The sequence below is a fragment of the Apiospora phragmitis genome, assembly GCF_038363925.1.
Source record: "Apiospora phragmitis strain CBS 135458 chromosome Unknown utg000008l:1.0-3514335.0:1.0-3519231.0, whole genome shotgun sequence".
In the NCBI taxonomy this organism is placed as follows: domain Eukaryota; kingdom Fungi; phylum Ascomycota; class Sordariomycetes; order Amphisphaeriales; family Apiosporaceae; genus Apiospora; species Apiospora phragmitis.
The window spans coordinates 25,002-300,239 of NW_027117407.1; the positions used below are offsets into that span (position 1 = coordinate 25,002).

The following is a 275,238-nucleotide window of genomic DNA, read 5'->3' on the forward strand; positions in this document are numbered from 1 at the left end:
ATGCACAAGGGTAAAGGAAGCAAAGCCAAACTAAGCTCAGTACTTATGAGCATGGAGGGGTACATCGAGTCAGCCTTACCCCCTGCTAAGTGGACCTAAAACGGGAACGATAAGAGAGTGGAGAGAGGACGCTGGTTTCGCTAGCGACTGTACCCATAAGGCTGTTGGCTGTCTGCCTTATGAACCACCTTACCAGGGCATCCCCCCACGCCCCCTGCACGCCCCCTCACTCAAAAGTACCTACAAACTCCAATACTACCACCCACCTGTCCATTCCCGGTGGGGCCCACTTAGCTGACCCCAACATGCTAACCTAACTGATCATGAGTGCCACCTATGGATATGGGCCTCGGAATGCACCGTGAGGACGGTAGGATTAGAAACTGCGCACTGACACATTGATAGCCAGGTTACATACAGGTACACTCATGCAGTGTCAAATCTAGTCATCGAATAACGATCGAAAGCTCTAATATGACAGTTCCTAAACTAGGCCTGTCTAACGTGACGGTTATTCCATGTTCCCAGAATTGCCATCCTGCCAGCCCTACTGATCTCCCACTGAAGACACCCACCCCACTCTCAACTCGTTTGCTATGGAATCCCCATCCACAAATGCATGCGATGGTCCCGACCATTTCCAACAGATCGGTCGTCCTCCACCCTAAAGTCGGTTGTGCGCACGATTCCGTCTGAGTGGTGGGGCTTCGCTGCGAGCATGTGGGGGTCATCCACCGATGACTGCGAACGGTAGGCTCGAGGTGCATTGGTCAACAGGACCTGTTCTGAGTCCGCCTCGCGTGACACCCCCTTTGCTGGTGAAGGCGCTTGGCCGCGCCAGGCCACCGCGGCATATGCCGGCGGCGCGCCTTGCCCTTCAAGAACTTGAAGGCGCTGGGAAGGGCCGGAACACATAGAACCAGGAAGGCGGACGTCATCTCGCCAATGGCCCAGATGATAACAGAGGAAACGGAGTATGTCAAGTCCTTGTCGCCAAGGAATGTTGCCGTGACCCCGAGGCGGAACCCTTCCGCGATGCAGGCACTGCCGCGGCAAAGGCAGAATTGGCCGATGAATTGTCGATGCACATACAGATTGGAACTTTGATAGCAACTCACAAAATACCCGCCACGAAAATGACGGAAACACCAATCTTCGCCCTTTTTGACATCTGCAGGGCCCAAATCACCTTTTGGGCAACGACGAGCATGATGAGGTCGGAAACCAAGTTCACAGCGGCGGAGGCGAGTTCCACCGTCCTAGAATCGATGCAATGCCCAGTGATAGTGATGTCCCATATGGCTCGGTGAGGTGTGCATGCGACGCTCAGTATAATAAGCTAAAGCACCCCCTCACGGGCCACCCCCTTACGGGCCACTTTACTGAGCTACCGTTACCCCTGTAATCAAAGCCATTTCTATGGCTAGAATTGACGTAAATACACTATCTTTCGTTATTTTTAATAATAATACAGTCCTCCGCCTCCGTGCTATTATCTTTTATAGCTTTTATAGCGTTGCGAGGCCCTCTTAATATTTCGACGTCGCTAGTTTCGTCCTCGTATACGACCTTACCCCTTAGCCTCCGCTTAGCCCGGCGTATATTAGTTATACGAATAAATCGTTATTTTAGTACGATTTTTATTTTTTAATATATTTTCGTAGTTTTATTATTAAGTTTAATTTAAAAATAACGTATCCTATAAGCGAATATCCTATATAAGCGAATGTTTTATTCTTTTATACCTTTTTTAATAAAATATAAGTTAATTTTATTATAACATATTTAATATATTAAAATTAATCGGAATTTTTATTTTTAAATATTTCTATATTATTTTAATAAGTACGCGTATTATACCCGGGCTCTCCGTAAATTTTATAACGTTATAAGCGTGTCTTAAATATCTTTGTATAATTATTTCTCTGACGCGATTTATTTTATAATTATTTATTAAAATTTTTCAAAAACTATAAGTTTTTTTTAGCTTATATATAAAATAATCCTTTATTTTATAGCCGTTTTTTTTTATACGGCGGCGCCGGTTAAATATCTTATTTACTTTTTAAAGTATTACGTTTTTATTTTTTAAAAAAATAACTCGGTATATAATATACGTTATAACCTTTATAATTTAATTAAAACTAATTAAAATAAATATCGAAAAGCTATTTTAATATTATATAATACGGTTTCGAATATATTTAGTTTAAAATTAAGCTTTAATCGGGTTATTTAAAGTTTTTAATTTTTAAAAAATAAATAGGCCGAAAAACGTTCCTAGAGGTATTAAAATATATAGTTTTATATTTAATTATAAAATAATATATTCCGGATTATACGGAACGAGTCCTATTTTTTAAAAGTTTTTTCGTATATTCGAAATAGTAAAAATCGCTTAAAACGCTTTTAAAAACGTTAATAAAAAGTTTTTTTTTTTTAAAATATAAATAATATACGCTTATATAAAATATTTAATTTTTTTTATACGCCTTTTTTAATATATAAAAATAGCCGATATTAAAAGGTTAGAATTTATATAATAAATAAGAAAATATGTAAAGTATAATAATTAAGTTTTTTTTATAATAAAGTTTAAAAGTTATCGAGTAATAGTTTTCGTAATCGTTTAAGATTAAGAGGTAATAACGACCTTTCGTATAAGACTTAATATATTAATTAAAATATTAAATCTAGTCCTCGTTTTTTTATTCGTAATTTAATTATTTTTAATAATTACGATTACTTAATCCTTCGATAATAGGCTGTTTTCGTATTAAGAAGAGAGGTACGTTTTCCCGGTAAAGATAATATACGGAGGGATGGCGTAACCGTGTGATCCGACGCCTTGGATAATTATAACTTATTCCCGGTTCCTTTATTATATTATTTTAAGCTTTCCGTATCGATTAAAAGTAATTACGATTATTTCGAACGAAATTTAGCTTATAAAAAAGCCGGTTTCGTTAAAGTTATAAATATTTTTTTTTAAATTTCGTATTTATAAATTATATTTTATATAAAAATAAATTACGCGCGATACGTGTCGAAATTTTTATAAAAGATTTTTTAATAATTAATTTTTCGGTTAAAACGCGTTCGGAGGTCTAATTATTATCGTATAAAATTAAAGGCTTAATTAACGCCGACGCGTTTCGTGTTATGTAAATTAAGTAATCGATTCGTTATATTTTTTATATCATTTAACCGGGGAAGAAATAATTGTATATTTAAATTAATAATATATCGAATAATCGTATCTTTTTTAAAACTTAAAAGTTTTTAAGAATTTATAAATATTTCGCGTTGTATAGGTTAATTATTTCGTCTATATTATAAGGTTTTTAATAAAATATAATAAATTAATATAGCTTTTTATATATTTAAAATTAAATCTTTTTAAAGCGTTTAAAACGTTAAAATTATAGCATTTTTAGATATAAAAGAATATAAAAAAAGGTTAAGGCTATAAAGAAATTTATAAAAGTAGGACATCCGTTTATATAGGACATTCGCTTGTAAGATACGTTAATTAATTTAAGTTTCGAGATACGCGATTTTATTAACGTTTTAATTTAAGGCTTTATTAATCTTTCTAATAAAAAGCCGTTAAAAAAGTAATTTAAAATTAAAGTCTATAATAATTAATTTTTAACTATTATTATATAATTCTTAATTATTAAAAGGTGTTTTAATAAATATTTAAATTAACTCGACGAGGAAATCGAGTATTAATTCTTTTTTAATTACTTTTAATAATTTTAAACGTACCCGAGCAACCTTTATATCTTTTAAAATAACGTATTTTAACGATAATAGCTTCGAGTAATCCCGCGGATAAATCTTAGCAGTTTTTTAAACGTTTTTAATTATAAAAGGAATTAATACGTTAATTTTAATTTAGCGGTATATTTTTATAAGTTTTAATTTAAAAACTGTATTTAAATACTTTTTTAAAATAATCCTTGATTTCTTTTTTTAATAAATTAAAAACTCTTATATTTAAAACCCATATTATATAATTATAATATAGTTTATAAAAAATTAGCTATATTTTATTCATAAGATAAAGTTATAAAAAATTATTATTTATATACGATTTATAATTATTATAAATTAAAACAACTTATTTATTATTATAACGAAATTATATATAAAGGATATAAATATTTTAAATTTAATTTAAAGCTATAACATTACTAGTTTACCTTTTAAATAACGCTTTAAACCGTTAATTATCTTAAAAATAGCCGTTTTAATCTAAAAACTATTAAGTTTAAACGTCGGCCCCCTTAAAAATAATTAACGGCGAGAGGGCTACCTTATTATAGCTTATACACTCTAGGGTAGTAATTTATTCCCCTTTTTAATATCTTTTTAAAAAGTTAAATAACTAATAACTTTAGTAATTACTTAGTGGTCACCGCTAACGCCTTAACCGATACCTATTTTATTAATATTATAAAAGCGTTTAAAAAGGATATTAATTAGTTTTAAAGTATTAGATTTATTAAAAAAATGTTAATATTTATTATTATAATTTTATTAACTCGGTTATAATTAATTATTTTCGACTTTACGATTTTAACGAACTCGTTTCTAGTTAACAAACGAGTATATTATCGTTATTTTAAAGTATAAAAAACCTCGGAAACGTTTAATATTTATTAAGTTATAAATTTAAACTTAATTAATATTAATATAAAACTTAACCTAGCTTAATTAATAACTTAATATATGAATTCGTTTTTTAAAAGTAATAATAAAACTTCTTAATCTTTATTAAACTTATTTTTAATAAATATACCGGCGAGACGGCGTTAAATATACGATCGAGGGGCTAATTATTTATAGGCGGATTCGTAAGTAGCTAACGTATCCCACAAGCGAATGTCCTATATAAGCGAATATCCTAATTTTATAAATTTCCTTATAGCCTTAACTTTTTTTTATATTCTTTTACGTCCAAAAATATTATAATTTTAAAAAGAAAGTAATATAATTCTAACGCTTTAAACGCTTTAAGAAGATTTAATTTTAAGCGTATAAAAGGCTGTATTAATTTATCACATTTTATTAAAAACTTTATAATGTAAACGAAATAGTTAACCTATATAATATAAAATATTTACGAATTCTTAAAAGCTTCTAAATTCCGAAAAAAATGCGATTATTTAATATATTATTAATTTAAATACGCGATCGTTTTTTCCCCGGCTAAGTAATATAAAAAATATAGCGAATTAATTATTTAGTTTACGTAACGCGGGACGCGTCGGCATTAATTAAGCCTTTAATTTTATACGATAATAACTAGACCTCCGGACGCGTTTTAATCGAAGAATTAATTATTAAAAAGTTCTTTACAAAAATCCCGACGCGTATTACGCGTAATTTATTTTGGTACGGAATATAATTTATAAGTATAAGATTTAAAAGGAGGATATTTATAACTTTAACGAAACCGGCTTTTTTATAAATTAAATCTCGTCCGAAATAATTATAACTACCTCTAATTAATACGGAAAGCTTAAAATAATATAATAAAAGAACCAGGAATAGGTTATAATTATCTAAAGCGTTGGATTATACGGTTACGTCATTCCCTCCGTATATTATTTTTATTAAGAAAACGTACTTCTCTTCTTAGTACGAAAACAGCTTATTATTAAAAAATTAAGTAATCGCAGTTATTAAAAATAACTAAACTACGAATAAAAAAAGCGAGGACTAGATTCAATACTTTAATTAATATACTAGGTCTCATATAAAAGGTCGTTATCGCTTCTTAATCTTAAACGGCTACGAAAGCTACTATTTAATAACTTTTAAACTTTATTATAAAAAGAACTCGATTATTATACTTTATATACTTTTTTATTTATCTTATAAATTCTAGCCTTTTAATATTAATTATTTTCGTATATTAAAAAAAATATACGAAAAAAAAATTAAATATTTTATACAGGCGTATATTATTTATATTTTAAAGGAAAACTTTTTATTAACGTTTTTAAAAACGTTCTAAACGATTTTTACCGTTTCGAATATACGAGGAAGCTTTTAAAAAATAGGACTCGTTTTGTACGATCCGGAATATATTATTTTATAATTAGATATAAAGTTACATACTTTAATATTTTCGGGGACGTTTTTTAACTTATTTTTTTTTTTAAAAATTAAAAACTTTAAATAATCCGATTAAGGTTTAATCTTAAACCGAATACGTTCAAAACCGTATTATATAATATTAAAATAGCTTTTTAACGTTTATTTTAATTAGTTTTAATTAAATTATAAAAATTATAACGTATATTATATACCGAATTACTTTTTTAAAAAATAAAAACGCGATATTTTAAAAAGTAAATAAAATATTTAATCGGCGCCGCCGTATAAAAAAAACGGTTATAAGATAGAAAATTATTTCGTATATAAGTTAAAAAAGACTTATAGTTTTAAAGAAATATTAATAAATAGTTATAAAACGAATCGCGTCGGAAGAGTAATCGTATAAAGACGTTTAGGACACGTTTATAATGTTATAAAATCTACGGAAAGCCTAGGTATAATACGCGTACTTATTAGAATAATATAGAAATATTTAGAGATAAGGATTCCGATTAATTTTAATATTTTAAATACGTTATGGTGAAATTAATTTATATTTTATTAAAAAGGGTATAAAAGAATAAGATATTCGCTTATATGAGATATTCGCTTGTGGGATACGTTACTCTAAGCTTTATATCGCGCATAGTAGCCTATACACGCTTTTAAATATCGAATAAAGATATCGTTATAAAGAGTAAAAATAAACGAGAAAAATAAGGGAAATAATTATTTTAAAAAATAAAAGGTAATAATTAAATTAAAAAGTTTTTTAGTTAGGATGCACGGTAAAAAGACGCGTTCGTAGGGTAAAACGCGGTGGCCCGTAACGGGGTGGCCCGTGAGGGGTGCTTTAGCTTAATATTGATTATATACCATACCGTGTTGAGCGCCAGAACGAACCAGCACGTCCAGAAGAAGACATTGCGGACTTTGTTCGGAACAAAAATGCGCAGCCATTCAAGCATGATGGCTACCTTGAGAAGCATGATGATGAGGGAGTAGAAGACTCCGCCGATGAGGATGATCTGAACGAAAGCTTCGAGTTAGTGACACGTCAACTGCAAGGGCTTTGCGCAGAACAGCACTCACGTAGAGGAACTCTGGTATCTGTTTTAATTGAACATCCCACTGGTGGATGAAAAAACCAGTATTCCGATTATAGCGAAACACACAATATATGTAGGCGCAGTAGAAGCTCTTCACACGTCGGAGATTGTATTAGTGGAAGTAGCTTCCAATGCAGAAGGAGTAACATACGTAAGCGAGCAGTCCAAAGCCTTCTCAGACTGTTAGCCTCGGTCGCTATATACTTGCGGATATTGAAGAAGAGGAAATGTGTCGATAAAGGGAACTTACAGTCTTCTGCATACATCCTCTTCAGCGCGACCCTTGAGATGATCCTCAGAAGTACAAGTGTCGTGGTAATCGTTAGGCAAAGAACAGACACAGCAATGGCAATGCTGCCCCCTCTTTCAGGGCTGTCAAAGTTGGATACGGCGCCCTTCGGTGGTGCCAGAGCTGGGCCTTCAAGCAGTTTGTGTTGCTTGTCAACCGGAAAATCAGCAAACCCCGAGAGAGTCCCCGAGCACCTGCGAAGCCAGATCCGGTGGATGGATCACCATGTTGAGCAGCTACGAGGGGCCAGCAACCCAGTAAGTGACGGTAATCTCCCAGACGAGATGGTTCAGGCTTTGCTTGGGAAGCTGGTGGATATGTATCCATCCTGGGAGATATTTCCCACCATTGCAAAAGACCTACGGGCCATCTTACTTGGTCAGGTTGATCCGCTGGGGATCGCATTTGATGACCGTGGCCTGGCCGGGAAGTTTTATGCCGACATTTTTAACACGATCTGCGACGACCGCTTTCGTCGCCTGTTTGCCCTACTTTCCCATGAGAATCCCACGATGCGCGTCCTGGAGGTCGGCGCGGGGACGGGCGGCATGACAGAGCATGTCCTGTCCACCCTCGGCGGCTTGGAAGCCGAGAATGGCGGCAACAGATACGGCGAATACACCTATACCGACATTTCGCCCTCCTTCTTCGAAATTGCCCAGCAGAAATTCCAAGCTTACAATGAGCGCATGTCGTTCCAAGCCTTCGATCTAGATAAACGGCCTCTGGATCAGGGGTTAGAGGAGGGGAGCTACGATGTCATCATCGCCGGCTGCGTCCTCCATGCTACGAAGGAGATCAAGACAACACTCGGCAACCTGCGAAGGCTTTGGAAACCCCAAGGGCGCTTGGTACTGCTCGAGGTCATCGCTCCGCATAATGTCATCACTAATTTCGCGTTCGGCGTACTCCCCGGTTGGTGGTCTGCCGTCGAGGACTTCCGTGCGCTGTCCCCTACCCTGACCGAAAGTCAATGGGATCGGTTCTTGCGGGACAATGGCTTCACTGGTAATGATCTGGCACTTCAAGATTACAGCTGCCAGGACTATCACACTTTCAGTCTGCTAGTGACAACTCGGCAAGAGCCTACCCACAATGGCGTTTCTGAACATGGGAGGCTCTACCTTGTCCTTCGGTGCCCTTCCGATGAGAAGGCTCTGCAGCTGGCCTGTTCCCTTCAGATGATACTACATCACTACGACACGGAGGTGATATATCTTCACCAGGCGAAGGATATCAAGTTCGAAAAGCCCGACTATGTCGTTTTCCTAGTCAAAGTCGAACTGCCGATTCTATCGACACTGGGCGAAACAACGTACGTGGACATCAGGAGCCTGATACAGCGCGCACATCGTATCGTATGGACGACGTCCTCGGTAGTCGGCGACAGCCGGTTTCCAGCGTTTGGCCTCATGCAGGGTTTTCTGCGAACCATTCGGTCGGAAAACGCCGACAAGCAGATCATTACATTCAGTATCGAACACGGGGACGTCCAGAACATTGTACCCGATACAATAGCGAGACACTTGGTGAAAGTGTTCACCAGCGCGTTTGAGACCAAGTCTGATGAGGTCGAATACCGTTTGCGAGATGGTGAACTATTGTCGGCGCGCCTCGTCGAAAGGAAAGCGTTGAACCGCAACCTCCGCGCCCTCGTCTCGCCCCAGGCCTCGGACACGCCGTGAAAGCCCGGGCCCCCTGTCCGACTGGCGGTGGGCACGCCCGGCTTCCTAGACCAGCTGGAATTTGTGGCTGACCCACGCGCATGCGAGGAGCTTGGCCTGGACGAGATTGAGATCGAGGCCAAGGCGTGGGGCCTAAACTTTCGCGACGTGTTTGTCGCACTGGGGCGCCTGCCCGGCGACGACTTGGGTGGGCTACGACTGCGCCGGGATCGTCACACGCGTGGGACGGAACTGCGACGCGACGCTGCGTGCGGGCGATCGCGTGTGCGGCGGCTCCGTTGGCGCCATGCGCAGCTATCCTCGGGCACATGCCGCCAGCTTCGTCAAGCTGGCCCCGAACTTGTCTTTCGAAGCAGCTGCGTCCTTTTTGAATCCGGCCGTGACCGCCTACTACTCTCTGCTGGAAGTGGCCCGCCTCCGGAAGGGCGAGAAGATCCTTGTTCACTCCGCCGCCGGAGCTACCGGGCAGATGGCGATTCAGATCGCACAGACCGTGGGCGCCGACATCTACGCCACGGTGGGCATGGGTGAGAAGAAGCAGTACCTGGTTGACCACTTTGGCATCCCGGCCGACCACATATTCTATAGCCGGGATACCTCGTTCGCTCGCGCGAATTACGAAGGGGCACGGAGTGGATGTGCTACTCAACTCGCTATCAGGGGACGGACTCCGAGCTTCGTGGGAGTGCATGGCCCCCTTTGGTCGCTTCATCGAGATCGGCAAGGCCGATGTCGTGGCCAACAGCGGGCTGCCGATGGAAAACTTCGCGAGCAACGTCACATTTTCCGCAGTAGACTTGCACTTCATTGGCGAGAACTACACGGAAATGTGCCATGGACCTGTTGAGCAGTGGCACCATCAACCACCCCACCCCCTTCAACATCTACCCCGTCGCCGACATCGAGCAAGCCTTCCGCCACCTCCAGAGCGGCAAGAACACGGGGCGCATCGTCATCCGCGTCAACGACACTGACACAGTTCGCAAGCGCCTGGCGTCGCCCGTCAGCTGGCAAATGGACCCCGACGCTTCGTACGTGATTGTAGGGGGGTCCGGCGGCATTGGACGGGCTATCGCGGCTTGGATGGCCACTCGCGGCGCGAAGCATCTTATACTCCTGTCCCGCAGCGGCGACACCACGCCAGCGGCCGCGAAGGCTATTGCTGCGCTCCGGGCGCGCGGTGTCAACGTCGCAGCTCCTAGATGTAATGTTTCGTCCAGCGAGTCGCTGGCCTCGGTGCTGGAGCAGTGCCTAAGCACGATGCCGGCCGTCAAGGGGTGCATACAGTCGGCCATGGCGTTGCAGGACAGCAGCTTCGACACCATGACGCACGCGCAGTGGGAGACGACGGTCCGGTCCAAGGTGCATGTGTCGTGGAACCTGCACGAACAGCTTCCGCCGACATTCGATTTTTTCATCCTCCTCTCGTCGCTCGCCGGCGTGTACGGGAGCATCGCCCAAGCCAACTACGCAACGGGCTGTGCGTATCAAGACGCGCTCGCACGCTACCGAACCTCGCAGGGACTCAAGGCGGTGGTGGCTCTCGACCTGGGCTGGATGCGTACAATCGGCGTCATCGCCGAAAACACGTCGTACTAACAGGTACGGCAGTTCTTCAACGACATGACGGCCATCGAGGACAGCGAGCTCATGGCCCTGCTGGAGATGTACTGCGATCCCCGGGGTCCCCATCCTGCCGCCGGCCGAAAGCCAACTGCTCGTTGGGGCCGTGACACCGGCCGACTGTCTCTCCCGCGGCAAAGCCCTGCCCACCTTGGCGCTGCGCCCGATGTTCTCCGGTTTCTCGCTAGCAAGCGGCGGCACTCACAGTAGCAGCAATGGCGATACGGCGCCCGTCGCGGCCAGCGGTAGTACGGCCAGCTACGCGTTGATGTTCCGTCGGGCTTCGGGGCTGGAGGAGCGGAGCGAGATCCTCATCCAGGGCCTCGCCAGTAAGCTTGCCCGAGCCATGTCCATTGCATCGGACGACGTGGTGCCCACGAAGCAGCTCTCGGACTATGGAGTGGACTCTCTGATGGGGGTAGGACTACGCAATTGGCTCGCTAGGGATTTCGGCGCCAATGTTCCCGTCTTTGATATCATGGGTAGTGCCACTATTGCTGATATTGGGATGTTAGTCGCAGAGAAGACCGAATTTAGGGGTTGAAAGGATCTTAGTATTAGTGTATTATTTTTTAGCTTGTTATTTTTGTTCCGTATCTTTTCTGCCTTAGTTATATTAAGTATTACGTATTAATAATTACTACACTTACCTACCTAGGTACTTCCCTAACAACGAATCCCCACCGTGAACGCCGGACTTCCCGATCGACAATCCAAATCATGTTCACTGAGAGCGAACCATGGCGAGCAGCCTCCGCCCCAACGGCGCATTCCGAGCCCGCTCGCGCATCGTCTCCAGCTGCAGGTACAGCAGCGCATGGAACAGCACCCACCACGCGTCCTCGGCCGCCGCGTCGCGGACCCAGTGCACCAGGCTCTGCGAGCCGGCACCCGCTTCGGGGTCCCGCACGACGGCCCGCACGCGCGCCACGAACCGGGCGTAGTGGAAGTTGACGTCCCAGCCGCCCTGCGTCTTGAAGTCCGGGTACTCCGGCCGGGTCCAGACGGCAGCATCAACGCCAGAAGAAGAAGACGAGAATGAGGCTGATGATAATGCTGTGGGCAGCACCATCTTGTGCACCAGCCGCCACTCGGGCAGGGGGGCATTCAACCCCTCGGCATCCTGTCCGAACTTGCCATGATGAAAAAAGTTGTATGATGTTTGTGCAAGTTTAGACAGTGGGAGTGTGTTGAATACAGAGACTTTGGTGGCGCAGTAGAGAAAGATGGTGTCTTGGTTGGGCGGCATGGGTTGGTTATATACTCGCCAGAACAGCTTCTTTCAACCATAGGAAAACAAAGCCATGGTGTTGCCATTTGAACTTTGTCTATAACATCTGAAAGAACCTTCTCCATGACAAATGCTCATTCTATCAATGGAATCAAGAGCAACAAAAACACAAGGGATATCATCCGAGTACTTGCGTACATCTTTTTTTTATTGCATGTACATGTGGCTGCTGAGGCCAGAACCGGCGGTTGTAACGAGTGATACGTTGTTTTCGCCGGCCCCTCTCATCTATGGACATGAGCATTTCGTTACGTGGATTTGCCTATCGGCACGCACAACCAATCTAGTTACTGAATGACACCCTCTCTTGCGTCTACCCGGAATGGTGATTCTATGCCACAAGACATAGGAGAAGACCAGTAGAAACTGATCGAGCTCCCGCAAGTTTGCACAGGTGACGACGAGGGGGGTGAGAGTCTCAAACGAGGGACATGCGAATAGAATACACACATCAGGTCATGAGAGTTGCTGCGCTCATCTTCATTATGTTAGATGAAGGCCAAACCTTGCGGCTCGGGCACAACGAGGGGTATCTTTCGTGAACAAGGGCAACGGCAAAGCCAATGGTGAGGGATGTACCAGTCTCCTTGGGAAGCTGGTACTGGGCTGTAGACCACTTAGTCGCCGCGCCCAATCATGTCTGCCCAAAGTTTCCGGACGGTCCTTCGGGGCACCCTCTTCTCGTAGAGAGGCTTGTGCTCCTCATTGACATCGTGGTCATCTTCGTAATCGACGTGGACGAAAGCTCGCTCCACATCCGACAGGCCCTCGAGCTTCCTCTGCAGAGCCTGGCTGACATCGTGGGAGACCTCGAGGGGAGTGTAGCGGTCCATGATGATGTCGACCTCGACGTAGTAGTTCTGACCAGCGTGGTATGCACGGCACTGGGAAACTGTCAGCTGGAACCTCAAAGTGTGACGGGCGTAGCCAAAACTGACGGTATCGACCTTGAGGATACGGTCGTCAAACGTGATGGTCAGATAGATCAGGCGCGAAATGTAATCCGGCGGCGCCGTCTTGCCAACCAGCAGCCAGACCTGCTCGAACGCGTTGGAGACCCAGGAGAAGAGGATGAGCAGCGCAATCAAGATGGCGCCAATGGGATCCAGGTACCAGACGAATCGCTCACCGACGACGGCCATGATGAGACCGAAGGTGTTGACAAAGATGTCGTTACGGTGGTCCACCTGCAGGGTGTTAGTCGGTTTCGGATCGACTAGGTTTTGAGAGACTCCTCCATCAAGGACGACTTACGAAGAAGACATGGACCGAGGGATGCTTGCGGTAAGCAAAGCAGTACAGCATGAGACTAGCCTTGGCGAAGATGGCGACGCAGACGCAGACCATGGGCACGATGTGCAGCTGCTCGGAGGAGTCGGTGTGACCATTGCCCAGCGTGCGACCGGATTCAATCTGCAACTTGTCAGCGAAAGTCAAGCATTCGAAACTGGGATCTGTAGCTTACGAGTAGCTCAATGGCGACACAAGTCATCAATGCACAGAAGATGATGATTCCCATGGTCTCGATACGAGTCCGGCCCTGGAAGGAAAACAGCATTAGCAAAGCTGGCCTCCATGCATGGCAAGGCACACTTCTCGTTACTTACCACGGGGTAATCATAGATGGATGCGCGGGCGGCCATCCGAGAAGTGATGAGCATCACGCAGGACGACACCAGATCCATCTGTCGCTAGTCAGCAAACGTGCATCCAACAACCTTTGACAGGGGTAGACGTACGAAGGCATCAGCAGCCGTGGCGAACAGCTATCGCATCGCACACAAGTTAGCCAATTTGCATCTCACTCCCACAAACGTAACGGTCCCCTGGGCGGAGCAATGGTGAGCCTACCGAGAGGGATCCGGTGGAGATGGCGGCGTAGAGCTGGATGACAAACAGGCAGAAGTTGACGGTGAAGGAGGCGTTGATGGCGAACTTGATCTTGGGGCCGAGGCGCGCGTCCTCCTCGACCTGCAGGCGCTCCTCGTCGTCGACGCCGAGGTAGTGGTTGATCAGCTTGTTCTGGTTGCGGTAGAAGTCGCGGAGGTCGCGCTTGTTGGCCTTGGGGTACTCGATCTGGAGCTGCTTCAGGGTGACGTCGTCGCGGCGGTGGCGGCCGATGTCGAGGGGGTCGGCGAGCCCATTGCCAAATGCCAAAGCGGTCGGGGAGACCGACTCCGACTCTTGCTGGGCTTTCTGGGCCTCGCCGTTGCCGACAGCAGCACCAGCATCAGGGCCTGCGACGACGGCATCGTTGGCGGTGTTGGTGCTGTTGTCTTGGTTGGCAGCTGCAGCCGGACCCACCGGCTGGGGCTGGATACCTGCAGCGTCGGACATATTGCGATGCAAGTCCGAAAGTCACGTGCTGTCCCGGAGTAAGCAGACGGCCGTTGCAATCTGCAAAATCGACAGACAATAGGGCTGTGATGGATCGTCGTCAAAGTTCAGGACCAGACGTTCTTGGCATGGGCTAGGCAGAACAAAAAAAAGCCAAGGGGATGACAAGACAAAGGGGGACGGGAAGTCTTGTCTATATACATCCCAAGGCTGATTGATAGGGATAAGCAAAATCCGAGGAGGGAGCCAAGAGCTGCCAAGTCGGTGCCCCGCTCAGATGCGAGATTGCCATTGGAATTGCGCTGCGGGCTGCTGATAGGGGGTGGCCCAGAAAGGCCCATTCCCATCCAGGCGCACACCCAGCAAAACCCAAGAAACAGGTGCTTGCATACGTCACGACGCCAATGACTCGTCAATAGTTGCCCATGCAACGTCGATTGGTCCACACCGCACGCCCTCCCCAGGAAATACTTTAGATAATGTGCATACGACGACACGCTGCAAGCTGCCATTTGATCTACTACCAGGGCTTCGCGCCCAGCTGGTTGGGCCGACACGGTTAGCTGAGTCAGTCAATTACGACAGACCTGCAGCCGATCCAAAGTAATTTGATTCAGATGTTGCTTCTCGCTTGCTTCTCGCCAATTTCTAACAGAGGTCCTAGTGCCCTCCAAGCCTCCCTCCCACCCTGGCTTATCGGGAAACCAGATCCTTCTAGCCAATTGCGTCGGCACTGATTGTGATAGCTAGGTAGTGCCGGCAGTGAGACACCATCGGCCCACACCCGTTAGCTCCGATTGGCTCCCGACAGATCGCGCGCTGACGGGCAAAACTCCCAGAAGGGCCCGAAGGGGTAGCGAGAGAGAGGGCTCCCATCCAACGGGCTTTCTGGTTCATGTACCACTTACCACGTACGGAGTATGCAGTGTACAACTGGCACACCGCCATCATTACTCACATCGACTGAACAGGGTTGGTGTCCTCCACGAATCTCACCGACTACCCTCCCTTTTGTGCTGTCCGTGCATCCCCCGCACCGAACACTCGGTTCTGCCAATCTCGTGAGCATCAGATCACTACTATATCAACGCCTCTTATTACCTTGCAACAGGCTGGTTCCTGGCCTAGCCACTGACAGCAGACTTTGGTTTGGAGCCCTGGCTTTGCAAAACAGGATAGTTCTATACTTTCTTTGGGCCTATATCCACAGACTGCTATCGTAGTAGTTCTATCTGAAACAAGAGTTTATTCGTCGCGTGGTTAGCAAACCCACATGATATGGTCTTTCGTTTATAACCGATTATGTAATGACCGCGTGCTTCGAGACTGAAAACATCCAATCTTATTGGGATATACCAGGTATGCCAACCTTCGCAGTTGGGGTATAATTGACAGCGCAAGGGATCATCCTGGAAGCCAAACCCGTTGATAGAAGGGCCTAGCCGGTTGCCCCGTTCGCCCAAAGCCCGAGTGACGGTTCCTTATCACAGCGAACCTCGACGATGCCAGGTCGCCCAGGTAGATTTAGACTGCAACTGTAGTGTCACTCGGAGACGCAAAACCAAAGAACAGTATGCTAGAACGAACGAAGTTTCTGAATTGATTTGTCTGTCTGTCTATCTTCTGTCTGTCTGCCCGTTTGTTTTCCTGCGAAATTCTCCTTTCATGGAAAAACATGAGGGCCAAAGCAACATCTTCTTCGACATCTCGTCTTCCAACTTGCGACTTCAGTCATCTCACTTTGCAGCTGCATCATTAGCGGCCTTCTTAGCCGCATACTCGGCTGCCTTTTTGACAGCGTCGTCGAATGCCGCCCTGGCCGCATCGTCGGCTATCTTCCGGGCTGCATCTCCGGCTTCCTTCCGGGCTGCGTACTCGGCTTTGATCTTGGCTGCATATTCTGTGGCTTGTGCCACTACTTCGTCGAATGCGTCCTTGGATAAATCATCAGCCGAGGAGTCATCATCAGCTGGGGTGTCAGCTCGAAAGCCTTTCGGGGCCTTGCGGTCCTTGCGTCTCTTGGCAGATTTGTGTAGCTGGCCTGCCGGTCGTTTAGAACCGATGATAGGGGCTGGAGGGGAAGAAGGCTTGAATTCCTTGATTGAATCATCCTGCCGGCGTTCATTGTCGGTGAGGCTGGCGTAGGGGTCGAAGTTCTTGGGCAAGTACTCTGGCTCGACGTAGAAGTCATCGTACTCGTACAGCGGGCCGTACAAGGACCAGAGCTGGTCAAGATAGGTCGTATCGCCTTTGGTAGTTTCCAGGCGCCAGCTGATATCTCGTAGCTTTCCGCCCAGTGTCACACGCATACCAGCAGAGGCATGCATATCGGCCCAACGAATAACTGCATCCCTGAAGGATACGGCGGCTAAGGGGTAAAAGGACGTCTGAAGGATACCAGACAAGGTGTATATAGGCCTAACGAATCACCCTCCCGAAAGGAAAGAAAGGATAGATAGACCAGAGCCCCTAGAAGTGCCATAGTTAATTATTAGCTGAATCAGAACCAAGCCCTTACTGCCTTTGTCACCCCCAGCTTGATCTGGTCCTTGAAGACCTGGGTAAGCTTGTTGGCGATCTTCTGCTGAATGCCGAATATGGCTGCGGTCTTCTGCTGAGTGTCGAAGAGGTCGGTGAGGTCGAGGCGCTGTTGGCCATTCTCCACAGCTTCCTTGGACTTGTCCAGTTTATTCTTCAACGAGTACAATTCCTGTTGGTTCTTCTCGATTTCGCGGATGAGTCCCAGCATTCTGCTCTCGGTAGGCCCAAGGCCATGGGGAACCTGTCGGCAAACGTCAGCACGCTGTAGATCAGGAGGGAAGAAACCACACATCACGGGAGAGAACTTACATTGACAGCTGGCACGACAGGCTCTTTGTGCTGAACATCGAGACCACTGCTGCTGGCCCAGAATGCCATGATGGTCGGCTGCTGGTTGGGGTCATTCGGCGACTGCTTAGGTGAGTTGTCCATGGCGTTTACGTTGACTTTAATCGCTGACGAGGATACAGACGGCATGGTCATACTGTGTTGGGAGGAAGGAGAAGCCATCAACGTGGTCGCGTAGATTGGACGGATCAATGTGAGGTAGGGTACTGGGAGGAGTGAAAAGTGAAGATGGAGAGATGGACTGCGATTGGGGTTTCTTGTCCTGACAGAAAAGGTCAATATCAGGCAGCAAGCACCAGACTAGTCTCGTTCCAATTCAGAAAATTGACATTTACTTGAAGCAGAAGGAAGGCGCCTGCCAGATGGCATAGGCAGACTGAGAATGGAAGCAACATGGAGCAAACGGAAATGCATGTATGGAGCCCTGATTACAATCTACGGAGACCCGCTTGCTCCAGCGCAGTTCTCCCTGAAGTCTGGTCATGTAGTATTAAGTACATTCTCAATATGAATTTAGTTCATGCTATCTATGAATGTATGGAGGTAATTACGCCCAAGTTCTGTGATGTCAGACTGTGTAAGAAAATCCGAAATCCGAAACCAAGCATCTCTCCAGGAACAAAGGCCCAGTTCGCCATGCAATTGGGCAGTAGGAAATAGAAGCTAGGAAAAGATGTGTTCTCATAATATGTGGACGTCACTGTCCATCAACCCCGTGCGGCAGCATGTCACCATTGCTGCTCCTTCAGTTTCCACTCTCCAGGTTCTCTTGATCAGAGACACTCTCCAAGTTCTCTGGCTCGGAGACGTGGTCCTCCTGCTTCTGAGGAGCAACACGAGCAGCGAACTGAAGAAACTCCTCCAGGGTCTTCTTGCCACGTCGAATTCCTTCCGTGGCGCCGTCGATGTCGCGAAGAGCGTTCTCGGCCTCCTCATGAGCGCGAATGGCATGGTCACGAGCACCGGCAACGACCTGGCCAGTCTGCTTCTCGGTGTTCTGATCGATGTCCTCTGCCTCCTTCTTGGCCTCCGCCAGTTTCTCTTCAGCGCGGGCGCGTGAGTCGGCAAGGAGCTGGGCAGCTCGAGTCTCATAATCGGTGTGGATCTGCACTGCCTCGTTATTGGCAGCCTCGGTAATCTCCTCGACTTCGGTGTGTGCTTCGGCGACGATCTGGGTGGCTCTAGCCTCGGCATCCTTCTTGACCTTGGCGGCTTCCTCGTAGGCCTTGCCGACCGTCTCGTTGGCGGCTGCCTGGGCGTTGGCGAGAATGTTGTCGGCGATGCCCTTGGCAGTTGCGCTGATGATGCTCTTCTGATTGTCAGGCATGTTGTCCGATTCATTGGCAGGCTGCTTCTGGGGGTTCTTGGAGGTTCCGGACTGCTTGACAGCCTTACTGCTGGACTTCTTGGTGGACCGGCCTTTGGGAGCATCGACAGCACTATCTGACTTGACAGAAGGCCGTCTCTCAAGCTGGAAAGCAGCAGCGCCTTTGGGTGCGGAGGGAGGGGGTAGAAATCACGTCTCTCCACAGCAGATTGAATTGCCTGGGGTGCCGATGTAGCTGAACCAGCCTTGTTCTTGATCGGAGTGGAAGTGGGAATGTGAGTGTTCTTGGGCTTAGCCGGCGGGGATTTCTCCATGATGATCTGGTCCGGGTGCTCGTCACGAGCCATGCTGTTATGTCACATGAGTCAGCATTTAATTACTCGGCAGGAAACAGCAAGATAGGATGAGGACGGGTGAAATAATAAGCGGAGCTCACAACTTCTCGTCGATGCTCTTGGTGATCTCTTTCTTGTGAGCGGCCTTCTTCTTCTTGCTGAGGGTCTCGTTGGCCTGCTCCCAGGTGCTGTACTCGGAGTCAACCTCGGCAGCCATGAGCTTCTTGCGACGTTGCTTCTCATCGTGCTTCGACTTGATGGTGGGGAACTCGACGCGAGCAGGCTTCTTCTGTCGCTTCGTGGCTGGTCCAGCTGTAGCGTCGGGGTCATCGTTGGTTCGCTTGGTTGACTTTGTGGCCACGACGGGATCATTGGAACCATCAAGGTCATCCTCCATCTCGATGGCGGAATCAACATCCATTTCAGCGGTATCAACGGTCTGATCAGCGATGGGATCAACGGTGGGATCAGCGACGGGATGGTCCATTGCGTAATCAGCATCAGCTGGGATGACCGGAGTGCCTGCGCCAGTATTGGAACCTGAGTCCAAACCAAAGTCAGTCTCGACGTGGGGAGCAGTCAGATCGACTTCGGAGGAATCATCGTGAGTCGCCATGGTGAGAGGTTGCGTTTGGTTAGATGGGATAAGTATGAGTGAATGTGGCAAAAAAGATGGAATGGTATGTGAGGCTGGACTGTTGAGGTTGCAACGAATCCTTGGTAGAAGTTAGTTTGCTTCAACTGCTGTGATTTTGAAAGATCTTTGCTTACCCTGATAGAATATGAGATTGTGAGGCCACTACGGCTGTCCGTTGAATAGGTAGATAATTTCGTGATTGTTCTCGTTTTTGGGTGTGAGAGGAAGCTCAACAGCATCAACAGCAGCAACTAGGATCATGTGAGGGATAGGTCAACCACAATGGGAACAAGCAGAGCAGACCTAAATCGTAATAAGTAATCATCCCACTACTGAAGAGTTTCCACTTGTGTTGCTAAACGTTTATTGGACTGTCAGGAATTCAGTTCTTCGTCGGTTTAGTTCAGCTGGTTCCCAGTCACCCATCGCCGCGCAAGGTACGTTCTCAGTCGTCGAACACTATATTCACGTGATAACAATCGGCAATATTCTTCTAATATTAGATCATCGAGAGCCCATGTTCCTATTCATGTGTCGTGATCATGGCATAGCTATCTAGGCTCTATCACAATCAGCTCACTGCGAGCTCGAGCATCATGCCATGGACGAGTTGATTGGCAAGTTACCACGCCAGTTATGCAGCTTGTACGGCCATGTGATTCCTTGGGATCCTCCTATCACACAGCAAGCGGTCCATCAGTTCGGACCTATTCCACTTGTGATCGGTATCGTGTTTTCCATCCTGGACTTCTTCCGGTCCTAATAACAATCGCTTTATACTTGAACGTTAGCCTCGATCGCTCCTTCTCAAATGATTGTTTAACATACCAACGAGTCCAGCTACAGGACTGTGAACTTGTCGCCCCATACTTGGAGCATTTGGCTGCCAGTCAGCTCCTCCGCGCCACAATAGAAGCTCCAGCTATCCTCGACGTCCATGGGAGCGGTGAGCTTCATATGCATGGTAAGTCCGCCAAAGTTCCAATCCTCGATGGATTCGCCGTCATTGTTGATCTCGTCTTCGGGACTATCGCCACTAATGCTGTCTTCGAGACTCTCGTCACTGATGTCGTCTTCGGGACTCTCGTCACTAATGTCGTCATCAAATTTGGCGTCTTCGGGATGCTCTTCACTGATGTCGTCATCAGATTCGAAGTCTTCGAGAATCTCGTCGTAAGGGCTGAGTCCGTCGGAATTAGCCATCTCCCAACGAGGCGGAATCCTGTTGTTGGGGAACTCGATCATATTTCGGATCTGGTTGCGGCGCTCCTCTCGGCGGAGCGGTTGCGCCATGAGAGGGAAACAGTTTCCCGTGAATCGTTGTCCAAAACTACAACTTGTAAAGTCATACTGATTCCAAGGCTGGCCGATAACCAAGATGTCGTGCTCTGGGCTGATGTAGACTACGCCGCAGTCTTCAAAGCATACCCGGCCGTCGAATTGATCAATGGAGCGTGCGCAGCGAACCTACAAGCCCATGGGGAAGTGTGTCAGGTAGACGTCGCGGCTCTCAATCGAGACGGATAAGAGGGCAGAAGCAACCCGCTTGCTGACAGGTCGGATCCAGCCAGGCTTGCGCGCCCAGACGAGGCGGTCGTACAATTCCGGGAATCGCGTCCCCCAGATCTTGATGCGCAGCTCGGTTGGGAGGCGGGAGAACGGGTGGAAAGTGGAAAACTCGGCCGCGCGACTGTTGATGGCGATTCGAGCAAGCATTCTGGCTACGAACTCGTCCGTGTCCACCTGCATCTGGGTCTGGTCAGTTGTGCGCTTCCAGATATGTGAAACATTGGCTACTTTACCTTTTCGGAATGAGAATAAAACACTTGGAGTCCTAGTTATGAACAGTACGGGGTGAAAGGTATCAGAAAAGAGAAGGACCGATGAGTGGGGGCAGCTGAGAAGTCGCAACTGGAGAAAAAGTACCTGGTGAGGAATCAGATGGGGAGAAATCGTTAGTGAGGCCTTGCTTGCATATGTAATAAGCAAAAAACGAGAGTCACTTTGACAGCGTCACAGGAGTGTAATAATGAGCAAGTAGCTTGACGGCGTGGGTTCCAATTCCATTCATTAATTACTGAGTCAACAATAAGGTCAGAGGCCTTTTTGGGGCTTACGATTCTCTTCATGTGTCGTGATCGTCTCACGGCTGGCTACCTAGACTCCATAATGGTTGGCTCACTGCCAGCTCGAGCGTCATGCAATGATAAGTTGATTCCATACTAAATTTCTTGCTATCTGGCCATTTCGAAGGCGCACCGCTGACTGAATCCCGTCCAGCCCATCCAAACTTGGCACTGGTAAGTGACCACGCCAGCTATTAATGCAACTCGTAGGGCCAAGCGATTCCTCGATAATTGCTATTATTATATAGCGAGCGGTCCATTATTCCGGACCTATCCCATCTTTAATCCGCACCGTCGTCTCCATGTTTAGACTTCTTCCGGTCCTCGAAATAGGCGTCGTATGATTTCGATCTGTATGTTTAAACGTTAGCCTCAATCGTTATCCCTCTAATATTTGCTTAATATACCACTGATTCCGTCGGTAGCACCGTGAATTTGCCGATCCATTTACGCAGCACCTCGCTGCCACTAAGCTCCTCGGCGTCCCGATGGAACTCCCAGCACTGCTCGGCGTCCATAGGAGCAGTGAGATTCAAATGCTTCGTGAGTTCCCCAAAGTCCCAATACTCGGTGTGTCTGCCATCCTTGTTATATCTTCGGGGTTGTCGTCATAAGGGTCGATTTCTTCGGAAACCTTAAGGGTAAGAGGAAACCGTTCATCCAAGGCGCTGGGAAACTCGATCAAGTTTCGGATGCGGTCCCGGGGCTTCTGTCGGCGGAGCGGCTGCGCCAGGAGTGTGAACTGTCTCCCCCGTGAATGGCCGTGGAGCAGTGGTTTCCCAATACTCCTCTAACCAAGGCTGACCGATAATCAGGATGTCGCGATCTGGGTTTATATAGACTACACCATCTTTGTACCAGTCTATTTGCAGTTGGCTAAAACGTTTATTTGCATTTAGCCAGATACTTCGTTTATAGACCTTCGTGCCCACTGGGAAGCGAGCCAGGTAGATGTCACGGCTCTCGTGGCAGATGGATATGAGGACTGAGGCGAACCTCTTCTTGTCCAACTTGATCCAGCCGGGCTCGCGTACCCATACGAGACGGTCGTGGATCTCTGGGATCAGCTCTTCCAGATCTTACTCCGCAGCTTAATCGGGAGGCGGGCAAATGGGTGAAAGAATGTCTTGCGTCTGTTGACGAAGAGTTCCGTCTGCTTGTCGGTAACTAGTTCCGTTTCCGTGTCGGACACCCAAGCCGGGTCCATGTTGGTAGCCCGATCTGGCTCCGTGTACCAATCCGAGTTCATCTAGGTATGGTCAGTTTTGCGCTTCTGGTGGTGTGATGGACTATGTGCTTTACCTTTCCCGACTGCACAGACATATCGAGGGATTCAGCTTATTGATACTGTTGAATGGAGTAGACAGGACTCGAGATCATCGCTATTATCGATTGGTATGGATGGGTGGAATGAGGTAGCTGAGCAAAGTGCAGATAGAAAGGAGAAGCAATTGACTAGTAATGTCTATAGCGAAGTGTTGGCGAGAGGACGACGAGGATAAGCAAATGGGAAAGATGTGACTGCGGTGGATGAAGAGGGCTCTGGGGAGGAGACCTTGTAGTGGGATGTGTTTGCACAGAAGCAGTTGTGGTGGAGATGATGAAAAGAAATAGTCGAGGAAAATGAGGGATCTTTATAAGCGGAAAGGTAAAGTGAATACAGTAATAGCGATTTAGGCAATTGGAATATTGAATGTAAGGGTAGAACTTTTGCTGATCATCGCTATAGGTAAGTACTTAATGTGCCAAGCTACCTCGAGGCCACCCACCTCGTCTTCACCGTTCACTTATCCCAGGTACATTCATACGTTCCTCATCTATTTGGCCAGCAGTTCAGAAGTTAGCAGCTCATGCTAAAAGCCCGCTTCCTCGTTCTTATGTCCTTACGCATTTGTAAAGCAGAAACGAATGCCACTCCGGTAACGTAATAGTCTTGTATTATTAATAAGCGAGCAATCTAACATTGCAAATTCCACATGGGTTGCTACTAAAGGCCTGATCGTTTGAGAAACTCCAAGGCTTCGTCCCCCGCGCCGGGGCGGTCCTCTACATCACGACGCCCGAGGAGCTGTCGAGCCAATCTAGAAGGCCTCTCCCAAACATCCCGATACACTTGGCATCCACCACTGCGAACTCGGGATCGATCGTGACTTGGTTGATCTCGGAATATGAAAGTGGTAGCGGACAGCTTGATGAAGCATCTTCGCCCCCTTGGGGCGAAAGCAGGAATTCTAGTAAGCTATCCTGTTGATCATCCGTGAGCTGGTAGATGAGACCGGGCGCCTCGGGTCGTGATGACTGAAAGTAGACATTGGGGATTTCGACCTCCTCGCAAGTCTCCTTGCTGCTGGAATGCAGCAAGCCACCTCCTAGAATGCGATCCTCGGCCCATTATCCCACCATGTCGGCTATTCCCGCGGGATACAGATGATGAGCGACAAAGCCAGGATGAGCGAAGAGCGTTGGCCGTGGCTCGTGGCTATAATATGGTTTGGGTGAACGCTCCCATAAAGTAACCTTGCTGATGCTCATATCGCTTCCAGGCGGGTGGTTTTGATCATGTGTCTGTCATCCTTCTGGGAACAGATATACAGCGATTTGATGAAGTGCTACTGCCACGAGCCCAAGAAGCAGTGAATTGAAGCTGCAAGTTCCCGGAGCAGATTCCTCATACGACTGTAATACCTGGCGGGAGAGCAAGTATCAGTATGTGCAAGCACAGTAGAGAGCACAAAGGATTCCTGCTAACCTCGCTATGTAAAGCTTTGGCTCCAAAAAGTCACCCCCAGCCAGCTCGTCCAGCTCCAGCCAGGGAGGTGCTTCAGGGGTAAACCGACCGCAGCCCGGCACGAGTCAGTCGGCGGCCGGCTCCGTCAGATCCAACAATCCACAGCAGCCCGACTTGAACAGCGAGATTGGCGGGATTCGTATCTGGGAAGAACCCGACGATACCAGATTTGTCCAGCCTGCGACGGTAGAAGTGGATAAAGACTCCGTCACATTCCGCGCTGTTACCTCATGCATCAATCTCGGGTTGAGGCTGCTGGAGTCTCCACAGGAACGGCCGCTATAGTGAGCATTGGCCAAGGTGTCATCTCGAACAGAGCCAACTTTGAACACATCTACGAAGACAAGCCGCAGAATATGATCTAGTGGGTTGAGCTCTTTCTGGCGTGTCTCAGGGCGAGTTTTCCAGCTATCGTGGTAACGAACCGTCTGGTGGGCGAGGGGGCAACCTTCAAAGCGAACTGGGCGCGTGGTGGTGTCAAGATGCGACAGTGGGATCCCAAGGAAGCCGGGCATCTGAAGCTTAACAAGTTGGTAAGATTCTCAAGTCATCACAAACCTAGTCTACCGATGAAAGACGTCTCTTCGGGAATATCTCTAACATGCTGGTATATACTTAGATTATATATCATTTGATCAGGGCGGGCCGAAAGGCCGCTCAGAACGAACATCCACGAGATGCCCATGTCTCTGCTTACGAGAGGTTCTTGCTTCTCATGGGGATAACTGTTGCACACGAAATGATGCATTTCTTCGTCGGGTTCCTTACCGGCTACGATAGGCCTGCCACTCCTGATGAGATAATCTTCCTTCCCTTAATCTACAACACTAAGTCTAAGGTCCCGAAGGGAAAAAGAAATCGGTGAATCTGGCCGGGCTTGGGAAGGTCGCGTCTTCGGTGGGACCATCATGGCGGTCGAGGACAGGTCGAATCCACTTGGTGTTTACCAGTCTGGGGACTTGTACCTCATCGATGCAAGCGAGATTGTACGGAAGGTGGACCATACGAGTGTTAAACGCATTCTGGCCCTATGTAAGTTTCAACTGAGTCACCCATCCAACAACGAGACTTCTAATGACTGGAAAAGACATGGACTTCCCTATCCGCAAAACTGGGGACGCTATGCCTCTTGATACTCTGATCTTGATCAATCGTCAGATGGAAGGTGTACGAGCTGCAATACTGCCTCCAGGTTTGGTGCCGAACTCACCAAGAAATCGCAGCGGACCGGGTGTGATTAGCAGCGAGAGCCTTCGCTCCTTGGTTCGGATATCTCCACATACAGTCCGCGGGAGGGAGTTCGCTATTCTGGGTCAAGTGCTCAGAGAACCCTCGTCCCTTTTCGTCGCTGCTTGAGCGGATACATATATGGTTAACGTTTGTTGACTGGGGAGGCCTTGTAAATTAGATAAGGAGTTGGCGTTCCTGTACATTTCTAGTTATTAATCAAGATAGGTAACATACATCTTGCGTTCAACTAGATAGGTCTTACTGCGTACAGTTAGCTGGCATTGGTGTGTTATTGCGAGATACTAGGTTGTGAGTAAAAGCCACTCGAGCTTCCGGTTGCTGGACTTGGTACTTATAAGCCTGGCCGCAACGCCTACAGGAGGGATAATTGCGCCCCAGCAGCCGGGAAAGTTTCGGGTGGTTATGAAATCGTTGGGTGACCCAGTATTGTCGCTGTTGAGTTACTTCGAAGGGATTGAGCCGTGGTCATCAATGCCTACATCGAGTGGGCCTCAACACCGTCATGTAGCAAATAGCTATGTAGAGCCTTGAGAGTTATTCGATGGCCTACTTCCGCAAGAACGTTCCACTACATGGGCGAGAACTCGACACCGGTCGAACAGGTCCCTAGCAACGGAATCGGGACTGGCAACTCCGTAGATAGGCACGGAGAAACTGCATAACTGGCATTGGGATGAGTTAATATATGTTATAGCCCATGGCAAGGTATTGATGCACATGAAGGGGGTGCTAACGCATGTTATATAAACTGCCATGGAATCACTCAAGTGGATTTATGTAATAATGTTAGCCGTCAAGGGGCTATTAGCTAAGGTAGGCAGATGAATTGAATGTTGCATAAAACCCACCTGTGGCAAAACCCAAAGATTCTCACGCAAAGAGCTAAATCTGCATATTCATCATTCAGTGTTCTCCGATTAGTGAATCTATTGAACTTCATTTGCGATGCGGCGGCATAGCACGATCGACAGAATTGAGGTTCCAGTTCCCAGGCAGCTCGGAGCTCGCCCCGCTCAACTGTCTCAACGCGGAAACCCAGAACTTTAGCGGGTGGGGCCACTGAAGAGTGAGATCGAATGCGCTGGACTGGCAGAAACTCTCACCGCCCAAAAGTTTTAGCGGCTGTTGATCGTCAATTGCAGCGCATCCGAGACGAATTGAGCAGCCCACCTGAGATAATGACTGCGACTCGACAGTAGAATCCTTCCTGAAGATCGCGATTTCCACAACCGCTAGCGCTGCCATGGATCTGTTGAAGGTACTGTCCCGCGGGACGAAAAAGTCGGCGAAGCCCGAGAAGTCGCTTGCCCTCCTCCCAAGCCGACCAATCCTCAACTGTACACGGATTTCACAATACGAGGCACCAAGCGCAAAGCAGACGAGGCCCTCACCCAGACCGCCAGCGCCGCCGCCGCCGATGATGTCGATTTCTTCGCGACCAAGGAGACCGCCAAACCTGCTCCGGCGCCGACCGACGATGAGCAAAAACCTGCGAAGAAGCAAGCGACCAGCGCTCCCCCTCCTATGAGCCATGACGAGATCTACCAAGTACTGAAGGGTCACAAGCTGAAGTTCACAATTCTGTCGAGCCAGGAGGAGAAGAAGTCCAAGGTCAAGAAGTCAAAGAAGAAGGACAAGAAGAAGCAGAAGGCCGAGGTGAAGGCGGCAGATGGAAAGCAGTCGCTGTACCCGCGACCTCTCACGTCCTTCAACGAGCTGAAAGGAGTCTACAACGTGTCGGCACGACTGGTCGCCAATCTCGCAGAGCACGGTTACCGACTTCCGACCGAAGTGCAGATGGGCAGTCTACCCCTTCTGCTGAACTCGAAATCCGCCGTGACTGACACTCTCGACAACTCCGACCATGTCAACTTCCTTGCTGTCGCACCGACCGGCAGCGGCAAAACCCTGTCTTTCCTGATTCCTGCCATCAACAGGATACTCGGTCAACGGCAAAAGTCTCAAGAGAAAGGAAACAAGCAATCTCTCGACGCAATTGTCCTTGCGCCAACCCGCGAGCTCGCTCATCAAATCGTCTCCGAGGGCCAGAAGCTGGCTGCGGGCACCGGCGTGAAGATAGTTCTGTTCAAGAAAGGCATGCGCGTTGCGGCGGAAGCATCAGACATGGAAGTCTCTCAAGAGTCCGATAGCGAGAGCGACGACGAAGAAGAGGACGAGGAAGAGTCGCATGAGGCGAGCGAGGACGAGAGCACAGCACCCCAGGCTGTGACCAAAGCCGACATTCTTGTTACTACCCCCATGCTACTTCTGAATTTCCTAAACCGAGGAAAGACGAAGAAGATGCTACCGTCAGTGCGGACGCTGATCCTGGACGAAGGCGATGTACTACTGGACGAACTTTTCAGAGAGCAGACCCAGGGGATTCTGGCTTCTTGCACCAGCCAGTCTTTGCAGCTTATGTGTTTCTCCGCTACTATGGGCTCAAATATCGAGACCTTGCTGGTGCAGGAGCTCAAGAAACGGCAGCAGGACGAATCGTCAGCATCTCCCCTAGTCCGACTCGTCGTCGGCCTGAAGGATACCGCCGTCAAGAACATCAAGCACCGCCTCATCTACACGGGTGACAACGAGCGCGGCAAGCTCTACACCATGCGGCAGCTGCTGCACCCCACAGGCACCAACGAGGCGCTCCCGGACATGAATCTGCCGTTCCTCGTCTTCGTGCAGACAATTGATAGAGCTACATCCCTTCACGATGAGCTCAAGTTCGAGTTTCCGGTCGAGGCTGGCGGATCTACACGTGTGGCGGCGCTGCACTCGTCCATGTCCGAGACGGCGCGCAGCAAGATCATTGCGCGGTTCAGGGCGGGCGAGATCTGGGTGCTCATCACGACCGACCTGCTGATGCGCGGCATCGACTTCCGCGGCGTCAACGGCGTGATCAACTACGACATCCCGACCAGTGTGGCCGGGTACGTGCACCGGGTTGGCCGTACCGCTCGAGCCGGCGGCGCAGGAGATGCCGTGACCATGTACACCAAGGAGGACATCCCTTTCTTGCGCAGCATCGCGAACGTCATCACCCTGTCGGAGAAGCAGGCCGGCAAGGACGGCAACCAGGACGCCGTGCCCAAGTGGCTGATGGACGCGCTGCCCAAGGTCAAGAAGGAGGACAAGCAAAAACTCAAGAAGGGCGGCGTCGAGTCACGGCGCGGCGCCAAGGCGCAGATCACGTCCAAGAGCGCATGGGAGCGGCGGAGGGAGAATAACCGGCGCGGGGCCATTGCGGGCAGCAGGCGGAAGGCGGGCGAGGATCAGGATGGTGGGAATGAAAGTGAGGGTCAGGAAAGCGAGTGGGGTGGACTTGACTAAGGCTGAGGTGGAAGTAACATGGCCATTTTACGAATGAATGACTAGATTCCAAGAGCAATGCACAAGGTGATTTCAGATGAGATGCTATGTATTCAGTGGTGCCGCTGTCAGTGCAGCATTTCGAACATGGCCGAACTGGAAACTGTGAGATTCAGCAAATGTACAATAAATTCGCTTCTAACAAAAGTTGGTATTATTACAATTCTAGTAAACCAAGAGTCCGCCTTTATCATCTAAACATCGCTCCCAACCCCTGTTCTTCTAGTTTCTAACACTCCACCATCTTACCTAGCATAAATCTTGTCTGCGTCAATCCCAATAAAGGGGTTGGTGTTTTAATACATCGGGGAGCCCATGCGAGCCTTGATTCCACTGCCGATTTGGGCTGTAGGGTGCATATTGTGTCAGCATATCTCGAATGGAATTGACGGCGAGCTTTGAATAGAAGGAACGGATGGGGGCACACTTACGAACGTCGTCGCCAGCAATCGAGGTCCACTTGTCCCAGTTGGGGCACGTCTGCGCCACGACGCCGGGGATCGCCATGTCCTTCTGGATGGCGGCGGGGTTCTCGAGCACCATCCAGACGAAGCCGGCCGAGGCGTGCCACGCGATATGGCCTGTGATCGTAAAGTCAGTAGGATGTTCTCATCATGCGGTAGGAGAGGGAAGTAGTGTGAGGGAATACGAACAGTGAAGGGGCCAGACGCCTGGGTTGTCCTGGTTCCACTGCAGGACGATGTAATGGCCCGGCAGCAGCATCTGGACGTCGCGGCGCTGCGGGTTCTGCGGGTTGACGATGGTGCCGTCCCAGCAGTGACCCTTGACCGTGGACGAGGACGGTGTGCCGCTGCTTCCCGTGTTGGTTCCACTGCCACTGCCACTGCTGCCGGTGCTGGTTCCACTTCCAATTCCGCTGCTTCCGCCGCCGTGGGATGAGGAGGATGGGCTGTTGAAGGGCCACAGCCAGCTAGGCCACAGCGTGCGCCGCTCGATGCGGCTGGGGACCGCCGCGGCGCCGCCGCTGCGGCGGTTGGACAGGTGGATGGCGCCCGAGCTGTCGGTGCCGTTGCCGACCTGGGCGGCAGAGCAGGCGCCCTCCTGCAGCACGAAGAAGTTGTGACCATGCAGATGGATCGGGTGCGGCTGCTGGCCCGGGTTCTCAAAGATGAAGCGGAGCGACTTGTTGGTGCCGTAGTTGTGCACGTTGCGGATGGGGGCGAAGTTCAGGTCGCCTTGCTTGACGTCCAGCAGGATCGGGTCGTTGTAGTTGACGACCATGGTGCGGCCGGCCTGGTACCAGATGTCCGACGTGCCGTTGCTGAGCAGCTGGATCGGTAGGACTTCGGTCACGCTCGGGGTGCCGGGCGCGATGGGGTAGAGCGGCACCGTCTGCGAGAGCGGGTCATTGCCGCAGTAGGTGTTGTAAGCGTTCGGCTGGGGCTGGGACGTGGGTGCCACGGTGCGGTCGGCGCCTTCGTAGAAAATGGCGGCGAGAGCCAGGGTCGAGTTCTCCTTGGAGATGGAGCAGGGTGGCGGCTTGAAGGCGCGCAGCCAGACCGCGGACTTGCTGTTGCCGGTGCCTTTCACGAGGACGTCGGTTCGCTGCCCGGGGGCCAGGGTGACAACGGTCGTGTCGTAGGGCTGCAGGGGCACGAAGTCGTTGGCAATGACGGTCATGGTGTGCCCATCAATAGAGATCTTCTCGACGGACGAGGCCGAGGGGTTGATGAAGCGCAGGCGCATGGTCTTGCCCGAGGTGAAGTTGAAGCTGGCGAGGGGCGCGTTGTTGCCCATGTAGCTGTTCTTACCGTTGATCAGGTTGTTGTCGGAGCGGGTGATGACGGGGTCTTTCGCGAGGAAGCCGGCCAGGACGTCCTCCCACCACTCGTGGTAGAACTCGTTGACCATGACGGGCCCGACGTCGACGTCGTACTGCGTCTTCTCGTTGGGCCCGTGGATGACGATGGGGCCGAAGCCGCCCGACGCGTACTGCGACTCGACGTGGGAGTGGTACCAGCTGGTGCCGTACAGGTCGGCGCGGAACTTGTACTTGAAGGTCGAGCCCGTCGCGATGGGGCACTGGTCGACGCCCGGCACGCCATCCATCCAGGGCGTCTCCTTCTGGAGGAGGCCGTGCCAGTGGATGGCCCCCGGGGCTTCGGTCATGTTGTTCGTCACAGTCACCTCGAACCAGTCGCCCCAGTTGGCCTCCATGACGGGGCCCGGGTACTGGCCGTTGACCAGGATCAGGGGCACCTGCACGCCGTCCGGGGCGGCCAGCTGCTTGGTGAGGGTCCACGAGTAGGACCGCGTCACGCCGGTGTCGGGCATTTGCTGGTAAGGGTTGGCATTTTGGGAGGTCCTGTAGGAGTGGTTAGTTTGATATTCATCACTCTTTCATGAAATATCTTACAGCGATCCCCACGGGAAGCCGTTTGGCAGAGGGTTGTTCGTCAAGAAGGACGGAAACAAGGGCGCGAATTGCGTGCCCAGCAACGAGAGGGCTGGCGGTAGTTAGTCTCTTGAAAGCTGTACCAATGCGAAGTCGCGGGCCACTTACAATTACTCCCGGCCAGGTTGATCGGGCTCAGAATGTTGAGGCCAGCGCTTGGCACAGTAGCTGAGCCTTTGCTGCCGGTGTTACCCATCGCGGCAATTTTTGCTACCAGAGTACTTGTGATTGTCGTTTTCCTGCCCAGCAACAGCTAGAGAATAGCAAATGTAGAAGACGGAAAAGGAACGAGAGTACGAGTCTTCCAGAGGGAATGGGTGGAAGAGGCAGGGGAATGCCAAGTCTGGAGATGGGATGGAAAAATCAGCATAGGAAGAGAATGGCGCCCACGTCTTATTATACTGCGTACATAGGCTTCTTCCGCAAGCCGCACCCGCACTCGCGATATTCGGATGCGCGTAGCCGTGGCAGTGGACGAAGAGAGTCTGGCAGAGCCCTCCAGTGCTGCTGACGCGCTGTGCGGGAACCTGCGCATCCGCCCCATAGCTGATACAGTGGCAGTCCGAGTCACGAAGCCATGGAGTGGGATTTCGAGAATGTCCTTACTGATTGCCATGGGCGTTGAGGCGTATTGGGTTCAACGGCAATTACCCTGACCTGCAGTAGTCTGATTCCCCTAACGGCATTCGGCAAAAGCGAGGTCTGAGCCACAGGGCGAGCTGGTGGCGGCTATTTATAGTTCAGACGACCGGAAGACTGGTCACACAGCGCGGACACTTTTCACGAAAGGGGAGTCGTCTGGTCTACGCTGAGCTCTTTCTTCCTCGTCAGTTCAGCTTCCCATCCGGAGAACAACAATTGGGAAACATTGTTGGTTGCAGGTACATGTCTCCGGGGCAGTGACACGGGGCAGAGAATCTCTCCTATGTTCCGACACCCTCCCTATATCTGGACCTAAGTCAGATGTGCTGATTTGCAGCCCGCCTTCGCCTTGTTTCTCTCTCTCTAGTCCGAGCTTTGTAATCCGAAATCGAGATGTATTTAGATTAGAAACAGTGTCGATCGATATGCACGGATCTAATCTTAGTAACAGGAACCAGACGAACGGATCGAACAATGTTAAGCCAAAGATATTTAAACGTGGGCTAATGCCGCACTACTAAAGTCCATCAGGGGGGCGGAGAGAGCTCTCCGATATTGTCGCCAACGTAAGTTGGAGCGCACTCATCACTCATACAATACGAATGCGGCAGAGATAAACAAGAATGGTGTTCATGTCAGTACCGACACCATGACGACTGTCCGGCGGCCCTGGACGCCACGTTCGGTTGCCTCAGGTTGTGCCTGACCAAGCACTGCAATGCCCGCTCTGGCTGTGTTTGTGTTGATTTCTTCAAGGACGCCGAGCCTCGGTAGCATACATAATGGTAATCCAAATTGATTTTCCTTGCCCGTTCCAGGCCCAACTTTATGAATTACTTGAAACGCATCCCTCGCTATATCCCGCTGACGATAATGCTAGGGGAAATTAATAAGCCGTGACGAGAAGAGTTTCCCTATAAACGGTACCTAGCCGAAATTAGGGGATATCAGAGTCTCCAGCAATCTAGCTTGGTCAAGCCACTGCAAGCGTCTCGAAGCCGCATGGCATTACCGCCGCCCCGGCGAGCGCTTGGCATGCGTTTCTAGAACAGCCAACGGCTTCAGGTACGTGCGTCAGCATCGATCTAATAAACCTTCCATGGTCTCTTCATTGTCAAGGCTGTCGGGAAATTTACTGAAACGCACATGTTTGTTGATGCGCGTATGTGTCGCGGTGGCAACGGGCCCTCGCTATCTGGATGGAGTCCGATGACTGCCACCCCTGAGTTGCTGCCTGGACCGGGGGTCGCTCACAAAGAAACCCCGTCGGCGGCAAGACCTGCGACGAGCATGATGCCTAGAGTGCGAATGGCGGCATTGTACATATGTCCTCGGCAAAAGAAATTCTCAGACTTCAGATGGAAGTAGCCAGCGTAGCGACAGGGATGATGTCATAGACTAAAGGTGCAGATCTCACTTTGGACTAGCCCTGAGCTTATGAAACCAGACACCGGGCTTTTGTATCCTACACACCGGTAACATATGGCTTCACGGCAAGCTGAGTGTCCGGGCTCCCGATCCTTCTGAGATCCAGACCAGCAAGGCTGATGCCATTGCAACTGCCGAAGATCCTACATTATGCAGCAAATTTCCGGCGTCGTGCCGATCTTGCCGGCCACCGCTCAGTCCATCTTTTTGGTCCGACCAAACATTGCGGAAATCAACACCTTCATCCAGTCGCTGCTCCCCGTCCGCCAGGGCGACGTGGCCTTTGAGTACCATACCCGCGGTCGAAGTTCTTCCATCCCGGGACGGCCAGGCCTACACACGTCATACTCAGCATCACCCCGACGGCGGGCTTTTACGATGCTCTGAACAAGGCAGCAGCAGCACAATCCACGGGCTCGTCTACGCCCCTGGCGTTCCTCCACCGCCCCTGGATGCTCGACCGTTGAAGGGTACCCCGCGGCGCGACCGTCATCGCATCGCACAAGGCCTTCGACGAGGTGCTGACGGTGGGGAACAACATCGCGCTCGCCGCGAAGCTCGGCATGGCTATGGCCCGTTCCGAAGTCATCCGGGGCTACAAGGGCGATCCGGACCGGACTATCGGGATCGTGGGACCGCTGATACGCAGTAAGAACGGACAGGGCGATGCTGAAGTCGCAGCTGGAGACGGAGTTCGGGTCGTTTGAGAAAGTCTTTGGTTTCGACGAAGAGGAGAGGGATGGCGACATCACCGCGAGTGAGAAGAACCACGACTACATCCGCTGTGTTGCTATCATGAACGCGTTTCATCCCGAGGAGGTGGACTTGGTGGCCGCACTCGCAGTGGCCATGGAACTGGTCCCGTCTATGGAAGACTGCCGGGGCGTGCTGTATCTAACCGGTGCGGTCCGGGAGCCCGGGCTGGAGGCAGCGCTGCGGAAGGGCATGGCGGTAGTATGTGTGGGACATCACACGTGCGAGGAATGGGGGATCCGGCACTTGGCCAGCGTGTTTCGGGAGCGGTGGCCGGGGCTACAAGTTCAGAAAATCCTGGAGGCCGAAGAGGTCAGGGCGGTTAAGAGTAGTAACGGCAAAGTCAATTCTGCAACGCAGCCGCAGTTGACAGATGCCGTAAACAACAGAATAGATAGTATTAAGTGAGATAAGCCTTTGCCCCCCGGAGGATAATAAAAACCGTACCTGACCTCCGCAGATAGCTTATTTATGTAAGGAAATGCAAGTAGGGAGATAGCCCCGAAGCAGAATGTGCGCCGCCATGGTAACCCTAGATAATATGCAAAATCAAACTCTCAAAATTCGTGACGTCGTGAAATCATGAAACCGTCTAACTCCAACTCCTCGCAGTTCTCTGGCTATCAAGATATCGGCAGTCCCAGCGTCATGCGCCTTTCACTCTCCGCAGTCCCGTGGCTGGATAGAAGTGGCTCTTCACTCAGACATCGAGCATGCTCTTAGGAAACGAGCCTCGTTGTTGATAGTTCCCTTGAAGGGCATCGCCAGGGTAGACCGGTGGTAGTAGGCTGCCACCGACGTCATCAGCCTGCAATTGTACGATACTGCCTAAACTACTTAGTTGGAGATAAGCTGTCATCAAACAGTTTACCTACAGAAGTTATCACTGGCGAACATACTTTCGGGTCACTTGAAAACACTATACTATATAGCATACAGTGACGGTATAGCCATAAGGCGTACTGGACACAAATCGCCCTCCTTTTATAGCCTAACGTCATATCGAAAAACTAAGTACTTAGTCATGAGATTACATTAACATGCGGTGCTAGGGCAGTATTCCCCTTTCTGTATCGCTTATAAACAAGAACAAAGGTAGTACACTGGCAGGAGGTTTGGTGACGTTTTAGTCGTACATTCGAGTTCTGAAAGGAGCCAGACAGGCCGCGAAGATAACCATGGTCAGCTGAAAGTCGCTCCTGTGAGCAGAAGGGACATTTGCCGAGGGATGACAGTCATGGAATAGGAGATGTCCTGAGTACCCATCAAATATCAAAGTCCAAGCATGCTTGAGTGCTAGATGGGTCGTCGCCGAATAGTTTTAAAAATTTAGAACTGTACGTACGTCCGACGCATGAATATAAAGTCGTTGCCCTGAAGTGAGTATGTTAGGAACCAAGGGCAGATCAGAGTCAGATCCCCTGTAGGTTCACTTACAAGATGCCCAAGCGCAAGAGAAATCACTTTCCTACTTGGTGCACGACCCGAGCTTCAAAACCCAGAGCACTGGTGTGAAAAGCAAACAGAAGGAAATCCATAGCCCCGTAAGAGTGGCGGGGAGCAGCTAGCTATGTTTAATCACAATATGGTAGGATAAGAGCAATGTTCCAGGCTGGACCGAGTAGCCACGGTGATCTGGAGCAAGCCCCCAAGAGCCTGGAACATGCCTTGCGGGTCTAATGCATAGTGTTTGGGTTGCAAACATAGTGATTTCTAGTCACCAGCAAATAATCTCGACGGTAATCCCGAGGAGCGCAATCAGCAATCGAAATGGCGCAATCATCGCGGTTGGATTGGCTCCATAGATGTTACAGCATCAGCCACATAGCAGGGATTGCTTCCTAGTTCAGGTCGGCGCGGGGGACTGGATTCGAATCTAGAAGGCCACAGACAACTGCAGCAAACAGTATCGCAAGACTGAACGATGAGCATAAAAAGCAATGGGAGTTGGAGACCAGAATGCGGGGGAACGTCTGCTCGGAACATCTGCTCGGAACTTCTGCTCGTTCTGCGCGTGACAACCAAGGCAGAAGACAGAAAGACGCGCCGACAAAGTGTGCCATCATTCCTTCAGCAAGACAGCATCACCGATACAAACCACAATCCAAAGGGCAAAACAGCCAGGCCTTATGATACCACGATATACTATGTTTGGTATTGACACCTGCATGGTCCAGCGCGCCGTCGATGCTGTTTTCGAATTGTTTATTATATCCATCGCCATGTGTCTCGGGTGGCTGCTGGCCGATGCCGTGTACAACGTATTCGTCACCCACTACGTGACACTCCCGGGCCGATGCTTTGCAAGATAACCCGAGCGCCGTGGTGGATCACCAACTACCGTGGTGATCAGGTAACCTGGATCCGTGCCCTGCACACCAAGTACGGACTCGTCGTCCGGTGCGGGCCGAACGATCTCAGCTACGGCACTAGCGATGCCTGGAAAGGCGTCATGGGCTACGAGAAGGGCCGAAATGAGAACCCTAAAGATAATTAGACCTTGTAAGTACCTACTCAGATGTCCAGCCCCTTTTCTATCCGTCCTGCGAAAAGTTTGCTTTGTTGACTAAAAAAGCATCCCGCCGATCAACGGGGTGCGACATCTGATCACGGCGCCGCAGGAGGACCACACCAGGGTTCGCCGAATATTCCGTCCCGCCTTCTCGGACCGGTCTCTGAAACAACAGGAACCTTTGTTCCGCAACTATGTCGATCAGCTAGTACGGCATCTAGAGAAGACGGCCGAACAGCAGATCAACTTTGTCAACCCACTCAATTTCACCACCTTTGACATCATGGGCGACTTGACCTTCGTTCAGCCACTTGGACTAGTAAGTGTTTGCAGAAACAACAACAACATGTATTTGCATTTTGCTAATCGCCCTCGAATAGCTGGACAATAATGAATACACGCACTGGGTCGCCTCCAGCTTCAAGGCTATCAAAGTCTTGGGGATCCTGCAGTTCATCTGCTATTACCTCATTATCAGCGCCGTTTTTGAGTGGCTGGAACCCAAGTTCATCACGGATCTGAAGATGAACCATTCCAACCACACGAAAGACCGTGTCAACCAGAGACTGGCGAGGGGCTCTACAAAACCTAACATCTGGAACTTCTGTACGCCAAACGAGGAGGGGAACGGCGAGGTCCTCAGTGTCAAGGAAATGCACGCTAATGCAGAACTTTTGATGACCGCGGGGACCGAAACCACCGCGTCTGTACTCAGTGGCCTCTTCTACCTCCTGCTCACACACCCTGCAGTACTAGAGGCCGCCCGGAACGAAGTTCGCGGATCATTCGCTTCCAAAGAAGACATCTCCATGAAAGGACTGGCTAACCTGAAGTACCTAAATGCCCTGTACGTCATCGAGGTGAAAGTCGCATAAGAACCATGGCGCTATACTCCTTGGGTCCGATGTCTAACTATCATGAATGTAAAACAGGCATACAAGAAGCAATGCGGATCTCCCTCCCTCCCCCCTCTCCAGTCCCGCATGGGATCCCCCCGCGTGGCCCCGCGGGCGGCAACGTCGTGCTGGGCAAATGGGTCCCCGAGGGCGCCACGCTCCTGGTCCACCACACGACGGTGTACCGGTCGCCCGCAGCTTGGATGCACCCCGACCGCTTCGCGCCTGAGCGCTGGCTGGGTCTCAGGGTTGAGTACCGCGACGACCGCCGGGACTGGCACCAGCCCTTTGCGTACGGGCCGCGCAACTGCCTCGGGCAGAACCTGGTGTGGCACGAGATGCGCCTCGTGGCCGCCCACGTTCTGTGGCAATTCGACGTCGAGCTGTGCGGGAGGGAGACGGGGAGGGATTGGCTGGACCAGAAGTGCTGCATTGTTTGGGACCGGAAGCCCTTGATCTGCCGGGTGACACCTGTTTCCCGGTGATGTGTGCGGTGGAAAGTGTTAATGGTAGGCAAAGTGACCGTCCAAAAGTCTGCGCAAGGACCACCCTCATCAAAACTCACATTCCACCACCCTTTTACCCCTTCTAACTTCATCTTTAAATAACTCTATCAATTCAACATGGATTTGAGCGAAATTGGTCGCATTCTAGCCGCAGAGCGTAAGCCTGATGGGGAATACACATCCGAGGCTGTCGCGGCCATTACGGCGCTGGCTGCTGTCGGGGTCAAAAAGAAGGCCATTGCCGACGCGTTCCGAACGCGTCGGCCTGCCACCATCAGCAATCTCATAAAGCGCTTCATTCAACGAAAGTCACCTAAAATAAAGCCAAGACCTGGTCGCCCTCATAAATTATCGACTCGGCAAGAGCGCTATCTATCTCAATTGGTGCGTAGAAAGCCCCGTGCCACTTGGAGAGAGCTTTGTTTAGACATCAATGTTATGCTAGGCTCCAAACGACGCTCCTTCTCGATCAACACGGCAAGGCGCGCTCTACGCAAAAGGAAGATCGGCCATTGGCGCGCTGCGAAGCGCATCCTCTTGACGAAGGATGACGCCAAAGAGCGGCTCGAATTCTGTCGTTATTGGTCCTCTCGTGCGCGCCTTAGGCGGCTGATGCTTTCCCTTTTCTCGGACGAATGTACGATCCAGAACGAACCCTTCACACCAGGTCGCTGGGTCTTCCGGTACGGTTCAGAACGCTACCGGAAGGATCTCAACAGCCCTACGTCTCACGGACGGCCTCGAATCAGCCTTATGGTGTGGGCTATGGTGTGGCAAAGGGAAGGGGAGGCAGGAACCTCCCCTTTGATTTTCTGCAAGGGAGATCCGGACTCTCCCGCCGGCGGCTTTACTTCTGCCAGGTGTATTGAGGTCTTAGAGGCTGCTCTCCTTCCCTTTTATGAGCCTGGGGACCCTTTCATGCAGGACAACGCGCGTATACATCGATCCAATGCCGTCAAAGAGTTCTTGGAATCGAGGGGCATCTGGACGATCAAGTGGCCGGCACATTCACCTGATCTGAACCCTATTGAACAGGTCTGGAAGGCTCTAAAGGCTAAAATCTATGAAATTGAGCCTTCCTTTCAAGACCTGAAAAATAACATGCCACACCAAGTCTATGCGAGAGAGGTAGTCCAGTCGGCGTGGGCAGCCTTAGATCCAGGCCTTATTTATAGACTCTTGCGTTCTCTCCCTCGTCGCCTTTCTGCTATACGTCGCGCTAGGGGCTGGTATAGTCATTATTAAAATTCATTAAATTAGCCACGTAATAATATAAACTTTTATTGAATTCTCTATTAATTTGGGTGTGTTATTAATATTTAAACGTAGGTGGTGTTAGAGGGGGAATCGGCTGAAAGTGGCCCTTGCGCAGACTTTTGGACACTGATTTTACATGCCATTTCATTTACGGGAGAAATGCAAGGGGGTTCTTATGTTGGCTATATTCCCAACTGAGATTGTATCCTTGACGACTTACATAACCATGTTGTTGTGCCCGGGCCAGGGGCTCTTGTGGCCTAGATCCGTCCCCTAATTAAGATGCACCTCCACTTCATCGGCTACGCACCCACTAGCATTTTAGGCACCGCACTGCTGCCTTGGGAACAACATGATGAAGAGGACTCGATATAAACATGTCCTCGATCCGACTGCTGTAGTCTTTCCTCGTCAGAATATTCTCATTCCTCATTTCCACCGACAATCTCGACTCCTCATGACACATTCAACAGCAGCAGCAGCAGCAACAGCAGCCATGGGACAGAACCCAACCCAACCCCAACCGCAGCCCCAGTACCCCGGCCTCGGCCTCGATCTGCGGCATTACGCCATTGGCCAACACTGGAAAGATAACAAACCCTGCTACCCGATCGGCGTCTGCGAGAACGCGCCCGGCGCGACCTCGGACCTCTTCCAGCTGCGCGAGGTCTTCATGCTGGCCGTCATGGACCGGCTGACCGACAAGCCGGACTGGGACCGGAAGGTCTTCGACGACGCCATCGCCGCCAAGTGGCGCGCCGAGGCCCTGTCGCAGCCCGAGGAGGGTCTGTATCGTTTGGCGACCGAGCACGTGAACCTAAATCGGAATGAGACGCTGGAAGACAGCAAGCTCTCCCCGCTGAAGCGTACTCGCTACTTGTCCGAGAAAGCATTTGACTATGTATGTATGCATGCATGTGACTTGTTGTTGTTCGTCACTAATCTTGATGGCGAGATGATTAGTGCATCAAAGAGCTGCGGATCAAGGCCCAGCACTTCCAGAAGACGGGCCTCGTCCTGACCCTGGACGCCGTCGGCAACTGCGTGGCCAAATCGGACGTCCTGGTGGGCAGCGAGCTCAAGCAGGAGCTCGTCGCCGCCTTCGACCGGCTGCGCGCCGACCAGGTCGCGAAAGGCGGCGTGGACTGGCACCCGCGCAGCAACGACATGGTCCAGGACATCGTGCACCCCTCCCTGTACTGCCTGGTCTGGGGCAAGTCTCACTTCCATCAGGACGAGGCGGTCGGGACCACCGATGCGGTGACAAAGTGGGCGGGCAAGGGCGAACCGACGCCCGACCAGGGAGAGAGCCCGACTCCGCCTTCGGACCGGCGTTATCGGGGCAACTCCACGGGGGTGGCGGACCACTACTGGTCCACCACCTACCAGTGGCTGCCGGCGAACCTCGCATTCCGGAACGACGGAACGACGGAGTTCACGAGCTACATCAATAACCTGCACCCGGCCCGCCACGCGGACGTCTACCGCATCATCGAGAAGCTCGTTGACCGGGCTATCCCGGCCTGGGAGCAGTGTATCGCCGATTTTCAGCCCGCCAACCGCGCAGAGAGAAGAGTTGGACGCAAGGAACCGCGCATTAGCCCTGCCAAATATGCGGAGTGAGTGCCCAACCGACCCTTTCTTCTTTCTCTCTCTCACTTTTGCCCTCCTAAAAATCGCGTGCGTGCCACTCCCGGGGGAAAAAAAGGAGTTTGCTCGGCTGATCATGCATCTTTGTTCCCATTAAACAGTGATCGGGAAACCGAGGGTCTCTGGGAGGAGCTCAACACCGACATCCTCGCGAAACTCAACGTCCAGCTCGACAAAGACACCGTGTACGAGCTCATCGACGACCTGGGCGCGGAGCTGTCGGACGACGAGGAGATGCTGGACGAGGACCTCGAGAACGACGTGGAGGGGGTCCCGCAGACGCTGCTGGACAAGCTCCCTCGAGAGGCCGTCGAGGGCGAGAAGTGGAAGCAGGTGCGGGAGCCGATCCTGCTCGAGCCCGACGGCTTCACCGACGTCGGGTACGCCGCCTGCGAGAGGCTGCGCGACAAGTTCGGGGACTCGGGGCTTCAGGTCATCGTCAAGATGGCCAGCATCGAGCTCACGCCGGAGAAGCCCGAGTTCTCCACGGGGAGCTGGCATGTAAGTAAAGACAACTTCCTCCGTCTCACCCTACTAGATGCTAATGACGATTACGGGTCCAAAGATCGAAGGCCAGATGAACGAGCACATCTGCGCGACCGCGCTCTACTACCTCGACAGCGACAACGTCACGCCCAGCAGCCTGGCCTTCCGCATGGGCACCTCGTGGAACCAGTGGGACCTCCAGATGTCGGCCGGCCAGGACGCCTACCACTGGCTCGAGCGCAGCTACGGCGCCTCCTTCGGCCCCAGCGGCGGCGGCGGGCCCTGCCTGCAGTTCTACGGCAGCGTCGAGACGCCCGAGGGGCGCCTGCTCGCGTTTCCCAACGTTTTGTAAGTTTTCTTTGAATTTGTTTTTCTCTTTCTTTCTCCTTTTCTCTCTATTTCCTCGATTTAGCTGACTTGCAACTTCTTAGTCAACACCGCGTCTCCTTCCGCCTCCAGGACCCCACCAAGCCTGGCCACCGCCGCTTCATCGCCCTCTGGCTCGTCGACCCGCACCAGCGCATCGTCTCGACCGCCAACGTCCCGCCGCAGCAGCTCGACTGGTGGGCCGAGGCCGTGTTCCAAGGAATTGGAGACAGCAGCAGCAACAGGAGCAGCAACACCGGCGAGATGCCGCCCGAGGTGCTGCAGTTGCTCCGGGAGGGGAAGAAAGAAGAGCTGACGGCGATGATTCCACCAGAGTCGAGACGACAACAACAACAGAACAGTAGAAGCATCAATGATCAGGATAATAATGATGGTGACGAGGAAGAAGCAGGGATAAAGGCGACGAAAACTACAAGCAGGTTACCGCCGGAGGTCGTCGACATGGTGCGCCAGAACGGCGTCGTGCCCGAGGGCCTCATGAGCCGGGAGGAGGCCAGGGCGCACCGCCTCAAGCTGATGGACGAGAGGAGCCAGTTCGATCAGAGCGCGGAACAGGACTGGTTCAGCGGGGATTACAACTTTTGCGAGCATTAAGCTGTTGACCCGGGGGAGGGGGGTTCGGTTGTTATGGGCTACATGATACATAGTCCATGTCTCACAGTACGACCATGACTACGCATGCTCGGATAGGGGTAATGATTCGTAACGGTAGTTGATAGCTACATGTGGTGTCCAACCATCCATGTGGAAGAAACGTAGCAATGCCTCTTCATCACCGCCTTGTACAATACACAACAGAGATCATGTATCCAAAATGCCCACACAGATGTCAAAGCAGTCACACTCGTAGTAGTGGAAACCTCCCGGATGATGGAGTAGTTCAACAACAAAAAGGTCCCGGAACACCGTCAACTGTATTCATTCATTCCTCAAGAGGGCCCGGCCTCTCTCCTCCCTCCCTGTATTAATCTATAAGGCACACACCAGTAAATCGTGCCAGCCACAGGCTATCTGCTTGAAATAGAAAAGGAAAAACACGCATCTTGGCCAATCATTGCTTTGCCCGCCAACGCCAAACGAGAGAAGCGCGAAAGAGGTATCTTGTATGAAACGATTGTTGCTTTCCTCCAACCCACACACACGCACACAAACCACACCGCACCCAGATCCAGTATGCTCCGCGAATCCAACAACGACAAGACTCATCCTTGCCGTATCCAAGCACCGCCAACTTCTTCTTCTTCTTCTTCTTCTTCTCCTTTCGTCATAACTCAACAACATCCTCTTCGCCGCCCACTCCGGAGCGTAAACACCTCCTCCCACTCCCGCAGCGCCACCGTGCTACGCCGACCCTTCTTCGACTTCCTCTTCCGCATCCCTGTACCACCACCGCCAACGCCATCCTCCATGGTCATGCCACTCTTGATGCTGCCCCCGTCGCTGGCGCCGCCGTTCATCCAGTGCCCGCCGTCGCCGTACTGGATGCCGCTGAGCGGGTCGTCCGGGTCGATCTCGCCGAGCTCGATCTTGGTCAGGATGGCGCGCGCCAGCCGAGCGAACACGTCGTCGACCCCCTCGCCCGTAAAGGCCGATACTTCGAGCGCTACGGGGACGTTGACCCCGCCGGCCCACCGCGACGCCTCGGCCGACGACACCTTCTCTGCCTTCAGGCGCTACGGTCGCGCGTTGTTGCGTGCCCAGACCCACCGACCCGGGCGTGATGGTGCTAGCGACGCTGGCGCTGCTCTGCACACTAGAACCGTACATGCTACCGCCGTAGCTCGAACTCGACTGCGGGGGCGGCGACGCCAGATCGTCCTCCAAGGACGGCAGCAGCGGCCCCTCGTCGTTGGCGAGGTCGAGCTTGTTGCCGACGAGCAGCGTCGTCAGGTTCGGGCTGGCGAGGGCGCGCGCGTCGTTGAGAAAGGGCGGCAGGGCGCGGAAGCTGGCGTGCGAGGTGAGATCGTAAATCAGCACGGCGCCCGCGGCGCCGCGGTAGTAGGAGCGCGACACGGAGCGGAAGCGCTCGGTGCCGGCCGTGTCCCAGAGCTGCAGCTTGATGCGCTTCCGGCGCGCGCCGGTGCCGACCTTGATGATCTTGGAGGCGAACTCGACGCCAATGGTCTGGGAGGAGAGGATGCGCCACTCCGACTTGACGAAGCGGTGGAGGAGGCAGGACCTGCGCGGCGGGGAGAAAGAGAGATGGTTAGCTTTCAGCTTGGATCTGTAACGACATCATGAAAGTTCATGGGAGAGAAGGTTGGGCAGCATGTCAGAATGTGTGTAGGCAAATGAAAAGCAGGCTGGAGTTGAGTATCCTCGAAGTCGCGCACCGAATGCTTGCTTGGTTCCTCGAGTCAGAAGAAGGAAACGTGGATGACTTACTTTCCCGTCCCACTGGGCCCCAAGAGGATGATTTTGGCCAGGTAGTCGTACATACTTCCCAGCTCCTACAAGTCAAGTTGTGATCGCGAGTCAGCACTTCCCGGTCCGCAGCAAGCCTTAGTATTCAGATCTCTAGTCGTTCGTACCTGATCACCTGCCGTGCCAGAGCTCTCCTCGCTGGCGGCCGAAGCCCCTCGCGGACGTGTCATGGCGAAAGCTTCCCTGGGGTTTGCAGCTCTATATCTCTCTGTATCTTTGGTTCTGTCGGATCCGTCGGTCGCGGGGACCTTGTTTCGTTCGCTTGTGGCGGTGGGCTTGGTCCAGGCGGTGGACAGATGTTCGGGTCGGTTTCGAAGGTTGCGCTTCTCTCGAGTTTCGCCGGAGTGGCTTTCAGGACGAGGAAGCGATTGGATTATGTTTGGCAAGTTGAACTTGGTGGTGCTGCTGCTTGCAATTCGCAGGTTGCTTATCTTGCGACCCTGCACATGCAGTGCGTTGGCTGTGACGTGAGCTGGGCAGGTAGGGATCATTGGGGATCGCTCTGATTGGGTTTGGGGGGTGGGCTTGTTCGGTTTCAGTTCAGAACCTTGGAAACTGGCTGTAAGGCCCGTGCATGGTCCCGATGTAGCCTATGTATGCTTGTAGCGGCTCTAGCGTCATGGGCCCACTACCACATGCACTAAGATCGCCGGGGTCCCGAAAGTCCCTTGGAAGTCCACTGTAAAGTGTTGGAACCCCGGGCGTTCATGCTGCCGGCCACTTCCAATGGGGGAGGCCGAGGAAGCTTGGCAGGTATTGAGGATCTCTGCCTCTGCTAACTTGACGAGCAACAATTAGTTCATCACATCAGTCAACTTTCTTGATCATTTGCATGTTAAGTAATTATCACAGTCGCAATGAAGATTGAAGGCAGAACATTTGTTATATCCGGCGGGTAAGTTACCCTTTCCCCAGTCAGTCCAGTCACATTCCGAATCATGCATCAAAGAAAATCACATGCTAACAAACCATCAGCGCATCCGGCCTGGGCCAGGCCACCGCCGAAGAGCTGGTGCGCGCCGGCGGCTACGTCGCCGTCCTCGACATGAACGAGGATAACGGCGCTGCCGTCGTGTCGAAGCTCGGCGCAGACAAGGCGCGCTTCTTCCAGTGCAACGTCACCGACACGGAGAGCATCGCCGCCGCCGTCCGGGGCATGGTCGCGTGGGTCCAGGAGACAGGTAAACCCCTCGGAGGTGTCATCCCGGCCGCGGGCATCTCTCTGCCATCTACGGTGTGTTTTGCTTGATCTCGACTTTCTTAATAGTATCTTCAATTCTCTCCATCCTATTAGCCCTGGGAATCTTGCATGCATCCAACAATGACTCTATCGGACGCAGATGTATCAGACATAAGCGAACATCTTACTAACCCCACCCCCAGATGCTCGACCGCCACAACCACCCCCTCTCCCTCCCCGACTTCAACTTCGTCCTCGCCGTCAACTTGACGGGCACCATCGACCTAGTCCGCCAGCTCCTCCCCCACCTCGCCTCTAATTCCCCCATTGCCCCCGCCGGCTCCCCCGAAGAAGGCGAGCGCGGCATCATCATCATGGTCGCCAGCGCCGCCGCCTTCGAAGGCCAGCGCGGCCAAGTCTCCTACGCCGCCTCGAAAGGCGCCGTCGCCGCCATGACCCTACCCATGACGCGCGACCTCTCGCGCTACGGCATCCGCGTCGTCACCCTCGCGCCCAGCCTCTTCGAGAGCGCCATGACGAGCCTCATGAGCGACAAAGTCCGCAAGTCGCTCGAGGGCGCCATGGAGTTCCCCCCGCCGCGCCGGCCGGCCGAGGAGTTCGCCATGGCCGTGCGGCACGCCATCGAGAACGTCATGCTGAACGGCGCCGTCATTCGGCTGGATGGCGGCATGAGGATGCCGAGCAAGTTGTAGCAGTTTGTAGGTAGGGCTTCTCATTATTGTATTAGTACGTATCACAGGAAGACCATAGTTGGCATACACGAAGTCGTTCTCAATTACCAGTACTATTTCATTTCGCAAAGCATGACATGTTCCCCAACAATGCATTCTACTTGTGTGCGCAGGGCCAGTCGCCCCTCCAGTTTCATATGAAGCAATTGTGATAACATGCAGTCTCCCTATTGTACAATTTACCAAAATTCAGAGCCCGAAGAAAATCATAAGTCTCATCCATCACCTGCCCATTTCAAGTATAGCCCGCCGAGAAGTTCGATCGTCTCGCAGCCGAGCGGTCGCGATAGCCGCGTCCGGCGCCACGGTCGCCCCCGCCCTTAGGGGAGCGAGATCGTCGGCGCTCGGCGCGGACAGCCGATTCCCGGAGCCGGTCACTCAGGGCAAAGCCCTCCAAGAAAGCACGAGAGGCGGTGGGGTCGGCCAGGACCGCCTCGCTCGGGCCACGGACGTGGCCGTAGAGGGACCGGATGCGCTCGAGCAGTTCGCGGCGGTCGTCGCTCTTCTTATCGTCGGCAACGGCCCCGTCTTGTCGAGAAGCTCGGTCCTGGCTGGGGCGGTAGTGGCTTCCGCCAACACTGCCGCCTCCTGGGTAGCCCATGCCATTAGCGAGGCCGTTGCCGTTGCCAGTGCCCAAGTCGTAGTAGAACCCGTTGTACTGTCCGCGGTCGGCGCGTTCACGGTTCATCTGCTCCTGCTTCTGGGTCGCGACGGCCGCTGCACGGGACGGGTTGGCATCTTTGGGCATGTTGGCCCGAACCCAAGCAATGGCTTGCTTGGCCAGGGCCTGCTTGGCTTCCATGGTGTTCTTGTAAGCACGGCCGTCGCAAATGGTGTGGTCCAGCAGTTGAACCTTGGCATAGTATTTGCCCCCGTCCCTCGTCCACTCCGTAAACTGGGGATTGAAGCGACGCGACTGGCATTCCGAGCTCAGGATGGCGGTGTAGGTAGTTCGGAAAGCAGCGTTGTTGCTGCTGCCGTTGGTACCATTGTTCGCGCCGGCATCCTTGTTCGGGGCAGGCACGGATCCTGCGCGCGAGATGGCATTGTCCTTGCCGTAGCCAGTAGCAGCGGTGTAAAACTGGGACGGCAACGGCGGGTTCACGGAGGCAGGGCGGCCATTTGGGGCGTTCATCGGGCGAGGGCAGTAGGCAATAGCCGACGGAAGTTGCGAGCCCTGGGGGTTGAGACCAGGCAGCTGTGGATACACTGTCGGAGGTGCCGGGGGGAAGGCCTTGCCGACGACCTGTCCCGAGATCATCTGGCGGAAGCGCTCCTGGCCAGATCCCTTCTGGGGGCTGGGACCATTTTGAATGGCGCGATGACTGCTGGCTTTCGGCATGGGCCCCATGAACGGGACAGGTGGTACGGGAGGCAGTGAGGCGCGATCACTTGCAGAAGTGATTTCGGCATCGGGGACGCGTTCCGGCTTGATCTGGGGAGAACCTGTGAAGGAAGAAAACATCCAGTCAGAGTTGCATCGAAAAATTCAAGTGGCGTCTCTCTTACAGGTTGGATCCTCCAAAGTACCTTGGGGGTTAGTCGGTTTCTGCGGGAGATCAGCAGCAGTAGCAGCGGCCGTGGTGGCGTCCACCTGGGCGTCGCTGGTTGTGGCCATCTTGAGATGCCGAAATGTGAGAGATAGAGGAAACGCTAGGTAGGTTTGAAGAAGACCAGTCAGTTTTGACTTGGTATAATGCGCCTGCGTTGAGGTTGCAGAAGAGGGATGAATGTCAGGAAGGCGCGACGTTTATCCAACTTGTAATGAAGGAAGATGGAGGGGCACTTGCTGGAAATGCAACTGGACAAAACATAGAAAATAGCAATGGGAACTTACCAAAAGAGATGAACAAGGGACGGAAACTGATAAATAAATCCCACCCATTGATTTGCTTCAATTGAAGTGGTTGGATTCCAACAAGCTGCAGTTGCCTGGTCCCTGTCGAGAGGTGGTCGTGGGGATGGAACGGTGGGTGGATGGGAAGGAAGCCTCCGTAAGGTAAACAACAGAAACAGGTACAGCAGTCAAACTGAACATCCACAAGTCAAAGAAGTAAGCCCATCTAAAATCGAAAAGCCCGCATGTGATTACTGTGGCATTCTCAGTACGTCCATGACAACTTCCGTTGATGCAACCGGGACTTTATTGTGCTTAGTTCCATCATTTCCATCTCTGTCTTGCGCTTGGAGATGCAATGCAGTGTGCACGCAGCTCACGCACACAAACGTGGGGCCAAACGATGCCAGAAGCCGAAAGAGCTCAAAACACACAAGAAAGGGTAAGTACTTATCTAGATCGTAATCATCTCTACCTGTGACAGTGAAGATGAAACTGTCGTTTGCATAATAATATGGAGAGATGTCGATGCTGACCCGACATCAATACCCGCTGTCCGCAAACTCCGCCTTCAAAGGCTCCCCCTTTTCCCACCGCAGAATGTTCTCGACTTGTTGCTCATACCAAGAAGCCATGGTTCCCTCCTCCACGTAGCCCATGTGCGGCGTCAGGAGAACTCTCGCTCTTCCTTCTTCGCCCCATCTGGTAGTTCGCCATGGACTGTCGTGAGGCAACGGCTCGAGCACAAAGACGTCCAACCCCACACCACGTATGCTGCCACTGTTCGCAGCCTCCAAAAGGCCTGCTTCGTTGACGATGGGCCCTCTGGCGGTGTTGATGAACAGCGCACTCTTCTTCATCTTGGCGAGATCTTCCCGGGTGATCAGCCCCTCACCGGTCGGACAGCACCAGCTGCACACTAACCACATCCGCCGTCCTGAACAGCTCCTCCCAGCTAACCACCTTGAACGTCTTCTCCCCGTCCTCCTCATCCTCGACCGGTAATCCCACCTCCCGCGCCTTCGCGTCCGCCGCCTCCTGCGTCAAATTGCTACTCCACGCCACGACCCTCATCCCGAACGCCGAGTTCATGATCTTCGCGACCGACGTCCCGAGCCGGCCAAGCCCGACCGTGCCGAACACCCGGCCCGACAGCTCCGTAGCCGCCTCGGTCTGCCACCCGTTGCCGGTCCCAGTTTTCATGACGGCGTCGTCCTGGGCCACGTTGCGCGCGAGGGCCAGGATCATGGCCACGCAGTGCGTCGTCGTGCTGTTGGGCCCGCGCCGCTTGGCGCCGGCGTCGGTCCCGGCCACGGGCACCCCGCGGGCGCGGCAGGCCTGGACGTCGAGGGCGGCGTTGCGCCGGCCCGTCGTCAGCAGCAGCTTGAGGTTGGGGAGCTGGGCGATCAGCTCCGCGGGGATGGGCGTCCGCTCTCTCATCGTGCCTGTCGTTTTGTAAGTTTTGGGAAGGAAAGAGAGAGAAAAGGAACAGTTGCAAGATGGGGGTGCTCACAGATAATAGCAAATGGCTCCAGCCTTTTGACCAGGGCATCTTTGACTTCTTGCGGAGTGTCTGGGTGGTTGTACCGCAAGAGGGTGTCTGTGAACGTCGTCACATCGTAGCCGGCATCCCGCAATCGGTCGAAGTGGGGTTTGGACAACTCCTGGTAATCGTCCAGCACAGCAATCTTGGTGCCCATCGTGTTGATTTCGCTTTGATTTGGATGGAAGTTTTCTCGGTATCCGAGATTATGGCAGTGTTCTAGTTGAGGATAATACAAGTTATTGGTTTGAGAGGACGTCGTCTCATGAAGCATTTGTCATCCGCGTCGTCTTCAGTGGAAACTGCATCTGCAACACTACTGCGGAGCCCCGCGTTTACTGGGCACTAGGTTAATGGAGATTTAAATCCCGACAACCTGTTCTGCAAACCAGAGTAATTCAAAATGCCGGCGATTGGATTCAATGTCTCGCCATGCAAACACGTTTCAAAGGCCGGTCACGTCGACAGTCGATGGGCACCAAGAACCGGCTGCCAGTTCCGCAATACTGTGGGAAGTTTGGATTTCCATGGCCTGTATTCGTTGCGTGCGAGACAGTTTTAGGAAGAAAAGGGGCTCAACCTCAGATGGAACATTGAATAATACTAGATTAAGCTTCTATATCCTGAAGCCTCTAATTACCCTCTCTAGCTGAACACCATTTATATAATCCATATATTCTCAATCCACTCAATATCCCTCAAAGAGATGAATCTACATTTGTTTTCAAGTTGAAGACAGGGGGTAGGTTACAGGGGTAGGCAGTGTGGTGTGGAGTTGAATTCAATTGCTACGCCAGCCGCTGAACCCCGCTTTCTGTCCGTCCTTGCCGACCTATTTCTCCAGTCGCACTACTCGCCCCTAACTTGAAGACAGGCTGTGGTTAATAGCAAGCGGGTGAGACACCATGCGGCTGCTTGATACAAGGACGCTCGAAATTCATGAGTTTCCCGGCGACAGCGACGAGGAGTATGCCATCCTTTCTCACAGATGGGGCGAAGAAGAATGCACCCTCCAGCACATGTCCATGCTCGATGTCGCGTCGCGGAAAGGCTATGCCAAGATCAAGGCATGCTGCGAGCAGGCTGCCAAAGATGGACTGGATTGGGCCTGGGTTGACACGTTAAGTACACGTGATAGCCGCGCATATCATGGTATAAAGTATACATGGCTGACAGCCCCATCATCAGATGTTGCATCGACAAGACAAGCACGGCGGAGCTATCCGAGGCCCTCAACTCCATGTTCCGTTGGTATCAGAACGCCCAAGTCTGCTACGCGTACCTCGATGACGTGACAAGTATCGAGGGGCTGGGCGACAGCCTCTGGCTAACACGCGGCTGGACGCTGCAGGAGCTCATCGCCCCCAAACAGGTGTGGTTCTACTCCTCCTCTTGGGAATACCTTGGCTCCAAGGTCGAGCTGGCGGCGCAACTGCAGACCTTCACTGGGATAGAGCAATCGGTGTTGTCGACCGGCCGCTTCGGTCATGTCTGTGTGGCCCACAGAATGGAGTGGGCGGCCAGAAGAACGACTACGCGCATCGAGGATCGGGCCTATTGTCTTATGGGCATCTTCGACGTTAACATGCCTCTTATATACGGCGAGGGCAAGAAGGCGTTTCTGCGCCTTCAGCGGGAGATCATGAAAATACATTCCGACGACCAAACACTGTTTGCGTGGGGACTGACGAAGCATACCCGCCTCTACGGCGAAATGATATTCGAGTCGTCGTCGCAGAAATACGGGCTGTTCGCAGCATCACCGGCAGACTTCGCCGGGGGCCACGAAATCCACAGGACCGGTAGTCAACAGCCGCTGGATCTGTCCGTGATGTATGGAAATGGACTGAAGGGGAAATTTCCGGTCTTGTATTCGTCCAGAACCGTCGATATACTCATCCTCAAAAGCTGCGCCGTCCGCTACCAGAACGAGGGCTTCAAGACCTATGTCGGTATCGTGATGCACAAATGGTCACCCGGTAACTGGGCAAGAGCCGAGTCACTGGTTCTTATTCCGGCAAAGACGACATCTATGTTTGAAGTGAAGGATATGGTCATCAGGGAACCCACGCCGCTCCCCGCCGTTGCTCAGCCGACAAACATCAAGCTCTTGCGCCTTCCCCAGAGACATAATATACGGGAGGATCACTCCATACATGTAGATGATCACTTCACAGAGGACCACTTCGGGGTAGACGAGGTGCACTGCCTTCCTCACGCTACCTACTCGCGAGAAGAGCGGCGGATATCCTTTCCAGCCGGGCACAAGGGACCACACGCTGCAATTTTCTTCACACCCGTGCATCGAATGAAGCCGTGGAGCGGATACGATGGATCGTTTGGTCATAGCAAGGCCGAGGCCGACTTTTCGTTCGCCATCGTGGTCGGGTTGGATATCAGCTTCGAAGGCACTGGCACCCATGCGTACGCTTTCGTTCCTATTCTTGGCTCGCAGACAGCCGATGCCGACTTCCACCGGATATTCCGAACCAACGAAAGACTCATCAGGTGCTGCATGACCAAGGAGCAGCTGAAACGTCGACTGGCTGAAGGTGGCGACGTGGAATTCGCTCAACCTTACCGACATGATCATGTCGATCAACTGCATCGCTTTACTTCTTGGAAGACTTACATGAGAGGACCCGAGGTCGTAAATGGGGGAGAAACGCACTCCAACTCGTAGACTTAGTCCAAGAAAAGGGGTTCCCGAGCAGTGGACGTTAGAACAGAGGTGGCAGGCAGGCTTGATCGTTGGCATCCACACCGGGCAGTCCGACTTTGTGGAGAGGACAACGTACTTGTGCTTCCAATTCGTCCACTGCCAGTTAGGGGCGATCGAGTACAAAGGGACGGCACAAGAAGGCAGCGAGATAGTACTGGAACGGTGGGGCTCGACGCCGACAAAGTTGAAAATGCGACTTGGATTTGAGCGAAAGGTCGAGGAACTACTTGGCTCTTGGTGGGCGCTGAAAGACTTCGGATGGTTTCAAGAGCGATCTGAAGAGCCTTGAGAAGTGTTACATAGTCGTTAGTAACCTCGGTGATGAATAGGGGTGAGTCGAGGCTCGAGAAGGAGGAAGAGGATTCCCCGCCCTCTGGATCCCGAACATCTGACGACGACGAAAGCCTTGATTACTGATATCGGCAGCATCGATCGGTATTTGCGTTGGCGCGTGAATTGTTCCAATACGCGCATTGCGGGTGCAGCGTGCCTGCAATAAGAAATGAGGAGACTTTCACAGCTGATTTCCTTAGCCGCCTCCTAGATAAGCGAGAATACTGACCCTCCGTTGGGTCTAGGGCTTTCTCGATCTCGATCTCCCGTTGGGATTCTGACCAAAATTTGCCTACGGCAGTTTCACGGGACACAGATTCTAGATGTGGTATGCACGACACATCCTACAGGCATTAGGGATGGGCAGACAGGCAGACAATTGGCGCTCGATGCCAAAGTGCACTTTCTGCCAAGTGAAATACCGGCCACTTGACTTTGGTATTTTTCTTTCGGTGAAGTGGGGGGTTACACTTGTGTACTCGGATCAAGCCCCCTAACAGGTAGCGATATGTAACAGGCTGAGAGAAGCCGAAGATGGAGGCCTAGTGCCATGATGTACGCGCCACTGGCCAAACTGCTCGTCGAGAGAATGGAGGTGAAAGTAGGCAGTCAGTCAGGCTCGGTACTTGGAAAAGTCACGACAAGACAGCTTCCGAATTGTCAGAACAATGGTTGCACAAAACGCCACAGCGCTTGCAAGATCCTCGAAATAAGCCAGTGCCAGAGATCATAGCCTGTGTCGCAATAAGGCTGTGAGACAGTCAGAAGTCATATGATCTCTCGACCTATCAATTGCATTTGACACCAGGGGTGAAGCAGCATCGCCCGGAACTATTGCAACTGTGCATCAGGGCCGCTGCTTGTTGGTCTCATGATCTAAGTGCGTATCCGCGGAGCGCCAGAAGCAATATGATTATGCATCCTAGGTTCTTGCTCTAATTAACTATTTCAGCACTTGCACACTGCATAAATGCCACTTCGGGGAGGGCGTCGCGCCCTCCTCGTTTAGTAGACTCTTGGATGACATTCCGTGGGGATTTTGCATACCTACTCACAACTTCATGGCGGTACTGGCAGTAAGTATCTCGGAGGCTGCTGACCAAATTCGAGGTCTTGATATTTTGTCTATAGTTCCGGCTTGAGTCACCCCTTAGTGCAAACCCTGGTGCGGCGGAAACCAATTTGATACTCGAGATTGATGTATTCAAAATTGAATCCCTGCGTGGTAATGAACTCAGTTTACTGAAACCAAACTGCGTGTATTTCCCACCGCGATTTCGTTTTGCTTCACTTGTTACCATATATCGATGTTGCTTTTCCTCGATTCGTACCAGGTCACCCCAGTAGAAATAAGGAACTCGCCGCGAGCAGGACGATATCATGGGGCTCTGCGAGACTTGCGAGACTTTTGACATTCAAGCCTTCCGACACCATACGAAGCAGATTATAGCACCAGGCTGCTCGGTAACCCATGCCTTGCGCTCCGCCGATGACGGATGCGACTTCTGCTCTTTGCTTGTCCACACCTTCAGCCGCCAAAATGAGGATTGGGGATCTTTGACAGAGCGAATGAGATCTTCGATCGAGCCAGATGAGCAATGGATTTTCTTCCGTCTCGTATGCCGACCACCCTTGCTTGGCGAAGAAGGTCCAGTGTGGGAGGATGCACTAAGGGCACATTGCCTTGAGATACGCATAGATAAGCGCAAGTATTTAAAGATGCACAAGGGAATTGTCGACACGACAGATAATACACGACATGAAACCAAGATGACGAAAAAATCGCGAGACGAGATGACGAAACAATCCCGAATCGAGATGATGGGTCAGTCACAAAACCACATGGAGATAATTACAGTCGCGAGTCGAGGCGAGGAACCGGTCGCGAGCCGAGGTGGTGGGACGCTTGCAGTTAGATGCAGACCCAGGTGAGCCCTCCACATAGTCATCGTTCAATAGGGAATACGTCGGCTAACGTACGAAAGATGATGAAGCCGCGTTGTTTCAGGATGTTCTTCGAAGTCTATATACCGACCCGCTTTCGATAGATAATTCCGGCATCCAACGATGGCTTAACGACTGCCTCGCCCATCCAAAATGTGGTGCTGCACTCTCAGGGACGGAGAAACTGAATGCTTATGAAGCACCGTTACCGTCACGGTGCATTAATATTGACTTGGTATCCGGTAGAATATCACTACAGGAGACGGAGGGCATTGTTGGAGCATATATAACGCTGAGTCATCGCTGGAGTGGTGAGACGGAGAGCTCGCGAACGACGATTGGAAATTACGCGGCGCGGCGACAGCAGATTGATGCTACAACATTGCCCAAAGCTTTCCAACAAGCTATTATGGTAGCCAAACACCTCGGTATACACTTTCTTTGGATCGATTCGTTATGCATCATCCAAGAAGGGGACGGTGGAAGAGACTGGACAGTGGAAGCGACACGGATGGCCGATTATTATCAAGGTGCCCTCTTGACATTAGCTACAACATCGAAATCACCAGATGGGCTTATACCGCCTCGGCCGGATATCTTGAGCCAGAGGAGGATCGCGCGCTTACCTTACCGCGACAGAAGTGGCGCTCACAGAGGTTATTTCTACGCATACCAGCAGATCACCCTTGACCACTGCTATCAAACCCAGATTGCTGATAGCGAGTTGGTTCATCGTGGCTGGGTCTACCAAGAATGGATACTGAGTCGCAGGATAGTCTGCTTCACACCGGCTGCTATTATTTTTCATTGTCGATCCTTCCCACCAAAGAACGAATTGGTCGCACGCCGTTTAGAGCTCGATATGATGCTGAAGCACCAATTCGACATGTTTGAAGGGACCGGAGAAAAGCAATGGTTCAATACTGTTCAGTCTTATTCCGGCCACATACCTACGCAACCCGGCAAAGATAGGCTGTTTGCGTTATCGGGCATAGCAAAAGAGGTTTCCATATCCATGAGACGTAGAAGCACGCGCCAGAGCCTCGAGCCTTGCTACGTTTCTGGCCTATGGCAACACGACCTCCACAGGGAACTTCTATGGTCATTGGAGAAAGCCGGCTCTTACCGAAGGGTACCAGGCTTCCCAAGCTGGTCTTGGGCATCCATTGAATCACCTGTTATATGGGAATTCCAGAAACATTCACTGCGTACCGATTGCGAGATTTTGCCACCGGATTTGAGTGCCAATCTCACGGGAATCGCTGTTGAGGGGGATACTCCCGGTAATTACGAGCAACACCAACCTGATTGAAAGAGAAATGCGCAATATTCCGAACTTCACAAACGTGACTACACAATTGAGGATCGTTGGCCGCATGGAAAAGGTCCGTCTCTCTCGATACCTGAATAAGGAAGAAATCGCATGGTTGTTTGAAACCCTTCAACGCCCACGAGAGGTAGATGGCCTGTACAGGGCCCTCCGGCATCACCGTGCACCGCGCAGCCTCTGTGGATGGGCCACGTTCGTTAGTGACCCATCTATATCTAACGACATGCAGTCGAATGAGAGCGAGTCCCAAGAATTATTAGCTCTGCGCGTTGCCACAACCACTTGGACCACCTTTGGTGATCATTTTGGAGGATTTATTACTGAAAATTATGGTGATGCATATCACGTTTTGTTTTTGAACTCTCGGCCCAATCATACGTTTGAGAGGATTGGAAGGGGTGTTATTATCGGATTTGAAGTTGGCATGGCTTTTCATGAAGCAGCTGCACAGGGTATTACATTAATATGAAACCTGAGGTTGGAATGGGCCACAGAGTGATAGCTTCTTTACAGCAAGTTATAAATATACGCGGGACTTGATCGTGGCTATTATAATGTTGGCAGCAATTTTATCAACAGCGTAAGCTGCCCAAGTTTGATTTCGACCCAAGAATAAGACTTAAACCTTATGCAATATATCTTTGCTCGGCAGCGTATCCAAATAGTGCTCTAGACCTTCGTCGTACTCTTGGATTCTATCCCACCTCTTTGCTATCCTCCCTTATGCGTCCAACTGATCAAAGCCGTGTTTAGCTGAAAGTGCAGATCCAGTAGCGTACCAATGAAAATGCAGCATGAGCAATCGCGAAAGGGAAAAAATAAAAGTGAAGAAAAGTAGAACAAGGCTAGGGACGTAAGGGTTCCATTGGTTCAGCCAGTGCCGCCTTCGGAAAACACCGGGATGATAGCAAATTGCACGCATACAGCATCCCGGTGGCCGAGGGCCTCGGGTAGTTGTCGTATCATGCAACCTTCTCGGGGATTTCTAGGGGCAGGGCACCAATCAAAGATGATCTAGGCCTTTCAAGACCCCGGCGTTTACTCACAGCAACATGATTGTTTTCTATATTTTCCCCATCTCTCTGAGATAAATGTGTCCTCCTATCAAAGACTCAAGTTCAGTAAAATCCAAGGCAAAGGGGAAACTTGGGGCGTTTTGTCTCACCCTCTGGCACCGCCACGGCGCTTATCCTGTCCATAGAGCCCGTCCGCCCCCTCCATTCAAGGGTGTAGTGTCCAAGGATAGCCCAATTAACCATAGGCGGCTGTCGGCTACGAACTCAGGTGATCTGTGGTGTACCCCCAGTTAATGCATACGTAGCATTAAGGTTGTTACTTGCCAGCGGTTGGCTTGTTCTTAATAGGGCCATCTCGATAGCTAGTTTTACCACGCAGAATGACACGGAAAATTTGAACCTCGATGACTCCCAGACCCTCCGCTTTCATCTTGTCCTTCTCCACGCGATCTCTGTCGTTATCTTCGACTACTTCACCTTCAGCAAACTAGAAAGGGCCAACATAGGCTAGGAGTAATGGGGAAAAGAGAGGGGACAGTAATCACCTGTTTTCACGGCCGAGAATTTGAACCTCTGCCGAATAAAATTCCCGCCCTGCCCATCGAGGGTCACTGGGCCAGTGACACATACACGCCGCCCTTCATATTTCGCATCTTCTCCGCAGATACAGTATCTGTCCATCATGGGTCCATCTACATGGGTGTGGAAGTCTAGAGCGTGGTCCTTGTAGGAGAAATCGTAACCTACACCAACGTCAAGAATAATGCCAAAGTGGTGATTGTCAAAAGGCCTCGATTTAGCTGCATATCAGTGGAGAGCCATTCGCCGAACGCTGTTGAGGGTCGGGATTGGGGTACTCGGTGGCAATCTTGCCCTTCACCCGGAGAGACACCTGGATTCCAGGGACGGCGTCCAAGACTGCCATGGTGTTGCAATGTAGTGGAAACATTTCAAAAAAAAACCAAGGTGTGCTGTCGGCTGCCGTTTTTGAAGACCTAGAGGTCACCTGACCCAGTGTGGCGTCTACTGGCCCCTTATTAGTACAACCCCATCCCTTGCATGTATCATAAGCCACAGCGGCTGGTCCATTCTGATTTTGCTATGCCATAGATGACTTTGGGCTTGGTGTTACACTGCTCAACGGGAATGCCCAATCTGGCGCCGGTGGATGATCTGGCTTTTATTTATCTCAGCAAGAGAATTAACACAACCAGTCTTTATAACGAATACCTCTTTAACTTGGTATGGTCCACAAAGCTAGGAAATACAAATTGGTAGTCCGGATGGCAGAGCTGGAAAGGAGATATTGCACGGTTAGACTTGCACTTGCTGGGCCAAGGACTCCAGATATGCACCACCCATTGCCCTTCTCAATCCAATCAGGCCTATTTCTCGATCCTACGCTATCGTCGTGCTTTCTTTCCGGGTCGACTGGGACCGCCGCCTCGTCAGCCAAATCATCCAATTCGCAGAGCTCCCGCTTGACGATAGTCCTTAAAGGCTGGCCTTCCTCTTCATCAAACCTCCAGAGGACCGCCAGTTGCTGATGCTGCTGCTGTCGCTGTTGTGGTCTCTCATGGCCCAGGGGTACCGTGGCGTTCCGACTACCTCCGGCGGAGGCTGGTAGTGCAGATAGTGGAGGAAGTGGAGACAGTGGATGCAATGGCGGGATGATGAATGCCTCCTCGAGTACAGCTGAGAGACGGGTAAGATACCGACCATCAAATTAAAGGGTTGATCATGTAGAACACGAGAGCCTCTTACCTCTCGGGCGGTATAGAAACCTGTAGATTCCGATGGGCCCAAGGCCCCCTCAAACAATGCCCCATTTCCTGCTTTCTGCACGCTCATGGGCAGCTCTGCTCTCCCGTCCAGCTTCAGTATTAATGCGAAAAGAAATGATACCGTTGCGCGAAACAAACGCTGGTTAGGGGGCTGGCTCACCTTTCAACCTCTTCTGTATCTTCGCCCCTCCTGGCCATCTCGACAATGTTGAAGCAATCAAAGAGGGATGGCCCGCTCCGAAGGCCTACTGGCCTACGCCGAACGATCCGGGAGACGCGCACCTCGATGGTGCCCCAGTCCTTTCCCCCATCCGTTTTGCGGCGGAGTGGATGGCCACCTTCCGCTGTCCGTAATATCGGATGCTTAACACAGTGTAACTAACTAAGCCCGCAGTCGAGAGGGGAGAGGAACGGGGAGGAGGAGAGAAGGAAGAGGCAGTGATGTTAGTCAGGACCTTTTATAAAATAACCTACCTTTCTCCACGATCGGGAGGCGGTGGTCCTCGTCGCGCGCAAAGTCGTACAGCTCGTCCACCGCAAGACTGACGGAGAACTCGGCGTCGTCGAAGGACTCGATGTAGGCGTGGGTGGACGGACAAATGGGCGTCCGTCCCAGCTGCGACGCGGGAACGGGGTATTCTGCGGCCATCCGGCCCCTGACCCGTACCATGACGCCGATTCCGGGGTAACTGTCCAAGGCGGCCATTTCGTCTTCTCTAATCCGCGTTGTGGTACCGCAGTTACTACGCTGTACGTTGTGGTTGTTGAAGATGCTTGCATGTAGCTGACTTGGAGCAGGGGCGTCGCGTTGAGAATTTGCAAAAACGTTACAGTGTCGCATCTTTTCTACAGCTAATTATGCGACGCGACGCGTGTTGTGATCCCTGCAAGCAAGCAGAAGAGACGCGACACCCCAGGAACCACCTAAAGTTTTTCGTTTCCGCATCTAGGTCGAAAATGGAAAAAATTGGTTTTGAGACACTGTGTCCTATGTCCCGGCAGCTATTTCGGGTGGGCCCCTTTTACCCCTATTCCACTTCACACTTCAGAGAGCCTCCCCTCAACTCTCAACCAACTCAAGACACCTGAATAACCACCTTCCCAAAGTGCCCGCCCCGGAACAGGTACTGAAACGCCTCCTTGGTCTCCTCAAACTGGAACACCTTGTCCACGACCGGGTGAATCTGCTTTCCACTCTGCGCGTCGCCCGTGTACACGCACCGCAGCATCTCCTCGAACCGCTCCCGGCTCCCGTTCAATATCCCCTTGAGCGTGACGTTGCGCTTGAGCGCGAGCACGTTCGTGTTCATCCTGTTGCCGGGCGCGTCCTCCTTGCCGGACAGGTACCCGATGCAGGAAATCAAACCGCCGAATGCGACGCACTCGAACGACTTGGCCAGGATGTGGGCCCCGCCCGTCTCGAAGACGACGTCGGCGCCCTTGCCGTTAGTGAGGGACAGCACTTCTTCGTGCCAGTCGGGCGTCGTCTTGTAGTTGATGGTGTGGTCGGCGCCCATCTTGCGCGCGCGCTCGAGCTTGGCGTCCGAGGAGGAGGTGATGATAGCTAGTGCGTTGGTCGAACGTCAGTCAGTAAGTCCCCTTTCACCGGGGCAAGGACGTTTTAGAAAAAAAGAAGAAAAAAGGTACAACGACTTACTCGTCAGCCCCAAAGCCTTAGCAATCTGCAGCCCCGAAACTGCCACCCCGCCGGTCCCCTGCAGCAGCACGACCTTGTCCCGGCCCCTCATCGGCTCCCCCAGCGGCTGGAACGAGTTGATGCTCATCCAAGCCGTGACGGTCGCGATGGGCAGGCACGCCGCCTCCTCGTCCGACAGGTAGTCGGGCACCTTGACCAGCCCCGTGGCCGGGAAGATGCGGTACTCGGTCAGGCAACCGGTTAGGGGCAGACCCAGGCCCGACGCCATGTCGGCCGCGACGATCTGGCCCCGGACGTGGGTCTGATTGAAGGTGGCCATGACGCGGTCGCCCTCCTGGAAGCCTTCGACCTTGTCGCTGCTGCCGGATATCTTGGTGATGGTGCCGCAGATGTCGGAGCAGGGCACAAGGCCGTTCTGGTCCGCCGGGACGCCCTTGTGGTGCTTGTACAGGCCCATAGCCACTGCCACACTCGAACCGTCAGCGACATCCTCCCGGTCCCTGTTAGGAGAAAGGGGGAGGGGAGGGATTACTTGCCTTCGGTATCACGGTAGTTCAGCGACACCCGGTTGATCTTGACGAGGACCTCCCCCTCCTTCAGCCCCTCGGGCATGGGCGCATCCTGCACCAGCTTGAGGTTCTCCAACCCATCTTGGTTCGTGACCCACTGCTTCATTTTTTTCGGATAAATCGATTTTTGATAGCAGTTGCTTGTTTACTAATTAGCTCGCTCGCTCGCTAGTTATTAGTGAGATGCGATCGCGGTTAAGGGGTAGTAGAAGTAGTAGTAAGTAAATAGTTAGGTGTGACTTGTGTGACGAGATCTCGGGTATGCCATATGTTAACAAGTTATACAAACAGATTCGACCCGGGAAGAGGGGAAAAGAGGGAAGGTTGCATGCCGAAGCGGCAGAGGTCAGGAAAGCCCGCAACCCGCCACACCCGTCGGCATTTGCTCAGGCCTTTCTCGTCATCTCTTCCGTTTTCGGTAACGACCGCGCCGAATAGTTTCCATGCGGATCTCACGGAGTCCACTCCGATCCACACACAGGGCTAGCTTATCGAGTTACAATTCGGGAATTAAATCTGCCAGTCTAACATAAAAGATGGGGGGCTTTCGGTGGCCCCCGATGACACCATGATTGAGTAATGGCATTCCGGCAAACGTCACCCTTTCACGCTTCATTACTCAGGGGACCATGAGCCCAGGATTAGTCAGTAGAGCCCCCTATACGATGATTGTCATTATCATTCATTGGATGGCTATCTAGGTAAATTTTCTCTGATATGTACATGTACAGCTCTTTGGAGTCGGCTCATCTAAAACATGGAAGCCTCGCGTACTTTTCCAACAGAAAGACTGCATACAGTGTACGGTTGGTTGGTTCAAGGTTCCCGCCCTCCACCCGCTAGGTAAATAATCAGGGTATCTCCGTTTATGACCATGGTAAAAACGTGTTTGCAAAATCGCTTGTCGTAAAAATTGGACGGTACATATATCCAGCTGTTTCCGCTGATTCAATCTAGGGAGCAAGCCATTCGGATCAGGCAGGCAACCTACGGTTCTTCTTCTTGCATGGTTTCTTATCGAAGGCCCTTGGGCCCCCTTTTCGACGACGAACCCCACTGGTTGCCGGGCCCGGCGGTTCCTCACTCCCCTGGGCGGCATCATGGTGGCCTTCTTATTGCCTATCTTGCTCTGGCCCTGGCCTCGCACGTCATAGCCCCATCGTGTGACGCCGCCGCCGTGGACCCAGGGCTCCAGGTTGCGGCACTGGCTCACGTCGCACCACACGAGCTGACCGCAGCCGTCGAGGACGCTCTCGATACCCATGGCCGTGACACGAACACAGCCTCGGACGCTCAGGCGCTCGAGGTCATTCAGATGCAGGGCGATGCAGGCGAGGCTGTTGTCGCTGACGGCGCTGCCGCAAAAGGCCATCTTGAGCTCCTGCAGCTTAGGCAGGCCGAGGGCCACGACCTCTGTCGCGGTATCCGAGAGTGCGCAGCAGAAGGAAAGGTCCAGGTGGGTCAGAGCCTTTGCCGAGTTGGCCAGTGCGATGATGGCATTGTCGGAGAGGTAGGTGCAATCGGCCAGGCACAAGCGCGTGAGGTTGGCAAACCGATACGGTGTCCATGTCTGGAACCCGGCATCGGTGATCGAAGTGCAGCGCGTGAGCGAAAGCGACTCAATGCGTGTGGAAGCGTGGGCAGCCAGATGGGCCATCGATCGGTCCGTGATGTGCTTGCAGTACGACAAGTTCAGCCGCTTCAGCTTGGGGCAGCCGACGACGGTCCCAGGAGGAGGCAGCATGACAGTCTGCATCTGTGGCTTCTGTCCTCTCACGCGCGAATTCGATATCACGACCTGCTTCGTTGCCTGGGCATGTTCCGGTACAACCCACCCGACGACTCGGGCAAGCAGATTGTCTCCCACCTTGCGGCAGTTGCTCCAATCCACTTCCTCGAGTCCCTTGGCATGCTCGCTCATGTCGAGGATCTGGTTGGCAGATACGTCCCACACGGACTTCATCTTCCATATTTTGATGTTCTTCCCACACGTCTTCCAGAGAGCCGAAAAGCCCTCGTCGGTGACGTGAAAGCAGTTGCTAAGATCTACCGACCGAGGACGAGTTCCGAAGAAAGGAGCCAGTATCTTGACAAGGACATGGTCCGTCACCCGTCTGTTGTGGGGTGTCAGGTCGACCACTGTGCACAGCCTGGGAGATGTTATCAGGAGCTTGCGCCATCGCGTGGAAACCAGTCGAAGCCGCATCAACTCGGGGATGCTCATGTATTGAAAGATGGAAACGAGAATATCTTCGGGCAGTAGCGATTGCTCCATGCTGGCAGGTCTGTGCGGGAGTATCCTTGCCTTCTTCGACGGTCCTTCCGAGTCGGGGGAGGATGGGATCCCATACCGGATGGGCGTGGAAATCTCGATAGTGCGATGCCGGATCCCGTTGGCAGTAGGTGCCGTAGAAGGAGAATCGGCCGGGGGCGTGGGCGGCGCAAAAGATCCGCGCCGACGGTTCCTCATGTTTTCCATGTCGACGCTCAGGAAAGGGTCCGGGTCTTTCGACAAAATCGGATCCGAGTCGTCCTTGGCCGGCGATACTGGCAGCGACGGGTTGTGGAAAATGACTTGCGGCGTGATTTTGACGGGGGTTGTGGGAGTGCCAGGTCTGTCCAGCTTTTGTGCATCCACCATCTCGACATCTTCGTCCGTAGGCTTGATTCTGGTTCTGGCCGTATCCTCCACTTGCTTCCGTATTCCGGGAGGACAGCGTTTCCACAGTTCGTCGAGGGCATTGCCTGGAATCATCAAGCACTCGACCGTGGTAATAGAACGAACCGTGGCCGTTCGCCTACGCGACAAGCCGAGACTCGACACCTCGCCAAAGTATTGGCCAGCGCGAAGTCTAGGCCGAATGTACGAGGAGCGTGTGACGCGTCTCGTTGTTGGCGCTTCCTTCTTCGGCGTGTCGTGTATGACTTCGGCCTCGCCCCGGACAATAAAGTAGATCTCGTTGCCCGGGGTGCCCTGCTGGACGATTTCCGTGAAGGGTTGGTAGGTTTTCGGCTGAGCGCTCATGCCCAGGAAGTGAAGAACGTCGGGAGGCAGCGTGGAAAACAGAGGCAGCTCCTTCAGCGTTTGCCGCACATTGACGAAGCCGCTTCCCAGAGCGCTCCCGGCCGCTGGGTCCTCAATGACGCCTGGGCTTGGCGACTTCCGTTTCTTGTGGTTGACCACTGCTCCCTCTTTGATAGCCCCGACCTCACCCGTGGAAACAGCCCCGGGCGCGACTTCTCGGGACATCATATGCTTGTTGCCCGGGGACCTTCCTGGCGCTTTTTCTTCAAGATGGTCAAGCGCTCGTGGGCCTCGTGTCGTATGGCCTTTTCCATGTCGGGAAACCTCGGAAGCTCGAGCTGGAGGTCCTCCTTCTTCAATACGAGAAGCAAGCACTTGGTGCGGGCGATGATCGTAGCCGTCCGCGGCATGTCCATCAAAACTCCAATCTCTCCAAAGAAAGCCCCGGGCTTTAGTTCTGCGTGTATCGCTTCACCGTCGCGCGAAGTCACAGCCACAACGCCCCGGACTAGCCAGTACATTGCCTTGGCCTCGTCGCCTTCCGTCAGGACGTGGTCATGTGCCGAGTGGACCTGGGGCCGTAGGTGCTTGCCGATGGCCACGAGAAACTCTTCTGGTGCCGACATGAAAAGCGGGAATGAGCGCATGCGATCCAAAAGATCCAAGGGCATGTCCTTGATGGTCGAGGCAGTCAAGGGGGATGGCCGCATAGGCCGGGTGGGATTCGTCTCAACATTAAAGGATCTGATCAGCGACGCAGAGTCGGGAACTGCCACGCCGGCTGGGTGATGGGCCAGGGCCCTGTAGGCCGAGGCCGTGGAGCTGCGATTCCGCCTCATGACTTCTGCCGGGTGGGCAGCCGAGCCGCTGCTAGGTGGCCAGATCTGTCAATGCCAAACACCTTGGTCGGCGCGGATCCCCTTGATCTCTCGGGTAGACTGCGAATGGCCGTAACTCCCGGTCGCGGCAAATTCTTGAGCTGGTGTAACCGAACGGCTGATAATTTAGGCAAGTAACGGGTTCATGCTCTACCCCGGCCGGTCGCCAGGAGGATATTCCACGCAAGGGTTGTGTAGTCGCAGAACCAAAAGCGACAACAGTTGGAACAGACGGGCTTCTTCCAAAAAGCATGCACACAAAAATGTTATTGGACGAATCGCAAGGTGGCGAGACGGGGGGCGGTCGAGATCAACGCGGCTCAATTCTGGACAAGGGCGGAGCGTGTTTATCCACAGAAGCTCAAGCGAGTTGGTGATTGCGGGGACTCGGGGTCGCTAATGTCTGCCGTCAATTGGCGGTAAGGCTCAAGGGGGTTCGTTGCGCCGAGCGACAAGCCGTCGCTGGTGTAGAGGCTTTTCGGCGGGCGGGAAACTTCAAGAGCGTCGCCTGAATTCGTTTGACGACGTGGGGTTGATTCGAAACTCGTTTCTACTGCCGGCTGAGCTTTGGGTGTCAGCATACTCCAAGACAACATCCAAGACAGGCGCTACTGCGCCGCCGCTTTCTGACACCGCAAGACAAGACTTACAGCGACAACAGGCTCGCAATTGAGTTTGGACAGCCAGGCTGTGGTGGTTCATGGGCTCAAAAATAGAGACGGTATCGGTGTATACTTGGTCAATACAAGCTGCCGTCGTCACAACAGCACGCGAGCAGTCTGGACCAAGCAATTCCGGCGGTCCGAGGTATAAAGCGTGGATTTGGATTTTGGATTTTTGCCCAGAGAAGGTATCGGTATCTATCGGGCAATGGTTACACAAGGGGTGCTGGCATACAAACAAGCAACAACAATGGCAAAACAAGCATGCATCTGGTGAGACAAGCAAAGATTATGACGGCGTCCCGGGAGCAAAAAAGAAAACAGGCAAGGAGGTCAATGTATAATGTATGGGTAAGGGTATGATGGGTTGCAGGTTCACTAGTGACCTGGCCTAGAGGAGTAGGTACGAGTAGAGCGCGTACCGCCAATTGATGTGCCAGGCTGGGAGTGGGAAGGGGGCAAAAGGTCACGGGGGGTTGACGTAAAGCGAGCGTACCTGAGAAGTAACCTATATCCTGGCTATTGAAGTTTGTAGGGCAGAATAGAAGGAAGGCCACGGATTGGTATCTGGTCAATGAGGAGATGTCGTGATCATGGGCGCGTGAAAGATGAGCGGTAGGTGTGAAACCAAGTCAAGAAGTCGGGAGCGGTCTTGTGTTGTCTTGACCCGTTTCCAACTCTCGCTCTCTCCCCCTTTGCTTTGCTGCTGTCGTCGCCTACTTCGGCGGGAAGCTGGAGGCTGGAGGCAAGGGTAGTGGAGTGGGGAGCTCTCTGTTGTCAGAGGGAAAAGCAGCAAGAGATACAGGAGCTGTACCGTAAATAGGACCGCTCTATGTGCTAGTCGCCATTGTCTTGTCTCAAGCTTGAGGGTCTTGACGGGGTCATTGAGTGGGCCGAGCCGGAGGGTATTGCTTAGGTTAATCGAAGGCGTGCACGTCTCTACGGCGAGGAGGAGGAGGTCAGAGCTTCTTCTTCGTCGTCTTCTTCCTCTGCTTCTTCTGCTTCTCCTCCTTGTCTGTCTTGGGATAAGGGCCCCTAGGCGCACTAGGCACAAGCAGCAGCACGAGGCACGGACTGGCCCTTGGCCCATCGGAGTCTAAGCTTATGAGTGGTACTCCGTAGCTCGGTTCTGATTGTGTGTGTGGTGAGAGCAGCGAGAGGGACGAAACGAAAGGATGGCGGGAAGAGGCAATGAGGGGGGAAGATAGATGGAAATGGATAGGATAGAGAGGGGCCGTCACTAAACCGTACCATACGGCTGAGCCGGTTGGGTGCTAAGAAGTTGGGAAAGGGTACCCTGTCCTTGGGGGTCGATCAATCATTTAAAGTGCAGTCGGGAAATCCATGATGATGATGTTGGCATGGAAAACAGCGAAACCATAGGTACCAGGAAATCTTTTATTTTTATTTTTAGTTACGGTACAGGTAAGCACGAACTGTGGCCAATGACCCTTCTGCAAAAATGGTGTCGCAGCAAGACATTATATGTATGCAGTGCGACTGCAACGGGAGGTCAGCCTGGCCGGTTCAATTGATTCGATGGGGTGTGCGGGATGGCTTCTAGAAAGAAAAAAGCTCAAGCCGCAAGACTCAGGTCGAACGATTTCTATCTGATTGGCAGAATGCCATCAACCTCGAGAGGGTGTTTGGGTGTGCACTGGCACGGTTGCAGCGAGGCAGGTGCACGCACCTGTAGGAGACCAGGACCCTGGAACTAGGGACGCTGCCGGTGCAGTGCGCCAGCGAGGGGGAAAAGGTGGGATGGTCACAGTGATAGCAGTTCGGCTGCCGCTCTTCCCAGCGGCAGCAAATGTAACCTGGAGTGTGCTTCGTGGGATATCAATTCCATTTCGTGCGCCTGCGACAGCGACAAAGTCGGTTGCGAGGTCGCATTGGGGAATGGGATTGGCAAGGAAGTACCTACAACCGAGCCCCCAATTGCTAGACTACCTTCCCCCGCCCCCGACATACGTAAGGCCAATCTGTCTGGCATTTGGTTTTATTTTAGTGATACGGCTCCCGGGAGCACGGCTGCACATCATCAATTGGTAGTGTCACCGCTAGAGCCAAGTGCTGACGAGTAGCGCCGGAGCCTGTGCTTCAAGTTGAGTGAGCTCCTCTCGCGCTGCCCGGCCAGGCGTGCAGGGCTGTTTCTTCTTCTTCCGAGTGCTGTACATGTACAGTAAGTAGCAGGTAGCAGTACTGCAATTAGAAGTGTGCAGACGAGAGGACGATATGACTTCCTTGGCGATGACGATATCGACAGGCACGTAATCTGCAATCCCGGCCTGTAAGGGACATTGCTTTCCTGACGTCGAAAAAGGGAGCAATGGGCGCAGCGCGGCTTGGCCATGTGTGGTTCTTTCATCAGTGTCTGTGGGCGTCGTGTGACGGTTCAGCAAAAGAATGGAAAATGGCTGATGAATTTGGCCCGCCCGACGGTGGCTGTTCGCCCATCCAACGGCCTACCGTAAACGACGCTCATTTTCTTTTTTTCTCTTTTTTTCTTGGGATTATTGCGTTCCATCCATCCAACATCGGCTGAACTGAACAGAGCTTGTCGATATACGATAGGACGACCCCATCTACCATGTACAGCTGCTCAGATCGCTTCGAGGTACACACAACACGACATGTGCAATTCGGATGACCCGTCCGCTGTCTTGTCCTCTTCTCAGATCGGGCCCCCTAGCTGCTCACTAGAGTGTCGAGCACTGTTTCGTGTCGCTGGTTTTTTCCCAAGCGTCGAAACCCCATTTCCCATCATTTCGAGCAAGGCCATCATGGGTGTTTGCCATGCAAAGAACCAACAAATGCCATACGCATGTTGATGATGGAGGCTCGCCTCACTTTTCCCCCGAGCATCACCTGCAACAGGGGAGAGAAGCGAATGGCTTTCCCAAACCTAGCCGGACAGCCCTGTAGATCGGGGGTTCTTTTCACATGTGTTTCTTCAGGCGGGACATCCCTGCAATTGTCCGTGGCTCAGTGTTTCAGCACACTTCGGACGGGGTTTTCGAGAACAATTCTAGCGCTGCGGCGCTGCAAGGAGGGGGGCTCGATTGTTTCATTCGACGGAACCCCACCAGTTTCTCTTTCCCAGTCGGTATCGCGAGATCTTCTGCGCGTCCAATTCCAAATCCAATCGAAGTTGATAAGTGACTCCATATGCCGCTAGATTTGCACGATATTTATGGTATTCCACACGCACTTGCTCGTCGCCATGTCCGTTTTAGCCGGCAATACAGACCACACATTGATTGCTAATCTGGAGCCGCCAAAGCTGAAGGAGATTATTATTAATAGTAGAGAACACCCGAGTCAATTGGTCGTACTACGCCAGCACCAGATGAACAAGTCCGAGGGAACGTGCAACGAAACCGGACATGCCCTGGTCGTTGATCTGAAGAAGGAAACAACTCTTGACTCGAAGACTCCTTTCTAGAATGGTAGATGCAGATCAATGTATCGTGTCGTTATTCTAGCGCATACGAGAAGGCGTCTAAGCAGATACCCAAATGATGACATCCGACGCCATGGTGGCGGTTTCCAGCCTCGTCAAGTTTTATAGGAGAGCAAGACGTTGTACATAACGTCTCAATACCAATTTTTTGCCTCCCATTGCGTTGTAATGGTGCAGCGGTATTTGAGGGGTGTTTGAAAACCTTTGCCATATCACTAAGATCGGAGCGAGAGAAATATCCAACTTCGACGGTGATCGATTTCCACCTTCGCCTGACCTAGGTACCTTAGCATTCTCTCCCGCTGTTACAGAGCCAGGGCTGTTATCAGTTTATCTAAGTACTGTGTTCGACAAGAAAAGTAGATCTAGCAATGCAAAGAAGAGTGTACTGTGAATTATTTGATTGGGATGTCAATTGAAAGAATGATTCGAATACCTTATGCATTTGGGTCGTTATGCCAGTACCCAAACGCCTCCATCTCGACTTGTGGCTGAGGGTATATCCAAAGCCCAAACTGAGGTCTCTTTCTCTTCTCTCTCTCTCTCTCTGTGTGTGTGTCTGTGTGGGATCCTCCATACATCTCTTAACACCATTTGAAATGCCCTCTCTGCTTTGCTTTGCAACCCAAATTCCCCCATCACACCTGAGGAGTGACCCTCTCCCTCGCCTCCTGCCGCATCAACCCCCTCAACCGCCGCATCTCCTCCCTCCCCCGCCACCACCCGCGCCCGCCTCCGCTCCGCCTCGAGCACCCGCCTTCCATCCACGACATCATCATCAAAGTCCCCGCACCGCCGCCTCGCCGCGGCCACGCACAGATAGTGCGCCAACATGTCCCGGGGCCAGTGCTGCCCCTGCCTCTGGCCGCGGCACCGGTCCTGGGCCCAGACGCCGAACTGTGCGACGATGTGTTGCAGCTTTCGGTCCGAGGCCTCGTCACTGGTGCGCAGTGTGTAGATGTCGCGCACGAGCTGCCCGAAGGCTTCCTCCTCGAGGCGGTGGGTGGCGCCGTGCGGGCCCAGCCGGAAGGGCACGTACGAGACGAGGCACTGCTTGAAGAGGTGCAGGGCCAGCGGCCGCAGGGGCGGGGTGTGAAGGTAGATGTCCACGTGGTACCGCAGGTCGTCGATGCAGACGTCGAACTCGGGCCGCCATGGTGGTTTGTTGTTGTCATTGTTGTCATTATTATTGTTGTCGTCGTCATTTATATCGGCCATGACGTCGCCGTTCTCGTCGACGCCGCCGTGCTGCTGCTGTTGCTGCGGCAGCGTGTCGTCGTCCTTGCTCATCAGAGCCTCGGCCGGGTCCACGTCCTCCGGCAGGGCGGTGTAGTAGTCATGGCGGAGCGAGCCGAGGCGTATGGGGGCCGGGTCGCTCTCGCGGGGGGACTGGAACTGGACCAGATGGGGCGGCCCGTTACGGTGGCGATGACAGCAGACCCCGATTGAGGAACATAGTGCATAGTCCTTGAGCAAAACGGGAAGGCGCTGCGTGAGCTCGTGAAGGTCACGACGCAACGGCGCTCCCAAGTCGTTGATTTGTACCGTGAATCGATCCATGATGAGATCTCGACTGGTGAATGTCGATATATGTATATGTATTCGATTCAATACCAAAGATGACAATGGTAATAGTAATACTCAATAGGTCAGGAGGATCGTCGTAGATCGTTCTAATGTGTGATTCGAATATAGTCCAAGTCTCAATAAGTAGATTGACTCCAAGAGGCAGGAAAGAAGGTGTCACTGTTGTATGATGAAATGAAGTCCAGGAATTATTTTTCCTTCCATTTGCGTTTTACTTATATGTCCCGCTGCCTGGGCCTTCGGAGATACACCTACATGACCTGCTGGTGGACCTCGACCCGACAATCGTACATGGTAGCCGTGATAAGCCATATTTCCATTAAACTTAAAAGGGGGCAGAAGGTATACAAGACCCGTCGGGGCATCGTTTCGCATCTAGCCCTGTCACTAGCGACTTGAGTTGTCGGAATCCCGGGTAAGATGAAGAAAATCTGCAGTTTATACTTTGCTAGAGACGAACTGTAGAAGACAGCCTAAGGAATCACCCCTTTCGTAGCTTTCTCGGGCCATATGCTCTCCAGTTTAGGTGAACGAAACTCACTCGCCCGGGCCAAGACACGGGAGCTCACCAATGCCATTCAATAGCCAAAGGTCCATACGAGAACGAGCCTTATCGTTCCAGATCAGGACATCTGGCTATACTTTAGCGTAGATGTAGTTCCCCAACAATGGTAAGGCAAGTACTCCTGATGTCCATATCGTAGTACAGTGCTTAGGTAATACGACGTTGAATATCAAGGGTAGTCAAATTTAACTTTGGTTACGAATTCGATACCGGGATGACAACACCACTGTGGGGCATTGATACACGTCGTAGGTCAGACCACACTAACAAGTGATTGTAATGGATGAATAATTACCGTGCTCTGCCCGAACTAGTATATACATTACTGTCGAGTCTCTCTCTTCGTCTCTCTCCCGGGCTCCAACTCCATCGCAATGCGGACTAAGCTCAACAGCTTTCATTGGGTATGTATGCATGCGTCGTGTCCCACGTCAGGTATCCTAACCATCCAACAATAAGAACTAGCAGCTCTAGGAAGCCCCCAAGGAATTGAGAGCCGCTTTCAGCTCCCGGACGGCGGTAGGCACGTCCTCAAAGTTGAGTGCCGAAATAGCCCATTTCGCGTGCTTCTGTGCTTGTACTATGGACATGTCGTCGGCTTGGTAAACGGAATTGGTGGGCGGGCCGCCACTGTAACTCGACGCCGGCTGAGATGGGGTGGGAACTTGAGGCTGTTGTGCTGGAGCCGAGGGCTGTGTATAAAAGATGTTCGCCGGGGGCGCGCTAGGCTGGGTGGGTGTATATCCCTGAGGAGGCGGCGGAAGACCAGGTCCAGGTGCGGTCACCGGAGCAGAAGGCTGATGAACAGGGGGCTGGGGTTGTTGGTAGAAGGACTGCGGCGTGTCGGGCAGGGTTGGCGGTGAGATGGTCCCTGAAGGCGGAATGGCAGGGCCTTGGCTGTTCGATCCCGGCTGGACTGTTGGCGGGCTTGGGATGCTGAAGTCGGGGTCTCCCACCGATGAAGGGGCTCCGGGCGCGAACGGCAGTTGGAGAGGTGGGTCATCATTTGCTGGTCCGGATGGCGCCGAGGGAAAGTAGCCATCGTGGGCGGGCCGGTCTGGTGGCGCAATGGGAGAAACCTGTTCAGGCGGAATAGCCGATTGTGGAGGGGATGTAGGCGCCGAGACGGTAGCAGGCGATATAGCAGATGCTTTGGGGTCAAGATAGGTCTTGTCTCCTTCCTCTGGTGCGTCCTCGACAGTGGCTGACCGGGGCAATCCTCCTAGTGCTTGGACCTCGGGGTCATTGGGGTCCAGCTGTTCTTCTGGCATCTCCTCCTGGGGCTTCGGGTTGGACTCGTTCGGGTCCTTGCCCTCTTTGATGGCCCTCAATATCCGGGCGGCGTTCCACTTCGCAAATTTGATCTTCTGCTCCGTTTCGGCGTCGGCCGGGCCCCATATATTGACGAGGTGGAAGAAGGTGGCGGCCGCTTCGAATGTGACGGCGGTTTGCCTGGACGGTGATCAGAGATGTGTGGAGGGGAAATCAGGATGGGTACTCACTGTGTGACCTTGTTGGCATTGAGGGGCCGAAGAGCACGGTTAAGCGTCTCCTGGGCGAATTGCTCGACGTATGCCTTGCCAGCCACATCGTCCAGTATCGCATCGTTTCCGGCTTGCTCCGCTTTGGTCTGCAGAAGTTGCCCATGTTAGCGCTCCGGGTTATGTTATGTTGGCGAAGGATATAATTGGCTCCGTACCTGTTCTAGTTTGTCCATCAGGGCCATGGTGAACTGCAAACAATCATCGTCGGTGCTGTGGAGCTGCTTGGCTAGGATCTGGTTGACCACCCAGTATTCGCCTGGTTCCTTGATCAGTTCTGGGCCTTTTCGGTCTGGAAGCAAGACATACACCAATATGCGATCACGGGCTTGGCCTTCTCGAGTTGTGTTGCGCGCACCACGAAGGGTGTAATGCCCGCCTGCTTGAGGGGTGCGGGGATATTGGCCGCCATTGTTGGGGCTGTCAAATTGCGCGAGTGGAAATGGCAGTATCGGTTCGAGGCGGCTTGTGTGTTGTTTTCTAGAGTTTCGTGTTGGGTGTGATGCCGTTACGGGTGTGGATGGTGTTGTCTTGGGAATGTTGAAGCTGTCTGCGTTTGCCAGCCACCCTCGTCCTTCATCCCTCATCGACGTAATGCCTGCGCTGCTACAAAAGTTGTCCCACCCCACCAGTAGTGCGGAATTAGACCCGAACAACGGCCTGAAACTGAGCTCTCACCACACTGTGGCTCGAGCTACCGGGATGCGCTTCTACATATAAAATACACTCTACAGTGGTTACCCCTGTAGTAGATATAGGGGGAGAGTAAATATGTTAGGGTTAATGTATATATTTTAACCGGTAGTTTAGTTTTTAATAACTTAATAAATAAATTTAATAATAAATAAATTAAATAATAAATAAATTAAATAATAAATAAATTTAATAATAAATAAATTAAATAATAAATAAATTAAATAATAAATAAATTAAATAATAAATGAATTAAATAATAAATAAATTAAATAATAAATAAATTAAATAATAAATATAACTTTTTAATATATATAATAAAGTTTATTATTAAATTAATTATATTATTAAATCGGCCACTTTTTTTAATTTATATAATTAAACTTTAATATATAATATCTTTATAACTATAATATCGATTTAATCGAAAGAAGATCGTATCGTTTTAATAATTTAAGCGACGCGAGAAGGTCCGAATCGAATTAGTTAAAAAGCTGCTACGAAAGTGTACGACGTCCCCCGAGCTACTCTAGGCGACCGACTTCGCGGTATTAAACCTCGACGCGAAATCCGATATCTATAATATAAATTAAATCTAGTTAAAAAAGAGGTATTTCGCAATTATATAATTAATTTAAATACTTAAAAAATACCTTCTAATATTAATATTATAAGAGATATGGCTAATTTTTTTATAAAGTCGCGCGGCGACGACCACGTCGACAAGTATTAAGTTAAACGTTTTATTAACCGTAACTTAAATTTTAAGACTCGAATAAACTGTTAATATAATTATTAAAGGGCTTTTTATAAAAATATAAGTATTATTTCCGGCTAGTTTACGCTAATTGCGAATATTAAAACTAAATATAGTATTTTAAACGAAAATTATAAAATTTTAACGAAACCGGCTTTATAATAAGTATAATTAAGTTAATATTTATTATAATACGCGCCGATTATTATAAAAAGGCGAAGTTAATTTAACTTATTAATCGAGAATAGTTAACGGCTATTAAATATATTAATTTATAAAGTTAATATATTCCGCCGTTTTTAATAGTTTAAAACTAATATTACCTCGTAAATTAATCTCGTAAATATAATTTATCGAGCGATTAAGTAATTAAACCGACTTTTAACGGCTAAACTAATAACGAAACGAGCTTAAACTAGATTCGACATTTCGATAAATATATTAAAACGCGGACGAAAAGCTTTTATCGCCTCTTAATTATAAACGATTATAAAAGCTATATTTTAGCTAAATTCGAGGAATATTATAGAAATAACGGCATTATTAGGTTTAATATACCTCTTTACTTTTCTTACTTACTTTAACTTTTAAATATAGTACTTTATTCGTTATTAAAATATATTTATTCGAAAGAAATCGAGCTAACGTATCCTATAAGCGAATATCTCATATAAGCGAATGTCTTACTTTTATAAATTTCTTTATAGCCTTAACCTTTTTTTATATTCTTTTATGTTTAAAAATATTATAACTTTAAAAAGAGAGTAATATAATTTTAACGCTTTAAGCGTTTTAAGAAGATTTAATTTTAAATATACGAAAAGCTGTATTAATCTATTACGTTTTATCGAAAACTTTATAGCGTAGACGAAATAGTTAACCTGTACGACGCGAAATATTTACGAATTCTCGAAAGCTTTTAAATTCCGAAGAAAATGCGATTATTTAATATATTATTAATTTAAATACGCGACCGTTTTTTCCCCGGTTAAATAGTATAAAAGATATAACGAATCGATTATTTAATTTACGCGACGCGGGACGCGGCGTTAATTAGGCCTTTAATTTTATACGACGATAACTAGACTTCTGGACGCGTTTTAATTAAAGAATCGATTATTAAAGAGTCTTTTACGAAGATCCCGACGCGTATCGCGCGTAGTTTACCCTCGTACGGAATATAATTTATAAGTACGGGATTTAAAAGGAGGATATTTATAATTTTGACGAGACCGGCTTTTTTATAAGTTAAATCTCGTTCGAAATAATTATAACCATTTCTAATTAATGCGGAAAGTTTAAAATAATATAATAAAAAAACCGGGAATAGGTTATAATTATTTAGGGCGTTAGATTATACGGTTACGCTATTCTTTTTTATATTATCTTTACCGGGAAAACGTACCTTTTTTTAGTATAAAAACAGCCTATTACCGAAGGATTAAGTAATCGTAATTATTAAAAATAGCTGAACTACGAATAAAAGAGGCGAGAATTAAATTCGATACTTTAATTAATATACTAGGTTTTATACGAAAGGTTGTTATTACTTTTTAGTTTTAAACGGCTACGAAAGTTATTATTTAATAGCTTTCGAGCTTTATTATAAAAAGAACTCGATTATTATACTTTATATACTTTCTTATTTATTATATAAGCTTTAGCCTCTTAATATCGGTTATTTTTATATATTAAAAAAAAGTATAGGAAAGAAATTAAATATTTTATACGGGCGTATATTATTTATATTTTAAACGAGGATTTCTTATTAGTGTTTTTAAAAGCGTTTTAAGCGATTTTCACCGTTTTGAATATACGAGGAAGCTTTTAAAAAATAGAACTTGTCCCGTATAATCCGGAATATATTATTTTATAATTAAATATAAAGTTATATATTTTAACACTTTTAGGGACGTTTTTTAGCTTATTTATTTTTTAAAAATTAAAAATTTTAAATAACTCGATTAAAACTTAATCTTAAACCGAATACGTTCGAAACAGTATCGTATAATATTAAAATAACTTTCCGACGTTTATTTTAATTAGTTTTAATTAAATCGTAAAAGTTATAACGTATATTATATACCGAGTTACTTTTTTAAAAAGTGAGAACGCGATACTTTAAAAAGTAAATAAAATGTTTAGCCGGCGCCGCCGTACGAAAAAGAAACGGTTATAAAATAGAGGATCACTTTATATATAAGTTAAAGAAAACTTATAATTTTAAAGGGATGTTAATAGATAGTTATAAGACGAATCGCGTCGGAGGAGTGGTTATACGAAGACGTTTAAGACACGCTTATAACGTTATAAAATTTACGGAGAGCCCGGGTATAATACGCGAACTTATTAGAATAATATAGAAGTATCTAGAGATAAGAATTCCGATTAATTTTAATATATTAAATACGTTGTGGTGAAATTAATTTATATTTTATTAAAAAAGGTATAAAAGAATAAGACATTCGTTTATATAAGATATTTATTTATAAGATACGTTATTTATTAAAGCGTTAATAAACTATATTACGAAGTTAAAGTTCTTTATCGCTTTTAAGGCCGCGTATTTTATTATTTTTATAAAAAATAATATTAAATTTAAATTTAACGCATTTAGTTTAATATTTTACTACTCGAACGAAATAATTAATAAAGTAGATATACGTTTTTAAACGCTTACACTTAGCTCGTCGCGTTTAGGGACGGCTAGTACTTATAATCCTTAAACGTCGTCTAATTTTTAATAAACGACTAAACACTTTATTTTTATTAAAAATAAAGTTTTTGCTTATTAAAAAAGCTCCTCGATATTAATTTTAAATATTATAAATTAAATAATAAAAAATATATATATAATAATATAAAAAATAATGTTTATAAAAAAATTAAATACGTATTTTATAAAAAGTTAATTTAGTACTTTTTAAGCGTCGAGAAATTAAAAAATCGCGCGTTTAATTTAAAAAAGCCCTTATTATATAAGGTAATAATAAAAAAGTATTTAATAATTAATTAATATAAAACGAGGGGTTTATTAAAGTAAAAAGCGACTAGTGAAAAGCGTTATAATGTTTATAATAAAACAAGTTATAATAATCTTTAATATTTATTAAACTTTTAAAGTTAATTAAACTTTATCCTTATTAATATATCCCTAAAAAGGTATTCTACAGCTAAAGAAACATGTTAGATCAACTCGAGCGTGTACCAGGCAAGTAGCATCAGGTGGGGGTACCAGCCACAGGACCCCGGATTCTGAATTAAATGTTCCCTGAGCTTCTTCTTCTTGCCAGATTGACTCTTTGCTCTGATTTGCCAAAGAGCCCCGAAGCGGGGAGCTCCACGAATTGGTTAAGTCGACTGGCTAATGCATCGCCGCCGCATCGACGCCTGTGCTGTGGTCTGACTGACGGACTTTATTTCCACGCTGGCCTTTTGCCAAAAGTCTACATTGCATGTAGCAAGAAGCAACAAGGACAACTACACCACATGCATTCACCTTCAACCTTCCCTTATTAGTTGCTTGGTGACCCCCTCTCGTTTTTTATTGTGGATGGTCTCCTCATCTTGCAGCGCAACTTTGTCTTCTTCCTGATTTGACTGCCGTTTCACCACATAGCTTTCTCCCACACCCACCGTCGTGATCGACTGACTGGTTGACCGACCATGCATGCCTCCAACCCCACACTAGCTACCGTTGCCGTAGCTCTCCTCTCGGCTCTGCCGACCGTCAGCGCCGGCATCTACACCAAGAACTCGCCCGTCCTCCAGGTCGATGCTAAGAGCTATGACCGGCTCGTGGCCAAGTCCAACTACACCACTGTATATCTTTCCGAATGCTGTTCTGATTCTCCTAGTTCGGGAGCTATATCCTCTTATCCAATGACTTACACCGGAGGCTGGCTCCAATAAATGCACCCACCACCTACCTCATGACTCGACCACTAACATCCCTCTCTCTTCCAACCCGATAGGTCCTCGAATTCTACGCGCCCTGGTGCGGCCACTGCCAGAACCTGAAGCCCGCCTACGAAAAGGCCGCCACGAACCTCGACGGCCTGGCCCAGGTCGCCGCCATCAACTGCGACGAGGACGAGAACAAATCCTTCTGCGGCCAGTTCGGCGTCCAGGGCTTCCCGACCCTGAAGATCGCGCGCCCGGGCAAGAAGTACGGCAAGCCCGTCGTCGACGACTACAACGGCCCGCGCTCCGCCAAGGGCATCGTCGACGCCGCCGTCGACAAGATCAACAACCACGTCAAAAAGGTCACCGACAAGGACCTCGACAGCTTCCTCAGCACCAAGAACGACACCGCCAAGGCCGTCCTGTTCACCGAGAAGGGTACCACCGGCGCCCTGCTCAAGAGCCTCGCCATCGACTTCCTCGACGTCATCCAGGTCGCCCAGATCCGCAACAAGGAGGCCAAGGCTAACGAGCTGTTCGGCATCAGCTCGTACCCGTCCCTGGTCCTTCTCCCCGGCGGCGAGCAGCCCGGTATTTTGTACGATGGCGAGATAAAGAAGGACGCCATGGTCAAGTTCCTGTCGCAGGCCGGCACGCCCAACCCGGTGTCTGGCTCAGCCAAGCCCAAAGCTAAGAAGGAGAAGAAGGAAAAGGCCTCTTCCAAGGCGTCTGACGCTAAGAGCAAGACTCAGGAGACCGCCGAAGAAGAGACCACCTCCGCCGAGACTCCCAAGGCCACCAAGGCTGCCGAAGTCGCCCCCGCCATTCCCGCCATCACCGAAGCCAAGAAGCTGATCAAGGAGTGCCTGAACCCCAAGTCCGGCACCTGCATCCTGGCCGTCGTCCCCTCGGCCCACGGCGAGGCCGCCGAGAAGGCCCTCGGCAGCCTGTCCGAGCTCGCCCACAAGCACGCCCACGCCCAGCGCCATCTGTTCCCCTTCTACGAGATCCACGCGGCGGACGAGAACGTGGCGGCCCTGGTCAAGAGCCTCGGGCTCGCCGCCGAGGTCGAGGTCATCGCGGTCAACGGCAAGCGCAAGTGGTGGCGGCAGTACGAGGGCGACTTCAGTGCCGAGAGCATCGAGTCCTGGATCGACGCCATCCGCCTGAGCGAGGGCACCAAGAAGAAGCTGCCTGCCGGCGTCCTGTCCGAGGTGGCCAAGGAAACGCCTAAAGCCGAGAAGGTCGAGGTCAAGGTCGAGGACGAGGTCAAGGTCGAGGTGCCGACGGAGGACGAGACGACCTCGTGGCAGGGCGCGGAGCCTACGCCCGAGGCCACCCCGGCCCCTGAGTCGGAGCATGACGAGCTCTAGTCGTTTAGCACCGGGATTATTCACACTAGTATATCTGTCAAATGTAATGAGCCAAGAAGCCAGCATTTCTCAAGTCTAAAATCTCACTGACGTACAAAGAAAATGTTCTACTTGATCTTCAGCACGTTGAACCCATTTCATCTCTATCTCGTGACCAAACCGAAAACGCCATGCAGATGCTATTTGTGCCGGATGTGGATGACATGTGTTATATGCCCCCTTCACGTGCCCATTTGTTCAACTTTTTCTAGTATCTTTTCTTCTTCCACCCCGACATCAATCAGTCCAGATCCATGCTGCTCACCACCTCGCCCCTGCCAATGGCCCCCTCTTGCACCATCAGCTCTCCCTTGTCCCGCACCACGCCGTCCAGGAAGTCCCGGGCAGCCTTGCAGCCGTCGGCGGCGGTGGCCATCATGCCCTCGAGTCGCGTCAGCTGGACGCGGCTCTCGCACACCATGGCGACCACCTTGTCGGTCGCGCCCAGCGTCGCGAGCGTCAGGAACGGCAGCTCCTGCTCTTCTTGGGTGTTGAGGTCCAGCAGCGGGTCGGCCGCCTCGTCGGCCGCCGCGTACGACGACGTCGAGCCCGCCGTGCAGGCGACCAGGTAGTCCGTCATGGGCACGCCCGCGTCCACCAGCGCCAGGCTCGCCGCGTTGATCAGCCCCGCCAGCAGCGACCCGTCCTGCGACAGCACGTTCAGCGCGATGTGGATCGTCGAGCGCGGGCCGTAGGCCTGGCCCTGCACGGCGGCCGCGAGGCCGCAGGCGATGGTCGTCTGCATCTCTTGCACGCGCTTGTCGTTGCGGCCGCGGCGCTTGCGGTCCACGGTCGCGAAGGGGGCGATCATGATGCTGACGGCGAGCGTGGCGCCGGCGCCGCCCGCGGTCGGGGCCGTCGAGGCGGAGGACGAGGTGTTTTTGGAGGCGTCGCGCTCGTTGGGGCCGGTGATGATGCACTGGATCTTGGTGTTGCCCTGCTCCAGGTAGGCCGAGCCGTCGCCGAGACTGCACGCCCAGCTGGCCGACCTGCTGGCGCAGCTCGTTCCAGCGGCGGCCGTCGACGCGCAGGAGCGCTAGGTTGTAGGTGGAGGTGTCGAGGGGCATGGTGTCTGTCTGTCTTTGGGGGGAAGTTCGTTTCTTTCGGCGACTATGCCCGCTCGCCAATTGGGATCGTTCGTGTATTGCTTTGCGCTTTTGTTCAGGTTGTGTGGGCGGTTGCTCGAATCTTCCTTCTCTTTCCTGGGGGTCGTGGGTTTGGCTGTTGTTTGGTGCGCTGTCTGTCGTCTGGAAATCTAGAGCTGCTGGACTGGACTGGACGTCCAACTGATAGTTCCATCATTGAAGCTTTAGGAAAATTTTGGTGGGGCAGATGCAACGGGATTAGGGATTGCGGGACACTGTGGGGCCCAAGATCTCCAGGCCCCCTTGCAGCCGCTGTCACGTTCTCTCCTCCTTCGTCAAGTAGGAACCAGTTGAAGTTACATATTTTCTTCATATCCAGAATGCCCTGTTTTCATCTTCAAGTTGGTCAAATAAATTGGTGCATCTTGTCTTTCGCTATGGGCTCTCGCGGCCGTCCAGAGTATCAGGCACGTCATGTCATGTTCAAGTCTTCCGTTTCTGTGTCTATCGACAAGTCCCTGGATCGCATAGAACATGCCATGTTGTGAATGGATCTACATATTGATATAGCTTATGGAAGCGTGTCCTTTGCCATTGCATTCGTGGCCGCGCACCGTCTGGGGCAGTCTCTGGCGCTTGATCGTGCAGCCCACTCCTGCAGGGAGTCCTGCGTCCAGAATACACGAATACATAAGCATCACAGCGGTAGACTCTTTCGCAGTCTTGAGTCGGGGTATCGCCTAGGGTTTGACAGCCCACCCATCTTTGGGCGTGCGACGACTCCGTGGACTATTATTTTAATATTCGACGCTCCAAGGGACGGGAACATACCTCATCACACTCGGGTGATAGCCAGTCAAAATTCTTCAACGCAGTGCTTCTACCTGTCGAAACCGTCTGCTGTTTTCTTTCTCTTGCCCGACAGACATTAGATTAGTTCCTCCAAATCCTTCAAATCAGCTCGAGTCAAACCATTCCCACTAATAAGAACGAGGAACATCTCCGAATAAGTATAAACTTCAAATTATGCCTCCCATAAAAGCCCCTACACTTACTCAGCAGAAGTGAACAGGTAGCCCATGCCGTATTTTCCCTGCAAGTTTGACAAGACCAACCAAGGAGGCAGCAAATCAGGCCAGGCAGTCTGTTCGGTAGTTGACGACCGTCCCGGGGCGGGGAACCCAGACCTCGATCTCGTCATTTCTCGGGGGTCAAGAGGGCGTCGTACTTGTCCCAGATGGGGCTGAAGTAGAGGACGCCAGTCTGGCTGGACGCGCAGTCTACCTTGACGCTGATGCCCTGGATCGTTGACGCCTCGTGGGTGGTTTAGAAGCTGATGCTGAACTCGGTCTGACTGATGTCCTTGACCCCGACCGAAACGCTCTCCGAGACGGTCTTCTGGACGTTGTAGGTCGAACCGGCGGTCAGGCCGCCCTCGATCTGCAGATGATGGTCGGGTCGCTCAATGTTGTTGAACGTCTGGATGAGCCGGAAGCCGGTGTCCTCCTAAGTGAGTGTCAGTCAAAATCGTTATCTTACCATAGGGTATGGGTATAGCTTTGGGGGGCAGGTCACTTACATCGTCAGCACGTTTGCTGAGAGTGGCATTGGCGAACATGTCTTCCAGCTCTGCCTCGCTGATTCGATATGTTTCAATGGCTAAGCCGTCCGACGTCGTTCTTTTCTTGGCCGCTCGACGATGCTTCGCCGCCTCACCAGGCTTGTAGTTGGAGTTCAAGTGGACGTCGGTCATCCAGTCCAAGGCCTGATCATTGAACCTGCCCCCTGCCCTCCTGGGTTCGCACATAATTTTGACCTGCTCGGTGTGGCAACCGATAACAGCTCTGAAGTACATTCGTGTTCACCCATCTTGCAAGCCGTGACCATGCAGTTGGCCGCGTATATTACAAGGTTCCCCAGGATCATGTTGTCATTGGGAAGATTCCCCACGGGACTAGGTGGATCCAGTAGTTCGTCCAAACCGAATGTGCTAAGGATCGAGTGCGGCTGAAAGCTGATGTTCGGAAACCGAAGTGAGCTCGTCTGGACTTCTGCTCCTGAACGCTCCCAGTCGGGGTACTCGCTGGACAAACACTCACTTGTGCATGGTGCGTTCAACCTGCTAGTCAGGCGTCCATATCTTGGTAGCGCATTTCATTTCTGCGCACCACGTACATACATAGGTGTATCTCAACTAGCAGGCACACTGGAGTCTGCATATTTCCCAAAAGTGCATAGAAGAAAGGCATGCCTACTTTAGCTGTATGCACCTAAATTGGGCTACGAAATGCGGTCTATCAGGTGTCGAACTCCTGCCTGCTACCAGACACTAAGACAAATAAGTTACATGATTCCATCGGTACCAATGTAGAATTGAATTGAGACGTAAATAATGGAGATATGACAGCAGACTTGGCGTGAGGTTGATTGTGAATGGCTGATGTCCAGCGAGAACAATGTTTCAATTACGTATTGATATCCGAGCCAGACGAGTGTGATAGGAAAGTTAAGGCTCGGCTAATGGTGTTGTAGAATGCAGTACCGCTGCCGTTGCTTTTGGCATAATATCCCAGTAATTTCATGTTATTTTCGATGGTCTTACGATTTGGTGCCCCTTGAATCCAACTGGCGCTTTCTGTCGACTCGCTTCCTTAGTTGCTTGGTCACTGTGAGGCATCCGTGTTCAAGTCCAAGTGGAGAGGCAACCATGGAATTGTAACTAATTCTGCCCAAGTAGCTCTGCCCTTAAAATTCTCAAGTACGATCCGGACCTTTGCCCACTCCTTCCTTCACAGCCACTACACACAACACGTTTTTGAAATCGGTTCAACATGGCGCCATGGCCCCTACCCATCAAGCTTACTTCCATCATTATGGAAACCCTGGAGTCTGAGGCTCGCGAGCAGCTGCCCAGCCTCGCCACGGTCTGCGCTACATGGAGAGCCGTCGTCGAATCCATCACCTTTCACACAATCGTCAAGTCCTATGAGAGTGACGACGACCTGGAGTTACTCTCTTCCATCTTCAAAAGGACAGGAAACATACGTCATCTTCGGCATCTCGAGCTTACAATCAAAGAATACGACTCGGCGTGTTGCGCATCCGCCTTAGCGGGCGTCTTGGGCTTACTGAGTAGCTTGGAAGAAGAGGCACTTGCCCATGAACATCCCGGGATTGCCGCCGAATTCTGGTTGTGGGGACCGCGCTGGGGTTCCAGCAGTGACCCGCCGACGCCATACAAATGCGGGCCGAGCAAGGCTTTTGACTCCTCTACCAGAGGTCCGTTTGATTAACCACCTCACTGTCTACAACCCGGGTGACGGTCTTGGCGTCGTCGTTGCAAACTTAATGAGTATTGCTCCATGTGCATCCGTGAAGTTCTGTTCCTGTTCCATGAGTTCAGAAAAGCGGATTGGTAAGTGTAATAATCTTTGTCCCGACGCATAGTAACATGACGGTTGCGTTCATCGTTGGCTTTACTCCAACTCTGTCCAATCTTTCTTCGTCTCAGTCGTTCGTGGTTACTTAGAACCCAGCCTCTTGTTGAGTTCTCTGGCTGACGAATCCATAGACGTTGCCCAGACGGTTGTAAACTGGCCAGCTTACTCGGCGAAAGATCTCACCTTAATGATATCCATAGACGATGGTGAAGGGAACTCTATCGAAGAGGGAAGATCTTATACCCCTCTGACGCTGAAGCTCCATCATTTATCGTTAGGTCTCGGAAGCCTGCGCCTTGAAGCCGGGTCGCTCATCGGTATCGAGATCTTTGGGCAAGCACCGGTGGAAGGCAACGCGACGAATTAGCCTCTGCTAGAGGAATTCACCTTGGAGTACGACCATCGCGTTTTCGATACGCTGGAACCTCTAAGCTGGCTAGAGCTGTTGCAGATTACCTACCCGGATGCTGGCCCGGCTCCGAGAGCGGCCTCGTTGGTGCAGCAGCAAGAACTTGTTTGGGAGGCCGCTGCATTTGCAGCCCAAAGAATGCCCAAACTTAAGATGATGTACTTGTATTCAGCGTCCAGTACAGGACCAAGTTTTCATCTTGATTTCGTGGATACGACTGCAGGTTCAAGTGAACCATCCGCTGAAATCACGTGGCGGCAGAAGAACATGGATCGGTCTTGGAGGCCTAGCGACAGGGTCCTGAATGCGTGGTTCGCTGTCGCAGAGAAGAGGCGCCTGAGTGAGATCAAGGTATTTATATCGAATCCATCGGATGGCAATTTTGCCAATTTTCCCCCGGTGCTGATAAAGGCTGGGAGAGAACCCTCGTTTATCATGACGGCGCACAAATAGGAGGCCGTTTCCGGAGACCACTAGGTTCAAGAACGATGGAGAGCGCATGCAGGAGACTGAAAGCAATGTATGTGTCTGAGTAGAGCCACGCATAGGTTCTCGTTCAGACTTCTCCCTAGAGATAGGATGAGACGGCTAGATGACTCCTCATTAGCCATGAACCACATCACCACGAAAGAAAACCAGGTTTTTCTTACGCATTATTCTTTGTAATGGCTTGTGATTAGGACGAAGGTGGCAGGACTCAGTGAAACTTGGGTCTAGCTATGAACGAGGGGAATCAGCTGTCAAGATTAACAGCATGAGTGGGACATTCCTCCTCGGGCTTCATTGCATGTTTGAACCTTTGGTCTTTCGCTTAGGCCTGTTGGCCATATGATGTACTGTGTGTATCCCAGCCTTTGGAATCCGGTTAGTAATACTGTTTAGTGATTTGTGATTCATCTTTAGGTTCCAAGAAGTAGCCAATGCGTCCAAGGTCCTTTCTTCGAGCTCCTCTGGGCGAAGTACGTTGGTCATTGATCCGTGTTCGTTTCCTCACTATAAATCCGCAGACAGGCTTTTCGCCCCGACGTCATCAACCATGTTCCCTGAATGATCTTCTGGTTCCCCAGGCTGTGCTTTCCACCTGAGGAGTTCGATCGGCGTCACGAACAGTTTCCCGAGAAGGTGAGAGGGAGTTGTAGTGGCGAGAGCCATGACTTTTAGGGGTGTATCACAGGCTATGGCTGGCGGCCAACAGCTGTTGAATGTGAAGTTACGGAAGATCAGTCCGGTAATTTTATCACTACAGGTTCCTGCCTATTTTGTAAGAATCCGTAAGAGCAGGCCTTGAGGCTGATCAGTTTGCTCCAGTGTTATTCAGGAATCCACGCAAGGTGTCACGTGGAGCAGGAGCTGAATGGCAAACATACACTGAAACACAATCCTAAGGTCTACATAAGTAAGAAATGATCATACGATATCCATGTATCAAAGAGGTGACCCATCTGATCTACGTCACATGGCCGACCCATCCTGGTAAATGTTTGCTCGGTGGAATGCAGGATGACAAAGCTCGGCGATGAGATGTTTTCCCACAAACAAGACACGTACATTTAGCATCCACAAACACTAGAAGTGAGGCTATTTCAATATAAAATCCCAGTCAGAGTGGCTGCTTTTCCTTTACTTCTCATCCAGTTGCAATATCGACAACCTCCAGAAACAACAAAATCTTCTAGGATGGAACCTACACTTTGTGGTATGCCAATAGAGATCACTAAGATGATCATGGAATACCTACCAATACAGGGGCGCCAAAAATCCGCAAAAGCTCAGCGGCTAATCCTCGTCATGGTCTGCCAGCATTGGAGATGTGCTATCGAGGATATCACCTTTCGCTCCATACCCAGAACATGGAAGCCGGATGACGACGTCGGGCTAATTCGCTCCACTCTAGAAAGGACAGGAAGGTTCTCCATTCTTCGGCACCTCTTTCTCCAATTTAGAGGAACTTACAGCGAGGGAGTGCAGATGGGCCATCAGGTGCATGATGGACTTACTGAGCATCCTGAAGAAAAATGAACTTCACCCCGGAATCGACCTCCGCTCCTACATACGTGGGACCGACAAAACCGAGACGCTTACGGACCAAATGGCGGCACTTGAGAACCTGCTACTAGTTCCTCTCCCCAAGGTTAGCTCTGTCCGTAGACTAGCTTTCAAGGTCTACGGCATCCCTAGCAGAGTCGACATAGCAATGTGCCTGGCAGTGAATACTCCTAATACCACCTCTAAGGACTTCGAGCTCACAGAACTAACCTTACTCCTATCAACTGGCTCAAGAATAAATCAACATGGAATAATTTATATCTTTTCCAGTTGAATAACTCCTTCAAGCCAGAGAATACATAATCTTAAAGTTAACGTGCTGGTAGACTTCGTTCAACGGGTAACTGATTGGCCCAGCCAGGTCTTGAAGGGGTGGAACTTATCAATATCTAGGAAGGGAGATCGTGATTGGGAGGGTGCGTACAGACACGAGAAGTCGTCTTACAATCTGACGGTGAAACTCCACCAGATTTCCTTAGGCCTAAGAGAGCTGTGCCTTAAAGACACAGGGGCTGGCGTCCGGATCTTTGGGCAAATGCAACGCAGGCCGCGCCCAGAGTGGCCATCACTGACTCGTCGGTGTATGGACTACGACCAGAGTATCATTGAATTTATGGTTGGTAACATGACTCTCGCTCGCATGTGGCCGGCACCGCCGGCGCAAGAACAGGTTTGGCTTTTTGCCTCCGTCGCTGCTCGAAGAGTCTGGACGGCCGCCGCCAACGCTGCCCGACGAATGCCAAAACTGCAGTACATGCAGTTGTTCTCCGCATCGCAGACAGCGCCCACACTGGAGGTGCTCGCCCCGGGCGCTGGAGTCGTCGAAGTAGGGTGGTCGTGGTGGCTTGTTGTGGAAGGCGGCGGTTTTTGGTCTAGAGAATGAGCCCGTCTGGGAATATCCTCCTTAGAGTAACTGCATAGATTCAGATGCTCGGAATAACATGAATTACTTGGACATAGTCGAGTTGACCGAAACGGTAACCCTATGTACCGACTCTCGGCGTTAGTATTACCCTTTTTGGGATAAGTGAGATGTCGCAGGACGGAATAATAGTAACTCTTCGAATAAACGGTGAGTCTATTCCTCCTGAGACACTGGGATAACGAGGAATAATGATTGAAATAATGAAGAATAACAGTAGAATAAGAAGGAATAAACCCCGAAAGTCGCTTACCAGCAATTTGCTTTAGAAAGTTTGATATAAGCCCCGAACAAGCTTTATATATTATCCACAGAGTGCGTCCGTATTTATACAATCAACAATTCCAAATTTGGGAGGGCTATTGGACCCGTTCACGTTTATACATTTCTCGTGTGGAATTACGACTTCCTTCTATAACATCTTCATGAAGGCAACATAGGCGTGGTAGCTGGGGCCTTGACTTCAGGGGTTTGGGTAAAAGCGATGGCTGGCAGCCAGTGATCGTTCAAATAGGAACTATACAAAATAGAGGCAAGCCGGTTTTGATTTCACACCATCATGTATGTCTGGCAAGGCTTCCCAAAATCAGTCATCTAAGCTGGTCTGATTGCTTGCTCCGAGGCAGTTGGGAATCGCACCAACTACATGCTACTCAGTAACGTCCGCATTGTCTCCAAAGCCTCCTCCTTGTGCGGTTTCAATTCAAGGGCGGTTACATGGGCGAATGTTCGGCCCAGTGCCTCGTTCAATTTCTCCGGGTTAGCTCCAACCGCTTCGTCTTAACCGTAGAACAGACGGCCTGTCTCTCTACCGGCATCAATAATTCGTTAACACCTAGGCCGCCGGACGACATCAAACGCCCTAAACGCGGCATTGATCTCTCCTCTCGATGATATGTTGCCGATAAGATGGCCAAGGATGAAGGCGTCCTCGATCACCATTCCGGCACCTGCGCCTTGCAAGGGAGATGTCGCATGGGCTGCATCGCCCATAATGCAGACCCCGTTGCTTGCGTACGTAGGAGTGCATTTATGTTCCCACTCAGCATACCCCATGGGTTCTTCCTGATCTAAGATGAGCTGAACACGAGTAAGCTGTACTGTATTAATCAGCAGTTTTATTAGACACGAAACTTACCTCTACCATACCCCTAGCTATAAAGCCCTCATCTTAACTAGGAGGAAGTATATCTTGAAGAACTTGTTTTATAACAGGTCGCTTCCGGTTGGCTAAGAAGCTCTTATTAATAACCGCGATAATATACTAGACCATAGTTCGGTTCTCTACGATTTTATATAGTATCGCTACCCCTTCGCTAAGCTAGTTATATTAGCGATCTATTTTAAAGGACTTATCTCCGAGTACCACCCTAGCTTTTTCGAAAGGGACCAGGTGTCGAGTATCCTATTAATTAACTAGTAGGAGAAGCTATATACATTTTTATTTCTTTTCTTAAGATATAGTTTCGAACGGCGTTAAAAATACCGTCTATATTAATAATAGTATCGAATTAAGCGTTTATACCGCTTTCGAAAGCGACGGTAACTCTAGCTTTTATTTATTCGATAAACTAGACGCATTTATTAACGTAAAGGATATCTTTAAGTAGTAGTAAAAGAAGCGTTTATAATAGCGGGGCACGGTTTAAAGTAAGGCCGGCACTAACTTCGAGATCCGAAATAACGGTACCTGCTTCAGGTCCCGAGCCCTGTTAAGGTAGGTATTAGTACGACGCGATGGCAATGTTAGGTTAGGGTTAGAGGCGTTACTAACCATTACCAGATGGGCTGCCTCTAGTTCTACGGCTCCTGCCTGAGTTTTTAACAGATCGATCACCGAAGGAATGATGTCGTCGAGGGCTTCGAGCGCTAGAGGGGACAGCCCTAGGCCAGCGCCCCGTTCAAAGAACTAGGGAGCCCTTTCGTAGATTTAAATATTTATATAAGGATGCTTCGCGAGCGCGATAGCTACCGTAACCCCGGCGAGACCGCCGCCGATAATACCGATACGAATCTAGCTAGTCATTCTAAAAAATAGAGTAAAGAAAATATAAAAGTAAATAATTAAAGCTATTTAAAAATAATTACTGTTTATATTTTTAATAGTTATATTTTATATTATATAACGTATCTCACAAGCGAATATCTTATATAAGCGAATGTCTCACTTTTATAAATTTCTTTATAGCCTTAACCTTTTTTTATATTCTTTTACGTCCGAAAATGCCATAACTTTAAAAAAAGAGTAATATAATTCTAGCGCTTTAAACGCTTTAAGAAGATTTAATTTTAAACATATAAAAAGCTGTATTAATTTATTACGTCTTATCGAAAACTTTATAGCGTAGACGAAATAATTAACTTATATAACGCGAAATATTTATAAATTCTTAAAAGTTTTTAAATTTTAAAAAAGATATAATTATTTAATATATTATTAATTTAAATACGTAATCGTTTTTTCCCCGGCTAAATAATATAAAAAATATAACGAATCGATTATTTAATTTACGCAACGCGGGACATGTCGGCGTTAATTAGGCCTCTAACTTTATACAATAATAACTAGACCTCTAGACGCGTTTTAACCAAAGAATCGATTATTAAAAAATCTTTTATAAAGATCCCGACGCGTATTACGCGTAATTTACCTTCGTACGGAATATAATTTATAAGTATAAGATTTAAAAAAAGGATATTTAAGCCAGCTAACGGTGCTACGGTCACCCTATACAACGGCGACCCCTAAATTTAGATAGCCCCTAACAGCACCATATATAAATCAGTATATAAACCAGTCAGCTTTTAATTTATAATTAATTAAATAATACCATCGTCTTCTTTTTATTTTCCTCTTTCCGATAAGCCGTAAACTTAACGAGTCAATATTATAATACGCGATTTAAGATATTATAAATAGCTCGTTAATAAAATAAGCCGCCGAGAAGTATAATATCCCTAAAATAATTCTAAGGGCTCGGATTCACGGCTGCAAGACTATAAAATAACGGAATAAGTCCTTTTAAGCCTTAATAATAGCGGAAAAGTCTTAAATCGTGACTTAGTACCTTACGTAATATAATCTAGGCTATTTACCGGCGTACGTTATTTTTTAGATATTCGCTTAACGGATTTTTTAAATTAACGGGATTAATATAATACTCGGTAAATATTAAGTTAAAAGATTTATTACTCGCTATTCATTTATTGGTACTACTTTTTTTTAAAAGGATAGATTTTTTAAAGCTTAACGTAACTTCCGTAAAAACAATTATCGAGTTTTTCGAACGGCTTAATAATCTTATTTTAAAATCGATCCCTCCGGAGTTTCGGTTTAACGTCGACGAGATCGGTAACTAGTTCAGCTATAGAACGAATATAATAGTTATTAAATCTATTAAAATAAAAAGAATACTAATTAAGATTCCCTTAATCGAAAATAGGCTTTTGCGGTCGAATATAATAACGCTTTAAGCCGAGCTTTACCTCCTTTTATTATATTTAAAAATTAATAAGTCTAGTAATAATAATTTTTAAAAAAGGAGGACTCGTTAACGGATATTATAGAGGATTAGGTTTTTACGATATCCCTTAAAAGTTAAATTAATAAAGAACTAGCCCTAGTATAATTAAATAAGGTTTTTATCCTTTATATAAAGCTTTAAAACGAGGATTAATAACGGCTTATTATTTTAAATAATTACGCTAATTATATAAACGAGGACTTTATTATAACATATTTAAAGTATAAAATATAACTTCTCTTCTTTTTAATATACTCGTTGCACCTATTATAACCCCTGGATTTTAATCCTTTTAATATATTAAAAAATACTTACTACTAAAAAATAACCTTATATTATATAAAACTTAATAATATAAATATAAATAAAAAAAACTTTTTCTAATATTACGAACTAATTAAAAGGTTTACTTTTCGGCCGTATATAATAATTAGCGGCTAAACCGTAACTAATATATTCCCTCGCGATATTAATAAGCCCCTTAATAGCCAGAACCGGAGGATAGAAAACTAAGTAGAAGCAAGACTATTTAAGCCTCCCCTTAACGTTTCCAATAAACAATTCTCCTCTATAACGTTACTAATACCTACGACTAGCCGCTAAATTAAAAAGTTAGCGGATACGCTTAATAGTAATAATATTATTTTTAATAACGCGACGCGCCGGGTTTTATTCCGGAAGCTTTAAAAGAGTCTAAATACTTTAAACGGCTAGATCGGCTAATTAAAACACGAGAAGTTAGTTTTAAAAGGTAATTTTAAAAAAAAGAGGTAAAAAAAAAAAAAAGTAATACTTAACCCTAATTAAAAGTTTACGTATATACGAGATATTATAATAATTAAAAGGGAAATAAATAACGTTATATTAGAACCCCAGGCTATTACTCCTTTATCGTCGGCGCCGGAAGCCGTTATAATTAAATCTAACTTTAAATCTAAAATTAAAAGTGTTATAAAAGCGTTTCGAGACTAAAACGGTATTTTTAAGATTTTATATTAATTTTTAATTAAATTATTCGTATTATTATTATATAATATTATTATTAATTTTTAGGGTCGCCGTTATATAGGGTGACCGTAGCACCGTTAACTAGCTTATAATTTTAACGAAGCCGGCTTTTTTATAAATTAAATCTCGTTCGAAATAATCGTAACTACTTTTAATTGATGCGGAAAGCCTAGAATAATATAGTAAAAGAATTAAGAATAAGTTATAATTATCTAAAACGTCGGATTACACGGTTACGCCATCCCTCTATATATTATCTTTACTAAAAAAACGTACCTCTTTTCTTAATACGAAAACAACCCATTACTGAAGGACTAGGTGATCGTAATTATTAAAAATAATTAAACTATAAATAAAAAAAGCGAGGACTAGATTTAATACTTTAATTAATATATTAGGTTTTATACGAAGGGTTATTATTATTTTTTAGTCTTAAACGGCTATAAAAACTACTACTTAATAGCTTTCGAGCTCTATTATAAAAAAAACTTAATTATTATACTTTATATATTTTCTTATTTATTATATAAGCTCTAACCTTTTAATATTAATTATTTTTATATATTAAAAAAAGCGTATAAAAAAAGAAATTAAATATTTTATACGAGTATATATTACTCATATTTTAAAGGAGGACTTTTTATTAACGTTTTTAAAAACGTTTTAAGCGTTTTTTACCGTTTCGAATATATAAAAAGGTTTTCGAAAAATAGGATTCGTTTTATATAATCCGGAATATATTATTTTATAATTAAATATAAAGTTATATATTTTAACACCTCTGGGGACGTTTTTCGGCCTACTTATTCTTTAAGAATTAAAAACTTTAAACAACCCGATTAAGGCTTAATCTTAAACCGAATACGTTTAAAACCGTATCGTACGGCATTAAAATAACTTTTCGATATTTATTTTAATTAATCTTAACTAAATTATAAAAGCTATAACGTATATTATATACCGAGTTACTTTTTTAAAAAGTAAGAACGCGATACTTTAAAAAATAAATAAAATACTTAGCCAGCGCCGCCGTATAAAAAAGAAACGGCTATAAAATAAAAAATCACTTCGTATATAAGTTAAAAAAGACCTGTAGTTTTAAAAAGATATTAATAAATAGTTATAAAACAAATCGCGTTAAAAGAGTAATCGTATAAAAACGTTTAAGACACGCTTATAACGCTATAAAATCTACGGAAAGCCTAGATATAATACGCGTACTTATTAAAATAATATAGAAATATTTAAAAATAAAGATTTTAATTAATTTTAATATATTAAATACGTTATGATAAAATTAACTTATATTTTATCGAAAAAGGTGTAAAAGAATAAAACATTCGCTTATATAAAATATTCGCTTATAAGATACGTTAAAATTAATTAATTAAAAAAGTAAACTAAGAATTAATATAAATATATACCTATAATATATAACCTTATTATCGATTTTTATAACTTTTTTTAGCGTATAACTATTTTTTATATCTTTTATATTAATAGATATTTTATTATCGCATTATTTTTACCTAGCTAGATATAATACGCTGCTTTTTTTTTTTAGTAAATCCGTTTAATCGCCGCCCTAGGATAAAAATAAACGATACTAATATACGAAAGCACGTTAACGTAAATAGGTGATATAAATAAAAAGTTCGTTATATATTAATAATAAATAAAGCTATGTATAAAAATAATTCTTTTTTTAATTATTATTCTTTAATTATTTATAGTTTTTATAAATCGAGACTTAAATTATTATTAATAACGTAATTAATAATTTATTTATATTTAATATCGACATATTTAATTTAAAGCGATACTTATAACGTTTAAATCATTTATAAATATACTTATCGCGGCTTATTACTTATTTATTAAAAGCTTAATTTTAATATAATATAAAAATAATAAAATAATACGTACTTATATATTATTTTTATATAAATAAATATATTTATATTAAAAAACTATTATAATTACGAGTAATTATTTCTTTTAACTTATTTTTTAAAATAATAAATAAATTATTATATATAGTTTAATAAGTTATTAATAAATTAAAAAACTTTACTAACTTATTTATAAATTAGTCTAAAAACTCGACTATACGAAACCTGGCCTTAAAAAAGCTCTATAACCATGGATCTATATCTGTTTAGGCTAATATTAGAGATGAGAGGACGAGGTCGCCTATACCTCTAACCTATAAGCTTCACCAGATTTCGCTAGGGTAGGAAGAGCTGCACGTTAAAAAGATATTTAATACGGCATGGAGATCTGTAGGCCAGACCCGACTAAGATAGAAGAATATATATAGGACGCTGCTACGGCCGCCGCCTAGAGTGTTACTGCAGAACGATACACTGTTTTATAAGGCCAGCACATTATCCAGAGATACATACTCGATTACGCAGTAGGAAGCATGCCAAGCGCTGAAGATTAGCGATACAAAGGACCTTTGAGCGCATTAGTAGCAGCTCGGAGTTGAACTTATGGGGGAGCACCTGCATTCCCAAAGAAAATCGACACGTAACAGGTCATCTGTAATTATTGCTACTTCCCCTCTCATGGACCTCAGATGGAAGCAGCTAGGATTCCCTTTGCGAAGCGGGGGTGTAGTCACAGCAGTGTACTTCCCCTGAATAAAGCATCTCGTACCTGGGTCGACAACTGGTGCCATGAGGTGGCGTCACATTTGATCAATCACTTGCTGGGCTTCAGTCAGGAATCAGGCTGGCCAAGATGCACACTCCTGCCCGAGGTGAAACACCGACGAGGCTTCTGGAATGGTCTGGCTGGTCATCATTTTCCGGCTTCTACTGTCCCCGTGATTTCGCTCCTTCCTCGACGTTCAATCTTTCTCTTTCCAGTTCACCTCGAATCAAGTCATGCCCCACAACAAATCAGGCAGCCAGTCCCTTTCCTTCCGCCTCTGTCCAGACAACTTTGGAATACCGGTGGCATAAATTGATGTGATCAGAATTCAAAAAGATGCCCGACCGTCGACCGTGACGTAGTGGTTTGTCTCGTAGTTTCCGTCTTCCCGCCGCCTGTCGACTGGTGTGTGAAGCACATGCTGTATTTGGTGTGAGTGTGTGTCATATCGAGGCCTGCCCCTTCCGCTCGGAACAGCATACAACAGCATACAGCTGGAGGCAGCTCGGAGTCAATGTCGTCTAGGCGGTACCTGTTTACAGACCAGCAGACATCAATCGGCCCCAGAATTTCGGTATTTAATCGACTCTTCTGCCCGCCTCGATCTGATTTCTCTTTTCCCTTTCTTCATACTCTTGTGCACCTCGTGGGAGATCAAGTAGTCCTACGGGGAGGCGTGTACATGGAATTGCACATCGCCCGTGTATCACGCCTGGTCTTCGACCGGTGTACAAAGTTTTGATGGCATCTTTTCCCTCTCCCCTCTTCCTTTCCCCTAGCAGCACAACTTTTGTTTTGCTAACCCCAGCAGTCTGCTGTCCATTGTGCTTGATGTGCTGGCGGGCTGTGGGTTGGTACGAGGCATTGTAGTTGTCGTTGCTGCTGCCAGGAGGAGGCTCCAAGTGCCTTTCCATGGAGGCACTGGGACTTGTGAGGGGAGCATGGAGAGAGGAAAGAATCGGATTCGGATGAAGGGCGGGAGGTCTCTGTTATATACAGCTGATTCTTGTGGCGGAGATAGCAAATACATTCGCCTTGGCTGGACCAAAACCTTCTCGTTGAATCAAGGCTCAAATCTTCTCTTAACTCAACCTTTTTCTTCTGAGGCCCATCGCCTTTCACGGTACTGATGAATTGTACTGAATGGGTATCCGAACCAATTTGGGCTCAATCGATTGACTCTGTCCGCCAGTGTAGCTCACTGCTGGCCCAGCGCAATACGTGGTTCAAATAGTGCGAAACCAGTATCACAGTAAGTCATGTTTCTCGTGGGCTGGGGTTGGGTAGCTGTCAATTCCCTGGCCCAGCAATTCGCGATGGTAGTGTGTGCTACTTTGCGTATGATGAAGTAGGTAAGCAGACCGAGCACAAAGCGCCGGCACCATTTTGATTGACTAACAGAAACCAGGGACATCGGGATCAATTGATCGCAACAGACTTGTATTACCCTCATTTTGATTTGCGTCTTCGTTGGTGATGCTTTGAACTGGGAATCCGGCTGTTGTGTATGTACCGTGTTCCGGATCCATGACGCATCAGATCCGGCCGGCCAACACCCGTGCCGGAGACTCCAATTCCTGCCGAAGACATTCGTACGCCGCTATACTGTACATATGTGTAGGAAGCCCACCATAGGCGCGTCTACCGGCAATTGCTAAACCATCCTGGAGTCTGAGTTGGGAACGTCTCTCATTTGGACGGTTGGCCTCTTGTGAGCAAATCTCCCCCTTGGCTTGCTGACAGCCACGGATACATCTCTCACCCAGACAGCCTCTCCGTCAATTGCATCGCTTCGTGTCTGAAACCGGTCGATCCTCACGTAAGCGTCGCCCGTTGAGAATCGATGCGTCTAACTCCATCGCGACGAGCCGCCCTTCTTGGACTGCGGCAGCGCCCAAGGATCCTGGAGTTCCTCCTCGCCGCCGGCACCACCAGCACCACTACCACCCGCATACCCTGCTTGGTTCCGCGTACCATCACTACCTCCACCAAAACGCGACCCTGTCGTCACGTCGCCACTACCAACAACACCAACATCCCCCGCCGAGCTGCCGGCAGCCGCCTCCGTCGTCGTCTCCGCCGTCCACTCCCCATCCGCCCCCCGCACGCCCCGCGGCGCCGCGACGGGGTACCCGACGCGCTTCTGCCGCATCTCCCAGCCGTTGCGGTCGGCGACGGCGTCGCGGGCGCGCCGCCAGTACCAGACGTCGAAGGGCGTCATGACGACGCCCGCGAACAGGGTGCCCACGAGGATGCGGCGGCCCCCGTACGTCCGGAAGTTGATCTTGAGGAGGTAGCGCGCCGTCACGAGGCCGGCGGCCACGCACAGGGGGGACTGGAGGAACCACCGGGACGGGCGCGCGACGATGTCGCGCTGGAGCTTGGTGGGCTCCGGGGGGGCGAGGGGGGGGACTTTGGCGGACATCTTTCTTCTCCGGAGTGGTAGTGGTACCTAGTAAGTGTGTCTATCCCGTTGAAGGAAAGAATAAATGAACGAAGGGAGAAAGAAGTGAGTGGGTTTCGTGGAAGCGGGATAAAGCAAAGCAGTATCGGACGATGATTTGCCGATGCGAATGAGAGCCCGGGTGCGCGTGATAAATTGGCCAGAGGCGCAGCTCTCCCTCCTCCTTTATTATCGATTCAACTGAAGTAGGAGGTAGTAAAGTGGAGGACACAGATCGACTGACGGCAGGTGGATTCCGATCAGTGAAACAAAAGAGATATTTCCGACCAGTATTGGTGGGTTTATGAGCTGTGTCGCATCGACGTGTTTGGAGTTTCAATGTTGGACGATGCTCGAATGTTGAAGGTCCGGCAGCAACAAATCTGAATTGCAGGTCCGATTGCAGCTGTGTCGGGCCGGCAGCAACGTCTTCCCGAAAAAGAGGGTATCCGTAACTACATCGCCCAATCCAACATCTCACGACGATTGAACGTAACCACTGACGTGCTGATGCTTTTTGTTTTTACCCGCCCAAAGAGCACTTTTAACCTATGTAGAATCTATATTATCCCAGGGTATCATTGCCATGTAGTGTGACAGATTTCCAACCAAAACTCCCCTCTCATAAGCCAACCCCTGCCTCTAGGTACCCCTCATAGCCATTGCAGAAATAATGAGCATCTCCAGCTCGTTCTTCTTGGCCTTTTCATCCTTGATCGCCTCAATCCAGGGCAAACCGTTCAGCTTGTGGTACTTGCGCAGCTTGGGCCAGTCCGTCACTTTGGCCAGTTCCTCGTCGCTACACGACACACTTTCTCCCTGGACATGTGTCTGGAGATGCTTCCCAACGTCCTCTGGTGAAAGGCTGCTAGGTGAGCCTTCCCGGGATATGAGTACTTTGACCACTACCACGTCCTTAGTGGAAGGCTGGACGCCATATCTCCTGTAAGCTTCCGAGATCTGTGGTCATATATCTTGTCAGTCTACACCAGTCATGCATTTTGCAGCGCAAGCCTTGTGCAAGAAAACAGTGAACATGACGTAAGAAAGGGGGCACCTTCGTCCCACTCACATTGTTATTGGAGTTGAGAGAGACCACCACCTCGGAGTGCACGTTGGGGGTGCGCATGGACCCGGCCATCTCGGCCGCAATGGCCTTGTAGACGGCCGAGAGCAGCTGGAAGCGCGACGCGACGGTGCTGGCATCGACGAAGGCGTACTCGAAGTCGGCGTTGCGGCTCAGTAGCTGCTCCTGCAGAAAGGCCGTGTTGGCGACATTGCGGTAGAGTGCGAGGAGCACCGTGTGCGTCGCGGGGAGGTGTTCCAGCTCCACCGTCTCGAGGGCGGCCATGGCAGCGATGGAGGGGGAGAGAGTGGAGGGGGAGGGGGGGAGCACGGTCTTTGTCTGATCTGCCCGGGCGGCGTGAAATGAAACTTGCTTGTCTGTCGTTGCTCTCGCTGCGTCACGCGTGGAATGTGAATCAGATCAGTGCGTTTTTTGGGTTGGGTTCCTGCGGCCGTCAGTCCGAGCATGGATGGCGGGGTTGGCGATTTGATGGCGGGGTAGCTTCTGGGCGGTTGCTGACATAACCGGGCTATGGACAGTGGCTGCTTGGTACTTTTTTTAGTGGGAAATTGAAGCAATAGTCGGGAGCTCGAGGATGCGGCGGTTCTGACGAATTCAGTCAGGCAGTATTGATTCCATTGGCGGAAACTGATCAGGTCGTGTCTTATCACATTGCATTATTGTCAAGGGCACGCCGAGTCACGATCTGCGAATATTATTACATATCTACTACTACCGGCAAAGCTCGGAGTCATGAACTTCCCTTATCAGCAGCATTGATCACAGTCCATGGAGATTGTCTCCGAAAAAAACGTCAAATGTATTTGCCGTAATATTGACCGGGAGCGATGGTCTAGTTTCTAGAGTCTTTCCCAATGCAGCGTGTCCCGCGTTACCCAAGACTTGGTTCAGTGTTGCTAGTCTCCAAGCCACCAAACGCCAAGTCTAGCCTCATGGCGCCAATGGTCCATTCAATAGCATTTGACAGTCTATCCGTTGCCAGGATGCGAAGATGCGCTCCTTATGTCATCACAGCGAAGAACGCGTATGACATAACCTAGCTGTTCGCATGGATTGTCGATTATGAGCAAAGATGAACCAGTGTCCACTGCCAGTATGTACGACTGTGCTTCAAATATGGCACTGCATGAACTCTCGCCCACCGAAGTCCTGGGTGGAATTAGCCCCGCGGGTTGTTGTCTGGACTCTCTGGACGGCTCTGCACTCTCTGACAATATTCCGAGTTACCTCGGTTTCAAAAAGTACCACGCAGAATCTGGATCTGTCGCTTGGCAGGGCACCCGAATGGAACCAGGTGATGACGAGTTGCCAATCACGCAGCCCCGTGGAGATAGATGTTTACAAGTACGACTCTACCGGTACAACCTCCAGTCCAAGTACCACGCTGGGCAATCTGGGCTGGGTAGGACATGACTGGGATCAATCCCCCGACTCGAGACTTGGCAGCGACCAGACGGCCCAGCCTGTCGGAACGCATGTAAATCCCAACCCGCAGATAGTCTGGTCGCTGGTGCCGCGTTTTGTTCCCTTTGCGGGTAGCAATAGCCAAAGTCAAAGTCAAAAACATCAGAACAGACCGAAGTATATCGTACTCGCGAGCCCGCTTGGGTTTCGGGCTACTGCTTCAGACCTGAGGGTTATTTAGCATGGCCTGGCCCGCCTCCCCGAGAAGGGACGAGAAGAGCAGGAAAAAACGTTAAAAAGTTAAATAAACATCGTCTAGCTATGCAACGAGGGGTGCTGGGGAGATTAAGCCCCGTAGTCGGTGAGTCAGTGGCATGCATAGGGTTGGCTTGATGTTCTTCATCGGTCACGTTGAGACACGGCGATTCGTGGGGCCCCGATCCAAGGGCCACTCTGCAAGGCAGCATGGAGGGTCATTGAGATGAGCAGGCCAGCTCTGACGATGTCACAATAGCCGATACGCGACAGAAAAGAGGAAGGGGGGAGAGCACAGAAGCAGCATCTAAACTCTATTTTGCATGCCATCGTGTGCGAGCTAGACCGAAGAGGGTGCCCCCCTCGCCTCAAACCTAGGCAGGCACTTGACAAGGGCGCCGAAACAGGTCGACCCAAACTCTCAACTACCGTCGGTCGAGAGAACTGAGACGATAGTGAAGAGGGGGCTGGTCTGTTTGAGCGATAGGAGAAAAGCATCGTCTCCATTGGAATCGACAGAGGCAGCATATTACGAACGCATACGACCTTTGGCAGCAAGGAATTATGCCCGTCACGAGTCGTGCCCCTGTACTATGTAGGCGCTGGTATTGGGACTGACCCATTTGCCAGTATTGACGATGACTGATAGGGCCAACGAATTGAGGAAGGTTGAAATAGGGAGATGACGCTTGAATTTAAAGTTGAGTGTTTTTAGAGGACGCAGGGCTTGGCAGATGCAGAAGTCGAGTCTAGAGTTCCAGGCCCTGCTCAAAAAAGAAACTGTGCTTGGGGGGCGTGGGTGGGTGCTACTACTGACTGGTGGTAACCAACGAGATGGCCGAGCGACAGCCGATAAATGGGGATGAGGAGGACCCCTTCTTTTCTAGGCTGTTAATTTTTATTTTTTTTGCAGCGCCACGCGCGTGCATGCATGGGGGAGAGTCGGGTGTCGGGACTGGGACTGGCCCTACAGCCTACATACAGTGCTGCCGTGACGACGATTCCAACGGGAGTTCCTGATCTCCAGCAGCCCATCCCGACAACTCACTCACATATATCCTCGCCGATCCATGTACATGTACAGTACCTAACCCACTAGCAGACCGCAACCTACATACATGCATTCCAGGCAGCTGGAGTATGGCCACGTTGCTGTTGGAACAGATGCAATGCTTGTAGTAATTGGCAGTATGTAATTCATACGATTGGACCCTTATTCAATCTTTACACTTTTTTTTTATCGCGCAGGGACTACAGTATGTACTTGATGCATGGGCATTTCTATCTGCCGCCGTTCTAGCTCGCTCCATGACATGGCAGCCAGGCCAATGTTCAGATGACTTACTTGGCTGCGGGATGGTTCGAACTTGGACACACGGCAGTCCATCAAAACAGCTTGGCACACATGTATTGACCTCCAAGACCTCTTACTCACGAACTGGTAAGTGGCTTCAATTAATCAATTGATTGTCAACGTACGCAGTATGTAGAGGGGAAACGTGGGAAGAGGTAGGTTTTATTGCGCTCTTGTTTTGGCCTACGACTACCTACTCCGGGTAAATCGAATCACCCCATTTCTGCATCTCGAACGAAAGGTGACGAATGCATCCCGGGGCCTCTTTCTCGACGTACACACTACAGGCCCAACACCGAATCTGCGGTGCGGTCAGGGTCCAGGGATGCAAGGGTCTTCCTGCGTACTTTCTGGGCAGGCTGACTCGCGCTCGTCAAACTTGATGGCAGCACTCGGTGCACTCGCGGGCCCATCACCACCCACCGGCACGCCCATTGGCACGTTGAATACCAGTCCAGTCCCTACCCAGTCCCTCCGGACCCCCTACGTCGCTCTGCATCTGGCTCCCCGTTCGGGCTTAATCGTCTCCGCTCTCATCTCTCATCTCTCTCCTCCTCATAACAGAGACCCTCTTCTGCCCATCAAGCTCCTGAGGGAGCGTGGTATTTGTCTCGTCGCTCTGCCCGTCCTGGCCTGCCCTGCCTCTTTTATCTTGAGTCGGGCTCCCGCTCTTTTCCATTCTTGACAGAGGTCCTATGTATGCCGCCAAACCCCCCCCCCCCCCGAGCTTGTCCACCACTTTTTTCTCTTCTCTCATAGTAATTGTACTTTCTGGTCTTATATACACTATATTGGTTTTATAGACTGGTGGTGTTCTATCGAATAGTAGTGGTTATAGCAGCAGCGGATATACCTCCGTCGGTAGTTCCCTTGGCCGACTACCAGACCCAACCAACCAACGGCAAAACCCGCCGCAAATCAGAATCTCCAGCTGCACTCTCTCTCTCTGACCCTGCCTGCGCAGCTCTCCCCCAACTTCCAGCAATCCTTCGAGGACGCCTGTCGGTCTGCATTCTTCTCGAACATAAGCCGCCCAGCTTCTACTGCCGGCAAGCTCCATTGTCGTGCCGCATTTCCATTTTTTGTGCTCGATTTTCGGTTCTTTCGGCAATTGACCACTTCGCATCGACGGTCGCGCGTCGCGTCATCGCCCCCAAGAAAACGCCCGACCTATTTATATTAGCTTGCGCTACTCACAAGGTGCTTTTTCTATCTCTCGAACCGCCCAAGGCTTGGAATTGCCGACAATATGGCCCCAGGCCGTCCGCCGAAGCGGCCTGGCGATGCCGAATACGAGACACCCGATAGCCACTACAAATGCAAGCTGCCGAAACTGGACCGCATGGGATCAGGAGGAAGCAGCGGCGGTGGTGGTGGTAATGGTGGAGGCGCCCCGAACGACTTTTCGAGCGTGGTCAAGAGCAAACTGCAGTCGTACACGAGGACCGGCCAGGCCTGCGACCGGTGCAAGGTGCGCAAGATCCGATGCGACGCCCTGCCCGAGGGCTGCTCGCACTGCATCAACCAGAACCTCGAGTGCTACGTGACGGATCGCGTGACAGGCCGGACGGAGCGCCGGGGGTACATGCAGGAGCTGGAGCGCGAGAAGCAGGACATGATGAACCACATCCGGGAGCTGGAGCAGCTGCTGGGCGCCAACGGCATCGAGGTCAAGACCTTCCAGGGCCGCGCCTCGGCCGTCGAGCCCAGCCATTCGCCCACGGGCAACTATGACGCGATGGGAAACATGGCGTCGTCGTGCCGGTCATCGGGGTCCATGCCGAGCGCCGGCGGCGCGAAGGAAAACTGGCAGCAAATGTCAAACTCTGTCTGGGTCAAGGCTAACGGCCAGACGCGCGCCCCGACGAAAACTCAATTCACCACGGGCGTCTCGAGGTCCATGCTCGAGGCCCGCCCCGGCCGACTTCCACATCGGCGTCACCACCGACAAGGCCGTCTCGAGCTCCATCAAGGGCACCACCCTCACCATCCTCGGCAGCACCATCGACGTCTGCTCCTTCGACGCCGAGGACATGGACGAGCCGGCCCCCGGCACCCAGCCGCGGTCGGCCCTGTACAACAAGTCGGTGCAGGCGCTGATGATGTCGGCCTGCAATGTGAACCAGCCTCTCCATGTGGATTACCCGCCCCGGGTAGATGCCTTCACCTATGCCGAATGGTATTTCCTCATCATTTACCCCTTTCTGCCGGTCCTGCATCGGCCAACCTTTATGGATCTGGTAAGACTAGAACTGACTGCCCTTCTCAATTGCTGCTGCATGCTAATCTCTTGACCAGCTCACTCGGTTATATGATGACCCCGGCTTCAAACCCACCCTTGCCGAGACCGTCATGATTCACATGCTCTTCGCCTGTATATATTTACAAATCGGACTGCGGAATCGGGAGAATCCCGAACAAAAGCACAGGCTCAACGAGCTTTCTAATAAGCACTACCATTTCGCGCTCAGCAAGTTTGTCGATCTGACCACCACGCGGACGTTTGCGGATCTCCAAGCGCTGGTCATGATTGCGGTGCATACGCGGAGTTTTCCCAAGCCCGACTCAAGCAGCATGATGACGCACTACAGTATAGGTCTGGCCACAGAGCTTGGTCTGCATCGGTCTCCCAGGAAGTCCGGCGAAGGCCCGACTTGGAATCCGAAATGCGGAGCCGAATTTGGTGGACTATCGTATCCATGGCCGTGACGTTGAACGGTCGCATGGGGCGGCCCATGGGCATCCGTCTCGAGGAGTTCGACGTACCTTTCCCGGAAATGATCCCCGACGAGATGCTGACTCCTGACGGCGTCGACACATCCCGCGGTGGCAAATGCCTGTACGAGATCGGAGTAGCGGGCTTCAAGATGTCTGCCCTCTTCTTGGAGATGTACTCGACCATCTACTGTTCGCGCAGAGACCCCGAGAGCTACCTGCGGATCGTCGAAGAACTCGAAGCCCGGTTGCAGGCCTGGCGCGATGAGATCCCCCAAGGTCTCCGGTACGTCGAGGGCGGAGACGGCCAGATGCAGGCTCTGTACGTGCAGTACATCGACTGCGAGTTCCGGCTCTTGGTCCGGCACCCGTCGGTCGCCATGACGCAGGATCCGAAAGTGCTGGCCGAGAATACCCGGTTATGTGAGCAGGCGGCCAAGGATATGCTGCAATGCGTCTACAAGCTGTACAAGATCAAGTCCATCGACACGACTTACTACATGCAATCTGTCTACATCGCGGCCGCCTTCTCGTCTATGGCGGCGGTGTGGGAACGAAGGCATGAGGTCACGTCCGCGGAGGTGGAGAGTCTGAGGCATGACATGGGCATGTGGCTGGATATCCTGGCCGAGACGAGTAAAATCATCGGTAAGTTCACATTGTCCTCCATTTTTGCCGAAAAAATGACCACTAACAGGCCGCTAGGCTCCGGTAACGCATTCCACGACGCAGTCCGATCCATCGTGGATAGGACAATCTCCTGGATTGAACGTGACAGGCAACGGAAAACAGCTGGAGGTATCATAATACCTGTCAGTCAGGAGATGCTCAAGCAATCGCCACAGACGCCGACATATACTAGTCTACCCAGTGCACCCGGCAATACCTCGTCCAATCACAACGGTACTGAGCACTCCAACAGCTCCGGGACGCCAACGACAGGAATGCCGACTTCGCGCAGCAGCTACTTTGGTGAGACGACCACAGACCAGAACTCGTACCCGCCCATCCCCTATGGTGACTCGTCCGGACATGGGCCGAACAGCATGCAATACGATGGAAACCACCAGTTCATGTACGCCCAGGCCCCCGATCAAGTGACAGCGGCCCACGTGCAAGCACAGAACCAGGCACAGGTCCAAGGCCAGGCGCAACAGAACGCGCAAGCCCCGTCGCAAGCGCAGACGCCAGTCGCGGACCACGGCCACAACCCGCTCACGGCCTTCGCGGCACAGGCGACGCAGCCCGACATGCTCTGGCGGCAGCAGGCGCAGGCGCAGGCGGCGGTGACGGGCGGCAGCAATACGTGGCAGGACTGGACGGCGGCCATCGTCGACAACCAGGACCGGTACAGCGCCAACGCGCTCATGTCGCTGGGCCACGGCGCGCGGTCCGGCAGTATGAATGTCAACGACGGCAGCAGCCAGCCCGATCTGGGGATTGGGGTAGGGATGAATGGGGCGCCGGGGGTGCCGGCTACGGCGACGATGCAGTGGCCTTTGCTGTTGTTTCATGATGGTACTAATGTTGGGGGTGCTTGAGTTGATTGATGATTAGGGACATTTTGGTCTCGGAAAGTTAATGTTAATCGCCAACCCCTATCTCTGCTGCTCTGCCGACTCCCAATTGGGAAATTGCCCATGGTCAGAAATGGAGTCGGAGAGCAAAGGTTCAGACAAGAACCCCTGCCAAGCCTATGTATCGTTTGTGTCGCTCTTGTTTGAGGAACCCTAATTGTCGAGGTCATTTTGAAAGAAAGCCCTTGCTACACAACAACTTTTGCTTTGGTAGGGTGGCTTTCGGGTTACCTAATCGGATCGGAAACTACCTGTCCAAAGAGAGACGAGAGCGTCCTGTGTCACGATGAAGTGCGTGAGCTATTTCTGGCCTGCCACCAGGTGCGAACCTTGCAGATGCCACCAAGCTTCCATCATCGGTCGGTGATTGCATTTGTGCCACAATTTACCATTGCGAAGCGAGTCACGAAGCCACGTCGCCGATTCCATATCACAAAAGAATAATGAAGAGGGACATGACAGGCCATGGCGAAGCCCGAGATGGCACAAAAGGAATGACAGATAGCTGGAGCTACGGCGCTTGCTTAGGTATGTGCCCATGTATCTTGCCGTTGAGTCGGACGCGACGCCTTGTGTGATGATAATCATATACATCGTGAACGTGGTTCTATAGTGTGCAAGGAAGGACAAGAAGGCATGGGATCACGGAGTGACCGCAGAACGAACGGTAGTCCAGCCCTATCGCCTACCTACGCTCCAATCCAAATGGAAGAATAATCCAATTCAATCCTCGACCTGTCGTCGGCCATTTCTGTGACCGTATAACGTTTGGCTGTTTGCCTTTTGACGTCCCCTTTTGCTTGCTTGTATCTGTATTTGGTGCCGGTGACTCGATTGCGCAATTCGTGGACGGTGGAACTTGGACGACCAAACATGACCTCGCGGAAAAATGGAAGCTTGTGTCATTCCATCCATGACTTTGCGTATTTAAACAACCTTGAGTCCCGGTCTCATCCTCTCTCTCAGATCAGTCTGGTGTATAACAACTACATCACTCACCATCATCACTTGGCTGTCTTCAACTTGCTACATCCTTGCAGGCACCGTTCTTCCACGTACTTTCCGCTGTACCAAAAGGCTCTCTCTTGCCACTTTCCCTCTCCTTCAGAACTTACACTTTCAACTTTACCCAAAGCCCGTCATCAAATACCAACCTCCACCATGAAGCTGTCAGCCGTTCTCTCCCTCCTCCTCGTCGCAGCCCCCGCGACCTTGCTGGCATCGCCCACGCACCAGCAGCAGCAGGGCAAGCATGTCCAGCAGTCTCAGGGCAAGCATGTCCAGCAGTCTCAGGGCCAAGCTGTTGCGGGACAGAAGCAGCAGCAGCAGTCCCAGCAGCAGTCCCAGCAGAAGCAGCAGAAGCAGAAGCTGCTGACGATTCTTGGCATGAGCCGAGTCATCAAGAACAACGACAACAAGTCCAAGGCCAAGGCCAAGAAGGTCACGAAGCGGCACCACTTGAACCTCGGGGCCTACTTCGCGCACAAGAAGCATCCGGATTGCGCGGAGCAGGAGACGAAGTGCAAGAACTGCGGCGAGTAGGTTTACCATTTCATTCTCCCCCTCTCTTCACCCTTCCCCCTTTCTCCCCCTTTTCTCCCCCTGTCCCTTCCTTCTTCTTCTTACCATGTGTACATCACCATCACCATACTGCCAGGTTGGATGCCTGAAGCCAGCTCCTCCCTCCCCCGCACCCTTTCTTCTAATACTCGGGGGGGTATGACGACCCACGAGACCCATTAACTGACATGGCTTGCTATTTCCCGCAGCGACATCAACTGCAGCGAGGACCCCAACTGCGAGTGGTGCTGGGAGTGCGTCTGGACCTCGTCGCCGGATGCCTCGTACTGCAACTCGACCATGCCGCGGATGTAAGCTCATGGCGCTTCGTTGATCGACCATTCAGGGCTGCTTTTGAGCCTGCTGTCGACAACATCATCTTGCTCCGGTCATCTCGTCATGGCAGATTGTCTCATGGGTTTGGTCAGGTGTAGAGGAGACTGCGTTGGTGAGAGGAGTGAGTGTGTGGTATAGTATGGAAGATTTGTTGGTTAGGCCGAGGTCTCAGACTGCAGGTTGGCGGAATGTACTGGAGGTTTCTCTTGATTTCTATTCCGAGTGTTCCAATCTTGTCGATTCCTGTGCCAATTGGTTCTCATCGGGGAAGCTTGGTTCACGCTCCTCGTTCAATATCCGGGTCACCATCTAGAGGCCAGTACATTAGGCCGACCAGCCGGTGTAGGAGGATAGATAGTTTGAGCCGTATTTGACTTATATGGAAGATGAGCTTGAAGAGTTTCCTAGGCTGTTATAGACCGTTATGTTTGTAGTGCCAGTTGTGTTCTAGTTTCTCAATGCTTAGCGACGAGTAGATCGTTTTCCTTGTTGCGATCCGACTTGGCAAACTGAACTGCTTTGGGGTCCATCTCGAATCTGGCGGTGGTGACTGAAGCAGGGCGATATTATCTGATATAGGTGGAGGAGGTTCACTTCGCCGACGCAGACCTCCTCCTTATCTCTGTGTCCGTGGTTAATTTTGCCTCTATCGCCTCAGTCGCATCTTTCATCTCTTCGGGTTTTCGAACCAGCTCGAATTCTACTCTTCCACTGCTTAATTACTTCTTAACTCAATGAAGGGGCGCAAGATGGGTGAGAGGATGTTTGGCTGGATCATTGCAACTATCCCGGGGTTTCCCTGGTATCCTTTTAATTGCTAAAGCGCTGCTGTTTGGGGTTTTGGGAGGGGGGGGGGGGGTGCTTTTTAGGCCCTGGGCTTTTGCTAGTATGCACCAATCCAAACACTATCTACACGTTTCGCGCTGGGGGTGGCAGTCAGAGCGTTCTGTAACATCATGTATAGCAAGGACCTGTCGCCAGCTGTCCCGTGAACGCCAGCACCTCTTTCCTCGTCGTGTTAGTACGCTCTCCCTTTTCCTCGTCGCCGGCATGGACCGGCTATTTGCGCCTGCGACCGGCCTTAGCGGCCAAAGTTAAGTGACGTAAGCGTTTTTTAAACTCTCTGCAAACCTGTACTAGTAGTATAGATATAATTATAGCCCGGCACACAATACGTGGAACGTAAGCCGGTAAGTGCCACAACTTAATCCGTCTACGCTTTGCGGCATAATCTCGACGAATATCGGCTTTGCCCGAACAGAGCAGAGGTAGTAGGCAAGCGGATTATGCTGCAAGCTGCAAGGCTCTCGTAATTGCTGGGGCCTGTGACAGTCCATGTGTTTGTTCGGTGCGAGGACAACTGAACAGAGGCAGTCGTCTTGGTCAATAAGTAAGCAAGTATGCCTTAGCCACATATCTCGCCCCTCCTTTCGCGACTCCTATCCAATCAGTGCTGGCTCCTCCAGATAGATATCATGGCAGGTCGCTGTTTATACCTACTGTACAGCTCAGCTTCAAGTGGGTAGGCAGGCTCGCCCAGACAGCATATGCAGGCTCGCACAGACAGATGCATATTATTGGCTCACCGCACGAATCCTAAGCCTTCGCGTGTACACAACTCGGGAGTGATGATAGTAAATGGACCGCTCTCAGTACCAGGAGAAAATCTGGTTACTTGATATAAGAAGAGTCCCTTTAACTACCATATAAGCCTTCCATTCTACAAATGGATATTTTCTCGTAAAGCTTGTTCAGAATCAAAAGCTTCACCTCAAGTTGCCTCCCACTTATCGCATCCTAAAGTCTTCCTAGGTCCAAACCATGCCCCTTTCAAGCGAAGTCCTCGTCGCCCTAGCTCTTGGTATTACATCGTTACTCGTTACGGCCGCTGCCCTGTGGATTGCGTACCTCACTTACAGCCACTCCCGCGAACATCAACCGACGAACCGCGTCCTATCCTGGCCTTCAGAATACCCATTTCTGTCGCCGGGCGGCACCTGGGCTACTAGTAGCTTCTCGATTAATAACGACCTTATCCCCCGCAGGCCGCATTCTGGCGCCGAGTTAACGGATAAAGATTCGATATTAAGTTAGTGTTGCAAGTCAAGCGGGGGGTTTTACGGGTAAGTAATTATCTACCTATTTCCGGGGTACTATTAAACTAAATAATAAGTAGTGGCAAGCTTTAATAACTCTTTATCGATATATAAATACACGCGTTTATAGTTTACTTAATTAATAATATTATAGCTTAAATTTTATTAAAATTATTAAAAATTAAAGTAATTATATATATAAAATATTAATTAATAATTAAATTAAACTATAAAAACGTATATATTAATATTTTTTTTATATTTTTAATATAGATATTTATTAAAAATATATAAAATATTTATATAATAATATCTTTTTTAATTATATATTAAATTAATTAAATACTTATATTATTAAATTAATTATATTATTAAATCGATTACTTTTATTAATATATATTATTAAACTTTAATATATAAATATTTTTATAATTATAACATTAATTTAATTAAAAAAAATCTTATTATTTTAATAATTTAAGCGATATAAAAAAGTTCGAATTAAATTAATTAAAAAGCGGCTACTAAAGTGTATAATAACCCTCGAGCTATTTTAAGCGACCGACTTCGTAATATCGAACCTCGACGCGAAATTCGATATTTATAATATAAATTAAATTTAATTCAAAAAGAAATGTTTTATAAATATATACTTAATTTAAATATTTAAAAGATACTTTTTAATATTAATATTATAAAAAATATAATTAATTTTTTTTTAAAATTACGCGGCGATAACCGCGTTTATAAGTATTAAATTAAACGTTTTATTAAAAATAACTTAAACTTTAAAATTTAAATAAACCGTTAATATAATTATTAAAAAGCTTTTTATAAAGATTTAAATATTATTTATAATTAATTCGTATTAATTATAAATATTAGAACTAAATACGATATTTTAAATAAAAATATATAAACTTTTAACGAAACTAGTTTTATAATAAATATAATCGAGTTAATATTAATTATAATATATATTAATTAAAATAAAAAAGTGAAATTAATATTACTTTATAAACTAGTTTTATAAATACGATTTATTAAGCGATTAATTAATTAAATAAACTTTTAACGATTAAACTAAAAATAAAATAAGCTTAAATTAAATTTATTACTTTAATAAATTTATTAAAGTGCGCATAAAAAGCTTTTATAGTTTTTTAATTTTAAATGGTTACGAAAGCTATGTTTCGATTAAATTCGAGGAATATTATAGAAATAACGATATTATTACGCTTAATATACCTCTTTATTTTTTTACTTATTTTAACCTTTAACTATAATACTTTATTTATTATTAAAACGTATTTATTTAAAAAAATCGAACTATTTATTTAAGCGTTAATAAATTATATTATAAAATTAAACTTTTTTATTATTTTTGTATAAAATAATATTAAATTTAAATTTAATATCGTTAAGTTAATATCTTATTATTTAAATAAAATAATTAATAAATTTAAGATATATTTTTAAACGTTTAACGTAGTTTATTATTATTTCGTTTACCTTTATTATTAATCTATTATATATTAAAACGCATCGCGAAATTAATATTATACCCCTCTATATTATATAATTAACTATTCGTGCCTTAAGCCGCGATTTCTTAGCCCTACTATATTATTTAAAGAAATAATTAATAAATTAAATATATATCTTTAAAGGTTTATATTTAATTCGTTGCTTTTGAGAATAATTAATACTTATAACCTTTTAATATTACTTATCCTTTAATAAATAATTAAAATATTCTATTTTTATTAAAAATTATATTAATATAATAAACGCTATTTAAGTTTTAAAAAAAACTTAGTAAGACGTATTAAGGTTTATATTAATAATACGAGAAAGTATTTAAACGTGTGATAAAAGTCCGCTTTTATCGATATAATAAGTAATAATTTATAAAAATAAAATTAATTAAAGTATATAAATTTAAAGGTATTTATAATAGTTTTATTAAAATTATTTATTTTATTAATAAATTAAAATTAATATTTAAATTAATTACTAAAATAAAAAATATTTATATAAAATATATAAAAATATTTTCCGTTATATATTTAATTCTTTCTCTATTAATCCTTTAAATTACCTATAGGCTTACGGTAATCCCGTTACTAGCTCACGGTGATCCATCCCTTAAATCACGGTGATCTAACCTTAGTTAGCTTATTTTAGGCGTCGTACCTTTTTATTACTCCGGGGCTCGTTACGTAACTCGTCGTGCTTTATTATTATATTCGTTTATATTCGTTTTATCGCCGCGTAGGCTAAGGCCGCTTATTTCGTTATACGTTATTAAAATATAACTACGTTTATATAAGTATAGCTAGCGGTACGGTTACTAATTATAATATCGTAGCTAGATCGGGTTATTATATTTCCGTACCGGTAATTAAGGTTTTTAGCCGTATGATTAGGTCGGGTTATAATATTATTTTATTTTTTTTAATTATTTTATCTTTAAAGTGTTAATTTTATAAGTACTTTCGGTTATTCGTATATTAAGTCGTAGTAGGTTTTTTTTTTTCTTTTTCTATTTTATTTTTATTAGGATATATATTTATTATAAATAATCGTATCGAAAAATCTCGGTTAAAAAAAACTATTACGCGTTTAGCTCTTATTATTAATATAGAATCTATAGGTAACTTAATTAGTATACTTTATACTCGTTATTTTTATTAAAACTTAGCTTATTATATAAACGAGAAGTTATTTCGTTACTCGGAGTATATTCGGGTTAGTCGTTCTTATAATAATACTTTTATTACGTCGGTTTTAATAAAGCTGGCCGCTTAATAGAAAAACCTAGAGGCGGAAGAATTAGACGTAGAGGAGGCCCTATTTTTATTATAAATATAGTTATTTATTACTCTGGGTTGCCTAGCCCGTTTTTGTTATATAAAGAAGGTTGTGGTAGAAAAACGTTCGGAGGCGTTCTGTCGAGGGATGTAAAAACTAGATAAAAAGGATAGTATTTCTTTTTCGATTATTAATTAAGAGAATTTTATTTTAGGTAACCTGTGTTCTTTAGGCGTTTCCGGGGATGTCGACTAGTCGTCCTTTAGTCTAGCCGATTTTTTAGAGCCTGACTTATTAGTTTTTATAAGGGGAGCTTTTTTTAAACTTTTAGAGTTCCCCCGCGGTATTCGCTAAATGTTTTTTAGGTTTTTAAGTACTATTTTTTAATAGGTAGCCCTTTTACTAGACGAGGTATTAAAAGCTTTATCCTTTCTTTTTTTTGTCGATAATTCCGTTAATTTCGTATTCGTGCTGATTCGTTTCGACTTCTAGCTATGTATCGATTAGGGTTTCTTCAGCCGCTGGCTCGAGTAATAAAATATAAAATATAAGGTGTATCCGTATTATTTTAAGTAATAATAATTAATAATTAGTATTTAAAATAATTTTTATAATTAGTATTTAAAATAATTTTTATAATTTTAAATAGTCCGATCTTTTTAAAGTTTAATTTATTACTTAGTCGCTTTATTTTAATATTTCGTCGTAGAAAGTAAACTTTTTCTCCTTTTTTAAAGGTTAATCTTTTTAACCTTATTTAGTCGGCGTGTCTCTTTATTCGTTATTAGAGGAAGGTGAGGTTTTATTATAATATAATCTAGAGTTCTTTTAATTTTTCGATTTATATGGTCGCGAATAATACTAGCTTTCTTTTTAAGGGTTTTTTAGTAATTTTTAAGTTATATTCGTAATTTATTTAAAATGATAATATATGTGTAGTTTTATTATTTACGTTATTATAAACGAATTAAGTTATAGGTAATAATTATACCTAGTTATTTTATTTATAGTTAATATAATAGCGTAGGTATTATTTTAATATTTAATTTATTCTCTTTATTTATTTATTCGTTTAAAGGTAATAAGTTATAAATAACTTGTGCTTAATATCGAATTATGCTATAAGTAACTTTTAAAATTTTATTATAAATAACTTGTTTTAGTCGGAGATGATCGTTTCTAATAGTTTATATTAGCTGATAATGGCGCGAAAGAAGGTGTAGGCTAGATCGTTAATATCGCTGGACTCCTTATACGGTAGGAAGTAGGTGTACTTCGTGAGTTTGTTCGTAATTATTAGGATGTTGTCGTAGTCGGCTTTAGTTAAGGGTTCTTCCGATAGGGGTAGTTTAATTATAAAGTCGGGCGCGATCGTTTTTTACGCCCTGTTTAGCGGTAAAATTAGTTATAGTTTTTTATATAATTAATATCTTATAGATTTAGCTTTATTATATAAGTCGTATTTATTAATAACTTTAATTATAATTAACTTAAGGTTTTTATAATTAAATTATTTAGTAATTCGTTTTTAAGTTTTAAACACTTTTTAGTGTTTATGTGTAAGGTGTGAATAGAATTCCTAGATAAATTCCTATCGGTGTCGCTCGGGAATAAAGATCTTATCTTAGTAGTATATTAACTTATTTCTCGACATTTCGTATGGTAGTTATAAGGTGGCTATATTTATTTATTCGTAGCATTTTTTAAAGCGCGTAACCTACTTATTATTATATTAAACGTGGTTAGTTACGTGTAGATATTATGACGATACGAGGTTGCCGTTATTATTATACGTGAGGATAGTTCGTATCTTAAGCGGAGCCTCTTTTTAATAGTTTAGTTGTCGGCTTAGCATGTCGGCGCGGCCGTTCTCGTTACTTTTCCGGTAAATAATAGTAAGGTTAAATTTTAAAAGGAATTTAAACTATTATATTTATCGTTTATTTAGTTTTTCAATAATAATAAATATCGTAAAGTTTTTATAATTAGTATAGATTTTAATTAGTTTTATTATTTCGTTAAAGTAATATTTTTATTTTTCGTAAGTTTTAATAATAGTTATTAATTCTTTATTACAGATTTAATAAATAAGTTCTAGTTCGTTAAGTTTTTTTTAAAAAACATGCGATAGGGTGTGAATTTTTGTTATTGTCCCGTTAGTTTAGTTGTCCCTTGATCGCATAATTCGATACGTTGGTTTCAACTTTAAATAATTTTAAAGGGTCCGCTACGCGGAGTACTAGTTCGTTAAAGATTCGCTCCTTAATATTATAAAAGGCTTAGTCTTTTTTATTTATTTATCGAAATAGCTCGTCCTTTTTTGTTAAGTTTATTAGAAGTATTACTAATCTATTAAATTCGGGGATAAATAACGTCAGGGACCCACCTTTCGCGCCCCCCCTGCTTTCGCGCCCCTGTTAACCAGCCACCGGATTTTTCAACCCCTTCAATTATTTCGATTTCCTCCACCAATTTTTTATCGTTTTCCTTTAAACTTCAAATACAGTGCCGATAACTAATTATAAAGCAGTATACCGAAAAAGAGCTCCAAGAAGCCTTAAATTATATCGCAAATAGTACTCCGATTAAACAGGCCGCTCGTGAATACGGTATTCCCGAGTCAACGCTCCGGAGCCGACTTCAGGGCCACCAGTCCAGATCGGAGGGTGCGGCAGATCTTCAGAGGCTCAGTCCTAACCAGGAGAAGCATTTGGCATCATGGATTATTACTCAACAGGCTCTAGGGCTTCCTCCAACCCACGCCTAAGTACGAGAATTCGCCGAGCGCATCCTTCGAGCCCAAGGAGACCCTAACCCAGTCGGAAAGAAATAGCTCCAGGCCTTTATACAAAGGAATCCTGTTATTAAGGTTTTAAGGGCTCGAGCTATTAATTTAAAACGTATTAATAATATTTCTATCGAGGTAATTCGGTCCTAGTTCTAGCGACTCGAACAACCCGATATCCGGGAGATTAAGCTAGCTAACCGTTATAATATAGATAAAGCAGGGGTCCTCGAGGGTATCGGATCGAATAGTTTAATACTCGGAAGTATTAAAAACCGGTCTATTTAAAAGAAATAACCTAGTTTAAAGGCTTAGACCTCTTTTATCGAATATATATTAGTTTTAAGGCGTATAATTAATTTATTAATTATTTTTAAGTATAAAACCGTTTAATAGTAATAGTTCCTTTTTAATTTAGCTCTTTTTAAAGGCTAGTAATTCACCGCGACGGAAAATAGATAGATAACGGATAAAATAGCCGTCGAATAGCTCGAGAAAGTCTTTATCCCGAATACCGCCCCGGAAGACCCTTCAGAATACCGCCTACTTATCGTCGACGGCTACGGAAGCTATACAATAACTAATTTTATATACCTATACTTTAATTATTATATTCGTCTTCTTTTTTTACCCCCTCATATATCCCACGTCTTATAACCCCTCGATCTAGCCGTCTTTAGCCCTCTAAAGACGGCATACCGGAAAATACTCGGAAATATAAACTAATACTCGAACTTAACGGTAATCGGCAAGCGATACTTCCTTTAATACTACTAGAAGGCCCGTTTAGAAGCACTTTCGGGCCAGAATATCCGAAGTAGCTAAAGGGTAGCCGGCCTTTAGCCGGTAAATATAATAAAACTACTACTAAGCCCGCTTTTAATCGGAAACACCCTCTATACGACGTCTAATCCGGCTCGTACAGAGCTTAACGGGTCTAGTAAGGTCCTCTATACGCCCCGGAATACAATTCGTGGTTCGGATATTATCTAGTTAACCCTAAGGAAGTCGGTTAAATTCAAGGAGCAAGTCCGGCTTACTAACCTATTAGAAAAGAATATAGCTACATAACGGCAACTATTTCGAAAGGTCCGGAAAGTATTTAATAAGAAGGACGTACAGGTAGCCATCCTAGAGAGGCAGGTTGAGGCACTCCAGGCTCAACTGGAGGCTGCAAGGCCGAGAAAACGAAAGAAGGTGGATTTAAGCCCGAATTCGAGGTTCGCTATAATCGAAGATATACAACATATGCAAATAGCTATTAAAGAAGCTGAAATTACTTCTAATAAAAAGAGCGATAGTAAAATTAATAAGGCTGGCTTTTATATAATTATTACTATAAAGTCGAGCTAAATAGGCGACGTTAAATTAAAGGGGTAAATTTAAACGAACTAGTTAACAGGGGCGCGAAAGCAGGGGGGGCGCGAAAGGTGGGTCCCCAACGTTATCCGGTAATAATTAGCTAATTTTAAGAAGGATCTAACTTTTATAACGTTTATAAGCGTGGGCTATTCTTTAATTATTAAGATTTTAGAAGGTTTTATCCGGATTTCTCTAAGGGATATTACGTATTTTACGAATATAACGGATCGTTAGTAGAATTCGTTTTTTTTAAATTAATTAATAGGTTAGCGTTTTATAGCTTCCGGAGTATTAGTTTTACGTGTTTTTAGTGCTGCTCGTCGTTCTCGGAATAAATAAAAATATTATCGAGATATATCACGATAAATTTATTAAAGTATTCTCGTAGGATATAGTTAATTATAAATTAAAAACTAGTTAATATGTTAATTAAGTTAAATAGTATAGCTTAGTATTTAAAATATTTATATTTAGTTTAAAACACGGTTTTTTATTCTTTTTTTTCCTTAATCCGAATTAGGTTATATATATTAAAGAGGTCGAGTGTTATAAAGATTTTAACGTATAATAGTCTGTTTCGTAGGTTACCGATTAAAGGTAAGAGGTACCAGTTCTTAATAATAATTTCGTTAAGTTTTTAGTAATCGATGCATATACGCCACTTAGGTTTCTCGTCCTTGCGCTTTTTCGAAATAAAGAGGATAGGGAAGCCTACTGGCGACGTGGATAGTTGTATAACTCCTTTCTCCAGATTTTCCGTGATGTACTTTTCAGGGCTTGTTCGTGCTCCTGGTTAAGTTTATATATAAATATAAATAGGGGTTCCTTCTTATTCTTAAGGGGTATTTTATAATTTTATTATATATAAAGCGGTAAGCTTATTTCTAGTTTTTTATTAAAAAGAGCTTCGAATTATTAATACTTTTTTAGTATAGTCGTTATAACGTTTAGCTTAAGTTTTTTAATAATAATATATACTTTAAAAATTTTAAGTTTATTAGGGGGTTGTTTTTTAAACCGTTATTTATTAATTAAACCTTTTTTTAATATATTTTATTAAAGTTAATCTGTTTTTTAATTAATTTTAAAATTATTTACTCGTAATTATTATAGTGCGTATAGACTAACCATTACGCCATAAAGTAAAAGCTTTAGAAATGACTCTTCGGGTTATTTCTATCCAATTCTACGCCTTAAATGCTACCCCGGGGGACCAACCCGCCGATCGTAACACTATACCCTCTCTCTAAAGGTATGCCCTTATACCTAGGGCGATAAACCCCTAGTACTATATAATTTACTTAAGCTCGGTATAGAGAAACTCTAAGGCTTTTATACGGGTAACTAATCCGTACAAGGCCTTACTTGCTTACTAGCGATCTTACCTAGGCAGCTAGAGAGAGCCCTTATTTAATAAGTATAAAAATCGAACCTACGTCTCTTATTTAATAAAGGCGAAGAGCTATTATGTTATAGTGCGTATAAATTAACCACTACGCTATAAAGTAAAAGCTTTAGAAATAACTCTTCGGGTTATTTCTGTCCAATTTTACGCCTTAAGTGCTACCCCGCGGGGGACTAACCCGCCGATCGTAATAGTAATTAAGGTATTTTTAAAATTATATTATATTTTATAACGTCCGTAATATTACACGTGATTTATTTATAACGTTTCTTAATATCGATTAAAAAGTTCGCGACTTTCTTTCGTACTTCTTTATCGTTATAAGTTATAAGTCCTTTATTAACGGTTTTAAATCGGTATAGGGCGTTTTATTATTATTATTCGAATTTAAAGTAATTAATAATTCGTAATAAAATATAGTTTTTTTACGTTTCGCTATCGAGTAACGCTTTAATATAAACTTTTTTTACGCTTATTACTAATATAATATATTTATAAATAACTCGATTATTTATTGTTTAATATAAAGACCTGTCTTAGTCCGCCTATTATTATTTTTTTATAATAGGCGGCGTCTATTTTTTAAACGTTGCTCCTGTAGGTAATTAATAATATTTTACGATCGATCCTCGTATTATCGTTATCGTTTCTTTTATTCTTTATAGGGCGTTTTTTAGTATACCGGCGGGGGTATTTTTATACTTTTTTTATATGAAATATTATTTTTAATACTTACGACTCGGGTTTTTTAAGTAATTCGAAGGTTTATTAAGTTCGTAATAATTTATAAATATTTTATAAATTCTTTAATATATTAAGGGTTTTTTTTTATTAAGTATATACTTATATATTTTAAAAACGTTAAACGCTTTTTTTAAACGTTTATAAGCTCGCGATTTTTCTTAGGCGTGTTTAAAGTATCGATCTTCGAAATACTTCTTTTAATCTCGTCCTTTTAGGTAGTATTATCGTGGCTATTATAAGTCTTCTTATATTAATAGGTATATACGCCGTCCGTCGGGGATTAACGTTCGGATTTTTTTAATAATATAATTAGGGTATAATCACGTAATAAGTCGTTTACTAATCTTTTAAGGAAACTATTCGTATTCGAATTTCTTTACGAAGTGTTTTATATAGGTATCGTATACGCGTGAAATCTAAGAGAACATAAAATACCTTTCGTACGTAAGAGAGATTCGGGTGTCGTCTTTTACCGCGTAATTACCGTAAATTCTTTAATTAAACCCGGCCGTAATAAATACTTAGCGTAAATGTTTTAAGTCGAGGTAAGGAATACTAGGGATGGCTAACCATTTATCGGTCTTTAAGTCTCTAAATTTTACGATTTTACTCACTAGCTCCTTTATTAGTATACTAACCAGACATTCATAGTCTAGTGGTTACGCTAGTTAACTTATGGTGTCGTCTATGGGGTCGCTATTATCGTTATATAAAAAGGGTTGCTCCCTCCGCATTATCGCGACGCTCCGGTTATAGTTTTTTCTACCCTTAAGAGTTTTTAGGAACTATTTAATACTTTCTTTATCCGCTAGGTATAAAGCGCACCTATTATCGTAGCAGACTATCTAGGATAGGCTGCCGTATTTAATAATAGCGCTATTACTTTTAATAACTATTATAAAGGTATTTTTTATTTTAATAGCGTTAATATATCGTTCGTCTAATACTCGTCGGAAGTTTTTCCTCGGTATTTAATATTTTCGAGCGTAATATCCTTATTTTTAATAATTATAATAAATAACGCGCTACTTTTTATTTAAGTTATTATATTTAATAATATCGAGATTTATAAGTTTATTATAATAACTATACGCCGTAGTATTTTTAAGCGGTATATTATTATATTAACGTAGTCGTCCGATATTAACCTGAGTTTAATTAATTTATTATAATAGTCCGCCTTATTTCTCGCGGCGTTGTTTATATATACGAGTATTAATTTTAATAGTAAATTCTATATAAAAAAGATTATTAAGGGTATCTAGCCGGCTAAATTTATTTTTAACGTTCTCTTTTAATCCTCGATAATATATTATAATTTTTATAGCCTCGGTATAGTTTAATCGAGTTATAATACGTCGGAATTCGGCGGTATAGGAGGCGGCTAATCCCTTTTATTTAAAGGTTTCGACTTCCCTCTCCGCCTGTTGTTTTTCGTCGGGGTTTTAAAAAAAAAATTTAAAAGCTTACTCGAAGCTATCGTAGCTTTCGAAATCCGCTATACCTCCGTGCGGTATAGCTTAATTTATTAGTCGTTTTTTATAAGATTATTTAAGTAAGGTTCGAATTAAGCGAATATTTTAGTTTTAAAAAACGAAGCAGTATAAATAACTCGTTAAATAGTGTTTTAAAACGTTCTTTTATAAAATCGTTAATAGGTTTTAATTTAAATAAAAAAGCTTTGAAAATTCTCGCTTATTTCGTTAAATAGTATTAACGTGCTAATTTTTATACCCTTTTTAAATATAATAAGGGTTTAAATAATATTAATAACTATATAAAAGAGGCGTACTTTTTTATATAGCTTATTAATATTATAAGGTATTTATTTTAAGGTACCCTTAATTTAGAGCTCGTTATACTCTCTTTCGAGCCGTGCGTAATAGTGTTAATAATTAGCGCTTTCTTGTTCGAACTCCTTAATTCGTTTGGCTAGCGTTTATCGAGTAGGCTCGTTATCGCTATCGTCGCTATTAATTTTTATAGCAAGGTCTCGTTAAGAGGCGTTAAGGGTAGCGGCAGGGATCTTTCCTTATCGGACGGTGTTACTAGGGCTAGGTATAGATATAGTTCTTGTGATGCTATTACTCGAGGGTTTAAATAATAACTCGTAAAAATAAGAGTGATTAAAATATAACGAACGCTATTCGAGTTTTAAAAGAAACTTAGTAAAACGTATTAAGGTTTATATTAATAATAATTTTTTTTTTAAAAGTGTAATAAAAGTCCGCTTTTATTAATATAATAAATAATAACTTATAAAAACGAAAGTAATTAAAATATATAAATTTAAAAATATTTATAATAATTTTATTAAAAATGTTTATTTTATTAATAAATTAAGATTAATATTTAAATTAATTGTTAAAATAAAAAGTATTTATATAAAATATATAAAAAATATTTTCCGTTATATATTTAATTCTTTTTTTATTAATCCTTTAAATTACTTATAAGTTTACGGTAATCCCGTTACTAGCTTACGGTGATCTATCCCTTAGATTATAGTGATCTAACCTTAGTTAGCTTACCTCGGGCGTCGTACCTTTTTATTACTTCCGGGGCTCGTTACGTGACTCGTCGTGCCTTATTATTATATCCGCTTGTATTCGTTTTATCGCCGCGCGGGCTAAGGCCGTTTATTTCGTTATATATTATTAAAATATAATTGCGTTTATATTAATATAGCTAGCGGTACGGTCGCTAGTTGTAGTATCGTAGCCGGATCGGGTTATCGTATCCCGTGCCGGTGAATGAGGTTTTCAGCCGCATGGTTAGGTCGGGTTATAACAATTAAATAGGCTTTCGTACGTACGTATATGTTCCGGGTTTAATCGAGGTTTAATCGTTATATTCTACTGTTCATGTCTATCTTTAATACGAACTACGAGGGGCATTGTATGCCCCTTTTAATAAAATAAGAAAGGGGTTCGTGCGCGTAAGTACGTAGCACCCTTTTTAAAGTAATATAAAAAACTTTAATTCTTACTATTTTAATATTAGCAGTTTTTATTTTAATAATAAACTTAGGCAGCTGCCCTTTTTAAAACGAGTCTTCTTTTCGTAAAGGTTTCGTACGAATAGATTACGCTAATCCGGTATTTAGTACCTACTTGAGCCGTATAGGTGATACTATACCTTTTTAATATTAACTTAATTAAATAATAGGTCCCTTAATAATAATAATAATAAGGAAAATTATTATATATTAATATATATTATTTCCTTATTATTAATTAAAAATAATAATAATAATAGAAGTAGTAATAATAGTAAAAGCGTTATCGTATATCGCGATACGTTATACCCCGTTAAGGAAAAAGATATCTCTCTTTTTCTCCTCTTTTTTTACTCGCCGTACGAGTCCAGTCTCTCGATGTACGCTTTTACGCGTACGGTTAAATTATTAATTAATACTAACTGTTTAAAGGTTTTATTTAAAAAAAATTTAATAAAGGCGTTTATAAGATTATTTTAGCCGTCGACTTAATAGATTTCCGAGATTTCCCTTTTTTTATACGATTCTCGGAGCGATATAATATCGATTATTAATTTTTTTTTATTCGTTATTCCTAATTTAACCAAGTATTTATAAAGTGATTTCGAGTTTATATAAAGGATTATTAATTTTTTTTTAAAATTCGAAGCTTTATACGAATTTTTTTAATATAGTATTAAGTACGATACCGTTATTAATACCGGAAATAATACTATATAGTTCGTTAATTAATACGTTTTAAATAATTCTTTTATATTTCGTCGAGCTTTAATAAATAATATTACCTTAAATTTCGAATTAATCCCTCGTATAGCTAAGCTTTTAACCTAAAATAACTAGGTATCCAAACTAGGACGTTAAGTTTTTATTATTCGCGAAAAAACCGTCGATAAAAATATATATCTTTATATAATAAAAATTAAGCGGGATATATCTTAGGCCGCGTATCGGATTCTAGATCTACTAGTTAATCCGTATATTTAGGCTCTTAATATCCTTATCCTTTAAAGTCTATACTTAAGCGGCGGTAAACAGGTCGTACGCTACCTCCGGTTAATATATAAATACTAAATATGCTCTTTTTATACGCTAAGAGATATATTATTAGTTTTTACTAATAATTTTAGGGTTAATAGGCTTTAATTAATTAACTTATCTCTTTTATTCGAAAAAAATATCGTATAATTCTAATCGAATTTTACTTCTATTAAACTCGATCGGCGTATTTTCGGTTAAGATATTCTTTAATTTCGTACGAAATTATTCTTTTATTAATTTTTCTTCCTCTTTTCAAAAAAGGGGCTATAGCGAAGCTAAATATATCGTCGGTTTATATTACTATAATATCGAAAATATCCGGTTTTTCCGTAATAAATAATAAATAAGCGTTATATATTAATACGGTTATTTTTAAATTTCGTACGTAATAATTATAATACGTTTTAAACTAGTGAAATTTTAACTCTACTAATCCGTATAAGGGTAATACGATTTAAAATAGCATTCCTTTAAGGTACTAAGTTTTTAGTTTTACCGGTAAGCGTGCGTAAATTAATCGGTTTAGCTTATTATACGACTAAGTATACGCCTATATAATATCGCGTAGCTCGCTTCATACGTTAAAGTCTCGGATCAGGGTCGGTCCAAGGGCTAAAAGGAGTCTTTGGCTCATCCGCTGGATCGTCGGTAACTAGGTTAGAAAAGCCTCCTTTTCCGTATCTCCATAGCCTTATATTACGAGTCTGGATTTCTCGTACGGCTTCGTAGTTTTTCCTTTAATCTCTCGTATGAGCCGTGTTTTGAAAATTCTCCGGTCGTTGTGTACGTTCGGATCGAATTTAACGAATTCGAAAATTCTTTATATAACGAGGTTATTAATTTTTTTAACGTTAGACTCCTAGAACGGGTATCCGGACAAAATAATAACCTCGTTTTATTAAAACTTAACTACTAGGTCGTAATTCTCTTATTCTTTTTAAATAAAGAATATAGCGGCTCGAGTATTCCGAAGTAGATATTTTTTAGGTCGTCTTCGGCCACGTTATACGGGAGCTACCGTAATTTCTTCGGCTATCGGTTCGGTATTTAGGGTACTTGCCGGCTATTCTAAATCTGGTTATATATCCGGCTCGTTACGCGGTTCTTCGGCCTTTTCCCGGTAGTACGGCTTGATTTAAATTACTTAAAAGGCTTTTAAGCCGTTTAAGGTATCCACTCGAATTATACGGTTTTTAATAACTGCTATCTTATATAGTTTAGTTTATCCTTCTTTTTCTCGCTAGACTAGAACTTTACTCCGGAGCGGGAGTATTAAAATATTATAAATAACTGGTTTATTCCGGGTATTTAGAGCTCGGTAAATATCGATATTTATACGTATCTTCCGAAGTATCTTTATTACTTTCCGTACGGCTTTTCCTCGTGCTTAGATCTCCAGTAACGGTAGTGAGTTCCCGTCGATACGAGGGTATATTCCGAATACGAGCAGGGTAAGAACTAAGCTATCGGGGCCAGCCGTATCGTTTAAAGCTTTAATTACTATTTAAAGTATTATCTCAACATTTATATAATAACCGAGATCTTTTTATAAAATATTAAAGGCCTTACGTAATAGAACATGCGCTTATTTAATTTTATTTATTATTTAATAAGCTTCGATAAGTATTTACTTATAAGTAATTTCTATTATCCGTACATAGTTTCGAAATTCTCTTTAAAAAGTATATACCCGGATCGTACGAGATATAATTAAAAAGTCCCTAATATATATATATTTAACACTTATAGAAAATATTCTAAGTATTTCGTATACTAAGCGAATATAAAAATATAACCGCCTAAAAGAATATATTCGAATCTATTACGTAAAGTATGTTTTATTTATTAATATAAATAACGTTTATAATAATCTTATAATTAAACTCGTATTCGTTTTATAACGAGAATTTAAATCTTTATAATACCGGATTATACGCTTAATATTAAAAGTAAAACTTTTAAATCTCGTTAAAAGCAATAAGGTCGACGTCGTCGTAGCCGGCGTTCTTTAAAAAAATATAAAGCTTTTCCGTACAAAAGTGTTTAAAACGTCGGTAAAGGTGTCAAAACTATTTTTTAATAAAATATAACGTTATTTCTATATAGCTAGTATTAAAAAACGGGTGTCTTTATCTCTTAATTATAAAAAGTATTTCGCCGTTTTTTTATATAATAAAATTAAGGATATTATTATAATACGTTTTAAACCGGTTAATATTATATAATAAAAATAAAAAAAAAGTTATAATATTTAAAATATAATACTTTATTATTTTTAATAAATTCCGTATATTAATTATTTTAATCGATAAAATAGGCTTTAAATTTTCGAACTTAATTTCGACGCTTCCCGGGGTTTAATTAATTCGTACGTCTAGGTTTTCTCGTATATAGGCTTCTATTTAAAGCTTTTTAATTATTAAAAATAAGGCGGCGCCGATATTTTAAAGCTCTTTTTAATAAGTTTAACTATACGGGCTATTAAGATTAAATTAGTCGGCCTATATAATAGTTTCTAAATAAATATCCTTATTAATAAGCCGGTAATAAAACGCGGCGTCCGTTAAGTAAGTAATACTTTATTATATATCTTTTAAATCGAGATACTCGTACTCCTTTTCGTTATTTTCTAGCTCTTCCTTATTCTATTTCTAGTTCTAGACGAACGTTTTATACTTATCTTAAAAAAAGGGGCTTTATTCGACACTATCGCACGCTTAGAGATATTAGTTCCTTACTCGGGACTATTCTTCGGCTAAATAATTTATTAATTAATAGCCTTACTTATAATAGATTCGGTAGGTTATAACGATTTATTTAATAAATCTTTAAAATAATAAATATTATTACTACTCTTATTAATAATAATTCTTTTTTTATAAAATAACTAGGCTATATTACCTATATATATATATATAAAGCGTGTCGACGCCGTAAATATCCTTAACGGCGTGGGGGATGCGGGCTTTTCTAAGTCCGATCTTTTTTGATCCTGCTGGATCTGTAGCGTTAAGCTCTTTTCGTCGTATTTTTTTTAATTTATATATTAATACCCCCTTTTAATAATAACTTTTTATTACTAAAGTTTAATTACTATTATCCGTATATAATATATTACTTGAAATACTTTAATTCTAGCTGTTCGAGCTATTTTTAAAATTGCGGCCTATCTAATACTTTAATAAACCTATTAGCTAGATTATTTTTATTTAATACAAATATTGGCTTAATTCGACCTATTAGGACTTCGTTGCGTACGTAGTTATAATAAACTTTAACGTAACGTTTCTTCTAGTTTATAGCTATACTTTTAGATTATAAAATAGCCCTGTACTATTTATAAGTATAGTGATAAGGTTTTTAAATATTTAGTTAATCTTTTTTAAAAAGGATCGTACTTATGCTAGCTTTTTAGTATACGCGCTAGCGGCGATATATTCGGCTTTTATAGTGAATAGTGCTATATAGCTTTATAGTTTTAATAGCTAAATAATTAGATATCCTGCTAGGAAGATAACGAAGCTAGTGGTTAACCTAGCAAATTCAATATCTCCCGCGAAGTCGGAATCGATTATTACGAATAATCCTAATATATTATATTTATAGTACGCGTGATTAAAAGATAGCGCTCTATATTAAATAGTTAAGTTTTTTATACTTTTCGTATATTTCGGTATTTTACTTAGTATCTTTTAGTAGTCTTTACTCGGGTTATTTATAAACCGAGTTTATAATAAGGCGGCGTATATTAAGTCTAGCTTAGCGATATATATTAAATAAGTAAAAGTGCCTATTATATATAAGAAATTAGTAATATTTTCTTTTTTAGCCTCGTTTAGATGTTAAATAGTAACGTTTCTCGATTCCGGGGTGATTAGTGTATTAATCGGTTTAGTTAATTTAAAACCTAAGTGGTTTATAGCTTTATTTAGATATTGTTATTAATTAAGCCGAACGTCTTTAATCTCGGAAAATTATAAGAGTTTAATTTTTAAGAACTAATCTACGTTTTTAAAGTTTTTAATTAGCACCGACTTACTAATTTTAATAATAATATTCTCAATCTTTCGAAAGTCCGCTTTAATGATAAAGAAATCGTTAACGTATAAAGCTATAAGTATTCCGGCTTTCTTATTATAATATATCGCGTCGTTACATTATAAGGGCTTAAAGCCTTGCTTACCTAAGATATTTCTAATAATAAATTACTACACTGTTCTTGACTACTTTAGCCCGTAAAGTAGTAATAATAATTAAATAATAACTTCTCGTTACCAACCATGTCTTTTCGCTTAATTAAGATATTTCTCGAAGAACTCCTTTAATAACAGGAACTGTCGTATAAAGACTTCTTTTTTTAGCTTCCTATTAAGATACGTAGTAATAAAATTAATCTGTTTAATATATTACCTGTTCGTTGCTATTAGAGCTAATATAATACGTTAGGACGCTAATTTAGCTATAATAGCTATAGTTTCGTTATAATTTACCCCTTTTTTCTAAATAAACCCTTTAGCCACGATCTAGGCTTTAAACTTTTCTAGTTTTCTTATAAATAAATACTTCTTTTTTAGTACTTATTTCGTATCTACTAAGTTTTAATGCGAGGGTTTTTTCTCCTAGAACTCGAATATTCCTTGTCGAGATTTTCTTAAATCTTTTTAAATATAGCATCTCGTTATAACGAGCTTTCCTCGCCTTTTATAACCTCTTAAAAGCTCGGCTCGTCTTCTAGGTTTATTAAGAATAGTTAGAGCGTCGATAACTCTAGGAAATCGAGATAATCGTCTTAATCCTTTTAATTAAATAGATCCGCTCCCTCCTTCTAAAGCTTTACCCTTTTTTAGGGCACGTTTACCATTTAGGTTAGTATATAATAGTGTAATAAGCTTATATAGAAGTTAGCGATATTTAAATCGTACGAAGAGTTCGCTTATAATAATAAGTAGCCGGACTTTTCAGTTCTAAAGAGGGCGATGTCTAATAGGTATGCTACGCGATAATCCTTATAATTTTTTATAAGGCTACCGATATCGCTAACAGTATAGTATACGTTATCCGGGTGGGAGTTTATTAGGAATATTAAAGCCCTTTTCTCGATAAGGTATAGCTGCTACTTTTTTCTCGGCCTGCTACGTCTAATAATACCAAATTCGTTGTCGGTTTTATTTTTTTTAACCACGTTCTGGTTTAAAGCTTTAACTTTTATTCTTTTTATTATTCGGTAACATAATCGTTTTTATACGTATTATAATAAAGACTTTATAATATATTTTAAATTAGCCGTTAAAATACCCGGTTTAATATCTTTATAAAAGGTAATATATAATGTAGTTAAGAATCTACCGCCGTTAATTAACTATATAACGTAGTTTACTAACCTTTTATAACTAAAGAATAATGCCTCGACTTTTTTAAGTTCTATTTTCTCTGCCTAGGTACGTTCTTTCAGATTGATCAGGACTATGTACCGTGCTTTAAGAATACGTAGCTTTTTATAGTTAGGTTTAGTTTTACTAGATCCGATTCCTTCGTTAAATATTTTATCTAAAGTAGTTACTATTATAAACTACACCGTTTTGTTTAATATATATATAGTAGCGTTTAGAACATACGACTAAAAATAAATCGGGATCTTTAACTGTAAGTACATAGCTCGGGCTTCGTTTTAAAGAAAACGAATATGTTGCTCTAATACGCCATTTTAGTATTAATTATAGGGGGATAATTAGATAAAATCGATCCCTTTCCTTTTATAATAAGTTTTAATTATTAATATGCCGAACTCACTACTTTTATCTAGCCGTAATATTATAACCGTTTTTAACGCTTTAAATAATCTCTTAGCTAAGAAATTAACTTGGCGTTAACCTAGTCGAAATAGTTTATAAAGTTTTAAAATACCTCGTTTTTATATCGATAGTTATTATAACGCTTTTTTCGATTAAACTTATCTATTATAAATAAATAGTATCGTTTCTTATTTATAGATATAGGTTTAATTTCTTTCATATCTACTTATATAATCTCTTTAATATAATAAGCTAGTTATTATATATTTTTTAAAACGTATTGCTATATCTTCGCTATATCGTAGGCAATATAAGGCATTTATTCTACTTCTTTCTCGTTAAGGTCGATACTTTCTATTAAGCGGATCGTTTTAATTAAGCGCTCGTAGCCTAAATAGTAGAGTTGTCTATACCATAGTCTAGTTTTTTTTCGGAGCTCTTTATTAATATCCTAACTGGCGGCGATTTTTTTATTACGGCTACTAGCCTCTAGTTATTAATTTTAGCTCGTTTAAAATAAGAAAAACCCTCTCTTTAAAATATCGATTTAGGTTATTTTATTTCCGCGATATTAAAGGCTTGTCCTTATTAAGCGGCCTTCGCCTTTATACCACTATTTTTTAAAAATAATCTTTAGGGGAAACCGCGAGATATATAGGTTAAACTTTATATAAATACTAGAGATTTTAGTACCGTTCAAAAGTCTTTAATAAAGTGTTCCTATATAAGTAGTTATAACCGGCCTTCCGCCGGTATTAATTAAGAATTTATGCTTAGTAATATCTATTATAAAGCTTTTAACGAAGTTTTTTATAAAATTTATAATATTTACATCGGCTCTTAAATCCTATAAGAGCTTATTATTATCTAATAATTAATTAGAATAAACGTAAAATATATTAGCAACGTCGTTGAGACTACTTTTATCTTTCCTACTCTATTAAAGAAAAGTCGCTGCTCTTAACGTTTCGAAGTAATCCGATTACTAATTATCGATAGTTCTTAACTCTGTCTAATAATATCGGATTAATTCTTTAAACTTTATTAAATCGGCTGATCTAGTTAACTGCGTACTATATATTATAGGGCCGTGAATAGTATCCTCTAGTCTAGATGGCGGATTATAGCCCGTGGTTTATATACCTATACTTATTAAAGTATCGCCTTTTTAGGCTGTTTAATTATTATTAGCTACTACTTTTAAATAATCTTTAACGATATATCCGTATTTTCTATACTTAAAGCATAAAAGGCTTCCGTTTTATCTCTTCGGGGACGATATTCGTTAAACTGGCCTCTGCTACGTTCGCGTCTTCCCCCTTTACTCTTTTAAGCGGTATTCGCGTTGCTTTTACTTTAAATATATAATTTTTATAATATAATAAAGTCTTTTATTATGAACACTAGTGAGTATTATTAATGGCGGAATAACGTCGTTATTAATTAATACTAAAACTTAGCCTTTTCTATTAAGTTAAAGAATTAAATAACTTTATTAAGTTCTAAAAGCTATAATAACAATAAAGAGAAGTAGTTATTTAATCGCTTTTCCTATTAAGTAAGGAATTAAATAAGGTCTTTACCGTTGTATTTATAATTTATTAATTCTTTAAAAAATATCGCTTCGCGGAGCGAATTGACTTATCCATATATTTTAATAAACTTATCGAATATTTCCGTCCTTTTCTTTATCTTTTGAATTAAGGCTAACGGTTTTAATTTAATTATACGCTAAACCGTAATAACGATACGAAGCTTGTTATTATTAAATAAAATTATATCTTTATAGATATTCGTATATTTTAATATTAACTAGATTATAAAATTATAATTATCCTAGTTTTCGGTCCTTTTTAAGAAGTATTCTTTATTAAGCTTAAAATAGAATTTATTCTAATCTATTTCCGCGTCCTTTAACGCTAAAAATATCGTATTTAGCAATAAGTCGACCGGTCCGGTATGGCCTGGACTTCTCTTTCGTCCGCCTCTTCTGGGTACATGTCTTCCCGGAGGTCTGGTCGAGCTAGGATCAGAGGGTTTTAGCGACCCTGGTGGTCCTAGGCTTCGGGGGGGGATACTCTTTTCGATCCTTCTCTACCCGCCCTCTTTGCGTTAATCTTAATTACCAGGCTAACAATCCGACGGAGGGATACTCTCCTCGATCTTTCTCTATCCGCCCTCTTTATATTAATCTTAGTTGTTAAACTAACGATCCGACGGGGGGATACTCTTTTCGATCCCTTTTTACCCGCCCTCTTTTTATTAAATCCGATTTTAATTATTAAATTAACGATCTCTTTTTTAATTTTATTATTAATTCCTAAAGACGCTTTTTATTAATTAAGTACGAATGGCCCGGATATATCGTATACGGATATCCTAAGGCACGATTATCCGTCTTTTATAACCTTTATTATAAGGGCCTTCCCTTTCGTTATAAAGTGCTAATCTCGATATATTCGTAACTCCCTTATTTTTACGGTAAGGTCCGCAGCTTTTTAATTAAACTTTATAAGTTTCCGGTTTTTATCCTTATTACGTTCTTATAACGTTTATAATTTCTTTTATTCCTAAAATAGTTAGTTATAATTCTCTTAACTTCTCTTTTAATATAAGGCTAGAAAACTATATAGTATTAATTTCGTAAGTTTAAATGCTTAATTAAGCGTTATAAATAAGTTTAGAGCAAAAACTAAGATAAAGCTAGCTAGCTCGGATCCGGTATTATCGGTTCCTAGACTATTATCGATACTAAACTATTTATTATTAAACATTACGGAAACGTGTAAGAAAAAGGGTAAGGGTAAAAAGTATTAATTAACGATTACTATATTAATTACGGTAATTTAAGAAACTATATTAAAAATATTACTATATAACGATCTATTTAATAAGTTTTTAAAATAATAAATATTATTACTACTCTTATTAATAATAATTCTTTTTTTATAAAATAACTAAGCTATATTACCTATATATATATATAAAGAACGTGTCGACGCCGTGGATATCCTTAACGGCGTTGGGGATACGGGCTTTTCCAAGTCCGATCCTTCCTGATCCTGCTGGATCTGTAGCGTTGAGCTCCTTCGTCGCATCCTCTTTAATTCATATGCTAACAGGTTCCTCGTTCGAACTTCCGGTTCTTATATAGTAATCTTAGTTAGAAAGTGCCGGCGGGTCGCTAGATCCTTTCCTATCCTGGTGGTCGGCTATTATATAATAATTTATTGCCGTAAACTGGTCGGTTTTTTTTCGTACGGTTATTTATAAACCGTTTATTAATCAGGTATATGTCTTTAGCCGGGTTTCGATATAGTTCCTCCGTTAGGTATCGTTCCGAGATCCTCTAGTTTATTGCTATACTTAGCGATACGCAAAGGTCCGAGAATAGCGCTTTATATATTAGCTTTTAGTAGATAAGGGCTAGTAAAAGTTCCGGAACTCCTCGACAGGCTCTTACGACGGAGGTATAGAGAGCGATCTCTCTTTCGAATCCTTTTCCGAGGGCTCGTTATGCGAGCTAGAGCTTATTTAGCAAGATTTCTAAGACCTCGATAGGTTATTTCTCGGCGTTCTTATTTTTTATTCGTACGAAAAAGGTTATCGTTTAATCCGTAAAGTATTATACGTAATTTATTATCGTATTAAAATACGAGTTTATTAAATAATATATCTCGTTTTATCTCTTTTTAAGTCCGATATAATTAAAATAAAATACCTCCGCACGGCCGGAAAGAATATTTAAAAAAACTATATAATATTAGTCTTTAATATATTTAGCCGTCGATATATTTTAATAAATATCCGTACTCTATCGCAAAAGATGTCGTACGGCTTGCCGGTATAATTCTTTTCCTTTTTTTATACCTTCGAGAAGGTGACGACCTTATTCTAATCGATTTTGCCGTTATAAATAGCTCGGCTTAGAGGGATATCGTATTTCGTAACGTACGCTGGACTAGATAATCGTACGGTCTGGTCCGGCGGTACCGGAGTTAGAAAAAGAAAAGGGACGATATCTTACGACGTTTAAGTGTTTAGGAATCTAGGGTTAGACGTCGGGCCTGGAGTATCCCGTAGTATTACGGACGATTGCTTTATATAGAGACTAAGTGTCTTTTACTTAGGCGGCGGTTATTCGATTATTTATTTTAAGGAAGAGTATAAAATATCCTTTTTTCAGGTTTCCGAAATCGGTTCTGCCGGTCGGTCCTATTAGTGTACAGGAGCGGCCGGTGGTATTAGTCGTGCGAGCTTACTTTTAAAAGATCCGCCTATCGGTATATTAACTCCGTTTCCCTCGAAGTAATAATAGAACTCTTTCTAGAATATATAATTAATTTAATTAAATTAGTATTTAGTTTATCTTTCGAATTTTATATTAAACGCCTTTTAAAAGAATATTTCTTTCATTTTTAATATATAATATTTTAAAAAGTATTATACGAGGTATGTTATAAGTAGTTCGAGTATTATCTCTTCGGAAAATACTTTTAGAAGTTCGAGTTCTTAAAGAGCGAGGTTAACGTTCTTTTTCTAGACTGTTAAAAAGATCCCAGTATCTTGGGAAACTTCTTCGTACGTAAATAGTTCGGGGTTTAAGGTCGTCGGTCTATCTAGGTTCGGTATATCTAAGCTCGATCCCGATTCGCCGACCGTAATTAATTCCATTTTAATAGGGGTTATTATTTTATAGATCGTATAATAAGGTTATTTAAATATATAATTATACATAACTTAATTAATTTCGTATATAATTCGGAACCTAGTCTCCTCTTTATAATATATACTCGGGAAAAGGGGTTCCTCCTCGTACGGTTAATTTAGTTCGGCTCTTTCTCCGAATTTTTAACGGGCGGAAATTCTCGGGGCTGTTTAATACGGTCGCCTTTACGTCGGTAAAGGCGTAGAACCGTCTCTTTACTCTTATTAATTTATAATCGCTACGAATAATTATTAATTAATATTAAATAAGCTTTCGTATATACGTATAAATTCCGGGTTTAATCGAGGTTTAATCGTTATATTTTATTACTTATATCTATCTTTAATACGAGCTACGAGGGGTATCGTATACCCCTCTTAATAAAATAAGAAAGGGGTTCGTGCGCGTAGATACGTGGCACCCCTTTTAGAGTAATATAGAAAACCTTAGTTCCTGCTGTTTTAATAAATAAAGTATTTATTTATTAAAAAAGATTTTTAAAATTAATTTTAAACTTATAAACTAAATAACGAAAAAGAATATATATAATTATATATAAAATAATTTTTATAAAAAAATTGAATACGTTCTTTAAAAAAGGTTAATTTAACCTTTTTAAAATATTAAAGAGTTAAGAAATCGCGAGTCTAGCTTAGAAAAGCCCTTATTATTAAGGAATCTTAAGCGCTATAAGATAATAAAGTAAAAGAGAAGCGTTTAGCGACCGATAAAAGCGAGAGTAGTAATTCGTTAAAAAGGAGCGTAACGAGCGATAAACGCTATAATATTTACGGCGAAATAAGTTATAATACGAGAATATATAAAAAGGATATAAAATTAAATAATGAATTAAATAAAGAATAATTTTAATTAATTAAAAACCTTATTATTAAATATACTTATATAAAAGTATTAAAAAGTAGTAAAACTAAACGAAATAATAATATAAGCGAAATAATAATAAACTACGTTATATTTATTTTATTATGTTTAAAAATAATTAATGCTTATAATTTTTAAACATTAGGTAATTTTTAATAAATAATGAAGTAAATTATTTTTATTAAAAATAAAATCTTCACTTAATAATAAAACGCCTCGATATAAGTTTTTTATATTATAAATTAAATAATATATATATATATATATATTTATTAATATATAAAATAACTTTTATTAAATAGTAATTTGATACTTTTTAATCGTTAAAAAATATAAATAAATAAAAAATCCCGCGTTTAATTTAAAGGAGCCTGTATTATATAAGAATTTCAAGAGTTATAAAACGAGAAAATAAAAGAGAAGCGTTTAATAATTAATAAAGGCGAAACGAAGGATTTATTAAAATAAAGGGCGACCGGTAAAAAGCGTTATAATATTCGAGTATAAGAAAATATAAAATTAAAAAAAAGTAATTTTGAATTATTTAAAAACTTAAAATGGGATTAATTTATATAAAACTATTAAAATATAAAAATGTGATTAATTTAATAATATAACCGATTTAGTTATAAACTAAGTTATATTAATAATATACGAAAGTATTTAAATATATAATATAAAAAACGCTTTAACGTACCCCACGGTCTTATTTCCTATATGGTCTAATTTCCTACTTTCTTATATTTTCGCGTAACGCTTTATTTTTACCGCATTCTTTTATTATATTATTATAGTTAGCTTTTAAAAAGATAGTAACGTTATTTTAACGTTGTAAACCTTTTAAAACGATTTAAAATTAAGTATACAATATACGGCTAAAATATTTAATATTTTACGAAAACCCTTTTTTAATTATCGACGCGATATAACTTTAAGATTTAATATTCGACTATTAACGTAAAAGCTTATTATTTTTAAAGAGGAAATAATTATAAAGTATATAAATAATTTAAATTCGCTAACCTTTTTCTCTCGTATAAGTAAAGTCGAAGGTATAGCGAATTAATTATTTAATTAACGCGATGCGGACCGCGTCGGCGTTAACTAGGCTTCGAGCTTTATACGATAATAATTAGACCTTTAGACGCGTTTTAATCGAAGAATCGATTATTAAAAAGTCATTTACGAAAATCCCGACGCGTATCGCGCGTAGTTTATCTTTATACGAAATATAATTTATAAATACGAGATTTAAAAAGAGGATATTTATAATTTTAATAAAACTAGCTTTTTTATAAGTTAAATCTCGTTCGAAATAATTATTATTACCTTTAATCGATATAAAAGGCTTAAAATAATATAATAAAAGAACTAGGAATAGATTATACTTATTTAAAGCGTCGGATCGTACGGTTACGCTATCCCTCCGTATATTATTTTTACCGGAAAAACGTACCTCTCTTCCTAATACGAAAACAGCCTATTATCGAAGGATTAGGTGATTATAGTTATTAAAAATAACTAAACCTCGAATAAAAGAGGCGAGGAATAGATTCGATACTTTAATTAATATATTAGGTTTAGTACGAAAGGTCGTTATCGCCTCTTAGTTTTAAACGGCTACGAAAGCTGCTACTCGATAACTTTCGAGATCTATTATAAAAAAAACTCGATTATTATACTTTATATATTTATTTATTCGTTATATAAGCTTTAACCTCTTAATTTCCGCTATTTTTATATATTAAAAAAGTTATATAAAAAAGAAATCGAAGGTTTTATACGGGCGTATATTATCTATATTTTAAAGGAAAACTTCTTACCGGCGTTATTAAAAGCGGTCTAAGCGATTTCTATTATTTTAAATATATAGGGAGGTTTTCGAAAAATAAGACTCGTTTTATAAGGCTTAGAATATATTATTTCATAATTAAATATAAAGCTATATATTTTAATACCTCCGGGGGCGTTTTTAAGCCTATTTATTCTTTAAAAATTAAAGATTTTAAATAACTCGATTAAGGCTTAATCTTAAACCGAATACGTTTAGAACCGTATTATACGGTATTAAAATAATTTTTCAATATTTATTTTAACTAGGTTTAATTAAATTACGAAAGGTATAACGCAGGTTATATACCGGCTCGCTTTTTTAAAAAATAAAGTAAACGTATTATAAAAGGTAAATAAAATACTCAGCCAACACCACCGTATAAAAAAACGGCTATAAAATAGAGAATTATTTCGTATATAAGCTAGAAAAGACTTATAGTTTTAAAAGGATATTAATAGATAATTATAAGATAAATCGCGCCGGAGTAATAATCGTATAAAAAGGCATAAAACGCGCCCGCGACGCTATAAAATCTACGAGGAGCCCGGATGTAATACGCGTACTTATTAAAATAACGTAAAAGTATTTAATAAAAACGATTCTAAATAGTTTTAATTAATTTTAAGCGTTATAATAAATTTAATTATATCTTATTATAAGACGTTTAAAAAAAGGGAAATTAGACCGTATAAGAAATTAAACCGTAGGGAACGTTATTAATATAATAACTATTAATGTTTAATTTATAAGGTAATAAAATTAATTAAAAAAAGTATATATATAAAAAAGTTATTAAGCTAATTTATTTTATTAATAGATTAAATTAATATTTAAATTAATTATTAAAGTAAAAATTGTTTATAAAAATTATATAAAAACGTTCATTATTATATATTTAGTTTTTATATTATTAATTTAAAGATTTCGCGACTTTTACGAGATCTCGTTTAGTCTTATTTTTAAATCTCGTTAAGATCTCGAGATTTATTATATAACTTTTTTTTATATTAATTATTATTATAATAAATAAAGCTATACGTGTTAATCGACGAGGTTAAACTACGTTTAATACTTTATAAACGCTTTAAAATATTATAATCTCGCTTAAAAGTAAGTATTAATTATATCATTATATTAAGTTATAAAAACACTTTTAATAATCGTATTAACTGTTTATTTAAGTTTTAAAATCCGGGTTACGATTAATAAAACGTTTAACCTAGTACTTATTAACGCGGTCGCCGCCGCGCGACTTTTAAAAAAATTAATTATATTTCTTATAATATTAATATTAAAAGGTGTTTTTTTAATATTTAAATTAATTATATAATTATAAAGCACCTCTTTTTTAATTAAAGTTAATTTATTTTATAAATATAGAATTTCGCGTCGAGGTTCTATATCGCGGAGTCGGTCGTTTAGAATAGTTCGAAGGACGTCGTACACTTTCGTAACAGCTCTTTAACTAATTCGATTCGAACCTTCTCGCGTCGCTTAAATTATTAAAGCGATACGATCTTTCTTCGATTAAATCGATTTTATAATTATAAAAATACTATGTTTTAAAATTTAATTACGTAAATCGAAAAAAGTAGCTAATTTAATAATATAGTCGATTTAATAATAAAATACGTTAACTATAATAAAAACTTAATTATAAAATTAATACGATTATTTTATAACTTAAAATAATCGGGAACTATTTAATAATAAAAAGTGCGAAAAAAGCTTATTAATTAAACATTTATATTATTTTAAGTTAATAACTTAGTTTATTATAATTAAATTATTAACAATGTTATATTATTATATATTTATAAATTCTTATAAATTATTTTATAAACTAAAAATAAAGTTTTTATAAATAAATTAAATAATATCGGTTAATTTTAAAACATTAAAACTATTAAGTTAATATTAATTAATAATAATATTAATAAAAATTATTAAAAGTGTTAAATGAGCTTTCGTACGTACGTACAGGTTCCGGGTTTAATCGGGGTTTAATCGTTATTATTCTATTGTTCATATCTATCTTTAGTACAAGCTACGAGGGGCATCGTGTACCCCTCTTAATGAAACAGGAAAGGGGTTCGTGTACGTAGGCACGTGGCACCCCTTTTAGAGTAATATAGAAAACCTTAGTTCCTGCTGTTTTAATAAAAAGCTTAAGATTTTAATAATATATAAAATAATATTTAAAAACGAAAAGAAATAACTAAGTATAAAATTACGAAATCTATTATAATTTTTAAAACGTACGCGTAAAATCTATATATAAAATATTTAAATTAAATTTATAAAACCTTTAATAAAGTATAAAATTAAATCTCATTTATTTATATGAATAATATTATAATTTTAAATTCTTTAAAATAATTACTTTTAGTTTTATTAAAAACCTATTAATAATAAAATTATAATTCTAGTACAATATTATTTTTTATAAAATTAAAATGTATTCTTATAAACGTTTTTATAATAAAATTTTTTTAACTTACTTCGTTTTTATAAAACTTATAATATTAATATATAATATAAGCTTAATAACGTAAATATAAAATATTAATAATTAAAATAAAATATATAAAATTAAAAAAACACTTTATAAATAAGTTTATTAATATCACGGGCGGTCGTCACATAATAAGATAAGTACGGCGATACGGTTCTATTACTACGGTCTAGTCGAGGTACGAGTAATAGAATTAATAAAGACGTAGCTCGAGGAGCTACGTTATAAGATTAAATAAGCACGAGATAAAAGTAGGCCTAGTTAAAGGCCCGTGCGCCTATACTACGGGCTAGGTCGGTTCGTACTATTAAACGTACTTTTATTTAATAAGTATAAGACGTTAGCTTATCTCGGTGGTTTAACGTCGTAATAATTAAGCCTTTAATAAAAGCTTAATTTAAAATTTAATTACATCGTTTAAAATTAAAGAAATTTTAAAAGAAAAGCGGTCTATAATAACTTTATTATATACTTATTAAAAAAGCGTATTAGTAATTAAAGTAATTATTTATATATAATATTAATTAATAATTTAATTAAACTTTAAATATATATATATTAATATTTTCTTATACGTTTAATATATATATTTATTAAAAATATATTAAAAGAACTTTTAAATTAATATATTATAATCTTATTAAAATCTCACGATTTAAATACTTATAAAAATACTTTAATTCTTTTAGCCGCTACCGTTCCGCTACTAACCTGGCTATTATACAGTGGCATTTCCCTTGTGGCCATATTGCAACGAATGTAAGGATAGCTTCGCAAGTCCCAATAGATGCCGTTGAGTTAAGGAATTGGAAGGAATCACCAGCTCAGTTTAGAGGTTAAATGGAAAAGGAATGATCTACATGGATATTCTGAAACTGAAGCGTCCAGGAAAGGAAAGTGGTCAGATAGCATAGAATACACTTACAACTGTACAGTTACGTGGTGTCTCGTCGCTTTCTTATCAATTTTTCCGGAATCCCAATGCCACGTGATAGCGAGCCGCCTTCTGTAGGTCAGCCAGAGCGCGTTGAGTGCTGAACGCGTCTGTCCCAAGAAGTGCTCCTGGGTGGCAGTGCAGCCCGAACTGCGCCTCAAAATTCGTCTTCTGGAATCATACCCCTTCTGGGCCTATACGTTCATCCCTTCTATTAAAGCAGATCTTGCCGCCCAAAAATTTCCCTAGCAATTCAGTGCACACCCGCAATACTTTTATTACTCTTTAGAAAACTTTATACATATTTTGGTCTTGACAGAAGTTGCTGTAGCCCTGGCCCTTGGCATTCCCTCACTGTTGCTTATTACTGCGGCCCTCTGGGTCGCGTATCTCACTTAAGCCAGCTGACGGTGCTACGGTCACCCTATGCAACGGCGACCCCTAAATTTAGATAGCCCCTGAGAGTACCATATATAAATCAGTATATAAACTAGTCAGCTTTTAATTTATAATTAATTAAATAATACCATCTTTTTCCTTTTCTTTTCCTCTTTTTAATAAGCTATAAACTTAACGAGTTAGTATTATAACGCGCGATTTAAGATGTTATAAATAGCTCGTTAATAAAATAAGCCGCCGAGAAGTATAATATCCTTAGAATAATTTTAAAGGCTCGGATTTACGGCCGTAAAATTATAAAATAACGGAATAAGTCTTTCTAAGCTTTAATAATAACGGAAGAGTTTTAGATCGTGACTTAATACTTTGCGTAATATAATTTAAACTGCTTACCGTCGTACGTTATTTATCCGAATATTCGCTTAATAAATTTTTTAAACTAACGGGATTAATATAATACTCGGTAAGTATTAGGTTAAAAGATTTATTACTTATTATTTATTTATCGGTACTACTATTTTTTAAAGGATAGATTTTTTAAAGCTTAACCTAACTTCTGTAGAGAAAATTATCGAGTTTTTCGAGCGGCTTAATAATCCTATTTTAAAATCGATCCTTTCGGAGTTTCGGTTTAATATCGACAAGATCGGTAATTAGCTCGGTTATAAAACGAATATAATAATTATTAGACTTATTAGAATAAAGAGAATACTAGTTATAGACTCTTTTAACCGAAAATAAGCTTCTACGGTCGAATATAATAATGTTTTAAGCCGAGCCTTGCTTCTTTTTATTATATTTAAGGGTTAATAGGTCTAGTAGTAATAGTTTCCGAAAGAGGAGGACTCGTTAACGGATATTATAAAGGATTAAGTTTTTAAGGTATCTCTTAAAAGTTAAATTAATAAAGAGCTAGCTTTAATATAGTTAAATAAGGTTTTTATCCTTTATATAAAGCTTAAAAACGAGGACTAATAGCGGCTTATTATTTTAAATAATTACGTTAGCTATATAAACGAGGACTTTATTATAACGTATTTAAAATATAAGATATAACTTCTCTTCCTTCTGGCATACTCGTTATACTTATTATAACCCTTAAATTTTAATCCTTTTAATATATTAAAGAATATTTACTATTAAAAAATAACCTTATATTATATAAGGCTTAATAATATAAATATAAGTAAAAAAAACTTCTTTTAGTATTACGAGTTAATTAAAAGGTTTATTTTTCGGCCGTATATAATAACTGGCGGCTAAGCCGTAACTGGTATATTTCCTCGCGATATTAATAAGCCTTTTAATAGCCGGAACCGGAAAATAGAAGATTAAATAAAGGTATAATTATTTAAGCCTTTTCTCGACGTTTCTAATAAATAATTCTCTTCTATAGCGTTATTAATATTTATAACTAGCCGTTAAATTAAAGAGTTAGCGAATACGCTTAATAATAATAATATTATTTTCGATAGCGCGACGCGCCGGGTTTTATTCCGGAAGCTTTAAAAGAGTCTAGATACTTTAAACGGCTAGATCGGCTAATTAGAACACGAAAAGTTAGTTTTAAAAGGTAATTTAGAAAAAAAAAGAGGTAAAAAAAGAAAAAGAGTTATACTTAACCCTAACTAAAAGTTTACGCGTATACGAGATGCTATAATAATTAAAAAGGAGATAAATAGCGTTATACTAAAACCCTAAGCTATTACTCCTTTATTATCGGCGCCGGAAGCCGTTATAATTAAATTTAAATTTAAGATTAAAAGTGTTATAAAAGCGTTTCGAGACTAAAACGGTATTTTTAAAATTTTGTATTACTTTTTAATTAAATTATTCGTATTATTATTAGTTTTTAGGGTCGCCGTTGCATAGGGTGACCGTAGCACCGTCAGCTGGCTTACATCCACTCTCGAGATCGGGAATTGCTTTCTTCCCCATCTCCGCCCCAACTCCCGTCATGGCCCTCTCACCCTATATTGACAACCTCTTACACCTGGGCTAGCAATGCGTCCCCAGGCCCTGTTATTCCTCAACCCGCTTTCCCGGGGAAGATCCGGCGCCGAGGGGAACGGATGAAACCATGTTTTAGCTCGCAACTGAAGATAAGCTTAATTCAATGTCGGGTTTAGGGTAAGTAAGTACCTACCCACTCGTGCACTTACACCACTGACTGCCAAGTCTTGCCTGTGAACCTCCTTGACCTAGTAAATTGTGCGACAAGAACTACCATAGACAGATAGGCTGGTCAAGCTGGTGGTTTAATAGAATTCATTGGCCAAACGGTGCAATGGGTATGGTTCTCCGCACAATCCGACCCGAGAGAGCCGACAAGGGTGGCTTCAGCTTGTTTCCCCCAAGGCGAGGCGATGAAGCTGATAGGCTGGACTTATCATGCTTGGTGGTGTAGGACCTCCTCCGGCGGCCCCAAAGATCAATTATACTTGTCTACGACGGAGCAAATCATGTTTTATCAGTGGACAAGTTCATATTCCGCTGCACTAAGCCCCCGGCCGAACAGCTTATAATTCCATTTTCCTTCTTTGATATCGTCTCCAGACGACGTAGTGTTTTTACACAAGTACCGTGAAGTCTGGAGCGCCGAGTTTAATAAGCTACGCCAATAACTGCTAGCATTCCAAGCTGGAAGGAGTTGTACTGTTCGCCGGAGATAAATAACAAACTTACATAACGAACGTCGCTAATTTGCATCTTTTCCTTACCACCCCTGGCACGTTTCTTCCATGCGCTGGCCCACCTCTCGAGTCTTTGGCTCCTTTCTTTATGAATCAAGCAGTAACCTCCTTCGACATATAAATAAAATCCGATTTAAATGCTATGCAACCAGATGCCCCCAGACAATTCCATACTACAAGCGCCTCATAGATTTCATGCAATAAGAACATGACGTGGTCGTTTTATTTTTCTACTCAGCTGGTCCTGGTTTGGGAAGTAGGAAAGATCATTAATGGCTATGGACCTTATTCTGTCAAGACAGATACCATGCCAAGGGCCGAGACGCAATATGATAGATACGCAGGAGAACGGCAAACCCGCCAATTGCATGGGACATGGCTATGTAAGTAATTTGTCTTAGAGCAGACTAGCCTGCTTGTTCCCTGCCGCCTCCAACCGTCCAAAGGACTGAAGGTATAGACGTAGCCCCATGTACCTTGATACGTGTACATACTCAAATCGGATTTATGTACTGCGGTACCAGCCGCCAGGCGCTGGCGTCGGTCATGAGCGAGGTAAGCAGTACATGAAGCCCGTCTGCTCCATTGCTTTTGGATTTAAAACTGCACTGCTCGCTCGCCCCTCTCCGACAACTTTTTACTGAACTTATTTCTGTGACGCCTTCTTTCATCGCCGTTGCAGCTTTCTTTTAAATACTAGGTCCAGACAGATCCAATTTGAAAAATAAAAACACTGCCCGTCTTTACGCACCAGACCTTCAAAACCATCATCTGTCCTTCACGCCTTTTATATACTTGTCTAATCATACTATCCTACCATGCTCACAACTGAAGTCATCGTGGCACTTGTCCTGGGTGTGCCTGCCTTGCTGGTCGCCGCTGCGGCGCTGTGGATCGCCTATCTCACGTACGCCTTCTCTCGAGAATCGCACTCTTCCCTCTTGGCAGCCCATGTTCCCTTATGGCCCGCACACTATCCATCGCTGTTCCCGGATGCTGGCTCGTGGGCAAGCAGCCCTAGGCTGTCGTCCGTTTCGGCCGATGGTCTGCCCGTCCCGCCGCCCGCTTTTCCGGGGCCGCTCCGGCGCCGTGTCAACAGGTGAAAGCTACCTAGCAACTAGGCACGGTTATTAGTGGAGACTTCAAGCAGCGGGATATCGGAGTTGAGTGTCCAGCTTGTTCCGGGTTGCACATGCATACATGCCTGCTAACCACCCCAACCTAGTAAAACATTCAAGAGCGAGACATGGTAAACGTGCCTATACCATTGTCGTTACTTTGGAGGCATTGATTAGTAAGTCTGAGTACGATAACGGATGTGGTTAGAGGTTCTGTCTGACTAGCTGGGATCGGTGGACTTCTAGTGTTGTAGGGGGCTGTCTTTGATTATGGGCGCTGCACTGAGCTCCTGGTCAACTAACTATTACCTTTCACGTCTTCGCTGGGAAACAGCAGAGTAGGAATTAGACCATGTATTTTCGCACGTGAAGTGAATAATAAATCTTAAGTCTAAAGGTGAAAACGAAGTGCAACTAGCTGTTCCTAAGCCTCACCTTAGGCGTAAGTCATCATTATCAGCAGTGCCTCTAGATCACGTGTGGGCAGATACATGAATAATACGACGCTAGCCCTTGCCTACATTTGAGGGTATATCAACTGAATTTGCTCGACCAAAATCCCAACAGCGGAATTCTCCTTTTACCTTCCTAATACCCATATTTATCCAACATGTCTCATCCCAGCACGCTTTCCACCGAAGTTATCATGACGCTGGTTCTTGGGGTCCCTTCATTACTGTTCACCGCTGTAGCGGCTGGGATTGCCTATCTCACTTACACCCGTCCCAGAGGGTCGCACAACCCCTCCCCCACAACCCAATCCATCCCGTCATGGCATGCGCATCACCACTACCATTTGCAGCATCCAGTTACTGGCTCATCGGCCATGGGCAGGAGGAATTTGTCGATAATGGCGAGCGATGATAGTCCTATAGTCCCGCAGCTCATGTCTCCCGAGTCGCCCCTTCGGGGCCGCGCAACAGGGAATGCGATTTAGTGGAACTCTGCCAGTGGGATATCGGAGTAAGTACCCACCAATTCCCGGGCGGCTTATTTCAATACCTACATTTACACTATGCTCACAGGTAGACCTATCGCAGAATGGAAAGGAATAGTTGAGCTGGCGATACTGTAACTCAGACTTTATTGTGAGGTTTCCACGGATTTCAATCAACCGGTGTCGCTATCAATTGTGCTTAGAAGTGTTCCACGGTGGCATCGTGGTGATGGATATTGAGAATCACGACTGGCTTTCTGTTAGTCGATAGAAGTTTTAGCATCTGGTAGGAATTTGTTTTTCTGAAATTGATATCTATCATAATCACGGCCCAGCATGATCGAATATAGCGATAGTAAGACTAACCACATATACGGAATACTCGGAAGAATGAGCCACACTTACACCAAAATGATAATTGTACGTCAACATCCTCAGTAGCCGTTGCGCCCCAGACTCGGCTTAAGCTTCACTCCCCAAAGCGGAAACTGCCCATTCTCGCACTTTCCGCAATCACAAAAAACAGCAATGCCTTGGTTTCTTAAACAGTTCACCTGTACGTCTGGGCAAGGATGTGTAAGTACCATGTCTCCCGCGTAATTGCATGCGTTTGGCATTTGATGACACACATTCCAGGAATGGGGGGATGCTCACCGGGACGGTTCCTTGCTCACTTATAAGTCCCTTTTTAGACTCGAACTCAGTAGTTGACACGGCGGCGGCGGACAGGTCGACCTTCTGCCGGGAATGCCGCTTGGGGTACAACGGGACCGTCAACACTAACGGAGTATCCACTACAGGCCCACGTGCCGCCGTCCGAGTATTGTGAAGGCCACGTTCCGATGCGGTTTGCCGGCACGGGCGGGGATTGCTTGATGTAGGTGAGATGGGCGATCCAGAGCGTGGCGACGGCAACGAAGAAGCAAGGGATCCCGAGGGCCAGGGCAACTATGACTTCGGAGGAAAGCATGGTAGAAATGAAAGGCTACGTAGCTCCCAATGAACGCACAGAAGATGAAGAACAATTTGAAATTGGAGTCTGAAAAGGTGTGAGTTCTACGATTTACACCGATTCAATCTATATAAAGGCCCAGTTCTTCCTGGCTGTCGCCTAGAACGAGACACCCCTTCTTTTGGCTGGTGGACTATGCGTATGTGAACTCGAGGTTCGGGAATAGTGTAATTCCAATATTGCGGCAGTGAGAGAGATCGCTCCAAGTGGCGTCTATGGTGGGGATAGGCAAACGAAGGGCTGGATAATGCACTGTGAGTCGGCAGCCGTTGAAACACGATTTCGGGTGTCTTGGAGGACTTGTATATCAACGCACGGACACAAACATCTGTCCTCTTGTACCGGGAGCATATCCGGTATACCAGCGACGCATACGCGTTGAAGTTGTGAATACATCCGGTATGCGGGGTTATAATGGCGGGGAGGCTGGGGCGGAGCTGTCTCCTGCCTGTTGTTCTTATTGTGAGATACTCATTTCTTGAGCCCTGTACAACTAGAGAAACTGACATGCATAATTATGTGAGTAACAGCTGATATTCCTAGTCACGAACAAGTATCAACTCTCGTTTTCCTCGAGGGTGCTTCACTGGGGTTGATGAATGGAAATGCTAAAAGAGTGCGATCGCTCTGGGCCAATCCTACGTCACCGGCGCACGTGTCCCATGATACCCAGGCATTTGGTGGACAGACGGATAGCTATACAGCTCGCAACTTTCAGGATGCAATGGACTGCACATTCGCTAAGTGAAACCTATCATGCTGAAACGTAGTTGATGGGAGCGCACCCAACTGCGGCTCTTGGCCACTTCCAGCATTGCGATTAATTCTCTGCCAGTGGGTGGGTGAGTGCAAAAATAAGTTGGAGCGAGGGATACTGGAAAATGGGTGGGTATAAGGTGAGTAGATAGGTAAGCTGGACCGATATTTTGAATATTGTAGGAATATTGCTACAATATGAAAAGACTTTGAATTGAATCTGATTTTGAGAGTTCAAGAGTCCTAGATTCGTGTGATGAGCGGCATCTTCATAAGTGCTTCCAAGGGTGCTTATGTGATACTATCTGGGCGTCCTCGCGAATGGGAGCGTGGTGTAAAAAAAGGTCAGGGCTAAGCTTTTAACTGCCGGAGTTGGTTCTAATGGCGGCCAAGCAAGTACCGGGTACCTACTTAAAGGGCCTGACACACGGTTATAATCGAATCTTTATAATTAATAAGTTATTAAAATAAGTAGTTTAAAATGTAATTAATTCTAGAGTTATTAAAAAGCTTATAAGTATAGTATTTTAAATTAGTATTTTTTCTTTATTATAATTATTAATTTTATTTTATAATTAAGGTATTTTTATATTTTAATATAATTTAATACTTTAAATTAATATTAAACTTAAAAGGATTAACTACGCTTATTATTATAAGTAATATAAAATTAATTAAGTTTTTTAAAAACTATTTAAGGTATAATTATATTAAATAAATAATATACTTAATCTCTTTAAAAGTATTTTAATAAAATATATATATAAATATATTTAATTTTACATTTAATTTTATATTTATAATAATAAAAGTAAAGTATTAAAATATAATAAGTAAAGTTAAGTGCTTAAAATTAACGCATAGTCTTTATTTTTTTATTAAAACTTAACGTTTTATATAATTACTTATAAATCGAATAAAAGTTTTAAAATTTTATACTAGGTGAGTTTATATATAATTTTATTTAAAAATTAAAATAGTTAATTTTTAATTTTTTATATACTTTTTAAATAGCCTAAGCTTTTTAAATATTATAAAAAATAAAGGTTTTATATAACTTTTTTAATATTATATATATAATAAAGTTAAAAAAATTTAAACTCTTTATTATTAAATAAAGCTTATATATATTACTTTAAGACGTACTTAGGTTTATATTAGCAATACGAGAGAGTATCTAAACGTACGACAGAGGAAACGCCCTGTCGGTATAATAGGCAACAGCACTTTAGTTCGTAAGGTAATAACAAGAGTGGTCGAGCGAAGGGATTCGCACAATAAGGCTGTTTGCCTCACCAATGGGTTAGATTAATGATGCTTAGATTGATCACTAAAGTAGAGAGTGTCTATATGAAATACAAGGGGGACGTCCATCGCTTATATATCCCGTCTCTCCCTCACTGATCCCTCGTTGCTCCGTCCTGATCAGTCGTGCTCTGTGTTGCTCAGTCGTGCTCAGTGTTGCTCCGTCGTACTCCGCTGAGCTGCGTCTCTTATCCGTATCGTCACGTGACCAAGGCTGGCTGTCCAGTTTGGTCTGTCCCGGTTTGTCTGTCCAGATCTGTCTGCCCAGATCTGCCTGTCCGTTGTCTGCCCTTGGTTGCTTGTCCTGGGTTCTTTTCCCTTAATGACTGTCATCGTGCCCCTGGTGGGTGGGTCCGTCATCGTTGGTGGGTCGTAAGCGCTGATGCTGGGTTTCGTACATGCCCGGGCCATCGTAGGGCCGTGCCGTAGGTGGGTCTTGGTCGCATGGTTAGGTCAGGTCGTAACACTTTTTAAAATCCTTTATAACTCCTTTTAAACTTTATAGAAAAAATCTTTTATTAAAATATTTATAAAAACTTTAAAGATATTACTTACTTTTATTTTTCTAATTTTTATGCGTATTTCTATGCCTTTTTAAATATGTTGAGTTTTAGTAAGAAATCGGGGGCCGTGCGGGCATTATTAGCACCTAATTTTACCTACTTCCGGGGGCCCCTATATTCCCCGGCGGCGCCGTAGCAATTCTTCGGACGAAGCAGCACGTGGGGCAATAACAGGAACGTTGTGTAAAGACGAGCCGTTGCCAGCATCGAACGTCAAGGAAAATTGCGCAGGCCACGAAGGGTTGTAGGTCTCTAATAGAGGACGTGATGAACGGATGTGTGTATAATTGAGGAACGTGATCAAAAGGGATATGGCGGCCACGAGTAGGGAGGGGATACCGAGTGCCAGGGCAACAACGACTTCTTCCGATGCCATAGCGGATCAAAGAGGAAAGAAAGAGAATTCTGGGGTTGGATTCGAGTAAGGATGTGTGATCTGGTGGAGGAAAAAAAAGATAAACAAACAAACAAACGAGTCTTATATCTAGTGCTGGCCGAGAAACGGTTATGGCAAGAGGACCTAGAGCTCTGTTGACTCCAGGAGTACTGGCGGTTGCCAGGGACAACAACAGGGGAACAGCTGCGCTTGAGCCTGGCTTGAGCCTGAGCTTAGGCGTGGATTGGTCAAATCGGGGCAGTCGGGGCAGACGAGGAGGCCTAGCAAGGCCTGGCAATGGAGCATCTTCCGTGCTGTCACCCAGTATTTTGTCGGCTGACATGCGAGTGACACGTCGGCTTTAGGTGGCGGTGGCTGTAGATGACGAAATGGATGAGGGGGTTTTTACAGTTCAACTGGAGGGTTGGGGTTAGGGGGCACGGGGGGGGCGCGAGCTCGAACTATTCGAATAACGCTATTACGAATTTCAAGATGTGCATACATAATTATCAGTCACGACTAAAGAATAATGAGTCTGTCCAACTACGGAGATCTTGATCAAACATTTGCCCAATAAAAAGTGAAACTTCGATTGGACATTCCCATTCGTTCGTGAAGATTTACAGATAATATACATAATATTATGTCCACTCATGCTCTGAGTATGTCTTGTGTGACATGAGAACTAGACAGTCCACCTACTACTACTGTAGTCTCCCCCTTCTTCCCTCGGGGAACCATGCTTCCATCCACGATCCTCGCGAGTGCGACGGGAAAGGGGGAGAGGATTTTGTCCTATATCATCATCCATACATGCTGTGCTGCCCGCTTTCAAAGATGCTTCCACGCCCATCAACTGATCCACCTATATCAACAAGGGAGTAGAGAGATCAAAACAGAGGGGCGCTGTCGTTTTTGGCGGTTGCTCCTGGCCCTTCCTCCTCCCCAATCTAGAGAATCGTAGCACCACGCCCCGTTTTTACGCCGACCCCGCCATCTTCAACACAAGAAAGCGTAGGTTATGTGTCGTTCGTTTCGTATTAGTACAGAGATTCTTCCATGCCTGCCATCACCACCACTGTGGTTATCTGTCGGCATGTTTCTTTTTATTTTCTTCTCGCCGCCAGGCAGGAACCACCCTGTCAAGGAGCCCTTCATGCTGGCCATGGCCTCGGCCTGGGCCTTCTCCTGCATCTGCTGCTCCTCCTCGAGCCACTTCTTGCCGTTCTTGCGGATCTCGTCCTCCATCATCTCGTAGTTGCGCTGTCCGCGCTCGCGCGCGATGTCCTGCAGCATCTTGCCCTGCGCGAACGCCTCGCTCGGGTTCACCTCGCCCTCCGGCACGACCAGCATGCTCATGTTGCTGGGCTTGAGCCCCAGCATCGAGCCGAGGGAGGCCATGCCCGACTTGTGCTTGGGCTTGCGCGCGTTGAACTCCTTCTCGAACTGGGCCCGCGCGATGGCCTCGCGCCGCTGGAACTCGGTTGGGATGTGCTTGCCGTCGAACGACTTGAGCACCTCCCGCACGTCCTTGTACTGCATGGTGTGGACGTACTCGAGGAAGGGGATCAGCGAGACGAGCTCCTTGTCCTTGGGGTCGCCCGTCCACTTGGGGAGGACAATGGCGTTCTCGGGCTGGTTGCGGACGTGCCTGGCGTTGGTATCGACGATGATGACCTTGGAAAGGTCACGGTTGAGGTAGGAGAGATCCTTGACGATCTCGCCGTTCTCGTACTTGGTCGCCTCCCGGAACAGCGGCCAGACGATGAAGCGGAAGGGGTCCATCTTGCGTACCAGAGGCTCGCCCATAGCGAACGGCACGGTGGTGAAGAGGACCAGCTCGTAGTACTGGCTCAGGTAGTGCAGGAAGTAGTCGGCGCCGGGGCGCTTGGCGATCCTCCAGCCGTGCTCGCGTGTCCACTCGCTATGCACCAACATGTCCTCCAGACTGATACACAGGGTGTAAGGGCGCTCGAACATGGGGTCCGGATCGGGTAGCAGCTTCTCGAATGTGGGTTCGTTGTAGTAGCTCAGAGTGTCGCCGGTACGCGCACGGAAACGCTTCCACCACAGGGCCGGGAACCAGCCGTTGGGGATATCCTGATGCGCCGGGGCCTCTTCTCGTCCCAATCCCGACCCAGGTATGCGACACTGGCAACGGTCATGAACAGCGCAGCGCCATACATGTAATTCGCCATTTGGTTACGCCGCCGATCAGTCGAGGAGACATATGCGGAGGCCGGGAGCTCGCCCTTGCCGCGACCGCCGCTCTCGGCCGGTTCCTCCAGCTGTTGCAGTGCGGATTTGTTGCTGGCACCCGCCTTTTCGAATTCCAGAGTAGACGGGATGCCTTGAGTTAAGTCGGGGAGGTTGAAAGGTTTTTGAGGTTCTGTGGGTTCTGAGGGCGCATCTTGGATCTTGGGGGCGGACTCGGCCTCTAGCGGATCAGGGCCGTCGGTCAGAGGTTTCGAGGTGGACTGCGGATCTGTAGGTTTTGAGAGATTTGATGGCTTGGATGCGCCTTTGTCTGCCATGCCTCGCATCCATAATGAAGAAGACGGAACTGTGATTCTGGAAGCTGTCGGTGTCCGGAGAGCTGTCCTTGTGAAAGCGGGCGAGCGCGCCGAGCGCAAGAGAGCTCTCGACCACATGCTGGATACGTATCTGGTCGCACCCAAATCGCGATAATTGAGAGAGAAGGTCCGTCCAGCCCAAAAAGCCGAGCTGGCAGCTGAAATGTAGTTCTGGCGTAGAAGAGAAGATTGGGTGGTGTACAGAAAAAAAAGGTTGCGCCAGTCAATTCGAGCTTGCTTGCACATAAATCGACGAGCTTCTGTTCAGCTCCTCTTCCCTCTAAATTTTATTCCAGCCACAGTCTTGGTTGGGTTGGGGGGCAGATAAGCTAGCGCTGCCAACCGCTAATCCACCTGTCCAGCCTGTGCTGCACCTTATCGGTTGATGACGATCGTACCATCATCAGCCACAACCCTCACGTCATTCCACTTTCTCACCGAGGCCGTTGTCGCAGCCGCTTCTTCCAAACAGATACTGTGCATACTAAATTCAATTCCACCGAGATCAATTCACACGTCTGGTAACTAATTAACTCTGGTGAAAGGAGTTGCTTCATGATGGCATTACTGAGGGAACCTTGAGTGGCAATTGTTGATTTGTTGCTTTCCAATCTCTTCAGGAGCCAGTCGCATGCTGCCTGCCGAAGCGGCCATTAGGGAAATGCTAAAATGAAGCCCCGCCTTATTCGCCCATCATCTGACCCGCCCTGCCAATCACCGGCTTACCCCAGACTTTCGAACTCTCTGCTCTGCCGTACAAAGAGTCGAGATTGCAACTCAATCTATCTCTTTTGCCTCTTACTCATCTGTCTCAACCCTTTCCATCCTGTCCGGTCTCTTATTACCATTCCCTCTCCTACATAGTCAACATTGTTTGTTTTATTGGAGTTGAGTCTTTGCAACCTGCCGAAACAACTGACACTGGTACTTGCGACTCGAAGTGACCAATTGCCAGTCTCTGCCGATACTCCCACTTATCCCGCCAGACCCCTACACTCACTGCAACCATGGCTGCTCAGGGAGCTGCGTTTTAGAGGGTGGTTATCATTCGTTTGAGAATATCACGATGGCACCACCTCGGTATGCCTCGTTCTATTCCAATTTCAACAACACTAGAAGCAACCTTCAATCAAACTCTCCAGATATCTACTGGATCTCTATCGATCCTTTTACACCTCCGATAAGGAATTGACCCCACCATCATTCCACGCGCGAAGCCGACCGCTTAATCGTTCACCCTCGCCACCTACATCCAGTCAGTACATACTGTATTTGCACCCACATACGACAGCCAACATGCGACGTCCTTCTGCAGGCTCCAAAGCCTCGCGTGCGTCTGGCACTAAGCCAGGCCCGACTCCCGTTTCAGCTACGACCAATGCGCCCGGAGCCGAGTCGGACCCAGTGTCGGCGCTGGCCATCAACATCAGCGACCTTACCCTCGACGTGCCCATCGAGAATGCCCCCAAACCGAAGCGAAGGCCCATCATCCCTTTCCGGTTCTTGGAGCTGCCCTCGGAACTGCGCATCAAGATCTACGAATACCATTTCGACAACTTCGGCGAAGTCTTGGACCTTGATTTTGAGAACTACAAGCGCTACCACAAGAGGCTCGGGCTTCTACGGACATGCCGCCTCACTTACCAGGAGGCTAGCTATGTCTTCTACAGCACACATACCGTGCGCCTCTTCCCTATTTATGGAAAGTTTTTCAAGGCCAAGAAGCCCCTGCTTGCCCGGATGAAGCCGAACCAACGCTCCATGATCAACACGCTCGAGCTTCGCCTAGGACCAGGATGGAACCGACCTCCCCGCGGCTGGGTCGTCAATGAAGGGCTCGGGCTGAAAGACTGCGTTTCCGCGCGTCGGGTCAAGGTCTTTGTCGAGTGCGACCCCTCCAACGAGATGTTCAAGGGTTTTCGCCACTCAGACGGCTTCTACGAACGGTTCTCGCGCGAGCTTTTGGGTGCCGTCCTGGATGATCTGCCTCGGATTGAGACGGTGGAGTTCGACGCCAACCCTTCGGTGAAGAAGAATGGCGCCATGATGAAAGCCCTGCTCGAAGTCACCACGGCCAAGGGAGTGAAGCTGGCTTGGGGCCCCGAGAAGGGATGGGACGACGGGGGAGGAAAAAGAGGACGAAGTCAAGATCATCAGCTATGGTGAAATCGGTTCGAGGATGGCCATGAATGCTCATGTGCTGATTGACTCGAGTCACTCACAAGAGCATGGAACGAGCGTATTGGTCCTAGCTTAGAGGGCACAACAGCGAACTGCCTCTCGCATCTCGGAGGTTTCAGACATCGAAGAAGAACCGAAGAGGGATACTCGGTTTACAGACTAATTGATCTTCAAGGAGCTGATACGGCTCATCACGTTTACGAGTTATGCATTTTGGAAGTGCGGCGAACCATAGGACGCTCGTTGCAAGGTTGACTGCCAGGAAATGTAGCAATTTGTGCTTCTGTCATGGCCAAAAGGGGCTTTAGGACTGCCCCGCTTACATCCTACGAATGTACATGCGTGTATACTACCTAGTCATGAGTGCCCCTCTACTTAACCTATCGAGTTTGTTTTCAATGATAACGAGTTACTATGATTTCGTGAACTACCTTAACCCGGCGTCCTTGATTTGACCCCAGGGGATCAATCGAACTAAAGTGATTGTAACCAGGTCCGGAAAGGAACCTTCATGCGTATGTAACCCGTCTTAGGCGTCGCCGATGCCCTCTGCCCCGCTTAACCCCTCTCCCTCCCCTACCTATTCCTTCGATAAGGAATACTCAGCCAGCTTAGATGCATTGATTATTTGGCCTTTGATTTTCTTGGCTCCCAATAACTACACCGTCGAAGATCGAAATGTCGAAGCGGGTGCTCGTGGATGATCCACAACTGCATACTTATCCTAGTCCAGCTTCGCCCGACTTTGGTGAGGGCTTGCAGCAATCACAAATCATTGGACTTGGCCGTCTAATACCACCTGCATTATTATCGTATTCTTATTAGTGATACTAACCCTCGTTTCGTGCTCGGTCTTGCCGTTTCCCACTACGGGTCTTGCTCAGGGGACATACAACTCAGTAGGTCGATCCTGAGGTGACTTAAGCACGCGCGCCCACGCCCACTCCCATGTCCGTCGCGAGGATGCGGCATAGTACCGCCAACAAAGCTGCCGTCAAGAAGCTGGGTCCGAAACACTTTGATGACCAGCGGTCTACTGGGATTTCGTGTGACGGATAAGCAGCCTTGCACTGCCAGAGGAGGCCGGACGGCCAGCCGCTGCGCTTATAGTCCGGTAACGTAATCGCCTTGGAGGAGGGGAGGGGCGAAGGTGTGGGCTAAGCCGGACAGGGAGGACCAAGGCATCCGTCAGGTGCGTCGTTTCTCTTGATTGCCGTAGCCCATCGCTACTTACCCAATACCACCCCCGACGACGGATCCGACACGGGACAAGCCGGTAGTACCGTGACGGGGGCGACAAAGGCACGCCGCAAATATACCTCCTGGCAGGAAGAAGACGATATAGCGCCCACGGTAAGGAAGGCGCGGCTGTATGCCCCGGTCCATGATCGCGATCTCCCTCTTCCCAGTCCGCGCGATCACCCTGGCGGATGCACAAGGCATCGATCCAGACGCAAGGGACCGAGAGAGCCCTGGCCAGAGCCACCGTATCCCTCTGCGTTGGCGACAGGTTGTCCCCCGGAACGGTGGCCTTGAGCTTCTGCTCCGACTCGCGCGTGAGCAGAAATCTGGGGCTAGACAGCCCAGCAGTAACTCAGTGCCAAGTATCTCCGATTCGGAGGCGCTCGCCTCTTGCGTCAACCAGTCTAGTGGGCATGAAACCGGGTATCTTGGTCTCGTAATGCGAGTGGTCCTGCGCAATCGTCCAGAGTGGCTTTGAGAAACTCGACCGGTGTTTTCCCGGTACCGATGATCAGATCGGCCGGGGAAACGGCGCGATCTCGCCACCTATCCTGATACCCGGGGGCATATATTGTTCAGCCCATGTGTCGCCTGTAGAATGAGGAACAGGAATATGATCGCTGATGTACTTACTTCATCTGGAAGATAACGGAAAGGACAGCACGTGCAGTCCTTCTTCACATGGTGATTCTTCATCATAGTCATATTCATTATCCCAGAGCAAAATTTGGAAATGCCAGCTGGTTACGGGTTTGTCTATCAGCGTCAGTCAACACTGCTTTCATAATACCGCGACTCCGTTGCTTTTGCCTGCGTCCATCTGAATTGAGTTCTTTAACGACTGGAACTCTGTTTACGCGTGATTCGATGACGTATTTTATACGGTGTGTGGTCTGAAAGCTCGACAAAGATTGTTAGATGTTGGGGGTTTGGATTTTGGTTCATTCGAGGATCGTGGGCGTGTAAATCGGAGACGATTGAACGGGGTCCGGGGCTTACCTCGCCAAGTACGGGGGCGGGGGATGAAACATCTTGCAATAACCTCGAACAATAGAATGAATACTTTGGGCTGTGGTTGTAGTAAACCTACTACAACTATCGCTCCGAATGCGTTCACTTGCGTCACTGTTGCTGGTTGTCATTCGGATCGTGTTATTTGATATGTCTGTATAGGTATGGACCATTGACGTCCGTCTGTATGACTACCTAAAAGTACACACCATCAATCATGAATAACAAACATGGCTATAATGCAATCTAGAAACATCCACACCCTATTCTGTGCTCGCCGAGTTCGGAAAAAGTCGGGTGGAAAGAACAAAAATCTTGTGGCGATGATCGTCGTGTTGTGCCGTAGACTCGTAGGAAGCAATGCAGATACCACTGCGCACCCGTCCGACCCCTTTCCATGTAAAACGCAAAAACGATATGTCCGCACGCAATGCAATCTATGACAGATGGCTTGAACAGAACAGAATCAAAAACTCCGCGAAAATAAACGCCAGTCTGGCTTCCCCTGCCAACTCCCCAGCAAATCCGGAACACCTCATGTAGAGAAAAACAAGTAGTACTGCCGCCTTCGCTCATGAATCTTCAATGTCAAATATGCCCTTTCCATCATTTCATCATCATCTCGTGCTCGCTCGCTCGTTCACTCCCTTACTCCCTAGCTTTCTTGCCGAAGACAGATAAGAAGAAGAACCGAGCCTCTAAACGCGAGCCCCGAACCCAAACGCCGCCCGCACCCGTCTCACCACCTCCCCAAACATGGCATCCCGCCCGTCCCGCGTGCGCTGCACCGCGTCCCGGTTCTCGCGCGCGCGCCGGAGCAGGTACTTCATGCACTCGCCCGTCGAGCCCCAGACAATGTACTTGTACGCGCGCGTCTTCTCGCCGACGACGCCGTTGTTCCGCACCAAATCGCCCTTCTTGACCGCGACCAGCTCGCACGACACCTCGTCCGCCATGCCCTGGAGCTGGGCCACGGCGAGCTCCTGCACCCCTTCGTGCGCCGGGATCGCGTCACGGATGGCGCGGGCGCGGCGGACCGAGGTCTGGTTGTGGGAGCCCAGCACGAGGGAGACGAGGGGGAAGGACTTCTTCAGGGACTCAGCTGCCGACTCGGAGGGCTTGAGGACCGTGTTCCACTCGCGGCGGATCAACGCCTCGGCGACGCCGTCGTAGCACGCGTCCGTGCCCTCCTTGGTGTCATGGATGATTTCGCGCGGGTCGGAGCCGAGGTAGGCGCCGCGCACGAGCTTGACGCCCAGGGTGAAGTTGTCCTTGCCGGCGACGGCCAAGTGCTTGGCAAGGGTGGCCGGCGTCGACTTGAGGTAGGCCTGGTAGGTGCCGTACACGAGCGCGTGCCCGGGCGTGTCGGCGTTGTACTTGCGCTGGTACTCCATGGTCCAGTCGTCGATCCCGCGCTGGATGGCGTCCTGCTCGGCATCAAACAGCAGCGGCACGTCACGCTCACGCGCCAGGTCGCAGATAGCGTCGATAGCGGACCGCAGCTCCTTGGGCGGCGGCAGGCGGTTCTTGAGCGCGTAGAGGGCCTGGCGGCCCGCGCCGCTGAACTTGAGGGCCACGAAGTCTCCCGGGCCCGCGAGGCGCACCGTCTCCATGGTGCCGGCGGCCCAGGGCACCACCTCGTTGCGGACGCACTCCTCGGCGGCCGCGCCCGTCGGCAGGCCTTTCGACTCGAGGCCCTGCTGCTGCTCCTTGGTCAGGACGACCTCCTTGGCATAGCCGAGGATGACGCCGGTGAAGCCGATGTTCTTGAGACCGGAGATGGTCTGGCGGACCTCGGGCGCGCTCTCGCCGGCGCAGAACTGCGCGTAGAAGGTCTTCTTCATGAAGTAGCGCAGCACCAGGTTCTTGTCCGGGTTCAGGATGGGGTTGCTTGTGTGTGCCAGGACGCCCATGACGGCCAGCGACGGCGGCAGCAATAGGCGGGACGAGGAGATGGTCGTGGTGAAGAGGGTGCGGATGACTGTGGAGAGAGGAAGGACTGCAAGAGGTGCTTGCTTGAGCGCCATGGTGGTTGCGTCTTCAGTTTCTGCGGGTGTGACGAGATTGCTACTTGGGGATGCCAGAGAATTCGCAGAAGGTGGCGAGCAGCGTTTTGAAGAGGACTGCATGCCTCTTCGCTGTGTTGTATTCACTTTGCTCGTCATTCTGTGCATGTCCATCACCCTTGTGACTAAGAGGCCACATGATGCCGTGTTTGGCACTCTTCGGACGGAAGGCACGACCATAGGTCTGCCCAACACGGGGACTTTGGACATTATCAGTACTGCGTTCTGTGGTCTACAAGTGGCGGCAAAACTCGAGAGCCGGAAGATGCGGAGTAAGTGGTAGTGCAAAGTAATCTGGAAGGTCTTGTCTGGTCTGGTACCGGTAGGTAGATGATTGGCGATAACAAAGAAACAAGGGCTATGCCAGCAGACGATGGAGATGCAATAGTGGCAACGACGATGACAATGAGACTGGAGAGAGGACGAGCATACTACATTGGCAGATGATGCTATCCAACCTAAATATTGCTCCTTACTCAGGCATCGACAGTATCGGGGTGGGCTTTATCTCCGGTTTCGCAACGGCTTAAGGTTGCAGGATGCTGCGGTCCATCCAAGTGTGCCATTGGCAGCAAGCCAAGGAAAGTGCATAGGCAGGATGCATCTCCCAGATTCCCGATCCATCCACCGTTCTGGCCAACGAGAAGTCGTACCAACGCAGCTATGACACGGCGATATGGTCTTGCTTATCGGTGTGATCGTGTAGGTGGGGAAATGAAGAGGGTAGAATGCCGCCTATAGCCGTCTAGGGGACTCTCAGGGCATTGGCGAATAAGCTTCGAGACCGTCGGTGGCCGCGGCATGGGCACTAGTCTCCAGATGCAGCTGGTCGCAGCGAAAGTAGGCCCCAAGGAGCGCAATCTAGCTTGACCATGCCGCAACGGCGTGAACTGACCGCATGCGCAATCGGAACTAGCCCAGAGATTGCTATCTCTAGCGAGTCTGGCGAGTCCGGCTCGCTGCTTCATGCTGTAGGTCTCTCTCTAGCCCATCTGCTTGGCGGAGCCCCTTCGGCTCAAGTTTGGAGGACTCGGCTCAAGGTGGAGTAGGGGCCTTCTTTTGATCTCCAGTCTCCTTCACTATTGTGACATTGTGGGGTACGGTCTCCATCGTCCTCGAGGGACGACTCGGCTATCGCTGGCGAACAGAACACTTGATGCACTGATGAGCTAAACCTAACGAGATTAAAACGAGGCCATGGTGGAAATTTAGTTGCATCCCACGTGAGCCGCAAAGAATAGTTTCGGCCGTGGCTGAGAGGAAGATTGACCCTCGACTAGAGAGTCCTTTATCGGGATACGGGTGAGCCCAGAAGGACAAAGATAGGCGCCGCTATTCTGTTAGCAGCGACCGACTGATGCGAAACAATAAGCTCCCACTGCAGGCTTGGCACGGGTAGGCTGCAGCGGCACTGTTCTGGCGCCTGACTCGGCCGTGTAGGACTGCAGTGTGTCGCGAGTGGTTCCGATACAGGGCAGAGAAGCAGGTGGTGTAAGAACTAGGATGGGGTCCTCGCCTAGCGACGGAAGACAAAAAGCCCTGGCACACTAGTCGCAGATCCACGTTCTGCATATCATTTAGTCAGGACAGCACCACGGCATTCCATGGCGCATATCTCAGACCATTTCCTGCTCTTCCTTTGTCGTGCTTCCTCCGAGGCGTCTGCGCACAAATTCAACATATCCAACCGGGCGGCCTTGGGCGAGGGAGAGCAGGTCCTGGACCCCGCCATAGGCAATGCCGAACAAGAGGCCTTTTCGTGCTGTTCTCGCAGTCTCGGGAACGGAGAATCGGTCTATTGTTCGGAGCAATCTGTTAGTACGGACACAGGAATGATGCGATGCATGTGTGTGTCGTATGACAGGACAGATAAGGCAAGGGGGGAAATCGCACTCAAAAGACTGAAGCCTCCGGCGACAGCAAAGCTAGCCCCAACCGTGTTGAATAAATCTTTGGAGCCCCTGTAGACGTCGAACAGATTTTCGGCGCAGAACATGGCGGCCGTCAAGACGCTCATGCGCATGCCCGTCTTCAGACCCTCCTTGATCCCACCAAACGCCAAGTGGTAGTTTTTGCTCTTATGATACATGTACCAGCCGGCAGTGGTGTTGGGGAGCTTGTGGGCGTGCTCGGCGCGAAATCGTAGACCGGCCATCTTGCTGCCGTAGGAAAGACCCAGGGACATGCCGATTGAGAAGCCGGCGAAGGCGGCGATGGGGATACGGAGGAAGGGCGGCAGGGACAGTCGTGAATTCTTGCATAGCTCGTCGTAGTCTTCCTTGGTGAAGGTCGGGCGTTGCAGCTGCTTGCCCCGAGTCTGCTCGACCCGTTCTTGTAGGAGCCCCATGCTGCTGGCTGGACGAGGGACCTGTGTTGTCTTGCCTCGGGCAGGTAAATGTAAGCACTATGTTGTATATATCGCAAATGTGGATTGGCAAGCGACGAAAAAAGAGTCTTGTAGCCGACAGCCTCTTCTCTCATTGGTTTCTGCTGCTCGGTGTTGATTGGACCTTTCGGGATTGGAAGAGCGAGAAAGGAAGCTCGGGCCCCCAGCGAGAATTGACATGCCAGGTACGTACTGTGCTGCTGCCCGCTGCTGCCCGCACTAAAAGGTCAGCTGCAGCTGCAAGCACTCAACTCACTTCATCTGTAGTATCACGGCTTCACGTGTTTTCGTGTTCAGCCTGTTACAGCCGCAGCGCGTTTGCATCCCCTCCCTGTCAATCTTGCGCTCCTCGTCATTGAAAGTTGGCCTGGGTTGAGACGAAACGAAACGATCAATATCCACCCGTCTTGGATAGCAGTCACAACAACATGGTGAGAAGCTCTAGGATTCCCAATCGTCCCCTACATTCGGCGAGCATCATGATACTAATCAAGATTTACAGGTTCAACGCCCCAATGTCACGGATGTGGACATCACTATCCGGTTCAAGCATGGCACCTGCACAGTCTTTCTCTTCGTAGACCCCACATCGACGTTCGCCGATGTGTCCAGTGAGCTGTTGGAAGTCTTGCAGGAGCGGTACCCAGAAGGCATCTCGAGCAACTCTAAGCCTGCCACGGCATTGCCCGACGATGCATCGCAGATCGCCTACGCCGTGCCCAAATCGGCTGCGGATCCCAGCCAGGGCTGGAAGCCGTTGAAGGTCGGCTCTTCCGACACGCCGGTGTCCAAGGGCCTGAAGAATGGCGCCATGGTGGCCTTTGCTTTCAAGGATGAGGATGGCGAGGCCGACTTTGACGTGGATTTCCCGACCTACGAGGACGAGGTGGAGGAGGAGATGTAACGCGACGATGTCTTGATGAGTTACGACGCGAAGGGTTTGGAATGGTTACCTTGTTGCGGGATAGATGCGGCTGCAACCTTCTAGACGGCTGGCCGTGCCAATGACCATGGAAGCTTTTCTAATCATACATGCAATCACATGTGACGTGCACGGAATAAAATGTGTCTTGCCAATTCATTCTATACCACGGGAAACATCACAAGCTTCCATATACTTGATTTCATATTATGTCATGCTCGCTGTCGTCGAGTCAAACCAAACACAAAAGGGGACAGACTACGAAGAAAAGGGGCAACATGGCTCTTCTCCATGGAGGGGCAGGCTATGATCTTGTGGAAGCGATTGGCCTTGGCGATGCCCCTCCCTTCATCGAGTTTGGTTCCAAGATTCAAAGACCACGCAATCTTGTTGCAATGGAGAATCTAAAGTGGCCATTTAAACTGACATTATTGATTCACGAATCAACTGAAATTCGGAGGATAAGGACAGTGATTCTGATATTTTCGAAGCAAGGAGTCAGACTCGGTTGGATGCAACCAAAACCACATACGGTGCAACCCCACGGCCGTTTATTTTAAGACCAGGGGGGTGTTACCTAGGTGTTGCAAGATGTCAGTGGCGGGTCGGGGAACACAACTTTTCTGTCCGGTCCCCTGTTTTCTCAGCCATTAGCCAGTCGTACCGTCTGTCTGACTTGCTTTGGATTTGTCGTTGTGTATGTCTTCAAACCCGCGATGTTGTTTACTTTCCTACTTATCTAATTTTAACGACGCTTCGCACCTGTTCCCCAGCGACAGGCGAGCCCCCAAAGCATTCGTTTGAATAGTTTTTGGCTTTGGTTTCTATCATTGCATCTTCTCTTGTTTTATCCTTTGTAGAGTTCTTTTTTTCCCACTCTTGCTATTTAGGTTCCGGCTCCGGCCTCACATGCCGCCATCATCTACATGTCCCCCGCGGCCCTTCTTCGCAATGTCTTGCGCCTGCTCGTCCCCGTCTGCGTAGCCAGCACCGTCTGGCTTTACCTCTACCCGGTGTTCCTGGGCTGCGCCTTTCCGACCCCCGCCGACCGCCCCGGTCCCTCCACCGCCTTCCAGTCGACGCTGCGGCAACATGTCGGCTCCTTCGCCTCCGCCGGTAGCAGTAACAAGGAAGCGGACCACCGCCTTGCGCCGTTTCGCCTGCTCACCCTTGGCGACCCCCAGCTCGAGGGCGACACGTCCATCCCGAACGCCTACCGCGACTCCTTCTCGCACCTGAAGAGCGCCTGGCAGCACGCGACCTACCAGACGCACCACGCCTCGCTGCGGTGGCGCATCCGGCAAGCCCTGCACGACCTCGTCGACTTCTACATGGAGGATATCCCCGACACGTTCGAGTCGGTCCGCAAGCACATCGACCTGTTCGGCAACGACTTCTACCTGGCCCACATATACCGCACGCTGCGCTGGTGGGCGCGCCCGACCCACGTCACCGTGCTCGGCGACCTGCTGGGCAGCCAGTGGATCAGCAACGAGGAGTTCGCCCGTCGCAGCTGGCGCTTCTGGAATCGGTCGTTTGCTGGCGGCGAGCGCGTCCCCGACGATGTGGCTGCCTACCCGGCCGGCGAGTACGACGTGACGGGCCTACTCGGCTCCGACCACGCCAACGACACGGTCTGGCGCCGGCGCATCATCAACATCGCCGGCAACCACGACGTCGGCTACGCGGGCGACCTGACCTACGAGCGGCTGTCGCGGTTCGAGACCGCGTTCGGGAAAGCTGCGTACGAGCTCCGCTTCGAGCTGCCCGTCACCAACGCCACGCTGAACGCGACACTCTTCGACCCCGAGGCCAACCCGGACTCGACCCGGCTCATCCCCGAGCTGCGCATCGTCGTGGTCAACGACATGAACCTCGACACGCCCGCGCTGATCGCCGACCTGCAGGACAAGACCTACTCGTTCGTCAACGACGTCATTAATACTGCGTCGGCCGTCGAGTTCCAGGGCCATTTCACGGTCGTCCTGACGCACATCCCCATGTACAAGCGCCGCGGCATCTGCGTCGACCCCCCTTACTTCGACTTCCACCCCTCGGAGGAGGGCGGTGGCGTGCGGGAGCAGTACCAGCTGTCGGCTGACGCCTCCAAGGGCTTCCTCGAGGGCATGTTCGGCCTGCACGCGAACCCGGACGCGCCCGGCGGGGGGCAAGGGCGGCGCGGCGTTCTGTTGAACGGCCACGACCACGAGGGCTGCGACACCTGGCACTTTGTGAACCAGACCGACGACAAGGATCCCGCGGACCGCGCCTGGGACGCCCTGCGCTGGGAGGAGGCCACGGCCGATGGCGTGCCCGGCCGCGCGGGGCACCCGGGCCTGCGCGAGATCACGGTCCGCAGCATGATGGGACAATACGGTGGCAACGCGGGCCTGCTGAGCGCGTGGTTCGATGAGGAGACGTGGGAGTGGAAGTACGAGTTCACGAACTGCGCCCTCGGCACGCAGTACCCCTGGTGGTTCGTGCACATCACTGACCTCATCGCTATGGTCAGCTTCTTGCTGTATGGGGTCTTGATGGTGCTTTCTTCCGCGGGCTACGATGTAGATCAGTGGCCTGCGTTCATAGGGGTGCCTACTTCTACAGCAGAAGAAACCAAGAAGACACAGATAAACGGCAAGGAAACGACAACTACAGCACCAAATGGGCACGAGACTAAGAATGGAGGTGTAAATATCACGAATGGTGTGTTGAAAAAAACATAAAGGGCAAGTTGGTTTTTCCTTGAACTATCTACGTACGGATATTGATTGGATCGGGAAATGCATAGCGAAGGAATGCGCTGCGAAGTATAGAACTTGGATTTGTATCTTATGTATATCTACGAAATAGACCTAATCAACATGCTGCACGTTCAAAGAGAGAGCTGTTTCGCCGGCAGGAAAGGGGCGGCTGGGACATTGGGATAGGAGGGTTCTGGCCTCGCCCGACTTAAGTTACAGCAGGAAGTCCAATACGACCACATCAACTCTTCTCTCGCCCCCTTGTCCGATTTTCGAACCTGCTGGTGTCGTTGTCGTCGTCGTCTCTTCTTCCGCCGGCGCGTACCGTCTGGTGAAGATGGAGAGCACATTGTCGTGGTCGAGCCGGTACGTGTCCATCAGTGGCTCGGTAAGGGGGAAGGTTTCCTCTGCGTCGGTGCTGCTACTTACCCAGACAAGCTCGTACGTGCTATATGCATCGCTCTTAGTGGCTTTCCAGATATCGAGGCCACCGCCATTGACATTAGCATAATCATCATTATTGCAGCCGCCGGGCAGGATGAAGTACAAGTCATCGTCCCGGCTGATCGCCAGCCGCCCGCGCTTGCCGCTGACGTAGCCGCACGGCAGCGCGCGCGAGGTCCATTCCCTTGTGGCGGGGTCGCGGTAGTAGTGTTTCCATTTTACTTTCTTGCTGCTGCTTTCGCCTTCACTATTATTATGACTTGTCTGAGAGGAGAAGTAGTCTCGGTTCAGCACGTGCACGCCCCCGCCGTGGTCCACGGCCTGCGCCTCCTGGTTCGTCAGGCCCGAGCCCTTGGGGATCTGGAACGCGGTCACGCCCGGCGACGACGGCGCGATGCTCTCGCCGCGGCCGAGGTCGGCGATGATGTCGCCGGCGCCGTTGCGCCAAATTTGCCCTGCCGGTTCGGGTGTTGTTGTTGCTTCTTTTGCTGCTGCTGTTATGGAGGGATATGGCGACGAATACGCGAAGCACAGGTCCCGGTTGTTGGCGGCCGAGTTGGGCCCCGCCTGCTGCTTGTGCTGCGTATCGGCCGGGTCGTCCCATCCTTCGTACCAGACGAAGTCGCGGTGCACCCAGGTAACATATAACTTGCCGGCGCGGGTGTCGAGGCCGTGGATGTACGGGTTGTTTTGGATCCCCTTCAGGAACGGTGTTGTCGTCGTTGTACTGGAAGAAGCGGGCGAGGAAAAGGGAGAGTAGGCGGCGCGGCTGGAGGAGTAGAGATACAAATGATCGTCGCCGAGCCCGGCTTTGCCCGTCCGGAAGGAGAACCAGAGGTCTGACCCGAGCTGGCCGAAGCGCGGGTAGGTTATATAACTCAAGAGGTCGGCGTGGGGAGGGGACGACTTAGGGCGGGGAGATGGTGGAGGGTAGGGGTGAAGCGTTCCGCAGACCAGGTGAAGGAGTCGGGGTCTTTCGCGAGGTTCGGGATCGAGTGCCGGTATCGCAGCTTGTCGCAGTGGTGATCGTAGGAGAGATGGATCGTGCCATCACCCGGGCAGATACCGAGCTTTTTCGTTAAAGGTCAGATTCTATACATGTTTGCGAATGACACTCCCCAGCCTGTCTTTTACTCAACTCGAGTGTAATACATCAAGCCAGGAATGCATACCTGGACTGTGTTATGCCCATCGTCCGTCGTCTGCGGATAGTCCTCGAACACCAATGTCTCCCACTGTCCTAAAGGCAACCTCCTCCGGGACAAATGGACATACAGAGGCTCCCGACTGCCCGACTCGGGGCGGAGGGCACTGTAGAAACATGCATACTGCCAGCCATGGCAGGACTGGATGACATCTTGCTGGAAAGCGTTGCCGTTGAGAATGTGCTTGCGCCACGAGGGGTCGGTCCCCAGAACAGAAACTGTGGGCTCGGGAAGCATTGTATGTTATACGATACTGCTGATGTCAATCAATCGTTGCTGATTTACCGCCTACGGGCTTACTGGTTAAACGTTTGCCCGCCACAGGCTTCCGTCACTCTTATCATAGAGGATATGCATATAGCTTCCCCTCATCTTGTCAAGTTTTACATGCGACAGCCGCTATATGCGCTGTCGCCTTACCTTGTGTAGGTATATCTCCAACCTGTTTTGTTCATTCTGCAGCGACACGATCCACTTCCTCCGCAGTTCGATGCGACGATGATGAAGATATTCAAGCACGATCCGCTCATTACTCCACGCTGATTTGAAGTCGGGATACTCGCTGTCGCAGCAATTGGCATGCCCATTCCATTGCCAGTTGCCTGCTTGCCAGCTTGCCTCCCATCCCTCCCCGGGGTATTCATGTGCCGAACTTGCCAGTCCACTTTCCCTCCAGATTCTGGGCCACTTCCCCATCTTCCCCAATCTTCTTCCCCATCCCCGCATTACGGCTAAACATGTCGACCCACTGCAGCCAGCGTATCGTCCTGGATGCTGACCACACCCAATACTTCTCAAGACTCTCTGTTCGATGGGATAGTTTCCTGGGATCGTGGCGCATTCGGGCCTATGTTGCCGGACACAATGACAGCAACAGAAAAGATATGCCTCAAGTTGACAAGCCCGCTGCATTGGACGTAGAGCAGGGCCCAGTAGTCGGATTCTGCAGGTTCGTAATGGCACATGGCACACAGCAGCAGCTTCACAAATCTAGCCCTCACCGTATTCAACGGAAGATAAGAAGTTGTACAAGGGAGCCACATACCCCACTTCTCTCCCCACTGGGGGGAATGCCTTCAAATGGTGTAGATTCTCGATCTGTCCTTCTCAGCTTTCCTGATTCTACTACGTACACTGACATTATTGCCAACAGTAGTTTCTTGGCCGTGTAACAAATTCCCGCTACCCCGGATCCCCTGGGTGACAAGCGTCAAACCTTGTCTCCTCCGTACCCGAGGAGCCAAGAGCCTATCAACCAAACCCCCCCCCCAATCTCACCCTGTTCACCACTTGAGGTGGATTAGCTGCTAAAGGGTCACATTGTCGCGATGATCTTCGAACTCTGGCCCGCAGAGTCTCTGGCCCGCAGAGTCTGGTTCATCTAGCCTTGGTAGAATCCTTGGCCCAAAGACCGATGCTGACCTGATTCGAGCGCTCTGTTTGGTGGAATTTCCGGCCAACCCCCAGCAGTCAGTCTTCCCACCGCTACTATGCACGTGTTTTGCCGAGAAATCTGCCATCCATGTTCATCCTCGTTCGACTCGCAAGTAGAGAGATGGATCCAGGTGGGTATGGCTTTACGTTCCGTTGCATTGGGCTCAATCCGGGTGTAACCAATGGCCACCCTACCTACATACAGTCAGTATGCAGTACGCAGTTCTTAAATAAAGGACGTCGCATTTCTCTGGCCATTTCGCTCCTTTTATATATCGTCGCTCGCCTGTTTCGAGAAGATTGCCTGGGTTACTGCTTCCCCTCCAATGTGCTGTGCGACCAAGTGATTCCACTCTCCTATCTGATTTCACTCCGCGACGACGCGACCACTGGCCAGGGTTATATCGAAGGGAGCAACATCTCCGACCTGATCCGTCAAAATGGCGGCGCTTCTTAAGAAGATCGTCCGCAATGATGCGATGAAATCGGATCCCGATGAAATCTACGGATGGAGAGTCTACGTCCTGACTGGCTCGGTGCGTTTTCTCCTTTCCCTCAGGGAGGGAACAGAAGGCCTTCGCAAATCACAGGAACTAACTCTTCTCCGTGGCAGGCCTGCTTCGGTGCCATGTCCTTCGGATGGGACAGTGGTGTAATCGGCGGTGTCGTTGAGCTTGATACCTTTGCCAAGTATGTTCCCTGCAAGACGAGGACCCTTTTCTTGTTATCACGCCACATCTCAAAGACAGGCGATGCCCCGAGGCTTTCAACTGACAATACGTGCTTTTTCTCAACAGGGCTTATGGGCTAGGCGACGCTGGGAGTGTCGCAACGGCTGACCTAAAAGGAAACATCGTGTCGGTTCTTCAAGCTGGATGTTTCGCAGGTGCTCTGGCGGCCTTCTGGCTGGCCGACAAGATTGGCCGCCGATGGAGTCTCATCGCAGCCGCTGCCATGACCCTATCGGGTGTCATCATGCAAGCCTCTGCCTCGGGCCATCTTGAGCCCATGTATATCGGTCGCTTCATTGCTGGTAAGAAGGCACTGGCAGCATCTTGGCATCTGCGCTTTCACCCCCACGTTTCCTGATCGCTAACCTGCGCAGGTCTCGGTGTCGGCTGCTCCAGCGTCGTGAACCCCATCTACGTGTCCGAGAACGCCCCGCGCGCCATCCGCGGCCTCCTGACGTCCTGCTACCAGCTCTTCGTCGTCCTCGGCGGCATGATCGCCTTCTGGGGCAACTACGCCGTCGACCTGCACCTGTCCGGCGACCGCCAGTACATCACGCCGCTGGCGATCCAGGGCCTGCCCGCGCTCCTTTTGTTTGGATTGATGCTCATCAGCAACGAGTCGCCGCGCTACCTCGCCCGCATGGACCGCTGGGACGAGGCCAAGGCCGTGCTCCGCCGCGTCCGTCACCTGCCCGAGACGCACCCCTACCTGCAGGACGAGTACCGCGAGATCCAGGCCCAGCTCGAGCACGAGCGGCGCGTCATGGGCGACGCGACCATGTGGGTGCTGATCAAGGAGATGTGCCAGTCGGCCAGCAACCGCAAGCGGGCCGCCCTCAGTATCACCCTGATGGTCTGCCAGCAGATGACGGGCACCAACGCCATCAACACGTACGCGCCGCAGATCTTCAAGAACCTCGGCGTCGACGGCCGCTCCAACTCGCTGCTGAGCACGGGCGTCTACGGCATCGTGAAAGTGCTGTCCTGCCTGGCTTTCCTGCTGTTCATGGCCGACTCGCTCGGTCGCCGCCGCTCCCTGCTCGTCAGCTCGGTCGGGCAGGCCTTCTGCATGTTCTACATCGGGCTCTACGTCCGCATCTCGCCGCCCGTCGACGGCGCGCCCGTGCCGCCTGCCGGCTACTTCGCCCTCGTCTGTATTTTTGTCTTTGCTGCCTTCTTCCAGTTCGGCTGGGGCCCGGCTTGCTGGATCTACGTGGCCGAGATCCCGACCGCCCGTCTCCGACCGTTGGTGAGTACATAACTTGAATTTTTTTGGGGATTAGCCAACAGCAGCACCCCTTTCCCCTCTTGCGAGATGGAAAATAAGAAGACTTTTCCGCTTGCATGCTGACTGACTCGGCAATGCAACAGAACGTCGCGCTCGCTGCTGCCACGCAGTGGCTCTTCAACTTCGTCGTGGCCCGCGCCGTCCCCAACATGCTGGTCACGGTCGGCGCCCACGGCTACGGGACCTACCTCATCTTCGGCAGCTTCTGCTTCTGCATGTTCTTCTTCGTGTGGTTCTTTATTCCCGAGACCAAGGGTAAGTTCACAGACCTCTTTTTGCGATTTCGGTTGCCACAATTCTAACCAATCCCTCTTTCACAGGTGTGTCTCTGGAGCACATGGACGAGCTGTTTGGCGGCAGCAAGCGAAACCTGGCGAGCCCGGAGGCGGCGGCCGACCAGGACAACAAGAGCTACGAGGCCAATGTGGAGGTGACCGAGGACAAAGCTCGGCGAAGCTCGCAGGATCGCTATGTCTAATTCGCTCCTTCGAGTGGCAGTAGAGGGTATTTGAGAGAGCGATATTTGAAGATGCGAATGCCTAGGTTTAGATACAGATCCACATGCACTATCGAATTCAGTACACCGAGAACCTTCCAAGTTTGAAGGTGGCATAGAATCAGCGCTGATGAATTGCATATTTTGCAAATGAGAGGAATTTTCGAATCAGAATTGGAGTGACAGACTTCCTGTTCAGTCTACGCCTCTTTCCCCCTACCTATCTTTTACGCCTAAATGTCGCTCCTTCTGAACACCCATGGCCCCAGTTCGGCCCTGATACATCGTGGAATCGGGAGAGAAAGGTATAGCCGGTAAGACTACTCGGCAACTCTCCCTATACATTTGTCCATTGATGTGTAGGCGCCACACAGCGAGGAGTGCAAGCTACCAAATGAAGTGAACCTCTTATTAGGTTCATCTGGGTCGCGCCCAGCAATCACCAAGTAAGCGAAGCTAGACTGCGGGAAACATGCATGACGAAAACCATAGCATATGCGGGGATATCTAGTGGCCACCTGGCTCGGGGGGAAAACATCAGCAAACTAATCAACTTGACTTATTAGTTGATGGGTGAGTGACAAGAAAGGTGAGTGAGCTGGGGGTCTCAGGTGCATCCTCTCCATTTCGGCGATAATGCTTGTCATGCAGGGTAAAAGCGCATCGGATCTTGGACTCGAATAATTAGCTTTTGGCCGTCATGCACACGGCGCATTGAGGCGTTATCCCGACCCCGTTCCCCTGCACAAACAGCCCAATGGTCGGCTTTGTAAGCAAGAGAGAGTAGATATTCCCGACGCTATCGGGTTTAGTGACCACCCAACTCTAAAGATCCGCCCGCGGGTGTCATCGTCATCAGCGCAACGCCATCGACGTTATCTTGGCTCTGCCATGCCGTCGACGCAATGCGCCGGATGGCCACCACCACACACGGATTTAATGGATATCCTTGCTCCTTAACCACGGAGATGATCCCCCCGCATTCTTGACGTACATGTAGGATTCACGCACAAAGTATATTAAGCAGAGCGGTCTGCACTTCCAAAAGTCAATATGTCTCTTCTCCCTCTCTGTGTCTTCTAGGTCCTCATCTATCCTTAACCCTTCCTTACTATCCAAGTAGTTGCCGAGCAGTCTAGCCTATCTGTCTTCACACTCGTACAGAAAGAAAGAAAAAAAAACCCCTACCTGTCACAAGATGTCGCCATCGCTGCCCCAGACCTACAAAGCCGCCGTGATCGAGAAGGCCGGAGCCCCTCTCGTGATCAAGGACCTGCCCCTCAAGTCCCCGGGCCCAAAGCAGGTCCTGGTCAAGGTCCTGGCGTGCGGCGTGTGCCACAGCGACCGCGGGGCCCAGGGCGGCCACTTCGGCAACTCGTTCCCCCTGGTGCCCGGCCACGAAATCATCGGCGACGTGGTCGCCCTCGGCGAGGGCGTTAGTCGTGTCGCGATTGGCGACCGGGCCGGCGGGCCCTGGCACGGTGGTACGTTTGATTTGGCTTCCGGGCACAACATACTTACCTAGCATGCATGTACTTACTGATAACGAAATGATCCTACAATAGGCCACGACAACGCCTGCACCTCCTGCGCCCGCGGCCTCTACCAGACCTGCGACAACGCCGCCATCAACGGCGTCACCCGCGACGGCGGCTACGCCGAGTACGTCCTCCTGCGCGAGGAAGCCGTCGTGCGCCTCCCCAAGACCACGGACCCGGCCCAGGCCGCGCCCTGCTGTGCGCGGGCGTGACCGTCTTCAACGGCCTCCGCAAGCTGCACGTCGAGCAGGGCGGCCTAGTCGCGGTGCAAGGGATCGGCGGCCTCGGCCACCTCGCCATCCAATACGCCAGCCGGATGGGGTACCGCGTCGTCGCCGTCAGCTCGGGCGCCAGCAAGCGCGACTTCGCGAAGGAACTGGGCGCGCACGACTACATCGACTCCAGCGCCGACGACGCTGTTACTAAGTTACAAACAATGGGCGGCGCCGCGGCCATCGTGGCGACGGCGCCGAACCCGGACGCCATCGGGCCCATGATCGGCGGGCTGCGCGTCGGCGGCAAATTGTTAGTCGTGGCGGCCGCGGGGCCCATCACGGTCGACTCGAACACGATGCTGATGCGGGCGGCGTCGGTCGTCGGCTGGCCCAGCGGGCACGCGCTCGATGCGGAGGAGGCGGTGCAGTTCGCGGCGGACCACGGGATCAAGTGCATGATCGAGAAGTTCTCGCTGGGGGACGCGAATCAGGCGATGGAGCACTGCGTTAGCGGGAAGGTGCGGTTCCGGGGGGTGCTCGTCATGTAAATGTCCATGTACTCTGGCTAAAAAAAAACATGACCCATTATTGATTAGAGAACTAAACGAACTTTCATCGGAATGATAAGTATACGTCGTACGTCCAGCAGCCCTCGAGGAAAGCAGACCATGATGCGCCCCCAGGAAGCCTGTCACTTTTGGCATGCAAGTGGGGGGAGCGGCCGGCTACATACACTCGACCGTCCCCTAAAAACAACTACGCCTGCAGTAGCCAACCAACTAGAAAGACCCGGCCGAAATCTGGCTTACAGGGGGAGTTTCTGCCCCTGCATGTTTCTACAGGCGCCTACGTCATGTTTCAACTTTTTGGACAAGTCATTTCCATTTCCAAGGTCGAAACAAGAAAACAAAGATGATCCAGCCAGGTAGCAAACATAACGAACGATACTGTCTTAGAAGACCCTGATCAGCTGCTGGGGGAACCATCTGTCATAGCCTAAACTATGTAGCAGTTGTTAGTCAAGTAAAGGGGAGGAAGCTGAACTGACTGATAAAACGGATGGGAGCCCATCCATCGAATGTAACCTAAACTCTCATTCACCACCTTCACTCCAGATGTACAGTATATACGGTCTCTATTTATATAACAAGCTTTTTCTTGAATACTCCACCATGTTCATCCGAACTACCACCAGCAAGACGCAGCCTACCACCACGGCCATGCTATTCCATTCCCTTCTCCTCCTGCCGCTGCTGCTGTCGCAGTTCACCACCACCACCTTTGCGTCCGCACAAGATGTCATAATAACCAAAACCATAACCTCGGGCCCCAGCGAAGCCACCGCCTCCGCCGCGGCCGAATTCACTTCGGCCGACCTCTTCACCTCGGCCATCCTGAACAGCACCAACACCTACCGCGACCAGCACAACGCAACCCACCTGGTCTGGAACACCACCCTCGCGGACTTTGCCAACCGGTACCTGGGCCAAGTCGTATCGTCGCGATCTACGCCTTCTTCTTCTTCTTCTTCTTCTTCCGAGTCAGATTCTTCCTCCAAATTAGACTCCGGGAAAGACAAAAGAGGAGACGGAGGAAGATGCGAATTCAAGCACTCAGGCGGCCCCTACGGCGAGAACCTCGCCCTCGGCTGCGCCAACGCGACGAGCTGCGTCGAGGCCTGGGGCGACGAGCGCCGCGAGTACGACTTCGGCAAGGGCGATTTCGGGGAGTCGACGGGCCACTTCACTCAGCTGGTGTGGAAGGACACGACCAGCGTCGGGTGCGGGGCGCGCATGTGCGGCGGCGATGGTAGCGACAGTAGTGACGCGCGTGGGTGGTATTTGGTGTGCGAGTACTGGCCGCGGGGCAATGTGATTGGGAAGTTCGGGGACGAGGTGCAGGCGCAGGAAGGGGTGGTGTGTCGTTGTCGTCGAGGGTGCCGGTGACTTTGGGATTGGTGGTTGGGTTGCTTAGCAGTGTGCTGAGGACGGTTATTTGATGGGAAAGTAAAAGAAGATTACGACATTATGACTGCAACGAGCTTTCTTTTGAGATTATATCAGACCTTTTCTAGTATTAGATCATTATGTATATCATGTGGTATATCTATTCAGATCACATTATCTATCATGACGCATTACACCGAGAAACCACCCTCATAAATCATACGCTTCTACGACCCCATCGCTTTCCCCGAGGTCGTCGTAGTCGTAGCCGTAGTGACATTCCCCAGCACCGTCCCCTGCTCATCCGCCTGCCCCGCCCACGTGCTCTCCAGCGCCCACACGGCCACGCTGACCCGTGCCCCCGCGGGCAGATCCCGCGCCGCCACATTGACCACCGTCAGCGGCTGCGTCGGGTACAGCAGCACCGTGCCCGCGTGCCGCCCCCCGCCGACAAACACCTCGTACATGCTGCGGTCGATGACGGCCTTCATACTCCACGACGCCGGCTTCTGGCCGGGCGCGTTGCTGTCGTAGTACACGTCGGCGACGCTGAACTTGTCGGTGAAGAAGACATTATCGAACCCGCGCAGCTGCCCCCGGTCGACGAAGAACGGGTTGTCGCCGCCGAAGTAGAAACCGGACCGCAGTGACTCGCCCGAGGCCGGCGACGTGAAGGTCAGGTTGAGGGTCGAGAAGGTGGTCGCCTTGGCGACGTCGAGGCCCGTCACGTTGGCCTCGATGTACAGGGCGTTGGACTCGACGTCGGCGTAGTCGACCGTGATGCTGCCATTGCCCATGTCGGTGGCTGTCTTGAGCGATTCGCCCATGATGGGCTTGGGGTCGTAGATCTCGTCGACGATGGTCCAGCCGATGCGGGGCGCGGTCTTGGTGAGGTAGTTGACCCGGGGTAGGGTCATGGCGCTTCGCCAGCCCTCGTTGTTACCGGTCGGAACTTGCCCAGCGTATTGCCAACTATGATTGTCAGTCAGTCAGAAATCAATTGTAAATGCCCCCCTCAGGCTCATGAAACTTACTTGCTGGCCCAGCCCAAGTTGATCGGATTACCCTCGACGCCGTAGAAGAACTGCGCGGCGTAGTTGTCCTTGGCGAAATCGGTGAGGCGCGTCGCCGCATCCAGCGTAGTGAAGTGCGTGCCGTTGAAGTCGCCAATGAAGTACTGCGTGACCGAGCCACCGAGCGGCGCGCCGGGCTGGAGCGAAATGGTGATGACGTACTTCTCGTCGACCACAGCGCCGTCCCGATCGCGCACCGGCATCTTGACCAGGTTCGGGCACTCGTACTGCGCGCCCAGCAGTCCGTGGTCCGTGAAGTTCGAAGCCCAAGTCCACTGCTTGAGGTCCGGGCTGGTGTAGACGGCCACCACGAACTCCTGCGAGTAGGCCACGACCATGACCCATTGATCGCCATACCGAATGACCTTGGGGTCGCGGAACTGGGTGCTCGTGCTGTTGATGACGGGGTTGCCGTCGTAGTACTGGAACGTGTAGCCCTCGTCGTGGGAATAGGCGATGGCCTGGGTCTGCGGCCCGCTCGAGCCGTCCTCGTAGTAGCGCGCGAGCGTGAATACGGCGACGACGCCGTTGTCCTGGTCCGGGAAGAAGCCCGAGGTGTTGTTGACGTCGACGACGGCGCTGCCCGAGAAGACGTAGACCCTCTCCTCGGGCGGGAACAGGGCGATGGGCTGGTTCTCCCAGGTGTAGCCGTCCTTGCTGGTCGCATGGCCCCAATGCTAATTATTGTTTGGGTTAGTTTGAATAAAGAACAGTGGTGAGGCGCTGAAGCCACTGCGGCTAGCAATTGCTCTTACCTGGTTGCCTGCCCCCAAACCAGTCGGGTTGTACTGGTAGTACAAGTGGAATACGCCGTTCAGGTAGAACATGCCGTTGGGGTCATTCATGAAACCCGTGGGCGGCGAGTAGTGCACTTGAGACCGCAATGGGCCGGTGTAGTTGCCTGGCAGAGGGGTGCCAGTTGGGACGGCCGGGTTGACGTAGGTGCTCACACCCTGGGCCGCCGTGACGCCAGCAAGGGCCGCCACAGACAGCAGAAGACTTCTTGGGAACAGCATCGTTGAAGGTCAAGGAAGAGATCGCGACGAGGCTGTCAGGTCAACTTGTTCTTTTCTTCATCCACGATAGCAACAGCGGCTCGGAGCTCTTTTAAATTATTTTCGCCAGACAGCAGCGAGAGCCGGCTGGGCGGTATATTCCGCTGCCCAGTTCCATCTTGCGGGCTCCAACTGTGGGCTCCATTCCGCCAAGTGAATAGGCTGGTGACCGGGCATAATTTGGTACCAGTAGGTAATAGAAGACGTCAAAGGTGAGTCTAGGTGAGTCGATATAGGCGCCAAGGATCGCGGCGGTGATAGAAGCATCGAACATTGACCCGAGGAATGGGAAGAGGCATGCCGCTACGGGGTTACCGGCACTGCCGGCACTGCCAGCAAGACTTGGCTTTCTCTGCCATCCAACCATATTTCAAATCTTTTAAAAAATGTGAGTCGTTGTTTCTAAGGTCAACGATGTATAAGCAAGCAACCGATCTTTTTAGATCCTAATAGGTCAATGGCAACTCAGATGCCTCCAATACCTACTGTAAACATCCCGGTTAGAGCCGCAGTGGTGTGTAGGTTACCTACTCGTTGGGGTTCTCCAGGTCAGAAGGGGGAAGAACCTTGCACGACACCATGCCATGTTCTGTGCCAGTTGCGGGGGAGGAAAAGCATGGTACGACGGTCGGATGGGGAATGCGGAGTTGGGGAAATTAAGTGGAATAAATGATGACGGGGGCTCGCATCATTGGTCGCCCCCTTGGCAGCTCCGAAAACCTGCTGTAAAATTCCCGCAAAAAAGCTGCGTGCAATCTCCTGAACGCCCTATAAGAGTATTTGCATATACCGCTGCATCATGCATGCTGCGTGCCCAGTATTTGGTTTTCCTCGGAACCTTCGGCGGCGCGTGACTGAACTGACTTGACGGCAAAACTCTAATCCATAATCCACAAGACACTTGGTGATGTGACTCTAGCCAGTTGCCAGTTGCTGGAGCTACTTAAGCGAGCTTCAGACAGAGACGGGCATTGGGGGGGGGGGGGGGGGCAACACACCGCCCTCGGCAGCTTCTCCCGTTTCGTCTGCTCCGATCGTGCTCCGATCGTGCAATAATCGATTCACCTATGACTTCTAGAACTTCTAGAGTCAATTGAATGATCATGCTATAGGCTTTATAGGCGACACAGTATGTGAGTATTAGATTAGGTACATGATAATGGTCGTATGCTTTCAACATTTTCTCCGGCCTCTCTCATGCTACGACTTCTGGCCCGCCGGCACAGAGAACGGCCCGTTCTCGGCCAGCGGGAAGTTGGGCGTGCCATCCTCGTTCCAGTCGAAGCGCTGAATGCGCGCAGTGCGGTACAAGTCCGCCGCCGGGTTAGGCGTCGTCTGCGCATGATAAACAACATAATGCTCCTGCCCGTCGGGCGACGTCGTGAAGCTCGCGTGTCCAGGCCCGTAGACGCCCGCCTGCGTGTTCTGGTGAAACACGCAGCCCTCGGTGTGCTTGCGCCACGACTGGTACTGCATCGGGTCGTTGCCCACGAGCTCCAGCATGCCGAGGCAGTAGAAGGGCGTGTTGACGCGCGCCGCCGAGTAGATCACAAAGTTCTGGCCCGTTTTGGGATTTGTCAGCTGCTGCGGGCCCTCGTTGGTCGCGAGGCGGACGGGGCGGCCGTAGGGGACTTGCTCCAGGGTTGGTCGGGGACCGAGATCTGTGCGGGGGCGAATTGTTAAGCAAATCATTGGTTCAGTTCATCACACGGTTGTTGTCTACTGAATGAACTGGAGAACTTACCATGCGACGGTCACTAAAGTTGGAAGAGACCGTCCAAGGGTCCGACATCTCCGTGATGCAGAGGTTGGCCGGCCAGGCCGAGTAGGCCGTCTCCCAGCAGCTGTAGATATGGTACAGCTTGTCCTTGTACGAGAAGTAGGTGCCGTCGATCGCGAACTGGTCGTACGTGTTCAGCATGCTCTTGATCTTGAAGTCGGAGGTCCACGGGTCGGGCCCGCTCGACTCCATCACGAACATCCGGTGGTTCACGGCCGGGCAGTTTATTGGGCAGATGGCATCCTGCAGCGGCGGCGGGTTGTCGCCGTCCGGCGTGGCCGTGAAGATGATGTACCACTTGCCACTGATGTTGTGGATTTCAGGCGCCCTAGATAATGCGACAATCAATATAAAGATGGTGTTTAAAACTCTTTGGCGTGCTGGCAATGCGATGATGACTTACCAGATGGATGTTGACCAAGGCTCACCCGCATCGGCGCCCTTGGGGTCCGGGTTGAAGATGACCCGTGTCTCGGCGTCGTCCCAATTGTCGGTCAAAGAGCGCGACCTCTTCAGGGTGATGTTGTCGTTGGTAGAAAAGGTGTACAGATACCACTCCTGGCCCTCGGATATGTACTTAGTCATGAAGGGATCCCCGACATTCTCCGTCGAAACGGGATTCGAGAAGGTGGTATTCGTCTTCTTGTCTGTCCCGATCTTGGACAGGTCCCAGTCCTGCGGCGCAGCCTTACTCGGGTCGAAAGTCTGCCGCGGTGCAGATGTGCACATGCGATGCAAGAGCCAAAAGGCCCGCAAGGATGATTGACTTCATCGTCGTAAGCACCACACTTGTCAAGTAAACACTGATGGCGAGGATGACAGCAGCAGATAGGCGCGTCGGATCAGAACGACGGAAGAACAACAACAGCAGGTCGACCGGTCAACAAGGACCGGGAGAGGTGTCTCATTATGTAGTCTCGCCCCTGAGACCTGACCCGTGTGCTGGGTCGTTGGACCTGTACGATGACGACGATTCATGGTAAGAATGCTTCCCCGCATTAGAGGGCTGCTGCCGCATACTCCCCACAGTTCGTGAACACGAGGGAGTAAGTAACTTCTATGGATCGTTACAATGTCATGTGTCATGGGCGAATCCTGGGGAGCAGAGGCATCATCATCAAAAGGCCTCGTTTCTTTTCTGGGTATAGCAAAATCGTAGGGATGTTTTAGTCGCATGCTTATTCTACGGCACCACAGGGAGAGGTTGGGGAGGGGAAGGGATAGCCTCCCTGCGCTGCAACATGCTATAGGTCGACTCGTTAGGTGCAGGGAGTTTGTGCGGGGTAATAGCTCGCCTGACTGATGCAGGGCCGCCTCGGTCCGCCGAAGGATCTGGACTCAGCAGAAGGACTCAATGAACATCAGGTCACCCATGAAAGATGCGGTGTGCTGGCACCCGTTCAAGTTAGCTCTCAATCTCATTGGAAAACGACTGCTAGATTTGGAGAATGCAAACCTGTACTTGTTGATACTGGGGCAAGATCTCGGTTTAGCGTTGAAATTCAAGGGATACCCGCTGAGGGGTAGCCAGAGGAATGTGGAACCGCAGCTCAAGTGCTTCACTGACTACCACCTACCCGAAACCGAAATAGATTCGATCAGGTACGTTAGCAACGGCGACGTAAGATAGAGTAGCTTCGCAGTAGTCGATGTTACAACCAGCCATTCGCTTGGCAGACAGTAGCAAGCACACGGCAGATTCCAATCAAGCAAGGCCTGCGCTTGTTTCCTATTGGGTGGGTCTCCCCGCGATCATGGACGCGACCACGCAGGATGAAGCGGCGGCGACGGCAGATCAGAGCATGAATGCCTTCTCCCCCGCCTTTGCCGACGAGGAGCTGTTGCGCGAACCGACGGGATCATCCGTCTATGAGCCCGATCACGTCGTCGGAGAGTCCGGAAGGAGATATCATGGGTACAAGGAGGGCAGCTACCTACTGCCAAACGACGAGGTCCGGCCTTTTTTCCTGTTTATGTCAAATCCATCCATCTATACATATAGGAGACCTTTCTTGCTCATCGAATCAACGAAAAAATCTAGGCCGAACAAGATCGCCTCGACTTCCAACATGCCATGATGACATTGATTCTCCGTGGCAAGCTGGCCATGGCGCCCATTGTCGAAACGCCCAAGATGGTCATGGACGTCGCCACGGGGACGGGGATCTGGGCCCTCGAGTTCGGTCGGTAACCTACTGCCATGATGATATCGAGTGTTTTGAAGAAGTATTACTCAAGTTATTGACCGACCCTTCCTCTAGCCCGCGCGAATCCGGGGTCGTACGTCGTCGGGACGGATTTGAGCAAGATCCAGCCCGAGCCCGAAGTCCCGAACTGCCATTTCGAGAAGGACGACTGCGAAGAAGATTGGCTGTGGGAGCCCACGTTCGACTACATCCACATCCGGCAGATCGTCACCGGCATCCGCGACCCGAAGAGGCTCTTCCACCAGGCCTACGACCATCTTGTGCCGGGTGGCTGGATTGAGATCCAGGACGGCACCATGGAACTGGATGGGGAAGGCGTTGAAGGTGAGGCAGGCCGGTCATGCAATGCAGTCTTCGAATGAGCTGACTGACCACTTAACTTACAGACTCGCACATACGAAAATGGTTCGATTTCTGTGCTGCAGGTGCCACGGCCAAGGGATTCGACGTACGAAAGGCCAAGAACTATAGCAATTGGCTCCAAGACATCGGCTGTAGGTTTTCTCTTTTCGTTGACCATTTTCATGTTCTCGGGTCTCGCCCATGAAATGGAAAGGGGCAGCCGAGCTGACCAGACAACCAGTCACGGAGATCCAGGCGCACAGGTTCGAAGTGCCCTGTAGCCCGTGGCCCAGGAACCTGCAGGCCGCGCGCATCGGCGCGTACCAGCAGCGGAACATGCACGACGGGCTCCGGGGCGTCAGCTACCTGCTGCTCCGCAACGCGGGCATGTCGCCCGAGGAGATTGAGGAGTTCGTCCAGGCCACCAAGGTCGAGCTGAGGGAGGGCCGGGTCAAAGGCTACAGTTACTTGTAAGTTCCACGATGATCTCGGCAGTGCTGTCGGCTTTAATTCTGTACTTACTGACCTTTCCATCAATGTAGCTATGTCGTGTATGGGAGGAAGCCGGTATGACAGACACCGGGGATGCATGATGCTGTGGAGCCTTCCACAATTGGAGAAGGTCGGAGACTACCAGCTAGCCCGCGAGCCCAATGAATCCGAGTGCGACAAGGTTTACTGAATACAGACAACACAATTCTTACATACTTAGACATGGACCCCGAGACTGCTCCAAGAGACAATTGAAACCGCATATATGAGCAATGTCGTCATGAGAATACATGTTTACGTTGGTCAGCTTCCCCCAGAATTCGGTATCAGCGATGAATGAGCTTAGCCGGTGTGTGTCCCGGTAGCTGAACCCGCCCTGGGGCAGGTGGGGGTTACACTGTTCTAGAACAAGGACCCCTGGAAGCAGTTAGTGACAATTAAGCTGAACCAATGACGTATTCCAAAGTCTAGTCGCGAAACGGCAAAAACACATGGAACAAAACAACCAGTTTTCGAAAAGCAAAAAACAACAATTGGGACCTCGGAATAGCTTGAAGCAGTAGAAATGGACGGTTACGAAGCCCGTCGATTGGCAAATATCAAGCGGAACGCCGAGCTGGTCCAAGACCTAGGCCTGGAAGATAAGAAGAAGCCAGAACAAGGTGTGAAAGCGCCGCCGTCCGCTACGTCGAAACGCCGCAAGCTGAACGACCCGGCACCACCTACACGCACCTCCCGGCGCATCGCGAGCGCGCCGTCTCGGCCCACGACCTACAACGAAGACGTCCTCATCACACAGCAAACGGAGCCAAACGACCGTCATCGTCTTTCCCGCACCAAGACGACCAAGAAAGGCGCAGCTGCAGCAAAGAACCAGCAGAAGATCAAGGCCAATCCTTCGTCCCCTTCCCTTTCTCCTTCCCCTTCGCCAGCACCAAATCGCCCAGACCTCGACACCCTCCGCGCCGCCTGGACCTCCTGGACGCCGACCGCCCCGCCCCCGACCCGCGACGAGGCCACGGGCGAGTACCACTTCGCCTCGCACCCAGACTTCCGCCCCAACAAGTCGCCCGAATCGATCCTGCGCGAGGGCGCGTTCGGCGGGACCTACTTCCGGCCCTTGTACTCGAAGCGGCTAGGTATCACAATCGAGGACGACTGGCGGGAACTGCCCCCGGTATGGATCTCGGGCCCAGGCGGGAACATCGACGTCGAGAGGCAGCTGACGTTCGCCGAGTACGACCCAGCCGTCAACAAGTACGGCGTGCGCTGCGGGCAGTCGATCGAGGAGTGGGAGGCCGCAGGCTGGATCCGCCATGAATACGACGTGCGGGGGTGGTTCCAGTGGTACTGCCGGTTCTGGATGGGGCGGCGGCTGGAGGATGAAGATGAGCGGCAGATCGCGCGGTGGAAGAAGTGCGTGGGCGAGACGGGCCGGTGGCGCCGCATCCTGCTCAAGAAGTACGTGCAGATGGGCGTCCGCAGCGTGTTCGGCGAGGACGACAACGAGGAGGAGGAGCGGGGGGGAGGTGAGCCCCGTCGTGCACCAGACTTGCCATCACTGGGCCTATGAGGTCAGACAGGAGGCGTTGGATCGGTTCTGGGCCGAGGGGAGGTAGTAGCCGTTCGATCGGGTTATATCGGCAGGCCTGCATGGGTTATGAGTGACGATGTGCATGCGAGGGCTATATTGTCACTACGTATAGATCAATATTTGGAGAGCGATTACTAGATAATTGACTACATAATCATCAATCCACATGAACATATTACTCCCGAAACCCAGCATACCAAAGAAAAGGTCTTCTTTACCAACGCATACCTACATGAAGCTTGCACTCCCTCGCCCCCTTTTCTAACAAGTAAGATATCTATCTCAACCGCTCCCTCCCACACAGACTACTACTACTTATACCCACAATACGGACCCCACTCCATCACCCGCTCCAGCCTAGCCCCCTTCGGAATAACACCCGCCACGAAGTCCGCGTTATCCACGTCCCCGTCCACGCCGCCGCCGACCAGCAACAGCGCGGCCTCCGCCCGAAACGCGTCCCGGCACCACCGCAGCCAGAACCACCAGTCGTCCACGGCCCCGTACCCGTCCGTCCAGTACTTCATCCACACCACCTTCGCCAGCGTGTGCTCCTCCAGCTCGTCCCGGCTCATCGCCATCTGCTCCTGGATCGGGAGGTGGAGTGCCCGGGCCGCTCCGTCTCGGGCGGCTTATTGGCCGCGAGGCTCTCTTCGCCCTCGAGAGCGGACGACCAGCCCGGGAACCAGCGGTCCAGGGCCGAGGACAGGAGGATCTGCCGGCTGCGCGCGATCGGCAACTTGGATGTGCCGATATTGGGGCCGCCCGCGTGCCGCAGCAGGCCGTCGCCAATCGACAGCGGGTGCACTCTCATCTCGCCGCGCTGCCAGTGGCACTCGTTGCATCGCCGCAGGTGGCGCCGGAACCCCGTCCGCTCCGCCTCGATCGCGGCCGCCGCGCGTTCGACAATGTCGCACTCCTCTCTTCTGCCCATGCCCTGGAAGTCCCCGAGGCCGCAGTGCGCGAACTCCGTCAACCCCGCGTCCTGCAACAACATCAGTCGTTCCAGCGGGTCCAGCTCATCCCTTCGGATCCCCCAATTCCAGGTGTGAGCAAGCCCATACTGCTTCCGGACCCTCTTCTCCTGCGCGCGAAGGCTTTCTCGGTTCTGGCTCTTCCACTTCCGGTGGTTCCGCAGCAGGCTATTATTCGCCGATGGTTCCCAGCTCGACACGGCCCGGCTGCTGGGCGTCCCCGGCGTCGGCTTGCGATAGCCGAGACGCAGGAGGGAGTGGTTGTCGAACGCCGAGTCCGGCAGGAGCCGCATGCAGCCCGCGCAAGTCCAGCGCATCCGCGTCCAGGCCTCGTCCTCGCAGCTGGGCTCCAGCCAGTAATCATCCCCAAAGGGGTCAATGAGAGGCACCGTCCCACCATACTCGGGATTGACACTCGAGGGCCAGCAGCCGCTCCACAAAATGGGCACGGCTCGGCTGGATGATCTGGCGGAATTCTCGACAGGCCTGACTTGCGGCGGTGAGTCCGACAGGGTCCAGACGCCGGAAGATGGAGCACCAGATCTCGACAGGCAATGGATCCATTGCTCGGCCACGTGAGAGGTATTGTAGCCGTGTTCAGGAAGGGACTATGCAAAGGGCAAGGAAAAGAAGACGCTAACCGCAAAGATTCTATGTTGTTCGCATACAATACTTGGCTGTTGATCAGAGCATTGGTGGTAGCTGGAGGATTGGTTGGTGCTTGGGAACCGAAATCCTGGGATCATCAGGTGGGGGTTGTTGTCGTTGGTTACACAAGAACATGACTGTGGCGCGGCTGAGTAAGTAGGTACATGTAAATAGCTTGTCAAATCTCAATGAAGGTCAACTCACCCCGAGTAGGGGCACTGGCAAGGCCCTGGACCAACCAAAACAGCCAGCATTTACCCGATAGTCAACAGATACAATAACGGCCACAAGTTCCAGTGCAGGTGGTAAGTCGACAAGGTCTCGATTGATGCGAAGAGCTAGTACTACAAACTGATGCCTCAGTGCTAATGACAAGATTGAAAACGCCCACTTTCCACATGAATACCATCCTCAAGTTGTTATCTGTTGTCGTCCATGAGAGTGCGCAAATCCGCAGCTGTATGGCCCATCCCTCTTGGAAAGAACCATCACCACCAGTAATCGTCACCATTAATGACATCGTTATCATCGTCGTCTTGTGTCAAGTCGATGACCACAGGGTGGACATCCATCCGCATGCGCTTGTTCTGCTGGAAGGAGTCATCGTCGGGGGCACTTCGCTTTCGGCTGTTGGTCTGGGATTGAAGGCGAGCCTGTGAGTAGTGTGTCAGCGTGACGCGTAGGTAATTAATCGAAGAGGCATGGAAAATTCACACATTATCACGCTCCAGGTTCTGAGCATATTCGCGCACCTCGTCGTCATCCATCTCGTCGGTTCGCGAAATGATGGCCTCCTGCATGAGGCCCTCCATCGATCGGTAGCGGAACTCGAACTCGGCGAAGGGCCGTTTCTTGGGATCGGCCCAGACGCTCCTCTTCACCAGTCCGTCTCGGTGCTGGGCTGGCAGCGCACGTATCTGCTGTCGGTGTCCGAAGTCGACGCTGTGGGTAAGGGCCCGATCACCCTTGACGGCCTTTTCGGCGAAGAAGTCTTGTCGAATCAAGGCCTCCGCGGCGCTGTCGTTGCGATCGTTCCGACCTCGTCCGCCGTCCGCTTCGACAAAGATAGGCTCCTGCATGTCGTAGACGGACACCTTGATTGTACCAATTCTTGAAGCCTCCTTCTTGTGATCCTCGATCTCCTCCAGCGAGAAGTCGTCATTCGGCACTGGAAGGACGCCCACTGTTAGATTGACAAGTCTCCAAAAGGAAGGGTGTAAAAGTACTCACAGACAGAAAAGCCCGAGAACCGGAACTTGTAGGACGTGGTTCCTTGCTGGTTTCTCCAGGAACCTCCGTCGACCTTGACACCCCACTCGCGGTAGTCGAAGAAGTTGGGCTCGTGGAAGAAGCCGGCCTCGACGGAATCGACGTGAACTCGGAAGGCAATGTGGTGGGAGAGGTGTTTGAAGTCGGGATCTTTCAGGAAGCAGACGGCGAAATTGGCACCCGTCTTGGACTCGATATACTTGGTGACTTTGTGGCAGTCGTCTCGAGATCGGCGGGTTTTGTCGTAGGGATCTGTGTACTCGCGTACGTTGTAGCCATTGATCTGAATGGTGACCTCGAGGCCGGGGACGTCATCGAGGATTGCCATGGCGTCGTTTTGAGCCGCAAGATGGGCAGTGTTTGTACAATACTCTTGGAGGTTGGAAACAATGAGGGTGTTGGAATTGTTGTAGGTGCTGTCACAAATACCTAGATAAGTAATCAAGTGTTCAGGATAATCAGGGACGGAATAATCGGTGCATTGGTAGGAAGCTTGATCCCAACGAGATGATGTCAACAATGGGGTAATGCCCGCCCATGAAATGGATACCTGGTGATACGAATGTTACGGCATTTGAAGTTGAGAACGTTCGAGTTTTGGTACCGTGGGGCGGAGACTTGTTGCTGCCTTGGGCTGTTACTGATGCAGAACAACGTGAGGAAAGAGGTACGGTATCTAACGTGCCTTCCTTAGACTGACCAATATTTCTGATACGAGCCAGATAATACACAAAAATGGGCTTGATCAAAATCAAAGGGTCGCGAATTCCATACGTAAAAACTCATCGCATCATGAAATGAGTGGCATTCGCACTGTTATATGAGCATGATCTGTCTGTCTAATAATACAACTGTGTTTTCGGCAATTTGGGTCAATCTATTAGCCGCAATAGATGACCATACCGAATGAGAACTTGAGCAAGCAAACCCTCTCTCATGCTCTTCATAAGTATCAGATCCTAGATCTGCTCAGAATATCATGCCAATGTCAGCAGTACTTTTGCTAGGCATGTAATGTCCTGCCGCACGTCGATACCTCCTGTCGAGCTAGTCAACGTCGATCTCGACCTTCCCGTCTTTACGGACCATCTCCTTGTATCTCTTTCGAGGCAACTCCACATTGCCAGAAGCAGAGCGTTTGCGGTTCGATACATCTCCACCGTTTTCTCGCTTGATCTTCTGGTCGTGATCTTGCTTCACTTTGCCCTAAATCAAGCATGGAGGGTTAGTGGTCAATCATTTAATATATAAAAATTGCGACCTACTGTATTCATATGACTGTAGCCAGCACGGGCAAATTGACGTAGCTCATCAATGGACATGCTATCCACGGGATCGGGTCGTTCTAGAACCCCCTCTTGATACAGTCCCTCTGAGAAAAGGTTAGTGGTGTATCGTTGGACATATTGATAGGATTCCTTACCCTTTGAACGGTATCTGAACTCGAAGACAGCACAAGGTCGTTCAAGAGGGTCTTGAAAGGCGTCGCTCTGTTCCTCGATAGCCCATGTAGGTTTAGTAGTAGGTGCGGTGTCGAACGTGCTCCGAGTAGTAACCACAGCGCCCTTTAAGACCTTCTCGGGTATTTCTTGAGGGAAAATCCTCGGTGGGCTTTCCCGGTAATCTGGTTCGTGGTATATCTTACTCGAAGCCGCCATTCGATAGACAGTTACTTTGATTAATCCATAGAGCTTCTCGCTTTGCATAACCTCGCTGAGTTGATCGTCTGTCAAGTCACACATTTCGACTATGATGTATGGGTTACAACCATTCTTATTAGAGCTTCAACTGGAGCTTACCATGCTTTACCTCGTCGAATTTGTAAAAATACCGCGTCCATCCCTCGCTATCGCTTCCCGAGGTTATAGAGTCAGTGCAATCAATCCATTCCTCTTGCCGGCTGGGCTCGTCACTTTCTGGTTCGTGACAAATAACTGTGTCAGCTCTGTCAACTGTGACTCTAATGCCGAGATGATCGCAGTTTCGCGTAAACCCTCTGGTCTTTTCGAGATTGACAGCGAAGTTCTCATCAGGGATCGCTTCAATGTACTTAATGACGTGAGGGATATGCTTGACGTCGAGAACGACAGGATTGGTGACTTTGGTAGCCGCGACTAGTACTTCCAAATCGATGGAATCGTCATTATCCGGTTGGTCGTATTCTTGGACTTTCTGGCCGTTAATTTCCACCCAGGCCTCAAGGCCCTCAAGTTCACCGATGACGGCCATGGCGGCGATGATGTTGAGGATGTGAGTTTTGTCGAAGCCGAGAAACGCGCCGAAAAATTGTTGTTGTCTCCAAACAGGGTGGGGAAATGATGGGTTTGTTTTCAAGTTATCAAATCCCCCCCCGTGGAAAAAGTTGTTGGGTGAGGCAAAAGTGAATGGGCATGGGTGCATCCATAGGAGAGAAAGTTGTAACGAATAACGCGCGAAGTAACCATCGATTAGCCGTATATTGGAATAAACGTCGGTCAACGCCTTAAACGTACACCTAGTATGGAATTAGCGTGGTATAAACATAAGTATTAAACGTCCACAAGAGATTATTCCGTACGTAGATCGCAGCAGTATTCCAGTATTCTAAATCGCAATTCAATGGTTTATTTACATTAGCCTAGCATGCATGCTACGGTGGTAAGTACTTTGCTGGTATGATGCACCTTCTTAACTTTTGCCTTTAGCTGTGTCAGACCCAACAGCAACATCATTCTTGGATATTTACGCTTGGTTGGCTGAAAAATATATTTCCTCCATCACAAATGTTTCAACTGTACTACCCAGAGCTCACAAATGCGATCTCCTGTTACCATATGCATCCTACATAGGTACATGTAGGTAGCCACCTAATCCTCGTGAATCTGGTCGATATCTTTCTCTCCCATCTAACTGCACCATATCGCCTCTGTTGCTTCTTGGTAAGATGCCCATCACCAAAGTCGTCCTCTCAGGTACATAGACTCTGTCCTCCACATGTAGCCCATCACCATGAAATCCCTACTTGACTCGCTTGGATCGCAGATCATACCCAGCACTGGGACCTGCTTCGGCGTCCTCCTTTTCCCTTCGCCTTCTTTCGCTTTCCTTGCTGTTCCCACGGGTCATCAGTATCATCGAAGTGTGACAGTCACAGGCAAAGTATGCAAGGGACGGAGGAGGCTTACCTGCTTCTCGTATTCCAGCCCAAGAAGCGCAAGGCGTCGTATCTCGTTAGGTGGGAACTCATCGATGGGGTCGAGTTCCGAAATCACTCCTTCGTCCAGCAGGCCCTCTGCAGCATGTCAGTTTAGTCCAGACCCAAAAAGAAACAAAGAAAAGGAACATTCCGTCCGAACAGTTGGGACGGTGTTGCCTGTTTGCATTTGACGTACTCTTCGATCGGTACCGGAACTAGAAGATCGCGCAGGGGCGGCACACATCATACTGGAAGTCGTCAAAGTACTGCCGGGCCAGCGCCTCTCTCGCCAGGAACCGCTTCTCGAACTCGACCCGGTGCGTCAGGGCGCGCGGCTAGAACGCTTCTCTCGGCAACGATGCTTCTTCTTGCTCGTCGGACGGCTTGACTTTTATCCCCTTGGCGACCTTTCGGGGCGCGCTTTCGTTCATCTTGTAGACGAAAAGGCGAAGGGTGCCGTGGTTCTTCGCGCGCAGGCGCTGTTGATCCAACTCCTACGTTGGCGCATCGCCAGAATCGGCTGCTATTAGAATGTCAGCCCATTATCTCATGTTGAGCAATCATCTCCACATTCTCAGAGGAGAGTAACAGAAGTGACGGACCGATTCTCAGCTCCTCGAAAGCGAAGGCATAGTCAAAACAGGCAATTCTGCCGTCGATATAGCCCCTTACACGGCTGTGGAGCACATCCCAGTCGTTGCTGAAAAGATGTCTCAGCGGAGTTTCTCACGCCGTCGCACTGGGCCTCGATGGCCAGGTGGTGACAGCCGGGAGGGAAGGCGAGCTGCTTGCGGAACCGGAACCCGGATGACTTGCCGGCGGTCGCTTCAACGTAGCTGATGACGAGCGGGATGTTCTTGGCATCAAGGGTCACGGTGTAGGAATCTTCGGCGGTCTCCATGAGTATGTCGGTCTCGATGCCGGCCTTGCACGTGTTGGGTACATCGTACTCTTGGAGTGCTCGTCCGCCCACTTCGATTGTTGCCTCGAGACCGGGGAGGTCGCGCAGGATCGCCATGGTTGACTGTCGCTGACGGGGCACTGTTTTTACTGTAGATGGGAATGACGAGGATCGTTGACAATAATAGGAGATATCCCAGATCTCAGGAGGAGGACACAGCGATCTATAAGAGGCATTTTACTTCCTTCCGACAGAGAAGCTGAGACTTCATGCATTTCCCGCCAGGCTTGCAATAACTATGAAAAACAAAAGAACATCAAAAGGAGAGAGACGCAGAGGCTAATCGACTGAAAGGAACTTTCTTGGGTAAAGTTTCTGTCAATATTACACATAGCTCGTTGCGTCACGCTCATTCTCCAGCTGCTATTCCAAACAACAGTAATCGTTCGGGAAGCGACCAATGTTCCGAGGCAATACCAGGCTTGCCCCTGTGTACCCAGTCGGAACCTTCTAGGCCTTGCTAAATATCTATTCATGAAGAGTAAAGATGAATAGAGAGCGAAGGATCTCTTTGATAACCTTAACCTGAGAAGAAAGACATCATACAGGAAGCATACATATGGAATCAGAGCGAATAATAATGAACTGTAAAGGCATCACTAGTGAATCATTTGCATAGTAACGAAGCAATTATCAAGTTGCCTAAAGCTGCGAGACAGAGACGCGCTCCTGGACCTTGTCGGACCCAGCAGCCGCAGGCTGCAAGCAATCCACACTCTCCGACACCGGCTGCTGCCCCCCTGCCTCCGCCTCCGCGCCGAACTCGTCGCGGCCGCTGGCGAAGACCTTGTCAAAGTCGTACTCGAACCAGCGGATCTGGGGGTCGAGCCCAGCGAACTTCCAGACGCCGTCGACCTTGCGGTACCAGTGCGTGTTGGTGCTGTGGGCGTGGCCCTTGACGGCGACGGTCGCCCGGGTCGCGTCGGTGTAGCGCTGGTGCGGCACGCGCAGCTGGTGCGTGCCGACGACCTCGGTGTCGCTGACTTTCGCCCACTTGCTGCCGCCGATGAAATGCTGCGTCTTGAGCAGCGGGTCGCCCAGCACGGCCTGGTTCGAGATCATGGCGATGAACTCCTCGGCCGGCATGGCCTCCCAGATCTTGTCCAGGAAGGAGCGGTAGTCAATCTGGGGGTGGGGGTTAGCCTGCCGATTGGTCTGGAGGGCTCAGAGAAATAAAGGCTTACTCGGAGGGTAGGAGCAATGCACTTCCTCAGCCTGTCCCAGTCCTTGGTGTCGTAACTGTCGGCCCACTCAACCAGGCAGGCGTTGAGGCCAAGGTAGTCTATTGAGATGTTAGCATGAGTTCCAGAGTAAGACGGCAGTCCGGTAATTAGCCTACCGTCGAAGGTGATGTTTCCGTTAGCCATGTTGATGGATGTAATTTCGAATTTGTTGTGTGACAAAAGTAAGGAGTCAAAGTGACCACATATCAGACCTGGATGGTGGGAGTGCCACCTATATATGCAGCGAAAAGATTCGTCTGACAGGACGTTGTGTTTCGTCGGCACCCCGTTGGTCGTCCGGACTTGCGCCCCACTGGCCCAGGCGCACGCTCGGCCGGTCCAAGCCAGTTTTGGACCCATTCGCCGGACTACCCCAACTACATCACGGATCCCATCCCTGCGGCAAACCCAGCTTATTAGTCAGGGAGCTTGGCCAGAAAATCGCACAAGTCGAAGATTGAGCACCTTTGATTGCCAGTCGATTATAGATTCCATCCAATTTTCTTTCTTTTGCCACGTTTAAGCATATAGTTGATTGAGCCATGATAATATCTCGGAGTAGGTTTCATCTGCAGGCCGGAAACCGGGCACGAGCCTATCGTTCGTAGTTTCCTTAAGTTTCTAGCTTGACTTTGACCAAAGGAAAGGCTTCCCTCGCCACACGCCACAATCTTCGCCGCCGGTGGTTGGCTCGCCACGCTTACAAGGCCTCACGCACATCAACGCTCGTGACAATCTCAGCACGCGCTGAACTATGGAGGTGTTGGAAAATGCGAAATGTTTTCCTTAGGCTCACCTAGTCGCAATACGCGGACTTCATGTCTGGCAGCAATACTATCAACGGAATCCTTCCTCATTATAATTCGGCCATGCGTAGAGGTACTAATCAAGATCCCCTCTGTCGTCCACGCCGCCACTTTGGAGAATCATATCCCTCTCGACACCCTCGTGCTCCAGAACATCCACCATGGACTGCAGCCCGTGGTGCACGGCCACGGTCATGGCCAAACCCCCACTGTCCGCCGTGTCCAGCCTGGCCCCGTGCCGACGGAGCAGGCGGAACATGTCCATGTTTTCTTTCAACACGGCCAGCACGATAGGCGGAGGGGAGTCGTCGTTGGCCCCGGCCCCGGCTGCGAACAGAGTCTCCGCTACGGAGAACCAACCCTTCCGCACCGCCACCATCAGCGGGGAGTCGGGGGCGTGCAACCTGTTCGGGTCTGCCCCGTGCTCGAGAAGTAGCCGGACAATGTCAGTATTGCCATGCTTAACAGCATCAATTAGCGTCTTGCAGAATTCGACATGATAATCTTCGACCCCACCTTGCTCTTGATGGGGTAGGACACCCTGCTCGAGTAAATGCTTTACCATGTCCAGATGACCATGTTTTGCTTTTCGGCGGAGCAACCCAATCTTATCGTCTGACGAGTATGGATGTATGGATATGGCTTCTTCGTATTGGTCTGGAACCTACAGCTCTCTTATTTCGTAGTGCTCAAGGGCTGTTTCGCCGGGCTCTGATTGTGAATAAAATGCAAAGTCGTATGCATCCCGGTGGCCAGAACTGGCGGCGTGGCGGAGGGTCCGATGAATTAGAGGTGTGGGTATAGGTCCGTCTGGATTGTAGTCCAAGCTGGCCGAGAGGAGAAGACGCAACATGGACACCTCGCCCTTGAGAACGGCGGCGTCCCAAATTGGGCCGAAGATGCCGCTGGAAACCTCCTCTGACATCCAATCCCCAGAATTGCCCCCGGAAACCTCCTCTGACTCAGAGATCCAATCAGACATCCAATCTATAGGATATCTTATACGGCCCTGCGAAACGGCCTTCTCCACAAAAGGTCGATAACCAAGATAAGCGGCCGCGACGCAGAGGTCATCCTCAAGGTCCTCGTCAGACCCCTTGCTAATCCATGGACTCTGACGAACCCAGGACAACAGATGGGCCCTTCGACCCCGGTCGCCATCGGTGTGCGCGGCAAGGCGGCAGAGCGATTGCAAACGTGCCATGATGGCGGACCGCCCCGCGTCGCCAGCCTGTTCGGAAATAATGACGGCGGCACGTCGGATACGCCCGGGAATTGTCCTGGGGTCTTTCTCCCTCCATGCATGGTATGCCAGATACCGGTAGACATAAGAGTACCATTCTGAATTTAGCCGCTCCTCCCGGGGGCGCATGCTGTGCCATTTGCTGCGCAGCCTAAGCCATGTCTCTGGAGGGTCATGCAGAAGGCGGAGACGGAAGATGGCGTCGTCGATGAAGTCCTTAAACATGCCTGTAGGCCGCAGATGGTGTGAGCTGTGGAAAGGTTCATCATATGCATTCGTCGTGGATATGACAACTTACGGTTCACGACGCGGAGTCTCATGACCCGCTTGAATTCCCGCGAATAGACGATAGCTTCAAATATGCGCTCCACGAGCTCCGGAGGGAAGTCTAGCAAGTTCATGGCGGCTAGCAGCTGGAAGCATCAAGGTCCAGGCGTTGGTTAGACTGAGGAGCTGATCAATAGGTGGTGGTTTACGTCCAGCTGAATTCGGTAGCTTCTTCCGCAGTGTCTGTTCGGTTGCCTAATAAAAGTGGATACCTTATTATTAGTGCATTCCACCTTAGGAAGGGCCGCCCTAATTAATTCTAGGTCTCGTTTACGTGGGAGACAACATCGAATAAAAGATGCTTATCGAAATCTGGCACTGGTCGCGAGACGCTTCCCATCGATCGCCAAGCCAATTCAACAGATCCAAGGCCCGGAAGATCGGATAGTCGCCAATCCAATTCCAGGAACAGCTAATTAAGTGAGAGCCGTGCCCTATCACAGTGGGGAACCGTTGAGTGTAACGGCCGCTTAAAGGCCCATTGGGCTTCGCTTCGGGGCGATCCCGAAATCTTACTGACGAAAGAATGGGCAACGGCACGATTAACAGCTACCCCATCCCTGCATGGAAGCACAGCTGAAAGCTCCTAACCGTAATACCATGCCGAAGGTTGGTAATTTCTAGACCTTTTCCATAATTGAAGCAGATGCTCAAGTCCGGGTTCTCTAGGCGTGCACGCGCTAGGCGGAAACCCCGTTGTTTGTTGTGATAAAGTACATGTAGATGCTTCTGCTTCATCTACACCTAAAGAGCGGCCATTTCAGGAGCTAGAGATTCAAGAGTATTGACTGACAAAGAAAAGCGAACTCAATTAGGTTTGAATCGTTTCCTTGCAGAACCCGGGCCAAAGGGACTTTAAGTAGGTATTAAGGGACCACTATTACCGGGGCCAGTGACTTTATCCGTATTAAGGTCCCAAAAGTCCACCAGTCACGCCGGCTTGGCCCCCGGTCGGGCCTGATGCTTCCGCACTCCGCGTGACGATCAACAAGGTTGGAGGGCAACTTGGAGGGGTATACCCGGCTGCTACCCCGCCGTCTTCAGTAGATTGGGGCCTCATATTAGCCGCCATTGCCCTCCGGACTGGTTTGACGTCTAGTCATGTACGTCACGCGTGTTTCTCACTCTGTGCGCCTGACAACAACTCCCGATGGAAAGGAACATGCTGCAGAACTTGAACGGGGTGGAGTACGTCACCACTAAAAGTGCTCAATTGAGAATGCGGTCCTAATGGAGGATATTGAGTGCAACGCCGTGCCGGAGAGGAGGAAACACTTCAGGAGGAATGCGACTAGGAGTACTAAGTAATCTATAAGAAGCTCTTCCCTCAAGAACCTATGAATAACTACTCCGTTTGATCTGATCTCGTGCACCATCGGAGACCGCCTCGTCCTTCAGCATACCAGCAACGCTTGATTGATATAGCCCCTGCCACTATTAAATCTACCACGACGATGCAGCTCAAGTTCGCCCTCCTCACGGCTGCGCTTGCCGCCCTCGGCAACGGCCAGTCCCCGACCCAGGTCAGCGGCTTTAATGCCGGCCCTACTAGGCTTGGCATGTATGTGTACGTGCCGCGGACGCTCACCAAGCCCGCGCCCATCGTCGTCGCCGTGCACCACTGCCAGGGCTCGGCCCAGGGCTACTCGCAAGAGACGCGCTACCAGCCGCTCGCCGACCAGCACGGCTTCATCATCATCTATCCCAACTCCAAGTCGGGCGGCGGCTGCTTCGACGTCGCGTCTACAGCTAGTTAGTTGCCTAATTACCCAATACCTGTCCAGTAATACTATACTAACCAACCACCCCTTTTCCTCAGGCCTGACCCACAACGGCGGCGGCGACAGCCAGACCATTGCCAACATGGTGGACTACGCCGTCAAGAACTACGGCGGCGACCGCAACCGCACCTTCGTGACGGGCAGCAGCTCGGGCGCCATGATGACGGAGGTGCTCGCGGGCGCGTACCCGGACGTCTTCAAGGCCGCGTCGGCCTACAGCGGCGTGCCCGACGGCTGCTTCTACGTCCAGGGCTCGACCGCGACGCAGGACCCGCCCGGCTGGAACAACCAGTGCGCCAACGGCCAGACCACCAAGACGGCCGCCCAGTGGGGCGACGCCGTGCGCTCGTACTACCCGGGCTACACCGGGGAGCGGCCGCGGATGCTGATGTAGGTTCCCCTTTTCACTCGCGTGCAGGAGCTGAGACTAATACATTATCCGCAAAAACAGCTGGCACGGTACCGCCGATAACACGCTCCGCTACCCCAACTGTAAGTTCAGAAATGCCACACCAAGTATTGTATGCTAACTCGGAATCTGCAGACCAGGAATCTCTTAAGCAGTGGTCCAACACCCTCGGCCTGACAACTTCCAAGCAGGTGCAAAACACGCCCCAGAGCGGATACACCCAGACCATCTACGGCGACGGAACCTCGACCACGGCCAAGCTGGTCGGCTACAGCGGTGCCGGAGTAGGCCACACTGTTCCGGTACATGAGTCTATGGACATTGCCTTCTTCGGCATCGCATAGATATGAGCACCCGCTACTACAATGCGTGAGGGGTCAGTCTATATACTTTACCCGTGAAACAAGGCGTCGAACCAGATGGTGCAGGTTCCCCACCACTGCTACGCTGGTGACAAATGTGCATGGGATCCATAGGTTAAAAAGGGGCTACTTTAGTTGCAAATCAAGCTCAGTTGTCTCAATCTATACAGTTGTTCTAGATTATACTGTCATTTCAAATTCCTCCCATAGTTATCTCAAGTTGTATAAACAGTTATTCTAAATTAACGTACCCCATAAGCGAGCTACGCATATAAGCGAGCTACGCATTTTTAATTAATTTTCTTATAATTAATTTTATACTAACTTTTCTTTTTTAATAAGTATAGAATTAAAAAATAAAGAAAAAAGGTTTAATTTAACGTTTTAAACGTTTTAAAATAACCCGAAATTAAATATACGAAAAGCTATAACGATATATTATATTTTAAAATTAACGTTACGTAGTTAACGACGCGGAATTTAATTACGATCCGAATTTTTTATAAACTTTCGAAAGCTTTCTAATTTTAAAAAAGAATTAATTATTCGATATATTATTAATTTAAATACGGGATCGTTTTTTCCCCGGTTAAGTAATATAGAAGATATAGCGAATCGATTATTTAGTTTACGCGACGCGGGACGCGTCGGCGTTAACTAAGCCTTTAACTTTATACGATAATAACTAAACCTCCGGACGCGTTTTAACCGAAGAATCGATTATTAAAAAATCTTTTATAAAGATCTTAACGCGTATCGCGCGTAATTTATTTTCGTATAGAATATAATTAATAAATATAAAATATAAAAGGAAAAGCCTAGGGTAATATAATAAAAAAACCGGGAATAGGTTATAATTATTTAAGGCATCGGATTAAATAGTTACGCCATCCCTTCGTATATTATTTTTACCGAGAAAACGCACTTCTCTTCCTAATATAAAAATAGCCTATTACCGAAGGACTAAGTAATCGTAATTATTAAAAATAGCTAAACTATAAATAAAAGAAGCGAGAACTAAATTCGATACTTTAATTAATATACTAAGTCTTATACGAAAGGTTATTATCGCCTCTTAGTCTTAAACGGCTACGAAAGCTACTACTTAATAACTTTTAAGCTTTATTACGAAAAGAACTCGATTATTATACTCTATATACCTTTTTATTCGTTACATAAGCTCTAGCCTCTTAATATCGGCTATTTTCGTATATTAAAAAAAGCGTACGGGAAAAAAATTAAAGGTTTTATACGAGCATATATTACTTATATCTTTAAAAAGGACTTCTTACCAGCGTTTTTAAAAGCGTTCTAGGCGACTTTTATCGTTTCGAATATATAAGGAGGCTTTTAAAAAATAAGACTCGTTCCGTATAATCCGGAATATATTATTTTATAATTAAATATAAAACTTCACACTTTAATACCTCCGGGGGAGCGAGCTTATCCATTTTACTCGAGCGCGAGAAGCTTGTACGCTGCAAGTACGACTCGGGGACGCTGCTATCTCGCCGGTAAGCTCTGCGAGATTCCTCGGCGTATGGCTCCATCGGAAACTACAATGGAAGGACTATATCTCTAAAATTAAAGCGAAAATAGTAACCCAGATATTAACTCTTACCAGGCTCGTAGTATCAGCGTGGGGATGTTCGGTACGAAGGGCGAAAGAGCTCTATACGAAGGTAATACGCAACGTACTCGTATACGGAGCGTCGGCTTGGCACAAAGTGGCCGATATAGAAAAAGGGCCAGTCCGTAGCTTTATAATAATTTAAAACTCCTGTCTCCGGACCGTAATAAGGGTATACAAGGCGACCCCTTAACGTTACTTAGAGATTAAAGCGGTAGTTCCTCCCCTTAACCTTTATTTAAATACAAGGGGCAGCTAGTTTCGAAATATATATAAAAATTATTAAAAAGCTGCAGCTTTTACGTAACGTTTATATAAAAGCGGTAGAAATTATTAATAAAGAACGTAGCGTAAAAAGGAAAAGATAAAAAAAACCCTAAGGGGCTATTAATAAAGCCTCTACGACTTTATAACTAAGTAACGATTAATTAGTATTAATTAAATATTAATTAAGCGGTTAAACGGTCGAATAAACGCTTTAAAAAAATAAGAATAAAAATAGTTTTACGCCGTTATTCTAACGCAAAGCCGCTATAAATTAATTATAAAGTTACTACTAAACTAAAAAGCGTACCGTCATTATAACAATATATTTAAATACGAAGCGTCGGATTTAATATAAATACGCACTAAAAGAATAAGATTTAAATTATTCTTATTTACCTACCGGGTTCTAAACGTCCCGACGCCGCTATATAATTACGATAAAAGGCGGGAAATAATTAAATATTTAATTCTATATTATAAAATTTTTAAAAAAAACTAAAAATAGCTAATAAAATAACTAATACTTAATCTATTATAAACTCGTCGCGATCTAATAACGTTTACTATAAAAAAAAATACGGCGAAATTAATTACTAAATAACTCTTATAAACCGGTTAACTGCCGCTATATAAACTAGTAATAAAGATCGGGGGACCACTTAAACCTAAATAATCTCTTTAAGCCCTAAAATAAAGGTCGCTAAACTAATAAATAAAAACTAATATAATAACATCGAATACGTAAAATAGATTTTATAATATTAATAACGTATATTTTTAATCTAGCTTCGGCACGGTTTATTACATAAAAAACTAAATAAATATACCGAAAGCCTTCGGCCTACGGCGTACTATTAATAATAATAATAATACCTCCGGGGATATCTTCAGGCCTATTTATCCCTTAAAAATTAAAACCCTTAAATAACTCGATTAAAGCCTAGTCTAAAACCGAATATATTCGAAACCGTATCGTATAATATTAAAATAACTTTTCGATATTTATTTTAACTAGTTTTAATTAAATTATAAAGGTTATAACGTAAATTATATACCGAGTTACTCTTTTAAAAGATAAGAACGCGATACTTCGAAAAATAAATAAAATACTTAGCCGGCGCCGCCGTATAAAAAAAAGGGCTATAAGATAAAGGATCACTTCGTATATAAGCTAAAAAAGACTTATAGTTTTAAAAAAATATTAATAAACAGTTATAAAACGAATCGCGTCGAAAAATTAATTATACGAGAACGTTTAAAACACGCTTATAACGCTATAAAAATTACGAAAAGCCCGGGTATAATACGCGTACTTATTAAAATAATATAAAAACCTTTAAAAATAATAATTATTAATATATTTAATTAATTTTAAACGTTATAATTAAATTAATTTATAACTTATAAAACTTAATAATAAAAAATACGCAGCTCGCTTATATACGCAGCTCGCTTATGAGGTACGTTATACATAATAACCAAAAGGGATAACGGGTGATATGCACCCGCAGCAGTGTTATTAGGTGCCATAAGGGGCGTTTTTATACATCACTTCCAATGTCAACGGACGTTTCTCCGCATGTTTTGAGTACGGAAATTATCCCATAAAGCTCGCCAAGCTTGATTCCTTGCTTACATCTTGGAATTTCACATCCGGAAAAAGTGAGTATCCCTTTTGAGTGAAGAGCTCTCAGCCCTGCCTAGCCCAGCCAGCTGCCCTACCGTTTTCCGTTTTTGGTTTTGATGAGACATGCCTGGTCCAGCCCAAGCAGCCGAAACTCTACTGTGAGGGAGAAATTGGACTATTCTGTCAATATTGAGCTTTCTGCGAATGATCATTACACAGTGGCTTCGGTTGAATTTTTATCATGGCCGATCTCAGACACGAGTAACAGAGCCTGTTCCAGCCTTCTTCAGCCTTCAGCTGAAATCCGCCTTCTTTGAGCTATCCAGCTATCGACTTGTACCCAGCAAGTTGGCGCTGTAGAGATTCACCAACCAATTGCCACTCCACCGTTGGCTGAATATCTAGAACCTCTAGACTACACTATTATCATCCTGTTGAAATGTGGCACATTAGGATCGCCCTTGATAAGATGATCTAGTCTTCGACCTCATGAATTTTGGAAACTAATTACGGTATCAGAGGTTGAGCCAGACCCTGACCATATGTGTTGAATCCCTCATTAAGCTACGAGTGCAGATATATAATATTTCTAATCATCGCCTTCTAGGTTGTACTTAGCCAAGATTATCCTCCTGTGTCTGTAACCTTTCCATAAGATATCCTGTTCTCAAGCCTTCACCTACTTTCATCCATCCCAACACTTCCGGTGACGATGGCTACAGACCAGAGGGATGAGGCATCAAAGGCTCTCGGGGCCATGAAGCTCGCCTCCGAGGTAAGGGCTATTCCTCCCAATTCACCCACCTGCATAACGCACACTTGCTCACAAGTCCCACCAGACGATGCGAAATGCCATATCTTCGGCAATACCGGTCGCCAACAACCAGATCTTGACTGTTTCGGTACCTGGTACTATCATCAACTACGAGTAGGGACCCTTTAATATGAAGATTAAAGTGTTAACGGATGATATCGAAAAACTCGAGATAGCACTCGGGGGTGCGGAGGGTAAAATCATGCTAATGGTGGTATATGACTACAAGGGAGTGAGTATCACAGACGAAGAGCGTATGGTGGGCCGTACAGTGCCCAAGAAGGAGAAGGGAGATGCAAGTGAATGGTAATGGAGTTAAGAGTGCTTGGAACGAAAAGAGGGCCTTGGCCTAATCCGATCGGACAATTGAAATATACTGTAAGGGGGCTTATCACCGACCCCGAACAGTCCGGGAACCAGTATATAACAAGTGTTTAGAGACATGAGTTCTTAAACACACCCCGTGAGCAAAATATCCTTCAGACAATCCTCAGAAGATGGCTACAGAGACTTTGACATCGTACGTCCCGTACCTGCTTGATGGCTTATGTCTGGTTGTCGGCTCGGCCTTGATCTACACCGGGGTCCTGGGGTCCTTCATAAGCACCCCCAAACGTAAGTGAACAAACACAACTTTCGCCCTCCATGGTCTTTGAGCTCCCTTGGCTAAGAGTAATGCTTTAAGTAGTGGAAATGTTTGGCCTCGGATCCGCCACACCGGAGGCATCGATACTAATGCCCGCGGCGACCGGAAGAAATCTTGGGGCCGGGATGTTCGTCTGGATTATGGTACTTCTGGGCGAGCACAAGTCGTTGGGAGCCTTCTTTCTCTGCTGGACCTGGACGGGCATAGCCGACTTCAAAGTCTTGTACGGACATCCCAAGGCCGAGAAGAGGATGCTTGGGGTTAATGTATGCTACACCGCGGCCCTTGGCGTATTGGGCGCCTTCTTGATAGGATACGCCCCTTAGATGATAGCATTCCACATGTAAGGGTAGCCAGATAATAAGACCGTTAACCCGATTACTTCTAAATCGCATTAAGGTGAGGCTACATGCCGAGCATCAGGCATTATCTGAAGCAGGCACAGTTGGGAAGGAAGTGTAGGACGTGTCCACAGCCTAATGAATTCTTTGTTTGGGTACCTCGACTTTTGCTGATTCCTCTTGACAGTCTTTGATGCCTACCTCTTATGCAGGTGTGAGGGGTTGATGGGATGCGTGGCTTCCGTTATGAAAGGCTATTGGGCAGATTGTGGAAATAGCCAGCAGGCAATGCCGCACTACGCATCGACTGCAGACCATTACAATCGCCTACGTCTGGTTGGCTGTGAAAGCTGCTCACCGAACGACTGGGCAGCCTGACCATTCTCTGCTCAGCAATTCTCTAATGGGGTGTAAGAACCCAAGCAAAGCCAGACAACTATAAATCCATCGTCCCTTTAATCACGGGCATCATATACATCTGTCCTCTCCCAGTCAGTATGCAATCCATCCCTGCCGCCGCAATGGCCAAACCTACCCGATGTGCACCGGAGCTTCAGGACTTCGGAATCTGGCATCAACACGAGGCTCAGCTACGTGACCTGTACTTGGTCAAGAATCAGTCTTTGAAACAAGTCAAGGAGTCGATGGAAAAACGGCCTGGTTGGCCTGTATTCAAGTAAGACCATGAATATCAGAAGTGATCCTCTTCGAATAGTCGCACTGAGAAAGCGAAGGCTCATTACATACGAAGTCGTGCTTCGCGATGTGCTCAGACTCGCCAAAAACCTGACCAAGGATGACTGGCTTGCCATCCAGCGCCATATGGAGAACCGAGCGCGGGCTTTAAAGCGGAGTGAAGTGGTCTTACACGGCCAAGTCATTAATCAGAAACGTATCACCAAAGCCGCAAAAAGATACAGTCGCCCTGTCCACATTAGAAGAGGTGTGCCCTATCATGCTCAAAATACTTTCCCGGGATGGCACTAATCAGCCAGAGTAGCGAGAACTCCAATCCTGCGCGATGGCTTTCGCGTTCGAACGCCACTTTGGCTTTCGCCACGGACACTTGGTCCGGATGAAATGGCGTACATCCAGATGGCGGCAATGGCGGACCCGTCGAAGAAAATCACCAGTGCAGCACCCTTAACCCTACCGACAGGCAGCAACAGTATATCGCCGAGACCTAAGAATGGTCCTTTGAGCATCCAGGCCGTACTTGAAATACGAACGAATTCACCTTTCAACCAGTTTGCTAACAAGATAAAGGAGTTTTGTAAGTTGTCATTGATCCTTGTTTTGAGTCCCAGTGTTGACGGATGTGTATTTCAGGGGTATCAACCCTTTTTCCTAACTACGGTGGTACCTCTTCCACAGGCGCCATAAAAAACGTCTCGCAGCTGGTAAACGACTCTGTACGATTGTCCCTTCCTATTCAAACCGTGATTCCTCGTTATCCCAGTGTCTCAGGGGGGATGGATTCACCGTTTATTCGAGGAGTTGCCATTCCCCCCCCTGAGACATTCCTTTTATTCCAAAGAGAGTAATACTAACGCCGAGAGTCGTTAGGTAACCGGTACGGTCGCAGCACATCCGTTTCAGCCAACGGATCGTATCACTACCCAGCACCAGCATCAAGTGTTTGACATCGCGGACAGATCATTCCGGAATAGCACGGGACAGCTGAAAAGGTTTCCCGGCACCGATGAGTACTTTGGAATTTTGATGAAAGCATGCTACGTGTTTTCGAACAACATCCGGGATCTCGAGGTGCAGCACGACTTCCTGGATTGGGTTGGGTTAGTTGCGGAAATGAAATTGCTGATGGCGTTCTTTCGCCTTGAGCTTTCGACTGTACTAGCCGTGTGGGAAAACTCCGTTCTTGCTTCATGGAGCCTGAAGCACGGCAAAGCATTTGTCGTCTTAATTGAGATTGGTCTTGCGATTGACGATGCCCGTTTAATGCGGTCTCGTCACTCCGGGTATTTCACAATGGCCATCGATTTGGGATTCGGCCGCGCTATGAATTCTGTGTCGTGCTTGCTGAAAGCTGGAGTGTCACCAAACGCCCACTTCGACCGGCTACTTCTGCATCCAGTCTATGAGCGTAACTGGCACAGCTACTGGACTAACTGTGCCCTTAAACAAGCCGCGACGAACCGCGACGTTGAGATGATGGAATTCTTGATCACTGCTGGCAACTGCCAATGTGGCATGTTTGACGAGATGTACGGGAATAGTCTGCTCTGTCTGGTGGCAATAAAGGATCCAAAAACCGGGCAAACCCCTTCTCTCCGATTTGTGGAAGTACTCATCAACTTGGGTCTGAGAGTCGATTTCCTGCCTGAAGCATCAGAAACTAATATGGCATTCGGGACGAAGCCCTGGGGCTTGCATGTTCCTGGCAAGCCCAGACTCTTGGTTGATCGCGTTCTTTTCTCGGACGGAGGGGCCAACAGAGAAATTTATGAATTTATCGCACGAAAGAGTCAGTGGGCTCAGAACTCCGTCACTGTTTCGGGTAACTTCCTAGCCGCTGAAGGAGGCCCCTTCGAACTTCAATAATATCTGTAATCTGCCCCATTACCAGAGCCGATGATAAAAGAAGCGCTGCTTCAAATTGCTTTATCGGAAGCTGCCCACTGGGAAGCCTTGACTGTATTGGAATGCTTGCTTCAGTTCGGCGTCAATCCCAACGTGGATACGCTCGTGGCGAGTTCCTCGGACGTAGAGCGTTATCTATGGAGCCCGGTTCACCGGGCGGCTCTACAACGGAACCCAACAGCTCTTCGCATACTAATGGGTTATGGAGCCAACATAGCAAGATTCCCGTTACTTCGATGCATGATGCGTAAACGCGTCGCACCAGAGTCGGAGTATCCCGAGCTAGAAAAGAGGCGAAACCTCACACTCCTGGTGCTCTTTAATGCGGGCGTCACAATTATTATACCGTCAGCGCTTTTCACATTGGCAGCTCTCGTTCCTCTCAGACCCGACTATTCCAACAATCAGAGATCCGGTCAAATAAGCCCGTGGATTGAGCATATCGCAAGCTTCAAGCCTGACTACGTACTACGTGACAGACTCGAACAACTCGACATTTCTTTTGAGAGAGGGGTGGATGATTGCAACACACTCCATAAATGCGCTACGGCAAGGCTGCAACTTTGCCACAGCCTCTTACCTGATCCGCAATGGAGTACAAGTCCATTCATTTTCGTCGGACGAATTATGCCTTTTATTTCCTTCATGATATCGTTAACATTGACGATATCGGTGATATCGAGGTTATTGGTGATAATATCGGTGACACTACCATGCTTCACGAAGCATTACTTAATGCACACGGGGACCGCTCGAGAATCGTCAACCTTCTCCTTGAGAACGGTGCTGACATATACGCAACCACCTCGCAAGGTATATCCACCCTTGAGGCCTCCCTCATTTATGTTTATTACAGACAAATGTATTCTTCTGGATTGTCCCAAGAAGCTCGACAAGAGTCCATGGTCATTTTCTGGAAACTCTTTGGACTTATGGGTCCCCGTTATTTCTCCGCTTTAGAGTTCAAGCAAGAATCTCTCTTGTCATTATTGAATCGCGTGGACAACTCAGACGACAACATATACGCAATATTAGATGCTGGCATAGACATTAACAGCTGCGGAATTTTGTCGAGCCTTTCTGCATTGATGTACGCCATTGTAAAATCCCGTACTACGTTGGTAATGCGACTCGTGGAAAGGGGCGCTGATGTCAACCTGCGGATAGACTCGCTTCCGCCTCTCCAACAAGACACACAGCAGCCCGAATACAACAACGCCTTACAGGTCGCTTGTGATCACGGAATATACAACTCCGAAGGCCTTCGCATCATTCAATTTCTACTTGGAAAAGAAGCGGATGTGAACGCATCGCCTACTCAGTGGGGTAAGACTGCCCTGCAGCTAGCAGCGTGTGAAGGGGTATTTGGGAGTTGTGACATCGCTTCTGGAGCACGGAGCTGATGTAAATGCAAAGCAAGGCCCTCTCAGTGAGAGGAACGAATATCAAGCCGTGGATATAGCTGCCGAAATGGGACGCTTGGACATGGTACATTTGCTGGTCAAGGCTGGGGGCCTCAGCGGTATCCCCGGCGCGACAGGCCTGGACGGAGCATTAGTTGCGGCAAACGAACAAGGCTACACTGGCATTGTGGAATACCTTCAGCAGCACACGCGATATCAGTCCTCCAAAGAGATGTACCAGGTATGCAGAGTACCATCATCACCGACCAGGCCAGATGGAACAACGGCCACTTCGAGCTCAATCACCTCATCTGATCGGCTTGATGCCCTATCTGCGAGCAACGAAGTCACAGATGGCATTAGCGAGGGAAACTGTGATTCAGAGGTCACTGCTATACACTTCCTCTCATTGGAAGCACAAAACTGGAACTTGCCATTTCGCTCCCTTGGATATACGTCAGACCAGCCAGGTTCGTCTCATCCGGGACCGCTTCACTCACCCGTTGCCGCTCCCGGTGCGAATCCCTCGGCTCCAGCTCCTAGCGGTGCTGATCCTATGGTTGTTACACCGGCGGAAAGGGCATTGGAGGATTCTATTCGGGATGAGGTGATGGTATGGATTGCAGCAGGAGATGCTATACCCCCCGAGGGTGCACAGTGGAAGAGTTATATCAACCGGACCATTCCAGATGATATAAAACGGGGGTGCCAAAGCAATGAAATTGGCATCGACCACGATGGGCCCATGTCTCCTATGACTGGGGTATTCTGGAATGAATCGAGGAGGCTGATATTGACCAGAACCCTAACTAGGTAGTTGTCGGATAGCGGATTTCCTTTCATGGGTATAATGTTTTGTTTTAGGTATTACCGTAGGAGTTAAGGCTGAATCTGATCACTTAACGCACGCATCAACTATGATTCAACTATACGCAGTGGGATAACCACCTACTAATCACTTATACGCTATTCATTTAACGTAGAATAAACGGGGAGTTAACGTTGATCTAGCGACAAACTTTAGTATAACCGTAGTGGAATAGCTAATCTTATCAGGTCGACTCTCTTAAGGTATCCGTAAGGCTAATGGGATAAGTAGACCTATCTATTAGTGTGTACACACAACCATCATTAGTATCGAATGTCGGAGCTCTGCATAGCAACTAGCGTCTGAAGGGATTGACGCAATAAAGCTGTCCGTCCTGTTTCGTCACCGATAATGCTGAGTCCTCAGCAAGCGAGCCAATTGGCCAGCCGTTATCTCCGGGCCAGCCGGATTTAAGCCCCTTTTCTCAATGACTTCCTAAATAAAACAACCTGACTCCGTTCACGCCTGGCATAAGTAAGGTGGTGTGTATAGGGTTATGCTATTCATTCTTTCCTTCTTTCTCCAGGTCATTAATCCGTTACGCAAGTAGGATAGAGTATCTTTCTCATCCCGACAGCCAACTGTACATAGGTAGGGACGTTTGGTCTTGCAATATCAGACGGGACGCTGCCGAGGCCGGAGCCCGTGAACGACAGCCCGAAGCCCCGGGTAAAAGCTTCCATCTCATTTAATCAGCGTAATGCCCTCTCCGTGAACAGCGAAAGCACATATGGGAAAACTCCCGCCATTGCCAACAAGCAGCCTTAGATCGGGATACAGATGGCATTGGCGAGGTAAGCTATGATCCGACCCGGTGGATGATGTTTCTGCTATACAATTTCTCTCGGTGGCTTAGCCAAGGGAGGTGCGACAGGTTGAACCGGTCGATCATCGGACCCATTATCTCTGAAACCCCAGTAGTCTAGGTCTTCCTTCCGTTGCAACAATGAACCTTACTTTATAAAAGAAATGAACGTTGAAACGGGAGTCATAATTTATCTGCTCAGTGGCCCCACATTGCGCATGTTTCTAGGCTGAGTTTCCTGTCCTCTATGGGCACACACATACTAGACTCATCATCATCAATTCCATTGGTTTTCTGCCCCAAGCTCGTTTTTATTGCAGTTGCTCATGGACCTGGAAAAGTAACTTGAAGCCAAATCTTCTCCTTTCTCCGATCGCTGCTTAGGACAAGTTCTCACATAGTAGATCACCCGCTTCGTCTTTTCCTTGGAGGAGACCTCGCCAACGTCAGTCAAGCCACGATCTAAGTAACTACCTAGCCAGCTTCCATATTACCACACCACCCAGATTCTTTCACGATGGCACAAAACAGAATGTTTTGGGGACGCTTCCCCCACTAATCAGGTCTATGATTCTAGAGGAACTAGTGCAGGGCCCTCTCAGTACGTGGGCGCCGAACGGCGACTTGGTTCTCGACATCAGTATGCACTCGCCCAGCGATTCGGAGCAATGGTTTAGGGATTTGACTTTCGGACCGGACGCTCTAATGGATCGGTCGACAGAAGAGAGGATAGAGTTCGCACCTATCAGACACGACCATGGCGGGATTCTTGGCCAGAGGCTTGCTCATTCTCTTCCCCCAGATAGAATCATCAACCGAGTCTTCGAAACCGTGATGGACGATGGACCGTTTGAAACCGACGAAGAGGAAAATCAATGGTGGCAGGCACTGCCCTCCGTCCCGGCCGTAACCGGTATCCTGCTGCGTCAGCAGAACCGCCGCCGATGGAAGGTGAGAGCGCTCGTCCAGATGTTTTCGCGTTTTCCCCAGCTCCGCGAGATCCACTACGAGCCCTGGAGAGAATGGGTCCGATATGAACAGAGGGTAACGGACAAAGTACTACGAGTCGCTTTTGGAGTCGTTGGGCGGCGCCAGGCATCCGAATCTGCGGAAGCTCGTCGTGTTCGAAAATTTCGACCAGCGGTACGCGTCCAGTCTCGAATCGGCCAATCCACGCATCGTGTCAATGGGATGCGACCTCGTCCGAAGACCCAGCCCCGCCGTGACCGGCAAGCTCGCCCGCAAGAGTCTGTAGCTCGAACACCTCTCGGCCTCCTTCGTGGTCGAAGCCCGCGACTTCCTCCGGGATCTCGAGCCCGCCTGGTCGTGGCCCAGCCTCAGGTCGCTCGTGCTGACGTCGCGGCTCCTGTCGGCCAAGCCGAAACGCCAGGCCGGCATCGACGCTCTGCTCGAGTCCGCCGCGGCTGCGGCCATGCGGATGCCCAAGCTCGAGACCATGGAGATCTGGAATGGCGGCGAAGGCCTGGCGGGCACCTTCCAGTACCGGTCCTCTCCGTCTTCCATTACCTGGAGGGGCACGTGGGCGCGCCCCTTCCCGCCGTCGGTAGTCCAGGCATGGCAGGCGGTCGCTGCCAAACATGCTAGTGATAGTGGTGATGATGTCGCACGCAAAGGTGCAACTCCACTGCTGCGAAGATTAGTGGCCTATGTGTACTCCAAAGCGACGGGTGCCGGTGACAAGGCTGGCCAGTTGGCCGTGGTTAACGAGGCCTTGAGCAGAGGTCTTGTCATGAAGTCCCATGGTGATGCCATCCACTACCTGAAGGTTTCCAACTCGGTTGTCCGCCCTGTTTCGTTGCAGCAGATCCGGCTCAAGGACCGAGTTCGGAAGGAAGAAATAGAAATGTTGGCCAAGATGAAGGACCATGCGAGGCGCATGGGTATACCGTTCTGATCTGCAGCTTGGACTCTGCCTGGTTGGCTTGGCAACGTAGTGGTAACAGGGGTATTAGTCATAACGCATCGCACATCACAATGAGGTTAATGAATCTATTAAATGTTGCGATCTTGAGTGATCCCTTATGTCTATAAATATACCCGAAGCTCCATGGCATTGATGTTGAGTTCAAGACCGAAACCCGGCATAAATTAACTACAAGGTAATGGGCAGGCTTTGAAACGGGTGCGATTTGTTCCACGGGATCCGTAACGCCGCTCTATAGTGTGTTCATAACTATTCGGCATGAATGCGAGCCGCCAAGCTTAAGGAGAAATATCAGTACATAGTATACAAGATTTGAGCTATATCCTGGATTGTCTTGGCTTCTTTCTTTCAGGCTCACTAACTTCGTGCATAACTGGTAAAGGTCTGCACATGTCCCGAACACTAGTATGAATGCCTCTAGCAACACCATAAAACGGACAACGGCATCCGTTGTCTCACCGCAATCTGGCAAGTAATATATCTCTAGAGCTTTGCCACCGGTCAATCCCGGCATTAGTTACTGCCACCGCTTGCGCTCCAATCCAGTTGTTGACGGATGATAACATAGAGGATGCTTCGATCTTCTTGAACAGTTACCTTACGGCACTGTGAAACTAGGCATCATAATCGGTAGTTCTGCTTGCTCGCTACGAATGAAACAGCAGCTCGGAGATATCTAGTACGTGATTATTTCCCAAACGTTCAGGTTTATTGGCGGGGTCAGCTCGAGACAGCCCGTTGTAGAAATGGAAGATTATAAAGTCAGGCATCATCCAAGTGTTGCAAGAGTTCCCGTCCAACCCAAGCTGCCTAGCGAGGCGTATACTGCTCGATCAGCGCTAGTTAAACATGAAGATATCCATTTCTCTTCTTACAATCATTGCGCCAGGTGTGCTGGCTCAAACCATAGCTCTCTGCGACCTTTACGCATACCATTCGACCAACGGTTACGAGATCCTCAACAACCTGTGGGGCAAGGACACCGCCAATTCAGGCTCTCAGTGCACGTACTACAACGGCTCATCTGGTAATGGCATTGCCTGGAGTTCCACATGGACATGGAAAGGAGCCGAGAGCAACGTCGAGAGCTACGTCTATGCTGGCCGCCAATTTACTCGCAGGCTCGTTAGCCAAATCAACAGCCTTCCGACATCAGTAGACTGGACCTACAATACAACTTTTATCGGGGCAAACGTCGCATATGACATATTTACTTCAACGGATCGAGACCATGGAAACAGCAACGGCGATTATGAGCTGATGATCTGGTTAGTGCCTTTACTCAAGTGGATTATTAGCATTCCTCTCGTATCAGATGACTAAGAAATCCAGGTTGAACCGATTATGATGGTGTCTGGCCTATTACTTTATCAGGACAGCCAATTGCGACAGTCAATATCGCAGGCCACACTTGGGATTTGGATACTGGCTTCAATGGCGCGATGAGGGTATTCAGCTTCCTCGCAGTCAATCGCCCAATAAACAGTTTCAGCGCCGACGTTAAAGATTTCTTCAACTATCTGATACAACGACAAGGGTTTCCCGCGAGCAATCAGTATATGCTTAGTGAGTGCATACATCAGATCTCCAGCGGCACAAGATACTCATAGAAGATCTAGTCTACCAAATTGGAACAGAGGCATTCGCGGGCGGTCCAGCGGCTTTCACGGTCTCCGGATTCATGGCCGACGTGAATTGAAACCGGTGCAATGTTTCCTTATGGGCCTACGAGGGAACACGTAAGACCAAGGCGTCAAGCGCATTTGACGTTGTCGTTCGAATTAGTGGTCATCAGTCAGGGGTATTTCTGGACGAGTTCATTGCTGTGCTACTTACTAAGCCGGGTTTCAAGCTGGCTTAGCAAGGAATACGATGTCATTGTCGAATAAAACAGTTTCCGTATGATCCCCAGGGCGCTCAGAAGTTAAGCTTAGCCTTCCCATTATATAATCTCCCTTTAATAAGTTTCGCTACGTGTTAAGGTAAAGCTATCGGATCATGGTTTCGAGAACGCAGCTGTGACTCTTCACCTCTCAGGCCACGTTTCATACTTCAGCTGGCTGACACTTTTCGGCTTACAAGCATAACAGCTGTATCTCTCAGCGAAGCGTTTCAACTCGGGGCTCCGGATGAACCCTGTCTCTATTTTGACGGCAGCACGGAAGAGGCCGTGGTGACGTCGACGATATCACCGAAAGGGATTCAGCAGAATCAGCCGGCTCGTAAGCTAACTCTAAAATGCTGAGAGAATCGGCTGAAAAGGGCAATAAGCTTCAGATGGAATGAAACGTGGCCTCAAGTAGCTAATGGAGATCTGCGGACGAAGGGAGAGAATATTCATATAACTATAAGAACAATCTAGAATTGCGGTCTTTCAACGCTCTTCAGATCGCTCCAAATTTATGCCGGAACGTCCGATTAGGGCTGCGGACAAGGTTAATCAGAAAGCTCGTCGCTATGCTAAGGCGAAAATGAGCGTCGTATCCTCTTCCGCCACCCTGTAGGCCACGAAGGCATATCGGGCGCCTGCCGTCATGAAGTCCAATGGCAGACATAGCAAAACGGTCTCACACGTCCCTCCAGAGGGCAGAGTACACGCCGATTAAGGAAGTGATGTCAACTTGAAGGTAGTATTTGATTCCAACATATTAACTCGTATGGAACTGGATCGACGTTGTTTATCCTATGTTACTATATACACGTCCTTGATCACTCTGCGTACCATGTCGACTCTCGGCGTAAGTATTACTCCTTTAGGAAACAAACTGGGTGTTTTAAGAGGGAACATAGGTAACCATGGAATAATACGTGTTTTCAGTCCCCTTGAGACACTGGAATAAGATAAAATAACCATGGGAATAAGGAGGAATAAACACTGGAACAGGAAGGAATAAACCTCGAAAGTCGCTTACCGTACCTTCATCACGGATCAGGTACTTACCATTCCTAGGATCTGTAGGTCGGTCTAGGTGGGCCTTGCTTTGGAAGCTTGAGGAGTTCTGGAAGTATTATTCCGAATGGATGCAGTTTCGCAATGTGCAAGTCATTTCCATGCTACCCAAGTCTGCTCACTATGTGGGCCAAGTACAGCTGGTGAGGTTGTCTGACGTGCATTGAATGCGACAAATCAGCCTGAGCCGGGCGGGATGCAGCCACCAAGCCCTGTAGCTAGCCGAAGCGGGCTTGGCTGGGAGAGGATGAAGAAGCTGAACGGCCAAGTAAGGAGTCAGCGGCACAGCCAACTTCCTTCAAATTGAACCAGTCACGCAGTCTGCATTTAATAATCACTTGGTTCGGAAAAAATCATCAATCTGACCTTCCTTCCTGCCTTATCAAGCCAGCTCGACATTTCTGCAGGAAAAGAGGGAAAGCGCATCAATGGATTCAAAGACAACACAGCCCGGAAACTCTGGGGCGGACAGAAACGTCTCGCCCGCCTCACCCGCACAAAGTTTGCTACCCCACGATTCGCAGCAGGAGCCAACTCCGGCCAACCCGGCCGATACTGCCCCTCATCAAGACCCTGCCAACTCCGAGACCGAACTGCCCAAAGCGCCTCAAGATGCGAATGAAGTTCCCAACGACACTGTCAATGTGCCCCAGGCAGCAGACTCAGCCGGATCGTCGCATCTAGCGCAGCAACCCACAGCTCAATCGAACCCGATACAGGAACCGCCAGAATGTAGCACTGGATCAGCCAAGGACCCGGCACCCTCCGAGGTCACGAAACAAGCACTTCCAGAGCCGGCAACACAACAGGAGGCATCGCCGGAACCTGTCGTTGATGAACGTGCTGCCTCTTCCTGGGCTGATGATGAGACTGGCCAATCCTCCCAAGTTACCCAGTCTGTCACTACGGCTCAGGACGAAGATAGCGCGCCTAGCTTTACGGATGCCTCATTAGGCTTCAGTGTTTGTGCCACTTATGCTTGAGACCCAACCGTGTGCATGCTGAGTTTGAGGAAAGGTTGACACCGATCTTGATGATGGGAGCGATGCCGACTCGGCTTTAGGCGACGTCTCACGCCCGTACGTGCAGGGCCTGTCAACTCTTTTCTTTTTCTTCCTCTCTCGCAACTTTTGCCTGGGCTGACACTTTCGCAAGTTCATCCACGGCCTCGGTCGCATCTAGCATATTCGAGTTCGTTGAGGAAAATGGTCGGACCTACCACAGATACAAGGAAGGGAGTAAGTTAGACCCCGCCCCGTCCATTGACAATTTTGCTCTGTGCTGACGTAAGGCCGCGACCAGAGTATTGGATGCCAAACGATGCTGTAGGTTCAGGTTTTTACATGTCTTACGGCTCCCAATCAACTAACCACCGGACAGGAAGAGCAATCACGTCTAGGTATGTCGTTACTTTTCTTGATCAGGACCCGCGGCCCGGGAACCGCACCCGCAATGTTGCTTACAGCTTTTTGTAGATCTTCAACACCAGATATGCACCAAGCTGTTCAAGGGCAGGTTGGCTTTGGCGCCGATTGACAACCCGGTGCGAGTGCTTGACGTAGGCACGGGGACAGGCATCTGGGCCATCGAGTTTGGTAAGTTCCTTATACTTTTCCACTGCATTGGCCCAATGGCTAATACCTCAATGACAGCGCTCCAGCATCCCAACTCAGACGTTCTCGGCACCGACATCAGCCCCATCCAACCCGGATAGTGAGTTCTCCCCACCCCCCTTCCCTTGTGGTTGCTTAACCCCCCATCGTGATGAAGCAACTGATCTAAACCGGTCTTCTTCCTATCCGGTAGTGTCCCTCCCAACTGTCGCTTCGAAGTGGACGACCTCGAGGACGAGTGGATCTGGTCGTACAAGTTCGACTACATCCACGCGCGGCACATGGTAGGCTCCATCTCGGACTTCCCGCGCCTCTTCCGCACCATCTACGAGAACCTGAACCCAGGCGGCTGGGTCGAGTTCCAGGACTACTACGTGAAGCTCGACTCGTTCGACGGCACGCTCGACGGCACGGCCCTGCAGCGCTGGAACGCCATGATCAACGAGGCGCTCGTGCCGACGGGCCGCAGCGGCCTCAACAGCGCGCACTACGTCGACTGGATGCGCGCGGCGGGCTTCGAGGACGTCGTGCAGGAGAAGTTCGCCGTCCCGGGAACCCCTGGACCCGCGACAAGACGCACAAGCAGCTCGGGGTGCTGCAGCGCACCAACATCCTCGAGGGGCTGCACGGCATCAGCATCTCGCTCTTTACCAAGTTTCTCGGCATGTCTACCGAGGAGGTCGAGGTCTTTCTCGCCGATGTCCGTCGCGACATCAACGATACGCGCATTCATTTCCATTACCCCGTGTAAGTTATCCCGTCTGTCGCGGCAATGCTGCTCTCCCCCCCTTTTTCAGCAATGCGGCTAACTCAAAGACCAAAAGGCGCGTGGTCTACGGACGGAAACCGCTGTAAGGGGTTGCTGGAGACCTGGCCATGTAGTTACGAGATTCACGCTTTATTATGATAGACTTTCATACCAATCTGGCGTTCTAAAGAAACCATTTCATTTTGCCTTACTGAACTCCCTTCCAGTTATCCTCTCCAGAGTCATGGTACTCCTAATGCTAGGGGGTCCATGCAACGCACCTCGAGGGGTTAACTTGGTTGCATTCTGTACTTGTCACTTGATTCCCATCACCAATTCATTTTCGCCATTGCTAAATTCATCTTCCTTCTCCTCGACATCACGTTGCCTTCTTCGCCTAAGAGAAAGACGCCCGTCGAGGCTGATGACGATGATGATCTTGTGATTCTTGGGCCAGCGCCTCCGACCAAGAAGCTCGACAAGGGCAAGGAGCGCGAAGTCGTCACGCCAAATCCCAAAGCCAGCAGTGGCATCATCGCTACATCTACGCCGTCCTCCAAGGATGTCGTAACCATAGAGTCCGACAGTAAGCAAGTTCCCGATCCACATGCCTGTCCCGACACCTACGCATCACGGCTTCTGTCAATGACGCGCTAACAATACAATACAGGCGACGACGATGATTCTATACAGCCACAGGCTCCTTCCCCTAGGACTGAACTAGTCTTCCCCCGACATTCAACCCTTTCGTAATAATCCCAAATCTCATTTCAGCTCCGAATTTCTTTCGCAAACAATACAAACATAGGGAGAATAGCAGGTAACAAAAGGCGTATAGCCCGTCCCCTACATAAGCCTCTAAGGCCCCTTCCCCTACCACCCCACCCGCCAACCTATATCGCCATCTCCTACAACCTTACCGGCTATAACCGTGAAGGCCCACCGGAATACATCGTCACGGAGCTGGCCCGTATACCGAGGGGGAGCCGCCCGTTCGGAGTTACGAGCGTGCCGAGGCGGAGACCTCCCTGCCGCAGCTGATATCGGAGGTGGAGTGCTACCACATCATCATCGAGAAGCACTGCCAAGTCCGGGCGGACGGCGGCGCTCAGAAGCCACCCCATTGGAGTTGAAGCGAGATGCTGGGGGTGCTCGAGGCCAACCAGCGGGTTGGATTGGGAGATTCATACCTACCCAGGCCGAATTCGTACCCAGGCCGGATTCGAAGCCATAGATAAAGAAGCCCATCGCTGCTGACAGGATCAAGGCCAAACGGGAGCAACCGAAGAAATAGAGTCTAGCCCTGCAGAAGCATTACCCAAACGAATGTCGGTCTGGACCATGGCGTTGTAACCTCCCAAGGCGGCAGCAAGCCGAGGGGAGAAGCAAGAGAAGAATGTAGATTCGGCGGCTCTGGAAGAGCTGAATCCGGCGCGGGACAGTTGCTGTTGATATGGTACCATTGGTACCAACCAGTAAAAACGTGAAAGCGCTGAGTCGCTGAACTGATTGAGAGGCATCAAAGGGGTGCAGCACATACGAAGGCAATACCGGGCAGTTTGGGAGACCGGTGTACAATCAGGAATATCTGGATCTTGTTGGTGTTATCTTGTTGGTTCTGAAAAAAAATACATATACCGCCATACCATTTGTGGCCAATATCGGCGCGTCGACTCTTCCAATGGTTGTTCAGCTTATTTGGCGGTATCAAGACTGATACTTGTGTCTTCACAGCATTTGTGCATATGATGTATTAGGCCATATTGGGACGTATCAGTTGATTCGCGGCTCTAGCAGTTTAGCATCTAGGTATCTTCAGTCTCCTGCTTCTTTCAGCAGTCTGACGTACATGGAACATGACAGTTCTGTCCATCGCCTAAACGCCACCTTGTGGTGCTGCATGGTATTGTTCTTCCACGACCCTTTGTCATCATCATGGGAACTGGCCTGGGGGTATCAAGATCTATGCCAGGCCGGGTGAGTCGTCATTGTAGATCGCTTGTAACTAGGTATCGTTCGCTCATTTGTCGCGGTCACCGCCTCCGATACGCTCGAGAGCCTCCAGCATCACGACCGAGTTTCCACGGATAACCTGCGCCAGTCACAAAGGTCAGATTCGAGTATCTCAGAATGACAGCAATTGGCAAAAGTCAAAGAAAATCCACGTACCACCATGCCTAAAGTCTCCTTGGTGCCGTTGTCCTTCTCCTCGACGGCGTTGTCCAGAACAATATTCAGGAAGACCTGGGCGCGTCCAAACAGTTAGCGTGTGTGCGCGACCGAGAGGCGGGACTCCTCGTAGCGAGAAGGAGGGGGTGTTTGGCGACAAACGTACATCGTAGCCTCGGAGGATACCGATCACTTTGCGACTGCCGTTGAGCTGGACGAACAGCCTCTTGTCGAGGTACTGGATTAGGTGGGTTAGCTCCTGTGGCAGGTCGCCAGCGGGCTTTTTTTCGAGCACCAACCTTCTTGAGTTCGGGCTGAGCGGGGGCCATCTTAGCTTCGTGGCGGTGGAAATTTTCGGAGGAGAGAGAAGAATGCACAAGTCACGAGCGTAGCTGTTGTCTGTTCGTGAAGTGTTGGGAGTTGATCGATTGGCTAATAATTGCAAGGCTTCACTTCCCATCCCACTGGAGACTGCTCGCGCCTTAGCCTACGCGCAAAGCGATGGGCTAGGGTGCTTATCGATAAGTAGCTTGCCTAGTACCCACCTAGACCGCTGTACTGTGGAGAGACTGCCGTTCATGCTGGGGACCTGTGACTTGTGACCTGAATAACATACCGGGTAACAGTCCATCAACAACCAAGATGCATCGGAAACTGTACCGTACAAAGTAAAACAAACCCAGGTTTTGGTTTCTTTGAGACCGGTCAACTCAACGTCACTTGGCTATCAATCTAGTAGGCGAGTATCCCCAAAACCAAATCCCAGGCTAGACATGAAGCGATAAGCTTGGTCATTATCGATAAGAGACGCGCCGCCTAGGACACCGATAAGGAAAGTGAGCTCCAACTTCAACCATTTCCCTTTCCAGCAGCTCGACCAAATATAGTCAACATGTTTGGTGCAAAGCGGAAGGCGCGTAAGATCAACGTGCAAGAAGATGAGGAATCGTCTACCCCCGGTACCCAACAGTCGACGACAGAGAACGAAGACGATGGCGCCCCTCCGCGCATTCGACCATCGCTCGGCGGACGCGCCGCTTCGTCCAAGCTGAAGAAGCGAGGCTCCAGCTCCAGACTCTCCTTCGGTCCCAGCGCGGCCGCCACGACGGGAGGCGGCGACAATGAAGACTCCATCATGCTCGGTAACGAGCCGCTCCCGTATACCCCCAGGAAGGTCAACCCCCTGGCCGTCGCGGCGACGGAGAACAGCGCCTACAAGAAGGGCATCACCAAGAACAGCCGCCTACCCCTGCGCTCCATGGAGATGGACGAAGACCGACCGCGCTACAGCAAAGAATATCTGTCCGAGCTGCAGAGCTCGACGCCCAACACGCCCGCCAACCTGAGCAGCCTGAAAGGCACAACAGGCACCGATAATGACGACGACGACGTGGAGATGTCTCTGGACCCGTCGGAGCTCGAGGGCGCCACAGTCGTCGAGACCGCGATGGCCACTTCTACACAACCGCAGACGGCCATCCTGACCGACGCCGAGATCCTCGAGAAGAAGGCGCGGCGGTTGCATTTAGCTGCGCAAGCCAAAGCTGGCGGTGGTGCTGGTGACGACTTCATCTCCCTATCCGACGACGAGCGCGGCACCGGCGACTCCTACCTAGCCGTCCTGTCCCGCAAACCGGCCGAGTCCACCATATCGACGAAGAAGGAGAAGAGACTGGTGGCGGACGACAACCTGGACGACGACGACTCGTTTTTCGTCGAGGACGGCGGCCTGTCCCTGGGCCGCAAGGCCGAGCGCGCGGCCCGCCGCAAGAAGCGCGCCGACATGGCTGCCATGATCGCGTCGGCCGAAGGTGTTGGCGAGGAGGACGGCGGGGGAGACCAGCGACGACAGCGAGGCCGAGCGGCGGGCGGCGTACGAGGTGGCGCAGACGCGAGCCGGCATGGACGGCCTGGCCGACGAACGCGCGCAGCAGCGCCGACGGCTTGGCGGGTCGACGGTCCAAGCACCGCCCCCCAAGATCACGCCGCTGCCCGACCTGAGCGTGCTGGTGGAGGAGTTCAAGGCCCAGATGGGCCGCAGGGAGCTGGAGCTGCGGCGGATGCGGGCCCATATCAACGAGCTGCGGACGGAGCGGGACGGGATCGAGAGGCGGGAGCCGGAGGTGCAGAAGCTGCTCGACGATGCTGGGGAGCGGTACAAGAGCTTGGTGGGTGGCGGTGATGGCGGGCCATCTACTAGTAGTAATACGGCAGAAGGTGAAGAAAAGGATGCAAATGGCAATGGCACTGCTAGCATCGCTGCGGCGAAGTCTTTGCTCGAGCAGGCAAGGCCGGCCGACACCCCTGGACGAGGACTAGAAAGCCTAGGGGCCACGCCAGTACGAACGGATCAGATGGAAATGTAGAGACAACAGACGAGGTATATACAGAGATGAGCTTTACACAGAGATACCCATATTGCAAATCAACATGTCCTGTACTATAACACGCGTCTAGCGAAATCAGTTTGTATTGCCTTCTTCGAGTTGCTCCTAAAAAAATGAAAATAGTACTTGAGGTGCAGCCTATTGCACACACCGTCCCAGTATCCGTACAGTTTATGATACACTACCCTTATAGATAGAAAAGGGGGCAGTTAAAAAACAAAGTTTGTGATGCTTTCTCTCTCCCGACTCTACTACACAATTGGGATCTCCGTCCTTCCCCCATCATGCGCTCTCACTCACTCACTCTCACACCGTTCCCAGTCTCTGTGTGAATAAGCCTTAACCAACTTCCCTTTTGCCCACTTTACTGCCACCGCTTTGCTTGTTTCCTTTTACTTGGAGCCACCCCGCGAGACACCAGCTCCAATAACGCCGGGCAGCGGCTCCTCGCCGACCTGGAACAGCAGGTTGATGCAGAAGCCGACAACAGACAACATGACGATGGTGAAGCCGGCGAGCAGCCAGAAGGGCGTGCTGACGTCCCGCTTCTGGCAGGCGCCGCCGCCCCAGTGGTACAGGCTCGGGCGCCCGTCGGCCTGTTTTTCAGTGGTGGCCAGGCAGCGGCACGAGAAGCACGCCTTGTCGCCGGCGCCCGCGGACCACTTGTTCTCGCACACGCCGTGGCCCGTGCAGTTGCCGGTCGCGGCGTTGCAGGCGTTCTGGGAGGCGAAGCAGGCTGGGTAGAGGCCGCCCTTCTTCTTGTTGTCGGTGGCGGAGAAGGGGTGCGAGCTGGTGGATGGGGAGGTCGAGGCCTTGGCCTTGTCGACGGCGGCGGGCTTGGTAGGCGCGGCCGTCTCCTTGTCGGTCAGGACGACTTCGGACTTTTGCTCGCGGCGGCGGAGTTCCTGGGTGGTGGTGGACGCGGCCTGCGCGGACGGGTGGATGAGGATCATGGTCTCCATCTTGCCGCCCTGGGCGAGCGACTGCAGCTTCTTCATGTTCTTGGAGAGAGAGGCGGTGGCCGACTTGGCGTCCTTGGACAGGTCGAACTCGAGGTACTGGGTGCGCGAGACGCCCGGCCAGCATGCGTCCTTGGCGGGATCAATGGCGTCCTCGAACTTGCACTTGTTGGTGTTGTAGCGGCTCGCCGGGGGAAGTAGTTCAGGGCCGAGGCGGAGGTGAAGGCGGGCGAGGCACCGCCCAGGGCCTTCTTCAGGGCCTTGGTGTTCTCGGCGTCGACGGCCTTGTAGAGGATGACGAGCTGATGGGTTGCGTCGTCGTCGTCGCCGAATAGCTTCGCTGACGGCTTGCCGAATCGGTTCATCACATCGTAGTCGGCTTCGGAAATGTCCTGGGCCAGCCTGTCGTTGGAAGACAGGCGGCTGGATAGGATAGCCTGGGCGGCGTTGGAGGATATCGAGGTTGAGGATGATGCGTCCTTAGATGAAGCTGGTCGCGACTCGCGCAGGATGTAGGCTTCGGTGGATGTTTGCGATGCTGCCTCGGCAACGGCTAGGCCAGCAAAGGCCGGCACCAAGAGGCTGGTGAACTTCATCTTGTGAGGATGAATGGAGCTGGGGGAGATACCGACAGTTGATGAAGGTGGCTGTCGGTAGCAACGGTTAATTACTCAGACGGGGATTGATAACACAAGAACAACGTCTCAATCGAGCTGCAGCAGACGTCAGGTTGGCTGGCTAGTAGGTATGGAGCTTCCTTCCTCTGGTGGGCACAGACCTCCCCTGACTAGCTGCGTATTCCAATCCACGTACTGTGTTTAAGCACAGTATAAAACGTTATTTCAACGTTGTTTCTAGAACGGCCGGGCAGAGCAGTGTGACCAAAAGTCCCAAATCCCAAGCAGCAAGTCCAACTGCCTGTTAAATTCAAGCGAGCAAGCAGCACTGTCTGAATTCTTGACAAGGGTCTTCCCGACCCTCCTAGTTGTTACCGGTCCGGCGGCGGCGAAAGACAAGACGTTTTGCTGGATGCACCCGATCAAGACTCCTGGCTAAGTAACCAACATAACCAACAAAAAATTGGTGACTAAACTACCAGCAACTTCTTCATTTCATTTGCGATATTCTTCACAGCCCATTCGCATTCACTCCCTTCCCAAATCCGACTTTGGGCGACGTCATTTCTTGGCTCGTGATCCACCGATCTCGACACAAGGCTTAGTCGCTTAGCAAGCATTGCCTGGCGCACAGCATCTCTACGCATCATATTGACCCTCGACGACAAGTCTTCGCACCTTCGAGTTTGCACCCACCCCTCTGCCCGGCCGCCATCGAGGCGTGCCACATAAAATCGCCCAACATGTTAGGTCTCTTCCGATCGCGACCGAACATCCGGGCGCTCGGTTCGCGCATCTCCAAAATCAAGACTGGCCCGGAACCCCAGACGATACGGCTCCAACGGGTGAAGATATGGCGACGGGTCAAATTTTGGCACTTTGTGGGCGGCGCCATGGCCTACTACATCTCATATAAACTATACGAGCATATCACGTCGGAGCACATCGGCAAGCTGCTCGAGAGAGAAATCGCCACCATGTCGCCGCAGGAGCGCAAACAACTTAAGAGGGACATGGAGGAAGACGAGTCGGATCCCTTCACGATCCCGTTACCCTTGACCACAAAGTTGGTGCAGCCCATGCCGTACAAAGGCACCGATCCGGAATGGCAGATGTTCATCAAGGTGGCAAAGGACAAGGATCTGATGGAGAGCATCAAGAAGTCGCTGGCCGAAACGGTCCGCAAGACACTCGAGGATCATCCGCACATTAAACAAAAGTTTGGCACGAATATGAAGGTTCGGAGGCACTGGCTAGAACTGCATTTCCCATACCGGCCGCCGCCCACCTTTGAGAGACGAGTGTAAGTTCCCATGACGTTGTCCCATACGAACTGATTCTCGAGCCGCGTTGCTGACGTACAATTTTATTAGAATCGAGTTCGGTGACGAAGGCATTGTCCTTGCGACAGAACCCGTTGACTCAAATGTAGCGTTGACAATAAGGGAATGTCTTGTGGCCCACTGCCCTGACTCTGTCCACCTGGGCCTTCACCGCCGAGCTTTTCAAGCAGAACCTGCGAGCTACGGCCAAGTACGTCGGGTACGAGCCACAGTCGCGCGACTCCTCGGCAGATGTGCAAGCGACATTAGATAAGATCCGCAGGCAGCTGGCCAAGGGCCAGTCGAAAGCACCCGACGCCAAAGAACAAAGTCCTCTGGCCTCCCCCAAGACCCAATCCGTAGACGGATCCGAAACGGGGGCGTCTTCTACCATGTCGCCGTCCTCGACGTCGGGCTCGTCTCCACCTACAGCCACGACCTCCCCCGACCCCAGTGGACCGGGGCCCAAGGCGGGCGCGGCTTCGGACAGGAAAAGGAGCCCCGAGGATATCTACGGTGTCAGCAAAATGGTGCAGCACACAAGCGGCCCCTGGGAGACGTTCAAGAGGAAGTTCGGGCAGACCTGGAGGCCGGCGGGCAACCTGCCGCCGCGGGGCTCCATCGGGGTCAGTGGGCTCGTGGAGGTGGTCTGCCCAGGCGCGACCATGACGGTGGAGATCTGGGCCTTCTGGGACCCACAGGCGAAGAAGTTCGATCCCAGGACGATGCAGATGAAGCTCAAGCCCATTCGGATGAAGCACCAGGCCCCGCTGCGGTAGAGCGGCGGTTGGAAGTTTATTTATTCTCTTCTTTTTCTTTCCCCTTCAGCGACGGAAATGCTATAGGAACGATTTAGAAGGTATAAGGGATTACTGGCCAAAGGAGACGGCCCGACAGCGATCTAAAAGGAGGCTTGTCACACACCCACGAACAAAAAACTATTGACGACAGGCGTACTGGGTATTATTGAGATATGTGCTTCAGGGGAGAAATTGCCCTCCATCCGCCACATGATATCACAGCATCGCATTCTATGACGCGGCGTTTCTGTTTCTCCCTCCCTGCGAGCGAGAGAATATGTAGATTTTTATTTTGCTTCCCTCTTTTTGGTTTTTGTTCCACAATTGGGAGATTCAATAGCGAGCGCGTTGGCTTTTGGGGGTTGTTGGCAATCGCACCGGGGGGGACCGATAATACCATAGAGGTTTGCAATACACATTTGGCAGTTGCACATACATTTGCTACGGCCGGCGCATACTTGTCCATGATTTCATTGCTGAGTCCGAAAATCCCGTTAGTCCAGCTTTGGCCTCAGAATGCCCGGCTATGCTGGGCATTGGTTGATGAATGGTTCGCACGAAGCAAGTTCCTGGCAACATCTCCCGAGATCACTCCCAGTGGCAATGGGGGTCGCAGTGAGTCGAGAATCGGGGGCGGCGTTGATGGTTCGCGGTTCGCCTGGGTCGCTCCAGGCAGAGCTGGTCGCCTTGTTTGGCTGATTTCCAGACAAACCCGTCGTTGAATGACGATCAGCCGATCCCATTGTCAACTTTTCTCCCCGGCTTGCATTTGACCTGCATGACTAGCAACCTTTTCTGCTTCGATGCTGTTAATAGGCCTGGCTAGTTGCTAGACATGCCGCAGTCATGTTCCGCCCCTACTATTCTCATCCCATCGCCACTAACCTTGGCACATATCGAATTATAGCTTTTGGTGATCGATCTGGTTAGTTCAGAGTCTTCTTAAAGGCACTCCTGTTCAAGGGACCGCAACAGAAAGAAGCGTTGCTACCAAGGTCGAGCTCGGACAGCTTGGGACTTAGACTGGAAGCACACGCGTGTATTTGCCTTAGGTGTATGTGGCAGTGTTCCATTTCACGTTGCTTTTTCGTTCTCGCGCGACGAGCTCAGTGGCAATCCCTAGGTATCTATTGTGGCAGTCTATCTCAGCCACTATGCTCGCCTGCTCTGAGGCCAACCTGGTTTTTCCAGAGCCTCTTGGGCTCCAAGGCAGATTGTCAGGCTTCCATCGCCATCGGGCAGACTGCAGGGTAAAGAAAGTGCCAGACTATCATGCATTGCAGCAAGCTATGCAGCCACAGTTGTTGTGGTCCAATCGTCCCACTACCCTCCCAGTCCCTCTCAGCAAGCTATGCAGCCACAGTTGTTGTGGTCCAATCGTCCCACTACCCTCCCAGTCCCTCTCAGCCAGCAAGGCGTTTTCTGGTGTTTATCATGTGGACTTCGAGAGGGGAAGCCAATTCAGCTCTGGGGTGACACAATATTTGTCTGCCTTCATGGACCCGACAATGGGACATCTACAATATCGGCTCCTCCTCTTTTCAGTTTACGAGCATATTCCCCTCGAAAGTATCACTCAGTCACGCATCCTAAATTCGCAACTTTGGCCGGTTACCTTGAAGCCTTTCCTCTAATCCACCACTCATCAGCCATTACAGCACGCCCCCAGCAAAATCAGTCGATTAACCTAGAATTTTCAGTTGCCCGGTCCGCTAGCAGTCTCGCTACCGTTGCCCCTTTCCTTCCAGGATGGCAGACCCGTTGTCCATTGCTGCCAGCATTGCTGGTCTGGTGTGGTGGCCTTGGCAGACATGGTCTTTACCCGCCTCATCAAGTTGAATTCATTATCAGCTTAAACATTAATATGCCCCCATATGAAGAAGTTGGCCACAGCCCGCTTCATTTTCTAGGCGATTCAGCAACAGAAGAATTCGTCAAACGATTAAAGTCTCTTTATCCGACGGCTTGTGGCTTTCATGGTGCCGACGGACACCCGCTGCAGTCCTATCTGAAAGCCTGCATCCAGCCTGACTCTTCAACAATAAACACGGCCATCATAGGCCATTTATTCATCAAAGACAAGCCCCAATGTTTGATGTGGCAAAAGTTCACGTTAATGCTTGCGGTCACGAAAGAACTATCATGCGTTGATAGGATGAAAAATGCGCAAAATGGAATGCTTGCTGGTGCGCATCTACTGCAACTTGGTTACCTGGTCTCATACGAATCACACACCGGCCAATGTGGACTTATCCCATTGCTAGAATCCGTGGGCTGTATAGACTGGAATGACCGGTACAACTTCGACCAGCTCATAGAGCTGATTGTACAGCAAACCAGTCACTGGCCTAGATTTCGCGAATCTCCACAAGCAGCTCGTCTTCTGAGAGCATCTGTTATTCGCAGTAAATCTGAGCTCGCAAGATTTCTTCTGGAGAAAGGCATCAATGTTAGTCGACGTGTTGATGGTGTATCTGCACTAGATTATTTTGTTTGCAGAACTTCGAACGCTGATCCAGGAACCAAAAAAAAATGTTAGAGATATTATTGGACTACGCGGACAGATCCCGAATGAATGAGCTCGGAGTTGACGGGTTTGCTCTGATACATCTGCCCAGTCATCTTGAAAGCTTGTGGATGCTTGAGCTGCTGATCCAGCACGGTGCGGATCCAAACTTACGTGTCCACAATGGCCGCCGAGATCCCGCCCTCGTCCATGTACTAAAGAGCAAGCATTTTGACTACGCGTCCGCGCTTCTCGGACATGGTGCAGATCCTTATATGGCCAATATTAAAGGATTAGATGCTGTGTTGACTGCTTGCCGTATGGGCGCAACTCAATTCTTGGAAGACATATATTGCGCCAAAGAAATCGAGGGAAAGATCAATTGGAGAAGAACTTGCACATTTGTCTGGAGAGAGAATAGATACAGTGATGTAAACGGACTGCACCTCGCCGCCAGCAATGGGAAGGTCGCAGTATTGGAGTTCTACACAAATCATGACCTGTTGGAAAGTCTCGAATCAAGAAGTGGTAATGGTTTCAGGCCCTTACATTATGCCGCCATGGGGGGCTATGAAGAGGTCGTTAAGTTCCTCTGTCTTAATGGCTGTGATATAAACGCCAAAGGAGAAGACGGAAGCACAGCACTCCATCTGGCTGCAAAATTCGGGCATTACGAAGTTGTCAAACGCCTCAAGCACTCTGGCTGCAAATGGTCACTTGACGCTGCTGGTTGGAGTACCCTGTTCTACGCCCACCAAAGCAACGAGGAGAGACTGATTGAATATCTTACGACAGACAATTACAATGCCATTGTGGATACTAAACGAGGCAATATGGCCTTTGGCATTGCTTCTACATTACGGGCTAAGGCCGCGGCGAAAGCATTCGAAGACGCAATCGACAAGGATGACATCGCTTTATGCTACAAATTGAACTCCAGTGGATGCGATTTGGACGGTTTTCTTCTCAGTTGTGGCGGCTGCTCTCCTTTAATCAAAGCCATCCACAACCGACGTCTTCGAATTACGGAGTAGCTTCTAGACCAGAAGGTGTGTCTGACAAGGACTGCCTGTCATATTCAAGGGTCCCCCACAGCTTTGCACCTTCTTATCAACAGTCGGACTCTGAGGGGGCTCGCACCAAGGGGCTTATAGAACTACATGGAGCAGGGAGGCACATTCCTTGGGGAATCACCTGGCTTGATTCACGGAATGCTCAAGATGAACAGCATCAAGGGGCTGAGGCTATTGCTGGATCACCTGGCACAAAACAAAGACCATTACGCGTAAGTAGCCAAATACATAGAAGTTAACAATGTGTCTAACTCATTATTTAGGAAGCTTAACAGCATCTCTACTAGGGACCTACTATCCATGGCCGTGAACGAAGCAGACTCTGATAGCTTCACGCCGCTTCATGTCGAAGCACTACTCAAGGCCAAGGCCGATACAACGGTTATGGACAATGATAATCGTTCCTTGGTAAATCTTTCTGCTGATGGATCATTCGATCACAACGGCGAGCTCTGTCACACCTTCGCGATATTTATGCAACAAGGCCTCGATATTCATTCATTGGATTCCATTGGTTGGTCAGCCCTTCATAATGCTGTCTTGAAGTCATTATTTACTTCGCTCCTGCTTAACATGGACATACGGTTAGACGACAGCAAGCCCATTCCATGGACCTGGAGAGACCCCCCGTCAGACTCTGAGTTCTCCGGCGTTCTCAGGCTAGCTCGCCGAAAGTATTAGGGCGAAGTCTTGAGTATGTTCATCAACATTTCACCCTGCACTGTATGGAGTCCTCCATGCCTGGCTGCGACAACTGGTTCGCTGGCCGTGATGGATAATCTGTTAGGCATTGGTGCACAGCTAGATAGTGATAGCAGCCCGTCCGGCTCGGCCTTGATGGCAGCGTGCGAATTTGGGCGGAAGAACTCGGTCATCTTCCTTACTCGCCGTGGCGCAGCCCTTGCCTACTCCGGCCCCTCTGGTTTTCAATCCGCGTATACAACGGCGCAGAAGTACCCAGATATCCTACGCTGGTTTCTAGTCGGTCATTTCGTGGATCAAACAAAACTGTCTCCTGGTCCTACTAACCCCGATGGGCTGGAAGATAGCGACCTGTACGACATACCGTATAAGTGGAGCGGCCCAACCAAGGCCGAGCTCGTCATTGCCGGAGCTATGGAACGGTTTCCTCAAGAATCTTCGCTCGATTACTGGTCTCGGCTTATGCAATGGAAGAAATGGTGGAGGGGGAAGGTCGTGCCTCAATATCCAGGGCGCCGGACTACACGTCCCTTGAATTTGGTGCCTCAGAAGTACGTGCGGATTCACCCGGACGGTTATGAGACAAAGATATAGGGCCTAATTATGATAAGAAGAAGCCGCGGTATAAGTCAACCAGCCTATGTTGCAAGTTTGCTGGCATTTTTCGGTGGTTGAATAGTTTCTAGTGGCATGATATTTGGCTCAATAGAGATGAAGGTGAATAAACCAGATCACTTGATGAATCGTTTGCAAGGCTCGGATAGGTTACCTCGAGAGTACAGATTCATAAGCACACAGCTTTAGTGATCTAGCTATTGTCCCCAGTCGCCCCCAAGGCGACCCTGAAATGCTGGTTGCACGCGATGCTCAATAGGGGCCTGCACACGTCATACTTATGAGAGGCACGGAAGGTAGAGAAGAAGCAAAAAGGACGACGCTGCAGTCTGGTATATCGAAACAGGGCCGATGCAGTCGAGACCATACGTAAAGTAAACTCCTTATTACCCCTGCATGGACATTAGCTAGGCAAACTACAATATCCAAGCCGCACCCAACTCATGTATACCTGCACATAGAAACCTCGTATTATGGCTCCTGCAAAGTAAGCTCCTCACGCGTCCCACGAGTCTGGGTCCATCCGGACCGTTGCGAGGGCCGGCAGGTAATATGCGGCATTCATTAACCTGAGTGAACCGGGGCGGGACGTTGCGGCCAATCAGGGGCGGCCCGACATGGGTCGATCAATGCAGTGCTCCCCCTTCCCCTTTCCACGACATATTAGGCTCAGGGCCAACTGGCAAAGAAGTAGGAACACCCATGGCTTTATGAGTGCAACTATGTCCTGCGCAAACACAGACGAAAAGTGACCAACATGGCTGTTCTATCTTTATCACTGTACCACCGCATCACTGCATCATCTGAAGTCCTCTACCCGAGTTCATACATAGAAACGCACAGCCATTTCTGTCCGTGGGTTTGCTAGAGATGGGATGACAGCCTTCCCTGGCCCAACATCTCATCCGGAAATCGCCAAGAGATGCGATTGGCTGAGAGGATGACGCTTTTCCTACCAACAGCAGCAGGCGATGACGGGCCGGAACATATGCGCTCTGCGCAGGTTCGAAAAATGTGGCTTGCAGACTTCGGAACAGGATTCCTCTCGCTTGCGAACTCTTTTTCTTTCTGGAAACACACAAGTGTCAAATGTCAAGATCGCCACGCTAGACCCTAGACATCGTAGTCGTTAAGGTGCGACGATTGTCCACCAGTGAGGTGATGTTGGCTAGTTGGGTTGGAGCAGCCTGGTAGAAATAGCTCCCGCCCGTAAACGGTGGTGGATTGCCTCGACGAAAGAGGAAGCTGGGGGTACGGAGTGACACGGGCCGCCCATCAGTTGGAGACAAGATCCTTTCATGTTGTGGCCAATTAGAAGATTTACTTCCCCCTTCCTTACGATAGGGTTACAATGGAGAAAACAAGAGCCAATCCAAACGAGTCCGCTTGCCGTGTCTTCTGTCCGCTGGGCGCAGTCACGGTTTCTAGGTCTAACTAATTACTACAGAGCGATAGCTTTCATATAGGAAATGTCTCAGGTGGGACGGGCCAATGATGAGGTCGTCATGCGACTCAAAGCCTGATTTTTGCTGCCTGGTGGCCTGAGGCAGACAAATCCAAGAAGAGGCGTGGAAACATGGGCGGAGTTCCAACCCGATCCTATTACGAGGAGGTGCCACGGCTAGCTTGCCGGGTGCAACTGGGGGAGGGGCGCCGAAACACGCCACAACCCACAAACTGATAGAGGGAACGAACAATTTCATCGCCTGACTCTCCCGCAGCACGCAATGCGTTTTCAGCGCTCGAGATCGGCCATAACAAGCATGACAAGAGATGGGGTGTGTGCCCGGCGCCAAGATCGGCGTCAGCTGTATCCTCCCCCGGAGACAACCCCCTTCTTGGGATTGATCCTCTTCTCCAACCCCAGGCCCCACTGAAAGGCTCGGCGGGGATCCGGGGTCACTGCAACCGGTATGTGGGGAGAAGTGACTGGAGCTGCGGAGGAGGGCAGCCCGCGCTGCACGTCTTTCCATTCGGCGCGACTCCTCCAAAGCTTACCATCTCACCTAACAACGTAGACCACCCACCCAAAATGGAAACGATATGCTTCGACGACAGCAGCCGCATTGAACCCTTGGAACTACCCAAAGATTTGTTCTCATCTTTAGTGGGCGATATGCCATGTATGCACGGGATAATCAAGATTGCTATTTAATTTGGTGGCGCAAGAGAAATCCCCTTTTCGATACGGCAGGCGGGTTCGTATCCGATAGATTTTCAAGCAAGCAGAGCTATCAGGGCTGATTTGGATGAGGGGGACAGACAGCAATTCTAGCCGTCCGTCGCCCTAAACCGACCCCTGGTCACCACCTATATCGGCTGGGATTAACACAAGGATATGCAACCACCCGATCATCGTCCCGACTAGGATACGCTAGCCCACACACCTGCACACCCTCAGAGAAGGTCGTGTTCTCCCCAAAAGACTCGGCCTGGAAGAGTGCTTGGAGTTGATCAATGCTCCCCAGTACGCTTGTATGTATGTACATATCTCATGCATACTGCACTGGCATTGTTTTGATGAATCCCTGAACATAAAACCATAGACGTTCCCGAGTCCTACCTTCCCCAGTTCCCGCTGCTCATGTTCCAGTAGACTGCAACTGTTGATCGAAACAAGGTCTTTGTCACATCCGGAGAGTCACGATCTCGAACTCCTATCGACCCACAGGAAAAAAGCAAAGCGAGTGGGAGACTAGAAACGAGCGCCAAGATGGAGAAACGCGACGATGTCGACGTGCACGAGATGCACGAGCACTACCCTGAGAAGGTTAGTCATCCCCGGGATGGAAAGGCTTCGAATAACATCCAAGACTAACCCCTTTTCTCTCAACTCAACCAGGAGAATATCCAGCACACGGTCATCAAGGGCAATGAGGCCTTCGCGGCCGCGCTGGTATCGGAGCCGCCGAACCCCTGGGCCAGGACGCAGATCATGCTGTATCTTCTTCTCCGTGGTCGGCTTCTTCTGCAGTACCATGAACGGGTACGACGGGTCCCTGATCAACAACCTCTTGATCAACCCGGCCTTCTTGGAGTACTACCACGCCGAGAATGCGGGAATCTGGGCGGGCATCATCTCGTCCATGTACCAAATTGGCGGTGTCGTTGCTCTTCCGTTTGGTAAGGGAGCTCCTGCCAAAATTGATCTCCCGGTGTGCTCAATGGACCGAGACTAATGTGAAACCGTCTTATAATGAAACAGTCGGCCCCGCAATCGACACCTTCGGCCGCCGCATCGGCATGGTGATCGGCGCCAGCCTCATCATCGCCGGCACCATCATCCAGGGCGTGTCGACCAACGCGGACACCTTCATGGGCGGCCGGTTCCTGCTCGGCTTCGGCGTCTCGATCGCGTCGGCGGCGGGCCCGATGTACGTGGTCGAGATCAACCACCCGGCCTTCCGCGGCGTCGTCGGCGCCATGTACAACACGCTCTGGTTCAGCGGGTCCATCATCGCGTCCGGCGCGGCCCGCGGCGCCCTCAACACGGGCGGCGACTACAGCTGGCGCCTCATCACCTGGCTGCAGTGCCTCTTCTCCGGGCTGATTGTGCTCTTCGCGCTCTTCCTGCCTGAGTCGCCGCGCTGGCTTTATGTTAACAATAAGAAGGAGCAGGCGATGAATATGCTGACCAAGTACCACGGCAACGGGAACCCTGAGAGTATGTTTGTTGCGGGGTGCGTGTGCTATGGTGGGAACTAGTGCTAATCATATAATTAGGCCCCTGGGTGAAATTGCAGATGTCCGAGTACGAGGAGCTTCTCAACATGGACGGCGCCGATAAGCGCTGGTGGGACTACCGGGCTCTTTTCAGTAAGCTTTACCTACTAGCCCTGTCAACTGTGCATAAATATTTGGACTACTAACTTAGAAATCTCTCCTCAGGAAACCGAGCTTCTGCATACCGTCTCGGGTGCAATGTTGTGATTTCCATCTTTGGTCAGTGGGCTGGAAACGCTGTCCTTTCTTACTTCCTCGGCGCCGTGCTTGATGGAGCCGGATACCACCACCCCGTAAGTCACAATCAGCTTCCCAACTAATCACCCAGTCACTTTCATCAGCGTGCTGACTTACTTGGGCGACCTTGCACAACTATATAGATCGAGAAGGCGAACATCACCTTGATCAACTCTTGCCAGCAGTTCTTGTGCGCCATTGTCGGTGCCTGCCTGGTCGACCGCGTCGGCCGTCGGCCGCTTTTCTTGTTCTCGTTTATCGGCTGCACCGTCGTCTGGCTCGGCATGACGATCGCCTCAGCCGAGTTTGAGGCCGGCGGCGGCAGCAAAGATTCGATGGGTACGAACCCCGGCGCAAGCAAGGCCGCCATCGCCATGATCTTCATCTTCGGCAGGTAAGACCCCCTTAACCCGACTTCGTTTTCCACCTGCTTCATAGAAAACCGGTGACTGACAAAACCGCCGCTCGCTCTGTAATTTTAGTATCTACTCTGTCGGCATCACGCCCCTCCAGGCTCTGTTCCCCGTCGAGGTGCTCTCCTTCGAGATGCGGGCCAAGGGCATGGCCTTCTCCTCCCTGGCCGTCAACGTCGGCGGGCTTCTGAACCAGTTCGCCTGGCCGGTGGCGCTGCAGAACATCACGTGGAAGACGTACATCATCTTCACTGTCCAGGACGCCGTCCAGGCCTTCATCATCTGGTGGTTCATCCCGGAGACCAAGAATCGCACGGTAAGTTGTCGGCCGCGAAAGCAAACATACCTTAATTTGATCCCCTTCTCTGGTTTTTTCCTGAAGTCATGATGGCTAATTTGCATTTGCACGTCCTACAGCTTGAGGAGCTCGATGAGATCTTTGCCGCCAAGAACCCGGTGAAAGCGTCCATCCAGAAGAAGCATGTTGCCGTCACCGAGACCGGCAATGTTGTTGATATCCACGACGTCTAGGATGGGAAGAGAAGGAAGGATTTTCGTCGAGTTGAAGTGGTGGATATTGGAAATTGGTAGAAAAAGTCCGGCCACACGGTTGTGAGCCGAGGCATCTCCCCCTGTTGTCCGATACAAGGACCACAATCGCTACACATAATGCGCCTATCTACATATCACACGAACTTCACGGGGATACATCTTTGTAATTAATCAAAATCTCATAGCGCTTCTTGAATGGTTCCAGACCAAACAGAATGGAAAAGCAAAAGTTGTGTACTTGAATGAACGACGCGTCTTACGAACTGTGCATATCGTATATGCCAAATGCGACCCCTCCTTACCGCTTGCCGGAGTATATCTCCTTTCCTGGATGGTGGTACGGCTGTAAGGGCGTGGAGGCCACTCGCAACCCGGGGAATACTGCCTTCAACTTGTCAGCGTTACAGTACCCCAGCCATTGGAACGGTCGCAGTTGTAACTACTTCCCATGCCACCCACCCCCTGCTTATGTATTCTTAGGTCACCAGTGCTTGTGGTATTGAGTCCGGTCATGCCAACTAGTATCGGGCCGTTCACTGGCTGTAGTCGAGGTCGACGATGACTGATCACTCGAGACCGGGCGTACAACAATTGCCGAGAAATGCTCTGTTCTTTGGCAAGTTGTCAGTAGTGTGGCCCAGCTGAGGAGGAAGACACGAGTTTCCCCCGCACGTCCCCTCGTCTGGCACGGTTGGAGAAATGCCACGCTGGATGCATACCAGACTGCCAGATAAGCACTTGAGGACCACGTTACTACTGCCCCAATTCAACGTACTCTAACTCCCCCACAACAAAGTGCCCGATAGCCGAGATCGGGACCTTCCCATCGGCATCAATGTCAGTGCGAAAGACCCCGAAGAGACACTTTTGGTACAGCAGCTGCCATAATCCGCATCCGGGGTGCGGGGAAGAGATTTGATCAAGGAAGTCCCGCATTTCGATCACGATTGCGGGTCATGACTCGCGACATTTGTTTGATATGAGCGGCACAGCTCCCCCAATTAATTTTCAGGGCACATGCTGCCACCGTTCTGTTAGGCTTCATGACTTTGTATTTACTTTCACTTTCATTTAGAGGATGCAGATATAGTCCCGTCGTTTTGGTGCGCATTGCTTACTTCCCTTAGGCCAACCCCCTTTTCAAGCAATTGAGGAGCATACAATAGCTTACGGCAACCAACAGAAAGTCATCAACTGCGAGATTCGCAGAAAATCGAAATTTTCGGAGAAAGGGTGCAGCAATACATACAGACATGGCACGTCCGTTTGAAAAGGTAAGGGACAACCCATTCATAGTCGAATCCTGTACCCAGAGAGGCAAGATATCTTAACTCCGAAGCAAGCTCTGACTGATATGCAAACAACGAACAGGTCATCGTCGTAGGCGCCGGCCCGAGCGGCCTCCTCCTCAGCCTGCTCCTGGCGCAGCACGGCATCCCCGTGCAGATCCTCGAGGCCTCGGACCAGCTGGACGGCCGCCCCCGCGCCGCCATCTACGGCCCCGCGGCGATCCCGGACCTCGCGCGCGCGGGCGTCATGGACGAGATCCGCCGCCGCGGCTTCACGGTCAACACCATGTCATGGCGGCGCTTCGAGGACCACAGCTTCATCACGGGCATGGACGGCCGCTGCGTCGCCGACGTCGACGGGCAGGACCTGCGCATGGCGTGCCTCGTGCTCGACGAGCTCGACCGGCTTTTGTTGGACGAGTTCCTGACCAAGCACGGCGGCCAGATCAGCTGGAACCACCGCGTTGTTGGTGTTGGGCAGGATGAGAAGAGTGCTTGGGTCGATGTCGAAACGCCCGAGGGCAAGAAAACAGTTCACGCTGACTACATCGTGGGCTGCGACGGCGCGACTAGCATGGTCCGCAAATCCCTGTTTCCCGACTTCCCGGGCTTCACGTGGGATCGGCAGATTGTGGCCACAAACGTGAGTGGGAGTTGTGCTTTGAGATGGCAACTATGTCTTAAACTCGCTCACACTGTTCGCAGGTGTACTACGATTTTGAAGGGACTCATGGATTCACGAATACGAACTTCATTCTTCACCCGGAGCATTTCGCCGTAAGTTCTACCCTGATCCAGCCCTCCTGCAGAGATGCGAGGGGTGCCGCTTTGCTCGAAGCTGACAAACCTTCCCAAGAAAAGATGGTTGCGAAAATCACGCGCGACGGCCTGTACCGCGTAACATACGGCGAAGCCGGCGGCCTGACGCTGGACCAGATCGAGGAGCGCCAACCGATGAAGTTCGAGACGATCCTGCCGGGCCACCCCAAGCCGGGCGACTACAAGCTCGTGAGCCTGGCGCCCTACAAGATGCACCAGCGGTGCGCGCTCTCGTTCCGGGTCGGCCGCGTGCTGTTGGCGGCGGACGCGGCGCACCTGTGCAACCCGTGGGGCGGCATGGGCATCACGGGCGGCTTCGTGGACGCGGGCGGCCTCGCCGACTGCCTCATCGGGCTCTGGGACGGCTTGGCGGACGAGTCCATCCTCGACCTCTACAGCGAGAAGCGCCGGGCCAAGTGGCAGGACCTGATCGACCCGGCCTCGCAGGCCAACTTCCGCCGCGTGTCCGACCCGGACCCGGACTCGCTGCTCGAGCGCGACGAGGTTATGCGCGCTTGCAAGGCGGCCGAGGGGGATGAGGGGATGCAGCGGCAGGCGTTTATGGGGATGATGGAGTTGCGGTACGATTTCACGCAGCATTACAGCAAGAATCCTAGCCAGTGATTGGGCTCATTAGCTGGGTATTGCGGCAGCGGGAGGGCTTGTTGGCATATAGGTAAGCCCATTTTGCGAAGTCCAAGGTTGCAACTGCGTGTCTGGTGTGCGACAGAGAGAGACAGATAATGTATCACTGCTAGCTATATTGAAGAGAAAGATCATACCGGTCCGGTGCTATGAAATCGCCACCAATCATGCCTAATATAAACTACTTTCTTGGGGCATTCTATAAATGCCGATCAGTGACCCGATTACTGCTGTCCATCACAAATCCACCCAAGCCCCAGGTACATACAATGGCGCAGGATCTACCAGTTGCCAAAACTCCCTCGCATACCTATCCGTGGACCCAACAAACCAAATCTCCCAATCATTTAGCTCAGCCCCAGTGCGTAAACCCTGTATCCCAACGGAGCTCCATTCAAAGGACTTGAAGCTTTGGAACTGTATGGAAATCGGTGCTTGACCTATAAACTTGGACTCAACAAATCTCCCATACTCACTAATATCTATGCCACACCTTAATAGGATAGCTAGATATTGTCGAAACATGGTCCTAATAGACTCTGCCGCAAAATTTCCACGGTGTTCGTAGTATTCTGCCTCGTCACTTTGGATATCATCCTTAAACAAGATCGATATATCGAAGAGAGAACTGTAGAGCAAACGTGGCAAAGGTTCGGTGGAGTTCAGTTCTTCGGAAGGGGCAATCGGGATTAGGGTTTCCACGATATACTTAACAACATCCTCCATCAGTTGTGCCCAAGCATTAGTCCAGAAGCATCCTTAGTTGTCATATGTCGCGACATAGTACTTAGCGACACCAGGAGCTCTTGTAGTCGGCGTCTGGTAAAACCATACGTTTGGTAGCCCAGGAGAAGCGGCCCAATGCCGGCGAGGAAAATTTTACCATTTTGGGAGAGTAGCGCCCTTACAACTCGCGCTTGACTCGGCACAAGGGGGTTCCAGAAGCTATTCGATCCCATGTGGATCACCGCGGAGAATTCGGTAAAGTGACTTGCAAGCCACAGTCGTTCGTGAAGAACGGACGCATCGTAGAACTCACAGTCTGGCCAAATTGAGCGTCTTATCGCATCGAAACGTGCTATCGGGCCGTTGTAGTATTGTATCAAGGCGCAGGCAAAGCTTGTGTCGTGCGAGTAATGGCTTGCAACGTTTAGGAAGCATTTCGACTGACAATCTTGTTCATACCAAGGAGGACGGGAGGGTATAACGTATGCTGTCACGGGCACATCGTACCCGGCCAGAAAATCACAAATTTGCCAATTCCCGGAGCAAAGTGCGACCTGGAACGAATGTAAGCTGAACCCTCTTGCCGCGGAACGGATCTTTACTTACATTCATCATTGTTTCTGGAAACGATCGTATTTACTTTGCCTTGTGTCGTAGACAGAAATTCGTCCTTCTGCGATCAGTGACTGCAACCTTTGGAGTGAATCCGTTTTACTGTGCATGGCTTTTGTCGCAAGTTCCCAGGTCGTCGAGTCTTCCGAGTGGAGGGTGGATGTATGGAGATAGTAATTCCATCCTGACTGACTTTTGCGCAGGATGGAGTCGAGTGATTTCGACGAAAACCAGCGGGGCAGGTGAATTCGTATTCGTAGGTCCGAGAAGTCTTCGTCGCTTTCTTCGGGCACGCCCCTGCTGTCATACTGGACTTCTAGGGACCCGGTCAAACCAGTGAGTCCCAATTTGAGATAGGGCCGGAATCTCTGAGCCCATAAAACACCTCGACGTTCCGTCACGCAGTTCTGAGACGTCGCCGGGTCCGCATACTGCCGCACGGGCTCGCAGTGAGGTTGGGAGCTCATTGGTGTGGCGACTTCTGTTGTTTGCAGGCTGCCAAGTATCTGAGCCACGATAACATCTGGCTGCCTTCTCTGAAGATCTCTCCATCTTCCAAGTTAGTATCAGAAACAGTTGCATCTCAAATTACGCACATGAGGTATCTCTGTTGCTCTAGTCCGTAGATCTGACATGCCATCATGAGCATCTGCATAGCTGATGACAGTCGCTTCTCGTGTGACGCCAGGGCATCCTTTTGCAGAACAACGCGAGCCGCCTGGATCTTACGCCTCGCTCTGCTGCCTTCATGGATCTGTGCGTGGAGGTCTGAAGCTAACTTGCCGAGATCATCGGCTGCTTGCTGACACTGAATTATGGCGACACCCAGTGCATCCCTGAGGGCGGGCGGGCCGTCTTCGTTGATATGACTGGCTAGGAAGGAGTGGGAAAAGAGCTGAATTTGATCCAAGTGCCGCTGAAGCTCGTCCGGAACGTTGCTGACCTGCTCGAGTAGGCCCTTGACCTTGAAGCTGGCCGCCACGATCTTGGTGGCAAGCTCTGCGATGCCGATCACCGAGGCGGTCAGGCCGACTAATTCGGCCATAGTGATGGCTTCAGAAGTGGAGGGCGATGGGGCTTATTTCGTAGTTTCAGCATGAGAAGAGAGAAGAGGGAGGAAGGAAGCTAAAGAAAGAGGGTTGCGACTCGCCTTTGGAAGGCAGCCTGGTATGAAAAATACCCCGCCCCGTTGAGTGTGCCCGAAGAGGTGGCAGTACTGCATGCATAGCCACGCATCTGCAGCTCGTAGAGCTCAAGGCAGAATTGCAATACTCCATGTCTATTGGACCCTGACACCGCTTAAGTTTAGCTCAGATGGCAGCTTAATTACTTCCAAGCCGAGTTCCCCCCGCAAGCTTCGACCTCAAGGCTTTCTTGCTTTTTAGCGGCTATAGACTAAACGCCGGGATGGCCCGGCACTCAAACCACAATCATAATCGGACGACGGCGGCGACATGGCCTTGCGCCTTCGACCCGACGCTCTTAAGCCCAAACCACAGCCAGACTCGCTGTCCCTTTCCAAGCTGCCCCTCCAGTACATTCTTTTTGTGCGGGTTTATTTCTGGCTTCGCACATGAGGAAGGCTGCAGGAGCTGGACTCGGGTTATTAATTCACTAGGTTAGTCAGCAAGCTCCTCCACCACAATCCCAGATCCCCATCTAGTATAACACCAAGCGCAGGAAATAAAGAAACACTAGGTCTTTGGAACCATAGAAAACAGCATCGAGTGTTCCAACGCCTACAGCTTCGAGTTCTAATGCCTATCCTGATATGCATATACTCCTTATTTGCTCCAGTCTTATTCACATTAGTTTACTTCGTTGCAGAAAAATAGAGAACCACGACTTCGTCATAAGTGCCTCACAAGCTTGCATGGTTATCACTTCGGACCCATCTCGAGACAACCATGATGGGACTTGAAATAGGTGTTGACTGTTATCATTATGATGTATTATTATAGAAATCCCTACCAATCCCATCATCGCCTATCCACAATCAGTACCACTGCCTCTATCGAAGCCAGAGAACCTCTTATTAGCACCCAGAAGGTGGAGTTTCTCCCCAGTCTCCAGGACCAGTCGAATGGAGTAACCAGTGTAGAATGTCTCGATTAACTACAGGGTCAGCATTCCATGCCTCCAGCGTTCATTTGACCACATGGTAAGCCAGCAGCCCCTTCACAGCCAGTAGTTGCCACTAACTCGTACGCGCCGCGCCGCCACCCAACGCTTGGCCGCCACAGCTGTGGCAGCTGCGGCGTCGGCAGACGAGGACGTGGCGGCGTCTTCCCCTTCCTCTTCCCCTTCCTCTTCCCCTTCCTCTTCCCCTTCCTCTTTCCCTTTCCTCTTCCTCTTCCTCTTCCCCTTTCTCAGCAGGTGGTGCCGGGGGGCACGGCGGACACGGCAGGGCAGGATGACAGGCTGGTGGCGCCGGTGGTGCTGCTGCGGCCGAGCTCGCGGCGGGTGGGGGAGTACTCTGCTGGGCCGCCCCTGATGCCGCTGGGGAGGTCGCATTGGCCGAGCCGTTCATGGGCATCGGGGCCGTTATGTTCATCGTCATGTTCATTGCCATGTGTGGTGGGTGGGGTGGGTGGGGTGGGTGGGCACAAGGTGCACAGGCTTGCTGCTGTGGCGGGCAGGCATTCGCATCGGGTGCAGGAGCGACATCTGAGTTTGGCTTGGGGTCAGTATTGGCTTTCGCGCAGTAGCATTATTGGTATGACTTTCGCTCACCAGCTTGCTCCCCGACGGCGACCACCACGGCATCATCAGGGGCAGCCTGGTTGGCTGTAACGACTGCAGAACAAGCGAATAGGAGTGCCATAGAGGCCTGTCGCAGTGATAAACGAATTGGAGACATTGTTAGAGTTTGATGAGAGTCGTTCAAGTTGAGATACGAAGAATGAGACTAGGAGTTGACGAGATGGGATACAAGACTGTTGAGAACGAAAGAAGGTTGATGGCCGATGAGGGGATTTTAGTCTAGCAGTATCTGTTTAGGGGTGTGGCATTTATCTATCGAACGGCGGGCATTCTCCCTCTCCGTCGGAGTCTGTCCAGGTCTGCGAGACGTCTAAGCTACCACCAGCGTGTTTGTTTCGCTTATTGAATGCCATCATTGATACCTGCTAGATGTCAACGTTAAACGAGTTGGCTAGGTTTTACATTGTCGTTCGAAAATAAGCGGCTTGCCTCTTCTTGAGACTGCCGTTGTTGGATTGCCCAGCCTGTTGAACATGTCGTACACCAAAAACCTGCTCTAGTTACTCTTGGACACTACACAGCTCAAGATCAAGTCTGACAGTATCGGTAAGATAGACATGCCACTAATGTGTCAAAAGGCCCCCCGAATTACATCCTATATTAGAGGACGCAAAGCCCGCTAGACTGACTCATGGCTAGCCTTGGCTTTGGAACCTGCAACTATACTAACGCAGATGGAGACTCGTCTGGCCTAATAATGGGACTACAAAATGTCTGATTGCTAAGAAAAGACTTCAGGTGGATCTCATCCCATGTTTATCAGGTCCCGGATCTGCAAGTTGTACGTAAGAATCAGGCACAATGTCCGAGCGCAGCCGGCTTCCGTGAAACTAAAGAGTGATCGGACGGTATCCTTGACGCAACTCAGAATTAAGGTCCGGCGCCGAGACAAGACGGACTTGTAATGTGGAGAGATCTCCAGTCTATCCACTGGCAATCGACAGACGCGAAAGATGAGGGGGTGAGATGATGGGCAGGGAGGTCAACTGGGGTGAGCTCTGCCAGAGGGCCGGGGCCACAACACAACAATCGGCGTCAGCATGTTTACACAGCTGGTGGCTTTTGTATCCCCTTTTTCTTTCCTTTTCTTCTTCTTCTGGTCTTGTAACCTCTAACCGCGCGGTAAGGGCCCCCTGAATACGCTTAATAATCCGCTGCCATCTAATCAGATCACAGCATGTAAGTTAAGTCAGGACCCCTAGCTACGCATACACCGGACAACGCATAACGATTTTACACCTAAATCGAGAGAAATGCTATATTTTAGATAATTAATTATTAAATAGATAAATTACATTTAAAACCCTGGGTTTAAAATTTAAATAATATAAAAGTGGGGTATTATTAATCTTAAGAGTTAAAAAAATTAAAAAATCGTTATTATTTTTAAATACTTTTTTAAAAATCTCTTCTCTTTTTTAAACCTTACCGCATTAAAATACTAGTTACTTTAAAAATAAAGGATTAAAATTATAACTTTTTTATTTTAAAACTTTTCATTTTATTTTTATTTTAAAACTTTTCATTTTATTTTTAATATAATATTATTTAAAGTAAGAACTATTATAAAATATTAAAAATCTTTAAAATTATTAAATAAGCTCTCGTACGTACGGTGGTTCCGGTTTTAATCGGGGTTTAATCGTTCTTATTCTGTTATTTATATCTATTTTTAATACGAGTTACGAAGGGTATCGTATACCTTTTTTAATAAAATAAAAAAGGGGTTCGTACGCGTAAGTACGTGGCACCCCTTTTAGAGTAATATAGATAGCTTTAGTTCTAGCTATTCTAATACTGGCAGTTTTTTATTTTAGCGATAAAATTAGCTTATTCCCCCTTTTAAATACGAGTCTTCTTTTTACGAGGGTTTCGTACGGTTGGGTTACTCTAATCCGGTATTAGGTACCTGCCTGAACTATATAGGTAATACTATACTTTCTTAACGTCGTTTTAGTCAAGTGGCAGGTCTACTCGACTAGTTATTTTAATCGTTCGTTCGAAAGTAGTAATAATAATAGGGGGACCGTTATATATTTTAATACGTTATACTTTATAAAGGATTAATAAATGTAGTTTTATAAATAAATTATATAGTATAAATTTTTCTTTTTTTTATATATATATATTTTTTTTTTTTAAAATATTATATAAAAATAAATTATATATTTATATATATATTTATATATATATATATATATATTTATATAATATTTAATTAATAAGTTATTAATTCTTTTAACGTTATCGTTATTAATATAATCGATTATAATTAATATTAAATAACGTTACCGACTTTTTCGGTTTAAAATTAATAAATTATATTTATATTTTATATTAATTTATAATATCTTATTTTTTTTTTAATTTTTAACGTTTATTAATTTTATACGATAAAATAAGGAAATTCGCGTTTATAACTTACTAAGCCGCGATATCGAGATACGTATGCCGGTAAATAACGATATTTACCGCCTGTTCGCTTATATTATTTATTACGAGGGTTATTTCTATACGGTTCTCGTTTAGTCACGCGGTAATATTAATAGTGTTTATAATAATCGGTACGTCTAGTTTTATATTCCGTTCCGTGAGTACGTTCGTTTCGACGGATATTAGGACGACGCTTATGCTTCGTACGTTTAAACTTTATACGGTAACCGGTGTTCGTATTATAATTTATAATTTATAAACCTTAATTTTAATAATAATAAAAATAAAGGTAGTAGTAATAGTTATATAATAATAGGTTAGTAATAAATAAAATAAATAATTCTCGTATATATATAAGTAGCGTTTTTATACGATTATTTTAATTATATTACCTATTTAAGTTATAATATATTATAGTTTTTTTTTAATCTTTACATAATATTTAATAAATAAAATATATTAATAATAATTATATAAAAAAGAATTAATAAAAAAATCTCTTTCTTTTTTTATATCTCTTTTTTTAATTATTTACCGTATAAGTCTAGCTTTTCGATATACGCTTCCGTGTGTACGGTAAGGTTATTCGTTGAGACTAGCTGTTCGAAGGCCTTGTTCAGGGATACCTTAATAAAGGTATCTGCCGGATTATCTCTATTATCGATATAATAAACCTCTAATATCTCTTTTTTTTTATACGATTCCCGGAGGGATATAATATTAATTATAAGTTTTTTTTTTTTTATTATACTTAATTTAATTAAGTAGTTATAAAGTAATCTCGAATTTGTATAAAAGGTTATCGGAATATTTTAGAATTTTAATATTTATATAATTCTTTTAAGCGTGATATTTAATATAATGCCGCTATTTATACCGGAAATTATACTATATAGTTCGTTAATTAATACGTTTTTAATAACTTTTTTATATTTAATTAAGCTTTAATAAATAATATTACTTTAAATTTAGAATTTATTTTTTATATAATAAATCTTTTAATTTAATAAAATTAGGTATCCGAGTTAGGAAGTTAGGTTTTCGTTATTTACGAACAAGCCGTTAATAAAAATATATATTTTTATACGATAAAGGTTAAGCGGGATATATTTTAAGCCGCGTATTTAATTCTAGATCTACTAGTTAATCTATATGTTTAAGTTTTTAATATTTTTATCTTTTAAGGTTTGTATTTAAGCGGCGGTAAATAGGTTATACGCTGCTTCTAGTTAATAGATAGATGCGAAATATGCCCTTCTCGTACGTTAGGAGACGTATTATTAGCCTTTATTAATAGCTTTCGGGTCGATAAGCTTTAATTAGTTAGCCTATCCCTTTTATTTAAAAAGGATATCGTACGATTTTAATCGAATCTTACTTCTGTTGAATTCGATCGGCGTATTTTTTAATTAAAATGCTTTTTAGTTTTATATAGAATTATTTTTTTATTAACTTTTTTTCCTTTTTTTTAAAAAAAGGGGTTATAGCGAAGCTAAACGTATCGTCGGTTTATATTATTATAATGCCGAAGGTATCCGGTTTTTCCGTAATAAATAATAAATAGGCGTTATATATTAATACGGTTATTTTTAAATTTTATATATAATAATTATAATACGTTTTAAATTAATAAAGTTTTAATTTTTTAAATTTATATAAGGGTAATACGATTTAAAATAGCGTTTTTTCGAAGTATTAAGTTTTTAGCTTTATTAATAAGCGTATATAAATTAGTTAGTTTAATTTATTATACGATTAAGTATACGCTTATATAATATTGCGTAGCTTGCTTTATATATTAAAGTTTCGGATTAGGGTCGGTCCGAGGGTTAAAAAGAATCTTTAATTTATTCGCTAAATTATTAATAACTAGGTTAAAATAGCCTCCTTTTCTATATCTTTATAATTTTATATTACGAGCTTAAACTTTTTATACGGCTTCGTAATTTTACCCTTAATTTCTTATACGAGCCGTGTTTTAAAAATTCTCTGCCGGTATACTTATTTAGGTCGAATCGAATAAATTCGAAAACCCTTCGTACGGCGAGATTATTAATCTCTTCTACGTTAGACTCTTAGAACGGGTATTTAGACGAGGTAATAACCCCGTTTTATTAGAGCTTAAATAATTCTCTTATTCTTTTTAAGTAAGGAATATAGCGACTCGAGCGTTCCGGAGTAGATATTTTCTAGGTTATCCTCGGCCGCGTTATACGGGAGCTACCGTAATTTCCTCGGCTATCGGTTCGGTATTTAGGGTACTTGCCGATTATTTCGGATCTGATTATGTATCCGGCTCGTTACGCGGTTCTTCGGCCTTTTTTAAATAATACGGCTTGATTTAAGTTATTCGAAAGGCTTTTAAGCCGTTTAGGGTGTTTACCCGGATCGTACGGTTTTTAATAACTGCTATTTTATATGGTCCGGTTTATCCTTCTTTTTCCCGCTAAACTAGGACTTTACTCCGGAACGGGAATATTAAAATATTATAAATAACTAGTTTATTCCGGGTATTCAGAGCTCGATAAATATCGATATTTATACGTATTTTTTAAAGCATCTTTATTATTTTCCGTACGGCTTCTCCTCGTGCTTAGATCTTTAGTAACAGTGATAAGTTCCCGTCGATACAAAGGTATATTCCGAATACGAGCAGGGTAGGAACTAGGCTATTAGGGCTAGCCGTATCGTTTAAAACTTTAATTATTATTTAAAATATTATCTCGGTATTTATATAATAATCGAAATTTTTTTATAAGATATCAAAGGCTCTACATAGCGGAACATACGTTCGTTTAACTTTATTTATTATTTAATAAGCTTCGATAAGTATTTATTTATAAATAATTCTTATTATTTATACGTAATTTCGAAATTCTCTTTAAAAATACGTGCCCGGATCGTACGAGATATAATTAAGGGGTCCTTAATATACGTATATCTAGTACTTATAGAAGGTATTTTAAATATCTCGTACGCTAAGCGAATATAGGAATATAGCCGCTTAAAAGGACGTACTCGAATTAATTACGTAAAGTGCGTTTTATTTATTAATATAAATAACGTTTATAATAATCTCGTAATTAAAGTCGTATTTATTTTATAACGAGAATTTAAATCTTTATAATACCGGATCGTATATTTAATATTAAGAATAAAACTTTTAAATCTCGTCAAGAACAGTAGGGTCGATATTGTTATAGCCGGCGTTCTTTAAAAGAGTATAGAGTTTATTCGTACGAAGGTGTCTAAAACGTCGGTAAAGGTATCGAAACTATTTTTTAATAAAATATAATATTGTTTCCGTACGGCCGGTATTAAAGAATAAGTGTCCTTATTTCTTAATTATAAAAAGTATTTCGTTATTTTTTTATATAATAAAATTAAAAATATTATTATAATACGCTTTAAACCGGTTAATATTATATAATAAAAATAAGAAAAAAGTTATAATATTTAAAATATAATATTTTATTATTTTTAATAAGTTCCGTATATTGATTATTTTAATCGACGAAATAGGTTTTAAGCTTTTAAACTTGATTTCGGCGTTTTTCGAGGTTTAATCGATTTGTACGTTTAGGTTTTCTCGTATATAAGCCTTTATTTAAAGCTTTTTAATTATTAAAAATAAAGCGGCGCCGGTATTTTAAAGCTCTTTTTAATAAGTTTAGTTATATAAGCTATTAAAATTAAATTAGTCGGCCCGTATAATAGTTTTTGAATAAATATTCTCGCTAATAAGCTAATAATAGAACGTGGCGTTTATTAAATAAGTAATACTTTATTATATATCTTCCGGATTAAGGTATTCGTACTCCTTTTCGCTATTTTTTAGCTATTTTTTATCCTCTTTTTAATTCTGGACGAACATTTCGTACTTATTTTAAGAAAGGGGGCCTTATCCGATATTATTATACGCTTGGAGATATTAGTTCCTTGTTCGGGACTACTCTTCGGCTAGGTGGTTTATCGATTAATAGCTTTATTTATAGCAGATTCGGCAGGTTCCTTGTTTAAACTTCCGGTTCTTATACGGTAATCTTAGTTAAAAGGTGCCGGCGGGTCGTTAAATCTTTTCCTATCTTAGTAGTCGGTTATTATATAGTAATTTATTACCGTAAATTAGTCGGTTTTTTTTACGTATAGTTATTTATAAACCGTTTATTAATTAAATACGTGTTTTTAGCTAGGTATTAATATAATCCTTTTATTAAATATCGTTTTAATAATATTTAATCCGTTATTATATTTAGTAATACGCGAAAGTTTAAAAATAACGCTTCGTATATTAGTTTTTAATTAATAAAAGCCGGTATAAGCTCCGGAACTCCTCGATAAGCTTTTATAACGGAGGTATAGAGAGCGATTTTTCTTTTAAATCCCTTTTTAAGGGCTTATTATATAAGTTAGAGTTTATTTAGTAGGATTTTTAAAACCTTAATAAGTTATTTCTTAACGTTTTTATTTTTTATTTATAAAAAAAGTTATTATTTAATTCGTAAAATATTATACGTAATTTATTATCGTATTAAAATACGAATTTATTAAATAGTATATCTTGTTTTATTTTTTTTTAAGTCCGATATAGTTAAAATAAAATACCTTTATATAGTCGGAAAGAATATTTAAAAAAACTATATAGTATTAGTTTTTTAATATATCTAGCCGTCGGCATGTTCCGATAAATATCCGTATTTTATTATAAAAAATATCGTATAATTTACCGGTATAATTCTTTTTCTTTTTTTTATAACTTCGAAAAAATAATAACCTTATTTTAATCGATTTTATTATTATAAATAGCTCGGTTTAAAAGGATATCGTATTTCGTAATATACGCTAAACTAGATAATCGTGCCGTCTAGTCCGGCGGTATCGGAATCGGAGAAGGAAAAAGGATAATATCTTGCGACGCTTAAATGTTTAGGAATCCAGGGTTGGACGTCGGGCCTGGAGTATTTAAGACTCCGGGATTGAACGTCGGTCTTAGAGTACCCTGTAGTGTCGCGGACGATTGCTCCGTACGGAGACCGGGTATCTCTCGCTTAGGCGGCGGTTCTTCGATTGTCTATTCTCGGGAAGAGTGTAGAACATCCTCTTTTTGGGTTTTCGAAGTCGGTTCTGCCGGTCGGTCTTATTAATATATGGGGATCGGCCGGTATTAAGCTTATAAGCTTAGTTTTAAAGGATCCGTCCGTTAATATATTAACTCCGTATTTTTTAAAATAATTAAAGAGTTTTTTTTAAAATATATAATTAATTTAGCCGAATTAATATTTAATTTATTTATCGAATTTTATAATAAACGATTTTTTAAAAGAGGCCCTTTTTATTTTTAATATATAATATTTTAAAAAGTATTATATAAGGTATATTATAAGTAATTCGGGTATTATTTTTTTAAAAAGTATATTTAAAGGTTCGAATTTTTAAAAAGCGAGGTTAATATTCTTTTTTTAAACTGTTAACGAAATCTCGATATTTTAAAATATTTCTTCGTATATAAATAATTCGGGGTCTAGGGTCGTTAATTTATTTAGGTTCGGTACGTCCGGGCTTAATTTCGATTCGCCGACCGCGATTAATTTTATTTAATAAAGATTATTATTTTATAAATCGTATAATAAAATTATTTAAATATATAATTATATATAACTTAACTAGTTTCGTATATAATTTAGAACCTGGTCTCCTTTTTATAATATATATTCGGGAAAAGGGGTTCCTCTTCGTATAATTAATTTAATTCGGCTCTTTCTCCGAATCTTTAACGGGCGGAAATTCTCGGAACTCTTTAATACGGTCGCCTTTACATCGATAAAGGCGTAAAACCGTTTCTTTACTCTTGTTAATTTATAATCGCTATAAGTAACTATTAATTAATATTAAATAAGCTCTCGTATATATAATAATTCCGGTTTTAATTAAGGTTTAATCGTTCTTATTCTATTATTTATATTTATTTTTAATACGAGCTATAAAGGGTATTATATACCCCCTTTTAATAAAATAAGAAAGGGGTTCGTACGCATAAGTACGTAACACCCCTTTTAGAATAATATGGACAGCTTTAGTTCCAGCTGTTCTAATAAAAATATTTTTAAATATTTATTTCTTTAAAACTTTTATAAAAGTTAAAGTTTAATATAAATTCAATAAATAAAACTTCTTTTTTATAAAATTTTAAAAAGTTATTTTAAATTTTATCTTTACGTATAATTTATATATAAAAAGCGTAAAACTTAATCGAGCATTAATTTAATACCTTACTTTTTATATATTAAAATAAAAATTTATATTTTTATTATTATAACCCGACCTAACCATGCGGCTAAAAGACCCTACTTACCGGCACGGAACTACTATACCCCGACCAGGCTACGATACTACAGCCACAGACCGCACCGCCAGCTATACTAATATAAAGCTAGATCTTCCTCGATAACGAGTAATAATAATATTACCTCGCCCGATAATAGGATAAATACGCCTATAAATAACGACGACCGTTAATAAGTTACGTAACGCGGCGAACGATTAAGAGAGATTACTAAGTAGCGTTGAGTACGTTTAAACGAGATCATTAAATAGTGCCGAGCGCGTTTAAACGAGATTACTAAGTAGCGCCGAGCGCGCTTAAGCGAGATTATTAAGTAATAACTAATTAGTAAAAAAAAGATTAAATATATAATTATAAACGTTTCTTATATATTTTATATAAATATTTTTTATTTTAATAATTAATTTAAATACTAATTTAACTTATTAATAAAGTAAATAACCTTAACGATTTTATTATAAATACTTTTAAAATTTACGTACTTTAGTTATCTTTATTTTTATAAACTATTACTTATTATATCGATAAAAGCGGACTTTTTTCGCACGTTTAAATACTTTTTCATATTATTAATATAAACTTTAATACGTTTTATTAGGTTTTTTTTAAAACCTGGATAGTGTTCGTTATATTTTAATTACTCTTATTTTTACGAGTTATTATTTAAACCCTTAAATAATAACACTATAAAAACTATATTTACGCCTAGCCTTAGTAATACCGTTTAATAAAGAAAAATCCCTATCGCCCCTTCTAGTACCTTTTAACAAGACCTTATTATAGAGGTTAATAATAACGATAATAACGACGAGCTTATTTAATAAGTATTAGCTAAACGAATTAAGGAGTTCGAACAGGAAAACGCTAATTACTAATATTATTACGTACGACTCGAAAAAAAGTATAACGAGCTCCGAATTAAGGACACTTTAAGATAGATACTTTATAATATTAATAAGCTACGCGAAAAAGTACGTTTTTTCTATATAACTACTAATATTATTTAAACCTTTATTATACTTAAAAAGAGTATAAAGATTAATATTTTAATATTATTTAACGAAATAAATAAAAGCTTTTAAAGCTTTTTTATCTAGATTAAAGCTTATTAACGATTTTATAAAAGGATGTTTTAAAATATTATTTAACGAGTTATTTACGTTGCTTCGTTTTTTAAAAGGTACTCGCTTAGTTCGAACCTTATTTAGATAAACTTATAAAAAACGATTAATAAATTAAACTATACCGCATAAAAGTATAACGAATTTTTAAAAGCTATAATAATTTCGAATAAGCTTTTAAATTATTTTTTTAAAACCCCGATAAAAAACGACAGGCGGACAAGGAACTCGAAACCCTTAAATAAAAAAGATTAGCCGCTTTTTATATAGCCGAGTTCCGACGTATTATAACTCGATTAAACTGTACCGAAGCTACGAAAATTATAATATATTATCGAAGCTTAAAAAAGAACGTTAAGAACGAACTTAGCCGGCTAGATACCCTTAATAATTTCTTTTCGTATATAGAACTTATTATTAAAATTAATATTCGTATATATAAACGACGTTATAATAAGTAAAGCGAACTATTATAATAAATTAATTAAATTTAAACTAATACCGGATAACTATATTAATATAATAATATATCGCCTTAAAATATTATAACGTATAACTATTATAATAAACCTATAAATCTCGATATTATTAAATATAATAATTTAAATAAAAAATAACGCGTTATTTATTATAATTATTAAAAATAAAGATATTACGCTTAAAAATACCGAACGCTAAGGAAAAACTTCCGACGAATACTAGATAAACGGCACGTTAACGCTACTAAAATAGAAAACACCTTAATAATAACTATTAAAAGTAGTAACGCTATTACCGAACACGGCAGCCTATTTTAGATAACTTACTATAACAACGGGTACGCTTTACACTTGGCGGATAAGGAAGGTACGGGATGGTTTCTAAAAGCTTCTAAGGGTGGAAACTATAACCGAAGCGTCGCGATATTATGGAGGGAATAACCCCTCCTACGTAACAATGATAACAACTCTACGAACGATATTATAAGCTAATTAGCGTAATTACTAAACTATAAACGTTTAATTAATATATTAATAAAAGAATTAATAAATAAGATCGCGAAGTTTAAAGACTTAAGGACCGATAAATAATTAATTATCCCTAATATTCCTTACCCCGCTTTAAAATATTTATACTAAGTACTTATTACGGCTAAATTTAATTAAAAAATTTACAATAATTATATAATAAAAAACGATACCCGGATCTTTCTTACGCACGAAAGATATTTTATATTCTTATAGATTTTATACGTATACAATACTTATATAAAATATTTCGTAAAAAAACTTAAATACGAATAGTTTTCTTAAAAGATCGGTAAACGACTTATTACGTAATTATACCTTAATTATACTATTAAGAAAATTTAAATATTAATCCTTAATAAATAACGCGTATACTTATTAGTATAAAAAAATTTATAATAGCTACGATAATATTATTTAAAAAAACGAGATTAAAAGGAGTATTTCGAGAACCGATACCTTAAACACGTTTAGGAAAAATTACGAGCTTATAAATATTTAAAAAAAAATCGTTTAACGCTTTTAAGATATATAAGTATATACCCGATAAAAAACCCCTTAACTTATTAAAAAACCTATAAAACGTTTATAAATTATTGTAAACTTAATAAATCTTTAAATTATTTAAAAAACCCGAGTTCTAAATTTTAAGGATAGTATTTTATATAAGGAAGAGTATAGAAATACCCTTACCAATATATTAAAAAACGCCTTATAAAAAACGAAAAGAATAATAATAACGATACGAGGATTAATCGTAAAAAAGTATTAATTATTTATAAGAATAATGTTTAAGAAATAGACGCTACTTATTATAAAAGGATAATAATAAACGGATTAAAATAGGTTCTTATATTAAATAACGGATAATCGAGCTATTTATGAATATATTATATTAGTAATAAGCGTAAAAAAGGTTATATTAAAGCGTTACTCGATAATAAAACGTAAAGAAACTATATTTTATTACGAATCGTTAATTGCTTTAAATTCGAATAATAAGAAAAAAACGCCCTATACCGATTTAAAACCGTCGATAAAGGATTTATAACTTATAACGATAAAGAAATACGAAAAGAAATCGCGAACTTTTTAATTAATATCGAAAAACGCTATAAATAAATTACGTATAACATTACGGATATCGCAAGATACGATATAATTTTAAAAATACCCTAATTACGGGTAAATAATTTTAAAATTAATTAAAAAATAGGCTAATTTTAATAAAATATATTAAAAAGAGGTTTAATTAACGGGTAGCGGTTTAAAAAGCGACCCTTTAATAAACTTAAAATCTTTAAAGTATATATTATCGTTAAAGAACTTAAACCGAATATTATAACGACTATATTAAAAAAGTATTAATAATTCGAAACTCTTTTTAATAAAAAACTAAAAATAAGCTTACCGTTTTATACACGGTAAGATTATAAAATACCTTTTAAAAATAAAAAAGAACCTTTATTTATACTTATATATAAACTTAACCGGGAGTATAAATAAGCTTTAAAGGAGTATATTACGGAAAATCTCGAGAAAGGAATTATACGACTATCTATATCGCTAGTAGGCTTCCCTATTCTCTTTATCCCGAAAAAGAGTAAAGACGAGAAACCTAAGTGGTGTATATATATCGATTACCGAAAGCTTAACGAAATTACTATTAAAAACCGGTACCCCCTACTCTTAATCGGCGACTTACGAGATAAATTATTAAACGCTAAAATCTTTACAGCACTTGATCTCCTTAATGTATATAACTTGATCCGAATTAAGGAAGGAGAGGAATAGAAAACCGCGTTCCGAACCAAGTACGGATATTTCGAATACCAGGCCATGCTATTTAGTTTAACTAACGCACCAGCTAGCTTTTAGTCTATAATTAACCATGTCTTACGGGAATACCTCGATAAGTTTATCGTGATATATCTCGACGATATCCTTATTTATTCCGAAAACGACGAATAATACCGAGAATACGTAAAGCTAGTGCTCCGAAAGCTACAGGACGCTAACCTATTAATTAACTCGGAAAAGAGCGAATTCTACTAACGATCCGTTATATTTATAAGATACGTAATATCTTTTAGAGAAATCCGGATAAAACCTTCTAAAGTTTTAATAGTTAGAGAGTAGCTTACGCCTATAAACGTTATAAAAGTTAAATCTTTTTTAGGATTAACTAATTATTACCGGATATTTATTCCCGGATTTAACAGGTTAGCGACACTTTTAACGAACTTAACGAAGAAGGACGAGCTATTCCGATAGATAAAGAAAGAAGACCAAGCCTTTTACGACGTTAAGGAGCGAATCCTTAACGGATTAGTACTCCGCGTAACGGACTTCTTAAAACTTTTTAAAATCGAAACCGACGTATCGGATTATACGATTAGAGGATAATTAAGTTAACGGGACGATAATAGAAAGTCGCACCTTATCGTATTCTTTTTTAAAAAATTAAATAAACTAAAACTTAAATTATTAAATATATAATAAAGAGTTAATAATTATTATTAAAGCTTGCGAAGAATAGAAATATTATTTTAGCGGAACGATAGAACTAGTAAAGGTTTATACCGATTATAAGAACTTTACGACGTTTATTATTATTAAAGAATTAAATAAATAATAAGTACGATAATTTAAATTCTTTTTAAGATTTAACCTCACTATTATTTACTAGAAGGGTAACGAGAACGGTCGCGTTAACGTATTAAGCCGACGGCTAAATTATTAAAAAAAAGTTCCACCCGAGACACGAACTATTCTAACGTACGATCAGGATATTAACCTCGTATTATTATAATAACTAAATGTTATAAGCCACGTTTAATATAATAACGATTAAGTTACTAAGTTTCGATAATTTAATTAGACCCTAGACCTTATTAATCACGTTAGGGACCACTTCGAAGACTATAACGGCTTCATTTTTTATCGAGATAAGATCTATATTTTTAAACGGTATCGTAAAGACTTTATTAAAGAGTTTTACGAGTACCTTATATATAAATATTAAAGAATATTTAAAACTTAAAAACGAATTACTAAATAATTTAATTACGAGAACTTTAAATTAATTATAGCCGAAATTATTAATAAATACGATTTATATAGTAAGATTAAATTTATAAAATATTGATTATATAAAGAACTATAGTTAATTTTATTACTAAATAGGGCGTGAAAAACGATCGCGCTCGATTTTATAATTAAACTACCCCCGTTAAAAGAGCCTTTAACTAAGGCTAATTACGATAATATCTTAATAATTACGAATAAACTTATAAAGTATACTTACTTCTTACCGTATAAAAAGTTTAATAATATTAACGATTTAACTTATACCTTCCTCCGTATTATGATAAATTAATACGGATTATTAAAAACGATTATTTCTAATTAAGATAAGCTATTCATAATAAAATTTTAAAAGTTATTTATAATATAATTCGGTATTAAGCATAAATTATTTATAGCTTATTACCCCTAGACGAACGAATAAATAGAAAGAATAAATTAAATATTAAAGTAGTACTTACGTTACTATATTAATTACGAATAAGATAACTAGGTATAATTATTATTTATAGCTTAATTTATTTATAATAGCGTAGATAACGAAACTATACGTATATTATTATTCCGAGTAAATTACGAGTATAACTTAAAAATTATTAGAAAACCCTTAAAAAGAGAGCTAGTATTAATTGCGACTATATAAGTCGAAAAATTAAAAGAACTCTAAATTATATTATAATAAAACCTCACTTTATTTTAATAACGAATAAAGAGATACGTCGATTAAATAAAATTAAAGGGACTAACCTTTAAAAAAGGAGAAAAAGTTTACCTTTTATAACGAAATATTAAAATAAAATAATTAAGTAATAAATTAAACTTTAAAAAGATCGGACTATTTAAAATTATAAAAATCGTTTTAAAAACTAATTACCAATTATTACTATTTAAAATAATACGAATATACCTTATATTTTATATTTTATTACTCGAGTTAGCGGCCGAAAAAACCTTAATTAATATATAACTAGAAATCGAAATAGATTAATACGAGTACGAAATCGACGGAATTATTAATAAAAGAAAGAAAAGATAAAGCTTTTAATACTTCGTTTAATAAAAAAGATACATATTAAAGGATAATACCTAAGAACTTAAAAAATACCTAGCGAATATTATTAAAAAGCTACGGATATTTAAATAATAACCTTAAAGATCGGCTTAAAAAAAAGTCGGTCGCGTTCTAATTAATAATACCAAAGCCCCCTTAAACCTGAACGGCCATAACGGCCTTAAACTCCCGACGTTCTTACTCTTCTAATTTGTTTAGGGAACGTAAGCTACGCTATACTAATTTAATCCTTTAAGTACGAGCTATCTCCTTCTATTTACGGAAACGAATAAAGCGAATAACGGCCTCGTTAATTTAGCGCTAAAGCTTTAAAAAATAAGCCACCGCGGCGGACTCTTTTTAAAATAGGCGGTCGTGCTCGTTTTATATACGCCGTAAAAAAAATAGTAAAACCTTAATATTATTATATATATAATTAGTACGAGTATATTCCTTATACTTATTAACGCTTTTTATTATTATATAAAACTACCCTTTACGAAATAACGATTATAAAGCATAACTTTAAAACTAAATTTAAAAAAAGCTTTAATAAAATCCGTATAACGAACGGTGGAAGAACGATTAGGCTTGTTTCGAGATTTCGTAACGCGACTATCTATAATAAGCATATATTATAATAAAAGCGATAAAGAAGGAAGAAATTTATTATAAACTACGATAGCGGACGGCTAGGGTATTTATAAAGTTAATATTTTAAAAATAAAGTAGTTAAAAGAAGGAGGATAATATTATAACTCGACTTAACCATGCGGTTAAAAGACCTTATTTATTAGTACGAAACTATTATACCCCGACTAGGCTATAATACTATAGCTATAGACCGCACCGCTAGCTATATTAATATAAAGCTAGATCTTCTTTAATAACGAGCAATAATAATACCACCTCGCCTAACAATAGGACGAATACGCTTATAAGTAACGATAACCGTTAATAAGTTATATAACGCGGCGAACAATCAAGAAAGATTACTAAGCAGCGCCGAGCGCGCTTAAACGAGATTATTAAGCAGCGCCGAGCGCGCTTAAACGAGATTATTAAGCAGCGCCGAACGCGCTTAGGTAAAATTATTAAGTAATAACGAATTAATAAAGTAAGGATTAAATATATAACTATAAACGTTTTTTATATATTTTATATAAATACTCTCTATTTTAATAATTAATTTAAACATTAATTTAACTTATTAATAAAGTAAACAGCCTTAATAACTTTATTATAAATACCTTTAAAGTTTACGTACCTTAATTATCTTCGTTTTTACGAGCTATTACCTATTATATCGATAGAAGCGGACTTCTCTCGTACGTTTAGATACTCTTTCGTATTATTAATATAAACCCTAGTACGTTTTACTAGGTTTCTCTTAGAACCCGGATAACGTTCGTTATATTTATAACACCTTTTATTTATTTTTCTCGGTTTTATTCGATTTATTATAATATTTTAAAAATATAGCATTTCTCTCGATTTAGGTGAAAAAGCGTTATACGTTACCTGGTGTATGCGTAGCTAGGGGTCTTGACTTACTCGTTCTACATAGTGTATGATGGAATCTCGTAATCTCTAGGGCAATCTCGCACTTGTCTATGAAACAACGATTCTACTAGCAAAGCATATCCATAGATGCCTTTGTCAAGTGAGTAATAATACGTATGTACATGTGGTCAGGTCCTAAACCTGGTCTGCATTATGCGCAAAGGATGAAGAGCCACTGCTGTCTCTAACGTGACATAGCTCGAACTCTACCATATTCTTACTTCGAGGAAGCAGGTAGTGGGTTGCAGAAAGTTGCTGCAACTCTCATGCGAGGAGAGGATCAGCAACAACGAAAAGATATGTACCTTGCTAGAACGTGCTAGAAAAAACACGTCATGATCCCTATAACCCTCCGTTTCAGAACTAATCATGTCAAAACCATACCCAAACCCAACCAGCCAAGACTCGACCTCGACACTCAGCCTCCATGCCTCAGTTCTTGGCATGCCCAGCCAGCCAGCATCGATGCCTAAAAAAACGCTCGAAACCCTCTCTGGCTCGCGTGATACCCAGGATGTAGTTCTGCCTCGCGCTGGTCTAGGCAGAGACCAGCCCCGGATCGAGCCCCAGAGGTATACCATACCCAAGACCAAGGGCCGATTATACAGCTACTTACTACAAACGAAGTTTCGCCAACTTGAAGCAGCACAGGAAATCAATACACTTAGCGGAGATGCTTACGTCATGTACATCGCTGGAAGCAAGTGCACAGAGCGTTACCCGCTATATCGTGACAGTAATATGATTTGAGCAGATAGATCTGTCGGTGTGTAGATGAAACGGACCATGATCTTCCCACCATCGTAAGTCACAGTCCAGCACCGGTCTGCTTATCGGCGCACTACATTCAATCATTGGCTGCGTACAATACCAGAGCTTTTCACTGTCAACCTGCCTCTTCACCCAAGTCGCTGCATTTGGAATTCATTATGTGGCTTCTTCCTTGCGTTCGGTATTAACCATTCCATATGGAAATGGCATTCGTTTTTACAAACGTTTAGATTAGCAGCCCAAGCCAAGGCAAAACGCCAGCTAGACATCACTACCACGCGGCAACCTCACCAGCCTTCGGCTTCTGGACCCTGACGACCTTATCGCAGTTCAGCAGGCAAAGAGGATCGAGCGCTAGTTTGAGCTATTTCAAAGATGTTAGCAATCGTATCCTGGACAAATGATACGCTACGGGGGCAGATACAAGGGATGAAGGGTGCAAGAATCAATCACTATGAGTAAGGGAGGGAGGGAGAACGAACCTTTCGCATGGTATCCACCGTACTCTCCCCCAGCTCGTGCGGCAAGTAATCCCGCTTCACCAGCCCGACCCCGTGCTCGCCCGTGACCGTGCCCTCCATCTCGACCGCCTTCTTCACCATGCGGTGGACCAGGTCCTCGGCCTCGATCCGCTGCCCGTCGTTGGAGAGCAGGATGATATGGAAGTTGCCGTCGCCCACGTGGCCGACGATGGTGCCGTACATGCCGCTCCGCTTGATGTCGTCCTTGGTCAGCTCGATGAGCTCGGGCAGGCGGCTCATCGGCACCGCCACGTCGCCCGTCCAGACGCGGTCCCCTTCTTTCGCCATGGCCTGCGTGCTCCAGAGCGCCTCCTTGCGCGCGCTCCAGAGCTCGGCCTTCTCTCCTCGGTCCGCGCGAACTCGAAGCTCTGGCTGCCCGTCGCCTTGGCCATCTTCTGCACCAGCGCGACCTGCTCCTGGACGCCGCGCTCGGTGCCGCTGAACTTGAAAAAGAGCGTCGGCGACTCCTTCCAGACCTTCTTGGTCATGCCCGCGTGGTTGATGCACTTCATCTGCTCATCATCCAAAATCTCGACAGCCGCCACGGGCACGCCGTCGCCCACGACGCGCGCGACGCAGTCGGCGGCCTGCCGGATGGTGCCAAACGAGCAGACGGCGACGCTCGTGCTCTGCGGCTTGACCGTGACCTTCAGGGTGGCCTCGGTGACGAGGCCGAGGGTGCCCTCGCTGCCGATGAAGAGCTTGGTTAGGTCGTAGCCGGCCGAGGACTTGCGCGGCCGCTGCCGCGTCTTGATGACGGTGCCGTCCGCCAACACGACGGTAAGCGAGAGAACCCACTCGCGCATGGTGCCGTAGCGGTACGCGTTGGTGCCGCTGCACCCGGTGCCGATCATGCCGCCGATCATGGCGCCCGGGCCCGGGTCGGGCGGGAAGAAGAGGCCGTCCCGGGCCAGCTGCTCGTTCAGCAGCTCCCAGCCGACGGCGGGCTGCACGACGACGTCCAGGTCGTCCTTGTTCAGGGCGAGGACCCGGTTCATGCGGCCGAAGTCGACCGAGATGCCGCCGCGGGTCGGCGTGAAGTGGCCCTCAAGGCTGGTGCCGCCGCTGTAGCCGACGACGGGGATCTTGCGCGCGTGGCAAACCTTCATGATCCGGGACACCTCGTCGGTGGTGGCGGGGTAGACGACGGCGAAGGGGCGCTCCGAGTCGTGGGCGCGGTAGGAGGACCAGTCGGAGATGGAGTGCGTGTGCAAGTCTTGGTCGACGGTGCTGACGTTTTCCTTGCCCACAATGTCGGCGAAGTCGGTCCAGGCCGCCTCGAGGTTGGCCTTGCCCAGGTTGTGCCGTAAGGGCCGGGCTTGCGAGAGGGGAGCAGTCGAGTAAGGGTCGGGGTCATGGGGACTCAGAGTGCCCATCCAGTAGGCGCCGGTGACACCGGCAACGAACACTGCACAAAGAGAAGAGGGACGGTTAGCTCTAGAGTCTTCGCATGCTGGTATCTGTTCATCTCTTGCTTCAAGGAAGCCCGCAGACTTGGCGCGAGAGATGGATTGGAGGCAGCAGCAGTGTAGAGAAGCCCAATTGTAGCGACATACTGAAGGTGATGGCCCAATTCCTCGAGCCGGCGGCATTTTCTCTTTGCGCGGCGAACTTCTCTCGTTCTTTCCTCTCGCGGGCAATACGTGAGGATATACTCTCTAGCATTTGGCCCTTGAAGCTTGGGCCTTTAGATCCTTCATTTTCTGTCGCATAGCATCGTAGAGACGATCGTGTAAGGAGGCTGTTGGGACATCGCGATCGCGCTGCTGCTGCTACTGCTGCAGTTGCGGCGCGAGCTGGGTAGCTCGTGGCGGCGCCGAAGCTTCGTAGCATGGTCTCGGATTGACTCTGTCTGTCTGTCTGTCTGTCTGTCGCGTGGTCGAGGCGTCGCAGTGTGTTATATCGGGCTCTCTTGGGTTTTCGAAACCAATGGACAATCAGATTTCACCTCCGAGTCAGCATTGTCTCTATTCGAGGGGGTGCAAGGTCGGAGTAGGCGGGATGTTGCCCGAAATGGTGGCCGGTGGAAGCTCGTCAGTTCGGTAGAAAATCACGACTTCGAGCGCGCGATAAGAGCTTTTGGCCGATACAGCGAGTGGGTGTGTGTGGGAGTGGACAGCTGCAAGTCCCCTGTAAGCCACCAAAAGCAACCCACCTGGGGCGCTACCTTGGCACTGGGGCAGCTCCACAGCTTTCCGTCCGGAGCGGGGGTGTCTTCACGACATGACGGAGGAGGGGTCAGCCAGAGACGACGGGACTTCCATCAGATCAATAATCTAGGCAATTTTCCGATAGTGACAGTGCCCAGACTGGAATATTGTACGTACCATGGCTCTCAATGGGATTCAAGTTTGTTCGGCTAGGTTGGAGAGAATAGAGACGCAATTCATTCATTTTTATTGATTGATCGAGTGACTGTCCTAACGTGACTCCCTACCCCACCATCTGCAATGGCAAGAGCAACGACATCCATCAAGAACAAGGGATGACTCTCAATTACTTCAAGCAAACTAGGATCCATAGGTTATGGGGTTTCTACTACCGGTCCGGGGTTCCTGTCACTCTTGTCTGATCGGACAATATTGGAAGACTTGGGTAGCTATGAAAGAGTTGAGATTACATTGCCAACGCTCATATACATGCACGATCATTGATTGACCCAGAGCCCCCATGTCTCCTCATCCTCCGAGCTCGTTGAGCTGAGGGTTTCGGGGCTGGATACTCGCAGCTTCACTCTGAGAAACTTGGTCTTGGGGGCTGGGGGACTCAGCGGCAGAAGAACGCGACATAGGATCTCGGTCAAGGCGGCGACGTGACAAAGGGAGTACCGTGCCACTCAGCATAACGCAGCCATTGCTTACGGCGTCACACGGACAAGACCGGCTGCCGCTCGCCGCCCATGACTACGGCAGTCATTTGACCGTTTGTGACTGGGCCGCTATGTGTGTAGCCTGATACAGGAAGTCATCGCGGAGCTGGGTTCGACTTTTGTTTGCGGCTATATCAGTGTTCCCGTGTATCTTCTCCTGATGAACCACCATTCTTCAGGGCTCTCTTTCCTTCTGTTCCTCTTGTGAAAAAGGAAACTCAAGCCCTGCTACGGTTTCACCTGGGGCATGAAACCTTCTACTTATCTCATACTACCACAAAAGCCAGCTAGTCGCTTTCTCGCACTTTGTTATTCAGAGTTACGAATTGGGTCCAGTTGACCCTCCTACCTACTTACCGAGTTATCCCTTATGTAAAAACCTGGCTTCGTTGACTTGTAATATAACCAACCTATGCTCGATCCTAAGTGTAAGTTTCCGGCCGAACCAGTAACCTTGATGGATCAGAAAAGTCTTCTCCGATTCCACTCTTTCGATCAGTGATCTGTATAAATGCGGCATCTACTTCCCAACAACCAGAGGCCCAATCATTCCTTCTCTATCATTCATTGTCAGCAAAAGCAGAAGCAACTCCCAAACCGGAATCTTCCAAACCTGACCAACCATTTCAAAGTTAACCAACCAACTCCTTGATCCTCCTCGCACGATGCGTTTCGCAACTCTCTTCGCACTGGCCGTCACGGCCGCCGTACCGGCAACCGCCCTTCGCGTGGCACGGAGAGTAGCCCCTTTCGGCTATAAAATCCCTGTGATTCTCACCACTAACCATTGTGTTTCGTCCTTTCCCCGTTTTCTCTTCTTGCTTCCCTTCTCTCGAAAATCTCGTCGGCATGCAACTGACTTACCAAAATCACCAGGACTACTGTCGGCCGGCGTGTGGACCCAACGATGCTCCCGAAAACTGCGTGGCTGGCTTTCAACAGCCCCAGGCACCCGTACCCCCACATGGCCCCGTAAGTCTCTTCGCGCATCGTCCTGTTGAGTTCTTTCCTATTCCTCTTTCCCGCGAGACTTTGACAGTTTGTAACTAACGTGCAAAAATGGTAGTACTGCTACGAGATTTGCATCTCTTGTGGTTATCAGCCCGACGGATGCAGAGAGGCCTGTCCCGAAAGCCGTCTCCCCTCCCCTGACCTTTCAGTAAGAGATGGCGGACACGGAGTGGATGTAAGCCTCCCCCGCCGCAACGTTATGTTTTATTTCCTTGCCCCTTTTCTTCTTCTTTCTCGCGAGACTTGGCGGCGCACAGCTGACTTATAAAAACGTTAGCCTGACTGCTATCGGGATTGTATGCGAAGCGGTTCCATGTACCATCCTAAATCTCAAAAAGACTGCCGCGATAGTTGTGCATGGCACTGAGGGTTGCATCTGCCCGTTGTATTGTTCGGGGTCACATGGGAAAACAGTGGTATAGTAAAGGGTACAGAAGAGGGTGTGCCGTGGCTGGGAATATAATCGTGTAGCCAGCCAGCTCACGAATATTCTATTTTCTTATTTAATAATACGCTAGCCTAATAGAAACAAAGATACACACAAACGGTACATCTTCCTAAAGACTCCGAACCTCTTTAAAATATTCTCACATATACTTAACCTATACTGCTCCCATAGATCAACGAAAGCTTAATAATAGCCAATATATCGGAGAATGCGAAGAATAAGAAAGCACCCTCTTTCTCCCTCTCTTCGTGGCTCTCGAAAGAGGCAGATGAATCCCGCCGCGGCCACCACGGCCAACGCCGCCCCCGCGCCCACCCCCACCATCTCGGCCACTCCCGCCTACACCACTGGTACGCCCGGCCGCAACTGTCTCTGGCGCGTCTCGCGCAGCGATTTTCCATCCAGCACCTACCACCCCGTTTCCACCGCCACCACCACCCACGGGCCCGTGTCTGGCATTCCTTTTCATGAAAAAGCCGTAAGTCGTAGCCGCTATATTACCCCTTATGAAGCCAATTAAGCACCCTAACCACTTAGCCGTCCTACCACATAAGCAGCCACCTAAATTAACTACCGATAAGCGAAGCCCCCTAACCCCCTTTTCGCATATAAGTCAGTATCCAACCCCCCTATTAGTAATTAGAGGATACTGTCAGAATCGTTACTTCTCGTGCTTTCTAGCCATGCCTATCCCAACCCCCGAATCCGCCATTTAACGTGCCATTTTAGCCGTATAAGCTGGTAAGTCGGAACGTGCAGCCTCTAAAAGACTTAAGGTACCCCGAGCCACCTTACCGGACAGAACTAGGGGCAGACCGACCCGGACCGAGTCTAAGAAGTCCGCTAGGACCCTCTTTTCTGCCCAGGAGGAATATCTTAAAACCTGGGCTATCCGATAGGCGCAGCTAGGCCTTACCCTTAAGTATAACGTGTTCCGGCTGTTCGTCGCCCGGCTATTTAAAATAGACCAGCGCGCCCTGCCCCTTGGAATCCACTAGGTAAGGAGATTTATCGCCCGTCACCCCAAGTTGAAAACTATACTAGCCATAACGATAAACTTCCGACGCGTTCACTACACATTTAAAGAGAATATCTAGCTTCTTTTCTCTATTTTAGGGCAGGATTTTATTAAGGATATTCCCGCCCGATTTATTTATAATATAAATAAGATTAATAATATTATAAGCTTAGGTAATAATTATTATATAATTAACCCAGCCGAATTAATTAAGACTTTTATTAAAATACCGCTTATTACGAATAAATAACTATTATAAAATTTATAAATATAAATAATACTACTTTACTTTTTTTAATTATTTTTAAAAGTATTAATATATAATAGTAATAGTTTTTAAACCGCGGCGATAACTTTTACGACTTAGGAATAAATCTTTAAAACTAGTTATTCGTTTATTTACTTAAAGGATAAATTAATAATAAGCTAGTAATAATATAATCACGGAATATTTATTTATTATAAATAAAACCGGAAGACTTAAAGTAATAATAGTTATTTATTTTAAACGGCCACGGTAAGTATATATAAAACTATTTTATAACGAAATATATAATTAAGAAAAGTAATTAAGTATTATATTTTAAATATAATTGTTACGAATTTTATAAAATTATCGATAACTCGATCAAATTATTAAATAATCGAAAATAAACTTTATTATTTAAATCTACGAGGTCGAATTAATTTAGCCGAACTTTTATTAAAGGGACGTAATTAAAGCGCTACGGTATAAATAATCCGATAAATGATCTAATAATTATTAACGCCGATCGCGCCGAACTCGCGTAAAATTAATATTATTCGCGTAATAACGTCGTAGTATATAATTAAGGATTTTAAACGTTTTAAACGCGTCTTAATAATAATAATAAATCGAAAAAAGTATTAAAAAAACGATTAAATATTTAAAGAAATTAATTACTAACTTAATAACCCCCGAAAGGATCCGTAAAGAGATTTTTTAAATAATTAAGGAACTTCGTACCGAAACGACCGAGCTATAACCGCATCTTGATAACAACGATAACGCGCCGGTAACCCGCGGAGAATTATAAAGAATTATCGGAAAAATTATCGTTTAAGCTATATAAGATCTTAAAGTTATATAAATTAAGTTTTAAGTTTAAATTATAACCGCGCTATTATATAATAATAACCCCGCTACTTAACAGCCGAAAATTATAGTTCTAACCTATTAAACCCGCGAAGTAAGCTAGCTGACGGTGCTACGGTCACCCCATGTAATAGCGACCCTAAAAACTAATAATAATATTATATAATAATAATACGAATAATTTAATTAAAAATTAATATAAAATTTTAAAAATATTATTTTAGTCCCGAAACGTTTTTATAACACTTTTAATTTCAAATTTAGAGTTAGATTTAATTATAACGGCTTCCGGCGCCGATAATAAAAGAGTAACAGCCTAAGGTTCCGATATAACGCTATTTATTTCCCTCTTAACTATTATGGTATCTCGTATACGTGTAAACTTTTAGTTAGGGTTAGGTATTACTCTTTTCTTCTTTTTATTTCTTTCTTTTTTTAAATTATTTTTTAAAACTAACTTCTCGTGTTCTAATTAGCCGATCTGGCCGTTTAAAGTATCCAGACTTTTTTAGAGCTTCCGGAATAAAACCCGGCGCGTCGCGCTATTAAAAATGATATTATTATTATTAAGTATATCCGCTAACTCTTTAACTTAGCGGCTGGTCGTAAGTATTAATAATGTTATAGAGGAGAATTATTTATTAAAAACGTCGGGGGGAGGCTTAAATAGTCTTACCTCTATTTAGTTTTTTATCCTCCGGTTCTAGCTATTAAGGGGCTTATTAATATTACGAAAGAATATATTAATTACGGCTTAGCCGCTAATTATTATATACGGTTAAAAAGTAAACCTTTTAATTAATTTATAATATTAAAAGAAGTTTTTTTTACTTATATTTATATTATTAAGCCTTATATAATATAGGGTTATTTTTTAATAATAAATATCTTTTAATATATTAAAAGGATTAAGATTTAGAGGTTATAATAAGTGCGACGAGTATGCCGGAAAGAAAAAAAGTTATATTTTATACTTTAAATACGTTATAATAAAATCCTCGCTTACGTAACTGGTATAACTATCCAAGATAATAAGCCGTTATTAATCCTCGTTTTTAAGCTTTATATAAAAGATAAAGATTTTATTTAATTATATTAAGGCTAGCTTTTTATTAGTCCAGCCTTTAAGGGATACCGTAAAGACCTAATCCTTTATAATATCCGTTAGCGAGTCCTCTTCCTCCGAAAACTATTACTACTAAACCTATTAACCCTTAAATATAATAAAAGGAGGCAAGGCTCGGTTTAAAACGTTATTATATTCGATCGTAAAAGCCTATTTTCGGTTAAGGGAGTTTATAATTAATATTTTTTTTATTTTAATAAGTTTAATAATTATTATATTTATTCTATAGCCGAGCTAGTTACCGATCTCGTTAATATTAAACCGAAACTCTAAAGGGATCGATTTTAAAATAGGATTATTAAGCCGCTCGAAAAACTCGATAATTTTTTTTACGGAAGTTACGTTAAGCTTTAAAAAATTTATCTTTTTTAAAAAAAGTAGCACCGATAAATAGATAACGAGTAATAAATCTTTTAACCTAATGTTTATCGAGGATTATATTAATCCCGTTAGTTTAAAAAATCCGTTAAGCGAATATCCGAAAAATAACGTACACCGGTAAACAGCTTAAATTATATTATATAAGGTATTAAGTCACGATTTAAGATTTTTCCGCTATTATTAAGGCTTAAAAGGATTTATTTCGTTATTTTATAGTCTTGCGGCCGTAAATCCGAGCCTTTAGAATTATTTTAAGAATATTATACTTCTCGGCGGCTTGTTTTATTAACGAGCTATTTATAATATTTTAAATCGCGCGTTATAATACTGACTCGTTAAGTTTATAGCCTATTAAAAAAAGGAAAAAAAAAGAAAACGATAGTATTATTTAATTAATTATAAATTAAAAACTAATTAATTTATATACTGATTTATATATAGTATTATTAAGAGCTATTTAAATTTAGGGGTCGCCGTTATATAGGGTGACCGTAGCACCGTCAGCTGGCTTAATAATTAAAAACATAAATTAATCGAGTAATATATAAAAGAAGAAACTAATAAATATTATATAAAATATAAACACGGTAATTAAGTATAATAAAGTTATTATAATAAGGGAGTTATTTAATAGCGATATTATTTTTATTTTTAAAAACGAGGCGAAAAAATATATAAAAAATAACGGATAAGTTTTAAACGTTTTAAAAAATAATACGTAATTTACTCGTAAGAAATTAATAATTATTACGAAAAAGATCTTAATAAAGAAACTACGAGATATTTATAATAAAACCGCGTTATTATATAATTTATTCGTAAATAAATATAATTCGAAAAAGATTTCAAAATATAAACGTAGCTTACTAAAAAATCTCGAGGCGCGTTACATATTTCTTATCTTATATATAAACTCTATTTAAATTATAAAGGATTTATACGATAACGGCTTAATATAGAATTTCGAAATCTTTAATTATAAACCGTATAACGCCAGCTTCCGTATCTAATAATACTACCGTTACTACGGCTATAACTACGTAACTAAATATTATCGAAAGTAACAGCGATACGGTTATTATTTTATAATAACATACCTTAGAGGAGACTAAAAGTGCCTTTAAAAAGAACCACGAGGTAAAAAACGTTACATTAATTATAATAAAGAATATACGGCGTAAAATCGCGGCTACCCCGTAGTAATTTAATAAAGAGAACGCGTAAAAGAAGTTTATACCTACCGGCCTCGCTAGTTCGAAATCCGTAGCACCGGCGACAGCTCGGTAGGAACAGGACGGCTATCGCCACCGGCGACGCTTTTTATTAATAATAGAGAAGGATATATAATAATTTCCCGGAAGAGAGGCCGCTTACGGTTTAATTCAATAACGAGTAGCTAAGGTAAAAAAATACGTTCGTAAAACCGGCGCGATACCGCCGATCTTTTATTAATATAAAATATTATTATAGTTTTATAATTATAAATTTACGAGTAATATATTAAAACGTTATAATATTAAAAGTAATAATAATATTTATTTTAATTAATTAAAAAAAATATAATATATTAATATTATAAAAAATATAAATAAACTTTTATATATAAGCCGCGTATTATTTAAAAATAATTAAATATTAAATAATTTATAACAAAAGCCGAGTAATTATTTATATATATAAACGATTTAATATCGTTAAATTAAAAACTAAAATAAGTTTTAATTAAATTACCGTTATAATATTAACGGGAAAAAATAGCTATTTTATTATATAATTTATATACTCGCCGATCTAAAAAATTTCCTAATAACGGAGCCCTTTAAACAACCTCGATACGACCGCGTACCCCGGGCGACACTTGCTCGTCGGAGGTTTTAATATATACTATCCGCTTTAAAACGTACACGGTAAGAAATTATACGGAGCAGATAACCTTTTTACTTTTACGGACCGATAAAACCTAAAGCTAGCTACGTTATACGGAGAAATTACGAAATAACGCCACGGATAAAAAGAGTTTACACTAAATCTAGCCTAAGTAATATAAAGAACGATAATTTTATATAAAAAAAATCTTAGCTTAAAAAGTTTTAATTATAAAACGTAAATTATTTATATTAAGTTAAAAACTAATTCGTTATAAAGTAATAAAGCGAAAGTAAAGGGATAGAATTAAACGATACTAAATAAGGGGTTAGTATAGGTAGAAGCCGGAGCACGTTTAACCGATATTATCGAGCTAATAAGCCCAGAAGAGCTAGATTAAGCTATTAATAACTTTATAAGCATCCTACGAAAGATTACCGATATAATAGCGTTAAAAAAGACCCCTTATACTAATAAAGGTACGCTTTAATAATTACCGGAGGTTTAAAAAGTATAAACTATAACGAAATAATAATACCGAGCTTACTTTATAATACCCTCGTAATATATTTAAAATTAATATATTAAATTAAAAATAAATTTAAAAAGAATTATTTAAAAGGTAAAAACGAAGAGCTAGCATTACGTAATCGCCGTTACCTCCCACGACTCTAAAATACTTTAATCGTTTAAATAATAGGCCCGGCTACGGAGCTAGACATTATTATAAATAGCGGGTATCTTAAAATTAAAACGTAACGAAAAAGCTATTATCGAGGTACGAAGCCACGAGCGAAAAAGCTACGCTCCTTTCGGAGAGGTTCTTTTTAACTTAGAAGCCGACTTTATAAACCTAAATAACGTAACGAACCACGCTTTTAAACTTATTTTTATCGAAACGAAAATAACGGTTAAAGAAATAAAAGATATTATTAAATAAACGAGACTTTAGAAAGCTTTAAAAAAAGACTTTTTACCTATTAACTTTCTCAAAACGTATAGGGAACCCTTTTTTAAACGTTAACCGGCTTAGCGACCGCGAGTTTCCAGTTTACCTACTTTTTTAACCGTTTCTATACGGTAAAAGTTATTATAATTTTAAAGCTAAATAAAATAATAATTAAAAAGTAAATATTTAATAAATAAAAACTTATTTTATTATTTAATACGGTTAAGAAAGTAATAAAAACGGCTATAAATTAGCGAATTACCGGAATAATTAAAAAGTGCTCGCTTTTATTAAAAAGCTAAATAAGAAACCGAACGTAACGGTCTACCGAGTTAATTATTTAATTAATTACCGACATTATTTATATAACGTAATAATAAAAAGGCGTCGCTTCCCTTTTTTAATTCGATATTAAAAGTATTTTCGATATAATTAATTATAAAAAATTAATCGCTATATTTTATAAAAAAGGACTACCGGATTAAATTTACCGATAAATCGAAAACTTTATTATAAATAAATAAATCTATTTTTATTTCGATAATAAATAGTTAAAAAAAATTTAACTCCGCGTTAATATTTTATAAAACTTTTTATTATTATTAATCCTCTTTATTTTTTATATTATTACTTTATATAAAGAAATAAAAACTTATAAATAATTTATTATTATCGAGTTTATAAATAATATAAATGTTAGAACAGCAGGAACTAAGGTTTTCTATATTACTTTAAAAAGGGTGCTACGTACTTACGCGTACGAACTCCTTTCTTATTTTATTAAGAAAGGTATACGATACCCCTCGTAGCTCGTATTAAAAATAAATATAAATAATAAAATAGGAACGATTAAACCTCGATTAAAACTAGAATTATTATATATACGAAAGCTTATTTAATATTAATTAATAATTACCCGTAGCGATTATAAATTAATAAAAGTAAAGAAACGGTTTTACACCCTTACCGATATAAGGGCGACCGTGTTAAGGAGCCTTGAGAATTTCCGCCCGTCAGAGATTCGGAAGAAAAGCCGAATTAAATTAACCGTACGAAAAAGAACCCTTTTTTTTAAGTATATATTATAAAGAGGAGACTAAGTTCTAAATTATATGCGAAACTAACTAAGCTATATATAATTATATATTTAAATAACCTTATTATACGATCTATAAAACGATAACTTTTATTAAAATAGAATTAATTACGGTCGGCGAATCGGGATCGAGCCCGGACGTACCGAACCTAGATAGATCGACGATTTTAAACCTCGAACTATTTACGTACGAAGAAGTTTTTTAAAATATCGGGATCTTTTTAATAGTTTAAAAAAGGAACGTCAACCTCGCTTTCTAAGAACTCGAACTTTTAAAAGTACTTCTCGAAGAGATAATACTCGAATTATTTATAATATACTTTATATAATACTTCTTAAAATATTATATATTAAAAATAAAAAGAATATTCTTTTAAAAGGCGTTTAATATAAAATTCGAAGGATAAACCGAATACTTATTCGGTTAAATTAACCATATATTCTAAAAAGAGCTCTATTATTACTTCGAAAGAAACGGAGTTAATATATCGATAGGCGGATCCTTTAAAAGCAAGCTCGCATAATTAGTATTACCGGCCGCTCCCGTACACTAATAAGACCGACCGGCAAAACCGACTTCGGAAACCTGAAAAGAGGATATTCTATACTCTTCCCTAAAATAAATAATCGAATAACCGCCGCCTAAACGAGAGATACCCGGTCTCCGTACGAAGTAATCGTTTATAATATTACGAGACACTTTAAGCCCGACGTCTAACCCTGAATTCCCAAGTACCTAAGCGTCGCAAGATATTATCCTTTTTCCTTCTCCGACTCCGATACCGCCGGACTAGACGGCACGATTATTTGGTCTAGTATACGTTACGGAATACGATATCCCTTTAAGCCGAGCTATTTATAACGATAAAATTAATTAAAATAAAGTCGTTATTTTTTCGAAGGTATAAAAGAAGGAAAAGAACTATACCTGTAAGCCGTATAATATCTTTTATAATAAAGTACGGATATTTATTAGAATATGCCGACGGCTAGATATACCAGAAGACCAGTACTATGCGATCTTCCCGGATATTCTTTCCGGCCGTGCGGAGGTATTCTATCTTAACTATCTCGGACCCGAAAAGAAATAGGACGAGATATGCTATTTAATAAATTCGTACTTTAGTACGATAATAAATTATATATAATATTTTACGGATTAGATAATAACTTCTTTCGCATAAATAAAAAATAAAAACGCCGAGAAATAACTTATCGAGGTCTTAGAAATCCTATTAAATAAGGTCTAGCTCGTATAACGAGCCTTCGGAAAAGGATTCGAAAAAGAGATCGCTTTTTATACCTTTGTCGTAAGAGCTTGTCGAGAAGTTCCGGAACTTTTATTAACCCTTATTTATTAAAAGCTAATATGTAAAGCGCTATTTTCGGACCTTCGCGTATCGCTAAGTATAATAACGGATTAGAGGATCTCGGAACGATATTTAACGGAAGAACTATATCGAAACTTTATTAAAAATACGTACCTAATTAATAAACGGTTTATAAATAACTGTACGAGAAAAAACCGACTAATTTACGGCAACAAATTACTATATAATAACCGACCACCAGGATAGGAAAGCAGCCAGCGACCCGTCAATACCTTCTAGCCAAAACTATCGTACGGGAACCGGCAGTTCGAACAAAGAACCTACCGAATCTACCATAAGTAAGGCTATTAATCAATAAACTATTTAACCGAAAAGCGAACCCGTATAATAATCTAATACTTCTAAGCGTGTAATAATATTGGATATAATCTCTTTACCTAAGAAGAATACGGGGATTTCGTTTAAAACTAAGAAAAGAAAAGGGAGGAGCTAAAAAACGACGAAAAAGAGTATAACTATCTCGATCCGGAAAACGTATAATAAAACACTACTTACCTAACGGACGCCGCGTTCTATTACCGGCTTATTAGCGAAGATATTTATTCGACGAATACTTAATTAAATTAGGAACAACGAACGAGAAAAGATTAATAATCGATATTATATCGCTCCCAAAAATCGTACAAAAAAAAGGAGATCTTAGAGATCTATTAGGTCGACGGCCGAGATAACCCTATAAACGCCTTCACTAAGAAATCCCTAAATAAAGCCCTCGAGCAGATAGTCTTAACGAATAGCCTCACCGTATATATAAAAGCGTATATCAAGCGGCTAAACTCGTATAGCGAGTAAAAAAAAAAGATACGATCTTTAATAAGGTATAACGTAATTCGGTATACGAAAACGCGCACCTATTACTATTATTATTTTTAAACAGTTCTTTTTAATTTATAACGAGAAAAAAAACGCGTTAACGTATAATAATTTTTCCCTAATACCGTTATTACTATTAGATAACTAGAATAACTAGTTAAAAAGACCTATTATTTAATAAAAATAATATTAAAAAGGTATAGTATTACTTATATAGCTTAAGCAGGTACCGAATACCGGATTAATATAACCCATCCGTACAAGACCCTTACGGCGGGAAGACTCGTCCTAATAAGGGGAGCTGGCCAAATCTATCGTTAAAATAAAAAATTACTAGTATTAAAATAGCAGGAATTAAGGTTTTTTATATTACTTTAAAAAAAGTATTACATACTTACGCGTATAAACCCTTTTCCTATTTTATTAAAAGGGGTATATAATACCCCTCGTAGCTCGTACTAAAAATAGATATAAACAATAGAATAAGAACGATTAAACCTCGATTAAAACTAGAACCACCGTACGTACGAGAGCCTATTTAATAACAAATCTTATTATTATAAAACCGAACTACGTTACGAATTATTATAACTTAAAAAAAGCGTAAAAAATTTATAACCGTTAAATATATAAGCCAGCTAACGGTGCTACGGTCACCCCATGCAACGGCGACCCCTAAATTTAAATAGCCCTTAATAGCACTATATATAAATCAGTATATAAACCAGTCAGCTTTTGATTTATAATTAATTAAATAATACTATCGTTTTCTTTTTTTTTTTTTCCTCTTTTTAATAAGCTGTAAACTTAACGAGTCAGTATTATAACGCGCGATTTAAGATATTATAAATAGCTCGTTAATAAAATAAGCCGCCGAGAAGTATAATATTTTTAAAATAACTCTAAAGGCTCGGATTTACGGCCGCAAGATTATAAAATAACGAAATAAGTCCTTCTAAGCTTTAATAATAGCGGAAAAGTCTTAAACCGTGACTTAATACTTTATATAATATGATCTAGGCTGCTTACCGGCGTACGTTATTTTTTAGATATTCGTTTAACGGATTTTTCAAGCTAACGGGATTAATATAATACTCGGTAAGCATTAGGTTAAAAGATTTATTACTCGTTATCCATCTATCGATACTACTCTTTCTAAAAGGATAAATTTTTTAAAGCTTAACGTAACTTCCGTAAAAAAAATTATCGAGTTTTTTAAGCGGTTTAATAATCCTATTCTAAAATCGATCTTTTTAAAGTTTCGATTTAATATTAACGAGATCGGTAACTAATTCGGCTATAAAATAAATATAATAATTATTAAACTTATTAAAATAAAAAAAATATTAATTATAAACTCTTTTAATCGAAAATAAGCTTTTATAATTAAATATAATAACGTTTTAAGCCGAGCCTTACCTCTTTTTATTATATTTAAAGGTTAATAGGTCTAATAATAATAATTTTTAAAAAAGAAGGACTCGTTAACGGATATTATAAAGGATTAAGTTTTTATAGTATCCCCTAAAAGCTGGATTAATAAGGAGCTAGTTTTAATATAGTTAAATAAGGTTTTTATCCTTTATATAAAGCTTAAAAACGAGGATTAATAGTAGCTTATTATTTTAAATAATTACGCTAGCTATATAAACGAAAACTTTATTATATCGTGTTTAAAATATAAGATATAGCTTCTCTTCTTTCCGGTATACTCGTTATATTTATTATAACCCTTAAATTTTAATTTTTTTAATATATTAAAAAATATTTATTATTAAAAAATAATTTTATATTATATAGAGCTTAATAATATAAATATAAATAAGAAAAACTTTCTTTAATATTATAAACTAATTAAAAAGTTTATTTTTTAATTATATATAATAATTAATAATTAAACCGTAATTAATATATTTCCTCGTAATATTAATAAGCCCTTTAATAATTAAAACCGGAGAATAGAAAACTAAGTAAAAACAAAACTATTTAAGCCTCCCTTCGACGTTTTTAATAAATAATTCTCTTTTATAACGTTATTAATATTTATAACTAACCGCTAAATTAAAGAGTTAGCGGATACGCTTAATAATAATAATATTATTTTTAATAGCGCGACGCGCCGGGTTTTATTCCGGAAGTTCTAAAAGAGTTTAAATATTTTAAACGGCTAAATCGGCTAATTGGAACACGAGAAATTAGTTTTAAAAAGTAATTTAAAAAAAGAAAAAAATAAAAAAAGAAAAAGAGTAATACTTAACCTTAATTAGAAATTTACGCGTATACGAGATATTATAATAATTAAAAAGGAAATAAATAATGTTATATCGGAACCCTAGATTATTACTCTTTTATTATCGGCGCCGGAAGCCGTTATAATTAAATCTGACTCTAAATCTAAAATTAAAAGTATTATAAAAGCGTTTCGAGACTAAAACGGTATTTTTAAAATTTTATATTAATTTTTAATTAAATTATTCGTATTATTATTATATAATATTATTATTAGTTTTTAGGGTCGCCGTTATATGGGGTGACCGTAGTACCGTTAGCTGGCTTACGAGAAAAATAAAGTTCGAATTTAAAAAAAGCGAGCTTATTTATTTTATTAAAATATAAAAAGCTTATATATTATAAATACGCCTCGGGAACGCCGTTATATCGTTAATAATTTTAACGAGATTCCTCGGCGTGTAACTCTATTAAAAACTATAATAAAAAAACTATATCTCGAAAATTAAAATAAAAATAATAATTCAAATATTAGTTCTTATTAAGCTCGTAGCGTTAATATAAGGATATTTAATACGAAAAACGAAAGAGCTTTATACGAAAATAATACGTAACGTATTAGCATACGGAGCGTCGGCCTGGTATAAAGTGGCCGATACCGAAAAAAAGCTAGCCCTTAGCCTTATAATAATCCAGAACTCCTATCTCCGGATTATAACAAGGGTATATAAAATAACCCCCTAATATTACCTAGAAATTAAAGCGGCAGTTCCTCCCCTCGACCTCTATCTAAATATAAGGGCGGCTAGCTTCGAAATACGTATAGAGGCTACCGAGAAGCTGCAGCTCTTATATAACGCTTGTATAAAAGCGGTAAAAATTATTAATAACGAATAAAGCGTAAAGAGGAAAAAATAAAAATAAACCTTAAAAAGCTATTAATAAAGTCCTTATAACTTTATAACTAAGTAACGATTAATTAGTATTAATTAAATAATAATTAAACGGTTAAACGGTCGAATAAACGTTTAAAAAAAATAAAAATAAAGATAGTTTTATACCGTTACTCTTATACGAAGCCGCCGCGAACTAGCTATAAAATCGCCGCTAAACTAGAAAACGTGCCGTCTCTATAACGATATATTTAAATACGAAGCGTCGATCTTAATATAAGTACGTATTAAAAGAATAAGGTTTAAATCGTTCCTATTTACCTACCGGGTTCTAGACGTCCCGACGCCGCTATATAATTACGGTAAAGGGTAAGAAATAGCTAAACACCTAATCCTATATTATAAAAACTTCGAAAAAAAGTAAAAATAGCTAGCAAAATAATTAATACTTAGTCCGCTACGAACTCGTCGCGATCTAGCGGCGCTTATTATAAAAAAAAATACGGCGAAAGTTATCGCAAAATAGCTTCTACAGACCGGTCGACTACCGCTATATAAGCTAGTAATAGAAATTAAGGGACTACCCAAACCTAAATAATCTCTTTAGGCCCTAAAATAAAAGTTACTAGGCTAATAAGTAAAAACTAGTATAGTAACGTCGAACACGTAAAGTAAATTTTATAATATAATAGCGTATATTTTTAACCTAGCTTCGGCACAGTTTATTATATAAAGAACTAAGTAAATATACCGAAAGCTTTCGACTTACGGCGTACTATTAATAATAATAATATATAATTAATAAAGTTTAATTATTATATTTATTAATATATATTTCTTATATATTATAACTTTTAAATTTAAATCCTTTTTTAATATTAAAACGAAAAGTTCGGAAATATTTAATTCTCCGCTATTAATTAACGTTTAATATAAACATAAATAAAACTAACTTTATTTAAGCGTAACACCGGGCCCAGGAATTAGCTTCTAAATTTAAAATAATAGCTAACGAGTAGCGAGCTACCGGAATTTATTTACGGGACATTTCTAAACCCCTAAACTCCCGGTTACGTAGATACGAGCAAGGCCGCGGCTAGAAAGTAATCCCTTTAAGCCCTAAATAACTTAACGACTAATAAATACTTATCCGGGAAGCGCCTACACCTACCAGCTCCCGGTATATACTTTAAATCGAAGCCTTAGCTCGTAATAGGGATATTTAACTTAATAATCCTATAAGAGGCTGTTATTTCGTAAGCTCGGAAAAAGGCTTAATACTTTAAACGCTTAGTTAATTAAATTAAAAAAATAAAAACCTCGTTTATAAGCCGAATTAAATAAAATACGTAAGCTTAAACCTCGTCGAATAATTAAAAACTGTAATCGTACCTTTATTATAATATAAGATATAATAGCATTTAAGGATAAAATAACAGGCTAATAGCATAACCTTTAATATAAATCGAAAGAAGATAAAGCGATTTAAATTATTAGCTTAAATTCGAAAAGCGATTTTAATATTACTAGCTAACGTACCCTATAAGCGAGCTACGTATATAATCGAGCTGTGTATTTTTTATTATTAAGCCTTATAAGTTATAAATTAACTCGATTATAACGCTTAGAATTAATTAAATATATTAATAATTATTATTTTTAAAGGTTTTTATATTATTTTAATAAGTGCGCGTATTATACCTAGGCTTTTTATAAATTTTATAACGTTATAAGCGTGTTTTAAACGTTCTCGTATAATTATTTTTTCGATACGATTCGTTTTATAATTATTTATTAATATCCTTTTAAAACTATAGGTCTTTTCTAGTTTATATATAGTGATCCTTTATTTTATAGCCGTTTTTTTTCGTACGGCGGCACCGGCTAAGTATCTTATTTATTTTTCGAAGTGTTACGTTTTTATTTTTTAAAAGAGTAACTCGGTATATAATTTATGTTATAGTTTTTACGATCTAGTTAAGGCTAACGTATCTCATAAGCGAATGTCCCACTTTTATAAATTTCCTTATAGCCTCAACCTTTTTTTATATTTTTTTACGTCCGAAAATACTATAACTTTAAAAAGAGAGTAATATAATTCTAGCGCTTTAAGCGTTCTAGGAAGACTTGATTTTAAACGTACGAAAGGCTGTATTAATTTATTACGTCTTATCGAAAACCTTATAGCGTAGACGAAATAGCTAACCTATACGACGCGAAATATTTACGAATTCTTAA

At 46.2% G+C, this 275,238-nt stretch overlaps 81 protein-coding genes across 81 annotated transcripts; 36 read left to right on the forward strand and 45 right to left on the reverse strand.

The window, feature by feature from the left end:
- Window positions 1-770: 770 nt before the first annotated feature.
- Window positions 771-1,210, reverse strand: PG994_008429 (uncharacterized protein; the record flags this gene model as incomplete). Its single annotated transcript, XM_066859838.1, has 2 exons — window positions 771-1,044; window positions 1,119-1,210. 2 exons carry the CDS (start codon window positions 1,208-1,210, stop codon window positions 771-773), a joined length of 366 nt encoding a protein of 121 aa, XP_066713427.1.
- Window positions 1,211-7,793: 6,583 nt separating this feature from the next.
- On the forward strand, window positions 7,794-11,361 carry PG994_008430 (polyketide synthase PksD; the record flags this gene model as incomplete). Its single annotated transcript, XM_066859839.1, has 7 exons — window positions 7,794-9,164; window positions 9,282-9,442; window positions 9,513-9,826; window positions 9,855-10,023; window positions 10,046-10,766; window positions 10,806-10,878; window positions 10,958-11,361. The coding sequence occupies 7 exons, from the start codon at window positions 7,794-7,796 to the stop codon at window positions 11,359-11,361; spliced, it is 3,213 nt and encodes a 1,070-aa protein (XP_066713428.1).
- Window positions 11,362-11,541: 180 nt separating this feature from the next.
- PG994_008431 (uncharacterized protein) lies at window positions 11,542-12,066 on the reverse strand (the record flags this gene model as incomplete). Its single annotated transcript, XM_066859840.1, has 1 exon — window positions 11,542-12,066. One exon carries the CDS (start codon window positions 12,064-12,066, stop codon window positions 11,542-11,544), a length of 525 nt encoding a protein of 174 aa, XP_066713429.1.
- Window positions 12,067-12,725: 659 nt separating this feature from the next.
- PG994_008432 (uncharacterized protein) lies at window positions 12,726-14,445 on the reverse strand (the record flags this gene model as incomplete). The annotated part of the gene is made up of 6 exons (XM_066859841.1): window positions 12,726-13,295; window positions 13,363-13,521; window positions 13,574-13,648; window positions 13,716-13,793; window positions 13,848-13,874; window positions 13,960-14,445. The coding sequence occupies 6 exons, from the start codon at window positions 14,443-14,445 to the stop codon at window positions 12,726-12,728; spliced, it is 1,395 nt and encodes a 464-aa protein (XP_066713430.1).
- Window positions 14,446-16,181: 1,736 nt separating this feature from the next.
- Window positions 16,182-17,418, reverse strand: PG994_008433 (uncharacterized protein; the record flags this gene model as incomplete). Its single annotated transcript, XM_066859842.1, has 3 exons — window positions 16,182-16,670; window positions 17,111-17,227; window positions 17,296-17,418. The coding sequence occupies 3 exons, from the start codon at window positions 17,416-17,418 to the stop codon at window positions 16,182-16,184; spliced, it is 729 nt and encodes a 242-aa protein (XP_066713431.1).
- A 661-nt stretch (window positions 17,419-18,079) lies between these two features.
- PG994_008434 (uncharacterized protein) lies at window positions 18,080-19,008 on the reverse strand (the record flags this gene model as incomplete). Its single annotated transcript, XM_066859843.1, has 2 exons — window positions 18,080-18,753; window positions 18,855-19,008. 2 exons carry the CDS (start codon window positions 19,006-19,008, stop codon window positions 18,080-18,082), a joined length of 828 nt encoding a protein of 275 aa, XP_066713432.1.
- An 85-nt stretch (window positions 19,009-19,093) lies between these two features.
- PG994_008435 (uncharacterized protein) lies at window positions 19,094-19,612 on the reverse strand (the record flags this gene model as incomplete). The annotated part of the gene is made up of 1 exon (XM_066859844.1): window positions 19,094-19,612. The coding sequence occupies one exon, from the start codon at window positions 19,610-19,612 to the stop codon at window positions 19,094-19,096; it is 519 nt and encodes a 172-aa protein (XP_066713433.1).
- Window positions 19,613-20,473: 861 nt separating this feature from the next.
- Window positions 20,474-20,926, reverse strand: PG994_008436 (uncharacterized protein; the record flags this gene model as incomplete). The annotated part of the gene is made up of 1 exon (XM_066859845.1): window positions 20,474-20,926. One exon carries the CDS (start codon window positions 20,924-20,926, stop codon window positions 20,474-20,476), a length of 453 nt encoding a protein of 150 aa, XP_066713434.1.
- Window positions 20,927-21,100: 174 nt separating this feature from the next.
- On the reverse strand, window positions 21,101-21,382 carry PG994_008437 (uncharacterized protein; the record flags this gene model as incomplete). The annotated part of the gene is made up of 1 exon (XM_066859846.1): window positions 21,101-21,382. One exon carries the CDS (start codon window positions 21,380-21,382, stop codon window positions 21,101-21,103), a length of 282 nt encoding a protein of 93 aa, XP_066713435.1.
- Window positions 21,383-22,415: 1,033 nt separating this feature from the next.
- Window positions 22,416-23,082, reverse strand: PG994_008438 (uncharacterized protein; the record flags this gene model as incomplete). Its single annotated transcript, XM_066859847.1, has 3 exons — window positions 22,416-22,600; window positions 22,843-23,008; window positions 23,062-23,082. 3 exons carry the CDS (start codon window positions 23,080-23,082, stop codon window positions 22,416-22,418), a joined length of 372 nt encoding a protein of 123 aa, XP_066713436.1.
- A 3,959-nt stretch (window positions 23,083-27,041) lies between these two features.
- PG994_008439 (ATP-dependent RNA helicase ROK1) lies at window positions 27,042-29,131 on the forward strand (the record flags this gene model as incomplete). Its single annotated transcript, XM_066859848.1, has 2 exons — window positions 27,042-27,056; window positions 27,119-29,131. The coding sequence occupies 2 exons, from the start codon at window positions 27,042-27,044 to the stop codon at window positions 29,129-29,131; spliced, it is 2,028 nt and encodes a 675-aa protein (XP_066713437.1).
- A 335-nt stretch (window positions 29,132-29,466) lies between these two features.
- PG994_008440 (uncharacterized protein) lies at window positions 29,467-31,782 on the reverse strand (the record flags this gene model as incomplete). The annotated part of the gene is made up of 5 exons (XM_066859849.1): window positions 29,467-29,516; window positions 29,602-29,751; window positions 29,824-30,155; window positions 31,548-31,638; window positions 31,695-31,782. The coding sequence occupies 5 exons, from the start codon at window positions 31,780-31,782 to the stop codon at window positions 29,467-29,469; spliced, it is 711 nt and encodes a 236-aa protein (XP_066713438.1).
- A 2,024-nt stretch (window positions 31,783-33,806) lies between these two features.
- PG994_008441 (uncharacterized protein) lies at window positions 33,807-34,817 on the forward strand (the record flags this gene model as incomplete). The annotated part of the gene is made up of 3 exons (XM_066859850.1): window positions 33,807-33,943; window positions 34,126-34,232; window positions 34,306-34,817. The coding sequence occupies 3 exons, from the start codon at window positions 33,807-33,809 to the stop codon at window positions 34,815-34,817; spliced, it is 756 nt and encodes a 251-aa protein (XP_066713439.1).
- Window positions 34,818-36,631: 1,814 nt separating this feature from the next.
- Window positions 36,632-37,796, forward strand: PG994_008442 (uncharacterized protein; the record flags this gene model as incomplete). The annotated part of the gene is made up of 4 exons (XM_066859851.1): window positions 36,632-36,688; window positions 36,718-36,809; window positions 36,985-37,240; window positions 37,302-37,796. The coding sequence occupies 4 exons, from the start codon at window positions 36,632-36,634 to the stop codon at window positions 37,794-37,796; spliced, it is 900 nt and encodes a 299-aa protein (XP_066713440.1).
- A 71-nt stretch (window positions 37,797-37,867) lies between these two features.
- Window positions 37,868-38,302, forward strand: PG994_008443 (uncharacterized protein; the record flags this gene model as incomplete). The annotated part of the gene is made up of 1 exon (XM_066859852.1): window positions 37,868-38,302. One exon carries the CDS (start codon window positions 37,868-37,870, stop codon window positions 38,300-38,302), a length of 435 nt encoding a protein of 144 aa, XP_066713441.1.
- A 1,774-nt stretch (window positions 38,303-40,076) lies between these two features.
- On the forward strand, window positions 40,077-42,697 carry PG994_008444 (uncharacterized protein; the record flags this gene model as incomplete). Its single annotated transcript, XM_066859853.1, has 5 exons — window positions 40,077-40,481; window positions 40,544-41,199; window positions 41,332-41,731; window positions 41,796-42,064; window positions 42,148-42,697. The coding sequence occupies 5 exons, from the start codon at window positions 40,077-40,079 to the stop codon at window positions 42,695-42,697; spliced, it is 2,280 nt and encodes a 759-aa protein (XP_066713442.1).
- A 677-nt stretch (window positions 42,698-43,374) lies between these two features.
- On the reverse strand, window positions 43,375-44,697 carry PG994_008445 (rab like protein; the record flags this gene model as incomplete). Its single annotated transcript, XM_066859854.1, has 4 exons — window positions 43,375-43,743; window positions 43,811-44,282; window positions 44,489-44,553; window positions 44,635-44,697. 4 exons carry the CDS (start codon window positions 44,695-44,697, stop codon window positions 43,375-43,377), a joined length of 969 nt encoding a protein of 322 aa, XP_066713443.1.
- Window positions 44,698-45,384: 687 nt separating this feature from the next.
- PG994_008446 (putative 3-hydroxyacyl-CoA dehydrogenase) lies at window positions 45,385-46,420 on the forward strand (the record flags this gene model as incomplete). Its single annotated transcript, XM_066859855.1, has 3 exons — window positions 45,385-45,422; window positions 45,503-45,761; window positions 45,911-46,420. The coding sequence occupies 3 exons, from the start codon at window positions 45,385-45,387 to the stop codon at window positions 46,418-46,420; spliced, it is 807 nt and encodes a 268-aa protein (XP_066713444.1).
- Window positions 46,421-46,694: 274 nt separating this feature from the next.
- Window positions 46,695-48,077, reverse strand: PG994_008447 (uncharacterized protein; the record flags this gene model as incomplete). The annotated part of the gene is made up of 2 exons (XM_066859856.1): window positions 46,695-47,905; window positions 47,969-48,077. The coding sequence occupies 2 exons, from the start codon at window positions 48,075-48,077 to the stop codon at window positions 46,695-46,697; spliced, it is 1,320 nt and encodes a 439-aa protein (XP_066713445.1).
- Window positions 48,078-48,838: 761 nt separating this feature from the next.
- Window positions 48,839-49,996, reverse strand: PG994_008448 (uncharacterized protein; the record flags this gene model as incomplete). Its single annotated transcript, XM_066859857.1, has 3 exons — window positions 48,839-49,186; window positions 49,221-49,741; window positions 49,810-49,996. The coding sequence occupies 3 exons, from the start codon at window positions 49,994-49,996 to the stop codon at window positions 48,839-48,841; spliced, it is 1,056 nt and encodes a 351-aa protein (XP_066713446.1).
- A 748-nt stretch (window positions 49,997-50,744) lies between these two features.
- Window positions 50,745-52,522, forward strand: PG994_008449 (HET-domain-containing protein; the record flags this gene model as incomplete). Its single annotated transcript, XM_066859858.1, has 2 exons — window positions 50,745-50,951; window positions 51,044-52,522. The coding sequence occupies 2 exons, from the start codon at window positions 50,745-50,747 to the stop codon at window positions 52,520-52,522; spliced, it is 1,686 nt and encodes a 561-aa protein (XP_066713447.1).
- A 1,752-nt stretch (window positions 52,523-54,274) lies between these two features.
- Window positions 54,275-56,150, forward strand: PG994_008450 (uncharacterized protein; the record flags this gene model as incomplete). Its single annotated transcript, XM_066859859.1, has 2 exons — window positions 54,275-54,822; window positions 55,085-56,150. The coding sequence occupies 2 exons, from the start codon at window positions 54,275-54,277 to the stop codon at window positions 56,148-56,150; spliced, it is 1,614 nt and encodes a 537-aa protein (XP_066713448.1).
- A 1,350-nt stretch (window positions 56,151-57,500) lies between these two features.
- PG994_008451 (uncharacterized protein) lies at window positions 57,501-58,109 on the reverse strand (the record flags this gene model as incomplete). The annotated part of the gene is made up of 3 exons (XM_066859860.1): window positions 57,501-57,671; window positions 57,815-57,927; window positions 58,016-58,109. 3 exons carry the CDS (start codon window positions 58,107-58,109, stop codon window positions 57,501-57,503), a joined length of 378 nt encoding a protein of 125 aa, XP_066713449.1.
- Window positions 58,110-59,416: 1,307 nt separating this feature from the next.
- Window positions 59,417-59,674, reverse strand: PG994_008452 (uncharacterized protein; the record flags this gene model as incomplete). The annotated part of the gene is made up of 1 exon (XM_066859861.1): window positions 59,417-59,674. One exon carries the CDS (start codon window positions 59,672-59,674, stop codon window positions 59,417-59,419), a length of 258 nt encoding a protein of 85 aa, XP_066713450.1.
- A 370-nt stretch (window positions 59,675-60,044) lies between these two features.
- On the reverse strand, window positions 60,045-61,300 carry PG994_008453 (uncharacterized protein; the record flags this gene model as incomplete). The annotated part of the gene is made up of 3 exons (XM_066859862.1): window positions 60,045-60,532; window positions 60,626-61,125; window positions 61,158-61,300. The coding sequence occupies 3 exons, from the start codon at window positions 61,298-61,300 to the stop codon at window positions 60,045-60,047; spliced, it is 1,131 nt and encodes a 376-aa protein (XP_066713451.1).
- Window positions 61,301-61,944: 644 nt separating this feature from the next.
- Window positions 61,945-65,058, reverse strand: PG994_008454 (uncharacterized protein; the record flags this gene model as incomplete). The annotated part of the gene is made up of 3 exons (XM_066859863.1): window positions 61,945-61,984; window positions 62,247-64,402; window positions 64,582-65,058. 3 exons carry the CDS (start codon window positions 65,056-65,058, stop codon window positions 61,945-61,947), a joined length of 2,673 nt encoding a protein of 890 aa, XP_066713452.1.
- A 4,763-nt stretch (window positions 65,059-69,821) lies between these two features.
- Window positions 69,822-70,671, forward strand: PG994_008455 (uncharacterized protein; the record flags this gene model as incomplete). Its single annotated transcript, XM_066859864.1, has 2 exons — window positions 69,822-70,121; window positions 70,174-70,671. 2 exons carry the CDS (start codon window positions 69,822-69,824, stop codon window positions 70,669-70,671), a joined length of 798 nt encoding a protein of 265 aa, XP_066713453.1.
- Window positions 70,672-71,844: 1,173 nt separating this feature from the next.
- PG994_008456 (uncharacterized protein) lies at window positions 71,845-73,327 on the reverse strand (the record flags this gene model as incomplete). Its single annotated transcript, XM_066859865.1, has 4 exons — window positions 71,845-72,826; window positions 72,877-73,004; window positions 73,074-73,174; window positions 73,225-73,327. The coding sequence occupies 4 exons, from the start codon at window positions 73,325-73,327 to the stop codon at window positions 71,845-71,847; spliced, it is 1,314 nt and encodes a 437-aa protein (XP_066713454.1).
- Window positions 73,328-78,031: 4,704 nt separating this feature from the next.
- On the forward strand, window positions 78,032-79,641 carry PG994_008457 (uncharacterized protein; the record flags this gene model as incomplete). Its single annotated transcript, XM_066859866.1, has 2 exons — window positions 78,032-78,187; window positions 78,340-79,641. The coding sequence occupies 2 exons, from the start codon at window positions 78,032-78,034 to the stop codon at window positions 79,639-79,641; spliced, it is 1,458 nt and encodes a 485-aa protein (XP_066713455.1).
- Window positions 79,642-79,921: 280 nt separating this feature from the next.
- PG994_008458 (uncharacterized protein) lies at window positions 79,922-80,747 on the reverse strand (the record flags this gene model as incomplete). The annotated part of the gene is made up of 2 exons (XM_066859867.1): window positions 79,922-80,617; window positions 80,670-80,747. 2 exons carry the CDS (start codon window positions 80,745-80,747, stop codon window positions 79,922-79,924), a joined length of 774 nt encoding a protein of 257 aa, XP_066713456.1.
- A 1,344-nt stretch (window positions 80,748-82,091) lies between these two features.
- PG994_008459 (uncharacterized protein) lies at window positions 82,092-82,572 on the reverse strand (the record flags this gene model as incomplete). The annotated part of the gene is made up of 2 exons (XM_066859868.1): window positions 82,092-82,271; window positions 82,345-82,572. The coding sequence occupies 2 exons, from the start codon at window positions 82,570-82,572 to the stop codon at window positions 82,092-82,094; spliced, it is 408 nt and encodes a 135-aa protein (XP_066713457.1).
- Window positions 82,573-83,596: 1,024 nt separating this feature from the next.
- On the forward strand, window positions 83,597-84,058 carry PG994_008460 (uncharacterized protein; the record flags this gene model as incomplete). Its single annotated transcript, XM_066859869.1, has 1 exon — window positions 83,597-84,058. The coding sequence occupies one exon, from the start codon at window positions 83,597-83,599 to the stop codon at window positions 84,056-84,058; it is 462 nt and encodes a 153-aa protein (XP_066713458.1).
- A 2,543-nt stretch (window positions 84,059-86,601) lies between these two features.
- On the forward strand, window positions 86,602-87,543 carry PG994_008461 (uncharacterized protein; the record flags this gene model as incomplete). The annotated part of the gene is made up of 3 exons (XM_066859870.1): window positions 86,602-86,820; window positions 86,987-87,000; window positions 87,054-87,543. 3 exons carry the CDS (start codon window positions 86,602-86,604, stop codon window positions 87,541-87,543), a joined length of 723 nt encoding a protein of 240 aa, XP_066713459.1.
- Window positions 87,544-88,224: 681 nt separating this feature from the next.
- PG994_008462 (uncharacterized protein) lies at window positions 88,225-88,729 on the reverse strand (the record flags this gene model as incomplete). Its single annotated transcript, XM_066859871.1, has 3 exons — window positions 88,225-88,361; window positions 88,416-88,677; window positions 88,721-88,729. The coding sequence occupies 3 exons, from the start codon at window positions 88,727-88,729 to the stop codon at window positions 88,225-88,227; spliced, it is 408 nt and encodes a 135-aa protein (XP_066713460.1).
- Window positions 88,730-89,207: 478 nt separating this feature from the next.
- On the reverse strand, window positions 89,208-89,491 carry PG994_008463 (uncharacterized protein; the record flags this gene model as incomplete). Its single annotated transcript, XM_066859872.1, has 2 exons — window positions 89,208-89,291; window positions 89,357-89,491. Coding segments are annotated over 2 exons (219 nt in total), but the record flags the coding sequence as incomplete, so codon positions are not given.
- A 7,130-nt stretch (window positions 89,492-96,621) lies between these two features.
- PG994_008464 (uncharacterized protein) lies at window positions 96,622-97,197 on the reverse strand (the record flags this gene model as incomplete). The annotated part of the gene is made up of 1 exon (XM_066859873.1): window positions 96,622-97,197. The coding sequence occupies one exon, from the start codon at window positions 97,195-97,197 to the stop codon at window positions 96,622-96,624; it is 576 nt and encodes a 191-aa protein (XP_066713462.1).
- Window positions 97,198-97,857: 660 nt separating this feature from the next.
- Window positions 97,858-98,566, reverse strand: PG994_008465 (EKC/KEOPS complex subunit; the record flags this gene model as incomplete). Its single annotated transcript, XM_066859874.1, has 2 exons — window positions 97,858-98,175; window positions 98,288-98,566. 2 exons carry the CDS (start codon window positions 98,564-98,566, stop codon window positions 97,858-97,860), a joined length of 597 nt encoding a protein of 198 aa, XP_066713463.1.
- Window positions 98,567-102,564: 3,998 nt separating this feature from the next.
- On the forward strand, window positions 102,565-105,571 carry PG994_008466 (uncharacterized protein; the record flags this gene model as incomplete). Its single annotated transcript, XM_066859875.1, has 5 exons — window positions 102,565-103,203; window positions 103,268-103,555; window positions 103,614-103,850; window positions 103,907-104,678; window positions 104,736-105,571. The coding sequence occupies 5 exons, from the start codon at window positions 102,565-102,567 to the stop codon at window positions 105,569-105,571; spliced, it is 2,772 nt and encodes a 923-aa protein (XP_066713464.1).
- Window positions 105,572-106,777: 1,206 nt separating this feature from the next.
- Window positions 106,778-107,158, reverse strand: PG994_008467 (uncharacterized protein; the record flags this gene model as incomplete). The annotated part of the gene is made up of 1 exon (XM_066859876.1): window positions 106,778-107,158. The coding sequence occupies one exon, from the start codon at window positions 107,156-107,158 to the stop codon at window positions 106,778-106,780; it is 381 nt and encodes a 126-aa protein (XP_066713465.1).
- A 36,162-nt stretch (window positions 107,159-143,320) lies between these two features.
- PG994_008468 (uncharacterized protein) lies at window positions 143,321-143,605 on the forward strand (the record flags this gene model as incomplete). Its single annotated transcript, XM_066859877.1, has 1 exon — window positions 143,321-143,605. The coding sequence occupies one exon, from the start codon at window positions 143,321-143,323 to the stop codon at window positions 143,603-143,605; it is 285 nt and encodes a 94-aa protein (XP_066713466.1).
- A 1,652-nt stretch (window positions 143,606-145,257) lies between these two features.
- On the reverse strand, window positions 145,258-145,527 carry PG994_008469 (uncharacterized protein; the record flags this gene model as incomplete). Its single annotated transcript, XM_066859878.1, has 1 exon — window positions 145,258-145,527. One exon carries the CDS (start codon window positions 145,525-145,527, stop codon window positions 145,258-145,260), a length of 270 nt encoding a protein of 89 aa, XP_066713467.1.
- A 4,126-nt stretch (window positions 145,528-149,653) lies between these two features.
- On the reverse strand, window positions 149,654-151,220 carry PG994_008470 (mitochondrial import inner membrane translocase subunit TIM50; the record flags this gene model as incomplete). Its single annotated transcript, XM_066859879.1, has 3 exons — window positions 149,654-149,657; window positions 149,708-150,669; window positions 150,729-151,220. The coding sequence occupies 3 exons, from the start codon at window positions 151,218-151,220 to the stop codon at window positions 149,654-149,656; spliced, it is 1,458 nt and encodes a 485-aa protein (XP_066713468.1).
- Window positions 151,221-152,438: 1,218 nt separating this feature from the next.
- PG994_008471 (uncharacterized protein) lies at window positions 152,439-153,308 on the forward strand (the record flags this gene model as incomplete). The annotated part of the gene is made up of 1 exon (XM_066859880.1): window positions 152,439-153,308. The coding sequence occupies one exon, from the start codon at window positions 152,439-152,441 to the stop codon at window positions 153,306-153,308; it is 870 nt and encodes a 289-aa protein (XP_066713469.1).
- A 2,966-nt stretch (window positions 153,309-156,274) lies between these two features.
- PG994_008472 (proline dehydrogenase) lies at window positions 156,275-157,603 on the reverse strand (the record flags this gene model as incomplete). Its single annotated transcript, XM_066859881.1, has 1 exon — window positions 156,275-157,603. One exon carries the CDS (start codon window positions 157,601-157,603, stop codon window positions 156,275-156,277), a length of 1,329 nt encoding a protein of 442 aa, XP_066713470.1.
- A 1,655-nt stretch (window positions 157,604-159,258) lies between these two features.
- On the reverse strand, window positions 159,259-159,989 carry PG994_008473 (uncharacterized protein; the record flags this gene model as incomplete). The annotated part of the gene is made up of 2 exons (XM_066859882.1): window positions 159,259-159,437; window positions 159,536-159,989. The coding sequence occupies 2 exons, from the start codon at window positions 159,987-159,989 to the stop codon at window positions 159,259-159,261; spliced, it is 633 nt and encodes a 210-aa protein (XP_066713471.1).
- A 467-nt stretch (window positions 159,990-160,456) lies between these two features.
- On the forward strand, window positions 160,457-160,932 carry PG994_008474 (uncharacterized protein; the record flags this gene model as incomplete). Its single annotated transcript, XM_066859883.1, has 2 exons — window positions 160,457-160,459; window positions 160,531-160,932. The coding sequence occupies 2 exons, from the start codon at window positions 160,457-160,459 to the stop codon at window positions 160,930-160,932; spliced, it is 405 nt and encodes a 134-aa protein (XP_066713472.1).
- A 944-nt stretch (window positions 160,933-161,876) lies between these two features.
- PG994_008475 (polarized growth protein) lies at window positions 161,877-163,673 on the forward strand (the record flags this gene model as incomplete). The annotated part of the gene is made up of 1 exon (XM_066859884.1): window positions 161,877-163,673. One exon carries the CDS (start codon window positions 161,877-161,879, stop codon window positions 163,671-163,673), a length of 1,797 nt encoding a protein of 598 aa, XP_066713473.1.
- A 231-nt stretch (window positions 163,674-163,904) lies between these two features.
- PG994_008476 (uncharacterized protein) lies at window positions 163,905-165,577 on the reverse strand (the record flags this gene model as incomplete). Its single annotated transcript, XM_066859885.1, has 3 exons — window positions 163,905-165,145; window positions 165,190-165,205; window positions 165,308-165,577. 3 exons carry the CDS (start codon window positions 165,575-165,577, stop codon window positions 163,905-163,907), a joined length of 1,527 nt encoding a protein of 508 aa, XP_066713474.1.
- Window positions 165,578-167,214: 1,637 nt separating this feature from the next.
- PG994_008477 (mfs quinate transporter protein) lies at window positions 167,215-169,271 on the forward strand (the record flags this gene model as incomplete). Its single annotated transcript, XM_066859886.1, has 6 exons — window positions 167,215-167,310; window positions 167,388-167,464; window positions 167,572-167,807; window positions 167,880-168,754; window positions 168,877-169,048; window positions 169,114-169,271. The coding sequence occupies 6 exons, from the start codon at window positions 167,215-167,217 to the stop codon at window positions 169,269-169,271; spliced, it is 1,614 nt and encodes a 537-aa protein (XP_066713475.1).
- Window positions 169,272-170,487: 1,216 nt separating this feature from the next.
- PG994_008478 (uncharacterized protein) lies at window positions 170,488-171,590 on the forward strand (the record flags this gene model as incomplete). Its single annotated transcript, XM_066859887.1, has 3 exons — window positions 170,488-170,773; window positions 170,855-170,983; window positions 171,013-171,590. The coding sequence occupies 3 exons, from the start codon at window positions 170,488-170,490 to the stop codon at window positions 171,588-171,590; spliced, it is 993 nt and encodes a 330-aa protein (XP_066713476.1).
- A 624-nt stretch (window positions 171,591-172,214) lies between these two features.
- On the forward strand, window positions 172,215-172,988 carry PG994_008479 (CAP domain-containing protein; the record flags this gene model as incomplete). Its single annotated transcript, XM_066859888.1, has 1 exon — window positions 172,215-172,988. One exon carries the CDS (start codon window positions 172,215-172,217, stop codon window positions 172,986-172,988), a length of 774 nt encoding a protein of 257 aa, XP_066713477.1.
- A 227-nt stretch (window positions 172,989-173,215) lies between these two features.
- On the reverse strand, window positions 173,216-175,077 carry PG994_008480 (beta-fructofuranosidase; the record flags this gene model as incomplete). The annotated part of the gene is made up of 3 exons (XM_066859889.1): window positions 173,216-173,960; window positions 174,023-174,738; window positions 174,817-175,077. The coding sequence occupies 3 exons, from the start codon at window positions 175,075-175,077 to the stop codon at window positions 173,216-173,218; spliced, it is 1,722 nt and encodes a 573-aa protein (XP_066713478.1).
- A 1,239-nt stretch (window positions 175,078-176,316) lies between these two features.
- On the reverse strand, window positions 176,317-177,625 carry PG994_008481 (alpha-N-arab-like proteininofuranosidase; the record flags this gene model as incomplete). Its single annotated transcript, XM_066859890.1, has 3 exons — window positions 176,317-176,777; window positions 176,827-177,224; window positions 177,300-177,625. The coding sequence occupies 3 exons, from the start codon at window positions 177,623-177,625 to the stop codon at window positions 176,317-176,319; spliced, it is 1,185 nt and encodes a 394-aa protein (XP_066713479.1).
- A 2,021-nt stretch (window positions 177,626-179,646) lies between these two features.
- On the forward strand, window positions 179,647-180,127 carry PG994_008482 (uncharacterized protein; the record flags this gene model as incomplete). Its single annotated transcript, XM_066859891.1, has 3 exons — window positions 179,647-179,915; window positions 179,988-180,012; window positions 180,068-180,127. 3 exons carry the CDS (start codon window positions 179,647-179,649, stop codon window positions 180,125-180,127), a joined length of 354 nt encoding a protein of 117 aa, XP_066713480.1.
- A 375-nt stretch (window positions 180,128-180,502) lies between these two features.
- On the forward strand, window positions 180,503-181,510 carry PG994_008483 (uncharacterized protein; the record flags this gene model as incomplete). Its single annotated transcript, XM_066859892.1, has 1 exon — window positions 180,503-181,510. One exon carries the CDS (start codon window positions 180,503-180,505, stop codon window positions 181,508-181,510), a length of 1,008 nt encoding a protein of 335 aa, XP_066713481.1.
- A 332-nt stretch (window positions 181,511-181,842) lies between these two features.
- On the reverse strand, window positions 181,843-182,058 carry PG994_008484 (uncharacterized protein; the record flags this gene model as incomplete). Its single annotated transcript, XM_066859893.1, has 1 exon — window positions 181,843-182,058. The coding sequence occupies one exon, from the start codon at window positions 182,056-182,058 to the stop codon at window positions 181,843-181,845; it is 216 nt and encodes a 71-aa protein (XP_066713482.1).
- A 44-nt stretch (window positions 182,059-182,102) lies between these two features.
- Window positions 182,103-183,069, reverse strand: PG994_008485 (uncharacterized protein; the record flags this gene model as incomplete). Its single annotated transcript, XM_066859894.1, has 2 exons — window positions 182,103-182,840; window positions 182,908-183,069. 2 exons carry the CDS (start codon window positions 183,067-183,069, stop codon window positions 182,103-182,105), a joined length of 900 nt encoding a protein of 299 aa, XP_066713483.1.
- Window positions 183,070-183,863: 794 nt separating this feature from the next.
- PG994_008486 (uncharacterized protein) lies at window positions 183,864-184,750 on the reverse strand (the record flags this gene model as incomplete). The annotated part of the gene is made up of 2 exons (XM_066859895.1): window positions 183,864-184,321; window positions 184,384-184,750. 2 exons carry the CDS (start codon window positions 184,748-184,750, stop codon window positions 183,864-183,866), a joined length of 825 nt encoding a protein of 274 aa, XP_066713484.1.
- A 719-nt stretch (window positions 184,751-185,469) lies between these two features.
- On the reverse strand, window positions 185,470-186,651 carry PG994_008487 (uncharacterized protein; the record flags this gene model as incomplete). The annotated part of the gene is made up of 3 exons (XM_066859896.1): window positions 185,470-185,628; window positions 185,688-186,169; window positions 186,222-186,651. The coding sequence occupies 3 exons, from the start codon at window positions 186,649-186,651 to the stop codon at window positions 185,470-185,472; spliced, it is 1,071 nt and encodes a 356-aa protein (XP_066713485.1).
- A 1,161-nt stretch (window positions 186,652-187,812) lies between these two features.
- PG994_008488 (uncharacterized protein) lies at window positions 187,813-188,615 on the reverse strand (the record flags this gene model as incomplete). Its single annotated transcript, XM_066859897.1, has 2 exons — window positions 187,813-187,932; window positions 188,328-188,615. 2 exons carry the CDS (start codon window positions 188,613-188,615, stop codon window positions 187,813-187,815), a joined length of 408 nt encoding a protein of 135 aa, XP_066713486.1.
- A 585-nt stretch (window positions 188,616-189,200) lies between these two features.
- Window positions 189,201-189,925, reverse strand: PG994_008489 (scytalone dehydratase; the record flags this gene model as incomplete). Its single annotated transcript, XM_066859898.1, has 3 exons — window positions 189,201-189,683; window positions 189,743-189,840; window positions 189,898-189,925. The coding sequence occupies 3 exons, from the start codon at window positions 189,923-189,925 to the stop codon at window positions 189,201-189,203; spliced, it is 609 nt and encodes a 202-aa protein (XP_066713487.1).
- A 738-nt stretch (window positions 189,926-190,663) lies between these two features.
- On the reverse strand, window positions 190,664-191,152 carry PG994_008490 (uncharacterized protein; the record flags this gene model as incomplete). The annotated part of the gene is made up of 1 exon (XM_066859899.1): window positions 190,664-191,152. One exon carries the CDS (start codon window positions 191,150-191,152, stop codon window positions 190,664-190,666), a length of 489 nt encoding a protein of 162 aa, XP_066713488.1.
- Window positions 191,153-191,251: 99 nt separating this feature from the next.
- Window positions 191,252-192,231, reverse strand: PG994_008491 (ankyrin repeat-containing domain protein; the record flags this gene model as incomplete). The annotated part of the gene is made up of 2 exons (XM_066859900.1): window positions 191,252-192,057; window positions 192,129-192,231. 2 exons carry the CDS (start codon window positions 192,229-192,231, stop codon window positions 191,252-191,254), a joined length of 909 nt encoding a protein of 302 aa, XP_066713489.1.
- Window positions 192,232-193,611: 1,380 nt separating this feature from the next.
- On the forward strand, window positions 193,612-194,691 carry PG994_008492 (Acetylxylan esterase A; the record flags this gene model as incomplete). The annotated part of the gene is made up of 4 exons (XM_066859901.1): window positions 193,612-193,909; window positions 193,977-194,328; window positions 194,390-194,430; window positions 194,483-194,691. The coding sequence occupies 4 exons, from the start codon at window positions 193,612-193,614 to the stop codon at window positions 194,689-194,691; spliced, it is 900 nt and encodes a 299-aa protein (XP_066713490.1).
- A 5,049-nt stretch (window positions 194,692-199,740) lies between these two features.
- On the forward strand, window positions 199,741-200,019 carry PG994_008493 (uncharacterized protein; the record flags this gene model as incomplete). Its single annotated transcript, XM_066859902.1, has 1 exon — window positions 199,741-200,019. One exon carries the CDS (start codon window positions 199,741-199,743, stop codon window positions 200,017-200,019), a length of 279 nt encoding a protein of 92 aa, XP_066713491.1.
- A 6,526-nt stretch (window positions 200,020-206,545) lies between these two features.
- Window positions 206,546-207,626, forward strand: PG994_008494 (Oxoglutarate iron-dependent oxygenase; the record flags this gene model as incomplete). The annotated part of the gene is given in 4 exon segments (XM_066859903.1): window positions 206,546-206,755; window positions 206,769-206,958; window positions 207,001-207,275; window positions 207,498-207,626. 4 exon segments carry the CDS (start codon window positions 206,546-206,548, stop codon window positions 207,624-207,626), a joined length of 804 nt encoding a protein of 267 aa, XP_066713492.1.
- Window positions 207,627-208,505: 879 nt separating this feature from the next.
- On the forward strand, window positions 208,506-209,355 carry PG994_008495 (endoglucanase a precursor; the record flags this gene model as incomplete). Its single annotated transcript, XM_066859904.1, has 3 exons — window positions 208,506-208,928; window positions 209,036-209,222; window positions 209,276-209,355. 3 exons carry the CDS (start codon window positions 208,506-208,508, stop codon window positions 209,353-209,355), a joined length of 690 nt encoding a protein of 229 aa, XP_066713493.1.
- A 1,679-nt stretch (window positions 209,356-211,034) lies between these two features.
- Window positions 211,035-211,589, forward strand: PG994_008496 (uncharacterized protein; the record flags this gene model as incomplete). Its single annotated transcript, XM_066859905.1, has 1 exon — window positions 211,035-211,589. One exon carries the CDS (start codon window positions 211,035-211,037, stop codon window positions 211,587-211,589), a length of 555 nt encoding a protein of 184 aa, XP_066713494.1.
- A 1,130-nt stretch (window positions 211,590-212,719) lies between these two features.
- PG994_008497 (uncharacterized protein) lies at window positions 212,720-214,100 on the forward strand (the record flags this gene model as incomplete). The annotated part of the gene is made up of 4 exons (XM_066859906.1): window positions 212,720-212,764; window positions 212,794-212,966; window positions 213,372-213,553; window positions 213,931-214,100. The coding sequence occupies 4 exons, from the start codon at window positions 212,720-212,722 to the stop codon at window positions 214,098-214,100; spliced, it is 570 nt and encodes a 189-aa protein (XP_066713495.1).
- An 887-nt stretch (window positions 214,101-214,987) lies between these two features.
- Window positions 214,988-215,465, reverse strand: PG994_008498 (LSM domain-containing protein; the record flags this gene model as incomplete). The annotated part of the gene is made up of 4 exons (XM_066859907.1): window positions 214,988-215,059; window positions 215,137-215,211; window positions 215,303-215,374; window positions 215,436-215,465. 4 exons carry the CDS (start codon window positions 215,463-215,465, stop codon window positions 214,988-214,990), a joined length of 249 nt encoding a protein of 82 aa, XP_066713496.1.
- A 563-nt stretch (window positions 215,466-216,028) lies between these two features.
- Window positions 216,029-217,502, forward strand: PG994_008499 (uncharacterized protein; the record flags this gene model as incomplete). The annotated part of the gene is given in 2 exon segments (XM_066859908.1): window positions 216,029-217,009; window positions 217,026-217,502. 2 exon segments carry the CDS (start codon window positions 216,029-216,031, stop codon window positions 217,500-217,502), a joined length of 1,458 nt encoding a protein of 485 aa, XP_066713497.1.
- Window positions 217,503-217,915: 413 nt separating this feature from the next.
- On the reverse strand, window positions 217,916-219,078 carry PG994_008500 (uncharacterized protein; the record flags this gene model as incomplete). The annotated part of the gene is made up of 2 exons (XM_066859909.1): window positions 217,916-218,647; window positions 218,764-219,078. The coding sequence occupies 2 exons, from the start codon at window positions 219,076-219,078 to the stop codon at window positions 217,916-217,918; spliced, it is 1,047 nt and encodes a 348-aa protein (XP_066713498.1).
- A 764-nt stretch (window positions 219,079-219,842) lies between these two features.
- On the forward strand, window positions 219,843-221,200 carry PG994_008501 (uncharacterized protein; the record flags this gene model as incomplete). Its single annotated transcript, XM_066859910.1, has 3 exons — window positions 219,843-220,402; window positions 220,473-220,483; window positions 220,545-221,200. 3 exons carry the CDS (start codon window positions 219,843-219,845, stop codon window positions 221,198-221,200), a joined length of 1,227 nt encoding a protein of 408 aa, XP_066713499.1.
- A 2,553-nt stretch (window positions 221,201-223,753) lies between these two features.
- PG994_008502 (uncharacterized protein) lies at window positions 223,754-224,761 on the forward strand (the record flags this gene model as incomplete). Its single annotated transcript, XM_066859911.1, has 1 exon — window positions 223,754-224,761. One exon carries the CDS (start codon window positions 223,754-223,756, stop codon window positions 224,759-224,761), a length of 1,008 nt encoding a protein of 335 aa, XP_066713500.1.
- An 810-nt stretch (window positions 224,762-225,571) lies between these two features.
- Window positions 225,572-226,096, forward strand: PG994_008503 (uncharacterized protein; the record flags this gene model as incomplete). Its single annotated transcript, XM_066859912.1, has 1 exon — window positions 225,572-226,096. One exon carries the CDS (start codon window positions 225,572-225,574, stop codon window positions 226,094-226,096), a length of 525 nt encoding a protein of 174 aa, XP_066713501.1.
- Window positions 226,097-228,830: 2,734 nt separating this feature from the next.
- Window positions 228,831-231,021, forward strand: PG994_008504 (general substrate transporter; the record flags this gene model as incomplete). The annotated part of the gene is made up of 8 exons (XM_066859913.1): window positions 228,831-228,887; window positions 228,931-229,240; window positions 229,323-229,781; window positions 229,841-229,933; window positions 230,006-230,133; window positions 230,221-230,471; window positions 230,560-230,806; window positions 230,908-231,021. 8 exons carry the CDS (start codon window positions 228,831-228,833, stop codon window positions 231,019-231,021), a joined length of 1,659 nt encoding a protein of 552 aa, XP_066713502.1.
- A 1,274-nt stretch (window positions 231,022-232,295) lies between these two features.
- Window positions 232,296-233,774, forward strand: PG994_008505 (FAD binding domain-containing protein; the record flags this gene model as incomplete). Its single annotated transcript, XM_066859914.1, has 3 exons — window positions 232,296-232,316; window positions 232,414-232,974; window positions 233,037-233,774. 3 exons carry the CDS (start codon window positions 232,296-232,298, stop codon window positions 233,772-233,774), a joined length of 1,320 nt encoding a protein of 439 aa, XP_066713503.1.
- A 746-nt stretch (window positions 233,775-234,520) lies between these two features.
- PG994_008506 (uncharacterized protein) lies at window positions 234,521-236,178 on the reverse strand (the record flags this gene model as incomplete). Its single annotated transcript, XM_066859915.1, has 4 exons — window positions 234,521-235,075; window positions 235,128-235,141; window positions 235,327-235,685; window positions 235,730-236,178. The coding sequence occupies 4 exons, from the start codon at window positions 236,176-236,178 to the stop codon at window positions 234,521-234,523; spliced, it is 1,377 nt and encodes a 458-aa protein (XP_066713504.1).
- A 1,133-nt stretch (window positions 236,179-237,311) lies between these two features.
- On the reverse strand, window positions 237,312-237,647 carry PG994_008507 (uncharacterized protein; the record flags this gene model as incomplete). The annotated part of the gene is made up of 1 exon (XM_066859916.1): window positions 237,312-237,647. The coding sequence occupies one exon, from the start codon at window positions 237,645-237,647 to the stop codon at window positions 237,312-237,314; it is 336 nt and encodes a 111-aa protein (XP_066713505.1).
- Window positions 237,648-255,543: 17,896 nt separating this feature from the next.
- Window positions 255,544-257,626, reverse strand: PG994_008508 (D-lactate dehydrogenase (cytochrome); the record flags this gene model as incomplete). Its single annotated transcript, XM_066859917.1, has 4 exons — window positions 255,544-255,636; window positions 255,755-256,091; window positions 256,154-257,228; window positions 257,350-257,626. The coding sequence occupies 4 exons, from the start codon at window positions 257,624-257,626 to the stop codon at window positions 255,544-255,546; spliced, it is 1,782 nt and encodes a 593-aa protein (XP_066713506.1).
- Window positions 257,627-260,389: 2,763 nt separating this feature from the next.
- PG994_008509 (uncharacterized protein) lies at window positions 260,390-260,641 on the forward strand (the record flags this gene model as incomplete). The annotated part of the gene is made up of 1 exon (XM_066859918.1): window positions 260,390-260,641. The coding sequence occupies one exon, from the start codon at window positions 260,390-260,392 to the stop codon at window positions 260,639-260,641; it is 252 nt and encodes an 83-aa protein (XP_066713507.1).
- Window positions 260,642-275,238: the final 14,597 nt, after the last annotated feature.